Genomic DNA, 288,358 nt, shown 5'->3' with positions numbered 1-288,358 from the left:
GAGCAATGGACCAGTGGAAACCTGTCCTTTGGTCTGATGAGTGCAAATATGATATTTGGTTCCAGCTGCCGTGTTATTGTGAGACGCAGAGTAGGTGAACGGGTGATCTCCGCATGTGTGGTTCCCACCGTGAAGCATGGAGGAAGTGGTGTGATAGTGCTTTGCTGGTGACACTGTCAGTGATTTATTTAGAATTCAAGGCACACTTAACCAGCATGGCTACAACAGTGTTATGCAGTCCCATCTGGTTTGCACTTAGTGGGTCTATTATTTGTTTTTCAACAGGACAATGACCCAAAAAACACCTCCAGGCTGTGTAAGGGCTATTTGACCAAGGAGAGTGATGGAGTGCTGCATCAGATGACCTGGGCTCCACAATGAACCGACTTCAACCCAATTGAGATGGTTTGGGATGAGTTGAACTGCAGAGCGAAGGAAAAGCAGCCAACAAATGCTCAGCATATGTGGGAACTCCTTCAAGACTGTTGGAAAAGCATTCCTCCTGAAGCTGGTTGAGAGAATGCCAAGAGTGTGCAAAGCTGTCATCAATGCAAAGGGTGGCCACTGAAGAATTTATAACATATTTTGATTTGCGAAACACTTTTTTTGGTTACTACATGATTCCATGTGTTATTTCATTGTGTGACGTCTTCACTATTATTCAACAATGTAGAAAATAGTCAAAATAAAGAAAAACTTTTGAATGAGTAGGTGTCCAAACATATATATACACATACTCAGCAAAAAACAAAATGTCCTCTCACTGTCAACTGCGTTTATTTTCAGCAAACTTAACATATGTAAATATTTGTATGAACATAAGATTCAACAACTGGGAAGTAAACTGAACAAGTTCCACTGACATGTGACTAACAGAAATTGAATAATGTGTTCCTGAACAAAGGGGGGGATCAACATCAAAAGTAAGTCAGTATCTGGTGTGGCCACCAGCTGCATTAAGTACTGCAGTACATCTACTCCTCATGGACAGCACCAGATTTGCCAGTTCTTGCTGTGAGATGTTACCCCACTCTTCCACCAAGGCACCTGCAAGTTCCTTCACATTTCTGGGGGAAATGGCCCTAACCTTCCGATCCAACAGGTCCCAGACGTGCTCCATGGGATTGAGATCCGGGCTCTTCGCTGGCCATGGCAGAACACTGGCATTCCTGTCTTGCAGGAAATCATGCACAGAACGAGCAGTATGGCTGGTGGAATTGTCATGCTGGAGGGTCATGTCAGGATGAGCATGAGGGAGGAGGATATCTTCCCTGTAACGCACAGCATTGAGATTGCCTGCAATGACAACAAGCTCAGTCCGATGATGCTGTGACACACTGCCCCAGACCATGACGGACACTCCACCTCCAAATCGATCCCGCTCCAGAGTACAGGCCTCGGTGTAACGCTTATTCCTTCGAACGATAAACGCAAATCCAACCATCCCCCCTGGTGAGACAAAACCGCAACTCGTCAGTGAAGACCACTTTTTGCCAGTCCTGTCTGGTGAGGACCTGCCTTACAACAGGCCTACAAGCCCTCAGTCCAGCCTCTCTCAGCCTATTGCGGACAGTCTGAGCACTGATGGAGGGATTGTGCGTTCTTGGTGTAACTCAGGCAGTTGTTGTTGCCGTCCTGTACATGTCCCTCTGGCGTGCTGTTCAGATGTACCGATCCTGTGCAGGTGTTGTTACACGTGATCTGCCACTGGGAGGACGACCAGCTGTCCGTCCTGTCTCCCTGTAGCGCTGTGTTAGGCGTCTCACAGTACGGACGTTACAGTTTATTGCCCTGGCCACATCTGCAGTCCTCACGCCTCCTTGCAGCATGCCTAAGGCACGTTCAAGCGGATGAGCAGGGTCCCTGAGCATCTTTCATTTGGTGTTTTTCAGTCAGTAGAAAGGCCTCTTTAGTGTCTTAAGTTTCCATCACTGTGACCTTAATTGCCTACCGTCTGTAAGCTGTTAGTGTCATTAACTAGCATTCCACAGGTGCATGTTCATTAAATGTGTATGGTTCATTGAACAAGCATGGGAAACAGTGTTTAAACCCTTTACAATGAAGATCTGGGAAGTTATTTGAATTATCTTTGAAAGACAGGGTCCTGAAAAGGGGACGTTTCTTTTTTCTCAGTTTATACACAGACACACAATGAGATGAGAACAGAGTCACACACACAATGAGATGAGAACAGAGTCACACACACAATGAGATGAGATTGGAGATGTTGGTCAGTGTTGCCCTGCCCTACGCAAAACACTCACAAAATGGGAGTTTGCTATTCACAAGAAGCATTGCCTGATGTGAATCATGCCTCGAACAAAAGAGATCTCAGAAGACCTAAGATTAAGAGATGTTGACTTGCATAAAGCTGGAAAGGGATACAAAAGTACATCTAAAAGCCTTCATGTTCATCAGTCCACGGTAAGACAAATTGTCTATGAATGGAGAAAGTTCAGTGCTGCTGCTACTCTCCCTAGGCCTGGCCGTCCTGCAAAGATGACTGCAAGAGCACAGCGCAGAATGCTCAATGAGGTTAAGAAGAATCCTAGTGTCAGCTAAAGACTTACAGAAATCTCTGGAACATGCTAACATCTCTGTTGACGAGTCTACAATACGTAAAACTCGAAACAAGAATGTTGTTCATGGGAGGACAACACGGAAGAAACCACTGCTGCCCATTATAAACATTGCTGCACGTCTGAAGTTCGCAAAAGGAAGGAACACAACACTATGTGTGGAGAAAAAAAAATGGCACAGCACACCAACATCAAAACCTCATCCCAAAAGTATGGGAGCATCTTGGTTTGGGTCTGCTTAGCTGCCTCAGGGCCTGGACAGCTTGATCTCATCGACGGAAAAATGGATTCCCAAGTTTATCAAGACTTTTTGCAGGAGAATGTAGGCTGTCCGCCAATTGAAGCTCAACAGAAGTTGGGTGATGCAACAGGACAACGACCCACACAATAGTATATCAACAACAGAATGGCTTCAATAGAAGAAAATATGCCTTCTGGAGTGGCCCAGTCAGAGTCCTGACCTGAACCCGATTGAGATGCAGTGGCATGACCTTAAGAGAGCGGTCCACACCAGACATCACAAGAATATTGCTGAACTGAAACAGTTTTGTAAAGAGGAATGGTCCAAAATTCCTCCTGACCGTTGTGCAGGTCTGATCCGCAACTACAGAAAACGTTTGGTTGAGGCTATTGATTCCAAAGGAGGGTCAACCAGTTATTAAATGCAAGGGTTCACATACTTTTCCACCCTGCACTGTGAATATTTACACAGTGTGTTCAATAAAGACATGAAAACTTAATTGTGTGGGTGTTATTAGTTTAAACAGACTGTGTTTGTCTACCGTTGTGACCTAGGATGAAAATCAGATCAAATTGTATGACCAATTTAAGCAGAAATCCAGGTCATTCCAAAGGGTTCACATACTTTCTTGCCACTGTATATTTGTAGTCGGGATCTACTACAAAACTTACATTGCGAAAGTAATGTAATAGAACCTTGACGTACACCTATCGATCTACACTTATGCTTTTCTACCGTAATCGTGTTAAACCTGTCATCAAACTTCAAGGAATCAAGGATGCATTTTACAAGTATTCTCCTAAACGGGCCTGTGTTCAAGTCTTGAGTGTCTCTCTCTCTCTGTCCACTGTCCAGGAGAAGTCTTGACTTCTGGAGCATTGACCGAGCTGTGGAGGACCTCCCACTGACTCAACCAACAAACTAGCTGCTTCATCTGGGAATTTTTCTCAATTCGTCTTTCCTCACCTTTCTCAAATCACATTGGAGGGGAGAAGGTCCAAGGTACCTCCCCTCAGGCCTTCTCCGCCAATGCGTTTTGAGGAGGCGAGGAGATGCTTTGAAGACTGACACAGACGATACCTGAGAGGGAGACACAAACAGAGAGCTAGCCTATTCTGACACAGTCAGATTCCACGAGGATTAGCTCATGATCAACATCACTTCCTCTTCTTTTCAGGTGGCTGCTGGGTAAAACAAGCTGATGCCTTCCTTGTAGGGCGTGCTCACCTACATCATCACACTCAGCGGGGAACAATGTAATAGGACGCAACAGTGTAAATGTGTATGTGTGTGCACAACAGCTGTGCGTCTGTCTCTAGGCTACATGCCCTCATTGCTCAGAGGCTTTGAACTCCCCATCTCTCGGTCTCTACGTTTTCAGCCATCATTCTTTGGGAAATGTGTACGTGTGTGCACAACAGCTGTGCGTCTGTCTCTAGGCTACATGCCCTCATTGCTCAGGGACATTGAACTCCCTATCTCTCTGTCTCTACATGTTCAGCCATCATTCCAATTCCAAGGAGAATAATGAAGTACATTGTTTAATTCGTTCAGAAAACACCCCTTGACTGCCACACTACATCTGGTGCTTGAAACAATATACACAACTGACAAACCAAAGTCGTTACAGCTCCTTCTTGCAATAAAATATACTTATGATCTGAGTAGGGCTGTGACACGATGGAATATTGGATGATGGTAATTGGCCAGCCAAATGACCACAGCCTCCATATTAACCGTTACAATAGCAAATAACAATACAATTCAAACGTATATTATTTTTGACGCACATCTTCCCCTCTCCTCCTGACTGCATGTGCTGTCATAGGTTATATTTCTGTGTGTTGCTGCACCTTGCTACACGTCCTCATTTGCTTGGAGCAACAAAGCTTCATCGCCTTGTTAAGAGTCCATGTTACCGCACAAAAAGGCACGAATACCCGGCCATCCCGTCTCGTCGTCTGTTCGCAAAATAAATAAAAAAATATAAAAAATGTTAAACTTAATTTTTTACGCTGAGACCACCCTGCATCTACGACAACACACTCAGAAAGGTTTTCGTTCCCTTATCACTTCTTCGGTGTGAGTGAGATATCCCCACCCTGACCAAAAGAACTTGGCTTCAATTGGTTTCCATGGAGACGTCTGACCAAAGCTGCCCCGGATGCTGTGGAAAGGGGGCCTTGAGACAAAAGTGAACCGATGACAAACAAAACACTGAGGTTAGGTGGAAAGAATGAGTGTATACTGTGGGATACAATACACACAGACCCAATAAACAAGGCAGTTGAGTCCACTCATGAACACAAAGACTGTTTCCTCCTTCCCTCATCGGCCGCAGAAGCGCCCAGCCGGCCACGACTGTTGGCACAGGCTCGCTCCTCTCTTTACTAGCTAGGTTTCCATCCAATTGGCAACAGATTTCCATGAGAATATGAAAATCGGCATAAAAACAATATGCGCATTTCCCCACCAACCGTAGTGCACATAAAAATAACTTTTGCGGTTAAATTCCCATGTACCGAATAAAACGTACAAGTTAAATGGGTTTCCAATCACATTTCCAAATTCACTGGTGGTTTTGTGACAAAAGAAATTGCGCTATATAGCCAATATCCCTCCTCTGGTCTTGATACATGCGCTCCAGCCAATAGCTAGCAGATACAGTGCCGGTATAGTCCAGCCTACACCATGAGATTATTATAGACAAAATAGCAGATTATTTATATTTGTCCAACCGCAGTCAAGCATCAATTATGTCAGCAGAAAAAGACAGCAAAAAAATATAAATGTTCGTTTGGAAAGGAGCACCAAGCTCATCACGTGCGCAACCCTGTAAAGTTCACCATTTATTTCATCTGTAACCTAATAAAATGGCATTCTTCCCAGAGTCCCATTGGGAGGATCTTACAAAATATCACCACGTGGCTCCAAGTTGACTTCCGATATGATGGTTATTATATCAGTATTTCTGCAAACAGGCATTTCCACCGCCATTTCTTACACAATTCATTTTACAGACGCAAAAAGATCCCACCTCGCCTTGCGTATTTTGTTTTTTTGTCGACAAGTTTTACTGACAAATTTGGCTGTTCCCGTCAGGCCTGTGGAGACATGTTTCATCCAACATGGACTTTACCTCATATAAAAAGGTTGTACGGAAACCTGGTTACCGTAATACATTAAACATCACCACTAACAACTTCTCCTGGACCAGTGGGGAGCAGAAGAAGTGCATACATTTGCATTCAAATGGACTGTGTGCGTATCGATGGGGTGGCAGATCGATGGGGTGGCAGAGGTCTGCAGCCCAGAGTGAGTCGTCGCTCCACGGAGCCTGGAATCCGCTGCCAGCGGCACACGAGTACCACTGTTCTCTCCCTGAGTGTATCATTCAGTCCCCATTCATCAGAATGGAGGTGAGGATCAGATGTGTCCCAATACTCTTGAATAGCTTCAGCTCCTCATCTCCTTCTGTTTGATACATGATGAGTAGAGCTGTAGGTTAGTTACTAGCTTCTATGGCGATACAGTGGAAAAACACCCACCCATTCCTACAATTACTCTTCTTCACATATTATTTTAAACCCACTGCTAACCTTATGCCTAACCCTGACCTTAAATTAAGACCAAAAATCACATTTGTGTCTGTGGAATCTGACTTAGTGGTTACCGAAGCTAGTTGAAACCCAATACTATTGAATAGCTTCCTTGTCTCCTTTTGTTTGATACATGCACCTTCTATATTCCCTCTCTGAATGATCTTTCCTTCCCTTACAGGGAGGATCTTACTGTGACCTCACGGCTCATTTGCATCTTATCCACCCTTCATGCTGGAATCTTCAAAGGTAGACAGACCCTGCCTGCAGAATCACACGTGCATGCCCTGTGCACGGAAAGGAACAAAACACCATCTAAATAGCTGAACGGGAGATGACAATCATGTGTTCAGTCCTCAACAGGATCCCCTGTCAAGTGTTACCACACAAGCATGTGCTACTAGGGCTGGGCAACACCCCCACACAAAACCGCAGGTTGGTATCTGGTCTGCCACGGGATAGGCCTTAGTGCAGCATGTGATTTGACATTACAGAGGTGGGCATCAGGCTGCATATGTAGACAGGGGGACAATAACAGTGAAAGGAGTTAAATCACAAACGCGACTTCTTTTGGATTTGGTAAATACTAGCTAGCACACCTCCAAATTGTGTATATGGTTTGACACACACAGACATTGAGCCTCATGTAATCCCACGATTATATTGGTACACCTGGGGTAGCGAACTATTCCATTCATGTAGTCTGAAAAACCATAAAGGCTGACAAATGGTTGGATAATCTAAAATGGGTTGGTAGGCTATATACAATTCTACTAAATCTGTGATACCGAAGCTTCGTCAAACGATCGAAAAGGTTAGTTTCTGTTCGTGTTCAGTGAAAGAAAAAAGCGATATGATTTGAAACCCTTTCTCGTTCTCGTTGACAAACCCATTCCGTCTATTTTTTGGGGTGTGTATCGCTGCGGATCCACTCTCTCTCGTATAGGCCTCAAAACGGATCCCCGAACTCACTCTCCTGTCTAGGTTGAGAAAAGACACCTTCAAACCCGGGGTCGACGCAGCGGCACAGCCCGATGTGTTCTGACGGCCCGGCCTTTTGCTCGAAGCGAGATGACACCCTAAACCACAACTCGTTTGAGGTCAGAGTAATAAATATTCGTTAGCCTCGCATCGAGACTGTATGGACGTTGACTCCGATTCAATAACTTTGCCCCGAAAATAATATAGACATGAACGTTACTGTCTACAGTGTTAGGTGAGAGTCGGTTATGGTAACCTTAGCCAACTATGAATTGACCAACGTTACTAGTCTATGACTAACTAAAGCCCCTTGTTAAAATGTAGCTAGCTTCAGTGGTACGGAATGGAGTGGATATTTTGCTAGCCATTTCTGGTGGCTAACTACTAGCTAGATAGGAAACTGCTAACTTGGTGGCAACACCTGAGCGTTTGAGCTACCTAGCCGGCTAGCTATAGTAACATTAGCTCATAGGTTCCATTATAACAACAGCATTTTGACAAACCTGGCTAGCCATTTACCTGTAACGTTAGCTATATGGAGTCACACCGGCTCCGTGAGTGAATAAATCCCAAATCTCGTGAATGTCCTCCCTTGATAGATTAGATTGATAACCGTTTTAATCTCCATACGAAGTTTTGGTGCTGGGTCCTCTCAGTGTTAGCAATTTGGCTAGATAGCTACATTGTCTTTCTCCATTACGGCACAGTGTACGCCTAAAAGATAAGTATCTGAAGTTGTTTCTTTTTCACTGGTCGAGGCCTTCGGTGCATGTGCTGAGAAAACGGCTAGGCGTTTTTTAATCCAAGACACGAACGATATCGGAAGGTAGATTGTACGGAGGTGCCCGAAGCCGATATATATTTTCAGCACCAACCGAGCGCAGAGGTCCACTGTCCATGAACCTCTCTCCCGAGAAGATATTGCAATCCCGCCCCCTTCCTTGCTATTGGAAAGTGTGTCTGTCAACCAAGAAGTGGAAGCTAATTTCTAATTTTCTATTGTACATTATAAACTGGGTGGTACGAGCACTGAATGCTGATTGGCTGAAAGCCGTGGTATATTTAAGCAATAACGCACGAGGGGGTGTGCTATATGGCCAATATACCACAGCTAAGGGCTGTTCTTATGGACACTATATGGCCATATACTACAACCCCGAGGTGCCTTATTGCTATTATAAACTGGTTACCAATGTAATTAGAGCAGTAAAAATAAATGTTTTGTCATAAGAGTCTGCTATACTAAGGCTGTCAGCCAGGGCTGTATCCAGCCACTCGTGGCATATTGGCCAAATACCACACCACCTAAAAGTATTGCTTAATTAGACAATTTCGTTGATCCTTAAATGAAATCTCCACACCTGGGACACCGGGTCATACAAAACCAACTTGCCCACTCATCAGTAGAGATAAAGACCAATACATCATGTCATGTGTTGGTCAATCTATGTCCATACAAGATACTCTCCCAAAATAAATAATTTTATTGACTCCCAACACACAAATACAATTAGGCCTGGCTATTCCTACTGCATGATTGACAGGTAGGCCTTGACTGAAAGGGGGGTGCTGAAAACCCTCTGACACACTGACATACTAAATACTGTGTGTATTTGTGCGTGTTTACTGTCTCGGCGTGTGTGGGCACGTAAACATACACACGCCAGGGGATTAAACCGACAGCAGGAGTTTTGGATAAGCCCACCCAAGCCCTCTCCACGCACACATATCCCCACAAAGCTCTCTCACACACACACACACACACACACACACACACACACACACACACACACACACACACACACACACAAAGCTGACCGACATCTGCTGTAGCACCACCAGACATAATGATACAAATCTGAATCGCACTAATGAAATCACACACAATGGCATAACAGTGTTTCCCCTAGGATTTTGTAAGGTTTGCATGGGGGGGTGGCCAATAGCGATTTTAGAGTCCTTCCTTTTTGCCTCAGAGACAAAATGTTGCTGTTTTAAAGTAACTACCCAGTGTTTACAGATTTCTATGAAATATGACCTATCATTACTTACAATATGAGTGAAATAGTTTTCCTTCCAAAAAATTGTAATGAAGTCTGTTAAAAAGCAGCTGTTCTGTGTGGGAATGGTGTGGGCGTATCCCGGCCATTAAAAATATTCCCGCTTGTAGACTGGCTAGCTCATCCTGCTGAGGAGTATTTACCAGGCCCCCAGTGTCCGGTCTGGAGTGTGAAGTCACGCGCTCCGCTAGTCAGCTACTGTGTACAACCTAGCAGTGCCAAAAGCCCTGGTCTACCCTAGAAAGCCAATGTAAATTATAATCGGTATTATGGCCCAACATTTTTTGGGGGGACGGACGTTTAAGGCTCTAAAATGTGTTTATTATGATAAAGTTCGATCACCACAGTGAATTATTTTAAAGTTCGCAATTTTTTGTTGTTGAGATAATCAATTAGATGGTGATCCATTCTGACTACTAAATTTGTCATCACACAGGACGATGTGCGACCAATCACGATGGGTAGGCTATGAGGAGACCGGTATTGGTATCCGGTATTGACGCCGATGTCATCTAGCAGCAGTGGGTTGATTCGCTCAGGCAGGATGAAAACGACTACTTCAACCATGTTCCTTTGCTAGTTACGGACACTTACGGATCCTTAGCGATTTTTTCGGGTGGAATTTAGCACCATTCAGCAATATGGCAAGCTTCAAATTAAAATACTTCCGGCTTCATGCGCCATCTGGAGTTTTCAATAGAAATATGTGGATGATGTCAGCACTATCACGATCTACTGGTTTTAATGTCATCATTACATCATACTCTATGAAGAAATAGCAAGCATTTCTATGTTTGAGGTGGGGTTTTTGAAGTGTTTTTTTTTGTTAAATTTATGCTTTGGCCACAAATACAGGTATAGGACAAGTCAACAACATTGTTTTGGTATGAGTTAACCGAATACGAACTTTTAAAAGTGCGATTTTCCCTTGGCAGTTACTTTCAAACTTAATTTCCTGCAATTCTAAACTTTTTTTGGTTGTCATGGGGCTGAGAGAAAAAATGTCAGTTTTAAAGCCAATTTCCTGCAATTCTACACATTTTGCAATGGCTTATGTTGTGTTCTTGTGCTAGCTGAGTGACTCAAAACAATGGGGACCAATGCCATGACATTTTTTTAAACTTTAGATTCTCCCTGACTGTGTAGTTGTTATTCTGGTGGTTGTTAGTTCTCAAAGATGATCTAATAAAAACCTATTTACAGCTCCATTATCTTTTCTACATCATTTAGATCTGGTATTAGTCATTTAAGTTGATACGGAAAACTTTACTATCCCAAAAATGATAGATATAAAGAAAATACTGCTAAATGAATATAGGGGAAACACTGACATAGGTGGCTGACATGGGGGTAACAAGTGATTTCTAATGGTGTGTATGTGTGTGGTACAACTAGAGGGAGCGTGTGTGTGTGTGTGTGTGTGTGTGTGTGTGTGTGTGTGTGTGTGTGTGTGTGTGTGTGTGTGTGTGTGTGTGTGTGTGTGTGTGTGTGTGTGTGTGTGTGTGTGTGAAAGAGAGAGAGAGAGAGTGTGTGTACTGTAAAATATTTGGTAGTGGGCACAGAGAGTAAAGACAACAGAGGGGATGGACATGGCAAAGCAATGCTTCCACACGCGGCCGAAGGAAAGATAAACCTCAGTGTGTTAATACACTGATGAATACACTCGCTCACAGACACACAGGGCAGGTGTAAGGTTACAGTGAAATACTTACTTATGAGCCCCTAACCAACAATGCAGTTTAAAAAAATTACAGATAAGAATAATACAACTTTTCTGATTATTCAGTACAAACAGTAGCTGACTTAACAACCATCCGGGGCAGAGGTACATGTTATTACGGCTCATGCTGGGAGTGTGTTAGCCCAATAATGGACTAAAGGAACCCTAACGTTACTTCATATCATATCAAAATAATTTCACAAATGCAAAATATACTTTTTGAAACCGGGTTTTAACACAGTTGCAGCCGACAGTATTTTTCAGTGACATGTTTGTGTCCTGTCTTCTGTTTACACAGCTGTTTGGAGACGCAGATAGGTAATTAGTACAGGTACGTCTCTGTCCGTTTTCAGTAAACAAGCGCCGTAATATGGAGCGATTTCAGTGCCAACAAAAATTGTATTTGTGTTAGAATATTAAATTATATTGAAACTGAATAGATACATATTCAATTAGAATATTTTATTAAATTGAAATGTAACTTTAAAACAGAATGCAATATTCATTCAATTCAGTTCAAAATCATGAAAGACAAGTTCAATTTAGGAATTTAATTATTCAATTTAGGGTTGCAAAATTCTGGGAACTTTCAATAAATTCCCTGATTTTTCTGAAATCCCGGTTGGAAGTTTCCCGGAGTCAGGAGGGAATAAGCAAGATATCCCGAATCATCCAAACATGATTTATGGAAAACCAGGGAATTTATTGAAAGTTCCTGCAATTTTGCAACCCTAATTCAATTTGTGCATTACAAATGCAAAAATATTGAATAATATTCAATATCCTAACACAAATTCAAAATGAAAAAGATCTAATACAATTTCTGTTGGCACTGAAATCGCTTCATACTGGAACATGGAAATATGGGAACCCTAAATGTGGTAACCCTAACCGTATAAAGGTGTGTAGTAATTTAACCTTTAGTTTTTTTGAGAATTAGATCTTGCTGATATGAAATATATTTTCTTTAGGTTTCCAAAACCGTACCGCAAGCGATGCGTTTTAACGTTCAGAACGAGCATCGGGGCTCTTAACAAAACTACCCCGGCCAGAAGATAGTCACACTTTATTTGGATAGTCCGGATTTTCATACGGTCAATAAACTATTGGTTGATAAGCAACTGCTTGCTAAGGTTAGGGTTAGAAGAAGGGTTGGGGTTAAGTTCAGGGTTAGAATAAGTTTTAAGGACAGGGTTAGGAGATCTGTGGATCTACAGATGGACTATCCATTTAAAATGTTACCGATGATACCATTTATTGCCAATAGGCGCTAAAGGTAGTTAGCGTCTATGAAAGGGTTAGGAGTGTGTGAGAGTGCACAACAGTGGAGCTGCAATTATATATATATATTTTTTAAGTGGACAGCAATTTCTGGCACATGAGATCTCATGTCGAAATATGTCATCTTTCGGTATCGGTAGTACCAGGCGCTGACCGGGTTCGAACAGTCCCTGGCTTGAGTTCTCACTTTGACTTTTAACGGTGCTCACGATTCGGCTCGAACACAATATTTGACGGCGAGACCCGCCATTTACATACACTATACTAGCGGCACTCGCCTAGCCATGCTAGCCTCGCCCTCGTGTGGGTGCTAACAAGCCAGCTAGGTCGTGCTACGTATCAACAGCCAATGCCAGCCAATCGAATAAGGGTTGGAAGCAATAGTGAGCTTCGATTGGTCACTCGTGTCGCAATATCGTGGAGGATTCGAATCAAGTTCAGCTTTCCTGAACTTTCGTCCGGCCCTGATCAGCTCCCTTGCCCATGCTCGCATCACTCAACGGCCCATTCCACTTCTCTCTTCTATTGAAAGTGAATTGCTTCCAATGTTTCACCGAGCTTCCTATTGTAAATGGCCAGTTAGTGTATTACTCTGGGACTAGGCCTGCTTGAATACATTAGGCTATTGAATTAGTATTTCAAATAAAAGAGTGTGTTTTCAAGTACAGCATGTCACAAGAACACAGTGGATATACACTGAGCGTACGAAACATGAAGAACACCTTCCTAATATGGCCCTCAGAACAGCCTCAATTCGTCTGGGGCATGGACGGCACTACAAGGTGCCGAAAGCGTTCCACAGGGATGCTGGCCCATGTTGACTCCAATGCTCCCCACAGTTGTGTCAAGTTGGCAGGAAGTCCTTTGGGTGGTGGACCATTCTTGATGCACACAAGAAACTGTTGAATGCGTAAAAACTCAGCAGTGTTGCAATTCTTGACACCTGCTACCAATACTCCGTTCAAAAGGCACTTAAATCTTTTGTCAAGCCCATTCACCCTGTGACTGGCACCCATGTCTCAATTGTCTCCTGACTTAAAAATCATTATTAAACTTGTCTCCTCCCCTTCATCTACACTGATCGAAGTGGATTTAACAAGTGACATCAATAAGGGATCAAAGCTTTCACCTGGTCAGTGTATTTCATGGGGAAAAAGCAGGTGTTCATAATGTGTTGTATATTCAGTGTAGGCTGCATCCCAAAAGGCTGGAATAGTGCGGATTTGTGAAGGTCAGGACTGTGTATGTGTTCTTGCATACCTGTGTGTGTGTTATACTGACCCAGTCCTCTCTCTCTCTCTGTAGGTGCAGTATCCAATGAGGGTCAGTTCTCCCCCCAGCCTCAGGGCAGGAGCCTGGCCCCATGTGTTGCTACCCCCAGGACCTAGTGCCCATGCTCAGAGTCATGGGAGGGCCCAACGCTGACTGTTGGACGATAACAGGAGCTAAACAATAACAACAGAGAGAGCTATAGAACCACGCAACAGGGACAGCTACACATTACTACTGTATATAATCATACAACAGGAACAACTCTTCAAGCAGGAACAGCTACACAACAGAAAGGAACAACTACACTATACAATCCCAACACAATCATACAATAGAATAGTAAGTAGTTTTTTTTAACATTTTTGGAAGTATTCAGCTGACAATTGCGTAATGCATATTTATGTTCACTAAAACTTAAAACATCAGCCAAACTGCGACTTCACATCAAGAGCAAATCTTACTTGCTGGTTTACTGGACACAAACTATTGAGCGGGAAACCGACCCACAATCTCATTAATGTAGCCGACTCTTGTCTGCTGTCATGGTGTTCTCCAAATTCACCACCAGGTGGAGTCATTGGGTTATTCTATGAAAATGGTGGCTTTTTGAACAGCCAACTTTCACAAATTGTATTAAAAAATATATATATCAAAACTTTGTCAGATAATAGTTAACCCCTTAACATTATAAATCAACATAAATGACAGCGTAACATATTTTTTATATTTTTACTACATTACATGGAATAAATTCTGCCTTTTTGTCACTGGTGTTACCTATATTTTAGATGACAATTCAGGCTTTCTAGAATGCGATTTCAGTCTTTAATTTGCATACATAATCAAAGACAGAAAAGGTTCAAGATAATAATGTACTTTAAACATGCATGTGTAAAGTTCTATTGTCTGACATTTTTCCATTTATATTTATTTATTGTTTTATTGTAACATTAGAAATAATTGAGTTTGAGTCATCAAAATTGAAGGATCATATCCTTAAAATGTTTACTAATGAATGTAGCAACAATTAGGTAGATACAAAACCCATATTCAATTAAATTGTGCAACTATGATGCTAGAACACCAATATACCATACAGTAATACCAGTGATGCAACGTAACACCAGTGACACAACGTAACACCAGTGACACAACGTAACACCAGTGACACAATGTGAAACCAATGACAAACACAAGATTATTTCAAACAAATTTGATCAATTTATTGGTAATATTTTTTAATTACAAATAATTTCAGATTTCATCAAATGGGTTGATTTAATATGAACAATACAATTAGGGTTATTGGTCAAAGATTAAGACCAAAAGATGAAGCCTAGACTAAAATGTGTCTTTCATATCACAAAATTGTCATGCAACCATATAAAACATGTCCACTAGAACATTAGAAACACTAACATTGAACATAAACTAAAACTGTTTTCCTAACCACACTGATACGAACATTTTGTACGCAGTAAAACATGTTCATGGAATTTGTCCTGCATTGTTCTTCACTTTTACATGTTATTGTGTCGCGTCCATCTCTTATCATCTCTGAGCCAATCGCCATTGCTTCCTAGCTGCAGATGGCTTCTTCACTAGTAGCCAGTTCACATCTGCCACTTTCACACAGTCAAGTGCTCCTCCAAGTACTTCCAGGGGGGTTTAACACTGTCGTTCCTGCTCTCAATCTCTCTCTGTGTTTTGCCTGTCTGACCCGCCATTTCCTTCCCGCCTGTCTTTTTTCCCTTTCTGTGAGATCCTTCACTCTCTTTATTTTTTGACTCTCTAAATCCTTTAAGTAAGTCTGTTGTTTTTGTTTAAGGTAGGCTGCTCTGTATAGAGTCTAACGCTTCTCAGCAGCACCTCATTTCGCCACAGAAGAAAAGCCATATTATGTGATTACAATATTGAAACAGTAATCAAATGCTAATAAGTATTTGTTAATATAATTGTTGAGGGTTTTATAAAACATTGCCGGGAGAAAAAGTTTGTGGTGTTATTGATTGTCACTGGTGTTACCGGCAAGGACAGTAACACCAGTGGTACCTGGTGATATCTGAGACACTCCGGTATCTCAACATTTTGCAGGCTTTGCCACGAGCCTACAGGTCATTGCAAAATCTCATATGCTGTTCTAGATCTGTGAATAAGAGATGGATGAATTGAGCTAGTAGATCGAGTGTCCGTTTGTATTCTATTTGGTGATGTCACAGTGTTTGTGGTAGTTGGGGTACCAGCATTTTTAGCTATTCGTTACAGGCTGGTAAAACATCTAAAAAGGTAATCCGGCATTTTGAAAATGAAACAACACACTTCTTAAAGATCCTATTTTGATTGGAAACGTCAAAAACATATTTTTTTTGCACAAACAGACTCGGGTCATGAAAGTAGCCATTAAACGTGCCATTGAGCTGAAGAACCTGACGAACCTTAGAGAAGAAGATTTGATGAGCAAGCTCAACGGTTTTCTAAAGACAGATCACCCATCTCAAGAAGAAGAGTCTGTGTTTAAATCTTTACAACTAGAGTTAGAACAGTTTTACAAGGATCTGGGTGCCTTTCGCAGATCAAGAGCAAAATGGATTGAAGAGGGGGAAAGAAACAGCAGTTATTTCTTTGCACTTGAAAAGAGAAAAAAATCAAATCTATAACGGCACGCAAATGAATGATGTATTGTTAAATATTTAGGAATACTTCTATAAAAAAAAACACTTAGTCAGACAACATATAAATTCCTCTCCTAAAATTAAGAATAATAATATAGTTAATGGTTGGCTACAAATGGATCTATCTAATCCCTCTACCTGTAAAGAGATCAACAAGACATTTCTTGACTTCATCTGGAAAAATAAGTCTCACAAACTTAAAAAGTCAGTCCTCTCAAATAAAAGATCCGAAGGAGGTGTGGAAGTGTTGGATTTTGTTGACATAAATAACATTTTCAAGATCAATTTGTTGAAAAGATGTTTGGTCAATACAGAATCAATTTGGTATTTCATTGCAAACAATGTGTTCAATAAGTTGGAATGTCTTCATTATTTTTACTGAAATGTAATGATACTCCTGAAAGATGACCTGCTAAATTGGCTCGGTTTCACCAACAAGCTGTAATGTCCTGGAAAATATGTTTCCTGCACAACGTTTCCCCACATTACACTCTTTTGTGGAGTAATTCAGACATACAGTACATTCGGAAAGTATTCAGACCCCTTGACTTTTCCCACATTTTGTTATGTTAGTCTTATTCTAAAATGTATTACAAAAACAATTGTCCTCATAAATCTACACACAATACCCCATAATGACAAAGCAAAAACAGATTTTTATACATTTTTGTAATTTTACAAAAAAAAATGTAACTGAAAAATAACATTTACATAAGTATTCGGACCCTTTACTAAGTACTTTGTCTAAGCACCTTTGACAGCGATTACAGCCTTGAGTCTTCTTGGGTATGAGGCTACAACCTTGGCACACCTGTATTTGGGGAGTTTCTCCCATTCTTCTCTGCAGATCCTCTCAAGATATGTCAGGTTGGACAGGGAGCATCGCTGCACAGCTATTTCCAGGTCTCTCCAGAGATGTTTGATCGGGTTCAAGTCCAGACCCTGGCTAGGCCACTCAAGGACATTCAGAGACTTGTCCCCAAGCCACTCCTGCGTTGTCTTGGCTGTGTGCTTAGGGTTATTGTCCTGTCACCCCAGTCGGAGGTTCTGAGTGCTCTGGAGTAGGTTTTCATCAAGGATCTCTCAGTACTTTGCTCCATTAATCTTTCCCTTGATCCGGACTAGTCTCCCAGTCCCTGCCGCTGCAAAACATGCCCACAGCATGATGCTGCCACCACCATGCTTTAAAGTAGGGATGGTGCCAAGTTTCTTCCAGACATGACGCTTGGTATTCAGGCCAAAGAATTCAATCTTGGTTCTCATGGTCTGAGAGTAGTTTTAGGTGCCTTTTGGTGAACTCCAAATGGGCTGTCATGTTCCTTTTACTGAGGATTGGCCTCCGTCAGGCCACTCTACCATAAAGGCCTAATTGGTGGAGTGCTAAAGAGATGGTTGTCCTTCTGGAAGGTTCTCCTATCTCCACAGAGGAACTCTGGAGCACTGTCAGAGGGACCATCGGGTTCTTGGTCATCTCCCTGACCAAGTGCCTTCTCCCCCGATTGCTCAGTTTGGCTGGGCGGCCAGCTCCAGGAAGAGTCTTGGTGGTTTCAAACTTCTTCCATTTAAGAATAATGGAGGCCACTGTGTTCTTGGGGACCTTCAATGCTGCAGACAATTGTTGGTACCCTTCTCCAGATCTGTGCCTCGATACAATCCTGACTCGGAGCTCTACGAACCATTCCTTCGACCTTTTGGCTTGGTTTTTGCTCTGACATGCACTGTCAACTGTGGAACCTTACATAGACAAGTGTGTGCCTTTCCAATTCATGTCCAATCAATTGAATTGAACACAGGTGGACTCCAATCAAGTTGTAGAAACATCTCAAGGGTGATCAATGGAAACAGGATGCATATGAGCTCAATTTCGAGTCTCATAGCAAAGGGTCTGAATACTTATGTAAATAAGTATTTCTGTTTGACTTTATGGGGTATTGTGTGTAGATTGTTGAGGAAAAAATATAATTTAATCAATTTTAGAATAAAGCTGTAACGTAGCATAAAATGTGGGAAAAGTCAAGGTGTCTGAATACTTCCCGAATGCACTGTAACTGTAAGGAATAATTCATTGTTCTACCCTAGCTGGCATGAGAGGAATATTGACTTTGTTCTTGATGTTTTCGACAACAGGGGTAATATTCTTTCATATTAACAACTTATAACATTGAATGAGTTTCCAACAGAGAGTTTATGTCTGTGATCAAAGCAGTTCCCACACGAATGAAAACTCGTCTTAGCTTTGGTGATGATCACAGAGTTGATCCAGAACTCAGTATAGAAGGCGCGGGCTTAACTTGAGAAATCTTGTTGTAACAACAAATGTATAAGACACATTTTTCGTTCACGGAACCAACTTTCGCCTCGAGTAAAACATTTCTGAAACATGCTTATTCCTGACATTGTCTAGGGAAAAAAAGCTTGGTTGATGCCTTACGAATATTGTATACCAAACTTATTTAAGGGAGTACACTTTAAGATTCTACATAAGATATATCCATGTATTTATAGTTTGTCCAAATTTGTTTATATGAATGATATCTGCCTTTTCTGCGAAAAAAAGAAAGTGACTCACTTGTTCTATAAATGTAAACCTGTGACAGGGTTTTGGGAAAACGTTGCAGAATACTTATTTACCTTTTTGAACACTACTCATGTTTCTGTATGTTACTATTGCAATGATAACAAGACCATTGAAATTGTGATTTGAAAACAAAAATATTGTTACCAAATACTTTATACACAAACAAAAATGCCAGAATTCGATACCAAAATGACAAATATTGTGGGTTGAATTGAATAATGTTGTTGCGACATTATCCACAGTAAATAACAAAAAGAATGACATCTTCCTGAATCATTATAATGAGATTTTTTTTCTGAATGAATTACAATCTTCACTTACATTTTTATTTATTTAATAATTTATTTTTTATACTTGTTTTGTGAGACATGTCAGATGTAGGGATGTACGTTGTTAATAATTTTGTATAATGAATAATAATTTAAAATATATATATATATAAAAATAAAACAAATTAAAGGGGGGGTGTAGCTAACATTCCACTCCTTGACACTCCTGTCATTTGCCAAAGAGAAAATAAATATTAAAATATTAACATTCTAATAGCAGAAGACAGAAACCGGGCGGTGTTTGTGTGTGTGAATCATCACAGATTAGAGTGCAATGCTTCAGAATCAAATCATGAGATACTGGCATCACTCAGGGCAGTGGGATTAGAATTCCATTTCACACTGAATTGTCAGATGATTTTGATATGCTCATTACAAATGGCTCTGGGTGGTCAGAGAATGTGCCATTGTCACTGAGGTTCTGGTGGAAGTTTATGGTGCTTTTTTTATGCTCTGTAGTCGCTGAAGGTTTTTATGTTCCAAGACAAACAAAAGCACATTTGTTTCCTGGATAACAAAAGTGTACTGTGTCCATCAACACCCCAACACGTCAAAATACAATAAAACAAAGCATGTTTTATCTAAAAGCAGTTAGCAAATTCTACAACTTGCATTCATGTCAAAATAACATGCATTTTAACAGAAACATATTTATTTCCATAAACTTTTAACCGACAATAGGTGAATGTCTGCAGTAAACTCATTGGGGTTTTCACTGTTTTAATGTCTATGGGTTTTCAGCATTGCATCCAACGTTTAGCCTACAGTGAAAGCGTTTCAGTGCCATAAAATAATATTAGAAAAAAAACGTATGATTGCAGTGACACTTTCGCCCCTTTCACCAGGAAAAAGTTAATCGCATGTGCATACGCATCCTTGCATCTAATCTGTTTACAAGCGCAGTGTTACAGGCAAGGAAGTTTTGCAGGCACTTTTTGTGTTTTGGAAGTTCCAGTCACTCCCTAAATCGCCTGTCAACAATGGGATGCTGTGGCAGTTCAGAGGTAATCGGGTTTAGGGATATTTAAGACAAAACGTGTGTTACTAGCTAGCTAGAAATGTTTAGATGTTCCAAACTAGTTGCTAACATTATCTGTTTGGGGTAACATACCCATTTAGCTACAAAAACGAACAAGTTGTTATCGACTGTCTGCAGATCTTTCGTGGCGTTGTCTGTACTGTATGTAGTTAACTATAGTTGTTTACACTTAAACAACGGACTACTTCCGTGTCTAAAATAAACCATTTCATGTTAATTTAGGTGAAAGTAAGTTATTTAGTCAAATACTATACAGTATTTCTGTGTGTTAGCACTGACTGAGGGAGAGAAAAAAGCACGCCAGGTTAAACCAGTGTTGTGCATGCACCAGGCGTTCACAGATGACGAATTTGATTGTTTCCAACTTTTATTTGTTAGCAAAAGCAGCGCGAGTGGAAACCATTGGAGGATCGAAGCTGCACGGATATTCCATGGCTCATCATATTCGCATTGTTCTGTATCGGAATGGTGAGTTTACTGTGGTTTCTTTGTAGATGACCATGGGCGCGTTCGAGCTGATCAGTTTCGTCAAGACTTTGACAAATTTTGGTCACCGCTTTTCAAAGTGTGTAGCGTTATTATAAACATTGTTCGATTTGGGACTACATGTCGACTGCATGACTTTAACAACAACCATGTGATCAAAGGTCGTGATCTTTCGATTGCAGTCGCTCCTCACCACAGATTATCCGTTATATTGACCAGATATAATCTGGAAAGCAGTCAGGAGGAGGCAAGATCAGGTGGGAACATTCTAGCCAATGAGAGGGCAGATACGCGTGCGACCAGGCACAACTGTTTTCATTAGTTACCACAGCCACAAAGTGTATCGTAAAAATTCATGAAAACAAACATTTGCATTTTGGTCCAAATTTAAGGTTTAGGGTTAGGCATAATGTTAGCAGTGTGGTTAGGTTTAAAATCACATTTGGATAAGTTAAATTGGAGAAATTGGCAGGGTTATGACTTTGTGACTGTGTTAACTAGTGACGACCAGTCATAACTCTGATCGTCTGTTCTCAAAATTGCTGGGATGTATCGTGTCCTTTTTATATCAGTATCAGCGGCAGGTTGCTTAGTGGTTAGAGCGTTGGACCCGTAACCGAAAGGTTGCTAGATCGAATCCCCGAGCTGACAAGGTAAAAATCTGTTGTTTTGCCCCTGAGCAAGGCAGTTAACCAAAGCATTGTGGGAGACAACCTTCTGTTTTGTTGGAAGCAAAAGGCACTACATGCTATTAAATTGTTGATGTTGCCACTTATCATTGGTTATTACCAATACATGTGGACTATTTTGTGTGGATGACTATTTAGAGCTTAAATAGATCTTTGTCCTTACATCCTTACAATCTAATTGCATAGGCCTACACGTGATCCACATTTCTAATATAAATAAATTAAATATCCTACTTGCTGACAATACAGCTAATGGGTTTATTTAAATATTACTGTAATGTTGTGTCCCATGTCATAGTCTACAACTTGTCTTGTCTGTAACATTGTTGTCACCAAACAAATTCAAACTTGTTGGGTGTATATTTAGTGTGAATACAATTGAATACGTATTGTAGGATACACATGGGTCATTGTTGTCACGACTTCCGCCGGATGTCGGTCCCTCTCCTTGTCCGGGCGGCGTTCGGCGGTCACCGGCCTTCTACCCATCGCCCATCCACTTTTCATTTTCCATTTGTTTTGTCTTTGTTTTACACACCTGGTTTCAATTCCCCAATGACTTGTTCATTATTTAAACCTCTGTTCCCCCATGTATGTTTGTGAGTGATTGTTTGTATGTAATACGGTCCGTTATTGTGGGCTCCTTTATTTGTGTTGTATTTGAGAATATATTTGAGTAAATATTATGTTGATTACTCATATCTGCTGTCCTACTCCTGACTCCTCTACACCAGCTACACACAGGCTTATTACAATTGTAAGATGTTTTCTACACTGGCAATTAATGTGTTATCGGGAAACCATCCCTTAATAAGCAAGTACCCCAGACACCAGTCATGGGGTCAATACCAAGTGCATATGACTGCTTGGCATATTGTTTCCCCGAGTAACTTATTTGAACTGATACACTGGTACGTGTATAGTTTAATACGTTTCTGTACAGTGAGCGTTTCCTCCTTCATGCGACTTAATCAAATTCTGCTTACTGACAAGCAACATAAAGGCTGAGAATGAAAGAAACACACGCCGGTCTCTACTGATGCTGACCTGCAATCAATTAGCATGCAGCAAGAACCTCGGACTCCATTTAGTCACATCTGTTACAAGTCTATGTTGCGCAATCACAAATAAACTGAGGAAGGTACAAGGGCGTGAAGTAATGGCAATCAGAGCATGTCCCATACGCTGCAACAACAAAGAAATCTGTCGGTGCATAATGTACCTGCCCAGAATTTACTCGTCGACTTCAGTCTACAGACGGCTGCTTTCGCCTTGCCACTCAAACGCGCCCCATGCTGAGTGTGCAACACTTTACTCGGGCACATGCAGATCTTATTGATCTCTCTTTTTGTTTTCAGTAAGCGGACATTATGTAGAACTGGCACTGTTAACTGTAATGACATATGATAATATGAAGCACACTGGTCAATCCAACCACATGAGGCATAGTGGTACATTGTTTGGCACCTATTCTGTTCGATTGCATGTATGGAATAAAATGACACTGTTTATGGGTTCGCGAAGGTTATTCGATGGGTCATTTAATACATGGCGTCATATACTGATTATTGTAATTACCAGCGTAGTTCAGCTCTACCCTGATATTGTTTTGTGCATTGTCATCATAATGATGGTGATGGGGATGATGATCATGTTGTTATTAATGGAAGCTGCTTCCCCGGTAGGCCTGTATCGCTGGTTTCTCCATTTCCACGGGAGCTGCATCCAGGCTCATCTCTGGCTACGACAGCTACGGTAACACCTGCGGTCAGAAGAACGGGAAGATCGAGGGGGTCGAACTCAGTGGCCGGGATCAGACCGACAACAAGTAAGTTGCGTTGGAAATGTGGATCATCTCGAGATGGATGCTTACCAGTTATTAGCCTATCATGGAATAGCGAAGTAATAACAATGTTTTGGTTGAGATTTCCACTCCCATGACAGGGCATTTCTGTCAGACACTTTACTCTAAATCTTACTATACTCACTTCTTGTTACCTGTGGTCAGAAAAGACTGATGTGGGTCTGAAATGGCACCCTATTCTCTATATAATGCACTCTTTTTGACCAGAGCTGGGGTCAATAATAGTCCACTAGGGAATAGGGTGCCATTTCAAATGTAGCCTGAGTGCAACAATGTTTTGCATTAATTCATGTCCATGTTCTTTCTTTTGGGAAGATATTCTAATAAATGATTCATACATCCAGTCCAGTAAGTTTCCATTCTAGCTCTTCAGTCTCTAGGAACAGTTTCAATGAGACAATGGGCTTTGTTTCTTAAACTGGGCTGGTTGCCCATTGACGTTTTGACTGAGGGGGCAGCAGGGGCGTTTTGGATACAGAGATTTGACTGTTTGCTGAGCTCCATCCCACATCACATTTTACACAACCTACCTAGTCAAAAAGTCTACTATGAAAATATACTTAGGACAATATGCAGTTTATTGTTTTGCAAGATGGAACCGTACATTTTGCAACATTCAAGGACTAAAATGTGCAGATGTTTAGTTCCGTCTTACTTGACTTGGGCCATTGGCAAATACATTCCATCTCCCTCTTTTCAGGACGTTTTTATACTTCCCTCCATCCTTATTGAGGTCCTGTTCTTTGACCTTTCCCAGGTATGTCTTCTTCCTGGACCCCTGCAACATTGACATCCTGAACAGGAAGATCAAGTCCATGGCCCTCTGTGTGTCCAGGTGTCCAAACAGAGAGCTCAAGACGTACACTGACGTCAAAAAGTTTGCACTGCAAAATGGTGAGCGTTCTTCCTGCTCTAATCCGTACTGTATGCATTTATTCCATTGGTAATTGGTGAAAATCAATTGCACAAAGTTTACTTCCTATTTCTCCACTTTTACATAGGATCGGAGCTCTGCTCATACGACATTCCAGTCTCCAGGTATCCAAGCCACGGAGAGAGATCCAAAAAGTGCCCCAAACTCCCCGTGCCACCAAGGTACAGTCCTTTTACCAGTGTCAAGTCAACAGCGAGTAAATATAATGACACTCGCGAGACTTATGTTGACGATACCATTTCCCCCATCCTCTCCCCTTGTGCAGTAAGTCTCTCCCGGTGTTCCACCGCTGCACCCCCGTGGACATCTCCTGCTATGCCCAGTTCGCTGAGGCCTTCGTCACCTTCGTCAGTGACAACAGCATGTTGCACAGGGTCATCGCCGGGGTGATGGCCAGCAAGGAGATTATCATGGGCCTCTGTGTGCTGGCTCTAGGTACTGTGCATTCTAAAGTGGCGTTTTACGTTCTACCTGTCCGTATAGCCTCCTAAAGCATAATAGTGCATATCCTAAATAACTTATCTCGCTCTCTGTATACTGCTTGATATGATTGTGCCTCAGAGGCCTCTGCTCTCCCCCTAGAAAGTTGCCTTTCCTGAGACGGGGTCAGGAAATGATAACAGGAAATGTCTCCTGGAGATCTGATGGCATCCAGGGCTCCATGCCGACTTAAAAAAAAAAGTAGAAACGTTTAGGAGCACAGTGGAGAATATTTGAGGAAACAAGCCGTTTTCTTTGCAGTAATAGTGGAAGCATGACAGTCGTGAATCTGCGCTCAGTGTATGCCCCATGGCACTCGGGCTGCAGTACAATGAAGTCGCCTAGTCATTGCAACAATTATCATCTGGGTGATTTTCATTCTAGGCGCACTGGTGCTCCTAAATAAAAATGGCAGGTCGCACAGCAAAATATTTAAGTGCATAATGCAAGTAAAAAGGTCGCACTGTAGAGCGCTGGCATCCAAAATAAGTAGTCCCCCCTCCCCCTTAAATGTACATGAAACATAAGCCTTGTGTTTCAATAAATATAGCAGCAAGAATCGTAGCGTTATACAATAATAAATGCATTTTTATGTCATGACAATAGCATCGTTTCGTCTCTTATTTCTATCCCCTCTGTCTCTAGTCCTCTCCATAATCCTGATGGTGGTGATTCGCTACATCTCTGTCGTGCTGGTCTGGATGCTCACAGCCCTCGTGGTTCTGGGCTCTTTAGGTAAGCTTCCCTCTTACCGACGTCTCAGTGATGTCATGAAAGAGACGTCTTTAGTAGTGATGGGCATTCCGAGTCTTTTCAGTGAGCCGGATCTTTGGTCTCCGCTCACCTAAAACGAGCCGTTCAGATAATGTTGTTATATCTCATCTCCAGATAATGTTTTTATATCTGATCTCCAGATAATGTTTTTAGAACTGATCTCCAGATAATGTTTTTAGAACAGATCTCCAGATAATGTTTTTATATCTGATCTCCGGGTAATGTTTTTATAACCGATCTCTGGATAATGTTTTTATAACTGATCTCCAGATAATGTTTTTATATCTGATCTCCAGATAATGTTTTTTTTATAACCGATCTCTGGATAATGTTTTTATAACTGATCTCCAGATAATGTTTTTGTATCTGATCTCCAGATAATGTTTTTATATCTGATCTCCAGATAATGTTTTTATATTTGATCTCCAGATAATGTTTTTATAACTGATCTCCAGATAATGTTTTTATATCTGATCTCCAGATAATATTTTTAGAACTGATCTCCAAATAACGTTTTTAGAACTGATCTCCAAATAATGTTTTTATAAATGTTTTTATAACTGATCTCCAGATAATGTTTTTACATCTGATCTCCAGATAATGTTTTTAGAACAGATCTCCAGATAATGTTTTTATATCTGATCTCTAGATAATGTTTTTACAACTGATCTCCAAATAATGTTTTTATATCTGATCTCCAGATAATGTTTTTAGAACTGATCTCCAGATAATGTTTTTAGAACTGATCTCCAAATAATGTTTTTATAAATGTTTTTAGAACTGATCTCCAGATAATGTTTTTACATCTGATCTCCGGATAATGTTTTTTATAACCGATCTCTGGATAATGTTTTTATAACTGATCTCCAGATAATGTTTTTATATCTGATCTCCAGATAATGTTTTTTATAACCGATCTCTGGATAATGTTTTTATAACTGATCTCCAGATAATGTTTTTATATCTGATCTCCAGATAATGTTTTTATATTTGATCTCCAGATAATGTTTTATAACTGATCTCCAGATAATGCTTTTATATCTGATCTCCAGATAATGTTTTTATATCTGATCTCCAGATAATGTTTTTTATAACCGATCTCTGGATAATGTTTTTATAACTGATCTCCAGATAATGTTTTTATATCTGATCTCCAGATAATGTTTTTATATTTGATCTCCAGATAATGTTTTATAACTGATCTCCAGATAATGCTTTTATATCTGATCTCCAGATAATGTTTTTATAACTGATCTCCAAATAATGTTTTTAGAACTGATCTCCAGATAATGTTTTTAGAACTGATCTCCAAATAATGTTTTTATAAATGTTTTTATGACTGATCTCCAGATAATGTTTTTACATCTGATCTCCAGATAATGTTTTTAGAACAGATCTCCAGATAATGTTTTTATATCTGATCTTTAGATAATGTTTTTACAACTGATCTCCAAATAATGTTTTTACATCTGATCTCCAGATAATGTTTTAGAACTGATCTCCAGATAATGTTTTTAGAACTGATCTCAAGATAATGTTTTTAGAACTGATCTCCAAATAATGTTTGTATAAATGTTTTTAGAACTGATCTCCAGATAATGTTTTTACATCTGATCTCCAGATAAAGGTTTTAGAACAGATCTCCAGATAATGTTTTTACAACTGATCTCCAAATAATGTTTTTATATCTGATCTCCAGATAATGTTTTTAGAACTGATCTCCAGATAATGTTTTTATATCTGATCTCCAGATAATGTTTTTATATCTAATCTCCAGATAATTGTTGTTGGGAGCTCAAAAAGCAGTAGTAGCAGTATGCAAATCAGGAAGCCAAATGAACAGCTCTTTCACAGGTGCAATTCAATTTCCGCTGTTCGAAAAGAGCCGGCCGTTCTCGAACAACCCATCACTAGTCTTTACCTGGTTCTTCTCTGATATCCATCCAGAAACCAGTGTATAACCAGAAAACTACATTTTACCCAGTATTAGCCTGAACCCAATGGTAGCCTAATGGTTTCGTCCTTGTGCGTTTCAGGCGGGACCGGGGTTCTGTGGTGGCTCTACGTGGACCACAGGATGAATCTGACTGACCAGACTGGTACCACCCCAACACCCCAACAGCAGTTGGCCACAGGCAACGTCCAGGCTCTGTTGGTCTACGCTGTCATTGCCACCGTCTTCACGGTACGTGTGTGTGCATGCGTGCTTGTGTTGCCATGTGTTGTGATTTCTCTGTTTTATATGGGTACCGTGTGTTTATACTGTACTGTGTTTTCAAGTATTTGCTCATCAAGACCAGGTTTGTTTAAGCAACAAGAAAAAGACAGAAATGGCCGGACCTATATTTACATTTTAGACTTTTAGCTTATGCTCTTACAGATTTTTCACCTCAGGGATATTGAACCAGGGATATTGAACCAGCGACCTTTCGGTTACTGGCCCAACACATGATTAGGGTTCCGGTGGGAAGTTAAGCACTGGAATTTTGCTTAAATTCATCAAAAAAGTTAGCTTATAACAGTGAAACAAAACAGTGCACACATTCCATCACATGTGCAGTGCACTCTGCCATCACATGTACAGCTGATTCTGAAGATCTTGCTCACTAATGAGATGCTATTGAGCCCACACTACTACACTGTCTGAGCCAAGGACTACATGCTTTCTGGTATGTTTTGATTACAATACTAGGCGGGGTGAATGTATTTTATATGAGATACATGATTTTCTTTTAACATGTAAATAGTAGCCTACAGCAAAGTGTGTTTATATAATTTCTAACTTGTTAACAATTTCTGCTAGTTAGTGTTTGCTACCATGTGGGTTTTAGGTTGCTTGAGCCTGTTAACATTTCTAGGGCAGGCGTTCCACTAGCGGAACCCCTCGACAACATTCCGCTGAAAAGGCAGCGCGCGAAATTCCAAAATATTTTTTTGAAATATGTAACTTTCACACAATAACAAGTCCAATACAGCAAATGAAAGATTAACATCTGACCTCTTAAAGATAGGGGGCAGAATTTTCACTTTTGGATACATAGCTGCCCAATTTCAACTTCCTGCTGCTCGTGCCAAGAATATAAGATATGCATATTATTCATAGAGTTCGATAGAAAATACTCTGACGTTTCTAAAACTGTTTGAATCATGTCTGTGAGTATAACAGAACTTATGTAGCAGGCAAAACCCTGAGGACTAACTGTTCAGAATTGTTTTTCTTTTTTTCCTATCTCTGTTCCCTATATTGTCTTTGCCATTGCATATTTAATAGGAACCTATGTTCAGTTCCTACCGCTTCCACACGATGTCGCCAGTCTTTGGAATATGTTTGAGGTTATACCTTTGTCTTATGAGGAAGTAGGCCAACTCGGAACAGGGGACACTTTTGTGAGTTGCGCAAGACGTTTTTTCTTTTCGTTCATGTATTGAATACAGATTGCCCCGTCTACAATTTGATCGATTATTAACGTTTAAAAATACCTAACGTTGTATTACAAAAGTAGTTTGAAATATTTTGGCAAGTTTATAGGCAACATTTGAAATATTTTGTTGTGGCTGTTTTTTTCTGGATCAAATAAATGGCCATTTTCGATATATATGGACGGAATTAATCATACAAAAGGACCAATTGTGATGTTTATGGGACATATTGGAGTGCCAACAAAAGAAGCTTGCCAAAGGTAATGCATATTTTATATTTTATTTCAGCGTTTTGTGTAGCGCCTGCTACGCTAGTTCCTTTGTTTACTGCTGGTGCAGATGTCTGCAGGCTATCAGATAATAGCTTCTTATGCTTTCGCCGAAAAGCATTTAAAAAATCTGACATGTTGGCTGGATTCACAACGAGTGTAGCTTTAATTGAGTATCTTACATGTGTGATTTAATGATTTAAAGTTTGAATTTTATAGCATTTTATTTGAATCTGGCGCTCTGCATTTCCCCATGACAATTGGCCAGTTGAGACGCTAGCGTCTCCCCTATCCATAAGAGGTTATATAAAAAAACAGGAGTCACAAAAAGCAGAAATAGAGATAAAATTAATCACTAACCTTTGATGATCTTCATCAGATGACACTCATAGGACATCGCATGTATGTTTTGTTCAATAATGTGCATATTTATATCCAAAACTCTCAGTTTACATTGGCGCATTACGTGCAGTAATGTTTTGATTCCAAAACATCCGGTGATTTTGCAGAAATACTCATAATAAACATTGATAAAAGATACAACTGTTATTCACAGAATTAAAGATAGACTTCTCCTTAATGCAACCGGTGTGTCAGATTTTTTAAAAACTTTACGGAAAAAAGCATAATCTGAGAACGGCGCTCAGAACCCAATCCAGCCAGAGAAATATCAGCCATTTTGGAGTCAACAGAAGTTAGAAATAACACCATAAATATTCACTTACCTTTGATGATCTTATCAGAAGGCACTCCCAGGAATCCCAGTTTGACAATAAATGACTGATTTGTTCCATAAAGTCCATCATTTAGCCACTTGTTAGCGTGTTCAGCCCAGTAATCAATTTTAATGAGGCGCAGGCACTTCACCCAGACAAAAACTCTAAAAGTTCAATTTCCAGTCCTTTAGAAACATGTCAAACGATGTATGGAATCAATCTTTAGGATGTTTTTAACATAAAACATAAATAATGTTCCAACCTGGGAATTCCTATGTCTGAAGAAAAGCACTGGAACGAGAGGTCATGAGCGTCATGAGACCAAGGCACTATGCCAGACCACTCAAACAGTTCTCATGAGCCCCTCCTTTATAGTAGAATCCTCATTCAAGTTTCTAAAGACGGTTGACATCTAGTGGAAGCCGTAGGAAGTGCAACTTGACTCCATAGACAGTGTATTTGGTAGGCCAAGCTTTGAAAAACTACAAACCTCAGATGTCCCACTTCCTGGTTGGATTTGTCTCAGGTTTTCGCCTGCCATATGAGTTCTGTTATACTCACATACATTATTCAAACAGTTGTAGAAACTTCAGAGTGTTTCCTATCCAATACCAATAATAATATGCATATATTAGCATCTGGGACAGAGTAGGAGGCAGTTCACTCTGGGCACGCTATTCATCCAAAAGTGAAAATGCTGCCCCCTATCCCAAAAGAGTTTTAACCGAGGAGTGTTAATTCACCTGTTCCATACACGTTTAATTTTAAAACAATTATCTTACAAAGGAGTTGTTTAATCTAACTGCTTAACTATTTATCTGTACATGGAATTGTATTTGTTGTTCTTTTAGTCATGTTTCTCTCATCTTTACAGGAAAATGCCACAGACACTATCTGATGTGTGGAGACATTTCACAGCAGCTAATGTAGAAGGGAAAGCTGTGTATATTTGCAAATACTGTGCCCAATCATATGTGAGGAATGCAACAAAGATGCAGAATCATCTGGCTAAGTGCATAACGTTCCCACAGCACTCACAACAAGCAACCTCTGACAGAAGTCCCTCTACTTCTATTCAAGGTGAAAATTAGGAATCAGACACCTTATTGATAGCAACAGCACATGGTCCTCCTGGAATCAGAAGTATTTTTGACTCAATGGTGGAACATAGTCAGAGAAATACTGATGAATTTCTTGCTCGAAGCTGTGTATGCAACTGGTTCACCTCTGATGCTCATAAGCAATGTGTATTGGAAGAGATTTCTGAATGTTCTTTGCCCAGCATACACCCCTCCAACCAGACATGCTTTGTCTACTCATTTCCTGGATGCAGAGTTCAACAGAGTTCAAGTGAAGGTAAAGCAAATCATAGAGAAATCAGCCTGTATTGCAATCATCTCTGATGGGTGGTTGAATGTTTGTGGGCAAGGAATAATTAACTACATCATCTCCACCCCTCAACCAGTATTCTACAAGAGCACAGACACAAGGGACAACAGACACATCAGTCTCTACATTGCAGATGAGCTGAAGGCAGTCATCAATGACCTTGGACCACAGAAGGTATTTGAACTGGTGACAGACAAATCTGCGAACATGAAGGCTGCTTGGTCTAAAGTGGAGTCCTACCCTCACATCACACCCATTGGCTGTGCTGCTCATGCATTGAATCTGCTCCTCATGGACATCATGGCACTGAAAGCAATGGATACACTCTACATGAGAGCCAAGGAAATGGTTAGGTATGTGAAGGGTCATCAAGTTATAGCAGTAATCTACCTCACCAAACAAAGTGAGAAGAATAAGAGCACCACATTGAAGCTGCCCAGCAACACCCGTCGGGGTGGTGTTGTCATCATGTTTGACAATCTCCTGGGGGAACGAGTCTCTCCAAGAAATGGCCATATCACAGTCTGCCGATATGGACAGCCCCGTCAAGAGGAGCAGCCTGAAACTCCTGAAACCTATAGCAGTAGCCATTGCTCGGTTTGAGGGAGACAAAGCCATCCTGTCTGATGTTCAGACTCTGCTTGCAGATGTAAGAGAAGAAAAACGTACTGCCCTGCCCACTTCACTGTTGCTCCAAGCAGAGGAAACTGCCGTTCTGAAATATATCAAAAAGCGTGAAGACTTCTGCCTGAAGCCCATACACGCTGCAGCGTACATGTTGGATGCCAAGTAAGCTGGCAAGAGCACCCAGTCTGGTGCAGAGATCAACAAGGCCTATTGTGTCATCACTATTGTGTCTCGTCACCTTGGCAAGGTTCTTGGCAGTCTGGCGAAGTACACTTCCAAGTAAGGGCTTTGGGATGGAGATGCAATATCGCAGTCATGCCATCATAACTTATCAGCCACCTGGTGGAAGGGACATTGTGGATCTGAGGCTCTTTCTCCTGTTCCCTCCATCATCCTCCATCAATCCCACCAACATCAGCTGCCTCAGAGCGCAACTGGTCCTTGTTTGGGAACACGCACACCAAAGCATGCAACAGGTTGACCAATACAAGGGTTGAAAAATTGGTGGCCATCCGGGCACATTTGAGGCTATTTGAGCCTGACAATGAGCCACCCTCTACAAGGTTGGAAAGTGACAGTGAAGATGAGGCCTCAGAGTCTGATGTTCAAGAGGTGGACATTGAGGGAGAAGACATGAAAGCCCGAGAGGAAGACAACCAAACCTTTAGATTCTAGACTATCATTTTACAGGTGTATGTTGAAAATGTTTTTGGAGATGTGATGGATAATTGGGGATCATTCAATATTCACTTTATTTTGTTTTTCAGTGAATTCATCCCATGTGAAGAGTCAACTCATTTAATTAAAGTTAAACAATTAAACTAAATTGTTTTTTAAAATGTATATTGGAAGGATTTAATCATTTGCAATTATGTCTACTTATGATAAGGTAAAAGGTTTCTGTCTACATATGATGTGGTAAATATATCCAATGTAAAAAAAACATCTACATTTAAAACGTATTAATATTAATGTAATATTTCCGTTAATTCCCACGGAAAGTTTCCACCTCTGAATATTCCCCGAAATGTGCAACCCTAACAGCGCGGCAGCTATTTAATGAGTCTGTAATCTGATGTTTTGCCGACGGTTGGCACTAGTGGAAAACACTGCATTCCCACATACCAACACAATCTCACAATCAATTCGTGCATATATGTACAAAATACATTTCAGCAAATTTTGTGCGTTTTTCTGGCTTAATTCGTGAGAAAAGACACAAATTGATTTGTGCGAAAAGACACAAATTTAACCAGTAGGCTACACACAAGCCTTTTCAACAACCATATAGACGCGATAGTTTATATTTAATTTTTGTTCTTAAACCCGATGTAGGATCAGGCAAAATCCCTTGAGTTGCGCACCTTATGCAGGTTTGGTCCTCGGTTGGTTGCCATGTGTCCATATCGAGGGGTGTGGTCATGATGTCTAGGTCCGCTTGTCAACGGATGTGGAAAGCATAGTGCAACCTAGGAGTTTGGTTTCTAGTTTTGAGTCGGTTGATCCACTTCCATCTCTGACACGTGGAAACCGGAGGGGGTGCACTCCACACATATGCGCGTAGGCCGGAGGGGTCCGGGCGAGGCCGGCCAAAGTTGTGGGCCCCATGGTTGCCCACTTGTAGATTGACCCATTGGTTGGGTTAAAGAGTCGTCTGTCCGTAGGGTGGGGGTTAGGGTTAGGTCCAGTTGAAGTTAGGGTTAGGTATAGTTAGTAGAATGGTTAAGGTTAGGGTTAAGGTTAGGGTAAGGTATAGTCGCGTATATGGTTGTTGCAAAGGCTTGTGTGCCTACTGGTTAAATTAGTGTATTTTCACACGAATTAAGTAGCACATAAATTTGTGTATTTTCGAACATATTGAACCACACAAAAATGCACAAAAACTCACAAAATCTGCTGAAATACATTTTGTACATATATGCGCGAATTAGATGTGAGACTGGGCCGTACTCACACAGCCACGCTTTGGTCTCAAACAGGTTACAATGTTGGTCAAACTATAAATCCGGACCGGCCCAACCCGAATCAACTCTACTTTTTCAAGTTACGTTTTTTTGTGGGGGAAGAAGAATAAACGAATAAGCAACTCAAAATAACTTTGATCGCTTTTATTATAATTTTTACATTGCAAAAAGTTAAAATAGTTTTTCATGCCTCGAGATGTACATGATCTGGATAAATAGGTTCCGGAACAAAACAGTCCAAAATGGAGAGATCCGGTTCAAATTAAGCACTGCATTTACATAAGTATTCAGACCCTTTACTGAGTACTTTGTTTAAGCACCTTTGGCAGCAAATACAGCCTTGAGTCTTCTTGGGTATGAGGCTACAAGCTTGGCACACCTATAGTTGGAGAGTTTCTCCCATTCTTCTCTGCAGATCCTCTCAAGATCTGTCAGGTTGGATGGGAGCATCACTGCACAGCTATTTTCAGGTCTCTCCAGAGATGTTTGATAAGGTTCAAGTCCGGACCCTGGCTGGGCCACTCAAGGACATTCAAAGACTTGTCCTGAAGCCACATCTGGGTTTTCTTGACTGTGTGCTTAGGGTCGTTAAGGTTCTGAGCGCTCTGGAGCAGGTTTTCAAGAAGGATCTCTCTGTACTTTGCTCCGTTCATCTTTCCCTCGATCCTGACTATTCTCCCAGTCCCTGTCACTGAAAAACATCCCCACAGCATGATGCTGCCACCACCATGCTTCACCATAGGGATGGTGCCAGGTTTCCTCCAGACGTGACACTTGGTATTCAGGCCAAAGAGTTCAATCTTGGTTTCATCAAACCAGAGAATCTTGTTTCTCATGGTCTGAGAGTCTTTATGTGCTTGTTGGCAAACTTCAAACAAGCTGTTATGTGCCTTACCCTGAGGAGTGGCTTCCGTCTGGCCACTCTACCATAAATGCCTGATTGGTGGAGTGCTGCAGAGATGGTTGTCCTTCTGGAAGGTTCTCCCTTCTCCACAGAGGAACTCTGGAGCTCTGTCAGAGTGGCCATCGGGTTCTTGGTGACCTCCTTGACCAAGGCCCTTCTCCCCGATTGCTCAGTTTGGCCGGGTGGCCAGCTTTAGGAAGAGTATTGGTGGTTCCAAACTTTTTCAATTTAAGAATGATGGAAGCCACTGTGTTCTTGGGGACCTTCAATGCTTCATAAATGTTTTGGTACCCTTCCACAGTTCTGTGCCTCAATACAATCCTGTCTCGGAGTTCCACAGACAATTTTCTCGACCTCATGGCTTGGTTTTTGCACTGTCAAGTGTGGGACCTTATACAGACAGGTGTGTTCCTTTCCAAATAATCTCCAATCAAGTTGTAGAAACATCTCAAGGATGATCACTGGAAACAGGATGCACCTGAGCTCAGTTTCTAATCTCATAGCAAAGGGTCTTTGCTTTACTTATGTAAATAAGGTGTTTCTTTTTTTTTTTTTAAATACATATATAAATGTGCAAACATTTCTAAAAACGTGTTTTGGCTTTGTCACCATGGAATATTGTGTGTAGATTGATGAAGATTTTTTATTTAATTCATTTTAGAATAGGGCTGTAACGTAACAAAAATGTGGAAAAAGTGAAGGGGTCTGAATACTTTCCGAATACTTCATATCCTGTATCCCATTTTCAGGTGATCCTGCTGCTGCTGCTGTTCTTCATGAGGAAGCGTGTGGCACTGACCATCACCCTGTTCCACGTAGCGGGCAAGGTGTTCACTCACCTGCCCCTGCTGGCCCTGCAGCCCTTCTGGACCTTCCTCAGCCTCATGCTCTTCTGGGTCTCCTGGCTCGGTGTGTTCCTCTTCCTCGGAACCACAGGTCAGAATGGAATACAACTTTGTCATGTTGTGAAACAGACATTTTTGTTAATGTCTTTATTTTCCCCTTTCAACAAGATATTTACGTCTAAATAAACCTTTTTGGCGAGGATACCATTTTTTTATTTTACAGATTTGTTCCAATTGTTTTATGCCCCGAAAAACTTGCGTCACTATGGAAAGTTTGGATACTGTACGTATGGACTGTTTGGTTCATTTCATCCTGCTAGTGATGTGATGATTAATCATAGAGATTCTATTAAATTACTAAATGGGCTGTGTCATAAACCCACAAAGTTCCATAATGGGGTGAAAATGGCAGCCATCTTGGTCAGGGAGAAATCCAAAACCAGTTGAATTAGAATAAATGACAGTAGAGGCACGTGATGCATTTCCTGTCTTGCAGGAAAATACAAGTAAGGTATGTGATGCATCAGAAATTGTGTAATGGAGTTATAGTCAATATCAAATATTGTCATATAAATACAGTTTATATGTGTTTTACACACATTGTCTGTATAAATAGCCTCTCAAATATATGTAAACGGACCATAAATGTCTCAGATTCTTAGAAAGCTGTGAGTGCTATTATATGAGTACATTTACATGCACACTAATAATTAAATATTAAAATGATTATGGCAGAGTATGGAAATAGTCATGTAAACACCTTACTCTACTTATCTTATTTGGCGTGAGGTCAAAATTGAAGTAAGCATACGCTGATTAAAACACCTGGTTTTCTGAGCATTCTTTCAAATGATTAGGACACGTAAACAGCTTAATCAGCATTCCAGCTGTGTATTTGATGTGCGTATGTGCCAGAACCGGTAGCGCAAGTCTCCCTCTTATGCGCAAGTGAAGTGAGTTCGGAAAAACTGAAAATATGCATTTTAGAAACAGTTTTCACATACAAATGTTATATGTCCGAACTCAGAATCAAATAGGCTTGGTCACTTGTGGAACAACATGGTCACTGGTGGAACGTTTATTTAAATTGGCGATTTTCTGCAATTATTTAAGTCCCATCAGGTAGCCTGATTTCAGATGTGTCCATGTAAACAGGATGATTACGGAAATCATTATTCTTGCGAAGCATGTAAACGTTTTAAACAAAATATTATATACTGAACAAAAATATTAACGCAACAGGTAAGTTGTTGTTCCCATGTTTCATGAGCTGAAATAAAGAGCCCAGAATTGTTCCATATGCAAAAAAAAAAGCTTATTTCTCAAAAATGTTGTGCGCAATTTTTTTTTTACGTCCATGTTAGTGAGCATTTCTCCTTTGCCAAGATAATCCATCCACCTGACAGGTGTGGCATATCAAGAAGCTGATTAAATAGCATGATCATTACACAGGTACACCTTGTACTGGGGACAATAAAAGGCCACTCTAAAATGTGCAGTTTTGTCACACAACACAATGCCACAGATGTCTCAAGGTTTGAGGGAGCGTGCAATTGGCATGCTGACTGCAGGAATGTCCACCAGAGCTGTTGCCAGAGAATTAAATGTTCATTTCTCTACCATAACCCGCCGCCAACGTCGTTTTAGAGAATTTGGCAGTACGTCCAACCGGCTTCACAACCGCAGACCACGTGTAACCACGCCAGCCCATCAACTGATTTGAGCCAGTGTAGGACTGTGGATTGACCGCATTGTTTGAATGGAATGTTGGCACATTGTCAGTTAATTAGAAACATTTATGGAAACATTCCTCTACCGACCTACACACATACAGTGCAGATAAATTCTTCACATTCATTATTTTACACACTATCTTATGACAGCACTGGCAAACCATGGTTGACCAACATGGGTGACCTTAGGACCATCACAAGAAGGTTCATGTCCATTCTAGTGTTCTAATTCCTGCTTCTATGTGATTAACACACTCATGTGACATTTTGGAACTGAAAGCGCATGGCTAGAGTGGCATGACTCGACGCCCACTCTTATTTAGATTCTTGGGTCGGTCTGGTGCTGTGGGTGGCAGCTCGGGCGCACAGTCAAAGAAAAGGTCTCTGGAATCTACCCAATACATCATGTTCTCCCTCATCAACAACAACACCAGAGCGACCTCCAATGCAACAACGCGTCATGTTTTTGTAGAATCTGTCTGCCTACTATCTTCCTTTGTCTGCCTTTTAGCTGTTCCTGGATGTTATTCAGATTAGAGTTCGATAAACTAGATAACCTTAAAAAAAAGTGTCCAACAAACTCATCCGAGCTGCAGTGTTTGTTGTTGAAAAATCGTGCCATCTTGCTGTATTATATTTGAATGAAAATATTTTCCCCAAAAAATCTTCCAGGAACAATCATGATCCTTGAATGCCTTGCAGATCAGAGGAGATCAGCCTGCCCCTAACATTTGCTGTAGGGAACCCTGTAAAGAACGAGAAGATTGACCCCATACCTTAGCTGTGTGCCCCTACAGGCACCCCTGTGCAGAGCGACCTCGAACCCTGTCTGTGTGTAACCCCTACAGGTAGCCCAGTGCAGAGTGAGGAGACAGGGCTGGTGGAGTTTCGTATGTCAGGTCCACTCCAGTACATGGTGTGGTACCACGCTGTGGGCCTCATCTGGATCAGTCAGTTCATCCTGGCCTGCCAGCAGATGACCGTGGCCGGAGCTGTGGTCACCTACTACTTCACAAGGTCAGGAGAGAGTGTTGTGATGAAATGCTGTTGTGATGAAATGCTATGTGATGAAATGCTATGTGATGAAATGCTATGTGATGAAATGCCATGTGATGAAACGCTATGTGATGAAATGTAATAAAAGTAATGGCATGGTTGTGATGTGTTCACTTGGAAATACCCCGTATCAGTCCTGGGTCCAGGTTTCTGGGTTTCTTCTGTCAAATACGTTAGCTGCACTTCATTGAGCTTGCCTGGTGCATTTGAACCAATGGAATTGTCCCAAAAGTGCAAAGCACACCCATCTTAGCTACAGCACAGCGCCTGCTTTATTGGTCCATTAGTACGGACAACACTATTTAATCCCAAGTCAGTCCTGTATCAGTTAATTTGACTATTTTACAACTCTTCTTCTTTTCCTCTATCCTGTGGTGGACATCAGGAATAAATCTCAACTGCCCATGACCCCCATCGTGTCGTCTATGCTGCGTCTGACCCGCTACCATCTGGGCACCGTGGCCAAAGGCTCCTTCATCATCACCCTGGTGGAGATCCCTCGCCTCATCCTCACCTACATCCACAACCAACTGAAAGGAAAAGTATGTACTTTATCTCATTCAGCTATATCAAATGTGTATTTGTCACATGCGCCGAATACAATGGGTGAATATCACTGACATCCACAATCAGTTCAATGGCAGAGTATGTAGGGTGTTCACCCACTGCTCTAGAATGTTGAGGAAAAACGGGGCAATTCAAGAGAGTACTACAAAATTAATGTCAAGACGTAGTTTTCTTTGCCCTATGTCATTATAAATCTCATATAATGAATAATTCAATTGTTCTCTACAACCTTATAACCTTAATAATATACTTGTACTTTTTAAAATTTGATTGAACCTTTTATATTGACAGGGAAGTCATACTGAGACTAGGATCTCTTCCACAGAGGAGCCCTACATAAATACACCAAACACATACAATATACACAATTACAAAACATATGAAGAAAAACAGACACATTTATCAACATAAGAGGTCTCCCTCCGGTCATTACTCTGAACTGACCATGGGGAACATCTCATTTCAGAGGGCTCTGGAAGTGGTTCCACATAAAGGTGGAAAAAAAAAACCTAAAAGCAGCTTTACCCAACTCTGTGGAGACCAAATCAAATCAAATCAAATTTTATTTGTCACATACACATGGTTAGCAGATGTTAATGCGAGTGTAGCGAAATGCTTGTGCTTCTAGTTCCGACAATGCAGTAATAACCAACAAGTAATCTAACTAACAATTCCAAAACTACTGTCTTATACACAGTGTAAGGGGATAAAGAATATGTACATAAAGACATATGAATGAGTGATGGTACAGAGCAGCATAGGCAAGATACAGTAGATGGTATCGAGTACAGTATATACATATGAGATGAGTATGTAAACAAAGTGTCATAGTTAAAGTGGCTAGTGATACATGTATTACATAAGGATTCAGTCGATGATATAGAGTACAGTATATACGTATGCATATGAGATGAATAATGTAGGGTATGTAACATTATATAAGGTAGCATTGTTTAAAGTGGCTAGTGATATATTTACATCATTTCCCATCAAGTCCCATTATTAAAGTGGCTGGAGCCATGAATAAAGAATGTTACCAACACATCCTCCAAGAGCAACTTCTCCCAACCATCCAGGAACAGTTTGGTGAAGAACAATGCCTTTTCCAGCATAATGGAGCACCTTGCCATAAGGCAAAAGTGATAACTAAGCGGCTCGTGGAACAAAAAATCGATATTTTGGGTCCATGGCCAGGAAACTCCCCAAACCTTAATCCCATTGAGAACTTGTGGTCAATCCTCAAGTAGCGGGTGGAAAAACAAAACCCCACAAGTTCTGACAAACTCCAAGCATTGATTATGCAAGAATGGGCTGCCATCAGTCAGGATGTGGCTCAGAAGTTAATTGACAGCATGTCAGGGTGGATGGCAGAGGTCTTGAAAAAGTGAGTCAACACTGCAACACTGCAAATATTGACCCTTTGCATCAACTTGTAATTGTAAAAAAAAAGCCTTTGACACTTATGAAATGCTTGTAATTATACTCCAGTATTCTACAGTAACATCTGACAAAAATATCTAAAGATAATTGATAATTGTGTACTAAAAACATCCATGTGTTTTTGCAGAGCATGCAACCATGCCGACAACCTCAAATGACTGCCTCGCCTGGTTCACCAACTACTTCTCAGATAGAGTTCAGTGTGTCAAATCGGAGGGCCTGTTGTCCGGACCTCTGGCAGTCTCTATGGGGGTGCCACAGGGTTAAATTCTAGGGCCGACTCTTTTCTCTCTATACATCAATGATGTTGCTCTTGCTGCTGGTCATTCCCTGATCCACCTCTACGCAAATGACACTATTCTGTATACATCTGGCCCGTCTTTGGACATTGTGTTAACAAACCTCCAAACGAGCTTCAATGCCATACAACACTCCTTCCATGGCCTCCAACTGCTCTTAAATGCTAGTAAAACTAAATGCATGCTTTTCAACCGATCGCTGCCCGCACCCGCCTGACCGACTAGCATCACTACTCTGGACGGTTCTGACTTAGAATATGTGGACAACTACAAATACCTAGGTGTCTGGTTAGACTGTAAACTCTCCTTCCAGACTCACATGAAGCATCTCCAAGCCAAAATTAAATCTAGAATCGGCTTCCTATTTCACAACAAAGCCTCCTTCACTCATGATGCTAAACATACCTTTGTAAAACTGACTATCCTACCGATCCTTGACTTCGGTGATGTCATTTACAAAATAGCCAAAAACACTCTACTCAGCAAATTAGATGAAGTCTATCACAGTGCCATCCTTTTTGTTGCCAAAGCCTCATATACTACCTACCACTGCGACCTGTATGCTCTCGTTGGCTGGCCCTCACTTCATATTCTTCGCCAAACCCACTGGATCCAGGTAATCTATAAGTCTTTGCTAGGGAAAGAACAAAGAAGCCTTATCTCAGCTCACTGGTCACCATAGCAACACCCACCCGTAGCACGCGCTCCAGCAGGTATATTTCACTGGTCATCCCCAAAGCCAACTCCTCCTTTGGCCGCCTTTTTTCTAGTTCTCCGCTGCTAATGACTGGAATGAATTGCAAAAATCACTGAAACTGGAGACTTATATCTCCCTCACTAACTTTGAGCATCAGCTCTCAGAGCAGATTAACGATCACAGCACGTCTACACAGCCCATCTGTAAATAGCCCACCCAACTACCTCATTCCCCAAATTGTTATTTATTCTTGCTCTTTTTGCATCCCAGTATCTCTACTTGCACGTCATCATCTGCACATCTATCACTCCAGTGTTAATGCTAAATTATAATTATTTTGCCACTATGGCCTATTTATTGCCTTACCTCCCTAATCTTACTACATTTGCACACATTGTATGTCGAGTTTTCTATTGTGTTAATGACTGTACGTTTGTTTATAACTCTGTGTTGTTTTTGTCGCAGTGCTTTACTTTATCTTGGCCAGGTCGCAGTTGTAAATGAGAACATGTTCTCAACTGGCCTACCTGGTAAAATAAAGGTGAAATAGAATAAAATTAATAAAACATCTGTGGAGAAATGGCTGGACAACAGGCCTCACCAAAAAAAAAACGCATGGTTCCACAGAATAGCAACTGGGATGGACCCCGAGGCGAATGTGGCTTCTTCATCAACATGTTTATGCTTTCGTTAATAAAATAATGATAAAAATACTCTTTCAAAATGCAGATGTTTATTTCGTTATGGGTCCATAACAAATTACTATGGGAATAAATATCACTTGAATGACAGAAATATTGGAACAAAGTAGGCTTTGATTCATGCCTGGGCCGGCAGGACACAGAGTTCGGACGAACCATTGGGTCGAAACTACAGAACAGTACAAAACAAGAGAACACATTATTCATCCACAGCTACATCGAAGTCTGTGGAGGGCTGAGTACATCCTTATTGTATTCACTTATACAGTATCAACATGATATTAACTTATAGAGCTGATAAGAGACTAAAATAACTGTGGGTAAATACAGTGCCTTCAGAAAGTATTCATATCCCATGACTTATTCCACATTTTGCTGTGTTACAGCCTGATTTCAAAATTGATTCAGTTGATTATTTTTCTTACCCATCTACACACATACACAATAATGACAAAGTGAAAACATGTTTTTTTGAAAATACATTGAAATTGAAATACAGAAATATCTAATTTACGTAAGTATTCATACCCCGAAGTGAATACTTTGTAGAAACACTTTTGGCGGCGATTACAGCTTTGAGTCATCTTGGGTATGTCTGTATCAGCTTTGCACATCTGGATTTGGGGATTTTCTCCCATTATTCCTTGCAGATTTTCTCAATCTCTGTTAAATTTAATTGGGGAGCGGTGGTAAACAGCAATCTTCAAGTCTTTCCACTGATTTTCAATGTGTTTCAAGCCTGAGCTGTGGCTGGGCTACTTAAGGACTTTCACATTCTTGTTCTGAAGCCATTCCAGCATTGCTTTGGCTGTAGGCTTGGGGTCATTGTCCTGTTGGAACATAAATATTCACCCCAATCTAATGTTGTTTGCACTCTGAAGAAGCTTCTCATCAAAGGAATTGCCTGTAACTTATCTCCATTCATTGTTCCCTCTGTCCTTACCAGTCTCTGCCGCTGAGAAGCATCCCCATAGCATGATACTGCCACCACCATGCCTCACGGTAGGGATGGTGTTAGATGGGTGATGAGTTGTGCTGGTTTTCTTCAGACATTGTGCTTTGCAGTCATGCCATAGAGTTACATCAGACCGCAGAATCTTTTGCTTTATGCTCTGTCTTTCATTTGCCTTTTTGCAAACTCCAGGCGTGCTATCATGTGCCTTTTTCTCGGTGGTTTTCGTCTGGCCGTTCTCCCATCAAGCCCATATTGGTGAAGTGCTGTAGAGACTGTTGTTCTCCCATCTCAGCTAAGGACTCTGTAGTTCTGTCAGAGTGGTCATTGGATTCTAGGTCACCTCCCTGACTAAGGTCCTTCTTGCCTGGTTGCTCAGTTTGGTTGGACGGTAGCTCCAGGCAGATTCTGGGTAGTTCTATGTTTTATTGAATTTCCCAATGATGGTGACAACTGTGCTCTTGGAAACTATCAACACTCTAGAAATAGTTTTATACCCTTCCCAGATATATGCCTCATCACAATTCTATCTCGGGAGATCTACGGACAGTTCCTTAGACTTCATGGTTTACCGTAGTTTCTGCTCTGACATTGCCCTGTCAACTGTGGGACCTTTATATAGACAGTAGTGTTTCTTTATAAATCATGTACAAACAATTGAATTGGCCACAGGTGTACTCCAATCAAGTTGTTTTGTGACATCTCAGGGATGATCAAAGGATATTGGATGTGTCTGAGCTCAATTTGTAGTGTCATTGCAAAGGGGTGTGAATACTTATGTAAATGAGTTATTCCTGTTTTCACTTTGCATTATGGGGAATTGTGTGTTGATGGGTGAACAAAATAATATATTTAATCCATTTGAATTCAGGCTGTAACACAACTAATTGTGGAGTAAGTCAAGGGGTATGAATATTTTCTGAAGGTGCACTGTAGGTAGATATGAATAATCAAAGCAACATAACTTGTATTACTGATTTAAGTTAATGCCAGTTGAGTTTTCATTGTCAGTAAGCACAAGCATTTATTATCCATATTAAGATGTACAGAACCGTTTTCATTTCATGATGAAATTTCAGAGGAAACCTGTGAACATCCTAATCATGTGACATGTCAATCTGACTAAATACAGTAATTTTGATGATTTGTAAATTGTCTGTTGCAGAACAACAGTTCCCTCGTTGTTTAACCAGTCTGTGTGATTGACATGAGAGATGATGAGTGGGGCTGAGTTTTTGCGATCAGTATTATTACAGGATTCAAAGAATGGAAAGAGTGTCTCTGTAAAGGTGCAGACCGTGGAAGAGTAGATATGAGACCTGGCCTCCACATCATAAAAGGAGACCTGACCCTCCACATAGTCCACAAACAACCCCACCTTCTTGGGCTTCTCTCTCAGGGAGAGAAGGCAGTCCAGATTCCATTCTCAGGGCCCAGTGTGATTTTACCATCTCTTTATTCAGCGTCCAGCTAAGACAATAGCTCTCCTCGCGGTCCCCACACACATATCACTGAGAACACTGAGCTCAGTGATTTACTGCTCCAGCTTGGCTTTTCTCAATGGATTTCACCAGAGTACTGAAGAACTGCACACACTCTGCTATCTCTCTCTCTGCATCACTCTTCCTCTGTATAGACAGTGTCATAAGTCTTGTGGTCTGTTTCAGTGCAGAACTGACACACACGCCTGGTCATTACTACAGAACACCTCCAGGGGTCTGTCATGCTTCTTACAGATCCTGTCTTCCAGGTTCTCCACAGGGTTGATCAGCTTGTGTCTCTTGAACGCTGGGGCTATCTGATGAGGCTCCAGGTGAGTCTCACAGTAAGAGGCCAGACACACCAGGCAGGACTTCAGGGCACCGAGGTTCATCAGTGCTCACGTCACAGGGCTTTTTTGTCAACGTTTGGGAGGAGACTCCATCTTTACCACCGTCTCTCATCCTTTTAAAATTCTCTACAACCTCTCTGAAGGTCGTGTCGACACGAAGCTCAAGTCGTCTGGAGAATTGCTCCTGTCGGACATCGACACAGGTCCTTGCCGTTCCGATACTTTGTGACAAAGACCATGCAGAAGTTGTGTCCACACGAAGTGGAGACTGGCTCAGTGAACACATCCAGATAGATAGAGCACATAAACTGCTCTTCAAACAGGAGACTGCTGGAGGAAGCCATATTTAAAGAGAGAGAGAGCAAACACTCTCTGAAATACTTCAGATCAAAATACTAAAAGACTCCAGCTCCAGATTATAATCAATCAATAATGCATTATATATACAGTGCCTTGCGAAAGTATTCGGCCCCCTTTATGGAAGAGTGGCAAGAAGAAAGCCATTTCTTAAAGATATCCATAAAAAGTGTTGTTTAAAGTTTGCCACAAGCCACCTGGGAGACACACCAAACATGTGGAAGAAGGTGCTCTGGTCAGATGAAACCAAAATTGAACTTTTTGGCAACAATGCAAAACGTTATGTGTGGCGTAAAAGCAACACAGCTCATCACCCTGAACACACCATCCCCACTGTCAAACATGGTGGTGGCAGCATCATGGTTTGGGCCTGCTTTTCTTCAGCAGGGACAGGGAAGATGGTTAAAATTGATGGGAAGATGGAGCCAAATACAGGACCATTCTGGAAGAAAACCTGATGGAGTCTGCAAAAGACCTGAGACTGGGACGGAGATTTGTCTTCCAACAAGACAATGATCCAAAACATAAAGAAAAATCTACAATGGAATGGTTCAAAAATAAACATATCCAGGTGTTAGAATGGCCAAGTCAAAGTCCAGACCTGAATCCAATCGAGAATCTGTGGAAAGAACTGAAAACTGCTGTTCATAAATGCTCTCCCTCCAACCTCACTGAGCTCGAGCTGTTTTGCAAGGAGGAATGGGAAAAAATTTCAGTCTCTCAATGTGCAAAACTGATAGAGACATACCCCAAGCGACTTACAGCTGTAATCGCAGCAAAAGGTGGCGCTACAAAGTATTAACTTAAGGGGCTGAATAATTTTGCACGCCCAATTTTTCAGTTTTTGATTTGTTAAAAAAGTTTGAAATATCCAATAAATGTCATTCCACTTCATGATTGTGTCCCACTTGTTGTTGATTCTTCACAAAAAAATACAGTTTTATATCTTTATGTTTGAAGCCTGAAATGTGGCAAAAGGTTGCAAAGTTCAAGGGGGGCGAATACTTTCGCAAGGCACTGTATATAGATAGATATATATATATATTTTTACAGAGCATTATTTATTTCCTCTAATGACAGTAGAAATTAATCAATGTTCTAAATATAGTTAAACATAGCTACGGTAGATAAAGAAAACAGGAGATGACCATAAACTGTTATCAGGTAACATTTCTTCACCAAACCATGTAAATCTACTGACCTGTGTCTGTGTAAAAGAGTGTGTCCAATGTTTATTTTCTGGACTATAGTATCAAAAAAACGACCGGAGAGTCAGCATCGTGAAGATACTTTTCTGAAGAGTTTGAGGGTATTTCCTCATGTGCACAACATACAGTAAGTAGTAGGTGTATCCCACCCAGTGCTGTTCTGTGCTCTGGAACAGAATTAACCCTTCACATGGCTTATCTCTGTCTTCATTCTTGATACATTCTTTTACAATTTTAAAATCAAACAAGGTTGAACAGTTTCAACAGGAGTCTTCCATTTTCCTTTTTACTGATTTAGGTCGAAAAAGTGTGAATCAGAAATATTTAAACATAAAGACCTATTGCAGGTGTATGGAAGGTTTTTAGACAACAACAACAAGTTACAATTCCACACGGGGATGAAAAAATAGTGTCAGTCTTGGCAGATTTGACAATTAAGAAGCAAGACATATCCCAGATTGCGTTGTTAAACGTTCTTGCTTTCACTCATACCAATTACCAGTTTGTCAAGTCAGACAATGGGTGGAGAACTAAAACTGAATGCGTTTTCTGTTGGTAGGAAAATGCCTGTGCTCGCTGTATGCTGAAAGCCTGCATCTGCTGCTTGTGGTGCCTGAAGAAGTGTCTAACATACCTGAATCAAGTAAGTTTCCTATCAGACTGATTGTCATCGAAGATGTTGATTATTCTAACTATTACATACATTATATCATTGACAACAGTCTATTTTACAAGGGAGACTCATTCCAAGATGACACATTGTTATTGACGATACTCCTGTCTGTCTGTTTTCACCACAGAACGCGTACACGGCCACCGCGATCAACAGTACCAGTTTCTGTACGTCGGCATGCGATGCCTTTGTCATCCTGGTAGAGAATGCCCTCAGAGTGGCCACCATCAACACCGTGGGGGACTTTGTCCTCTTCCTGGGAAAGGTAACGGCCACATAACGACGCCATTTTAGCAATATTTCAAGCATAATAATACTATTCTATCTATCACCCTCTCTCTTTTTCTCTTTTCTCCCTTTCCCACCCCCACTTTTCTCCATCTTTCCCTGTGTGTGTGTGTGTGTCCAGGTACTGATCGTCTCCTGCACAGCGTTCGTCGGTGTACTGTCGCTCAACTACCAGCGGGACTACACGGTGTGGGTGCTGCCCCTGCTCATCGTCTGCCTATTCTCCTGGCTGGTGGCCCACTGCTTCCTGTCTGTCTTTGAGATTGTGGTGGACGTGCTCTTCCTCTGCTTCGCCGTGGACACCAAGCACAACGACGGCAGCCCCGGCCGAGAGTTCTACATGGACAAAGCCCTCATGGTGAGGGGAAGGGAGGCGAGGCTGGGTGGGAGATTATGTCTGGGTCCCCGATTCTCCACCTGTCATGGATTAAAAGCAATGGATTGGTGTAATCACAGATAACAATGAAAAGAAATGTCTTTAAAAAATGTATCTTGCCAGTCGTGGCGTGGCAAGATCTGGTGGGACCATTCTAGCCAATGCGTGGGCAGATACGCAGATACGCGTGTGAACAACAGGCACAACTCCGACAGGCACAACAGGCACAGCTTGCCGGGATTTCGCATGTCCTACTTATGTCAGTACAACTGAAACAACCTAAGCATTACGAGACTTCTATTCGATCAGATAAGCCTCATGTAGTAATTAAACCATACCATTTTTTGCTAAACAAATTTGACCCTCATTGACCTCCATACAAAAACCTGTTTAAAAACACCATCTGTTGGAGAAGATACATCTTGGGCCCAGTTATCCCTCTCACGTCGCCTTTTCCTCTCTGCTGCAATCGCAGGCTAGAGGGAGTTTCCTCCATTGTTCAATTCTTTGGTAGAATTGTGGAGAATTGTGTAGCCTTATATATATATATCCCTGTTCCATTATCCACACTAACATTCCAATGTATCAGGCGACACATTCTCACTGGTATGCTAGTGTGGGTAATGGAATGTAGCCATTGTTTTTGCAGTGCCACTTTTGAATCCATTTCTATATGGTGAATAGTGTTTATGTACGTATTGCACCAAACTCGCCTTGTTACCTCAACACCCGACACACACATTCACCCTCGCTCTTCTTTCTCCCCCTACCTCTCTCTTTAGGAGTTTGTAGAGAACAGTAAAAAAATGGCGGGAAGGGACCGGGCCGAGGCAGGTGGAGACGGTCGTGAGATGAAGCCCATGGTGAGTTAACAAAACTTTTCCGACAGAGAATGCATTCATTTACCTCCATAATCTAGAGTCATACACCCAAAATGACGATGCTGATGAAGACAATAGTAAAGATTAACACTTCATTTGTTTGTTGTTGTAGACTCATGGAGGAGGGACTTTTGCTTGACCAAACCAAACCAGAAGACGGAAACCAAAAGGCATTCTAAACGTTTCCAGGATATCACTCCAGTCCCAGGGACGACAATACTTTTGATAACCTGTGTATTAATTTATGGCACACGATACATGAAAGCTTCGGGTCTTTTTTAAAGCACAAATGTCTTTTTGTAGCACATCCGTCAATAATATTGTTAGTGTAGTTTTGCGGTATTGTACAGGTTGTGGAGTTGGTGTTTTTTAGTTTAGCTTCTTGTGTGTGTGGAAGTATTGTGTGAGAGATTTATTCAAATGCAGCATGTCATCACTGTTGTTGTTTTTTTAACTACTAATATTGTACATTGCAAGTGTTTGTATATCAATGTCTTTTTACATTGTGGTAATGAGGATCATGGTCGCTACTTACGCTGCACTGGTACATCTAATCCGATTGTGACAAATAACTAGCATAACAGATGATCAACAGGCACTTTTCTCTGTGGAAAACTCCAACCCCAATGTCTTTTGACCCTGTTGAAAGATTTCCTTCATGGAATAGAAGAAAAAACTAATTCTGCGTTTAGATTTTTTTTTTTACAGGGTCAGTGAAAAGCCAGCTCCCAATGGAGCATTTTACTGTTGTAAATCAAATATGAAATAGCCAGTGCTATGTACTATGATAAGGATGTTCATATTGGTTATTAGTATTTTGAAATGCAGGTCCAACTAGTACTGAGGTGTCTTATGTCAAAGGCAATGCATTACCATAATGGAAAATCCCTATATTGTGGCAACGTTGAGTCATTACTCCTGATTTGAGTTTGGAATACTGTAACCATAGAAAAAGCGATTCCCTATGACTGTATCTCTATTCGTCAATGCAAACAGAGTTTTATCCCAGAATATTTTGGATTACATTTTGATACAGAGAAATAAAACAACAAAAAGAAGCAGTGTCCACTTGTGTTTGTGAGAGCTGTGGCCAAGAGAGAATCAGTTCCAGTAGGGACATGGGTTTGTGAGAGCTGTGGCCAAGAGAGAATCAGTTCCAGTAGGGACATGGGTTTGTGAGAGCTGTGGCCAAGAGAGAATCAGTTCCAGTAGGGACATGGGTTTGTGAGAGCTGTGGCCAAGAGAGAATCAGTTCCAGTAGGGACATGGGTTTGTGAGAGCTGTGGCCAAGAGAGAATCAGTTCCAGTAGGGACATGGGTTTGTGAGAGCTGTGGCCAAGAGAGAATCAGTTCCAGTAGGGACATGGGTTTGTGTCTGGATGTCATTAAGATATCCACTCAGGAAGAAACATTCAAACAAAATACCCAATAATAAATACAATATAAAAACTCAGCAAAAAAAGAAATGTCCTCTCACTGTCGACTGCGTTTATTTTCAGCAAAACTTAACATGTGTAAATATTTGTATGAACATAAGATTCAACAACTGAAACATAAACTGAACATGTTCCACTGACATGTGACTAACAGAAATGGAATAATATGTCCCTGAAAAAGGTGTGGGTCAAAATCAAAGTAACAGTCAGTATCTGGTGTGGCCAACATCTGCATTAAGTACTGCAGTGGATCTCATCCTCATGGACAGCACCAGATATATGCCAGTTCTTGCTGTGAGATGTTTCCCCACTCTTCCACCAAGGCACCTGCAAGTTCCCGGACATTTCTGGGGGAAATGACCCGAGCCCTCACCCTCCTATCCAACAGGTCCCAAACGTGCTCAATGGGATTGAGATCCGGGCTCTTCGCTGGGCCATGGCAAAACACTGACATTCCTGTCTTGCAGGAAATCACACAGAACGAGCAGTATGGCTGGTGGCATTGTCATGCTGGAGGGTCAAGTCAGGATGAGCCTGCAGGAAGGGTACCACATGAGGGTGGAGGATGTCTTCCTGTAACAGCACCAAGCATTGAGATTGCCTGCAATGACAACAAGCTCTGTCCGATGATGCTGTGACCCTCCACCTCCAAATCGATCCCGCTCCAGAGTGCAGGTTTTGGTGTAACACTCATTCCTTCGATGATAAACGTGAATCCGACCATCACCCCTGGTGAGACAAAACCGCAACTCGTCAGTGAAGAGCACTTTTTGCCAGTCCATGCAAGATCTCATCTCATGGGGCATCAATGATCATGAGGAAGGTGAGGGATCAGCCCAGAACTACACGGCAGGACCTGGTCAATGACCTGAAGAGAGCTGGGACCACAGTCTCAAAGAAAACCATTAGTAACACACCACGCCATCATGGATTAAAATCCTGCAGCGCACGCAAGGTCCCCCTGCTCAAGCCAGTGCATGTCCAGGCCCGTCTGAAGTTTGCCAATGACCATCTGGATGATCCAGAGGAGGAATGGGAGAAGGTCATGTGGTCTGATGAGACAAAAATAGAGCTTTTTGGTCTAAACTCCACTCGCCGTGTTTGGAGGAAGAAGAAGGATGAGTACAACCCCAAGAACACCATCCCAATCGTGAAGCATGGAGGTGGAAACATCATTCTTTGGGGATGCTTTTCTGCAAAGGGGACAGGACGACTGCACCGTATTGAGGGGAGGATGGATGGGGCCATGGAAGATGGGTCATGGCTGGGTCTTCCAGCATGACAATGACCCGAAACACACAGCCAGGGCAGCTAAGGAGTGGCTCCGTAAGAAGCATCTCAAGGTCAGACCAGACCTGAACCCAATAGAAAATCCTTGGAGGGAGCTGAAAGTCCGTATTGCCCAGCGACAGCCCCGAAACCTGAAGGATCTGGAGAAGGTCTGTATGGAGGAGTGGGCCAAAATCCCTGCTGCAGTGTGTGCAAACCTGGTCAAGAACTACAGGAAACGTATGATCTCTGTAATTGAAAACAAAGGTTTCTGTACCAAATATTAAGTTCTGCTTTTCTGATGCAAATGAATTACTTAAAAATCATACAATGTGATTTTCTGGATTTTTGTTTTAGATTCCGTCTCTCACAGTTGAAGTGTACCTATGATAAAAAAAAATTACAGACATCTACATGCTTTGTAAGTAGGAAAACCTGCAAAATCGGCAGTGTATCAAATACTTGTTCTCCCCACTGTATGTATATATACACAGTACCAGTCAAATGTTTGGACACACCTACTCATTCAATGGTTTTTCTTTATTTGTACTATTTTCTACATTGTAGAATACATTTTGATGTCTTCACTATTATTGTAGAATAATAGTAAAGACATCAAATATTTTAGAAAAAGCTGTTGCGCAGCAACTCACGGCCTTCCTCAAGACAATGTATATGAAACGCTTCAGTCTGGTTTTAGACCCCATCATAGTGTAGCCAATGTCAAATGGCTCGCAAGTTAGCGGTGGTGCGCGCTAATAGTGCTTCAGTCGGTGACATCACTCGCTCTGAGACCTAGAAGTAGTTGGTCCCCTTGCTCTGCAAGGGCCGTGGCTTTTGTGGCCCGATGGGTAACGATGCTTCGTGAGTGACTGTGGTTGATGTGTGCAGAGGGTCCCTGGTTTAAGCCCTGGTTGGGGCGAGGAGAGGGATGGAAGCCATACTGTTACAATAGCACTGAGATTGCACTTGTGAAGGTGGTAAATTACCTTTTAAGGGCATCAGACCGAGGCTCTGCATCTGTCCTCGTGCTCCTATACTTTAGTGCTGCTTTTGATACCATCAATCACCATATTCTTTTGGAGAGATTGGAAACCCAAATTCGTCTACACGGACAAGTTCTGGCCTGGTTTAGATTTGACCTGTCTGGAAAAGATACTCTATGTTTGTCTCTGTAGATGGTTTGTCCTCTGACAAATCAACTGTACATTTCGGTGTTCCTCAAGGCTCCGTTTTAGGACCACTATTGTTTTCCCTATATATTCTACCTTTTGGTGATGTCATTCGGAAACATAATGTTAACTTTCACTGTAATGCGGACGACACATAGCTGTACATTTCGATGAAACATGGTGAAGCCCCAAAATTGCCCTCCCTGGAAGCCTGTGTTTCAGATGTAAGGAAGTGGATGGTGGCAAATGTTCAGAGATGCTAGTTCTAGGTCCCAAGAAACAAAGAGATCTTCTGTTGGATCTGACAATTCATCTTGATGGTTGTACAGTTGTCTCAAATAAAACTGTGAAGGACCTCAGCGTTACTCTGGACCCTGATCTCTCTTTTGATGAACATATCAAAACTGTTTCAAGGACAGCTATTTTCCATCTACGTAACATTGCAAAAATCTTTAACTTTCTGTACAAAATTGATGCTAACCTACAAAGGATTAAATGGGCTTGCTCCTACCTATCTTTCCGATTTGGTCCTAGCCAAATGCTATAAACCTTGAAATCAGCCCTTTGTTCCTTAACGGGAATGTTGATTTATGCTGACTGGCCTTGACTTCGTGCTGATAACGCGGAGGCTTGAGAATTAGAGGGCCCTCTGTTTGTGTAACGGAACGTTTGGAAAACGCTGATGTCATTTTCAGTTTATAACCTGTGGTAATGTGTGTAAGCATTCAGTAAGCTGAACTTGTTTTTAAGACTGGTCTCTTGCTAATTCATGCAAATAACAGGTTCCAGTGTAGAGAGGCTAGCACAGGAGTAATAGGATACACCTTTTTTGGGTTCTAGTCAAGATTCTAGCAGCCGTGTTTATTTGGTCCTGCAGTAAAACGAAAACTGCCTTAACAGTTTATTTAGTGCTTTATCTGGGTTTATTTAGCTTTATCCGGAAAGTAGAGCATTGCAGTAATTTAACCTAGAAGAGACAAAAGCATGGATTCATTTTTCTGCAACACGAACGCTACGGTCACAAGGCGCAGGCCTCCTTATTGTCCCTAGAATTTCTAAGCAAACAGCTGGAGGCAGGGCTTTCTCCTATAGAGCTCCATTCTTATGGAATGGTCTGCCTATCTATGTCTGAGACGCAGAATCGGTCTCGACCTGTAAGTCTTTATTGAAGACTCATCTATTCAGTAGGTCCTATGATTGAGTGTAGTCTGGCCCAGGAGTGTGAAGGTGAACGGAAAGGCACTGGAGCGACGAACCGCCCTTGCTGTCGCTGCCTGGCTCTCCACTGGGATTCTCTGTCTCAAACTGACATTTACTCCTTAGGTGCTGACCTGGTGCACCCTCTACAACCACTGTGATTATTATTATTTGCCCCTGCTGGTCATCTATGAACATTTGAACAGCTTGGCCATGTTCTGTTATAATCTCCACCCAGCCCAGCCAGGAGAGGACTGGCCACCCTCATAGCCTTGTTCCTCTCTAGGTTTCTTCCTGGGTTCTGGCCTTTCTAGGGAATTTTTCCTAGCCACCGTGTTTCTACACCTGCATTGCTTGCTGTTTGGGGTTTTAGGCTGGGTATAAGGGTACAAGGCGAGACCCAGATGCAGACACAGGAGGCAGATGGTTAGAGTCTTAGTTGTTTATTTAATCCCAAAGGAGTAGGCAAGAGAATGATCGCAGACAGGCAAAAGGTCAAACCCGGATTCTGAGTCCAAGAAGTACAGAGTGACAGACAGGCTCGATGTCAGGGCAGGCAGAAGGGTCAGGCAGGCAGGTACGGAGTCCAGAAAAAAACAGCAAGAGTCAAAACCGGGAAGAACAGACAACAGGAGCATGGGAAAAACATGCTCGTTGACTTGAAAACATACAAGACAAACTGGCACAGAGAGACAGGAAGCACAGGGATAAATAAACCGGGGAAAATAAGCGACACCTGGAGGAGGTGGAGACAATCACAAGAACAGGTGAAACAGAACAGGGCGTGACACTGTGTTTCTGTACAGCACTTTGTGACATCAGCTGATGTAAGAAGGGCTTCATAAATACATTTGATTGATTTGATTGAAATAACACATGGAATGATGTAGAAACCAAAAAGTGTTAAAAACAAATCAAAATATATTTTACATTCTTCAAAATGGCCACCCTTTGCCTTGATGACAGCTTTGCACACTCTTGGCATTCTCTCAAGAAGCTTCACCTGGAATGCTTTTCCATCAGTCTTGAAGGAGTTCCCACATATGATGAGCAGACTACTTCTCCTTCACTCTGCGGTCCAACTCATCCCAAACCATCTCAATTGGATTAAGATTGGGTGATTGGAGGCCAGGTCATCTGATGCAGCACAACTTCTTGGTCAGATAGCCCTTACACAGCCTGGATGTGTGATGAGTCATTGTCCTGTTGGAAAACAAATGATAGTCCCACTAAGCCCAAACCAGATGGGATGGCATATCGCTGCAGAATGCTGTGGTAGCCATGCAGGTTAAGTATACCTTGAATTCTAAATAAATCACAGACAGTGTCACAAGCAAAGCACCCCCACACCATCACACCTCCTCCTCCATGCTTCACGGTGGGAACCACACATGCGGAGATCATCTGTTCACCTACTCTGCGTCTCACAAAGACACGGCGGTTGGAACCAAAAATCGCAAATTTGGGCTCATCAGACCAAAGGACAGATTTCCACCGGTCTAATGTCCATTGCTTGTTTCTTGGCCCATTCAAGTCTAGTCTCTTCTTATTATTGGTGTCCTTCAGTAGTAGTTTCTTTGCAGCAATTCGACCATGAAGGCCTGATTCACGCAGTCTCCTCTGAACAGTTGATGTTGAGATGTGTCTTTGAAGCTCTAATGAATGTATCCTCAGCAGCAGAGGTAACTCTGGTTCTTCCTTTCCTGTTGCTGTCCTATGAGAGACAGTTTCGTCATAGCACTTAATGGTTTTTGCGATTGCACTTGAAGAAAGTTCCGTATTGACTGACCTTCATGTCTTAAAGTAATGATGGACTGTCGTTTCTCTTTGCTTATTTGAGCTGTTCTTGCCATAATATGGACTTGGTATTTTACCAAATAGGGCTATATTTTATATACCACCCAAACCTTGTCACAACACACAACACAGCATTAAGAAGGAAATAAATGTCACAAATGAACTTTTAACAATGCACACCTGTTAATTGATGCATTCCAGGTGACTACCCCCATGAAGCTGGTTGAGAGAATGCCAAGAGTGTGCAAAGCTATCATCAAGGCAAAGGGTGGCTACTTTGAAGAATATAAAATATAAAATCTATTTTGATTTGTTTAACACTTTCTGGGTTACTACATGATTCCATATGTGTTATTTTATAGTTTTGATGTCTTCACTATTATTCTACAATGTAGAAAATAGTTAAAATAAAGAAAAATCCTGGAATGAGTATGTGTGTCCAAACTTTTGACTGGTACTGTATACCTAATAATAAAATAATATATTTCATGAAATTCTAATTGTTATGTTATTGTGATGTATTAACTTGGAAATAGCCCCCTATCAGACCAGGGTTCAAAGTATTTGTTTTTCTGTCAAATGCATTAGCTGCACTTGATTGATCTCAACTGATGTAAAGAAAGAAATGGAAAAGTCCAAAAAGTGCCATCCCCACCAATCTGGCACTCCAAACAGTCTATTTCACTCAAAATATTTGAAAGAAAATAAATTGGAACCCAGCTCTGTTCTGTATGAGTTTGAATATTCCTATCTCTTGTTTTCCTCTACCCTCTGGTGGACATCAGCAATAAATCCCTGATGCCCATGACCCCCATCCTGTCGTATTCCACCCCTTTGTTATGATCTAAATAAGTCTAAGTCTAAACAAGTCTAAATAAGCTCAGGAGTAAAAATGTGCTTAACAAGTCACATAGTAAGTTGCATGGACTCACTGTGTGCAATAACAGTGTTTAACATAAAGCTGGCTCTAACCAGAATAGAAAGAGGAGTGGGAGGCCCCGGTGCACAACTGAGCAAGAGGACAAGTACATTAGAGTGTCTAGTTTGAGAAACAGACGCCTCACAAGTCCTCAACTGGCAGCTTCATTAAATAGTACCCGCAATACACCAGTCTCAACGTCAACATTGAATAGGCGACTCTGGGAAGCTGGCCTTCTAGGCAGAGTTGCAAAGAAAAAGCCATATCTCAGACTGGCCAATAAAAAGAAAAGATTAAGATGGGCAAAAGAACACAGACACTGGACAGAGGAATTCTGCCTAGAAGGCCAGCATCCCAGAATTGCCTCTTCAGCGTTGACGTTGAGACTGGTGTTTTGCTGGTATTATTTAATGAAACTGCCAGTTGAGGACTTGTGAGGCGACTGTTTCTCAAACTAGACACTTTAATGTACTTGTCCTCCTGCTCAGTTGTGCACCGATGCCTGCTCTTTCGATTCTGGTTAGGGCCAGTTTGTGCTGTTCTGTGAATGGAGTAGTATACAGCGTTGTATGAGATCTTTAGTTTCTTGGCAATTTCTCGCATGGAATAGATTTCATTTCTCAGAACAAGAATAGACTGACAAATTTCAGAAGAACGTTTTTGGTTTCTAGCCATTTTGAGCCTGTAAACGAACCCACAAATGCTGATGCGATGCTCCAGATACTCAACTATTCTAAAGAAGGCCAGTTGTATTGCTTCTTTAATCAGAACAACCCTTTTCAGCTGTGCTAACATAATTGCAAAAGGGTTTTTTAATGATCAATTAGCCTTTTAAAATGATAAACTTGGATTAGCTAAACACAACGTGCCATTGGAATATATGAGTGACGGTTGTTGATAATGGGCCTCGGTAAGCCTATGTAGATATTTCATTAAGAATCTGCCATTTCCAGCTACAATAGTCATTTACAACATTAACAATGTCTACACTGTATTTCTGATCAATTTGATGTTATTTTAATGGACAAAAAAATAGCTTTCTTTAAAAAACAAGGAAGTGTCTAAGTGACCCCAAACATTTGAATGGTAGCATATTGTAACGGCTCTCCTCTTCTGAGGAGGAGTAGCAAGGATCGGACCAATATGCAGCGTGGTAAGTGTCCATGATACTTCAATAAGAACTGAACACGACTAAATACGAAAATAACCAAGTGAATAGAAACGAAAATTGAAACAGTCCTGAATGGTGACACAATCAACAAAACAGGAAACAATCACCCACCAAACACAGGTGGGAAAAGGCTACATAAGTATGATTCTCAATCAGAGACAACTAATGACACCTGCCTCTGACTGAGAACCATACCAGGCCAAACACAAAACACAACATAGAAAAACGAACATAGACAACCCACCCAACTCACGCCCTGACCATACTAAAACAAAGGTCAGAACGTGACACATATATAAAAAAATGTTTACTTCGTTATTATCGGGTACTGTGTGTAAAATTATATATTTTGAGTTTGTGCTATAACACAACAACATCTGGAATAAGTCAAGGGGTATGAGTACTTTCTGAAGGCACTGTACCATCAGCTCAAAAGAAAAGTAAGTATTCAGTCACTCTTCAGTCAATGTTCCTAAACTAACAACCAGCTTATAGGCACATTATTTCCCTTATCACACACCGTCTTAGATCCACAGCCAGCTCCAAGGAAAAGTATGTCCTTTTTCAAAGTGCAGTACTGTGGAACCAGCTCAAAGGCTGAGTATGTCCTTTACCACATTCACTTATGCCGTATCAATAACCATCTTAAAGGCTGAGTATGTCCTTTACCACATTCACTTATGCCGTATCAATAACCATCTTAAAGGCTGAGTATGTCCTTTACCACATTCACTTATACAGTATCAATAACCAGCTTAAAGGCTGAGTATGTCCTATACCACATTCACTTATACAGTATCAACAACCAGCTTAAAGGCTGAGTATGTCCTTTACCACATTCACTTATGCCGTATCAATAACCATCTTAAAGGCTGAGTATGTCCTTTACCACATTCACTTATACAGTATCAATAACCAGCTTAAAGGCTGAGTATGTCCTTTACCACATTCACTTATACAGTATCAATAACCAGCTTAAAGGCTGAGTATGTCCTTTACCACATTCACTTATACAGTATCAACAACCAGCTTAAAGGCTGAGTATGTCCTTTACCACATTCACTTATGCCGTATCAATAACCATCTTAAAGGCTGAGTATGTCCTTTACCACATTCACTTATACAGTATCAATAACCAGCTTAAAGGCTGAGTATGTCCTATACCACATTCACTTATACAGTATCAATAACCAGCTTAAAGGCTGAGTATGTCCTTTACCACATTCACTTATACAGTATCAATAACCAGCTTAAAGGCTGAGTATGTCCTTTACCACATTCACTTATGCCGTATCAACAACCAGCTTAAAGGCTGAGTATGTCCTTTACCACATTCACTTATGCCATATCAATAACCAGCTTAAAGTCCTTTTTCACAATAACCTAGATCCACAACCAGATCAAAGGAAAAGTAAGTCCTTTATCACATTCACGTATACAGTATCAACAACCAACTTAAAGATGCACAATAAAGAAATCACTCTGCCGTTTCCTGGTTGCTAAAATTCTAATAGTTCGCCTAATTTCAGTTTTTGACCAAAAAAAAGCAAGTATAGTGTTGAGAATCATTGTACCATCTAAACCGCTGTGAAATATCTTTTCCACATCCCAAAATATTGTATTTTCAGCTGTTTGAAGGTGGTGTACAAAACCTGAAAGTAAAAGATGCCAAAATGAAATGTAATTAGCGGGAAGCATAGAAATAATGCACATACAACAGATCTACCGCTTTTTATACTTGCTTCGAATGAGAATGACAGATGTATAACTCACATTTCTATGTGAATTTGGTCGGGTCGCCCAAAAAGTTACATATTGCAGCTTTAAAGAAAGATTAAGTCCTTTGTTTAATCAGTATTTGTGATTGACAGGAGAGATGATGAGAGGGGCTGCGTTTTTACCACTATCATCACTACAGGGACTGAAGAATGGGTAGATTTTCTCTGTAAAGATGCAGCAAGTGAAAGAGTAGATATGCGACCTGGCCTCCACATTATAAAAAGAGACCACACCCTCCTCATAATCCACAAACACCCCCACCTTCTGGGGCTTCTCGCTCAGAGAGAGACGGACTTGCGGTGAGGCACAGGCTGTGTACTCATTCCCATCCCTTAGCATCATAGTCCAAACTCCATGTTCAGGGCTCAGTGTGATATCCCCCTTCCTGTCAGTGGACTCTCTGGCAACTCCTAAATCCCACCTAGTCTTACCCTTAACCGTCACCTCATAGTAAAATCTCCCTGAGGAGAAGCCATCCTTTCCAAGGAGAACAGTAAAACGATCAAACCTTTTTGGATTGTCCGGAAGATTCAGTTCCGTGTCTCCAGTTCTCACTTGTTTCCCATTGTCAGACAGGATGAGAAAGAGATTTGCTGTATCAGGGTCCAGTGTCACATCCACTGCATACTGCTGAATCCTCTTCAGTTTGACCTCAGGCAGCTTCTCCATCTCTTTATTCAATGTCTCCTCCAGCTGAGACACAGCTCTCCTCACAGCCCTGTGAACACTGATCTCAGACCAGTCCTTGGTGGGTGGAGGGGTGCACACCACGGATGAGAAGCTCTGGAGAAGTTGGAGGTGGTCCTCAGTGTGTGAGAGCTGCTTCAGCTCAGTGCTTCTCCTCTTTAGCTCAGTGATTTCCTGCTCTAGTTCTTTAATGAGCCCTTCAGCCTGACACTCTACTGCTTTATGCCTCTCCTCAATCACCTCAATTAGCTCCGCCTGGCTTTTCTCAATGGAGCGCACCAGAGCAGTGAAAACCTGCACACTGTCTGCTATCTCTCTCTCTGCATCTCTCTTGCTGAGATCTACTGAGAATTTGATATCTTTAACCTTCTTCAGTCGCCCCTGGATAATCAGCTGTACTTCTGCCTCAGTTTTCCCCAGCTGAACCTTCCTCTCTCCAGACTCGTCCTCTATAGGAACAGTGTCATGAGTCTTGTGGTCTGTTTCAGTGCAGAACTGACACACACATGTCTGGTCAGTCCTACAGAACAGATCCAGGAATCTGTCGTGCTTCTTACAGATCCTGTCTTCCAGGTTCACCACAGGGTCGATCAGTTTGTGTCTCTTTAAGGGTAAGGCTATCTGATGAGGCTCAAGGTGAGTCTCACAGTAAGAGGTCTGACACACCAGGCAGGACTTCAGGGCTTTGTGCTTCATCCCAGTACAGACGTCACAGGGAACTATTTCCGGTTTGGAAGGGGGCCCATCTTTACGTCTGTCTCTCGTCTTTTTAAAATTCTCTACAACTTCTCTGAAGGTTGCGTTGATGTGAAGCTTAGGTCGTCTCGAGAATGTCTCCTGACACAGTGGACATTGACACGGGTCCTTGCTATCCCAGTACTTTGTGACACAGGCCATGCAGAAGTTGTGTCCACATGAAGTGGAGACTGGCTCAGTGAACACATCCAGACAGATAGAGCACAGGAACTGCTCTTCAGACAGGAGACTGCTGGAGGAAGCCATATCTAGAAAGAAGGCGGAACTCTGAATTATTTCCTGGAATGAGTCAGCTCTCGATTGTTTCAGTGCCATTGTCAACATGGCATTTAGAGACACTAACCAAAACGGATTAAAATCGTTTAAACATACAACCAGGGTTGGGTAGGTTACTTTCTAAATTTAATCCGTTACAGTTACTATTTACCTGTCCGAAATTGTAATCAGTTACATAACTTTAGGATTACCCAAACTCAGTAACGTTCCGTGCATTCCGTTACTTTTAGATTACTTTCCCCTTAAGAGGCATTAGAACAAAACAAAAATGTATGTTACCAATTGAACAACATCTATTGCAGGACAAATCAATGTTAAAATGTACATAGCTGGCAATATATGGATGTTACATTTACTTAATGGATTGGTTATGTAGGCTTCTTCTAACCCATCACTTTCTACTACATATAATAACACGATTAAATTATATCTTTACAATTAAAAACCAAAGTCTATCAGAATTTCAGTCATTCCAATAAATGTTATACCTCTTGATCTTCAGGAATAGGACTTGGAAATATGGAAGTATAGATTAGCCAAATTGTTTTACCTGAGCATGACCCCAAAACTAAGGAATTATTAGCCAGCCTACTCTGTTGTTTATGATTTTGTTGTCATGGAGGACTGATTGGGCTCATTGATTCTAGTTGAAAAAGAAATGCTGCGCTCATGGAATGGCATGCTTTGAGCACTACTGAAAAGTGCTATTTACACGTGAAAAACAAATGCCATATGCTGCATTTGCTATAGGCCTATTCTTTACCTTTTTGTTGGTGACACTTTGATATCTTGATAATATGCAGCTGTTTAAAGGGCAAATCCAGAATTGAAACAATAACGAAACGAGCTGCCCGACTCTGTTTTGGTAAAAAGCTGAGGGATGGGCCTGGAGAAATGTAACCACTCTCAGATACATAGACAGAGCTGTGGATGCAAGGACTGACCATTCATGATATCAAAATTATTGTTTAACCATGTTATGAGGCTATACAGTGTTTGTTTACATTTACAATGTTTATAAACACGGGAGAAAAACAAGTTTATATTTCCGGTTCTGATGCGGTATGACAGTTGAACTAAGCTCATGAGGCATTTACAAGTTATATTCTTCAAGAATCAATGGATATATATGGATATATGAATATGTATATAATTTATAAATCCCAAAATGGATGTAACAACTACAGATTGTCCCTTTAAGTCTCTCAAAAGTGTTCAAGTTTGAGCATGTCTCCATTAGGCCTATGGATCTTTTTTTTTATCAGCATGAATTAGATTGAGCAATAAAAGCCCCACTTTTATTCCATAGGCTGGGATCCTCCCTATGCAGCTGTTGCAAGAGCGCATTTTTCACTGGCTGTCCATTGGTTTCAAGAACAATGATTCATAGGTAGTTTAAACGTCTTGAATTAAAAAGTTATTGGGTTCAAATACACATTTAGATTTGTGAACATCCATCCACAACAACCACAATCCGTGGCGCAAATAGCTAAATGAGAGAGCAGCAGTGTGATTCACATCAACGCGCTGTGTAGATATCAATAATAAGTGATATCCGTATCGCCGTAGACTACGCCACTACTGTCGTCTTTACCTCCAAGCGTTTATTCAAATTGGATAATCTTTGGATGCCGACAGCAGTCGCACCATTGGAAGACATAGCATACATAGACTGTAGCCTACAAAAGCCTATTCCTGCTCTTTTCCCGTGATCCATTAAACACATTTGGTGTGTCATCATAGCTGGTCTCTGACTTGTGGTCAGACTCGCTCAGGTGGAACACATTTAAACACGTGCCTTTTTTCAATGCTGATTTGAATGTCAAAGATTTTTTTTCCGCAAACATCCTTTCTGAATTTTTAAGTAATCCTTGAAGTAATCCATTTGTTTTTCAAAAGTATCGGTAATCTGATTACATTTTTGTTGTTGTTGCTGGTAACGTAACGCAACGGTACTACCTTTTTTTTTGTAATCCCTTACATTGAACAGATTACATGTAATCCGTTACTCCCCAAACCTGCATACAACATACGGTATAAATGTGTCAATCTACAAAATAAAGTTAAACATAGGTACTGTAACCGATAAAGAAAACAGGAGAATACAATAATTCAAAAAAGTAGAATGCATCTTCACCTGCCCTTGTAAATCTCTACTCACCTGTATCTATGTGTGTGTAAAAGAGTTTGGGCACTTTATCAGATTTATCGGAACTATATACTGTGGTATAAAGAAAACATAGACTGTGTAGCTGTCTTAATTCTCTGTAGTAAAATGACGTTGACACGCTGCTCCCCACCCAGTGCTGCTCTGTGCTCTGGAACAGAATTAACCCTTTCACATGTCTGATCTCTCTTCATTCATGATACATTCTTGATACAACAGTGTCAATCAGAAATGTTAGTTAAGGAGTTACTGCAGATGTATTGAAGGTTTTCTAAAGACATCGACTACAATAGAATTCACAGGGGATGAACAAATACAGTCCGTCTAGCTAGATTTGATCCTTATTTAACCTTTCACTGCAGTAGACTAAATCAGGGTCACACACAGTGTTTCTTGTTAGTCTTCAACAAATCTACTTCCAAACAAAAGTCTACACCTCACGCACATGGTTCTGGGCTTAATAAAAGACACCTGTACCATGTCAGATGTAGAGTTAAAATGTAATACATTGAGTTTGAACCCCGATATTACACTTTATATACATCACAGAAGACTGAAATATAACAAAATGGTTTGACATAGCAACACTGGGTTTGACTGTTGAATTATTTATTTTGTTTGATTAATGATGAAAATATGAAACATATTCATAACCTCCCACCCATTTTTTTATTTGACCTTTCTTTAACTAGGCAAGTCAGTTAAGAAGAAATCCTTATTTTCAATGACAGACTAGGAACAGTGGGTTAACTGCCTGTTCAGGGGCAGAACGACAGATTTGTACCTTGTCAGCTCGGGGATTTGAACTTGCAACCTTTCAGTTACTCGTCCAACGCTCTAACCACTAGGCTACCCTGCCGCCACATGAGGCCACTAGATCATTTGGCTGCAGGAAAGGGGTACATAAGCAGCGAAATATCCCAAGTTATGCCTTTAAACATACTCACTTTCGCTCATACAAACTACCAGTTCATCGAGTCATGCCAGACAATGGGAATGTAAGAATGTATGCTGAATGCCTGCATATGCTGCTTGTGGTGCCCAAAGAAGTGTTTAACGTACCTGAATGGTTTTACCACTTTAATCCATTTCTATATTGTGAATGGCGTTTATGCACATTTTACACCAAACTAGCATTTGCGATACTTGCCCCCCTATTGTCTCAACAGCCAATACACACATTCACACTCTTTCTTCTTTCTCCCCCTACCTCTCTCTGTAGGAGTTTGTAGAGAACAGTAAGAATATTCCGGGAAGGGACCGGGCCGAGGCAGGTGGAGACGGTCGTGAGATGAAGCCCATGGTGAGTTAACAAAACGTTTCCAACAGAGAATGCATTCATTTACCTCCATAATCTAGAGTCATACACCCAAAATGATGACGCTGATAAAAATAAAACACAGTACATGTAAAATGCACATAAAATCAGCAGTGTAATGTTTGGATTTAGTCTTGTCAGGTGATCTGTTGTGTACTCAATTTTGGTCTAATAATTTCCCCATAATCTCCAAACTCTTCCTTTTCAATTTCTACCATGCTTATGCTAATGCATAGCATTTTTCTTCTGTAAGAAACATTTCAATATTGCCCTTTTGGTATTTTTGTCATTAGTCCACTGTTGATACAGTCCCAGAATGTTTTGCATTTTGCATCATCATGACGTGGCAGGTGACACTTTGCTAATTTGCTTTTTGAAAGTCCAATATCTTGAAGATTTGACTGCTGACAGGCCACATATTTTGGGACTGTTATTGTAGTTTGGTGCTATTCTACAGTTTGTGGCGTTTTGGTTTTGTTTAGCCTCTTGTGGGTGAAGTTATCGTGAGAGATTATTCAAATGTGTTCTTTTTTTAAATCAATACTACTGCTTGCATATCAATGTCTTTTTGCATTGTGGGATTGATGGTAATGGTTGCTACTTGTGATGCATTCCTCCTTGACAAATACAACTGACTAGCACGGACATTTTAGGAAAATTAGTGAATTTATTTTTCTACATTTGTGCAATGTGTTCTCCCTCGACTGTTAACAAGATGGTGTTACTACGGTGGATCAGATATGAAATAGACATTTACTTTAATACGAAAGTTTTCTATTACTCTAATGTATGAAATGCAGGCCCAAGAGCACTGAAGTTGCCTTATGTCAGAGGCAATGCTTGATCATAACTGACAATCCCAAAATTGAGGCAACATTGAGTCATTACTGCTTACTAAGTTTGTAATAGTCTATCCACAGAAAAAGGGATTCCCTGTGACTGGATCTCTATTCCTTTCATGAGTTTGTGTCATGACACAGAACTGTTGTAACATTTTTATGCCGATGAATAAAAGGAAACAATCAATGTCTTCTTGTCTTTGTCAGAGCTGTGGGGCAAGAGAGAATCAGTTCAATCTTGGACATGGGTTTGTGTCTGCATGTCACTAAGACATCCACTAAGAGAGAGAAACAATTTAAAAAATATACCCAAATATAAAAACAATAATGTATGTATACCCAACAATAAAACAATACATTGAATTAAATTAAATGCTTGTGATTGGGATGTGGTGAAATGGAAATTGCACAGGCTTCAAAGTATATTTTTTCTGTCAAATACGTTAGCTGCACTTGAGCTTCCCTGGTGCATTATAACCAATAGAATAGTCCCAAAAGTACAACCCCACCAACCTGGCACCACAAAAATATAATTATTAAATGTCTATGTCTGGCACTCCATATATAGGCTCAAACAAATGCTCAAAGTGTCTAACAGAAAGCAAATACAATTGGAATTCAGGTCTGTCCTGTATCAGTTTGACTATTTTCTAACTCAATTTTACTCTACCCTGTGGTGGATATCAGGAATAAATCCCAGCTGACCATGACCCCCATCCTGTCCTCTATGCTGCGATTGGTCGACTTCCACCTGTATACCGTGGCCATCCTCACCTAGATCCACAACTAGCTCAAAGGAAAAGTATGTCCTTTATCACATTCACCTACATCCACAACCATCTCAAAGGCTAAGAAGGTGACATTATCTTCTCTTTGAGAGAGAATAAGAGGTTAAGAGAGAAAAATAGTATAACTTTCGGTGAAAGGTCAGCATTAGATCTAAATATATGTTTCATGATTAGCTACTCGTGGTGTGATTGTGATAACATACAGGAACTCAAGTCCTTTTTTCACCCGACCTAAAATACCTCACAATCAAATGCCGACCGTATTACCTCTCAAGAGAATTCTCTTCGGTTATAGTCACAGCCGTGTATATTCCTCCTCAAGCCGATACCACGACGGCACTCAAAGAACTTCACTGGACTTTATGCAAACTGGAAACCACATATCCTGAGGCCGCATTTATTGTAGCTGGGGTTTTTACCAACCAAATTTGAAGAAAACGCTACCGAAATTCTATCAACACATTGACTGTAGGACTCGAGCTGCTAAAACACTCGACCACTGCTACTCCAACTTCCAGGATGCCTACAAGGCCCTCCCCCGCCCTCCCTTCGGCAAATCTGATCACGACTCTATTTTGGTCCTCCCTTCCTATAGGCAGAAACTCAAACAGGAAGTACACGTGCTAAGGACTATTCAAAGCTGGTCTGACCAATCGGAATCCACGCTTCAAGACTGTTTTGATCATGCGGACTCGGATATGTTCCGGGTAGACTCTGAGAATAACATTGTCTTATACACTTATACGGTGACTGAGTTCATCAGGATGTGTATAGGAGATATTGTACCCACTGTGACTATTAAAACCTACCCTAACCAGAAACCGGGGGCAAACTACCTGCCCTCCAGGACACCTACAGCACCTGATGACACAGAAAGGCCAAAAAGATCATCAAGGACAACAACCACCCGAGCCACTGCCTGTTCACACCGCTATCATCCAAGAAGGCGAGGTCAGTACAGGCGCATCAAAGTTGAGACCAAGAGACTGAAAAACAACTTCTATCTCAAGGCCATCAGACTGTTAAATAGCCATCACTAGCCAGTTACTAGCCATCACTAGCCATCACTACCCAGTTACTCAAGCCTGCACCTTAGAGGCTGCTGCCCTATATACATAGACTTGAAATCACTGGCCACGTTAAAATGGAACACGAGTCACTTTAATAATTTTTTACATATTTTGCATAACTCATATATATACTGTTTTCGATCCCATTATACTGTATCTTAGTCTACGCCGCTCTGACATTGCTTGCCCAAATATTTATGTCTTCTTAATTCCAAACCTTTACTTTAGATTTGTATTGTGTGTTGTTTTGAAACTATTAAATATTACTGCACTGTTGGAGCGAGAAACACAAGCATTTCTCTACATCCCAAATAACATCTGCTAAACAAGTGTCTGTGACAAATACAATTTGATTTGACGAATTAAAGCAACATAACTTGGATTACTTTTTCATTTAATTTGAATGAAGTGACTATTGGCTTAGCAAACGCAGCATGACAATGTAAATATGAATGTTCAAGAATTGCAAATCGAACCATACATTAGCCTCTTTTCTAGAGTAGCGTTAATAAACATGATGCTAACATTATCTCACAAATGTGAGGACGTTTGAGGTGGTAAACCTTATGCCGTTTATTCTTCTTTCAACATTTTTCAAATGAACCTTTATTTAACTAGTCAAGTCGGTTATGAACAAATTCTTATTTACAATGACGGCCTACACTGGCCAAACCCAGACAACGCTAGGCCAATTGTGCCCCGCCCTATGGGACTCCCAATCACGGCTGGTTGTGGTACCAGGGTGTCTGCAGTGACACCTCTAGCACTGAGATGTAGTGCCTCTCTGCTGTCTGTGAAGAGATAAGCAGGCTGTAGGATGACTCTGATGCTACGATTAGATAGAGCACACTCAGCACACCTTTTCTTCCATTCAACCTTCCCTTACTGCATTTCTCCAAAGGCGTTTACCACCCCGTGTTAGAGGCCAAGTGGGCATGACTGGGCTTGATTGAAATCATACTCAGCACTCAAATATCCAAGGAACGTCATACAATTCACGGAATCTCGCAAATCTGTTTTGAAAGATACTGACTATATGACAAATTATCTTATGTACCCTAGTTAATTTTGGAATAATATGTGCCTGTGGGCCGCTTTCAACCTGAGAAGTCGTATTCTTGGTTCAGCTCCCCTTTGAGGGATAGTTTTCCTTCTGTCAAAGAAGGTCAACAATATGGGTAGGTGAAAATCTATGATCCCTTATTGATATCACTTATTAAATCTGCGTCAAGCAATATGGATGAATGGGAGGAGTGTTTTGTTCCTAACGTTTTGTGCACTCAGTATATTCATATGTACAGAAAATGTCATTATAATATTTCAGAGAAGAAACGTGGCATCAAAATCTCACACTCAATTCGTGCAAATACGTACAAAAAGTATTTCAGCAGATTTTGTGCGTTTTCGTGCATTTTTCTGCGGCTTAGTTCGTGTGAAAATACTTTTTTTTTGTGCAACTTAATTTGTAGGAAAAGCCCATTTTTTTGTCACTTCAATCGCAGAAAATTACGTTTTTGGGGGGAAAACTTCTGAGCAATCTTTTAAAAGTTATTGAAGCAATGCATTTTGGGCAATGCTTTTCTACGCGGTCTTTGTGTTCCACATTTATTCACATAAAAAACAAACGTGTTAACAACCGAATTATGTTAACAAATCATGTTGTCCCCGAAATACTTATAATATAATACTATCCTTACGTTTTATTAAAAACATTTTTAATGCCAATGCTGTTTTCGATGCTTGTTTTTCGCTTAATACTGTTGTATGCTGGTACTATGTTCAATTTTATGAGGGTTGGCAGATTTTTTTGTTTTTTTGTGGCATCAATGAAAGCATTTGATTGGGGAATGGGGATACATTTTCAAGATGGGAAACTAATTCATCAATAAACAGAAGACCTGCAAAAAATATGTTTGGTTTAAATTCCCCTGGTGCAACTGCATGGTACTTGCAACTATAACGAGTCTGGACTATAATCAATTAAGCCATATCAATGCAGTTTAACAGGTTAATGTAAAACAATTAATTATGTTGGCTTAGACTTATGGAGCTTCGAAGGCTGTTTCATGACGATTATTGCGGCCGTGTCAATCATGTTATATACTTTTGTAATAAGGCATTTGCCATCATTGTAGGCCAAAATTGGCGGCAAACGTTGGGATCACGTCCCGCTCACGTCTAGTTATGTGATCTAGTGGTGGGACGCATTATTTATTTTCAACATTGGGTTGGATAAAGCAACAACGGGCGTGACGGATAGAGGTCGTCACGACAGGCGTGATCGAGCCTTTTTACATCAAAGTTCTCTGAAGCCGAATGGAAAGTGCTATGCCCTGACATGTTAATCAGAAGAAAATCCTCCGTGACTGTCTAATTTACATAAGACCCAAAACAAACACATTGTACACATTTACAACCATGGTGTTCTTTTGTTACTGACGTTTATACCTAATAACCTGACAATGATCCACATCATGTGGGTAGACACATAATGTAAGTATCCTTTTTTTTAAGGGTGCAAACCAGTTATATGAATCACTGTTATCCATCCTGTTCTGATCTAATGAAATGGGTGTAGGGTTGATATACAAACACCCAGTCATGAAGGATGAAGCTCGGCCCCTCTTGGTTCTCATTGGTGAAGACTGAACTCAAGTTACGTCAGACTCCCCAACATGTTATACTCCAGATGTTGTAGATAAACCCTTTTTACGGTGATATAACTTGTATCATTGCTATAGGGTTGTGAAACCCATAGCCGAATTACTTCAGACTGAGCATTTCTCCCTGGAAATTGCTGCTGACATTGAACATAGTTCAGGGTATTTCATTAATATCAGACTCACCTATACCACTATTCCCAACATCTTATAACCGATAGGTTGTAAATAAACCCTTCTTAATATGATATTATCATGATTATAGGGCTGTGGTAACCCTTTGCCGAATGGCTAAAGACTGAGCATTTCTCACCATTTATTTACAGAGAGCAATTTCAGTTTTTTATGAAGACATTTTTTTTATCCTTATGTTACCAGGTAAGTTGACTGAGAACACATTCTCATTTACAGCAATGGCCTGGGGAATAGCTACAGGGATGAATGAGCCACTTGATTAGATGATCAGGTGACCGTGATGGTCTGAAGGCCAGATTGGGAATTTAGCAAGGACACCGGGGTTAACACCCCTACTCTTACGATAAGTGCCATGGGATCTTTAGTGACCACAAAGAGTCAGGACACCCGTTTAACGTCCCATTCAAATGACGGAACCCTACACAGGGCAATGTCCCCAATCACTGCCCTGGGGCATTGGGATATTTTTTTAGACAAGAGGAAAGAGTGACTCGTACTGGCCCTCCAACACCACTTCCAGCAGCATATGGTCTCCCATCTCGGGACCAACCAGGACTAACCCTGCTTAGCTTCAGAAGCAAGCCATCAGTGGGATGCAAGGTGGTACGCTGCTTGCTATAGGCAGTATCCATTTATTTACAGTAGCTTGGTGATTAATTATAAAAATGTCAAATATACCAAAAGTTGAATCAAACAGAGATGTACGACTATTTACTGAAACATGCAAACTACAAACATTTAACCAGTTAAAGATAATGAACACATATTATTATTATTTTACTAGGCAAGTCAGTTAAGAACAAATTCTTATTTTCAATGACGGCCTAGGAACAGTGGGTTAACTGCCTGTTCAGGGGCAGAACGACAGCTTTGTACCTTGTCAGCTTGGGGGTTTGAACTTGCAACCTTCCGGTTCCTAGTCCAACGTTCTAACCACTAGGCTACCCTGCCACCCCATGACAACTAGATACAACTATTTTATTAAAAAATAATTCATACAAAAGTCATGAGTTGACTATAACATGACTACAAACAAAGTGAGTTGTGTGTATATGTCTGTACGTTTTTTGTGTGCGCGTGTGTGTGTGTGTGTATTATGGTGTGTATTATACATTTCCCATCATGAAAATGTAAACAACAACCTGCTCAAAGGCACAGTACTTCCCTTATTATATTCACTGTCTTAGATCCGTAGTAACAATGGAAAAGTATGTCCTTTTTCGAAGTGCAGTACTGTGGGACAAGCTCAAAAGGCTGAGTGTGTCCTTTACCACATTCACTTATACAGTATCAATAACCAGCTTAAAAGCTGAGTATGTCCTTTACCACATTCACTTATACAGTATCAATAACCAGCTCAAAGGCTGAGTATGTCCTTTACCACATTCACTTATACAGTATCAATAACCAGCTTAAAGGGTCCATCTGTAGCTTCTACATCCCTTTTTGTACTTATAAATGAATGATATAACCCCATTGATTCTTGAAAACGTAACTCATGACCTTAGATTGACAGGAGGGATGATGAGAAGGGCAGATTTTTGACCATCATCATTACCAGAGGGACCGAAGTAAGAATAGAGTGTCTCTGTAAAGGTGCAGCCAGTGAAAGAGTATATATGAGACCTGGCCACATCATAGAAGGAGACCTGACCCTCCTCGTAGTCCACAGACACCCCCATTCTTCTGGGGCTTCTCTCTCAATGAGAGGAGGATAGAGTGGGATGTACAGGCTTGGTACTCATTTCCATCGCTTAGCATCACAGTCCAGAGTCCATCCTCAGGTGTCAGTGTGATATTCACCTTCATGTCAGTGGACTCTCTTGCCACTCCTAAAACCCATGAAGTCTTCCCCTTAACCATCACTTCATAAGTAAAATCTCCCGGAGGAGAAGAAATCCTATCCAAGGACAATGGCAAAACGATCAAACCTTTTTGGATTGACAGGAAGATTCTGTGGTGTCTCCACATCTTACTTGTTTTCCATCTTCAGACAGGATGAGATATAGATGTGCTGTATCGGGGTCCAGAGGCCGGGTTCACAAAACATTCTTAAGAAGAAATGTCTTAACTGCCATTTTCCCCTTAACTTTAGGACAGCTAAACCCTTGTCTTGAGACGAATGGATACTTTTGTAACCATGAATGTTTTCACAGTTGGCTACCGGTTATTTAAGTAAGTTACAGCAAGAATACAAATTAAAACACGCATTATCTAGCTAGCTAGTAATGAGCAATATTCCATATTTGCAAATTTCGTCAATTTGCAAAGAAGAACTTGGCTAACGTGAACGTCGTTAATCGTTAGTTATTTTGGCTATAATGTCTTTCTTTACACGTTAGCTAGCTAATGTAGCTGACTAACTTACCGGTCGCGCAGTCCCTCTACCACCATATCTATGATGGACGACACCTTCTCCTCCAGCTGGTCCACGTGAATGGTCTCTCATATCCCTTTTTCTTAGCAGCCGGCTTGATGTCGGACCACTTGTTTTTTTACGGAGTCACTGTCCCTTGCCATACCCCCGACGGCAGTAACAGACTCGGCCACTCTCGCCCATCCTTTCTTGGTGGTCTCAGCAGTGACCCCGCAGTTATCAAGTCTCCCCAACAGCAACCTTTTCCTGGCTGCTATTTCCTCCACCATCACTTCAATCTCTTTTCTTGGTTATCCATTTTTTGATTTTGATACAGCTGATCTGATGGCTATAATGTAATAATCAAATCCGATCCTCCCTGTCACATAGGGCTATTTAATGGTTTCAAGCACATCACTAATGTCAATGCCACATAAGATATTTAACGAAGTTCATAATAAACATATTTACGAAGTTCTTAAGAAAACTACGAATTGCTAAGAATATTTTGAGGAATTGAATTTACGAACTGTCTTATGAACCTCCTACGTTTTTTCGTAAGTAATGTTTTGTAAATCCGACCCCAGTCACATCCACTGCAGACTGCTGCGTACCTCTTTAGTTGGACTTTAGGCAGTGTCTCCTGACCCCTCCTGTCTCAGCCTCCAGTATTTATGCTGCAGTAGTTTATGTGTGGGGGGGCTAGGGTCAGTTTGTTATATCTGGAGTACTTCTCCTGTCCTATTTGGTGTCCTGTGTGAATCTAAGTGTGCGTTCTCTAATTCTCTCCTCTCTTTCTTTCTCTCTCTCGGAGGACCTGAGCCCTAGGACCATGCCCCAGGACTACCTGACATGATGACTCCTTGCTGTCCCCAGTCCACCTGGCCATGCTGCTGCTCCAGTTTCAACTGGCCTGGGCCCTAGGACCATGTCCCAGGACTACCTGACATGATGACTCCTTGCTGTCCCCAGTCCACCTGGCCATGCTGCTGCTCCAGTTTCAACTGTTCTGCCTTACTATTATTCAACCATGCTGGTCATTTATGAACATTTGAACATCTTGGCCACGTTCTGTTATAATCTCCACCCGGCACAGCCAGAAGAGGACTGGCCACCCCACATATGCTCTCTCTAATTCTCTCTTTCTTTCTCTCTCTCGGAGGACCTGAGCCCTAGGACCGTGCCCCAGGACTACCTGACATGATGGCTCCTTGCTGTCCCCAGTCCACCTGGCCATGCTGCTGCTCCAGTTTCAACTGTTCTGCCTTATTATTATTCGACCATGCTGGTCATTTATGAACATTTGAACATCTTGGTCATGTTGTTATAATCTCTACCCGGCACAGCCAGAAGAGGACTGGCCACCCCACATAGCCCGGTTCCTCTCTAGGTTTCTTCCTAGGTTTTGGCCTTTCTAGGGAGTTTTTCCTAGCCACCGTGCTTTTACACCTGCATTGTTTGCTGTTTGGGGTTTTAGGCTGGGTTTCTGTACAGCACTTTGAGATATCAGCTGATGTACGAAGGGCTATATAAATAAATTTGATTTGATTCTCCATCTCTTTATTCAGTATCTCCTCCGGCAGAGACACAGCTCTCCCCACAGTCCCCACACACACGTCACTGTGAACACTGACCTCAGACCAGTCTTGGTGAGTGGAGGGGTGCATCCTAGGGATAGGAAGCTCTGGAGAAGCTGGAGACGGTTGTCAATGTGTGAGAGCTGCTTCGGCTCAGTGCCGAAGCCCGAGCCCGTACGGGAGTTGTTGCGCTGAGACAAGATAGTAGCTACTAAACAATTGGATACCACGAAATTGGGGAGAAAAAAACATGTTGAGGCTTCACAGTGTTTGTTTACGATTACATTATTTACAAACAATGGAGTAAAAAAAGCATACACAGTTGAAGTCGGAAGTTTACATACACTTGTTGGAGTCATTAAAACTTGTTTTTCAACCACTCCACAGATTTCTTGTTAACAAACTATAGTTTTGGCAAGTCGTTTAGAACATCTACTTTGCATGACAAAGTAATTTTTCCAACAATTGTTTACAGATGATTTCACTTATAATTATAATTCAATGTATCACAATTCCAGTGGGTCAGACGTTACCGTAAACTAAGTTGACTGTGCCTTTAACCTTTAAACAGCTTGAAAAATTCCCCAAAATTATGTCATGGCTTTAGAAGCCTCTGATAGGCTAATTGACATAATTTGAGTCAATTGGAGGTGTACCTGTGGATGTATTTCAAGGCCTACCTTCAAACTCAGGGCCTCTTTGCTTGACATCATGGGAAAATCAAAAGATATCAGCCAAGACCTCAGAAAAACCATTGCAGACATCCACTATTCTGGTTCATCCTTGGGAGCAATTTCCAAACGCCTGAAGGTACCACGTTCAGCTCTACAAACAATAGTATGCAAGTATAAACACCATGGGACCAGGCAGCAGTCATACCGCTCAGGAAGGAGACGCGTTCAGTCTCCTAGAGATGAACGTACTTCGGTTGCGAAAAGTACAAATCAATCCCAGAACAGCAGCAAAGGACCTTGTGAAGATGCTGGAGGAAACGGGTACAAAAGTATCTATATTCACAGTAAAACGAGTCCTATATCGACATAACCTGAAAGGCCGCTCAGCAAGGAAGAAGCCACTGCTCCAAAACCACCAATTAAAAAACAGACTACGGTTTGCAACTGCACATCGAGACAAAGATCGTACCTTTTGGGGAAATGTCCTCTGGTCTGATGAAACAAAAATAGAACGGTTTGGCTACATTAGCCATCATTGTTTGGAGGAAAAAGGGGGAGGCAGCATCATGTTGTGGTGCTTTGCTGCAGGAGGGACTGGTGCACTTCACAAAATAGATGGCATCAAGAGGCAGGAAAATTATGTGGATATATTGAAGCAACATCTCAAGACATCAGTCAGGAAGTTAAAGCTTGATCGCAAATAGGTCTTCCAAATGGACAATGACTCCAAGCATACTTCCAAAGTTGTGCAAAATGGCTTAAGGACAACAAAGTCAAGGTATTGGAGTGGCCATAACAAAGCGCTGACCTCAATCCTATAGAACATTTGTGGGCAGAACTGAAAAAGCATGTGCGAGCAAGGAGGCCGACAAACCTGACTCAGTTACACCAGCTCTGTCAGGAGGAATGGGCCAAAACTCACCCAACTTATTGTGGGAAGCTTGTGGAAGGCTACCCGTAAAGTTTGACCCAAGTTAAACAATTTAAAGGCAATGCTACCAAATACTAATTGAGTGTATGTCAACTTCTGACTCACCGGGAATATGATGAAAGAAATAAAAGCTGAAATAAATCACTACTATTATTCTGACATTTCACATTCTTAAAATACAGTGGTGATCCTAACTGACCTAAGACCGGGAATTTTTACTAGGATTAAATGTCAGGAATTACGAAACTGAGTTTAAATGTATTTGGTTAAGGTGTATGTAAACTTCTGACTTCAACTGTATTCTGGGTTCTGATCAGGTACGACAGCTGAACTAAACTCACAAGGCATTCCTAAGTTATATTCTTCAAGAATGAATGGGTATATATAATTTAAAAGCAACAATTGACATAGAAACCGCAGATTGCCCCTTTAATGCACATTGACGAGGGGGTTGCCGAGAATTTGACACTAACTTGCCACAGCTGCCTGCATTTCATATTACAGTACATCTACTGTAATAGTCTCAAAGCAAGTACTGTGTAATAACAGTACTTGAGTATACTGTAAAGTTAATACTACCGTAATCGTAATGAATGAAAAATTATTTACTGTAAATACAAGGGATTGGTGCAAGCAGGTTGGCTGCTAGGTAGCGTTTATAAATTACAGCATATAATTAACATTTGATGTCTTATAACACTTCTGGAAGCTTCCAAACTGGCAGCGACTACAGGGGGAAGTAAAATGCTCAACTGTTTAAGACTTGCCCCACTCCAACCTGTTCCCTATACATTTTAAATTGATGGGGAACTATAACACATAGGAGTTAAATTGGTACAGCACTCACTCACAGGTGCACTATAGCCTCTTACAAGGCACACCTGAAAATGTCAATAAGCCAGAAACAAATAAAACATTTGGCACTCCCAACTACACAGCACGGAATTCTGTGGGGTGGAATTACAGTACCATTCAAAATACAGCAATTATTTCCCCACAATGTACAGTATGCTGCAGTAAAACGTTTGAGCAGTTTACAATACCCAAAATTGCCATATGAATTAGTTTCACGTTACAGTGTACCTCTGCTCTGTCAAACAGGTGAGCAGAACTTACACATTATCAGTGAAACCAGGAATACGGCTGCGCTCCAGGACTAACCAGGAGACAACGGATAGTGGGAGGAGATCAAGGGAAACAGTTGCAAAGACTACCGGAATGTTGTCACCAATGGTTACATGGGTGAGTCACGCTTCACGGAACTTCAAAATGAGAAGCAACATGGTTTTTTTTTTAATGGTTCTGTTGATCATACAGTGATTTATTTGATACACCAGATCGCACAACAAATTACATTTCTCTTGTATATACAGTCGGTGATTCTGTTGGATCAATACAAAAAAATAAAACCTGACCTAGAAATCTAGAATTTTCCACACATTTACCGGAATTGATCCGAATGGGGACTGTGTGCACACTAAGGAGAGCCCTTACGGAGCTTTGGAGTGGCTTCTCATGGTGGACGAGAATGACCAGAGGTATGAGAGAGCGGTCATCATCAAGAACAAACATTCTGGAAGGTTAAAGGTTGTCCATAATGGCTGCTTTGTTGGACTAACATCGTACACTGAAGACTGAAAATGGTACTTAGAATAATGAGTACATTGAAAACAAAAAAGATTCAAATGAAAATAAAAGCCAACTTGTTCAAAGTATGTTTTTGAGTGAATATTCTTGTTACAAAAATTATGGGGTTCTATTGATGGGAATATTGACAACAGATATTAATGAAAGTATTTATTTTTTGGCCAAAACTAGAATCTCTTCCTCTTGAGGATCTCCGGTTTCCAGTTGATTGGGTGGCTTTCCTCGGTCTGCAAGAAATAAAAAATAAAATCTCACCCTAGTCAGAAACAAGAACTTATGAAGTACGTCAAGGAATACTTCAGTTTCATTAGCTTAGCAATGTTTTAGTGACTGTCATTTTTCCTGATTGAATAAACATCCACAATGAGGTAGTAAACATTATATATTTTTTTTAAATCAACTATTGAATCACATCTCAAAACAAAAACTCATGTAGATATACAGCACGGGATGAAAGTATCTCTTACCGCGGTGTCGTCCTCTTTGTACACCTTGATGGTCTTGTCAGCCTCGGCCGTGATCAGCCTGCTCTCTGAGTTGTCGAACATGCAGGCGAAGATCCCCGATTCGCTGTCCAGCGAACCAGGTTGCACGGCGGCGTGGATACGCTGGAAGTTGTAGCCCGTCCGCCAGTCCCACAGGTGAATGGTGCCGTTGTCAGCTAACGGAGAGAATAAGCTGTTAGGTTTAGTTGTATCCTGGAATGCATTTCAATTACCAGGTGTGCCTTGTTAAGAGTTCATTTGTGGAATTTATTTCCTTCTTATTAATGGGTTTGAGCCAATCAGTCGTGTTGTGACAAGGTTGGGGTGGTATACAGAAAATAGCCATATTTGGTAAAAGACCAAGTCCATATTATGGCAAAAACTGCTCAAATAAGCAAAGAGAAACGTCCATCATTACGTTAAGACATGAAGGTCAATAGAGAAAATGTCAAACCATCAAGCGCTATGTTCAAATTGGCTCTCATGAGGACCCCGCCAAAGCAAAGGAAGACCCAGAGTTACCTCTGCTGCAGAGGTTAAGTTCATTAAGAGTTACCAGCATCAGAAATTGGCAATTAACTGCACCTCAGATTGCACCCCAAATTAATGCTTCGGAGTTCAAGTAACAGACACATCAACATAAACTGTTCCGAGGAGACTGCACGAGTCAGGCCTTCATGGTCAAATTGCTGCAAAGATACCACTACTAAAAAGACACCAAGATGAAGACTTGGTTGCGTCAAGAAACCAGAGCAATGGACATTAGACCAGTGCAAATTTGTCCTTGGGTCTCGGGTCCAATTTTGAGATTTTTGGTTCCAACCGCCGTGTCTTTGTGAGACGCAGAGTAAGTGAACGGATGATCTCCGTATGTGTGGTTCCCACCGTGAAGCATGGAAGAGGTGGTGTGATGGTGCTTTGCTGGTGACACTGATTTATTTAGAATTCAAGGCACACTTAACCAGCATGGCTACCACAGCATTCTGATACGCCATCCCATCTGGTTTGTTCTTAGAGGGGCTATCATTTGTTTTTCAACACCACAGTGACCCAATACACCTCCAGGCTGTGTATGGGCTATTTGACCAAGAAGGAGAGTGATGGAGTGCTGCATAAGATGACGTGGCCTCTACAATCACCCGACTACATCCCAAACTATCTCAATTGGGTTGAGTTGGACAGCAGAGTGAAGGAAAAGCAGCCAAAAAGTACTTAGTATGTGTGGGAACTCCTTCAAGACTGTTGGAAAAACATTCCAGGTGAAGCTGGTTGAGAGAATGCCAAGAGTTTGCAAAGCTGTCCTCAATGGTGGCTACTTTGAAGAATCTAGAATATTTTTGGATTTGTTTTAACACTTTTTTTGGTTACTACATGATTCCATATGTGTTATTTCATAGTGTGACGTCTTCACTATTATTCTACAATGTAGAAAAAAATAATGGAATGTGTAGGTGTGTCCAAACTTTCGACTGGTACTGGAGATCAAAACATTGGTATAGATATAGGGCTAGTACCTAGAGACGGCTGCCTATAGGATGTCCTATTACTTAGCCATTCCAATATCTTCGCTTCTAGCCACTTCCGCTATCACTTCTTTTTTGTTTGTTGCCCATCTTTAGTAATGCGCCTTCAAAGCAATAATGCCCTTCAATGTACTATGACTAGAAAGAATCTGACCCAATCATCATGACAGAGGCTCAAAACTGTCTATTTCAATAGCAACATATCTACAAGGCCCAGTTGGAAAAAGCAACGGGCGTTTTCATACCTCCCGATACCAGCACGCCGTCCGAGTTGACTGCCATTGCGTTGATGATGGCGTTGTGTCCAGAGAGGTTCTGGATGAAGTTGCCATCGGGGAACGTCCACTGCTTGATGTTGTCGGCAGAGCCAGAGGCTAAGGTATACCTGTAATGTGCAGCCAACCAATGGTTCAGTGTCAAAATACAAAATTACAAACGCACAAATAAAGTGAGCGACCCTATCAGCTATCAAAATCCTATCATTTACTACAACTAGGTAATAGAAGTTGACCAACTTGGGTGTGACATATGCATCAATACTAGCTACGTATGAGGAATTGACATACTGTCTGGGATGTAAGGCCAGTGCTCTGACAGACTTCTTGTGGTTGGTGAGAGTGGCTCTGGTCTTCCCAGCTATCAGATCCCATAGCCTGATGGTGGAGTCGTGGCTCCCTGGAACAGAAAAGAGCAGGGTTCAGAAGGTCACGCCGTAGCAAAACGTCTTGAAACGAACAAAACACTGTTCTTATTGGACAAGTTCAAGTGGTATCTCCTATTTTCTCCCTACCAGAACATGACCCAGGAGAAAAGGTCAAAATTCTGATTTCTCTTCACGCCAGCTCATAATAGAACATAACAATATAATAAGCCATTGATGGTACTTTGCAGTGAGTCAACTAGCCAATATATGAACACAGCTTGGCAAAGCAGTTGTAACGTATCCGTCCGTACCTGTGATGATCTGAGGTTCGGCGGCCTGGCATCTGACTGTGGCCACTGTGTTGGTGTGTCCGGACAGGGTGTGCACGTTGGCTTTGCTCCTGATATCCCACACCTATAGACGCACAGATTTCATTTTGAAGTCCCAATACATTCCAAAATGTTCCACTAAAAATAACATTTTTGAAAGTCAAGACAACTAGTCATTAGCAACACTTACCCTGGCCGTGGCATCTCGACTGCATGTGACCAGCACGTCGATGGTTGGGTGCAGGTCCAAGTCGTACACAGCGCTGAGGTGGCCGTGGTAGTGCCTGATCACCTAAAAACAGCAATCATAATTGGAAAAACAATGTGGCATTGAAATGTGTAGTAGAGCATAAATGAGTGGGCGTAACTATACTAAATACTTAACTAAATAATAATGGACCTACAGTCCATTCAAAAAACACATATAAAGTAAAGGAGAAATGAAAGGGTACTAGTGCAGCACCTTGTTGTACTCCAGATCCCAGCACTTGACCTGCTTGTCCTCACCGCAGGAGAACAGGTAGGGACTCCGGGTGCTCACGGCCACGCCGCGCACCGTGCTGATGTGTCCCGTAAGGGAAAGCTTTAGCTTCCCACTGGCCAGGTCCCAGATCTGTCAGAAGAAGAAACCATGGGGATTTGAAATCACGATCAAACATATAGCTGATCTATTATGAGATACATGACTAAATGCCACCATTTGACAGACATTGAATAGATCAAATGGGTGCCCCAATACCCTTGTCACGTATTATTCTCATATCTACAAGTGATGATAGTGGTAAAGACGCAGCCCCTCATCCCTCCTGTCAATCACACACACTGATTAAACAAAGGACTTAATCTTCCTTTAAAGCGACAACATGTAACTTTTTGGCGACTCGACCAAATGCACTTAGAAAAACGCGTTTATAGATTCTTCATTGAAAGCAAGTTGAAGAAGCAGTACATCTATTCTATGTGCGCCATTTCTATGCTTCCCGTTCCTAAGTTTCCTTTTTGCGTCTTTTACTTTTGTACACCCGCTTCAAACAGCCGTTTCAAAGCTATAAATCTCCCGGTCTCTCTCTGTACTCACCTTAATGGTTCTGTCGCCAGCGCCGGTCACAAACCACTGGTTGCCGGGCTCTACGGCAATGGACCTCACCCAGCCAAGATGACCACTGATGACCTGGAAGGGATAAAGCAAACCTCTATCAGCTACCACACAAAACAGGGGGCAAGTCAATACCCCCGAAGGCATCTGAAACGCATAGGCCCTACATAAAGATATTCTAAGATTATGGTAGTACGTTTGAAGGACTAGGCACAGTTCCTTACAAAACATCAACCTTTGGTAAGTGTGCCAAGTGCTTTGATAAAGTGTGTGCACTGTAGAGCAAGTAAGTGTATTCAGATGCTCTTGATGTGACAAAATAATGTCCTTACCCGAAACAACTTCCACGGCGCGTGCCACTGGGGCTTGGGCATAGTGGGGGCTTTTCTGGCAATGAGGGAAGAGTTTTTGGTGCCGCCTCCTTCCAAAAGAGACTAGAAAGAAGACATTAAATTATTATTCGAAGTGGTAGCATTAGATCATACAAGGCTGTTGTCACATTAGTGGAATGTTGGGTGCAGAAATACATGTGAAGTGTTAGCAGACACAAAAAGGTGTGTAGGACTAATAATACGTATCGGAGAGCGTTTACCCACCATAGCGTGTGAGTGAGGAGCGTGAGACCTCTCTGCCCCCACTGCGTGTCTGTGGATGTCCCCAACACTGGCTGCTGTGCGACTGGCGTCCAGCCTGCAATTACACAAAAAAACTAAATGGATGCTGGATACCTCAAACAAAGTACACTCATACGATAGGCAACCCCGATTGGGGTCTCGTGTTGACTGGATACAATAACCCTTTGCTTATTTCTCTCAAATCTGGGGGTCTGTACAGACGGTTGTAGTGCTATAGAATTACAGAAGAATTGTGTCAAACAGATTAATGTCTGACATGAACTATCGAATTATGTTTGGTCTAGTGTCTTTTCACTTCAACAAATCTACCGGGCATCATCTGAAGTAAGTACCTGGCTTGTGATGGTGGCAGGGCAAGAGCCATGGCATGAACACCCCCCTCACTGGGGTTCCTATGTATCTGAGTGTCCGCCGTCAGAGCCACCCCTGAGGATGACAATACACAGCATTATAAAAGTGATTTAACACCCCCGAGTGCACAATATGAATGAATGTGGTTTTACTTGCAACAGTAGCATTGGTATTGAGGTTATACCAGAGGGAGGGGTTCTCCAAGTCTGGTCCTGGAGAGATAATGGGTGTGAAGGTTTTGGTTCCTGGCCAATCATTTAACACACCAGATTCAAATAAATCCTGATCTTCAGCCATGATTTGCTGAATCAGGTGTGTTAGGATAGGGCTGGAACGAAAGCCTGCACCCCAAGAACCTCTCCAGGACCAGAGTAAGGGATCCCTGGGTAAGACTGTTGTAATTACCAGGTCCTGAGGGGTATGCGTGGGTCCCAGTGATCAAGTACTCTGGATCATCACCTGGAAGACCAGAGAGTTGTAATGAGAAATACTTGGAAGTATTGACTTGTAATAGTGCTCATTTGTTGCCCGTGAAAACAATACTGATTTGTCAATGATTGACATTGACGTGATGGCATTCTTACCGGGTTGGAGATAGTTCTGATTGGCAGGCATGTTGGATCCCAGTGGTCTGTCCTTGCCCTCTTTCAGAACGGGCATGTGTAGAACGGCACTGTAGTCTGCCCTTAGCTTCGCTGCCATCTTCACCTTGTGACTACGAAGGGAAACCCTAGTTAACTCAATTGAACACATCAGACTGAAAGTAGGGCCGGGCGATACGGCCTAAAAAATGATGTCTTCATCTTTTCAAATGTATAGGTGATTCACAATATACAGTACCAGTCAAAAGTTTGGACACTACTCATTCAAGGGGTTTTCTTTATTTTGTACCATTTCCTACATTGTAGAATGATAAACATTCAAACTATGGAATAACATATGGAAACATGTAGTAACCAAAAAAAAAGTGTTGAATCAAAATATTTTATTTTTGAGATTCTTCAAAGTAGCCACCCTTTGCCTCAATGACAGCTTTGCACACCAGGCATTCTCTCAACCAGCTTCATGAAGAATGTTCCCACATATGCTGAGCACTTGTTGGCTGCTTTCCTTCACTCTGCGGGCCAACTCACACCAAACCATTTCAACTGGGTTGAGGCCAGGTCATCTGATGCAGCACTCCAACACCCTGGAGTGTTTGGTCAAATTGCCCTTTATACAGCCTGGATGTGTGTTTAGAGTCATTGTCGAAAAACAAAATGATAGTTCCTCTAAGCCCAAACCAGATGGGACGGCGTATCGCTGCAGAATGCTGTGGTAGCCATGCTGGTTAACTGTTCCATGAATTCTAAATAAATCACAGTGTCACCAGCAAAGCACCCCCACACCTCCTCCATGCTCGGAACCACACATTGGGAGATCATCCATTCACTTACACTACGTCTCACAAAGACATGGCGGTTGGAACCAAAAATCTCTAATTTGGACTCATCAGACCAAAGGACAGATTTCCACTGGTCTAATGTCCATTGCTTGTGTTTCTTGGCCCAAGCAAGGCTCTTCTTATTGGTGCCCTTCAGTAGTGGTTTCTTTGCAGCAATTCGACCTTGAAGGCCTTATTCACCTGATGTGACTGTACATGAACTCAGCGAAAAAAATTGGCTGCAATTTCTAAGGCTGGTAAATCTGGGTCTTCCTTTCCTGTGGTGGTCCTCATGAAAGCCAGTTTCAGCATAACGCTTAATGGTTTTTGCGACTGCACTTGAAAAAAACTTTCATTCACATTTCTTGAAATCAAGGCAAAGGGTGGCTACTTTGAAGAATCAAATATAAAATGTTTAACACTTTTTTGGTAACTATACGATTCCATGTGTTATTTCATAGTTTGTCTTCACTATTATTTTTTTATTTCACCTTTATTTAACCAGGTAAGCTAATTGAGAACAAGTTATCATTTACAACTGCGACCTTGCCAAGATAAAAGCATAGCAGTGTGAACAGACAACAGTTACACATGGAGTAAACAAACAAGTCAATAACACAGTTGAAAAAAGAAAAAAAAGAGTCTATATACATTGTGTGCAAAAGGCATGGGGAGGTAGGTGAATAATTACAATTTAGCAGATTAACACTGGAGTGAAATGATCCAATGGTCATGTGCAGGTAGAGATACTGGTGTGCAAAAGAGCAGAAACGTAAATAAATAAAAACAGTATGGGGATGAGGTAGGTAAATTGGGTGGGCAATTTACCGATGGACTATGTACAGCTGCAGCGATCGGTTAGCTGCTCAGATAGCAGATGTTCAAAGTTGGTGAGGGAGATAAAAGTCTTCAACTTCAACAATTTTTGCAATTTGTTCCAGTCTCAGGCAGCAGAGAACTGGAAGGAAAGGCGGCCAAATGAGGTGTAGGCTCTAGGGATGATCAGTGAGATACACCTGCTGGAGCGCGTGCTACGGGTGGGTGTTGCCATCGTGACCAGTGAACTGAGATAAGGCGGAGCTTTACCTAGCATGGACTTGTACATGACCTGGAGCCAGTGGGTCTGGCGACGAATATGTAGCGAGGGCCAGCCGACTAGAGCATACAGGTCGCAGTGGTGGGTGGTATAAGGTGCTTTAGTAACAAAACGGATGACACTGTGATAAACTGCATCCAGTTTGCTGAGTAGAGTATTGGAAGCTATTTTGTAGATGACATCGCCGAAGTCGAGGATCGGTAGGATAGTCAGCTTTACTAGGGTAAGTATGGCGGCGTGAGTGAAGGGGGCTTTGTTGCGAAGTAGAAAGCTATGATTCTACAATGTAGAAAATAGTAAAAATAAAGAATCCTGGAATGAGTAAGTGTCAAATTTTGACTGGTAATGTACCTTCACTAAAAATGACCAACCTCTTGTAGCAGGCATTTTGGAAAATGAACACCGGTTTCATAAACAATCTCAAGCACAAGCCCACATGCTAGTGACTAGCCAGCTATTCTTTGTATTTATGGTCTAGCCAACTTGGATCTATTTGCTAGCCAACAAAGTAGAAAAGTTTAATTGTTATGAACTCACCCTCCTGCACATCTCCAACTGTTTGAACAGCATGCTAGCCTGTCCACATTGTTCAGATTTTGAAATCAAGTGGCCTACCTTACTTCTCAGAATGAGTTACCATTATATAAAAGCTCCTTGTACATTTATAAAACAAACCGGACAGCTCATGTATCAGTCTGTGGCTAAAATGCTGCTTGCGGTACATGGTCCTGCAATGTTGCGTGTGACAGAAACTGAGTATTCATTTTCCAGAATCAATGTCCATTGACATTCCCATTTTAGTAGGGTCTGTTCTTCACACAACAGTAGAGACATAGAAAAGGTATAGTCAGAAAGTTCTCCCCTATAACAGTAAGATAATGTCTCAATGTGTTTCAGTGTGCGTGGGGCTTGGTGCGTGTGGGGGAGGGGCTTGGTGCGTGTGGGTAAATGAGATGCACCGTCAAAGCGAAAGGAGAGAAGGCGACAAGACCAAAAGACAACATGAGAGAAAGTGGACATAAACGCTAACAAAAAAAACTAGATTGCGATACAGGCATTTTGAATATCATACTAAAACATATATTCAACTGAATTAGATATCGCCCAGCCCTACCTTAAACCTTAGTCATTTCAGAGAATGAGCCTCTGTCCTGAACATAACCCAAATAGATTCTGACCCTATGCTTGCTTACAGCTGCACTGGGATCTTACAGGCTTTGTGTTCAGATTAAGACACAGCAGTGCGAGATATGGCCCGGAAAACGTACCTCAATCCAGGGATGAGAAATGCGTTGTACTCTGATTTGTCTCATTATCCCAACTGTTACACAGAGAAGTTTGAACGACTGCTAGGTTCTCCAGAAAACTGCGTTTTCCATCCTCATGCTAGCAAGCAGAAGCCACAGCAGCCATTTTGGAAGGGCAGTGTCAGCCAATCAGCTCCTTTGTTGTTCAATGTGATGTGCCATTCCAGGCTGCTGTGGCTACTGCTAGCTAGCATGAAGATGAAAACGTCAGTTTACTTAAAAATGTGTCATTCACATACTTACACCCCAAGACACACACATACACTTGTTTTCACTAATTCTCCTATGCTCACACAGTGGACTATCCACACACAGACTATGTATGCCCCCACACACACATAAAATGCACACACATGCATACCCAATTTGTAAGTCGCTCTGGATAAGAGCGTCTGCTAAATGACTTAAATGTAAATGTACTGACACCACAGTTCCACACCCCATTCACTGCTGCTATTGTCTATCTTTCATTTTGCCTAGTCCTTACCTATATGTACATAGCTACCTCAATCACCATTCGACTCAGTACTGGTACTACTGTTTATAGCCATGTAATTTTTGTATTTGTTATTCACAGTTTATTAATTCCTCGAGTTACAAATATATATATTTTGTTAAATAGTACATTTTTCTCTACAGTTTGGAAAGGGACCTGTAAGTAAGCATTTCACCACACCGGTTTACGAAGCACTTGACAAATAACGGGACACTTCCTTCGGAGTACAACGCATTTCTCATCCCTGGAGGGAAGTAGATTTCCCGAGCCTTATCTCGCGCCGGGTACCGGTGTCTTAATTTAAACAGGAAGCCTGTCCGACCCCAGTGCGGCTGTTAGCAAGTGTAGGTTCGTTAATTATTATGTCTATGCTGATCAGACAGACTGGACCCACACACAGCGTCTCTTTCTCTCACACAATGACAGCATATTGTTATACAAAACATGAGTACCTTGTTTCATCCAAGGAGACTGGTTTGGCATGGTCAGCAACAAACATATCATGAGTCCTCTTGAGGGACCTGAACACGAGCGTGTGTACAGAGTGCTTCTGCACATCCTGAAAAATGAAATACACGGACATATTACTTTCGACAAAAACTATATTTTCTTTGCTCGCTAATTGTCAACTACTGTAGCTACTAATTCATGACGCGAGCTACTGTAGTTAGCCATGTGCCGTTAACGTACATCTCAACTCCACGATACCACATTCGCGGATGTAAGTGCAAATAACGTTGCACAGCTGATCTAGCTAATATAAATTTTACAAATGGAGTTATTTCAAGTGTATTTCATATGGGCTAAGTATAACTTAACGTTGCTTGCTAGCTATCACGTTAGCTTATGCGCCACTAGCTACACCTGTTGTAATTTCAGTTTTACTGACAAAAATATGCACGAAAGAGCACATACCTCAGTCATTTCTGATGTTACTTAGCCAGTTAGCTTGGCAATCTGTAAAAAACTTTCGATAAAACAGATGTATAAATTAGCTAGACACCGCTTGCTAAACAAACGTACAAATGCTGTTCAGATGCACCGGATGCAAACCATCAGTTCACGTGTTAATTTCCGGGTCAAATATTCCCCCTTACGACTATTGCCATCATCTGGCCTCATCTAGTAACTTTTATGATACAAGTAAACTCAGCAAAAAAGAAACGTCCTCTCACTGTAAACTGCGTTTATTTTCAGCAAACATATTTAACTTAACATGTGTAAATATGTGTATGAACATAACAAGATTCAACAACTGAGACATAAACTGAAGTTTCACAGACATGTGACTAACAGACATTGAATAATGTGTCCCTGAACAAAGGGAGGGCCAAAATCAAAAGTAACAGTCAGTATCTGGTGTGGCCACCAGCTGCATTAAGTACTGCAGTGCATCTCCTCCTCATGGACAGCACCAGATTTGCCAGTTCTTGCAGTGACATGTTACCGCACTCTTCCTCCGGGCACCTGCAAGTCCCCAGACATTTCTGTGGGGAATGGCCTTAGCCCTCACCCTCCGATCCAACAATTCCCAGATGTGCTCTATTGGATTGAGATCCGGGCTCTTTGCTGGCCATGGCAGAACACTGACATTCCTGTCTTGCAGGAAATCACACACAAAACGAGCAGTATGGCTGGTGGCATTGTCATACTGGAGGGTCATGTCAGGATGAGCCTGCAGGAAGGGTACCACATGAGGGACGAGGATGTCTTCCCTGTAACGCACAGAATTGAGATTGTCTGCAATGGCAACAAGCTCAGTCCGATGATGCTATGACACACCGCCCCAGACCATGACGGACCCTCTACCTCCAAATCGATCCTGCTCCAGATTACAGGTCTCGGTGTAACGCTCATTCCGTCAACAATAAACGCGAATCTGACCATCACCCCTGGAGAGACAAAACCGTGACTCATCAGTGAAGAGCACTTTTTGCCAGTCCTGTCTGGTCCAGCGACGGTGGGTTTGTTCCCATAGGCAACATCGTTGCCGGTGATGTCTGGTGAGGACCTGCCTTACAACCGGCCTACAAGCCCTCAGTCCAGCCTCTCTCAGCCTATTGCGGACAGTCTGAGCACTGTTGGAGAGATTGTGTGTTCCTGGTGTAACTCGGGCAGTTGACGTTGCCATCCTGTACCTGTCCCGCAAGATGGATGTTCGGATGTACCGATCCTGTGCAAGTGTTGTTACACGTGGTCTGCCACTACGAGGACGATCAGCTGTCCGTCCTGTCTCCCTGTACCGCTGTTTTGGGCGTCTCACAGTACAGACATTGCAATTTATTGCCCTGGCCACATCTGCAGTCTTCATGCCTCCTTGCAGAATGCCTAAGGCACGTTCACGCAGATGAGCAGGGACCCTGGGCGTCTTTCTTTTGGTGTTTTTCAGAGTCCGTAGAAGGGCCTCTTTAGTGTCCTAAGTTTTCATAACTGTGACCTTAATTGCCTACCGTCTGTAAGCTTTTAGTGTCTTAACGAACGTTCCACAGGTGCATGTTCATTAATTGTTTATGGTTCATTGAAAAAGCATGAAAAACAATGTTTAAACACTTTATAATGAATATCTGTGAAATTATTTGGATATTTACGAATTATCTTTGAAAGACAGGATCCTGCTGAGTGATGATGTCTTCTGCAGTGTTACTAATAACCATGCAGGCCTTATTTATAGTTTATATAATGATCTTTATTCAAGATAAACAAGCTATGATGACTATCCTGCCAAAACTGCTATTTTCAAGATTCATTTCAAGCCCTAATCACATGTAAAGCCTAGGCCCGTTCATTTTTTGTGATGCTTTTGGACAGTTCAAAGTTGTTGATTTGGATTTCATCCAGACTTTATGTCCTGAATTCGACAACACTGCATTTTGAAAACCTCTGAAAACTACGGCACTAGGACCATGTTTGTCAACTAAAGTACGCTGATTAATATTTAACCACTATCGATTCCAAATTTGGGTTAGGGTTCCTCCATTCAAGATGCACATCTGCATTCTGCAATTTTAAACGAGTATTCCGATCACAATCAAGCACCAAACAAAATCTGTTCACATCTCCTGTAGATTCTAGCCTATTTCTGTTTTTTCCCTGCAGGACGATGCATCTTGGAAAACATGAGTAAGCATATTTCTGCTATGAGTATTATCCATTTACTAAACATATTTGACTCAATATGAGTAACTGCCATACAAATATGGAATGTCCGTGAGGGGACTTCTAATCAACCAACATCAATGCTACTATCCCAAAGTGATGAATTCAAGTTTTCCCTGATCCTACTTTCTATCTACTGGATGGAAAAGTGATTGTGACTATTGCAGTAGTGTGTTATGAAATACACTAATTTACTCGTTTTGGCTTTTGGTTGACCCCATAAAAACACTGATAGGAAAACGTCATGTACGTTGGGTAATATTGAGATAAAGAGTGGTCACATAGGGGACCTGCACAATGTACAAACAAAGACAAATAATCACTCACACAGAGCATACATACCAGTCAGCAGAAACCCACGCATCAACCCACACAGACACACACGCCCACTCACATATGCAAACGTGCTCACAAACAAGGCCTTTCTGAGATCAATATGATTAGACGGCAGAAAGAGAGAGAGAGATCGGGAAAAAGAGAGTATTTTTGGTCATAGTGTCACATCTACCGAATGACATGCAAACATGGTTTTGTCCATGTACAGTCTAATAGATCGTATGACAACGATTACAAATGTTGTTCTGAAAACAAATATGAAGAGCATTTGTCTTGATAAGGCCATGCATCAATGGGACAACAACAGTATGGGTTCTAATTCCTGTACTGTTGGTATTGTAGGAAATAAAGGATTGTCTGAGTTGTAGTCATGGCAGATAATATTCAAAGTTTTGGTGACTTTAATATTCACATGGAAAAGTCCACAGACCCACTCCAAAAGGCTTTCGGAGCCATCATCAGTGGGTTTTGTCCAACATGTCTCCGGACCTACTCACTGCCACAGTCATACTCTGGACCTAGTTTTGTCCCGTAGAATAAATATTGTGGATCTTAATGTTTTTCCTCATAATCCTGGACTATCGGACCACCATTCTATTACGTTTGCAATCGCAACAAAAAAATATGCTCAGACCCCAACCAAGGATCATCAAAAGCCATGCTATAAATTCTCAGGACAACCCAAAGATTCCTAGATGCCCTTCCAGACTCTCTCCACCTACCCAAGGACGTCAGAGTACAAAAATTGGTTAACCACCTAACTAAGGAACTAAATTTAACCTTACGTAATACCCTAGATACAGTCGCACCCTCAAAAACAAACAAAAAACATTTGTCATAAGAAACTAGCTCCCTGGTATACAGAAAATACCCGAGCACTGAAGCAAGCTTGCAGATAATTGGAGCGGAAATGGCGCCACACCAAACTGGAAGTCTTCCGACTAGCTTGGAAAAACAGTACCGTGCAGTATCGAAGAGCCCTTACTGCTGCTCAATCATCCTATTTTTCCAACTAATTGAGAAATAAGAACAATCCAAAATGTATTTTTGATACTGTCGCAAATCTAACTAAAAAGCAGCATTCCCCATGAAAGGATGGTTTTCACTTCAGCAGTGATAAATTCATGAACTTCTTTGATGAAAAGATCATGATCATTAGAAAGAAAATTACGGACTCCTCTTTAAATCTGTGTATTTCTCCAAAGCTCAGTTGTCACTGCCAGGACCAAGGATTAAGGGAGACACATTTTTTAGTACTATATCTCTTGACTCTGATGAAAATAGTATTGGCCTCTAAACCTTCAATCTGCATACTGGACCCTATTCCAACTAAACTACTGAAAGAGCTGCTTCCTGTGCTTGGCCCTCCTATGTTGAATATAATAAACGGCTCCCTATCCAAACTCACTAAAAGTGGCAATAATAAAGCCTCTCGTGAAAAAGCCGATCCTCGACCCAGAAAATATGAAAACTATTGGCCTATATCGAATCTCCCATTCCTCACAAAATTGTTTGAAAAGCTGTTGCGCAGAAACTCACTGCCTTCCTGAAGAGAAAACAATGTATACGAAATGCTTCAGTCTGGTTTTAGACCCCATCATAGCACTGAGACTGCACTCGTGAAGGTGGTAAATTACCTTTTAATGGCGTCAGACCAAGGCTCTGCATCTGTCCTCATGCTCCTAGACCTTAGTGGTGCTTTTGATACCATCGATCACCACATTCTTTTGGAGAGATTGGAAACCCAAATTGGTCTATACGGAAAAGTTCTGACCTGGTTTAGATCTTATCTGTCTGGAAAATATGTCAGTTTGTCTCTGTAGATGGTTTGTCTTCTGACAAATCAACTGTACATTTCAGTGTTCCTCAAGGTTCCGTTTTAGGACCACTATTGTTTTCACTATATATTTTACCTCTTGGTGATGTCATTCGGAAACATAATGTTAAGTTTCACTGCTACTCCTAGATTAGACTACTGCAATGCTCTACTTCCCGGGCTACCCGGAAAAAGCACTAAATAAACTTCAGTTAGTGCTAAACATGGCTGCCAGAATCTTGACTAGAACCCCAAAATGTTATCATATTATTCCAGTGCTAGCCTCTCTACACTGGCTTCCTGTTAAGGCAAGGGCTGATTTAAAGGTTTTACTGCTAACCTACAAAGCATTACAATGGCTTGCTCCTACCTATCTTTCTGATTTGGTCCTGCCGTACATACCTACACGTACGCTACGGTCACAAGACACAGGCCTACTTACTGTCCCTAGAATTTCTAAGCAAACAGCTGGAGGCAGGGCTTTCTCATAAAGAGTTCAATTTTTATGGAATGGTCTGCCTATCCATGTAAGAGACACAGACTCGGTCTCGACCTTTAAGTCTTTATTGAAGTCTCATCTCTTCAGTAGGTCCTATGATTGAGTGTAGTCTGGTCCGGGGGTGTGAATGTGAACGGAAAGGCACTGGAGCGACAAACCGCCCTTGTTGTCTCTGCCTGGCCGGTTCCTCTCTAACCCTATTCTCTGCCTCTAACCATATTACGGGGGCTAAGTCACTGGCTTACTCGTGCTCTTCCATGCCGTCCCTAGGAGGGGTGCATCACTTGAGTGGGTTGAGTCACTGACGTGATCTACCTGGCCAGGTTGGCGCCCCCCTCGGGTTCGTGCCGTGGGGGAGATCTTCGTGGGCTATACTCAGCCTTCTCTCAGGGTAGTAGGTTGGTGGTTGAAGATATCCCTCTAGTGGTATGGGGGCTGTGCTTTGGCAAAGTGAGTGGGGTTATATCCTGCCTGTTTGGCCCTGTCCGGGCGTTTCGCCGGACAGGGCCACAGTGTCTCCCGACCCCTCCTGTCTCAGCCTCCAGCATTTATGCTGCAATAGTTTATGTGTCTGGGGGCTAAGGTCAGTCTGTTATATCTGGAGTATTTCTCCTTTCTTATCCGGTGTCCTGTTTGAATTTAAGTATGCTCTCTCTAATTCACCCTCTCTCTCTTTTTCTCTCTTTCTCTCTTCTATCTGAGGACCTGAGCCCTAGGATCATGCCTCAGAACTACCTGGCCTGATGACTCCTTGCTGTCCCCAGTCCACCTGGTCATGCTGCTGCTCCAGTTTAAACTGTTCTGCCTGCGGCTATGGAACCCTGACCTGTTCTCTGGACATGCTACCTTGTCCTGGACCTGCTGTTTTGGACTCTCTACCGCACCTGCTGTCTCTAACTCTGAATGATCGGCTATGAAAAGCCAACTGACATTTACTCCTGAAGTGCTGACCTGTTGCACCCTCTACAACAACTGTGATTATTATTATCTGACCCTGCTGGTCATCTATGAATGTTTGAGCATCTCGGCCCTGTTCTGTTATAATCTCCACCAGAGATTTAGGCTGGGTTTCTGTACAGCACTTTGTGACATCGGCTGATGTAAAAAGAGCTTCATAAATACATTTGAGTGATTGATTAATTGACTAAGTCTTATGTTCAGGTAGGTATTTATTTTGTAATAGAACAGTATATAGGACATTTTAATCGTCTTTAATAGTTACATTCTGTTTCAGAACGTATTCTCCATGCTGAACATGAACCAGGCTTTGGTGGGCACTTTGGTCTTAGAGGCAGGGAAAAACACACATACCCTCTTTAATACGATAAATTCCTACTTCACATTCCTACCTAATAGCATTATTTTCTTTCCCGTTGACATATCCTCTCAGAATTCAACCCAGGCTATTTGAATATTGGTTCAAAGGACTTCCAATAGGTGATTTCCAAGAACTTCCCCCAATGTATCAAAATAGCTTCTGCAAATCGGTATCTGGAATAGTTCAAAATAGTTGAACGAAATGAGTTAGGTCTTCCCAGCACAGTGCCTTCTCTTTAAAAGTCTTTCAATGCCGCCACCAACTTGTATGTCATATAAATGTGGGTATCATTTATCATATATAGCACAAGTACAAGCGTTACCAGGAATGAATATCAGGAAAAGTACAATAAAGAAATGGGCATGGTCTTTTACATGCAAGACCCTTGTGTAACCGAGGTGATTCAGTGCCTTGGCCTGAGACTTGAAGACTTGCGTTAGCTCCCGGAGCTATTGCCTTTTTAGCTCAGAGATCTTACACAGTCTTATGGCCTTCAGACCACCCAGGTTCAAACCCTGTCTTAGATCATGTAGTCGGAGCAGGGGTATCTATATTTAGAAAAATACAACATTTATTAATTGTTTACACCAACCAGATAGACACTAGATAAAGTTTGTTCGAACAGAAGGTGCTAGATAGAACAAGTCAAACCAATCTTCCAAGGTCCAACAACAGCGATTTGATCATAAACAATATTTTAGGCAAGAGGACAAAAAAACTACATTGATCGAACCAATAAAACACTAGATACAACAAGACAAAGGGCCATTTTTCCAGACACATTTTAGGCCTAAGGTTAGTCCTGGACTACATGTTTGATAGACTCCCCATGTGCTTCTTAGGATTTGGCTTAAAATGTGTCCGGAAAAGTTCTAGCTCAGTCAATATTGCAGTATTTGTTTCAGTAGTGTTTACAGGCCTCCAAACTGTTTGACCCCTCCGGTCTGCTGTCCGTCCCCCGCCGTGATCCTGTTGGTGGGGATGATCTTCATGGTAGTCTCCTTCATGGAGTACCAGCGGCTGTGCCACGTGGCCCAGATGATGCCATTGTCGTAGCCTGACTCGCCGGCGTCCTTCTCCGTGTACTTCCCACCTAGGGATGGAAAGACGGAAAGGCAGAGGTGTCAATGAAAAGTTTGTTACAAGTAATTAAATCACAGTGTTTGGACCGACTCATAAATGTGGCCTTCTTGGAAAGTTAACATTAAAAATGTCAGAGAACCCCCCCAAAACTAACATTGGTATAGGTTGGTAGTGATTTGCATACATGTATAACTGTAGTATGGTTCATGTTACTTGGAGAATAGTATTCTTTCAACGGAAAAATGCAAGAACGCGCAAGTGTCTGTGTGTGAGAGTGTGCACGTGTCTGTGTACGTGCGTGTCCTTACCCTGGTAATATTTCCCGTTGAGGTGGGCAGCGTGGCACCGGTTCATCCACCAACCGGAACCGTCCTGCATAGCACAGTTACCCTGGAACTTGTCGTTGTCCTTGTCGCTGGTACTAAACTGCATGCCGTTGTGAGACGTGTAGAACTTGTCGCTGGGGTCATCTCCGAAGTCAAAGCCGTCGAACGCATCCCCCGCGTCACCGCCAAAGTAGTAGGCGTAGGTCAGGCGGTACATGTCGACTTCCGGCCCCACTTTGAACATGGCGTAGTCGGCATACCTAAAGAAAGAAAATACATTTAATTATTAGCTATTTTTTACGTGTGTGGTTTTATTGAATAAATAAGACAGTGAGAAGAAGACAACAAAAGGTAGGAGCGGTGCAGGTCAGAAAGGCATTGGGTTGGATTTGAACCCATGCCTACTGTGGTGCATATGCCTGTGTCCATGACACTAAGCACTAGACCACACAGGCGACAAGTATTAATATAAAATGAAAACCCAGCCGCAGGCTGCCCAGTGGTGCGAGCTTACTAGACGAGCTTAATGCCTTTTATGGTCGCTTCGAGGCAAGTAACATTGAATCATGCATGAGAGCACCAGCCAATCCGGATGACTGTGTGATCACGCTCTCACTAGCCAATGTGAGAAAGACCTTTAAACAGGTCAACATTCACAAAGCCGTGGGGCCAGATGTATTAACAGGATGTGTACTCAAAGCATGCGCGGACACACTGGCAAGTGTCTTCAATGACATTTTCAACCCTGACCGAGTCTGTAATACCTACGTACATGTTTCAAGCAGACCGCCATAGTCCCTGTGCCCAAGGAAGTGAAGGTAAACCGCCTAAATGATTACCGCCCCATAGCAATCATATTGGTAGCCATGAAGTGCTTTGAAAGGTTGGTCATGGCTCACATCAACACCATCACCCCAGAAACCCAAGACCCCACCAATTCACATACCGCCCCAACATATCCACAGATGACTGAATCTCAATCGCACTCCACACTGCCCTTTCCCACCTGGACAAAAGGAACACCTATGTGAGTATGCTGTTCATTGACTACAGCTCAGCATTCAACACCATAGTGCCCACAATAGTGCCCACCATAGTGCCCCAAGTTCATCACTAAGCGAAGGAACCTGGGACTAAACGCCTCCCTCTGCAACTGGATCCTGGACTTCCTGACGGGCCGCCCCCAGGTGGTAAGGGTAGGCAACAACACATCTGCCACACTCATCATCAGCACTGGGGCCCCTCAGGGGTGCATGCTTAGTCCCCTTCTGTACTCCCTGTTCACCCACGACTGTGTGGCCAACTATGACTCCAACACCATCATTAAGTTTGCTGATGACACAACCGACAACGATGAGACAGCCTTATAGGGAGGAGGTCAGAGACCTGGCAGTGTGGTGCCAGGACAACAACCTCTCCCTCAATGTGAGTAAGACAAAGGAGCTGATCGTGGACTACAGGAAAAGGAGAGCCGAACAGGCCCACATTAACATCAACGGGGCTGTAGTGGAGCGAGTTGAGAGTTTCAAGTTCCTTGGTGTCCACATCACCAAATAACTGTCATGGTCCAAACACACCAAGACAGTCGTGAAGAAGGCATGACAACACCGTTTCCCCCTCAGGAGACTGAAAAGATTTGGCATGGGTCCCCAGATCCTCAAAAAGTTCTACAGCTGCACCATCGAGAGTATCCTGACCGGTTGAATCACCGCCTGGTATGGCAACTGCTCGGCGTCTGACCGTAAGGTGCTACAGATGGTAGTGCGTACGGCCCGGTAAGTCACTGGGGCCAAGCTTCCTGCCATCCAGGATCTACGTATATAATAGGCGGTGTCAGAGGAAGGCCCAAAAAATTGTCAAAGACTCCAGTCACCCAAGTCATAGACTGTTCTCTGTGCTGCCGCATGGCAAGCGGTACCGGAGCACCAAGTCTAGGACCAAAACAGCTTCTACCCCCAAGCCATCAGACTGCTGAACAATTAATCAAATGGTCACCCGGAATATTTACACTGACACGGCCACCCCCCCCACCCCTTTGTTTTTACACTGCTGCTACTTGCTGTTTATTATCTATGCATAGTCACTTTACCCCTACCTACATGTACAAAATAACTTGACTAACCTGTACCCCCACACATTGACTCGGTACTCCCTGTATATAGCCTCGTTATTGTCCTTTTTTATTGTGTTACCTTTCATTTTAATTTGACTATTTTTACTTGAGTTAATTTAGTAAATATTTTCTTAACTCTTTCTTGAACTGCATTGTTGGATATTAAGGGCTTATAAGTAAGCATTTTACCTTAAGGTCTACACCTGTTGTAGCATGTGACAAATAACATGTGATTCATTTTGATTTGAAGAGTGGAAAAACATGCTATTTTGAAGTTAGTCACCTCACCAAGAAAAGGCTTACTGCTGCGTATTTCCACAATTCCTCATTAAAAAAATGGCACTAAATGGGACTAAATATTTCAGCACTAAATATATTAAAGGGGCGAATCCTAACTTGGCCTAAAGTCAAATTTCAACTTAGTCTCCTATTGACATTATAACTAAGTGAAAATTTGGCTTGCTGAAGTTAAGATTTGACCTTAAATATTTCATTAATTTAGTGGAGAGAATTGCGCTAGTAAATGTGTCATATAGGCAAGACCAATGATGCCAAGCCCCCAATAACTTTGAGGGGGAATTGATAATAGCAAAATACAGTATTTATAGCACTTTTAAAGCGTGAAACCTAGACACCACAGAATTGGATTGGTAAGCATCCCAGGGGTCAAGTTGGTTGCATTGATGTCATTGTAACCTCCTTTGCAACGGGTTGGAGTGACATCATTGGAACCAGTTTACCTACTGGGATAAGTCTTTGAACTGTTCCCACTATATTTTGAACAGCATTTTCTATTCAGTTTGATGAATGTAGGCCCTAAGCGTGCACTAGTAGTAGGCTTAGTAGAGCATTTAGTAGTACGTACTTCTTGTTGCCCACCCAGTCGGTGAGCTCGATCCTCAGCACGTATGGGATGGAGGACTGGGTGGAGAGCAGGTGCATCTTTTCGTTGCCCAGCCAGAACTCGGTGGTGTCATCTGGGCTCAGGTAGCCGAAGCCCTCCTTATACTGGACCCAGTCCTTGTTGAAGTCCACGCTGCCATCACGTCTCTGTGGAGATATATGTTGGACGGTTGTTATGATAATAATACAGTATGTGGTTACAACCAGGTTTGGGTCAATACCATTTCACTTTAGTCAATCTGGAAACTGAAATCCCAATTGGAATGTTTACTTCCTGAAATAGAATTGTCCCCAACCCTGGTTCCAACTTCCAATGGCTCAGTGGGTTGGAGCATGGTGGGGTTGGGGGTTTGAATCCTGCATGAGCCAACCATAATGAACACACGTACCCTCTGCAGGACGGTAAAGCCGCGGCCGAAGTTGTCAATCTCGCAGTAGACCAGGAACTCCTCCTTAGCCTTCAGTGGCTTCACGTAGTACAGACCGCTGGTTTTGGCACCCTTGTTGGCAATATCCTGGCAATCTAAAACAACATGTCATGATCATGTTGATATGTGTTAATAACAAAGACTACTGTTCCCACAAGGCAATGCGCTATGCACAACGGTTTTGTAGTGTTTTGATTCTGCTTTTACCTTTATTTAACCAGGCAAGTCAGTTAAGAACATATTCTTATTTTCAATGACGGCCTGGGAACAGTGGGTTAACTGCCTGTTCAGGGGCAGAACGACAGATTTGTACCTTGTCAGCTCGGGGGTTTGAACTCGCAACCTTCCGGTTACTAGTCCAACGCTCTAACCACTAGGCTATGATGCCTTTGATTCGCTTCGGACTCAACAAGGACAAACGACGGGTAGAGTGAATTCTCCAGGAGCAGGGTTGAGTAACCTCTGATGAACTGGGGATCGACCTGCAGAACGCTGTTGATTTTACCTTTCCCTGTGGTGGGTTTGATTTCCACAGTATCCTTGCAGGGATCTTTGCATTTCTGATCCAGCTGAATGGACATCTGTTTGAGGTCTAACATCCTCTTCTTGTTGGATTCCAGTGTCCCCTGGAGTTGACTGAGCAAAAGAGGGTAACAGATTGAAAATGTTTCTCAGGTGTCGCGGATATAAACATAGATTGCGGTTTATATTGTAGGTCAGTGGGTGCATGACTTGACTATCAATGTGTTTTAAGTACATAGCATTTGACACCTGTACCCTTAGTCCTGGTATTTCCAGGTAATTCGTCTCCGGCAGGCAAAACCGGTTGAAATGATATGTAATATCAATGACTGGTTTCAACCAGCTTTAGCCGCTGAGAGACATACGAGCATTGGGGTCAATTCCAATTGAATGGCAATCAATTCCAGAAGTCAATTGCTCTCCCAAGGAGAAGTTCCAAGTCCAATTCTAAGTGAATTGAGACCAAATTAGATTCTGATGTAAAAAAAAAAATAAGAAAAGAAAAAGAAGGACTTACTATATTTGCTCCTCCTGTGAGACGATGGTCTTCTCGAAGCGCAGGACATCATCCAGTATGCTGGCTGACCTTTTATAGTGGACGTCTGTGGAACAATCACAATACCTGCTTCAGTTACAGTAACCTACATGAATTACCAGAGTCTATAGTTCTTTTACAATTAGCTTAACACCTGGGTGTCTTCAGTAGGGCAAACTGTAGAAAAACATTTTTCAAAGGAAAACAAAAAAGACGTGCTCTTATTGGACGAGTTCAGACAGTATCTCCCGGATTCACTTTGTTTCAAAATGTTTTCTCCATATTGAACACAACCCTGACAAAGGTTATAGACAAACTGTTTGTGAAGTGATGTAAACTAAATCACATAGCCATGAAAAGCGGAGTGTGCCTCATCGATGTACTTCTTGAAAGTTTAGACTTTTCTGCTACTGACATCCCCACTTCTTAGCACCACATCTAATAGTGTTGATTTCCGTGTTAGCTAGTTTAACACAGTCAAATAGCCCACAAGATACAGAAAAGTCAATTACCTCCACCAGACTTCTGATGTTGTGTTGCCGAATCCTTCATATAGGTGACTTTCTCCGTGGCCCCCGTGGTAAGGTTGGTTATTCTACCCAGGATGTCCTCCATTTCATTAAGGTCCTTGTCCACCACCGGCTTGTACTTGTTGAGGTAGTCAGCCACGCCACATGTCGTCGGGCAGTACTTGCCCTACAACAGACACAGAACACAGATGCTTTCATTTTAACACTCTGTGAGACATGTGTCTGTGTCGCAAAGGACACCCTATCTATCCCCTCTATAGTGCGCTGCCTTTTGACCGGGGCCCGTTGATCTTTGGTCAAAAGTAGAGCCCTTTATACGGAACAGAGTGCCATTTGTGACACATATTCACAACATATTGTTATACTGTGACATTGGATGTGTTGAGCATTGGACATTTTCATTGGATTCAAAGAAACGACAAAATGTTTAATTACATGTGTTCTTATAGAGGCACCAACTAAATTGGTTGTAATACCCCAGAATCAACTACATATCATATGCGCGTGAGGACTATAATTTAGCAACAATTCAATCTAAATAACAATGTCAATAAGCATACAGTACAAAGAGGATGAAATAGCAAGATGGAGGATTCCTTCCTGTACACACACACACCACTTAATGAGTGGAGTAGAGTACATTGGTGCATCCCATCTACAATCATACTTACAAATCCGTCCCTTGGTGTGCAGTCCTCGGAATAGTCTCCCCTCATCTGCTGTGGAACAGAAGCAAAACAGCACAGTCTGTTATCTTAGTAGATGCTACTGTATCTACTGTTTTTGGAGAACACTGTTTATGAGAGAACACACCCTCGTTTGAAACAGGTTCATTGAAATGTGACACTTACTGCAGAGGAGAGGGAGAATAGCAAAAGAACGCCTGCGGCTGTGGACAAAAGGGAAGGAGCCATGTTGCTCGTCTTTGGTGCACCAGTTGTGGTGTTGTACAGTTGGAGAATGAAGAGCCTCTGGCCCCTGACGGTGTATTTATCTGATCAAGGTCCTCCTTCCTGCAGCAGATAAGGGGTCCGCGTGTAAACAGAACCGGGTCATCAAACTCATGTCCTAGTAGATGACTCAATTTTGGGACAAAATTGTGACTCAAATGTCCTACTTCTCATAATTTCCCAGATGTGACTGGGATTGATTGACAGGTGTGGTGTGGTTCCTTCCACGGCTTTTTTGATCACAGGGAAAGTCGTGGGCAGCAGGCGAACTTCGTTGGGGTCAAAACAACACTGGGTCAATCATGCCATATCATTACCTTGCAAATTCTACTCAAACCAGTATAAAACATATGACAAGATACTGCATTAGATATTATATTAGAGTGCTATCTAAATAAAATTGTCTACAATTAGTGAGCCCCCTTTAAGTTTCTTTTAGGACCGAAATCACTCCCTCAAGTTACAGTCCTCCACCATTTGGCTGTTTCTGTGGCGAGAGTGATACACTATATATACAAAAGTATGTGGACACCCCTTCAAATTAGTGGATCCAGCTATTTCAGACATGCCCGTTGCTGACAGGTGTCGAACACACAGCTATGCAATCTCCATAGACAAACATTGGCAGTGGAATGGCTTTACTGAAGAGCTCAGTGACTTTCAACGTGGCACGGTCATGGGATGCCACCTTTCCTTCATCAAATGTCTGCCCTGCGCGAGCTGCCCCGGTCAACTGTAACCACTGCTATTGTGAAGTGAAAAAGTCTAGGAGAAACAACTCAAAGTCGTTGGCCACACAAGCTCACAGAACAGGACCACCGAGTGTTGAAGCGCGTAGTGTGTAAAAATCAATGCCAGGCATTGGCTGGAGTGGTGTAAAGCTCGCCGCCATTGGACACTGGAGCATTGGAAACGCTTTCTCTGGAGTGATGAATCATGCTTCACCATCTGGCAGTCTGACGTACGAATCAGGGTTTGGCGGATGCCAGGAGAACGCTACCTGCCCCAATGCATAGGACAAACTTTGAAGTTTGGTGGAGGAGGAATAATGGTCTGGGGCTGTTTTTCATACTTCGGGCTAGGCCCCTTAGTTCCAGTGAAGGGAAATCTTAATGCTACAGCATACAATAACATTATAGATGATTCTGTGCTTCCAAGTGCATGACAACGCCCGGGTGGACAAAGCATAGTCCATACAGAAGTGGTTTGTCGAGATCGATGTGGAAGAACTTGACTGGCCCCACGGAACACCTTTGGGATGAATTGGAACGCCCGACTGCGTGCCAGGCCTAATCGCCCAACATCAGTGCCCGACCTCACTAATGCTCTTGTGGCATTAGTTATGCTCCAACATTTAGTGGAAAGCCTCCCCAGAATAGCGGAGGATGTTTTAACAGCAAAGTGGGGGACCAACTCCATATTAATGTCAACGATTTTGGAATTAGATGCTCGGCAAGCCAAGCAGGCGCCCACATACTTTTGGTCATGTAGTGTATAAGCTTTGTTTGTAAACAATGCAATTGTAAACAAGGGCTGTATAACCTTAAAACATTGTTAAAACTATCATTTGGACATCATGGATGGCCAGTCCTTTCATCCATAGCTCTGTCTATGAATTTGAATGTGCCTCAGTTACTTTTTACTTTCACTTGAGCAGCTTTTTTTTAATAGTAGTAATTGTACATCTACTTGTAATAAAATGTCCTTAAAGTAACAGTACTTCTGCTTGAGTAGGATATTTCAGTACTTTTTCCACCCCAGGGAATGACCCTTTGTCAGTAGTGGGGCGGGCAAATTGGTCCTACTCCAACCGTGGCTGCATTTGTTAGGATAACCACCAGTGGGAGTTGAGCTACCGGGATCTAAGGAACCATACAATTCAGGTGTAGGGTGAAGTTGCCTCTAGACACTGATCTGGGGTTATTTTAGAATTTTTAAAGGTTAGGATTGGGGGAGGCGAAGCAGATCCTAGACCTGTGTCGAGGGGAAACTTCACCCAGGAGCTACAATTTAAGACAACATTGTCTATACTATAACAGCCTCAGTTAGGGCCTCAGCTCCTTACAGACAGTTACAAAAAGATTCCTACAACCCTTCTTTCTGCAGACATAGAAAAATAGGAAGCGTTACCACAAACATGCTTCTTACCGACATTGGAATTATAGGAAGCGTTACCACAAACATGCTTCTTACCGACATTGGAATTATAGGAAGCGTTACCACAAACATGCTTCTTACCGACATTGGAATTATAGGACGCGTTACCACAAACATGCTTCTTACCGACATTGGAATTATAGGAAGCGTTACCACAAACATGCTTCTTACCGACATTGGAATTATAGGAAGCGTTACCACAAACATGCTTCTTACCGACGTTGAAATTATAGGAAGCGTTACCACAAACATGCTTCTTACCGACGTTGAAATTATAGGAAGCGTTTACCACAAACATGCTTCTTACCGACGTTGAAAAATAGGAAACATTTTCACAACCATTCTCAGCTTCTTACAGACAGTGAAAAAGAGGAAACGTTCCCACAACCATTAAGAGGCCTGTGAATCACAGTATGACAGAGAAATCTATTTTAACCGGTCAATCTATCCGAATGAGAGTTGTTTAAGCCTATAAAGTGAATCAAACTTAATGAACAAAACACAAATAGTGTTTATGGTACTTCTGAAAAAGGCTTTTATGTTCTGTCGAGACAGAACAACGCAGGCGAAGGCGGCGCTATCGGTGGTGATGCATGTCAACACAATATTCCCCGCCAATATCTCACTGTCATGAAATGACAGGGCCTTGAATTATAATGTGGGTATTAACTGTTAGTTTCGCTTCGGCCTGTTGGGCAAATACGTTTCCATGCGTTGATGTTGCCCAAAAAACAAAGCAGCTTTTTTTTTTAAAGCGCTTAAAAGCTTTTATTCGTCTTCTCGAGACGCTCTCACACCAACAATTAGGCTATTGGGACTTTGTGATTTGAATTGGAGCCTAGCAGAGCACGTAAGGGATAAATAGTTTAGAGAACAGTTGGAATGGAGGCTACTTCCATTGCTGTAGCGCCCCAAAAAGTCCTGCCTATAGAACATTGCATGCAAATGTCCCCACTCGAAAGTCACAGGGACAATGCAGTACGTTTCAGGTGGGCTTTTTTTTGACGTCAGTGAGTTGTCGTTAAAGCGTGCCTACTGGTAAGAGAGCGAAACGATAAGAGGTTACTTTTGTTTCACAGTTAAGGCGAGCTACAGTCAGGACCAAAATGATTGGAACTCCCGATAAAGATGAGCAAAAAATACACAAATAGAGCTATATTGCATGCTCAACACTTTTGGAAAATAAAATTATTATCTACTAATACAATTGCTCAGATAAATAGATTTTTTAAAACAAGTAACACTTTTCTCTCTCGAAAAGATAGGGTTTAAAATGATTGGCACCCCTGTTTTCAATACCTTGCAATAATACCTTTTTCTAAAATAGTTAATTGATCACAAAAATCTACATTTTGCAAAGGCCATCTCAGTCTCCGGACTTGGACCCCATTGAAAACCTGTGGTTTGAATTGAAGAGGGCAGGTCATCAGTGCAAATGAAGGATATCAAGCATCTGGAAATATTCTGTATGGAGGACTGGTCTAAGATTCCCTAAAACATTTGAGAAAAAGGATCAGTGCCGTTATCCTCGGAAGGTGAGGCATTGCAAGATATTGAAAACAGGAGAGACAAATTATTTTGACCCCTATCTTTTTGAGAGAAAAAATCTGACTTTTTGGCTGGATTCACAACGAGTGTAGCTTTAACATCAAGTTTTACTATGAGTCAGGATGTGAAAGCTATGACACGTTTCATTGTCCAAAATCAATAAATCGGTCTGTAATCAATTACATGAACCACCATTGTAAAAACAACCAATTTTCATTGTGGTTCCTAGCTTCACACATTGTTAGCCCTGAATCTAACACTGAAGCTACACATTGTGTGTACTGTGTAGCTTCAACACTGCACACATTATTAGCCACGAAGCCTATGAATAAAAACAAGGCTTCCAACGGGCAACTTTGCGCCTAATTGGCTGCGGTATCTGGTATGTTTTCTTTTTTTAAGGAACTTCTGGAGGATGGAAACAGATGGCCATTTGTTTCTGGCAATGAGACTATTAACAACATATCAGTGTCCTCATATGTCCCAAGACTTGGAGAGTCTTGGTTCATTTTGAGGCCATGGAAGAGACAATATTTCCTGTTTGTTTAATAAAGTCCTACTACTGAATATGAACCATCAGGGCGTTCTAGGTTATTGTTTTTTCAGTCGCCCGACACAGATGATCAGCCTTGACCCTAGCCAGCCTGGTTATGATCTCCAGAAGTATGTCATTTAGCAGACACTTTTATCTAAAGTGACCTGCAGTAGTGCCTCCATACATTTTCGTATGGGTGCCCCAGCAGGAACTGAACCCATGACCCTGGTGTGGCAAAAGACCCGCAAAGGGGGTTTCACTATCACCGTTCGCTACACTGGTGTCAGAAGTGGGATACTGTCCGTGAGGTCATCGGAGAGTTGTGTTCATGTGGAGGACTTGGTATAATGAAGCGCAGTGTCAAGACCCTTGCCTTAGGTAGGCTTTCGAATCTGGGAGACCAGGGGTTCGAGACCCGCAAGGGACATTGCCCTGTCGCTGTTTGTTACGATATGATTCAGCAATTGTACTGAGTTGCCCAACTAGACTTCAATAAAGACGACTAGGAATGCAATGTCAATGTAGTGGCGCTCACATATGACCACGGGCAAAAATAATAATAATCCCAGAACGAGAGTTTGATTGAATTGAGGTCAGAGTTCTGATAGGTTGGGCATGAGATGTGAGGCATTAGCTTCATATAGGCTATTAGGCCAGGAGTTCAATCCCAGCAAAAATGCCCGACACCCCTCTACGCTGTCGACCAATGGATTTCAAGCATTCGGGGGCGGTTGAGAAATCTGAAGAATTGGGACCTCTGACTGGGCAGTAGTGGTACATTGCTCTGGGCAGTGCCATCTGAATGCATTCAATAGGTGCATACAAATAGGTGCATACAAATAGGCGCATACAAATAGGTGCATACAAATAGGTGCATACAAATAGGTGCATACAAATAGGTGCATACAAATAGGCGCATACAAATAGGCGCATACAAATAGGCGCATACAAATAGGTGCATACAAATAGGTGCATACAAATAGGCGCATACAAATAGGCGCATACAAATAGGCGCATACAAATAGGCGCATACAAATAGATCTATACATTTTCAGGCAGTGCTCTCCGGTATTTTCTTATTTCCACCAGGGTCTTCATTGATGGATCTATATATAATATGCTGTAAATGAACCGTAACTGACACTCATAATAGCCTACTGTCTTGTATTGGACATCCATCCATCACCATGCACACCACCATAAACACAATGCTCGTTGTATCTTATTTACTGGTAGCTAGGCTACATTTCTGGCAAGGGTGTCCAACATCTTCTTTCAGTTCTTTTTTTGCTTTCCACGCCAAAGCAAACAGTTGGAGGAGTCATAACGATACCTAGTGGCTCATGAAGCTACATCTGTAGCCCCCGCTGTTGACATTGGTGAGAAAGAAAGAAAACAATCACACCTTGGCTACCTCTCCGTAACCCACTTTTACTTTGGGAAACAACATACGAAACCCAGGCACCCAGACAGATAAGGCCTTGCTGACCTGGGAGTGAACTGTCGGGCCCCGTCAAACCTAAAAAATGGTGAACTCTCGACGAACTTTCGCTGAACTCCCCTCTTCCTCCTCCTTGAGACTGGAGAGAGACGCCAGATGGAAATTGTTTCCTAATGCTCCCGGACTCTCGCAAGAGCCAGGAAGAAATACTTGGGACCAACTGATAAGATAAGGGCTTGGATGCTCTGTCCTATGTTGGTGTGACTGTCTGTTGAGAGGAATTTGTGTTGGAGAGTTTTCAATCACGTATGCATTTACCACGAGAAAACAGAACACCTCTTCTTGTTTATCAGTTCGCTACACTGAGGTAACTGCATGGACATTTGAACCTGCAATCTGCCTTTTTCCAGTTCTGTATCTAGTCTGCTGCACCCACTGGTGTTTATAAAACATGGATGACTATCAGCGCTGTATTAAAGCCACCGCGCTGCCAATTTGGTGGTACGCCTTCACAGAATTATTTTTGGGGGGGGGAGAAGCTATACAAATGAAGTTATTAACGTCTACATTTTTTTTTGTTGCAAAAATCTAAATTGAACATAAAAAGTACTAATGCTGCTGTCCTCATTACGACTAAGAAATACTAAAATACATGTAATTTTGTCATATCGATTTCCCTTAATTCCTATGGGGGACTGCTCCTTCTGGGAATACCAATATGGCGGCCGATGGCATCAAAGCCTCTCATTACATTGGCTTCAACACTAAGAGATAGCTGTGTTCAAAATATTGCATATACAGTGCAGTTAGCTGTGAAGCCAGTTAGTCTAAGAATTTCAAGTCTCAGTATGGGGAAAATCCTAACTTCAACTTCAGTCAAATGTTTATTTAGTCTCCCATTGACATCAAAGCATGACCAAGTGGAAATTCTGCTTAAAGATAGAATCTGCAGTAGGGGGAAAGAGCGACACTGTTTTTGTTTTTGTTGACGAATTGATGGGTTTCACGCAGCATATAACAAAAAATGTGCAGTACATATCTCCTATCACAAGTGCAATGACGTCAGAGGGGATTTGCAGTAACTTCTTTGTTGTTGCATCGCAAACGGACCTGGCAGTTTGACCGCCAAGGATTACAGCTTTAAGGCAGTTTTTGAGTTATCCTCAAACTCGTGACTCTCACCTAGCCAACATGCTTCTCTCAGTAGTAATCTCAAGTTTATGAAGTCAAGAACAAAGCCGACACTGACTATTGGTGGCCTTCATGGAATTACCTTTCAGGACCCTTGTTAAAAGTCCCACAGTGGTGGCTGCTATAACTATAACAGGCCATTTGACTGGGGAGTAAATCTCTGAGTGGGAAGAGGCCAAAGGTTTGTTTTAATGCCACCCAGGAGTTCAATTTATGGTCACGGACTGTAAGCTCATTCAGCTGAACGTGGTATGACCACCAAACGTGGAACATGAGAGCGCTGGTTGACATTTGGTTATCATAATGTTCTTCATTTTTATACAACATTCATACATGCATATGGTAATTTCTTAAAATATGACATTTGGTTTATATAATAATATATACCCACATTAATACAGTTGTTGTTCAAAAATAAGTAGGCCTATGTTTCATTTGCAAATCACAAAATGTCATGCAAAATCTATGTAAACGGCATGATTTAATGTAAACTTCAAGATTTATGAATCACTCCAACCACGTTTCCATCTAGAGTTTTTATGCAAGTAAAGTCACATGACAGCTGTGATGGAAACAGGAAGTTTCGGTACAATTGTATAAATGCTGACAGTATATGTTTGTTCGACATGGTGGGATCTTTTTGTGATGGTAAAATTAATTATGCAAGAAATGGTGGTGGAGACTCCTTTATGCACAAATATTGATATAATAACCAACATATCGAAGTCAACTTGGAGTCACATGATGACATGGTGTGTGGTCCTCCCACTACGACTCGGGAAAACATGTAGTTTATTAGTTTACAGATGAAATTAATTATGATAAACGTCACAGGGTTGTGAACGTGCACAGTGTTGAGCTTGATGCTCCTTTCCAATAATTGTTGAGGGTCTTATTCTGGTGACATGATGCTTGACTGCCGTTTTGTAAATACAAATATTATTGCTCTTATCCATAATAATCTCATCATGTAGGCTATTGTAGACGCACAGTATCTGCAAGCGTTTGGCTAGACCAGACTAGGCACATTTGCTATTTTTGTTTTTGTTGTTGAATTTTACCCCCTTTTTCTCCCCAATTTTGTGGTATCCAATTGTTAGTAGCTACTATCTTGCCTCATCGCTACAACTCCCGTATGGGCTCAGGAGAGACGAAGGTCGAAAGTCATGCGTCCTCCGATACACAACCCAACCAAGCTGCACTGCTTCTTAACACAGCGCGCATCCAACCCGGAAGCCAGCCGCACCAATATGTCAGAGGAAACACTGTGCACCTGGCAACCTTGGTTAGCGTGCACTGCGCCCGGCCCACCACAGGAGGCCCACATTTGCTATTTTATCTGCTATTGTCACGTGTACTCCCTCTCCGCACATCGTTACAGCTATCTCAAGGATCTACGGGATCGGTGTCCCTGTTCCTATGCAGTGAACGTTCGCTAACGTGACTAGAATGACTTTGTAAGTAATGGCAAACTTTCCAAGACATAGACATGTCTTACATAAGCAGAAAGCTTAAATTCATGTTAATCTAACTGCACTTTTCAATTTACAGCATGTTATTACGGTGAAAAAAATACCATGCTTTTGTTTGAGAAGAGTGCACAACATACAACTTATGGCAACTGGTGTGATACATTCACCTCTAAATAATGTACTTACATTCAGCAATCATGCTCTGATTTGTCATCCTGAGGGTCACAGAGATCAAATATAGCATAGTTTTGTTTTATTTGTATATTAAAATGTAGGAACTGGGTTCTAAAGTTTGAAACCCTGCTGTCTCTGCACACACACTGCTGCCATCTGGTGTCCAAAATCTAAATTGCACCTAAACTCCTATATGATACTACGGCCTTTCTCTTGCATGTCCCTCTGGACAATGTCCATCTGGACATTTCCTTCAGCGATGACATATCCCAGAAAGGAGAGGGTGGAAAGGTGGAACTGGCATTTCTCTGCTTTCACAAATATCTGATTCTCCAGGAGGCGCTGAAGGACTTGTCGAACATGGATTACGTATTCTTGGGCAGAACGGGGGAAGAAACAGGACGTCATCGAGATAGACGAACACAAAATTATTTAACATGTCCCGGAGCACATTGTTTACCAGGGCCTGGAAGGGAGCATTGGTGAGTCCAAACGGCATGACCAGGTACTCATAATGTCCACTGGCAGTCTTGAAGGCTGTCTTCCACTCATCCACTTTGCGTATCCGAACCAGGTGGTAGGTATTCTGAAGGTCCAGCTTGGAGAAGATGGTAGCCCCTGGAGAGGTTCGAAATCTGAGGAGAGGAGTGGTAGGGGGGTAACGATTCTTGATCTTTATGTCATTAAGGCCCCGGGATGCAGAAGGACGGATGTCTCTAGCAGCCAGAGGGTCCTCAATATACTCCTCCATGGCCTTGGTCTTTGGGCATGATAGGGAATATAGCCTACCCCGAGGTGGTGTGGTGCCTGGATGAAGGTCAATGGCACAATCATAGGGACGATGCAGGGGAAGACAAGTAGCCCATGCCTTGCTGCATGAATGAGAGGAATGAGGAGAAGCTGTATAGCTTCACTGTGATTTCCTGAAACCCGCAGGTTAACAGGAACAGTGCTGTGGGTAACTCTACGAATGGAGCGGCCGTCCAGTGCTCTAGCGTCCATGGGAACAGAGTGGAGTTGAGTGGGGTTACCTAATTCAGAAACTAGGGTAGCGTCCATAAAACTCTCATCTGCCCCAGAGTCAATGAGCACCCAGAGAGACTGGTTTCCCCACAGCAGTTTCACAAAAAAGGGAGTGCAGTTGATGGAAATTAGAGGATTCCCAGTCTGCCTCACCCGAGTACTTGTACCTACTAAAGAAATAGGTCTCTTAACCGGGCAGGAAGCTATATAATGTCCCACAGCACCACAGTACAGACAACTGTTGGAGCTTAGCCTATGTGAATGTTCCCTAGGTGATAATCTAGCTTTGCCCAGTTTCATAGGTTCCGGTGTATCTGACTCACCCGTCGCCGATGATTCTCGAGGGATCTCGGGTGGCTTCGGGTCTTCTCGGAAATACAGCCTTCGGGGACTTCCGAATTCCTTCGGAAATGAATGAGCAGCAGCGGATGAACAAGTGTGCCCAAGACCAGACCTCCTCTCACTCCTGCGTTCCCGTAGACGCCCATCAATCCTAAGAGTAAGGGCGATAAGGGAATCAAGGCCAAGCGGTAACTCCCGAGCTGCTCGTCTTTTATTCCCTCTGAAAGTCTGTGAAGGAAGGTATCGAATAGGGACTCCAGATTCCTGACACTCTCAGCGGCCAACGTGGGAAAATCTACTGCGTAGTCTGCCACACTACGGGAGTGTTCACGTAATTCAAGTAGTTTTCAGGCCGGCCTCTCTCCCGGATACCGGAGAATCTAACACCTTCCTCACCTCTGCCATGAAATTTTTCAGATGACGACAAATGGCAGATTGTTGCTCCCAAACTTCCGTCGCCCAGCACCCTTCCCAACATTAGCGTAATAATATACGCTATCTTTGACCGGTCCGAAGGGAACGAAGATGGCTGTAGCTCAAAAATAAGGGAGCACTGAGAAAGTAAACCCCGGCAGGTTCCAGGATCCCCAGAATATCGCTCCGGAGGAGGTAAACAGGGTTCTCGGGGAGCAGGGAGACAGCGTGGCGGAGATGGTCCAAGTCTGCTGGGTCAGAGTCCAGGATGTACAGAGTGGCAGGCAGGCTCGAGGTCAGGGCAGGCAGTATGGTCAAGCCGGCGGGTTCAGAGTCAAGGCAGGCAAGGGTCAAAACCGGGAGGACGAGCAAAAAAAACAGAGGGAAAAAAAGCAGGAGCATGGCGTAACACGCTGGTTGACTTGACAAAACAAGACGAACTGGCACAGACAGACAGAAAACACAGGTATAAATACCCAGGGGATAATGGGGAAGATGGTTGACACCTGGAGGGGGTGGAGACAAGCACAAGGACAGGTGAAACAGATCAGGGTGTGACAGGATTACTATTGCAACAACACATCATCAGTAGGGTAAAACGAACCTGTCTCACAACGGTCTAAGCCCAGCTCATGTTCCGTATTAGCACAATTTACGATCAAATCTGTGCACCAGAACGTTTTATAAATGAGGCACTTGGACTCTCATTTTTACTGTTACAAAATGTCACATTACTTTCTAACAGGAGTTGGGTGCATTTAAACATGTTCTGTTAGGATCGTTAGGCTATCTATCACTTCTCCAGGCATTGTCAAGATCTGATCATCTGTCCAGACTTAGACAAGCGCTGAACTGCAAATCCTGTTGGATTGGACATCTTAAGACACCAGTCAGTTAGGGATGAGGGGAGTTTGATGTCAACATGCTCTTGACTTGCCCTGGATATGACCACAACAGAACCCTTTTCTGACCCCAAAAAGACCACTTCACATCTGCAGTCTTGCAAAGGTCAATGACGGTCAGACGTCAACTTTTAACCCCAAATATTTTGGTTGATAAGAGGACGGTTAGAAGTTCATGCAAGACGTTTCGACTCCATCTTTGTTGACTTCTGAATTATACATCGACCCACTTTGGAGCCTTTAGTCTGTCCAGACTTAGATAAACACAGACACTGAACTGCAAATCCTGTATTTTCTAACATCAACCCACTTTGGAGCCTTTGTTATGGACTCAGAACCTCAAGTTAATGTACAGTTTCAATGATAACATGATAATCCACTAGTTTTGGGGTTGAGGGGAGTCGTTGGAGTAAGAGTGAAGGCAGACCGAATATGGACTGACAGCAATAGCCCCCCAAAGCAGCCATCTTAAAACTCTGTTAGCCTCTATTTTGAAGGCAATAAAACCCAGTTCAACTTCAGCTACCATCGCCTCATTCTTTAGGTAGTTAGCTAGCTAAGGAATGGACCCATTTACACTAACATATTATACATGTTAACAGGGAATGCTTGATGTTTGTACTTGACGTTCCGTTTCTTGGGGTCAAGGGGCACAAGTGTTTAATAAACACTTGACGTAGTTGTATCCATCCAGATTCCAGTTAACCTTGAAAACCTGAGGCGTTATAGGTCACACACTTATTTTGCTATACTCTGAAATGAACAGCCATGTATTCAGGTTGGTATATATTGAAAGACATATCAAATGAGTTGAACTCCTTTCACCAAAGGAGCTATTCATGTCCAAACGATGAACGTGAAATTGGAGCCAGTAGGATTTTATCAAGTAATCTGCTGGTCTATGGAATGCCACTTTGTTATCATATGCCAGTGTCAGGTAGCTAAATTGGATCACTGAATACAATATTTATATTCACGCTAAATGATCCTGGATTGGAGATCCTAACAGACCCGCCACTATGAGTCAGCAAAGCAGGCCAAAAGCATACGGTCTGCAAAGCAATCAGCTAAATAGCCCTATTAGAGAATCTCACATTTCACATTTCACAAAACCAAGACCAACTACAGTACAAACAAAAGTCAACCATTTTACTCCAGGTCATTGGCAATGAATGGGATGGGAGAGCCTAATATGTTGGAGATACTGTACCGGGAGATACTGTAAATGAGTTAAAAATGGCTTGCTATGGCTCTCGACCTTCGCATCTCTGGAATCCATATGGGAGCTGCAGTGATGGGGCGGAGAAAATGGGGTACCACCCCACCCAAAAAGCAAAAAAAACAAAGGGCTTGCTCCAAAAGTAGCACAATGCTTGGCAGACAAGGTCAGTTTACTTAGAATACAACAACTGTAAAGATCCCTGAGGTAGATTAGATTAAAAGACAGTAAGGCCTAATAGGCCAGACAAGGTGCTCTTCAAAATGTTGTATTGATTGTCCCATTGGACCTACTGTATATAATACAATAATAAAGGAAAAAAACCTTCAAGATTTTGGGCACAAGGTCATAAGTTTTTTATTTGATAAATCTGCCTTTTTGATTATAAAATTGTAAATAAAAATATCTAATTTATTCGTTCAATATGATTCCAATGAGCCTGTAATTATAATTTGTATATCCTACAAATGTAATGGTTGTGAATTTAAATTACGCAAATCAACGTACATCTTCAGCGCAAACAAATTATTAAAAGTATAGTAAACAATATGCCAAATTATGTAGACTAAAGAAAAAAGACATACGTGCCAAAAATACCATAGCAATGTCCTTTGTGGCCAATCGTGTCTTCGGGGTTTACCTTCGAGCTGCACTGTCCCCTCCTAGTGCACTTACGCATATAAACCCACTTCTCCCAGACAACTCTCAGAAAACTTTGGACAGGAACTTTCAACATGCTCGACTCGTTGACATTTATCGTCGAGAAGCTATCCCTTCTCTCCAACTTCAAACTTTTCGAGTTTAAATGGACGGATAGGAAACGGAATGAGGCGGGATGCAAAGAGCGCACGATGCACAGTCACGCGCCGTTGTCTCTCCAGAGAGGGGACCTTTTGGAGGTGCCGAGAACTTTGTTCACGCACTTCGGTATCTACTTGGGTGACAACAAAGTCGCTCACCTGATCCCGGATATCATGCCCGTGCTAACCAACGATAAGATGATCATCAAAACAGTTATCACAAATAAGAGACTCATCATGGGTTGCTTGTACAAGTGTGCCACGGTGCGCGTGGACACTTTGGAGGACTTTGTGTATGGCTCAAACATATTGGTGAATCATATGGATAGAAAATGCAAGGCGCAACAACCGTTCCCAAATGAAGAGGTTGCAGAGAGGGCAGAACAACTCGTCGGCGCCATCCCTTACAGTTTACTATGGAATAACTGTGAACATTTTGTTACATACTGCAGATACGGTTCCGCGAAAAGTCAGCAAACGGAAATGGTCATTAATTTTCCTTGCATTATTTCATTTATTTATTTAATTTTCACAATTACGTTGTGCATAAGTCTGGCCCCTTAACTTTTACGCTACAGGAGATAAATGTAGTGTCTTCTTAAAATATTTTACCTGTACATAACCTGTATCCCAGTGAGGACTGTTATCTTTAGATTAGGGCATATATAATGTTTTTCAGAGATTTGCATTTACATTAATATCATTACAAATGTATTGAATTGTTGATTTAGGTTAGACCTGGTTGTATTACTTATTGGGAACAGCATCATCAAGCTTTGAAATTTCCAATCCCATATTTTCTATTTATATTCATGATAATGCATCTCCATTTGAAATTACATTATGCCATTATGCTATAATAGGCAACTATATTCAGAAACATTTTTGTTTTATTCAGTGTTAAGGAAAATACATACATTTGGGCTTTGGTTTGTTGTTTTGGTGTTTTTTCATGCAAGGTCTTCTTCTCCCTTTTCTTCCATATTTCATAAAAGTTTAGACTTGTAACATAAAGAAATTGCCTAAAATGAATTGCTCATAAAAGTCCAATACATACATGTTTATGAATTGCATTATTTATCTCCTTTCTATGCAGTTTTGTGAGTGTCTGAAATCAATCATCCAAGACCAGAGGAGTGTCTTTCTCAGCGTTCTCCTGGGAATGATCTACATCGGCTGCTTTGGCCTCGCACCTTCAACTACATTACCCACAACCCTCATCTCCTTCACTCTGTGGATGGCCGGCTGAGAGGCCAAAGTTCAAACCTTCAAACACTCCGATGGACATTTCAATGGAAACTATTTAGGATCGTGTCTTTTCATTGGTCCTTGTGGTGACATTACTTGGCACCTCCCAACTCATACGCCTTTGGTATAGGCCTAAAGTGGCATATCATATGATAGGCCGTTGTCACAGCAAGAGCTACTTTTGATTTGATACTGGCCAGCCAAAAGAAAACAGAGGGCAATGTGGTTGTAGGCCTAGCAATTTACATTTGAGTGTTCATGTCAACACTTACTGTATTGTATGTAGGCCATTAAGGCATTATAAAGCCTTTATAAAGGTCATATGATCCCTCTGTGACCGAAGTATCATCCCTATTTCCCCCCAAAAGGCACATTTTCTACTTTTTAATCTTACTGTGTAAGTCAATGTCGTCTAATCTGTAAATAATTAAATTTCTTCAAAAATGATACTCTTGTATATTTGTTTATATAGATACATTCAGTTAGAAACTCTAAGAGTACTACGCTGATTAATACAATACTTTTACGAATGTGTTTTGAGAGCAAATCATTTTGTTTTCCATCAAATACATTGTAAATATAAGAAATGTTAATAAAGATATTGGAAGTCAGCATTTGGTTTGTTTTGGTCTGGTTTCAAGAACAATTTAAATAATTGACTGTATTTTTCAATACAGTTAGGTACATGCAGTCACAGTGCATCTTAATACTCACATTGCATCTCTGTCAATACCACCCACAGCATTTTCAAATGATCATGTTATTGATGGAATATTGGCCGCATAAAATCCCCAATACATCCCCATAGTATTTCCAAACCCAAATACTTAATCATATAAAGTAGATTTACGCAAGAGCCACACTCATAAAATAAACACATTATCTGGGTAGTATTTCTTAGTAATGACTATGCTTTATTATTTTCTTTCTACGGTACCATATTCACAGTTCCAGACATATCAAGAGTGAGTCAGCATTGTACAGCTCAACCTGACTGTTTATTCAGGCTAGAAAATATTTATGACCTTCTAAACTGTGGATTTGTTTTTCTGATTTGCCAATGACAGCCACATAGCCGGAACACTTCCCCCGATTAAACCCTCGGTTGTGAAATTAAGCCGCCCTCAAAACCACACGATTAGCAGAAAGCTCCTTTATTTCTGTCGAAATTGCACTGTAAAGTTGCGAAACCTCTAATGCCACGCCCTTGGCTCCTCCCAGACCCTTAGCCCCAATAAAACGGCCAGGTGTCGAACCTTTGGATATAGTTCTGCCACCATGATCACCTTCCTCCAACTCCTCAGCCTCTTCTTCATTGCTTCCAAAGTGGATGAAGAGGACAAGGACAAAGACTCTAAGTATGACCTGTCCTTGTACAAACGTGGCGACCTTTTGGAAGTTCCTAGAACTCTCTTCACCCATTTCGGCATCTACCTGGGCAACAACCGGGTGGCCCACTTCATCCCGGACATCCTTCCGGTATTCACCAAGAACAAGGCTGCCATCGGCAAGATGGTGACCAACAACCGGCTGATTCTAGGGGTGATCGCCAAGTCGGCGAGCGTCAGGGTGGACTCGTTGGCGGATTTTGCGTATGGCTCGGAGATCCTGGTCAACCACATGGACAAGCTGTGCAGCCAGCCCCCCCTGGAAGGGGACGAGGTGGCCAGGAGGGCAGAGAAGCTCATGGGCTCCATGACCTACAGTTTGCTGTGGTACAACTGTGAACACTACGTCATGTACTGCCGCTATGGCATGGCCATCAGCTACCAGACCTACCAGGTGGAGTATGGGGTTCTCCTTTGTCAGAGCACACTGTTCTTACACATTTTGGGGGTAGCATGTGATCGGACAATCGATGGTGATTTCCCGGGCGACTAAGATCAGTCACTGCAAACTTCTCAGAGTGGAAGCCATCACGTGACCCCCCCAATTTAGGCGATAGGGTTTACCAAACCTCCCCACAACTGTCAGTCCACTGATTTGACCTATCCCAGTTTTAGCACGCCTGATTCACCCTGTCAATCATCAAGCCCTATTATAGTTGTGTGCGAGACGAGTACTGGATTAGATCAGTGGAATGGCTGGGGGTACTGAAGGAGATGTTAAGAAAACAATGCTTTAGTTGAGACTGTAGGAATAACACTGTGAACCCTGAGCCAATAGTACACTTGGTGTTACATAATGCTCAGGGAAATGAACCAATTGTGGGAGGAGTTTTTTTTTTTTTAACCCGGCAAGTCAAGAGTTATTGCTGGTTCAAATTACGGTCAGACAAAGTTTTGTAACACTATTTATACATTATTGAGTGATGAACCTACTGAGACATATTAAAGTGAATCACTGCCGATAAATACGCCGGGGAAGCAAAAACTACATAAACATATTGCTCAATGACTTGCATTAGTACATAGCTTTGCTGTTAGAGCGTTAGGCTACACACTAAACATTTATTGGAAGGAATCAGCTTTAGCTCAGAGCATATAGTCTCTCCAGCCTTTTCGGAAATGCCCCTTTTGGTACATGTGATTGTAGCCACAAAAGTGCCTCTATTTATCCAGTCACCTATGTCATAGGCTCAAAAAGGTCACACGGGAGAGATATTTTCTGAAAGAAAAGAGTTTGAATGAATTTGATGGAACGGACACAGAATACGGGATAATAAAGTGTTGTCGTGAAGTTGACCTCAGTCACCTCACATGCCAAAGCAATTAAGCGGAAAGATACATATAAGGGAAATGATTAGAATGACACTTTTCTTCAACCGTCAGATATGATTTGGTCTTCCAAGTTAAAGTGCTGTTTCACGCTGACGTCGACTGATTATGTGGGGAAACTATGGTCAAATAGCGGCTTAGTTGCTCAACTCCTTTGTTTTCGAGAATGGATTTACAACGTCTCTTGTATATATCGGCCTACTTAGGAGTAATTTAGAAACTTAGTTCAGACGATGGCAGTTGGCATACACTAGAGGTGGCTCTGTTGTTCCAGCCCTGCAGTAAAACGCCCGGTTAAAATGATCATGATTCATGGACAAGCTCCTCAAAATCTCGAGAGCATAAAATGAGTGAGTGTCATCAGGCCCCATATTTATAAGGCATATCAGACTAGGAGTTCTACTCTATAATTAGATCCCTGCTATCCATGCATTATAATCTAAAAGTCAAAACTGGTAATAGATCAGCACACCTAGTCACTCTTAGGAATATGGGCCCTGGTCTGAGTTCAGCAGGGCACAGTGTTGTGGAACGCTCAGAAATATATTGGGTAGAACAGACATGAAACCTCTCTGGCATGTAAAGTAAGGAATCGGGTAAGCTCTAATCATGGCATTTCTATCTGAACAGACACAGGCGTGCTGGTACCAACGTTTAGTCTAGACATGCTGTGGTCACCCCTAGCACAGACGATAGCCAATCAATGTGGGAATACTGCACACTGATGCAAAGTACTGTATGATGAGAGCAGTTGAAAGGGTGTACATTTCTCTGAAAAGGTCAGATGATTCTGTGCTGCGGTGGATAGATTGCTTTTAGGCCAATGAAAGGTGCACTCAAAGGCTGATTCTCTACCCTTCTCCAAAAGTGTGCACTTGCACACTCCCCGTCATGGATTCAAAAGCATCTGATTGGTGCAAGGAGGTAGTTACTAACATTGGTTGAATCCATGAGAGAAAGTGTGAAAGTGCACGCTTTGTGAGAAGTGTGGAGATTTGGGACAAGTCACAGACTTGTTGAGTTGGACTGTAGTGCACTGGTGAGCAGCACCATCTAGTGTTAATGCATTAAAGACCCTCATTTTTTAAAACCTTTATTTAACCTGGCAAGTCAGTTAAGAACAAATTCTTAGTTTCAATGATGGCCTAGGAACAGTGGGTTAACTGCCTTGTTCAGGTGCTGAACGACAGATTTTTACCTTGTCAGCTCTGGGATTTGATCTTGCAACCTTCCGGTTACTAGTCCAATGCTCTAACCACTAGGATACCTGCCGCTCATGCGTGGCTGTTTGGCTGTGGCTGTTTACCAAAACAGTGGAGGGGTAACCACTGCTGTTGTTTGAATCACAGTTTGCCCCTTTAATGTAGACTCAGTTTAAAAACATGCATTGTAATATAAATCAGTAGGTCCGAGTACCCCTGGATGGGTACCACTGTTACACAGTACTTTATTAAATAGAGGTACTGTATTTATGGTTGAATCACAATGTTCTGTCAAATTAAGACATGTCATGCTGTTTCATAAATTGCTGTATCTTCATTGTATTTGCCTCTTGGCCTGAGCTCCTTTAAAAGGAGATTTGCATCTCAATGGTTACAAATGGATGTGGATGAATAAATAAATAAAATTGACAATAACGATTAACCATTAGAATATCAGATGCCCCAATGCAATCAAACAAAGACAAGGGCTTTCAAAGATGAAGGCAAAAAGCACTCCTCTTTTTCACTCAACGTTAATAAGATTTTGAGTGTTAAAACACTCACAAGCTTTCATTCATCTTGTGGATAGAACAATCTGTAAAGGATACTTACTCTTGTTTCATCCTCTCTCCTGCAGTTCTGTTTGACAGTGAGGAAGATCATCTGCAGCAGGATGAACGCCTACCTCACAGCTCTGTGTGGAATGGGCACCGTGTTATACCTGGGCTCCCTAACGCTGCTCAACACAGTACCCACCCTGCTCATCCCCTTCACCATCTGGATGGCATCGTAAAAACGTCCACAGACACACAGAGAGGCTCATTGACATGACTGCGGAATATGGAAGGCTTAAATCATGTCCCTCTATCAGTATCACTGTTCATGGGAGAGAAAAAAGCATTGTGGGAAATGTCACGTTTGTGTTGATCGTCATTTTTATTAGACATATTATATTAGTTTAAAGTTTTTTTTTTATAGAAGAGTACATCTTACACATCTGGTATTTACTGTGTATAACAGTCTTTAAATGGACAGCCATGTTATTTAAAAAAAAAGTTGTTCCTGATAAAGGCATTGCTTTGACAGTATATAATGGACATCTCGGCCTTTATGGTCACAATTATACAGACAATAATGACATTGGGACAGGATGGACAAGGTGCCATACTCCGACAGGGTGAATGTACTGAACTGTGGCTTTCAACTAAATTCACACGCCTACTCTCCCTTGCGCAACTTTTCAATTAGCCTATTGTATCTGAATTCTTCTTTATTTAATACTAAATTGTGCAAATTGTCTTCTCCTGTTGTTGCCCTTAACTATACGCCCAGTAGATAACACTGTAAGTAACATTTTTTAAATATTTTTTTTATTTAAATTTTTTTACCTTTATTTAACCAGGCAAGTCAGTTAAGAACATATTGTTATTTTCAATGACGGCCTGGGAACAGTGGGTTAACTGCCTGTTCAGGGGCAGAACGACAGATTTGTACCTTGTCAGCTTGGGGGTTTGAACTCGCAACCTTCCGGTTACTAGTCCAACGCTCTAACCACTAGGCTACGCTGCCGCCCCAAAATTGCCACGCTTCTGAATGAAGACATTCTTTTGGAATACATGGGGAGACAAGTCTACGGGGAAATCCCAGGCTCTGAATATAGAAGTCCCAGAAATATGCTCAATTGTGCTCAATTCTCGGCCATTATTGTTTGTGGTGGTTTCAGCATGGTTCAAGCATGGTTGAAAGGGTCTCTGCTACTGTAGTGATAAGAAGCAGTGTTTTCTCAGTCGGCGATTTCCTTTCCATCCATTTCGGTCTCCCATTGGCCTATTCAGAAATAATAACAAACCAGGGAAAAAATGTAAGTTCAGAAGTAATCCGATGACAGCAGTGCTGACATTTCCTTTCCTAATATGGCATATCGGATGGCAAATTGAACTCATGACTGCAGTAAACATAACGTACATGTAAACATTCGATGTTAAGGATGATTAAACATTCAATTATGAAAGTATTTGCGGAATCGGAGGAGACAAAACATTGAGATTGCATTACATGGGTTTGTGAGTAAATGTCTTCTTCTGTTACTGAGGACACTAGACATTCATGTGTAATACATGTGTTGTTAAGACAGTACTGGGACATACTGTGTGCCCAGAAACACTCATTTAAAATAGCATTTTACTGAGAAAAAATATTTATCATATATTTCAAATTTAAAAAGGCTTTTCTATTCCGCTTTCTATTCCGTGAATGTTCTCAAATTATAATTATTTAACACATACAAGCCCCATAGCTATACAAACAGCGGGACTGTGATTACTTCCTGTCAAAACACATCATTTAAATGACCCACCATTAGGTGAGCTCTGCATGTGCAAAATAATGGTAATGGTGAACTAATGAGAAATATCTAGAACATTTGGGAAACGCACCCTTTTTTAAAGGTTCAAAAATAAAGACATTGTTAGGCCTTTCCTGCATGCAAAAAAATTCTAATAGGTTGCCTAATTTCAGCTTATGTGACAAACACTAAACTTAAGAATGGGAAGCATAGAAATAGGGCACATAGAATAGAGCTACAGCTTCTTAGACTTGCTTTAAATTAGAATGACAGATCTACAACTATCATTTCTATGTGAATTTGGTCAGGTCACTCAAAAAGTTAGATATTGCAGCTTTAAATGTCATTTCTTTTAAAAAAACAAGTAAAATGCCTCTTTAACACTTCCTCTCGAAGATACAGTACACCCAGTCTGAAATAACACGCATCATCTAAATCATCAACGAAAAACTCTCTTTCCATTTACCTCATTAGAAATCGCAATACTGCCTTGCTTTTACAGTGCTCAATCATCGAGGGACTATAAAAGAAGAAAATGCCTGTGGGTGGTGGTTGACTCTCAGTGGTAGTTAGGTGGCCACCTCACTAAGTTCTCATATCATCTCCGTGGAAGATTCTGGCCACGTGTAATGGACACAAATCTCTCTCCCTTGCTCTACCTATCTCTTGCTTTTTGTCTTTCACTCTCCCTCCCTCCCTCTTACTTTCTCCATCTCCCTATATTACAACCCAGGCAGATGGCTGACTGCAAAGTAGAAAATTGCAGTTGAAATAATCATCATTCTATTCCGGTGGGGTCTGTGTGGGACCCTCCATAAGGCAAACACTGAGGGGTAATATAGACTACTGGTAATGGTGCACAACGGAGTGGTCTCGCGGTTTAATAACCAAGCAGCGACTCGCTCACTCAATATGTGGATCATTTGGTGAATTTTTCATGACAGCTGGATCCAGAGTTCTGAGTTAGTCTGTTGTTATTTTTTAACCCAAGAAACCTACAGGTAAACTGCCAAAATATAAGAAACACTAACATAAAGTGTCTTAAGACGGCAATGGGCCACGACGAGCCAGAACAGCTTCAATTCACCTTCACATAGAGAAGGGATGCCACACCAGTCTTCCCTGAGAAATTCCATCATGTGGTGATTTGTTGATGATGGTGGAAAACACTGTCTCAGGCGTCGCTCCAGAATCTCCCATGGGCTCAATTGGGTTGAGATGTGGTAACAGACGGCCATGGCATATGGTTTACATCAAGTCATTCAGTGACCACTCCTGGGCTGCGGATGGGGGAATTGTCATCCTATGGAGGCATAGCCATGGTAGCCAAAATAATGGCCTGCCCCAGCATTTCTATACATGACCCTAAGCATGATGGGATGGTAATTGTTCAATTAACTCCCTAATCACAACTGTGATGGAAGCACCTGCTTTCAATATACTTTGTATCCTTCATTTACTCAAGTGTTTCCCTTATTTTGGCAGTTAACTGTAGCTAAGTCATTAGCAGTCAATGGTAAGGCACGTATTATACACAACATCGCTCAATTCTCCCTTGGATAAGAGAAGCGAGGCTAATTGAATCTACCTTCTAATTAGTTTGTTTGCGAAATCTGTTTCATTCCTTAAAGCTCGACGCCATCGGAGGTGCAAACAACAATGATTGCATGTGTGATAGACAGCAGAGTATGTACTAGTGTTATTCTTTTTTGTTGGTATAATGCTGGATGCTCATTTTCTCAACACGAAAACAACAAGATGTGCCAGTGGCTCCGTTTCACCTATCGCAGATCTCAGCTTTAATCGCATGTGAATATCACAGACAGTCCCAAGGCCTTGCCTTATAAATCGGCCGTCAAAAGTAACTTCACTGGAGTGTGAACAAGTGGGATTTTGCTTGATCCTGCTATTTTGATTGGTTGGATTAAGCACGATGTCCCCGTAAAATATCTTGTATTTTAAGCCGCTACGTTTCAGAACTCGAGGTGACACTTCAAGACACTTTTCGGCAACGGAAAACCTAGTTATCACGGTGCAAATGCCTGCTATTTACATTTGGCTGCTAGGCCCGTAAAAGGGCACACATGACATTACCGAATCTCCACTTCAGCTACAAACCTACAATACACTGATCTATAACATGGTATCATACCATTTTATTATAAAGGTCTCTTCCTCCAATCATAGCCCTAGGTCCAGAAAAATCAGCCAGATTTATGCCCCCCCACAGACCCTTGGTGGAGGCGGTCAGGTAGAGAGCATCAATAGTAAGAGAACATTACCTACCCACGTCAAGGGCACGAAACCGGGAGAGAGGCACAAAATGCTATTGATTTAGTGGTTCTGTGGATCACGCCTACAATTTACTGGAACCATATGGAGGGAGGGCAGTGCGGTAACAACCTCTGCTAAGCTGGAGTGGAAATCCCGGGGCCTTGCCACGAGCACACTTCTTGTTATGTAGCCTATGTGCTGTGTATCTTCCATTCATTAGAGCCACTGTAGGGAGAGCGGAGGCTGGAGTCTCTTCTGCAATTACAAGGCTTTGAAACCGTTGCCTGTTCCTATTTGTCGCCTTCTTCAATTGTCATCGGGCATGATCCGAGATCCTTCTGTTTCTTTTATATGACTGCAAACACTGTGGCAGCTTTAAGGAAGGACACTAGGTTTCATTTAAAGAGTTGATTCTTGGGAGCTGTCCTCAAGCAGCCTCCTGAACCGTTCCAGATGAATGAGGTGTCAGGCCCAATGCTGTGGAGCCCGGGTGAGGACCGAGGAGAAGGTAATGAAAGGAATCCCATCAGGTATCACTCCCAATTCAATAGACGCCATTGTGGAAAGGTGATTTCGGTTCCGTAACACAGTTGCGTGTTGTGCTTTCGACCATATGCCTCTCTGGTGATCTCAATGCTCTTGGCACATCATTTTAAACCAAAGCCAAGGTAAGATCAAGTTTAAAACACACTGACCTGCTTTGAACTGTCTATCTGGCCAATGACATTCTAATAAATGTCTGTCAGAGATGTTGTATTCACCTAATATCATACACATGACAATATGGCTTTCATCTAACATGGACAAGTACGTGATAAATACCCATCTGGCAAAAATAAAGAGTCAAAGACCTGTTTGTGGACGTCAACATTTACAAGCAGGAATGTGGTTAAAACATGCAAAGCTGTCAGGTCGCCTTCATTTGGCCTGTGGCTAATGCAAAGCTGCTAGTAATTAAACATGAATATGGTAATGTCAACTGATTTGAAGCGCAAACATTTTCTTTGCATTCGGGCCAATAATTGAATTCTCCAGTCGACATGAATCTGTGATCTGTGTGGCTGAATTCTGTCTGGGTCCTGGGCAAGAACATTTGACACCGTCATCTTGGCAGCTGAGAGAAAATGTTGCTAAAAATACTAACTACCTCTGTAGCGAAAATTCGTACATTTTTTTAGCACAGGCCTATTTATTTCTGCAACAACACACTCATCACATATTTTAAGCAAGCTAGTGACCGTGTCGCTTAAAAACATTGTCATCGGGAAAAGTGGGTAGTCTGTCAGCTGATCATTGATAATTTATGTAAATCTGCTAGCTAGCTCGCTCAATATTTGTTTTTACTGATTGTGATTTATCCTCAATGCTCTTAAATAATAACTTCATAATATAGGCAAAATTTCATAATCTTCTAACTCATGATATATGGCTGGCATGGCTTGGATATTTCAGTCATTATGGTGGTTAGCTAGAGTCTACACAACCCGTGTTTAGTGCTTAATTTGTAAATTGGGAGGTGCCGGAACAAAAAGTGAACGAGAGAGTGGGGTGACCTGGGGAGGTACAGGAACAAAAAGTGAACGAGAGAGTGGGGTGACCTGGGGAGGTACAGGAACAAAAAGTGAACGAGAGAGTGGGGTGACCTGGGGAGGTACAGGAACAAAAAGTGAACGAGAGAGTGGGGTGACCTGGGGAGGTACAGGAACAAAAAGTGAACGAGAGAGTGGGGTGACCTGGGGAGGTACAGGAACAAAAAGTGAGCGAGAGAGTGGGGTGACCTGGGGAGGTACAGGAACAAAAAGTGAGCGAGAGAGTGGGGTGACCTGGGGAGGTACAGGAACAAAAAGTGAGCGAGAGAGTGGGGTGACCTGGGGAGGTACAGGAACAAAAAGTGAGCGAGAGAGTGGGGTGTCCTGGGGAGGTACAGGAACAAAAAGTGAGCGAGAGAGTGGGGTGTCCTGGGGAGGTACAGGAACAAAAAGTGAGCGAGAGAGTGGGGTGACCTGGGGAGGTACAGGAACAAAAAGTGAGCGAGAGAGTGGGGTGACCTGGGGAGGTACAGGAACAAAAAGTGAGCGAGAGAGTGGGGTGTCCTGGGGAGGTACAGGAACAAAAAGTGAGCGAGAGAGTGGGGTGACCTGGCGAGGTACAGGAACAAAAAGTGAGTGAGAGAGTGGGGTGACCTGGGGAGGTACAGGAACAAAAAGTGAGCGAGAGAGTGGGGTGACCTGGGGAGGTACAGGAACACGCTTCATGGGTGGATTGGCCTTCTGCAAACTGCAGAGGGGCCAGACCATATTTTATTAGGGTAAAAAAATACATAATTGTACAGTTGAAGTTGGAAGTTTACATACACTTAGGTTGGAGTCATTAAAACTCGTTTTTCAACCACTCCACACATTTCTTGGAAACAAACTATAGTTTTGGAAAGTCAGTAAGGACATCTACTTTGTGCATGACACAAGTAATTTTTCCAACAATTGTTTACAGATCGATTATTATTATTATTATCACAATTCCAGTGGGTCAGAAGTTTACATACACTAAGTTGACTGTGCCTTTAAACAACTTGGAAAATTCCAGAAAATTATGTCATAGCTTTAGAAGCTTCTGATTGACTCAAGTGAAGTAAATTAGCCTATTGTAAGTGTACCTGTGGATGCATTTCAAGCCCTACCTTCAAACTCAGTGCCTCTTTGCTTGACATCATAGGACAATCAAAAAAAATCAGCCAAGACCTCAGAAAAAAAATGGTAGACCTCCACAAGTCTGGTTAATCCTTGCGAGCAATTTCCAAACACCTGAAGGTACCACGTTCATCTGTACAAACAATAGTACGCAAGTATAAACACGGTGGGACCACACAGCCGGCATACTGCTCAGGAAGGAGATGCGTTCTGTCTCCTAGAGATTAACGCACTTTGGTGTGAAAAATGCAAATCAATCCCAGAACAACAGCAAAGGACATTGTGAAGATGCTGGAGGAAATAGGTACAAAAGTCTCTATATCCACAGTAAAACAAGTCCTATATCGACATAACCTGAAAGTCCGCTCAGCAAGGAAGAAGTCACTGCTCCAAAACCACCATTAAAAAGCCAGACTACGGTTTGCAACTGCACATGGGGACAAAGATGGTACTTTCTGGAGAAATGTCCTCTGGTCTGATGAAACACAAATATAACTGTTTGGCCATATCGACCATCGTTATGTTTGGAGGAAAAATGGGGAGGCTTGCAAGCCGAAGAACACCATCCCAACTGTGAAGCACGGTGGTGGCAGCATCATGTTGTGGGGGTTCTTTGCTGCAGGAGGGACTGGTGCACTTCACAAAATAGATGGCATCATGAGCAATTGAAAATTATCTGGATATATTGAAGCAACATCTCAAGACATCAGTCAGGAAGTTAAATCTTGGTTGCAAATGAGTCTTCCAAATGGACAATGAGCCCAAGCATACTTCCAAAGTTGTGGCAAAATGGCTTAAGGACAACAAAGTCAAGGTATTGGAGTGGCCATCACAAAGCCCTGACCTTAGAACTGAAAAACCGTGTGCGAGCAAGGAGGCCTTACAAACCTGACTCAGTTACACCAGCTCTGTCAGGAGGAATGGGCCAAAATTCCCCCAACTTATTGTGGGAAGCTTGTGGAAGGCTCCCCGACACGTTTGACCCAAGTTAAACAATTTAAAGGCAATGCTACCAAATACTACACTGCTCAAAAAAATGAAGGGAACACTAAAATAACACATCCTAGATCTGAATGAATGAAATATTTGTATTAAATACTTTTCTCTTTACATTGTTGAATGTGCTGACAACAAAACCACACAAAAATTATCAATGGAAATCAAATTTATCAACCCATGGAGGTCTGGATTTGGAGTCACACTCAAAATTAAAAGTGGAATACCACACTACAGGCTGATCCAACTTTGATGTAATGTCCTTAAAACAAGTCAAAATGAGGCTCAGTAGTGTGTGTGGCCTCCACGTGCCTGTATGACCTCCCTACAACGCCTGGGCATGCTCCCGATGAGGTGGCGGATGGTCTCCTGAGGGATCTCCTCCCAGACCTGGACTAAAGCATCCGCCAACTCCTGGACAGTCTGTGGTGCAACGTGGCGTTGGTGGATGGAGCGAGACATGATGTCCCAGATGTGCTCAATTGGATTCAGGTCTGGGGAACGGGCGGGCCAGTCCATAGCATCAATGCCTTCCTCTTGCAGGAACTGCTGATACACTCCAGCCACATGAGGTCTAGCATTGTCTTGCATTAGGAGGAACCCAGGGCCAACCGCACCAGCATATGGTTTCACAAGGGGTCTGAGGATCTCATCTCGGTACCTAATGGTAGTCAGGCTACCTCTGGCGAGCACATGGAGGGCTGTGTGGCCCCCCAAAGAAATGCCACATCACACCATGACTGACCCACCACCAAACCGGTCATGCTGGAGGATGTTGCAGGCAGCAGAATGTTCTCCACGGCGTCTCCAGACTGTCACATGTGCTCAGTGTGAACCTGCTTTCATCTGTGAAGAGCACAGGGCGCCAGTGGCGAATTTGCCAATCTTGGTGTTCTCTGGCAAATGCCAAACGTCCTGCACAGTGTTGGACTGTAAGCACAAACCCCACTTGTTGATATCGGGCCCTCATACCACCCTCATGGAGTCTGTTTCTGACCGTTTGAGCAGACACATGCACATTTGTGGTCTGCTGGAGGTCATTTTTCAGGGCTCTGGCAGTGCTCCTCCTTGCACAAAGGTGGAGGTAGCAGTCCTGCTGCTGGGTTGTTGCCCTCCTACGGCCTCATCCACGTCTCCTGATGTACTGGCCAGTCTCCTGGTACCGCCTCCATGCTCTGGACACTACGCTGACAGACACAGCAAACCTTCTTGCCACAGCTCGCATTGATGTGCCATCCTGGATGAGCTGCACTACCTGAGCCACTTGTGTGGGTTGTAGACTCCGTCTCATGCTACCACTAGAGTGAAATCACCGCCAGCATTCAAAAGTGACCAAAACATCAGCCAGGAAGCATAGGAACTGAGAAGTGGTCTGTGGTTATCACCTGCAGAACCACTCCTTTATTGGGGGTGTCTTGCTAATTGCCTATAATTTCCACCTGTTCCACCAGTGTTGCTTCCTAAGTGGACAGTTTGATTTCACAGAAGTGTGATTGACTTGGAGTTACATTGTGTTGTTTAAGTGCTCCCTTTATTTTTTTTGAGCAGTGTATATATATATATATATATGCATGTATGTGTGTGTGAATAACTAGCTTACTAAAATTTACAAAATGGTGAGTAAAGGGTTTGTAAATGCCTTTAAAATAAAGTGTTACCCTAGGGGGATGTTGGGCCCAGCACATGCAGTGTAGTCCCCTGGTCTTCCTGTCCCAGTGATGCTAGGCTGCTGCAGTCAAGTGTAGTGGGCGTTGGGAGAAAACACAGACACACAGAGAGCGAAAGAGTGATAGAGAGAGACACATGTAACGCCAATTTATTTATATTTTGGCTCTATATTATATATTTCCTATATGTAATACTAATTAACCATTATGTATGACAGCCAAGCATTTATATTTGCAATATAAGTAGCTTGGCTTTCATGCGCCAATGGTCATCTATTAGGTATTCATTCAGTAGTCTATCTTCATAATCTAATAAATGTGTTTATTCATTCACAACTGGGATATTGCTGGGCCCAGCACAGGCAGTGTGGTTCACTGGTCTTCTGGTGCCAGTGCTGTGGAAAAGGATGCTAGGCTTAGCAGAGAAAGCTCAGAGGTGAGTGCAGTGGAGGTAGGAAGAAAACAAGAGACACAGATCAAATCAAATCTTATTAGTCACATGCATCAAATACAACAGAGATTGCACGTTTGCTAGCAGAATGGAAGGAAGTGGGGATTTATTCGATCGCCTACAAATTCTCAGAAGGCAGCCTGCCCTCCGGCGATTCTGCCAGTCAGTGGTGAGTAATCACAGTCCTGATGTCCAGAAGTTATTTTCGGTCATAAGACAGTAGCGGCAACATTATGTACAAAATAAGTCATTTTTATTTATTTACAAACAACGCAAATGAACAAACAAAGAAATAAAATTGGATGGGGGCACGTAAAACATCTGCCTTCTTCTCCGGCGCAATTTTGTACTGTCAGTTCCTTAATATGTTGGCTCTATATGAATGAAGGTTCCGGGAGCACCCTGAGGGCATTGAGAGCATTTCGGGGTTGGATGTATTTTAATTTTGAACAGCGTGTGCGGTGTAAGATAAGATCTATATCATTTTTGTAGTAATTGCTTTTGGTATGTGTCAAGTACAATACAAATGTATTTTGACAAAATACATTGTAGCTGCAGCAGCCAATGAGAAGACTTGGAGGCGTGGCTTGTTGGGGGCTTTTTGGCCTACCACGAGACAGATTGTATTGTGTTGTGTTCTGTGATACGTATTTATTTTTCCCCCCATATGGGTTCTTCGTTTGGTTGATTCGCGTGGTTAAGCATCATTAGGTGAGCTTGTTGAGCTTGTTCAAAGAGCAGGACCCTGCAAGACTTTGACCAGGTAATACCAGTTAGCCTTGATGGTTTAATCTGAAGAATGTGAAGACACCGTATCCACAAAGACCTTATCGAAGTGTTTGAAGCTTTGGTTCCCCCACTACAGAGGCTTCTAGTTGTAACTTTACCTCCCTCAACAGCATTGCCTACATTTCGACCTTGGCACAGAGAACCAGAAAGTGACACAAAGGGTGAAAAGGTAGTTGTGGCAACCTTAGTTATGATCTGATTCCCACCTCGCGTTCTCTGCAGACTGATCCGACTGCCTGAAATCTTTTGAAATGGCGAGTGCAGCTCGCTTTCTGCCGCGGCTTTATTAAAAGCGAGGGGTAAACGCCGCGCGGCCGCAGTGGCAGTAATTGCGATACATTTTGTTCCCGAGATAAGGTCTGCCAGACAGCACATAGCCCATTAGCCCCGGCCATGAGAAACCATGTGGATGGCAACACTAGGCTAAACTGATTATACACACACTGGAAACACGGTGCAAGTCGCCGAGCGATGGACCCCGTTCGTCATGTTGTGAATGCAAATTGGCCAGTTATTTTCCCCTGATGAAGATGATTGAAGTTCGACCGTCGGGATGATTCAATTTAGGTTCACAAAGTAGAGCCTTGGAAATTGGAGGTGAGGCGTAGAGATGGAACTAAAGTAGATTAGCACGGCGTAACCCTCAAAAACCTGCCTAAATGTCCCCACTGCCGTATGAAAAGACCACACCTTGAGTTTTTCATTACTCTTGAGCTCAAAATCGCTCAATTGATACTGCTTGAGAGGTCTCGGGCCAAAGTTGTCATCGGAACAGCTGTCAAACTGACATGAAGTGTTGGCGGTAATTGTGTAAGATCCTAGCATGTTTGCCCCAAGAGCATTAGGTGTATCCGCTGATGTCATAGGCCTCTTGAGCCTTTCTCTATAAGAAAAACCCAACGTATTGGAAATGCAATGAAAGCAGTCAGAGCAATATGTAACACAACATCCATCTTGAACTGCAGCGGCCTTCACCATTCATAGCAGTTAGTCTTACGGATGTAAACAATAGGAATGACCGCCCTGTACATCTTGTCGGGTTCAGACCGTGTGTCACATCTGTTCATTTCGATAAACTGTAGGCCTTCTGAGAATCGATGTAACTCTTTACTGCCTCATCCCTTGTGCTTACATCCTGTTCTCATACAATTGAGCTCATTGATAGCAATCCATTTCATTCCATTCATTTTCTCGGCACAAATTACAATCTATATCGTCATCCTGCCGTCTATGAGGACAATATATTATTGCAGTCCCTGCGCTTGAAAATCAGCTCTCTGTCTCCCATCGTGTTCATTACAAACAGGTGATATTGGGGCATCGTGTTATTTAATGGACTAGATTAAGAGCCCCTGACACCGGGGCTACTGCAGTCTGCACTTGGGTCTTACCTTGTTTCCTGATAGACATGGTATATTGCTGATGGATGGCTATACCTCCAAGAAGTCTAAATAAACAGACAATTGAACAATGATGTTTCACCTGCTTTTCAGACCTATGGCTAACAAACATTGGGCATAGCCAAGTTATTTTTTCACAAAATCTACATGACAGCTCTCCAAGAACAGGGTTGGAGAGCCCTGGATAAGTCAGATTGACACAATTGTGGCTAAATTACAAGGAAACTTAGTTAACTTGTTTGTGGTTTGCAGCATCTGCCTGACTGGCCTGCCCTGAAGGTGCAGAAGAGCTCCCCTTTTACAGACTATGGCCATATCTGAGAGGTGTTTCAGAATACCACTTTATATTACAATGTCGAGGCTTGTGTTAGCCAAGGCTTCTACTCTAGCCTGTTTGTTTAGGGGGATTTCATAAGTCTTCTGGGAATTCTTTGATTTTAAAATGAGACAATGGGGCTTCTTGCTCGCAAGTTGACATTGACTTTAAAACGAGGTCAGAAACCACGTGTACTTGTTTGAGTGGTTTGCAAGCCAGTCAGAGGAATTTGCCAGAGCCTATGGGCTCTAATGCATGTTATAATTGCCTTGAAGTGCTGAAGCTCTCAGTATGCCCCACGTATTCATCACTTCAATGGTTTGTGTCATTATTTAACCATCTGCGTATTAGTACCAAGGGCTTTGGCTATAAGGAGGCTTGGCAGACTAACTTAATTTGAGGCCACGTGAGGTCTTGAACCATAATGGTGGCAACAGAACAAGAGGCGCAATTACCTGCGGCACGGCCCGATATGGATCGACTCCATGGTTTCCCTTTGTTAAAGCCTCATTGTCTCCTGATTATTGCATTTCCTGTCAGTAGCCTACGGAGGAACCGTGCACTCAGCAGTGGCTTTCACATCAGTACCGGTCCATAGTGGCACATTCAGAGCAGAATGGGAAATGATAAAAATTGGGTGTTAAATAAAAACAGACAATATTATATATCATTTGACTTTGCAAACTTCTATGTTGTAGGCTATTTAGATTACAAACACCCAATGTCAACTTTGAGATCTTATGTGGCAGGGCGGGAAAACTATCCCAGATTACATGGGGAAAACAAGCATTTCGGTACAGCCGCAATGACATCTGCTGAACACGTGTGACAAATCAAATTTGATTTGAAACAACAGCCGTGAGCTGCTCAGTGACACGGGCCTACTGGATGTGGCCTGCCAAAGTCATACAGCTGCACCATTGAGAGCATCTTGACTGGCTACATCACCGCTTGGCATGTGACCAAAAAGCACTAAAGAGGGTAATGCGTATGGCCCAGTACATCACTGGGGCTGAGCTCCCTGCCATCCAGGACCTCTATACCAGGCGGTGTCAGAGGAAGGCCCCTAAAAATGGCCAAAGACTTCAGGTCATAGACTGTTCTCTCTGCTACCGCACAGCAAGCGGTACCGATTCACCAAGTCTGGAACCAACAGGACCCTGAAAAGCTTCTACCCCCAAGCCATAAGACTTCTAAATAGTTAGTCCGGGTAGCTATTTAACTATCGGCATTGACCGTTTTTGAAGCATCACATGCGCTTCTGCTACTGTTTACGATCTGTCACTTTATTCCTGGTTATTTGCACATATCTACCTCAATTACCTCGTACCCCTGCACATGGACTCGGTACTGGTACCCATTGTATATTGTTACTCATTGTGTATCTGTTATTACTTTTCTATTATTTCACCATTTTCCTTCTCTGCATTGTTAGGAAGGGCCCCGTAAGTAAGGATTTCACTGTTCGTCCACACCTGTTGTCGGCGACGCACATGACGAATACAATATGATTTGATTTAGATGACGGTTGCATCAACGCAGCCCTTAGCTGCTTTAAAAAAACAAATCCGATTGCATGCTGATAACTTGCAACAGGTAGTTTACCTCAGGCATATCTTCTGGATGATATTAGCCGTGACGTTGTCGTACTAAGAGTCTGAGTTTCAATGCGTGTGTTTGAACTGGAAATGGATGAGAAATAATTCATCGTTAAGGCATAGACTTTCTCCCTCGAGGCAATGAGGGGGGTTTGATTAATCTGGCCCGGGGTACACCGGTCTATGGCCCGTCGCGTCATCAGGCGAAAGCAGGGGAAGAGGTGCGCATTTCTAAAATCAATCAGTAATCTGCCCTCACGTCCGGAGAGCTACTGGGTGTGCAGGCTTTTGTTCAAGCACTGCTCAAAACCAGAGACAGTTTATCAAGGTCTGGTTGAGCAGCTCATTACTAAAATGTGGTTTGTTAGAGGGGGACTGGAATTAAAAACCTGCACACCCATTAGCTCTCCAGGAGGAGGGTTTTACTACCCTTGATGTAAAACATTGCAACATTACAATCAAATTAGTTTTATGCCTTTCGAAATAATTTGGCTCATTCAATATATCAAATGGCTAATGGTAGGCTACAAATATTTTTATTCAACTGAAGCATGCCCACACATTTTCAGGAAATGTATATTTTCTAGTTCAGTCATCTTAATCTTAAGTGTTTATTTTGCAGGCTGACTAGCATCTATTGACTTGCAATGTCCAATACACTGGAAGTATCTACAGTGCCTTTGGAAAGTATTCAGACCCCTTGACCTTTTCCACATTTTGTTACGTTACAACTTTATTCTAAAATGTATAATGTTTTTTTCCTCATCAATCTACACAAAATACCCCACAATGACAAAGCAAAAAACATTTTTATTTCTGCTAATTTATTACAAATAAACTGAAATATCACATTCACGTAAGTATTCAGACCCTTTACTCAGTACTTGCTGAAACACCTTTGGCAGCGATTACAGCCTCGAGTCTTCTTGGGTATGACGCTACAATCTTGGCACACCAGTATTTTTTGAGTTTCTCCCATTGTTCTCTGCAGATCCTCTCAATCTCTGTCAGGTTGGATGGGGAGCATTGTCTCTCCTGAGATGTTCAATTCAGTTCAAGTCTGGGCTCTGGCTGGGCCACTCAAGGACATTCAGAGACTTGTCCCGAAGCCACTCCTACGTTGTCTTGGCTGTGTGCTTAAGATCGCTGTCCTGTTGAAAGGTGAACCTTCGCCCCAGTCTGAGGTCCTGAGCACTCTGGAGCATGTTTTCATCAATGATCCCTCTGTACTTTGCTCCGTTCATCTGCCTCGATCCTGACTAGTCTCCCAGTCCCTGCTGCTGAAAAACATCCCCACAGCATGATGCTGCCACCACCATGTTTCATGGTAGGGATGGTGCCAGACTTCCTCCAGGTGTGACGCTTGGCATTCAGGCCAAAGAGTTCAATCTTGGTTCAATCAGACCAGAGAATTTGTGTCAAGTCTTTAGGCGCCTTTTGGAAAACTCCAAGCGGGCTGTCATGTGCATTTTTACTGAGGAATGGCTTCTTTCTGGCCAGTCTACCATAAAGGGCTGATTGGTGGAGTTCTGCAGAGATGGTTGTCCTTCTGGAAGATTCATCCATCTCCACAGAGGAACTCTAGAGCTCTGTCAAAGTCACAATCGGTTTCTTGGTCACCTCCCTGACCAAGGCCCTTCTTCCTGGATTGCTTAGTTTGGCCGGGTGGCCAGCTCTAGGATGAGTCTTGGTGGTTCCAAACTTCTTCCATTTAAGAATGATGGCCATTGTGTTCTTGGGGACCTTCAATGCTGCAGACATTTTTTGGTACCATTCCCCAGATCTGTGCCTCGACACAATCCTGTCTCAGAGCTCTACGGACAATTTATTCGACCTCATGGTCGTAAATGTGATATCTGTTTTTTATGATTAATATATTTGCAACCATTTCTAAAAACCTGTTTTCACTTTGTCCTTATGGGGTATTGTGTGTAAATTGCTGAGGATTTTTAGTTATTTAATCCATTTTTAGAATACTGAATACTTTCTGAAGGCACTATACAAAACAAGTTTTGAAGGCCCATATTCAAAAAGAAAGGCTACATCCAATGTTTTTTCCTAAAATTCATGTCCACCGCAATTGAACCGAAACCCAACTAATACAATGGTGAAGTGAATGCTTAGTTTAGTCAAAAATAATTGTGTAAATTAATCATATGAATCGTTCAAAAAAGTAAATCAACTTTTTATGACCTTATTCATTGGTGGAACGTTTTTTTTGGAACATGATGAAAACATTAATACATACTAATAATAGCTAAACAGTTAACTAGAGGTTACAATATATGTTTTGAATTGGCTACCTAGTTCATCTGTTCTCTATCATATTTTATAGGCTAGGCCAACCTGCTGCTGTAATGTCCGACTCGCTCTCTCTCCTTGAGCAACTGCCCACTAGTCCGGCACTATGCAGGTGATGTGCTCAAATAGATGCACTAGTGTTATTCTGATCCTGGCTGATATGTTGCATTTTATTCGATTAAATATTTTAAAACTGTGGCTAAATAAAATACATTATGAGAAATTATGAAATTAATTTCTATTACTTTTCAGATTCGATCATTTTCCAAAACTTTTCCAGGCCTGGGAAACGCCATTTTAAAATTCCATGACTTTTCCAGGATTTTCATGATGCAAGAACTCTGCATCAGACAGAACTGGGCTCCTGGCTCATGCTTGGAAGGTTCCAAATCAAATGCAATCAACTTTCAGCCAGTGTAAAACACACCTACATGGGCGCCCAGGCGAGATTAATAGAACACGCTTAACCCTTAATGTATTTGTCAGGGTTATTAGCGCGTTTCATATAATCTCCCCCTCCCTCGCTCTCTTTAAACTGTCCACAGAATATGCACTCCTTGAAAGGAGTCCACAGCATGCTCGTCTTGTTGCGCGCCTACCTCTTTGTGATCTCCAATCAGTTAGTTAGCGGCTTGTTGTGTAGCTTCCTAAATATTTCTATGTACAATACAATAAATATGTGTTGATATCACAGACAAAATGCTGTAACTTGAAAAAGGGAATTATGTAATGTTAAAACTTCTTACGGCTCAGATCCCGTTAACGGGATCGACTTGACAACAGCCAGTGAAAGTGCAGGGCGCCAAATTCAAACAACAGAAATATCATAATTAAAATTCCTCAAACATACAAGTATTTTACACCATTTTAAAGATACACTTGTTGTTAATCCCACCACAGTGTCCGATTTCAAAAAGGCTTTACGATGAAAGCACACCATCGGATTATGTTAGGTCAGTACCTAGTCAGAGAAAAACACAGCCATTTTTCCAGCCAAAGAGAGGAGTCACAAAAAGCAGAAATAGAGATAAAATGAATCACTAACCTTTGATGATCTTCATCAGATGACACTCATAGGACTTCATGTTACACAATAAATGTATGTTTTTTTCCGATGAAGTTCATATTTATATGCAAAAACTTTAGTTTACATTGGCGCGTTATGTTCAGTAATGTTTTGCCTCCAAAACATCCGGTGATTTTGCAGAGAGCCACATCAATTTACAGAAATACTCATAATAAACATTGATAAAAGATGTGTTTTACATGGAACTTTAGATAAACTTCTCCTTAATGCAACCGCTGTGTCAGATTTTTAAAAAACTTTACGGAAAAAGCACACCATGCAATAAACTGAGTACAGCACTCAGACACAAAAACAAGCCATACAGGTACCCGCCATGTTGTGGAATCAACAGAAGTCAGAAATAGCATTATAAATATTCACTTACGTTTGATGATCTTCATCAGGATGCACTCCCAGGAATCCCAGTTCCACAATTAATATTTGTTTTGTTTGATAACGTCCATAATTTATGTCCAAATACCTCCTTTTTGTTTGTGCGTTTAGTTCCAAAATCCAAATTGATGACGCGCAGGCCAGACGAAAAGTCAAAAAGTTCCATTACAGTTCATAGAAACATGTCAAACGATGTATAGAATCAATCTTTAGGATGTTTTTAACATAGATCTTCAATAATGTTTCAACCGGAGAATTCCTTTGTCTGTAGAAATGCGATGGAACGCAGCTAACTCTCACGGGGGCGCGCCAGAGTGAGCTTGTGGCACTCTGCCAGAGCCCTGACTCAATCAGCTCTTATTCCCTCATCCTTCACAGTAGAAACATCAAACAAGGTTCTAAAGACTGCTGACATCTAGTGGAAGCCTTGGGAAGTGCAATATGACCCATAGACACTGTATATTGGATCGGCAAACATACAAACCTCAGATTTCCCACTTCCTGGTTGGGTTTTTTACAAGGTTGCCGCCTGCCATATGAGTTCTGTTATACTCACAGACATCATTCAAACAGTTTTAGAAACTTCAGAGTGTTTTCTATCCAAATCTACTAATAATATGCATATCTTAGCTACTGGGACTGAGTAGCAGGCAGTTTACTCTGGGCACCTTATTCATCCAAGCTACTCAATACTGCCCCCAGTCATAAGAAGCTAAATTCATGTTAAAAGACTGATGTATTTGGTATTTTATTAGGATCCCCATTAGCTGTTGCAAAAGCAGCAGCTACTCATCCTGGGGACCACACAAAACATAACATAATACAGAACATCATTAGATAAGAACAGCTCAAGAACAGAACTACATACAGAACTACTGATAAGTTTCTAAGAACCATTCAAAATAACTGTATTTGACAAAAACTAGTACAACCAAATTCCCATGTAGTCTATATAAAAGGGCACTTAATTTAATATCATAATATAAATTCAATATGACTGCACAATGTATACTTAAAATATTAAAGCAACGCAAAAGGTCCATTTCGTGGAATGACCCAGGTAGCTTACCCCCGGGACCCCCGTGCCCCAGGACGACCTGACATGATGACTCCTTGCTGTCCCCAGTCCACCTGACTGTGCTGCTGCTCCAGTTTCAACTGTTCTGCCTTGTTATTATTCGACCATGCTGGTCATTTATGAACATTTGAACATCTTGGCCATGTTCTGTTATAATCTCCACCCGGCACAGCCAGAAGAGGACTGGCCAACCCACATAGCCTGGTTCCTCTCTAGGTTTCTTCCTAGGTTTTGGCCTTTCTAGGGAGTTTTTCCTAGCCACCGTGCTTCTACACCTGCATTGCTTGCTGTTTGGGGTTTTAGGCTGGGTTTCTGTACAGCACTTTGTGATATCAGCTGATGTAGAAAGGGCTATATAAATAAAATTTGATTGATTGATGATTGATATCTTTTGGTGTCTTGCTTGTTTGAACTGGAAATGGATCCAAAATCATTTATAAGGCATAGCCTTTCTCCCTTGAGGCAATGTTTATTTCTGTCAGGGTAATACTTGTCATTCAGAGCGCTTCATCATCTCCGCCTCCCTCTCGAAACTGGCCACACATAAAATGCGCTCCTTTCAAGACAGGAGTCCACAGCGTGCGCTGTGCTCTTCTCTTGTTGCGCTTGTCTTGTTGCGCACATTCCTCGTAGAAAAAAAGCGGGGGAGTTTTGCCAATATATATCACCGTTCAGTTAGTCAGCGGCTTGTTGTCTAGTTTCCTAGATATGTCTACTACTTGACGTGCGATACAATAAAATGTATTGATATCTAGGACATGTGGTGATTTTTAAAAAAATGCTGCAACTTGAATATAGGGAATTATTTCATGTTAATTTGAAAATACTAATAAGCAAAAAAAGGGGTACCATCTGAAGTATAACGAATGCGTCTGTTGCGGATCAAGGTGAGTGGATTATTCTATAGCAGCTACTTGCTGATGGGAAAATATGATGTTTAGTTAAGAATTCATTCAAATGTACAGCCTATTTAATGCTATATATTTTTTGTAGGCTACAACTATAATCTTGATATCACATCTACAGCATCCCCAACTTGTAATCTAAGATAGACAACATTTCGGAATAGCTTTTTTTTCTTTTTCTGTAGGTTGTAGACGAATGCAATTGAAGTAGGAACGTCGTAAAATGCCTATGACGTGAGACATGAATTCCTCATAATCATTTGGAGAAAAAAAATAGTATAGAATGCACTAAGATGTTGTGAATGATTTCTAAAGTAGACTTAGTCTATTTTTTGGTATACCATGCAGGATGCCAGTATATCAACTCTTTATCATTACTCTTCATTCTGATTCAGTTGTCACAGGAAGCAATATGAATGTTTGGTATGAGTTCCAAGTAATGTGCTATTATGAATTGACTTGGGAATGGGAACAAGTGACAATTAAATTTGTCGGCCAAGAAGTATTCATGCAGGACTGTTTAAAATCCCACGTTCACTCCTATAGGTCATAAGAACAAATTCTTATTTACAGACACCAGGACATGCTGCTCATTTATACCCCTTACACTCGGGAAATGGGCCCACGTGGATAGGGCAACATTTGAAATGTTTCTAACAAAAATAACTATAAAAAGCTTGCTTATGCATGACCAAAGTAGCAATTGAAAGATAACACGTTGGAGATTATGGCAAAATGATCAAACCAAAAAGGTGAGGTCACAACAGTTCACGTGACACAAGACTGAATCCAAATATTACACTTTGGATTTTATGTGCATTTTAACTTCACTGTACTTTTCACAGCATTTGTCAATAGCAAAATCTGAAAGTACTCTGGATACATTCAGTAACATAATAAGAACATTCAGTAACATAATAAGAACATTCAGTAACATAATAAGAACATTCAGTAACATAATAAGAACATTCAGAAGGGTTTGAGTGAGAGGTTTAACTGGTGTCTGCAAGTGGCCACACACCACTTCAAACTGTGCACAGTTCCTAGTTAATTTCAAGGCACTTGATTCAAGGAAAGAGCCTTCAACTATGGGATGCTTTTTTTGAGCTCTCCCAGCTTTGCCACTGAGGAACTGAAGCAAGCACACATGTAGTTTTTTTCCATTTGGAACACAGACCTGTGCCCCCCCACCATCAGATGGACATCATTTGAAAGCTTTCTCTTCACAATACAACAAACATAGGCTCATTCTCTTCAGGCCAATCCAGGGTTAAACACATATCATCTTTGTAACTGTGGATTGAACATAGCCATCATAAAACGTGGATTCTGTAAATGACACGAGTTCTCAAATATGGAAATGTGAACTGCACATATGGATTCATGGGTGTGGTTTGCTTGTATGACATCATGGGTATTTATTATAATCCTCAAAGTCTCGTCTTTCATAACACATAGACTCCTCTCAATTTACAGCATTTCCCTCACTCAGAGAACAACAAATGTGCAAAAGTAGCCCAATTAGGACGAGGGCATCTTCTTGTCGCACGCTGAAGTTTATAACGGCTGTCAGTCAAAACCCATACAGCACTGTGAAGCGGAAAACCTGAGCTCTGACGTCATGTATAGCATGTTACTGTACAGTCACTGCATTCCAATTTAGACACTTATCAATGATAGGCTACACTATGATTACCACAAACAAGACATGATCTCGGAACAATAAGAGTGACAAATACTGGAACAGGCTACTACTACCTTCGGGTTTTCACTGAGATTTGTTTTATGATTTTCCATATGTTTCCCATGCAGGCTATACATAATTTGATCGTCCATTTACATCTACACTCAATGGCCAAAAGTATGTGGACACCTGCTTGTCGAACATCTCATTCCAAAATCACGGGCGTTAATATGGAGTTGACCCCCCCCCCCCTTTGCTGCTATAACAGCATCCACTCTTCTGTGAAGGCTTTTCACTAGATGCTGAAACAATACTGTGAGGACTTGCTTCCATTCAGCCACAAGAGCATTAGTGAGGTCGGACACTGATGTTGGGCGGTTAGGCCTGGCTTGCAGTCTGTGTTCCAATTAATCGCAAAGGTGTTCGATGTGGTATAGGTCAGGGCTCTGTGCAGGCCAGTCAAGTTCTTCCACACCGATCTTGACAAACAATTTCTGTATGGACCTCGCTTTGTGCAGGGGGGCATTGTCATGCTGAAACAGGAAAGGGTCTTCCCCAAACTGTTAACACAATGTCGGAAGCACAGAATCGTCTAGAATGTCATTATATGATGTAGCGTTAAGATTTCCCTTCACTGGAACTAAGGGGCCTAGCCAGAAGCATGAAAAACAGCCCCATACCATTATTCCTCCTCCACCAAACTTTACAGTTGGCACTATGCATTGGGGCAGATAATGTTTTCCTGGCATCCACCAAAACAAGATTAGTCCGTCAGAATGCCCGATGGTGAAACGTGATTCATCAATACAGAGAACGCGTTTCCACTGCTCCAGAGTCCAATAGCGGCGTGCTTTACACCACTCCAGCCGACGATTGGCATTGCGAATGCTGATCTTAGGCTTGTGTGAGGCTGCTCGGCCATGGAAACCCATTTCATGAAGCTCTCGACGAACATTTATTGTGCTGGCGTTGCTTCCAGAGGAAGTTTGGAACTCGGTAGTGAGTGTTGCACCCGAGGGAGGACAGATGATTTTTACGCGCTTCAGTGCTCGGCAGTCCCGTTCTGTGAGCTTGTGTCGCCTACCACTTTGCGGCTGAGCCATTGCTGGTCCTAGATATTTCCAATTTACAATAACAGTACTTACAGTTGACCGGGGCAGCTCTAGCAGGGCAAAAATGTTTGCAAACTGACTTGTTGGAAAGGTGTCGTTTGTTGAAAGTCACTGAGCTCTTCAGTAAGGCCATTCTACTGCCAATGTTTGTCTATGGAGATTGCAAGCCTGTGTGCTTGATTTTATACACCAGTCAGCAACGGGTGTGGCTGAAATAGCCAAATCCCCTAATTTGTCCACATATTTTTATTTATTTATATATATATTTATATATATATATTTTATTTATTTATTTATATATATATATATATATATATTAAATATATATTAAATATATATGTGTATATATATATATGTGTATATAGTGTATTTTAAATCATCAAAGTGCAACAGTATGATACAGGATGAGCAATCCCCTGCAGCAGTGTAGGTCATCGTATTTACAGCTATATCGCCTTTACAGCTACACTAACATGACTGTGTTTTGTTGACCGTGTTAAGGCCCATATAAAGCTGGTAAAAAAAAGTTACAGTTCATGCCCCTTCTACTTGGAACAAGCTATAAAAGGGCATGAAATTGCAGGAGCTTGTCTCTTTGAATGCATTTAAAGATAGGGTAAAAACTATGGTTTAAAGTAAAGTGGGGGGATATCAATGTTTTCAATCCTAGATGCACCACACCTCCACAAAGCATCTTGCATGCTCAATGTGTAAATGTATGTTTTTTAAATGCAGTGCTTTGTGTGTTATGTTGTAAATGTATCTGACATTTTGTGTATTGCTATGTTATCCAGGTGTCTCTTGTCGAATAGATATTTAATCTTACCTGGTAAAATAAAAGGTAAAATATCAAATCTATAAATATATACAGTATTGAGACAAACCAGGTTTGTCAGGTGATCCTTATTACAATGTGCTGTAAAACAACCGAGCGAGAACACAAGTCATATTTTATTCAGTGGCTTGGGGGTGAGAGAAAAAAATTGAAAAAAGGTTGTTGGAACGATTGTTATTTATATGCTGCGAAATTCAACTAGTCTCCGGCTGCGAAATTCAACTAGTCTCCGGCTGCGAAATTCAACTAGTCTCCGGCTGCGAAATTCAACTAGTCTCCGGCTGCGAAATGTAACTAGTCTCCGGCTGCGAAATTTAACTAGTCTCCGGCTGCGAAATTCAACTAGTCTCTGGAGTCCGATGAGTCACTGTGATAAGCCCACCTCATGTCTTTGCCCTGCCCTCGATGTTGCGGAAGATCTTGTATGTATGTCACAGGTATGCCTCACACGAGGCTAGCAGCTTGTACAAGGGTGAATGACATCATTCACTGCAGTCTAAAATATGAGCAGGCAAGAAGCTTTAAAAATCTTTTTAAACAAATGTACGTCCTCTGTCAAAATGACCTCCCTCCTCTTTGTTGCAGAATTTTTGAGGCCCGGAGGGGAACGATACCAATGGATGCTGAAAGTCAAGTAAACATAACTCCAATGGAGGATTGGGCGAATTCTTCTAGACTTGCTTGTGAATTCTCAAACTGCCGCAACAACTTTCCAGACCTGGAGGACAGCACCAAGCTGGTGGGAGTGCAAGTGATCCTCATCTTGGCTTACAGCACCATCATACTGTTCGGAGTCATCGGAAACTCCCTGGTGATATACGTGGTGTACAAGTTCAAAACTCTGCACACCGTCACCAATTTTTTCATCGTGAACCTGGCTGTAGCGGATCTGCTAGTGAATACTCTATGTCTGCCCTTTACTTTGATCAACACTCTCCATGGGGAGTGGAGGTTTGGCCAGGCATTGTGCTTCATGCTGCCCTTCTCCCAAGGCATGGCCGTGCACGTTTCCACCATCACGCTCAACATCATCGCCCTGGACCGCCACCGGAGCATCGTCTACCACCTGGAGACCAAGATGTCAAAGGAAATGTGTGCCGCTGTCATCATCATGACGTGGGCCATAAGCGCAGTCCTGGCCAGCCCGCTCGCCATCTTCCGGGAGTACGGGACGTTTGACCTTTCGCCCGAGCAGTCCATTCAGGTTTGCACGGAAAAGTGGCCAGGGAGCGGCATGGACGGGACCATCTATAGTATCTCCATGCTCCTGCTCCAGTACTGCCTGCCGCTGGCCATCAACTCCTTCGCCTACATCCGCATCTGGAGTAAGCTGAAGAACCACGTGAGTCCTGCAGGGAGGAACAACCGCCACCAGCGCAAGAGGAAGACCACTAAGATGCTGGTGATCGTGGTGGTGGTGTTTGCAGTGAGCTGGCTGCCTCTCCACGCCTTCCAGCTGGCCATTGACATTGACAACAGTGTCTTGGAAATGAAAGACTTCAAGCTGCTTTTCACCATGTTCCACATCGTGGCCATGTGCTCGACCTTCGTCAACCCCATCCTCTATGGGTGGATGAACAACAACTACCGGACTGCGTTTCTGTCTGTGTGTAAATGCAGCCAACCTGTCAATTCTGGGTCGAGGAACATCATGAGCAGAAAGACACTGAGGGAAAAAGACATGAGCGATACAGATTTCAAAGCGACTAAAGTCTGAATTCATCATATCAACTCTAATGTCTGTTCTGTGCAACCTACTGTAAGAGTGAATTATGGATAAAACATTTAGCTTTTTTACATTTGTCTATTGTCAAAGGGTTCAGTGAAGAACCAAGTGTGTTCAAAATGTGTAAATGATCAATTTCATGCAAGTGCCAAATGCATTGCTGAATTGTGCCATTGACATTTAAGAGCTTTTGAAACTGCTGTTTAAAACGTGCTGTTTTGACATGCTTCTTACAACGAACTATTTTGGCCACATGCAAGTGTTGATATTTAAATGCTGATCGTGGGACGAAAATGTTACATTGCCTTTGTGAATGCTACCATAGTAAATTATGTTGATAATTAATGTTCAGGTATTTTTCTTTCCAAATGGATTCCTTATTTTGATAGATGTGCTTTAATCACAAGCTGAGGTGTAAAACAACACATTAGTTCATAAGGCAGTTTGCCATTTATTGACACCTAATAGTTGTAAACTCAGCATGTAATGACAAACTGACTAATCAATTTAATCAAGCTTTGTGTCAGTGCTGACATTTCCAAATTCAAATCAAATCCAATTTTATTTGTCACATGAGCCGAATACAACAGGTATATAGACCTTACCGTGAAATGCTTACTTACAAGCCCTTAACCAACAATGCAGTTCAGGAAATAGAGTTAAGAGAATATTTACTAAATAAACTAAAGTAAAAAGTAACACAAAATGATATAACAATAACGAGGCTATATACAGGGGGTGCCGGTATGGAGTCAATGTGCCGAGGTACAGGTTAGTCGAGGTAGTTTGTACATGTAGGTTGGCGTCAAGTGACTATGCATAGCTAATAAACAGCGAGTAGCTGCAGTGTAAAAACAATGGGAGGGGGTCAATGTAAAATGTACGGGTGTGTCACGAGTCCGACCGAGGGTGTTTCCCCTTCCCGGGCGGGTGGCGCTCGGCGGTCGTCGTCACCGGCCTATTAGCTGCCACTGATTGTTTTTCCTCCCCCTCCTTGTATGTTTAGTGGTAGCACCTGTTCATGTTTAATTAGTTTGTCTTTATTAGACAGCCGGCCCGCCTGGTTGTTGTGCGGGATTATTTCTATGTAACCTTCGGCTCTGTTGTAGAGGTACGTGTTAGTGCCTAGTCGTGATTTTTTCCATTGTACTTTTTGATTCCCTGTGGTTGGGAACGTAACTTTTGTGAGCACCCTGTGGTGCGTTGGTGCTATTAAAAGACGCACAGCATTGAACTCTGTCTCCTGCATTTGACTCCACACCCACGACACCCGGAGCATTACAGGGTGGCCATTTGATTAATTGTTCAGCAGTCTTATGGCTTGGGGGTAGAAGCTGTTAAGGAGTCTTTTGGACCTGGTGAATCCAGGTGAAAGCTATGATCGCTTATTGATGTTACTTGTTAAATTCACTTCAATCAGGATAGATGAATGGAAGGAGACAGGTTAAAGAAGGATTTTTAAGCCATGAGACAACTGAGACATGGATTGTGTGTGTGTGTGTGTTCCATTCAGATGTTGAATGGGCAAGACAAAAGTTGTAAGTGCTTTTGAACGAGGCATGGTAGTAGGTGCCATGCTCACCGGTTTGTGTGTCAAGAACTGCAATGCCATCAAGAATGGTCCACCACCCAAAGAACTCCCAGCCAACTTGACACAACTGTGGGAAGCATTGAAGTAAACATAGGACAGCCTCCCTGTGGAACACTTTCGACAACTACTAGAGTCCATGCCCTGACCAATTTGAGACTGTTCTGAGGGGAAAAAAGGGGGTGCAACTCAATATTAGGAAGGTAGTCCTAATGTTTTGTACACTCAATGTGTGTTGCAGCTCTGGCACAAACTAATATATGTACGCTATATTATTAGACAGTCCACGAGAGATCCGGAACCCCTCCCTCGCCTTTGGTGGCAGCAAACTGTCTACTTACCGATAGTGTATGTCCTCACTATATTTCTGGATCATTTAAGAGGCTGCCCTTTCTTCCTGTTTCTTAGTCCATCACCACTGTTGTATTGCGGGGGATCGGTTCAATGCCTCTGTTTTTAGCAACTCATTCATGGGCCTTTCAGCACGTAAGCCAATAACGGTTTATCAGGCTGTCGAAAGTTATCGACCTGCAGCTTACAGAGAGCGGACCTGGGGGAGCTGCCCCCGTTCTAATCAAGTCTGGAGGACATGAGCAACGGGGTTTAAGACGCATGTCATTTCCCTTTTGATTCGGTCTCTGTTCACTACGGAATTACATTGGGGTGCCAACAGTGAAGTTGATGACTTACTGCTCGGCTCTCCATGTAACATTTTGAAGTCGAAGTTGATGAACCCATGGACAGAATGGGAGTCATAGGCTAGTATGAGTATTTGTGAAAACAGCATCAATATCAAAAGGCCCATTTTACATTTTCTCATGACAGATAAACATTTTTTTTTCTTTTAAGTATTTGATGACATCACATGCTGACCGTAGCATGAAATAACAGTATCAGTTACATCAGTGAAAGAATTCATGCCTGAAGGTCAAAAATATATGTTTCCCGGGACACATCAGAGACATCAGTATTGATTCTGTCAAACAATGGGGGTTGTTACTTTCTGAAATGACTAAATAGACTAAAGTTGGCAGGAGTAGCTAAGTATAAGTGTCCTGATGACAACAACACCTTACAACTGTCTTTTTGCCAGACAGACGGGTAACGGACAAGAATGTAAGCCTCAAGACATGATGAGAAGTGAGTCATGAGTCGTACAGTCCCACAAAGCTCTCCACTGATTGACATGGCATGGCTAGCAGGGTATACAGAGGGACAATGTGCTCACCTGCCATCTGTGTAACCATAAGGATTTAAAGGGGGGGTCACACTTTACTTGGATAGTCCGGATAGTCCATCTTATACTTATATCAACAAACAATCTACTGACAAGCAACTGCTTGCTAGGGCTAAGGGATAAGGGTTTAGACTAGGGCTATGGTTAAGGGATAAGGGTTTAGAATAGGGCTATGGTTAAGGGATAAGGGTTTAGAATAGGGCTAGGGCTAAGGGATAAGGGTTTAGAATAGGGCTAGGGATAAGGGTTTAGAATAGGGGGCTAGGGTTAGAATAGGGGGATTAGAATAGGGCTAGGGTTAAGGGATAAGGGTTTAGAATAGGGCTAGGGTTAAGGGTTTAGAATAGGGGGCTAAGGGATAAGGGTTTAGAATAGGGCTAGGGTTAAGGGTTTAGAATAGGGATAAGGGTTTAGAATAGGGCTAGGGTTAAGGGATAAGGGTTTAGAATAGGGCTAGGGCTAAGGGATAAGGGTTTAGAATAGGGCTAGGGTTAAGGGATAAGGGTTTAGAATAGGGCTAGGGTTAAGGGATAAGGGTTTAGAATAGGGCTAGGGCTAAGGGATAAGGGTTTAGAATAGGGCTAGGGTTAAGGGATAAGGGTTTAGAATAGGGCTAGGGTTAAGGGATAAGGGTTTAGAATAGGGCTAGGGTTAAGGGATAAGGGTTTAGAATAGGGCTAGGGTTAAGGGATAAGGGTTTAGAATAGGGCTAGGGCTAAGGGTTTAGAATAGGGCTAGGGCTAAGGGATAAGGGTTTAGAATAGGGCTAGGGCTAAGGGATAAGGGTTTAGAATAGGGCTAGGGTTAAGGGATAAGGGTTTAGAATAGGGCTAGGGTTAAGGTTAGTAGATAGTTAGTTGACATGTTGTACATGCTCTACAGACTATCCAAATAAAGTGTTGACTCAACGGGTGGGTTTCCATCGGACTTATTGGGTCTTTGGGTACAAGACAACAAACACTATGATGGTAGGCCTGACTATAAACAAGGGAATCCAATGTAAAACCTCGCTAACTGGATTGTAACGTCCAGTGCATGCTTATTAGCCGTGTTAGTGTAACGGATGTGAAACGCTAGCTTAGTTAGCGGTGGTGCACGCTAAATAGCGTTTCAATCGGTGACGTCACTTGCTCTGAGACCTTGAAGTAGTAGTTCCCCTTGCTCTGCAAGGGCCGTGGCTTTTGTGGAGCGATGGGTAACGATGCTTCGTGGGGGACTGTTGTTGCAGAGGGTCCCTGGTTCGCGCCCGGGTATGGGCGAGGGGACGGTCTAAAGTTATACTGTTACATTAGTATGAATGGTGCATACAGCAGACTACATACTACCACCAACATAAACTGTGTGGACCCCTTCAATGTTTGGTTAAACCGTTTTGTTTTTTGGAGGTCTAATAGATCCTAATAGAGAGGTGGCTCAACAACAACTGGATACAACAACTCCCCTTGCTGTCCAAAAATATCCTTACCTTCTCCAACTGAAACTACATGGGGCATGGGCTGCACCCCAGCCACAAATAGAGCCGGGATGATACCCGTATCGCAATATTTTTTAGATGGCAAAAATTCAATCATGAGGCAGATCAATCTCTTTGGTCCTTTGAAAATCTTCTGTATGAATGAATGAATGACATTTTATTTGTGTGTCAAATCGCCAATTGGCAACCCGTCCCTTATGGGATTAAGTGACACATAAACAAACATTACAATAATTCACCGTGGTAATAAAATGCTAATTCCTCTTCTAGTGTTCTCTGCATTGCGCATCGCATAAAGAGTGAAAAAATGTCAAGTACAAATCTATATGTAATAATAAATAAGGTTATCCAAACAAGAATTATATCTCTAGAGCAATACAATAATGTACATACATACACACTGTATATATACGCATTTTTACATAACATAGAAACGGAAGCCATTTGAACCCAGTCTGGCACAAAGAGAAGATTCTTATGGGAGACAAGCCTATACACAATCTATATACACACGTGCCATTTACCACTTAGAAGATTCATATGGGAGACAAGCCTATACACAATCTTTATACACACGTACCATTTACCACATAGAAGATTCATATGGGAGACAAGCCTATACACAATCTATATACACACGTGCCATTTACCACATAGAAGATTCATATGGGAGACAAGCCTATACACAATCTTTATACACACGTGCCATTTACCACATAGAAGCTGAATATTTTTACAATTGAATTATAGGTAGCCCTTTTCTTTTATTCCAGGCTTTAAATATTCCGCAAACGGAAATACACAATGGACAAAAAAACATTCAGTTTATCCTCATCGCTCAGCCACATAATGCCATGCCAAGGTATATCTGGTGTACTTTCTGGAATAAGTCGTGGTAGAAAGGGCAATAGAGGATCAAATGAGTTTCATTCTCTATTTCTTCGAGGTCACAATAGTTACATAGTCTTCCTCTTCCATTTCACCACAATACCTGTTTCAATACGATAGAGGCAATATCCCTAATCTGACCTGTTTCAATACGCAGAGGCAATATCCCTGATCTGACCTGTTTCAATACGCAGAGGCAATATTCCTGATCTGACCTGTTTCAATACGCAGAGGCAATATCCCTGATCTGACCTGTTTCAATACGCAGAGGCAATATCCCTGATCTGACCTGTTTCAATACGCAGAGGCAATATCCCTGATCTGACCTGTTTCAATAAGCAGAGACAATATCCCTGATCTGACCTGTTTCAGTATGCAGTTTCAGTATGCAGAGAGGCAATATCCCTGATCTGATATCCCTAAGCAGAGATCTGAACTGTTTCAATACGCAGAGACAATATCCCTGACCTCTGACCTGTTTCAGTACACAGAGGCAATATTCCTGATCTGACCTGTTTCAATAAGCAGAGACAATATACCTGATCTGACCTGTTTCAATACGCAGAGGCAATATCCCTGATCTGACCTGTTTCAGTACGCAGAGGCAATATCCCTGCTATTACCTGTGCACATAGCAATCTCTTGCTTTTAATTAGGTTATACATAATATATCTCTCTCACAAACAAATTCACCGTTAATTTAACAAAAGGTTCTCAATTTGGGTCTATAATTAATCTCCTCCACCCATATTTTTTCCCCCATACGGCATCATATCGATGTCTCCCTTAATTTGGTTTTGGTACAGATGTTCACAGTCAGACTGTTGAAAAAGGTCAGACGTTTCAGTTGCCCAGGCTCCCCCTATGGATAGATCCCACTGAAAAATGTCTATAGTATCTCCATGCTCCGAGCTATTCTGACAGTAGGCATATCTAACAGTCTATTCCAAAGTCTCACCATGCATTCCTTCCATCTCACCTCACAGGGTTCCCAGAACACGTGTGGACACCTAAACAGTAATGTACAGCTCTGTTATGAACATGTTCATTTTAAAATACCTCTTAGCACCCCACACTCCTGCTGAATAGTCCAGAACAGGACTCACGCATGTCTAATACAGTTTAGAATACGCAGCGCAACCAATATCTTTCAGTGGTTTAGTTTTTCCTATAACTCCCCTAAGAGCTCTACTCGCTGAGTCGGCCAGGGCAGATGGTCCGTATAGAAAGGTAAAATGTTCATCAATAAAAATTCCCAAATATTTATAATTGCTAGTAAACTCAAGAAGAGAACTTCTCTTAGTACCTGGTTTCTAAAAGTCATTATCTGTGTTTGTCTGGTTGATCATGAGTCTCCATCTTTTACACCAACAGACTGCACATAATAACATGTTCTGCAGGTCTTGTTCCGTTTCTGCCATCTAAATAATATCATCAGCTTACAAAAAGATACTTAGCATTTCATCATCATATCTTACTCTAATATTTAACTGTTTAGTTTCTTTTGGCAAATCATTTATAAACATAGCAAACAAAGTCGGTGACAAGGCGTCTCCTTGTTTTACACCCGAGTTTGTGGGAAACCAATCTGTACGAGATTAATTAACACGCACACAAGCAATTGGTACTTTGTAAAGAGACTGATTTGCGTGATCAAATTTCACATCAACCCCAGGCATTAACCAACTATAGGCTGAAATATCCCTATTTACAAAATCAAAAGCTTTCTGGAAATCAATGACACATGAAAAAGTAGGCTTCTCTTCGTGTAATCTATTTCTGATTACTGTACAGACAGAGACGATATTATCTATACAGGCTCTGAATTTACATAAAACATTTTGTTCTTCCACCAGAATGTTCTGATCCTCCAAATGGTCATTAGCCTATTGTTGAGGATGGATGAATATAAGTTATATAAACCTCTATAGTTCAATTGCACTCTCGGGTCATTTTTTGAAGATTTGGGAATGGGATTCAATATAGACTTATGCAAAGTGGATGGCAGTATAATGTACTCAAGACAAATTTGGAGCAAATCATGAAGGACGTCAATTCATTTAGGGGATTTTAAAACTTCATTGGGCAGTGCATCAATGCCAAACGCTTTCCCATTTTTTTGCAGCGTCAATAACCTTAACTTCTGCCACAGACCGCTCCTCATTTAAGTATGGGTTACATACAGTAGCAGTCAAAAGTTTGGACAAACATACTCATTCAAGGGATTTTCTTTATTTTTACTATTTTCTACATCGTAGAACAATAATGAAGACATCAAAACTATGTAATACCACATATGGAATCATATGAACTCAATTGCAATGTCCGTACTGTGAGACGCCTAAGACAGCACTACAAGGAGACAGGATGGACAGCTGATCGTCCTTGCAGTGGTAGACCACGTGTAACAACACCTGCACAGGGTCGGTACATCCGAACATCACACCTGTGGGACAGGTACAGGATGGCAACAACAACTGCCCGAGTTACAGCAGGAACGCACAATCCCTTCATCAGTGCTCAGACTGTCCGCAATAGGCTGAGAGAGGCTGGACTGAGGGCTTGTAGGCCTGTTGTAAGGCAGGTCCTCACCAGACATCACCGGCAACAACATCACCTATGGGCATAAACCCACCGTTGCTTGCCAGACAGGGTTGGCAAAAAGTGCTCTTCACTGACGAGTCGCGGTTTTGTCTCATCAGGGGTGATGGTCGGATTCCCGTTTATCGTAGAAGGGATGAGCGTTACACCGAGGCCTGTACTCTGGAGCGGGAACGATTTGGAGGTGTAGGGTCCGTCATGGTCTGAGGCGGTGTGTCACAGCATCATCGGACTGAGCTTGTTGTCATTGCAGGCAATCTCAGCGCTGTGCGTTACAGGGAAGACAACCTCATTCTGATATGACCCTCCAGCATGACAATGCCACCAGCCATACTACTCGTTCTGTGTGTGATTTCCTGCAAGACAGGAATGTCAGTGTTCTGCCATGGCCAGCGAAAAGCCCGGATCTCAATCCCATTGAGCACGTCTGGGACCTGTTGGATCGGAGGGTGAGGACTAGGACCATTTCCCCCAGAAATGTCTGGGAACTTGCAGGTGCCTTGGTGGAAGAGTGAGGTAACATCTCACAGCAAGAACAGGCAAATCTGATGCTGTACATGAGTAGGAGATGCACTGCAGTACTTAATGCAGCTGGTGGCCACACCAGATACTGACTGTTACTTTTGATTTTGACCCCCCCTTTGTTCAGGGACACATTATTCCCTTTCTGTTAGTCAGATATGTGGAATTTGTTCAGTTAATGTCCCAGTTGTTGAATCTTGTTATGTTCATACAAATATTTACACATGTTAAGTTTGCTGAAAATAAACTTAGTTGAAAGTGAGAGGACGTGTCACGCCTTGGTCATAGTGTTTTGTGTTTCGTTATATATTTGGTCAGGCCAGGGTGTGACATGGGTTTATTTTGTGGTATTTCGTATTGGGGTTTTGTAGTTATTGGGATTGCGGCTGAGTAGGGATGTTGCATAGGCTTGGCTGCCTGAGGCGGTTCTCAATCAGAGTCAGGTGATTCTCGTTGTCTCTGATTGGGAACCGTATTTAGGTAGCCGGGGTTCACTGTGTATTTCGTGGGTGATTGTTCCTGTCTCTGTGTAGTGTTCACCAGATACGCTGTATTAGGTTTCACGTTCCGTTAGTTGTTTTTGTATCTATAAGTTATTTCATGTATCGTCGTTTCTTTATTAAAGACATGAGTAACCACCACGCTGCATTTCGGTCCGACTCTCTTTCGACAAACGAAGAACGCCGTTACAGAATCACCCACCACACACGGACCGAGTGGCGTGGTAACAAGCAGCAGGAGCAGCGAAGGGAGGACGTTATGGACAGCAGAGGTATGGAGTATACGACGTGGGAAGAAATAGACAGGTGGGCGGTCGACCCAGAGAGAGTGCCGGAGCCCGCCTGGGATTCGCTGGAGCAGTGCGAAGAGGGCTATAGGAGAATGGAGTTGGAGAGGCAATCACGACGGCGCAGAGGGAAGCCCGAAAAGCAGCCCCAAAAATTTATTGGGGGGGGGGGCTCAGAGGGAGAGTGGCTGAGTCAGGAGATAGACCTGAGCCAACTCTCCTTGTTAATCGTGAAGAGCCAAGGAGGAGACCAGAACCAGAGCCGGTGTTAGAGGTGAGCGAAGCAGAGACTGTGAGGGAGTTAATGGGGAAGGTGGAGTGGAGAGTAATGAGGGAGTTGATAGCTTGGTGCGTTAGGTACAAGATTCATCCAACGGAGCGTGTCGGGGATTTGATGGCACCTGGATTAGCACTCCATACTCGTCCTGAGGTGCGTGTTAGTCGGCTGGTGAGAAATGTGCCAGCCTCACGCACTAGGCCTCCTGTGTATCTACCTAGCCTTGCACGTCCTGTGCCAGTCCTGCTCTCAGGCTCTCCAGTACACCTTCACGGTCCAGTCCATCCTGTGCCACCTTCACATACCAGTCCTCCGGTAGCAGCTCCCCGCACCAGGCTTCCTGTGCGTGTCCTCGGTCCAGTATCACCAGTTCCAGCACCATGCACCAGGCCTTCAGTGCGCCTCGCCTGTTCAGCACAGCCAGAGCCTTCCTTCCCTCCTGCGCTGTCGGATTCTCCCGCCTGTTCAGCGCTATCAGAGCCTTCGTCCTCTACAGCGCTGCCGGAGCCTCCTGCCTGTTCGGAGCAGCCTGAGCTGTCAGTCTGCATGAAGCAGCCAGAGCTGTCAGTCTGTATGAAGCAGCCAGAGATGTCAGTCTGCATGAAGCAGACAGAGCTGCCAGTCTGCAAAGAGCTGTCAGTCTGCAAGGAGCTGTCAGTCTGCAAGGAGCTGCCAGTCTGCAAGGAGCTGCCAGTCTGCAAGGTGCTGCCAGCCTGCATGGAGCAGCCAGAGCTGTCAGTCTGTATGAAGCAGCCAGAGCTGTCAGTCTGCATGAAGCAGCCAGAGCTGCCAGTCTGCAAAGAGCTGCCAGTCTGCAAGGAGCTGCCAGTCTGCAAGGAGCTGCCAGTCTGCAATCATTTGTTTTTCAACAGGACAATGACATACCTCCAGGCTGTGTAAGGGCTATTTGACCAAGGAGAGTGATGGAGTGGTGCATCAGATGTGGGAACTCCTTCAAGGCTGTTGGAAAAGCACTCCAGGTAAAGCTGGATGAGAAAATGCCAAGAGTGTGCAAAGCCATCAAAGTCATCAATGCAAAGGGTGGCTACTTTAAAGAATATCAAATATCAAATATATTTTGACTTCGTTTCACACTTTTTTGGCTATTACATGATTCCATATGTGTTATATCATAGTGTTGATGTCTTCACTATTATTCTACAATGTAGAAAATAGTCAAAATAAAGAAAAATGAGTAGGTCTGTCCAAGCTTTTGACTGGTACTGTATATAACATTGTATTGTCCATTTTAGTTCTCAGGGAACATATGTCTTTACACAATTCTTCCTCCAAATATGATCAATTTTCATTACCCGAGAACAAACTAGCAAACCCCTTCTCCCATTCCTTAAGTACCTGTGTAACATCAGAGTTCAACCCCCCCTTCCCTGACTTCCATTGGAATTTTCTTATGTCGTTTTGGTCCTAACTTGTTTATTTGGCTCCAAAACTGTTGAGGATTTCTTGTCTATCTCCTCAAGGTGTAATAAATGCCCTCTCTGATATCTCCGTTTGAATAAGTGCAAAACTTTTAAACACATTCCTAAAATGTTCTCTTTTATTCCTATCTTTACACTGTAAAAAAATAAGTATTCAGCATTACTGACAATAGATCCCTTAACTCATCATTCCGATAAGGCTTGTTTGACTTGCAAACTTTCCTGGGCTTTGGGGCTGTATTCTTTTTTTTGCATCAGAATATACAATTTCACAAAATGTGAAATTACGGACAATAGATCCCTAAACATTACTGACATTACTGACAATAGATCCATTAACTCATCATTCCGACAAGGCTTGTTCGGCTTCTAAACTTTCCCCTTAACATTACTGCATTACTTTCCCCTTAGCATTACTGACAATAGATCCCTTAACTCATCATTCCGATAAGGCTTGTTCGACTTGTAAGCTTTCCTGGGCTTTGGGGCTGTATTATTTTTTTTGCATCAGAATATATAATTTCACAAAATGTTTCATACCACACAGCTAAATCAAATATTGTTTCTTGGCATCTTTGCAGAGTTTTGATGACTTCCACCAGAGCTCTACATGCCATTTCAGAACACAGAAAATAATTTGGCACATTTCTTTTCTTACATTTATGCCTATGTGGGATATGTATCTTTTGCCCCAAGTGATGCACAGTAATACCTGCTTGAGAAAGTTTGTGGCCAACAGAAAATATCATAAATAAAAGAGAATGATCAGGAAGTCTACTTTTTTCTCTCCAATTAAGTCAAAACATCCACATTCTACAATCATCTGTGGGGGTAAAACCTTAAATTCCAAACAAGTTTGTAGACAGTTGTGGAGGGTAACTATATAGTCCACCACAGCTTTTTCTTTGCCAGATATGGTTGTAAAGTTATCACTTAAGGGGAATATCCTTCCATTAATGATATACATTTTAGAGTCTCGAAGGAATTCTAATAGGGTTTCCCCATGACGACTAACAAAGTCATCCAAAGCAACACGCAATGGAATATCATTAATCTCATTTATATAGTCATCTAACCTCCCAATTCCACTGTTACGACTGTTAAGATCCCCACATATGTAAAATATTGTGTGCTTTAGCTTAAAAAAGAAAGAAATTGTGACTCTGGATAACGATGTTTGTTTCCAACATTAGGGCTGTTTTCCTAAAGAAGTGAAATCGCTTTGTGTTTTGTTTTCCTGCCACATTACTAACGAGTATCGTAATACTTGTATCGTCCCGGGCAAAGCCACAAATTGCATTGACATGCCATTTATCTAAAAACTATTATAAATGATAAATAACACTGACAAAATATTTTGAAAAGCATAATATAATCAGGGAAATAAAATCTGTACAGTGCATACGGTACATGACCTTGTGAAGGGCATATTGTTGGTAAAGTGATGCAAAGAGCTCTACGGTAGGCTACAGTATGCTTCACCTCTCCTGACCCCTCGTGGTATGGGAGGTCGAGGTCAACATCCAGTCTGACTGGCCCACTAATCCAGCTTCAGTCTCATCAATTCTGATTGATGATGTTTTTGTATCTCTGGGCTCTCAGCTCCTCCTCCTCGAAACGCTTCCTTATATGAACAATTGCCTCTCTGCCTACACAGTCCAAAGAAGAAGAAAGAAGAAGTCTTTCAAGACATATTTATGAGCTCCAGGACAAGTGGCGATGTCTCTACTTTTCACATTTTCATCTTCTGTCAGCTAAATAGATTTAATAATCATATACAATAGACACAGTAGCTAGATGTTCAAACATTCTTTTGCATTCGGAATGACCTTGAATGAAAATGAATAACCTATTCAATACACCTAAACTAAATGACAAACTGTAAAAATTGACTCTTTTTAACCTTACCTACAGGGCCATCCAGCATTTCTCTGGTAATAGGGCTGCTGTTCAGAGGCTGCCTTGGACTCTCTTGCTGCCTGGCTCCACTATCACTACCATCAGTCACCACATGTGACTCTGCTAATATCCTGGTACTGGCGACGGGGCTCCTCTCTCTCAGCTGCAGCGAGATGCTACTGCTGAGCTCGATGTACTCCTGGTGGAGCTGCCGCACCTCCAGCTGAAGCAGGTCTTTCTCCTTCTGCACCGTGAGCAGGCAGCTTTCCAATATGGCCTGCTCTTCCCTCAGCTGCTTGGCTCCGCCCTCTGCCTCCTCGCCCCTCTTGACGCTCTGTTTGAGGTTCTCTCGTAGTGTCTTGTTCTCCTCTTTGAGATGGGCCATGGCTCCCGACGTGGCCTTGCGCTCTTTCCCTATGCTGTCCAGGATGCGTTCGGCCGGGTATTTGTTGCCCGACGAGGCCGGAGTGCTGCCGTCCCTAATTGTGCTCCCCTCAAGGGAGCTTCTCCTCCTGGCCCCCAGCCGATGGAGCTCGGGCCAGCTCATATCCAGCTCATTCGTGAGGTGGCTGACCTCCCTTGCCAGCAAGGCCATTCGGTCCTCCAGCTGCCCCTTCTCCTGGGTAAGCTGGGTGCAGAGATTGTTGGCCCTCTCTAGTTGAACCCGCACCTTGTTGTCACTACCACCTTCGTTAGGCTCCTGAGCCAGGTGGTGATCCCTGGATCTCTCCCCTGCCTGGCTCCCGGCCTCAAGGGCGTCGACGAGTCTGTGGTTCTCTGCAGCCTGCTGCTTGTTGAGCTTATCCAGGGTTTTATTTGAGGCTTTGAGGTCCTCATACTTTGGGAGTATCCTCTTGAGCTCGCGGACGCAATCTTTGCAGTAGTCCTCTGTCTTCTGCAGCTTCATCTGCAAGTCCTGTTTCTCTTTCTCCAAGTAAACACACCTGTCTTCCAAGGACAGGCTCTCCATTTTGAGCATCTCTCTAGTCCTAGTCTCCTCAATCTTGGATGGTGTATCTTGCCTCTGACTTTCTGGGTATGTTTTGGCCATGTTGAAAGTGACAGGGTGTGTAATGAGTTTGGAGGTGGGACTGTGAGTGTGACCACCAGGCATTTTCTCTGAATTGTTGCCATTTGTTGAGCCTGAGACATTGTGATTGGTCGAAAATGGGCGGTCTTCTGCCATGTTTTCTCTTATCTTCTTGTTGAGGCTGAGGTTGTCCTCCTCCAGTGATACCAGAGCGTTTTTCAGTCTGTCCACCGTATTCTCCAAATCGAATATCATCTCAGATTTGTAGTCTGCTCCGAGAGCTCGGTCTCCTGAGCCACTACGTCTCGGGGAGCAGTCAGAGTCGAAAGGCCTCGGTGAATGCCTGTAGGATGCTCCATGCATCTCTGATTCATTTGTTTCTTTCATCAATGAAACATTGTTCAACTTTTCTGAAGATATCCCTGATTTGCTGTTACAGTTATGAAGAAGAGGCTGAGTTTTCTTCACGTGCTGTGAAACTGGTGTGGTCCACTCAACCTGAAACGAGTTCAAGGAATGAGTGAGAGCCGTGTTGCTTTCATTTAACCATGAACCATATTTTCAATAATACAATATTCTTGTGGGTTTAACACAGATTTGTACATACAGATGAAGTCGGAAGTTTACATACACCTTCGCCAAATACATTTAAACTCAGTTTCACAATTTATGACATTTAATCCTAGTAAAAAATTCCCTGTCTTAGGTCAGTTAGGATCACCACTTTATTTTAAGAATGTCAAAATAATAGTTGAGAATTATTTATTATAGCTTTATTTCTTTCATCACATTCCCAGTGGGTCAGAAGTTTACATACACTCAATTAGTATTTGGTAGCATTGCCTTTAAATTGTTTAACTTGGGTCAAATGTTTCAGGAGCCTTCCACAAGCTTCCCAAAATAAGTTGGGTGAAATTTGGCCCCTTCCTCCTGACATTGCTGGTGTAACGGAGTCAGGTTTGTAGGCCTCCTTGCTTTTCAGTTCTGCCCACAAATGTTCTATAGGATTGAGGTCAGGGCTTTGTGATGGCCACTCCAATACCTTGACTTTGTTGTCCTTAAGCCATTTTGCCACAACTTTGGAAGTATGATTGGGGTCATTGTCCATTTGGAAGACTAATTTGCGACCAAGCTTTATTAACTTGACTGATGTCTTGAGATGTTGCTTCAATTTATCCACATAATTTTCCTGCCTCTTCATGATGCCATCTATTTTGTGAAGTGCACCAGTCCCTCCTGCAGCAAAGCACCCTCACAACATGATGCTGCCACCCCTGTGCTTCACAGTTGGGATGGTGTTCCCTCGGCTTGCAAGCCTGCCCCTTTTTCCTCCAAACATAACGATGGTTCTTATGGCCAAACAATTCTAGTTTTGTTTCATCAGACCAGAGGACATTTCTCCAAAAATTACAATCTTTGTCCCCATGTGCAGTTGCAAACCGTAGTCTGGCCTTTTTATGGCAGTTTTGGGGCAGTGGCTCCTTCCTTGCTGAGCGGCCTTTTAGGTTATGTCGATATTGGACTCGTTTTACAATGGATATAGATTATGTTGTACACGTTTCCTCCAGCATCTTTCCAAGGTCCTTTGCTGTTGTTCTGGAATTGATTTGCACTTTTCGCACCAAAGTACGTTCATGTCTAGGAGACAGAACGCGTCTCCTTCCTGAACGGTATGACGGCTGCGTGGTCCCATGGTGTTTATACTTGCGTACTATTGTTTGTACAGATGAACGCGGTACCTTCAGACGTTTGGAAATTGCTCCCAAGGATGAACCAGACTTGTGGAGGGCTACAATTTATTTTGGCTGATTTCTTTTGATTTTCCCATGATGTTAAGCAAAGAGGCACTGAGTTTGAAGGTAGGCCTTGAAATACATCCACAGGTACACCTCCAATTGACTCAAATTATGTCAATTAGCCTATCTAAAGCTTCTAAAGCCATGACATAATTTTCTGGAATTTTCCAAGCTGTTTAAAGGCATAGTCAACTTTGTGCATGTAAACTTCTGACCCACTGGAATTGTGATACAGTGAATTATAAGTGAAATAATCTGTCTGTAAACAATTGTTGGAAAATGTATTTGTGTCATGCACAAAGTAGATGTCCTAATCGACTTGCCAAAACTATAGTTTGTTAACAAGAAATGTGTGGAGTGGTTGAAAAACAAGTTTTAATGACTCCAACCTAACTGTATGTAAACTTCTGACTTCAACTGTAACGTAAACTCACGTAAACTCGTACATCACCTTGGTCCGTACAATTGCCCTTATTTTTAGCGCCCCAAAAACGTAATACTTCCAGATCAACTGTAATGTCAGTACCACTGTCAAGCACAATTTCTCCCCTTTCCAACAGAATCAATTACATGACCTAAATGCTGCCCGTTTCTGCATAATTCAAGCAGGCAATGAGCCCCGTCGGGTATTTTTTTAAATGGCGGGTGGGGAAGCGAAACTAATGTGTGATAGTGAGAGATGTTGTATGGGAAAATTGTTTTCTTTCACTCGATCTGTCCAACTTATCACCTTATTGCCTCTAAAATATAAATAAAACACTATAAAGACTTTATATAATGTGTCATTATATACCTATTTGAAGGTTTGTGTCAAATTTGAATCGGGTTTTTAGGGCGGTGCTAAAGTGATCTTAGAAGTAAACAGCGGCTTTGAGATTGATGATTGCATGCAATGACGAAAAAAATGACTAGGTATCCCCCCTTATCCCCGTCACTGTCCATTATTTGTTTTTAAAGGATGATAGAAGTGATACACCTGGTGGAGAGAGATTGTAAGACAGAAATAGTTGCTTTATGCTTGCTGTACGTTACGACATGACACATCAAGATGTAACGGAGGGTCAGTTTTTTCAACTTTTCTCAAATACTATAGAGCCATTACCATGTCTATCTAGGCTTGAATAGAAACCTAGTTCACACCCCCAATTTTGACTTCAACACAGTCGCTACAGTCCCATTAGTTATCTTTGTAGCCTTGTTTGAATGTTGCGGATGCGCACATTTGTACGGAATGGGGTGAGTTTACGTTACATATTCAGCAGCCATTCTTTATTAGCCTACTCTCCAACAAGTAGGCCTCGCATAAGGAACACTTAAGTCTTTCATCATGAAAGCCTAGTCTATATTCTGTATAACAATCATCGAGCAATGTCCATTACATGAAAAATGCCCAGTTCAAATGCAGAACATGATATGTCGTCATTATTAACATTCAACCTCGTTGCCTTCTCTTGGAGACAGAGGGGCCTCAGGTGTGCAGGAGCTTCGTCTTCTCATGCTGATCTCTGGGGTGATAGCCGGTTTGCAGCACGTTTGGACCCTGAACCGAAATGGCCCTGATATGACAGGAACCTAAAACATTAACGAGCAGGGCTTAAATGCCACTACATTTAGGATCGTTTAGATATTGTTCCATCTAGACCTCTCATTTCAAAATTCGAGGCTAGCAAAATGCTTGGGCCAAAAAGCCAGCTACCTACAAGGCGACTGTAGCTAGCTAACGCAGCTAACTAAATAACTCGCTAGCTACTGTAGCTAGCCAAAGCCAGACGTTGCTGGCTAGCTAATTAGTTACGGTTACAGTAAAACATGGTCAAACGGTAAATAATTCATAACTTACCCTCTGCAGGAACTCCGTTTGCGTGTTCCTGCAGCTACATGACACGTCCAAAATGCGAATTCATAATCGTAGCTAATTTGTTTTAAGATTTGCTGAACTTCGTTCTTCCTAATAACTCAAAGTGTACGGTTACCGTGGTAACCGGAATTCCGATGTCCCTCAAATTTGAGCTAAATTCTGATTGGATGTAGTCATCAACAGTTCTTTCACACTTAAAAATTATTATTTTTTACACACTTTTCAATTTTGGGAGGTTTGTGAGCCTTTTGAGACTGAGCCTTTTGCCACTTTAATTAACAAGTCATGTCGTATCTATAAATTAACTTAGTATCGTCTTCAGAAATATCTGTATGCTTAATTAAATATTATTCTATAGTAGGCCTATTATAGGCCTATTTACAACGTTTCATGGACAACTGGGCTGTTGTATCGTGTACCACCACTCACCCTTATGCCATGTTGTAATACAGACTCTTGCCAAGGTACCCTTTTCCTATTACAACGGGATCAACTTACCTGTGATCTCACCCTGTCAAATGTCAATGATGTTTTGCCCCACTGAGAAAACATCTGGCATTATCTAGAAGAGGGACGTGACACTTGAGCCCACCTAAATGTGTGGAAACTGAAAAGTTACCTACAAAAGTCACACAAGATACAGTATTCAGAGAAAGAAACTGTATCAGGGTCTGATTCACTGGGCCGAAGGGCTGAGGGTATTTAGCTGGGGTCTTTGGGGTGCTAATTGGAACTAGGCCGTGTTTTATAGGCCTCTCACAACTGGTGGAGGGATATAGGCCACATCACTGTCAACTTACCTCATAACATAACTTTTTTTGAAAGAACACGCAAAACAAAATGTCATTGACTGTTAATTGTGGCTTAATTTACACATCCAGGACCAACGTGTCTTTTCAGACTACTTCTTCATATCCATTAATTTCTTCTCCCACACAGCTGTTGGGATGGCCACTGAACACTGGGGGAAAGTATAGTCTCCTCGGGATAAAGGTTGAATTAATGTCGGCGAGTGATATGGATTAGGTTCCCTTCACTTCAGCAACATGACTCCTCACAATCTCATAATGATCCGCTCATGCACATAGTAGTTATATGACAAGCTCAACTGTTAGAAGACATGTAAAAAAAAAAAAATCTTTATCTCACTAGTTTTTGTCTAATCACAGTTGCCCGTCCTCGCGTTCATCCCTTTCAGTTGTCACCCAAACACTTGCTGACCTTACAACTCATTCACTGACGCTCGCCGTCTGGCTGGACGCCAAATCCCAGGTCGTAAACAGACAGTACCCTTTATGCCTTGACGCCCTGTGAGGAATAACAGCTGACACGGGGAAGGTGACACATTCACAGCTCCGTCGTCGTCATCCCCCTTGAGACTCTCAGTGCCCTCTGTGACACTGACGTGCCAGCACTTCATCTAGTGTGTCTGCCTATTATTCAGTCGGCCAGCCAGCTCAGGAAAGGGATGGAGAGAAAGACAACGAGGCATTTCCACAACATGGAGTCAAAACCCCCTTTATTTGAAGTAAGAGAATATTCACAAACAAATGCACTGTGAGGATTTGTGCAAAACAAAGCAAACAGACAATAGAACACAGGAGAACACAGATACAAACAGTTACAATCAATGGTGCCTCACTGGCAGACAGAACTTTTAGGATGGTGCGTGTGTGTGAGGGTCCTATGCCGAGGGGAAAGCAGTGACAAGGTCATGGCCCTCCGGGGGTCTTGTTCGGGCTCGAGCGTGGGTCTCGCAGTACAGTTGGCCCTCCACGAAGAAGTAGCCCTTCTGTTTAAGGTTGACGTCACAGTCGGTGCACACGAAGCAGCTAGGGTGGCGGAACTTGTCTCTCGCTTTCACCACTGTGCCCCTATAGAAGAACAACAGAGGTAACAACATGAGTAGGCTGAAGTTACCGCTGACGCTGAACTTGGGTCAGTTTAGCATTTCCCCCACTAATGGTCAGGATTGGGGGAGGGAAAGCTGGAGCGGGGTTGCCAGATTACAAAAGTACATCAATGATTTGGGAGAGTGCTGCCTACCTCATCTAACCACTCAAAGTACACTGAGTATACCAAACATTATGAACACCTTCCTAATATTGAGTTGGTTAATTTTGTAAATGACTATTGTAGCTGGAAACGGCAGATTATTTTATGGAATATCTACATAGGCGTACAGAGGCCCATTATCAGCAACCATCACTCCTGTGTTCCAATGGCACGTTGTGTTAGCTAATCCAAGTTTATCATTTTAAAAAGGCTAATTAATTGATCATTAGAAAACCCCTTTGCAATTATGTTGCACAGCTGAAAACTGTTGTCCTGATTAAAGAAGCAATAAAACTGGCCTTCTTTAGTCTAGTTGATTATCTGGAGCATCAGTTCGATTAAAGGTTCAAAATGGCCAGGAACAAAGGACTTTCTTCTGAAACTCGTCAGTCTATTGTTGTTCTGAGAAACAAAAGGCTATTCCATGCGAGAAATTGCCGTTTCCAGCTACAATAGTCAATTGCAACATTAACAATGTCTACACTGTATTGCTGATCAATTTGATGTTATTTTAAATGGACAAAAAAAATGCTTTTCTTTCAAAAACAAGGACATTTCTAAGTGACCCCTAAGTGAAACTTTTGAACAGTAGTGTAGCTTTCTACACTATGACGTCGGAATAATCCTGTCAAATTGGGAGAATTATGATAATGCCCTTTTAGTGTAAGAGCTATTTAAAAAGACTGCCTGAAATATCAGCCTGTTTTCGTGTGATGGAGTTTTTTTGCCTGGTGACATCACCAATAACAGAGTTCCAAACCTCTCTGCCAATAACAACTAGTTTTCCCCTCCCCACGCAAACCACTACCAGATAGTCCACAAAAATATTTTTCTTGAGAAATTGCTCTTTGTTTAGAGTTTATTTAGACTATTTTAATTGAAAACAATCAAAGTAAGGTATTTAATTGTTGCCCAGAATTTATTTGATAATTATATATATGTTTTAATGGCTACATTGGACCTTAAAGGGGCAACTAGTTTTTGGCAGAACTTTTCTAGGTGTAACTCTTCTGGCTTGGGTACCAGTTTGTTTCTGTTATCATTATACTCCTTGCCACTCCTTGTCTGACCAAACACTTTTGATCAACACAACTAAGCAAACTCTCTGTAGAAGAAAGATACTGTTCGGCAACACAGGAGGTTGTTGGCACCTTAATTGGGGAGGACTGGCTCATGGTAACAGCTGGAATGGTATCAAAGACATCAAACGTGTTTAATGCTATTCCATTCGCTCCGTTCCCACCATTATTATGAGCTGTCCTCCCCTCAGCAGCCTCCTGTGTTTGGAATGACACAGAATAAAAGGAGTGGAATGTCATCTCAAAACAGGTTCTGGATTTCAGGCTATAACTCTTCTTATTATAATAAGTATTGAAAGAAATGGGTGCAACTCAGTACCAACTTTTCATATGACATTCTCAGAGCAGCTTCGTCTTCGAAGTACTCACACAATGCCGTTTCCACACTTGTCACACAGGGGCAGCTTCTGCAGGTTTCCTGTAGGCGGCGGTGGCTTAGTCATGGGCGCTCTCACCGTCCTCGTCACCATGGGGCGAGTGCCTGGACAACACATGGGACACACACTATTGGTACCCTAATCCCTATATAGTGCTCTACTTCGAGCTGGTTAATACAGCACATAGAGAATAGGTTACCATTTGTGACACAGAACACAAGTCACAAGCAAATTATTAAAATTAGGAGCATACCGTAATTGAAGGATATTAAATCATTTTAATATTGAAATACAAAAAGGAGCAGAGCGTTAGCAACATATACTGTATATCGTCACAGATATGTCACCATAGCACAGTATATTGATGTCACCATAGCACAGTATATTGATGATGTCACCATAGCACAGTATATTTGATAGCACAGTATATTGGGGGAAAAAGGGATACCTAGTCAGTTGTACAACTGAATGCCTTCAACTGAAATGTGTCTTCCGCATTTAACCCAACCCCTCTGAATCAGAGAGTTAGAGCTTGATGATGACGCCATAGCACAGTATATTGATGACACCATAGCACAGTATTTTGATGATATCACCATAGCACAGTATTTTGATGATATCACCATAGCACAGTATATTGATGATGACACCATAGCACAGTATATTGATGATATCACCATAGCACAGTATATTGATGATATCACCATAGCACAGTATATTGATGATGACACCGTAGCAGAGTATATTGATGATGACACCGTAGCAGAGTATATTGATGATGACACCGTAGCAGAGTATATTGATGATGACACCGTAGCAGAGTATATTGATGATGACACCGTAGCAGAGTATATTGATGATGACACCGTAGCAGAGTATATTGATGATGACACCGTAGCAGAGTATATTGATGATGACACCATAGCACAGTATATTGATGATATCACCATAGCACAGTATATTGATGATGACACCGTAGCAGAGTATATTGATGATGACACCTTAGCACAGTATGTGATGATGACACCGTAGCACAGTATATTGATGATGACACCATAGCACAGTATATTGCATGCACGGATACATCATCTCAATCTAATGCACACTTCCTGTATATTCACCAGCATTGAACCCAACCCCCCAAACAACACAGTGGCGATCTGTCATTCAGGGTAGGTGAGTACCACCACCTGTTATGAGCCCCATATTTATACATTACATACATACATACATACATACATACATACATACATACATACATACATACATACATACATACATACATACATACATACATACATACATGATATCATACATACATACATACATACATACATACATACATACATACATACATACATACATACATACATACATACATACATACATACATACATACATACATACATACATACATACATACATACATACATACATACATACATACATACATACATACATACATACATACATACATACATACATACATACATACATACATACATACATACATACATACATACATACATACATACATACATACATACATACATACATACATACATACATACATACATACATACATACATACATACATACATACATATACACAAATAAATAAAATGTTTTGGGCTTGCTTGTTTTGCATGTTATTTTGATGCATTAATACGTAGCACATATCAGTTTACAAACAATGTAAAAGTAAAAAAGATATTGAGTTAATAAATACTCATTTAAACATGGTATATTTTTTTGTTTTCTTGAGTGAGCAGCTCCAAAATGCAGATGTTTCAGCCTAGCTCCGTGTTTTTGTGGTGATGACAGCAGAAAATAGGAGCATTGCGCCGTGATTGGCTCAGTGTTCTGTCACTCATGGGGACACCGTCATCACCAAGCTTAAGTCCTTAGTAAGCATAGACATCCAAAATGTCAACCCTTTGGGTCCTGCCATAGAGTTATATTACAAGTACCCTTCCAAGATCAAGGATTGGCCACAGATAAATTACATCTACAGTAGCTTTGATTGGACTGATCATGTCAACATTTTAGTTTCAAAGTCTTAGCTAGCAGTCATCATCATGAATGATGGCAATCTACTGACAAATCCTTTTAAATCCTTGTCATATGAAGAGAAAAAAATTAAGAGAAATTGATTAAACCTATTGGTGCTCATCGGCCATTGGACATAAAGATTACACAACAAGTTGGAAATCGCAAATTCAACAAGGATTATAAGGATTCAGTGGCTAACTGCGAGCATTGCAAAGCAACCACTAGCTTGCTATATTACCCCCCACCGTTCCCACCATAAATCCAGAGAATGCCAGACTTTGATGACCTTACAAGACCACTGCGCCGCGCCACCTTCAGATGGTGAGTCCAAAAATGTATTGTATGCTGCTGCATAAATTATGTAATATGCTAGGGAGATATTTATACTGTAGCTAAAAATGTAATACAGTAAGTTGTTAGCAGCCCATGTGCCTCGCCCTAATAATTTGTCCATTTTGCAACGGATTGTAAACGCATCATCGGTGTGTTTTTCAAACTTTTTTGTACAGCACACACAACATTCCTACCTAGTCAGTTGTACAACTGAATGCATTCAACTGAAATGTGTCTTCTGCATTTAACCCAACCCCTCTGAATCAGAGAGATGCAGGGGCTGCCATAATCGACATCCACGTCTTCAGAGCCCAGGGAACAGTGGGTTAACTGCCTTGCTCAGGGGCAGAACAACAGATTTTTACATTGTCAGCGCTGGGATTCAATCCAGTAACCTTTTGGTTACTGACCAATGCTCTAGCCACTAGGCTACTTGCCGCCCCAAGAATTGTGTTATTTGATGTGTCAAATTAAAAGCTTATTTAACATGCCAAATAGTGTTATGACGTATATTTTTTGACACGCAAAGACCCAAACAGCGTTCAATGTGCCTCACCCGAATAATTTGGTCAGTAATTTGGTCTATTTTCCTCTTAATTTCACCTACTGTTCTGACTTGGTGGTGCACATAACCTGTAGCCTATAACCTGTGTTAGAGAAATGTAATCATTGAATATTGTAAGAGTTTTCATTGTCTGTTTATATGCCCCTTTTATTTATCCTATGGTTCTGACTTGGTGTACAGGGAGAACACTAAGAACGGCCCATGTTCTGAATTCTGTCGCTGTACATTTCAAAAGTGCTGAACAAATAGTTATATTGACTACGTCCTCCGTCGTTCGCTCATTAATGTCTTAATCAAAACTACAAATGGCCTCTTATCCGCTTGTCGTCCCCGTATGTCATAGTTTGTACATCTCAATTAGAAACCACATTTGTTTAAGCAAGTCAACCATATCAGCTGTTTTTTTAAAGGCGGTAAATGAGGCTGAATAAACTGTTTCGCTGCCAGACAAGGCTCCAGTGATAGCCAGGTGTAGCGGTGGTAAGGTGTTGGGACTGATGTACTGTATGTAGGCTCTAACAGTTTGGGGGCACCGTTTGTCACCGTTATAGTGCAACTAATGTCTTGTTTAGTGTTGTGTAGTGGCTTTGCTGGCATGCAGCCCACATTTAATTTTGTTTGCCCCACCAAGATTTACATGCTAAAATCACCACTGGCAATTACAACAGATTCAGTCATTGTGTAATGTCTTTGTAGAATCTCTTCTCAGAAACACACTGTGTTTGACTAATGTGTAACTAATACATGCTGATATTTTGGCCTATAGGGAAAAAAATTGCCTAAAAAGTGAAAAAGATGAAACCATTTATGAACTATATTTACATGGCTGTTCTGACATTGAGATATTCTGCTCTAGTCATATGAGTGACAAGTAAGAAATTAGATGCAGATAGAGAAAAGTCCACAGTTTTATTCAGTACTGATTCACATGTGAGAATTCTTAAAAAGGGGCAATCTGCAGATGCTACATCCATAGCCACGGGAGGTAGAGGTGCTGAGCGTTCTGCAGCACCCCCTGAAAAGTCTGAATTTAAAATCTTTGTAGATGTAAACATTTTCCAGCACTATAAAACAGGAGCAGCTATTGTTTCAATAGCTGATTTAAACTTCCATAACCTATTCAGTATTTCCATGTCTGGATGAGAAGCGTGCCCAAAGTAAACTGCCTGTTACTCAGGCCCAGAAGCTAGGATATGCATATAATTGGTAGATTTGGATAGAAACCCCTCTAAAGTTTACAGAACTGATATGGCAGGTGAAAATCTGAGGAAAATCCATCCAGGAAGTGGGATTTTTTTGATGTGGGTAGTTTTCAATTGAATGCCTATAGAGTATCTAATGGGTTAGGACTCAGATTGCAGTTCCTATGGCTTCCACTAGATGTAAACAGTCTTTAGACATTACCGGTACTATTAGGATGTATTCGTCTGCATGTTTTGAAAGCCTTTGAGCCAGTGGATTACTGAACAAAACGCGCCAACAAAAGAGTTTTTGGGATATAAAGAGGGACTTTATCGAACAAAACAAGCATTTATTGTGTAGCTGGGACTCTTGTGACTGCAACCATATGAAGATCTTCAAAGGTAAGTGATTAATTTTATCGCTATTTCTGACTTTTGTAATTCCTTTACTTAGTTGTAAAATGTTTGTATGCTTTTGTAAGCGAGGCGCTGTCCTCAAATAATCTCATGGTATGTTTTCACCGTAAAGCCTTTTTGAAATCTGACAAAGCGTCTGGATTAACAAGAAGTTCATCTTTAAACCGATGTATAACACTTGTATTTTTTAAGAATGTTTATTATGACTATTTATGTATTTAGAACTTGGCGCTCTGCAATTTCACCGGATGTTGTCGAGGTGGGTCGCTAGTGGACAGCCTGCGCCAGTTAAAAAAGTCAGTCTCCAAATGTGCATTATATAAAACTAGATTAAAACCACATTAAACTATACATATATTCCAGTGGTGGCTGGTGGGTGGAGAAAACGGGCTCATTCCATTCTGGAAATTACGATGAGCCCGACCTCCTATATCTCAGCCCACCATCCTCCTCTGATGTGTTCAAATCAAGAGCTAATGGAAAATGTCTCAACCAAAAAACTTATTGTAGAGCTCATGGACAATACAACATCTCTTATCTTTTGCCATGTGTTCACAGGCACAACAGATAGTTTGAATGAACTCTTCATAGCGTTTTACCAGGTGGGGCGTGGCCTTGAGGTACCGCCTCCACATGAAGTAACTCATGTACGCATCAACGTTCTTGTCCAATTGGAGGAGGAAGTCCGCCAGTGCCTTTTCATCCGGGAAGTCAATGATATGAATAAAGGAATCCGCAGGAAGAAAGTCTTCGTAGTTCTGTCTAGACGGGCCCAATACTATTGGTACAGTTCCTGCCACGAGTGGTCCATTCACCTTTCCCTTGATGTAGTCTCTGTAGATCGAATTCTCGGACGAGAGGTAGAACTTGCAGCTGGCGATGGTCGAGTAATACTCTGTGCTTTTCAAACTACGACCCGTAAAAGCAGTGCCGAAATGGGTTACTGCTCCTGATAAAAAAATTATCTGACTGACGTCCCTGTGTTAGGGTTATTATTGCTCACAATCCAGCAGACTAATTTATCTTTCCTGGGCAGCACCAAATCGGTCACAGTCTTCATGGTTGTTAATTCATGTTTTCGCACTACCCGGAACCCAAACCGGCTGCGCGCGTGCGCCATCGTGCATAAATTTTGTCCCCCCACACCAAACACGATCACGACACCCAGGTTAAAATATCAAAACAAACTGAACGTATGAATTAATCCACACATAAAACGGTCAACCGAATCGTTTCTAGTCATCTCTCCTCCTTTCAGGCTTTTTTTTCTCTTGACTTTATATTGCGATTGGCAACTTTCATAAATTAGGTGCATTACCACCACCGACCTATTTCGTCTTTCAGTCACCTGCTTCTATAAACCAATGAGATGGGAGAGGCAGGAATGGCAGTTGATCTGCGTCAGAAATAGAACTGACTTCTATGCTAGCCCTTGGCAACGCAGACGCACATTGGCGTGCGCGAGCAGTGTGGGTGCAATAATTGAATAATATTGACTTCTAAATTTATTTTGGAATGCGACACGCACGCGAGCGGTGTAGTCAGCCTGTTAGGTTGAAGAGGTTTTCCAGACCTGATATTTTTTTGTTATTTGTTGGTAATTTCATGTGATACCAGATCCATTTATGAAAACCTGGACGAGGAGACCAGGGCAAGTCGGTCTGATGCTTTTGTGAAAGAAAATGACAGCGTCCGCTTCATCGTAAAGGGATCTGTCGTCTGTCAGGACGCAGCTATTGATGTTGAACAGGGTCCACACCAATTGGCCAGAACCACACCAAGGCTTTTCAGTTGTTGTTTTTTTTTTTAAATAGAGAGAACTATTTTCAGTTCCAAGGATGGAGATTCTCCTAATCTGGATGGACAGACAATAGATGGTGGTTCCAAGTAAATTACACATAATATCACTGAGCTCACAAGCACTAGAGCAGCGATCAAAGTTTTGTTGGAAGCTGCTGTTCTTGTTTTTGGATGACATTTTTGCCCTGTAAAAAGGAAGAATTGTTTTTAAATTATAATTGATAACCTAAATTATGTTAAATCTTTATTTCATACCATAGATACACATTACATTTCATTCACAGATAAGTTCAGGGATAGCCTTGCAGCTGTCCCTACAGGTTATTTTATTTGTTACAGTACAAGCACACACAACGACAGTCATTAATAAGAAGCTGTCGACTTGTCAGTCAGTGCCATGTAAATCGGTATCGTTGATGTAAGTCATTACCGTATCTTATCTTAAACACTATAGGTTGTTCAGAGCAGGTTGCCTCAAGCAACTCAATTCAACATTCAAGTCTATGTTTACATTGGTCTTTTACAATGGTGGACTTTAAAACGGATCACAATATGAGTTTGTGTGGTTAAAAATTAGGTTTGAGAGAGAAAATAAAACATTGCTTACCACTGAAGATTGGTTTAGAGTTGGAAATCCACACGCATAGTTGACAAAATCATACACTAAAGAGGAAGTAAGAATAGACAACACTAGTCTGTCACAGGTCTGACTGGACAAATAAGTTTTGCGTAAGCAAATCTGAGGACTGAGAATTCCTGCCTAAAGATTTTTTTTTTGTGACAAAGCATCCGACTGGGTATATAATATATACTGAACAAACGTATAAACGCAACATACAACAATTTAATTGATTTGATTGAGTTACAGTTCATATGAGGAAATCAGTCAATTGAAATAAATTAATTAGGACCTAATCTATGGATTTCACATGACTGGGAATATAGATTTGAATCTGTTGGTCAGACTCGTTTAAAAAAAAAATGAGCCTCACAATGGGCTTCAGAATCTTGTCACAATATTTGTGCATTCAAATTGCCATAAATAAAATGCAAATGTGTTCGTTGTCCATAGTTTATGCCTGCCCATTCCATAACCCCGCCATCACCATCAGCAAACTGCTCGCCCACACAACGCCATACATGTGGTCTGCGGTTGTGAGGCCGATTGGACGTTCTGCCAAATTCTCTAAAACAACTTGAGGGGGCTTATGGTAGAGAAATGAACATTCAATTCTCTGGCAACAGCTCTGGTGGACAAGTCGGCATGCCAATTGCACTCTACCTCAAAACTTGAGACATCTGTGGCATTGTGTTGTAGACAAAACTGCACATTTTAGAGTGGCCTTTTATTGTCCCCAGCACAAGGTACATCTGTGTAATGATCATGCTATTTAAATCAGCTTCTTTATATGCCACATTTTTGTTCATAGGCCTTATCTAGCACATCAGTACCACCCAAAGTGACCGTGTTAGCCTGCTGAACCAAAGCCTAGACATGTAATCTGTTCACTACTAATTCATTTGTATATAGAGTTCACTCCTTGTGTATGCACTTTTGAAGATCAGAACAATGTAAATTCTGAATTATCTCCCTGTACTTTGTCTTATAAAATGAATGCCCAACAAAATACTGATTTCAAGTGATATCTTCATTTTGATTGTGGCTCTTTCCAATAGTTTTTGGGGTCAAAATATATGCGATGTTGATAGCTAGAGGTGTTAATTAAACTATAGGTCTTGAAGTGAGTGAGCGGTAGAGAGCTCACCCACACTGACGACGACTTGAACACCAACAGGTTTGTCCTTGATGGGTCTCATTGAGAAAGAATACATTATTATATGCAACCGTGAAGCTCTTCTTGAGTGCGGGACTGCAGCATTATAGCCTGGAATCCACACTGAATGATGATATCATTTCCCATCCATATCATAATGAAAGGGAAGTTACTTAGAGTGCAGAACTGACCGTCGCTGTCGACAAAGTCCTGCAGGGCCTTGAAGGAACCTGATTGCCGGGGCTCCTGGGGCTCCTCCTGTTCTTTCAGGAGCATGCGGTACACATCAGACTCCTCGATGGAGGTCAGCGTCTTGCTACTGCAGAGAGGGAAACACACACACACACAGATGAGCAACAATACACACACACACACACAGGTGAGCACACACACAGACACACACACACACACACACACACACACACAACACACACACAAAATATCACAAACATCTCACATTTTGTGGAGATGGAGAAAGAAATGGGAAAGGGGGATACCTAGTCAGTTGTACAATTGGATGCGTTCAACTGAAATGTGTCTTTCATATTTAACCCAATCCCTCTGAATCAGAGATGTGCCAGGGGCTGCTTTAAGTCGACGTCGGCTGCACCTGTTCCAGCCGAGATCTGCGGCTACCACGGAAAGCACTGTTCATCTGCCCCACCAGACATCAGTGTAGTCATAACAACACTATCCTCCATATCAGATTTAACATCAGAGTCGTATTGAGGCCTGGGGGTCCAGAACTCCCCAGCTCCAGGTTTCGGGACGGGCTGCAAGTCATAGGGGGAAATGATGCCTGCCAGCTGGGGCACTCTCACTCCAGGGCCCTGAGGCTTTTGGTTATCACAGGCTGCATCAGGTCAAAAGGATGCCCGCCAGACATTACAGAGACCAGACCTGGGGTCAAATACTATTTGAAATCATTTCCAAATACTGTTTTTAGTGCTTTATTGAGCTTTCCTGGCTTAATGGACCAATAAAATAGTCCCACAATGGCAAACCCCACCCATGTGGTACTCCAGGCAGGCTAGAAGTATTTGCGCTCAAAGTACTTGAAAGATTTCAAATAGTATTTGAACTCAGGTCTGACAGAGACACACATAACACGGGCATCAGAAGACGTCCATAAAAGGAAGTGAAGAGAGGGAAAAACAGAGAGGAAGAATGGATGGGAGGAGAACAGAGAGAATGGAGAGAGGAGGTTAGAGATGACATGGTGTGAAGAAGCATGAGGGTGCAGACGCCTTTCGTATACACAGCTCTTTTTATAGCCACCACCCATAGTCAGAACACCAAGTCATCTAACCAGAATTTGCTGAAAGAGATCTACAGGCCAATAATACGACACATGGATTGAATACGCTATATATGTATATATACACTGAGTGTACCAGACATTAGGAACACCTTCCTAATATTGAGTTGCACCCCTTTTTGCCCTCAGAACAGCCTCAATTCATCGGGCGTGGACAAGGTGTCGAAAGCGTTCCACAGGGATGCTGGCCCATGTTGACTCCAATGCTTCCCACAGTTGTGTCAAGTTGGCTAGATGTTCTTTGGGTGGTGGGACCATTCTTTTCTATATACACTACCATTCAAAAGTTTGGGGTCATGTAGAAATGTCCTTGTTCTTGAAATAAAAGCACATATTTTGTACGTTAAAATAACATCAAATTGATCAGAATACAGTGGAGACATTGTTAATGTTGCAAATGACTATTGTAGCTGGAAACGGCAGATTTTTAACGGAACATCTACATACAGTTGAAGTCGGAAGTTTACATACACTTAGGTTGGAGTCATTAAAACTTGTTTTTCAACCATTCCACAGATTTCCTGTTAACAAACTATAGTTTTGGCAAGTGGGTTAGGACATCTGCTTTCTGCATGACAAGTAATTTTTCCAACAGTTGTTTACAGACAGATTTCTTCACATATAATTCACTGTATCACAATTCCAGTGGGTCAGAAGTTTACATACACTAAGTTGATTGTGCCTTTAAGGATTGGTTGCAAATTGTTCTTCCAAATGGACAATGACCCCAAGCATACTTAGAAAGTTGTGGAAAATGGCACAAGGACAAGAAAGTCAAGATATTGGAGTGGCCATCACATAGCCCGGACCTCAATACTATAGAACATTTGTGGGCAGAAATGATAAAGCGTGTGCGGGCAAGGAGGCTGTCAGGAGGAATGGGCCAAAATTCACCCAACTTATTGTTGGAAGGCTACCCAAAATGTTTGACCCAAGTAAAGCAATTTAAAAGGCAATGCTACTACCAAATACTAATTGAGTGTATGTAAACTTCTGACCAACTGCGAATGTGATGAAAGAAATAAAAGCTGAAATAAATCATTCTCACAACTATTATTCTAACATTTCACAATCTTAAAATAAAGTGGTGATCCTAACTGACTAAGACAGGGAATTTTTACTAGGATTAAATGTCAGGAATTGTGAAAAACTGAGTTTAAATGTATTTGGCTAAAAGGCCCATTATCAGCAACCATCACTAATCACTACTGTGTTTCAATGGCACGTTGTGTTAGCCAATCCAAGTTTAGCATTTTAAAAGGCTAATTGATCATTAGAAAACCCTTTTGCAATTTTGTTAGCACCGCTGAAAACAGTTGTACTGATTAAAGAAACAATAAAACTGGCCTTCTTTAGACGAGTTGAGTATCTGGAGCATCAGCATTTGTGGGTTCGATTACAAGCTCAAAATGGCCAGAACCTAAGAACTTTCTTCTGAAACTCGTCAGTCTTTTCTTGTTCTGAGAAATGAAGGCTATTCCATGTGAGAAATTGCCAAGAAACTGAAGATCTCGTACAACGCTGTGTATTACTCCTTTCACAGAACAGCGCAATCTGGCTCTAACCAGAAAATATAGAGAAGTAGGTAGTATATATATATTACTTTTAATGGATGATGCAATGGAAGCTATCAATCAATATATATATATATATATAAATAAGTGGAGGCTCCTCAGGAGGAAGGGGAGGACCATCCTCCTCAGTAAAATGTCGTAAATATAAAAATAGTATAACATTAAAAAAAGATTAAACGAAACAAATTATATTCATATATCACCAAATAATTGGTTAAAATATACTGTTTTGCGATGAAGGTCTACAGTAACTTCAACAGCACTGTCTGTGCTTGCACCATGGTGTAGCCGGAGGAAAGATAGCGTCCATCCTCCTCTGGCTACATTAACTTCAATACAAGATATAGGAGGTTCGTAGGCCTCACTCCCTTCCATAGACATACATGGTAATTATGACCACTTCTGGAGGATGTCCTCCAACCAATCAAAGCTTTTGCAGTATGAACTGACATCGTGTCCATCCGATCATAGATGTAGGATCAGATAATGAACCTAGTTTGTTGTATTGGGATTGTGCCACAGAGCATTATGGGGGTTCTATGTGTTGAGAAGCTTGGTGACATTGTTGGATAGAGATTAAGAGTGAAGAGTGATAGTTGAGCATTTTTGGGACATTATCCAATTCAGTTTTTTCAAAATGCAGGAGATGGATGAGGTATATTATACATTGTTTTCTTAGGTTTAGAACTTTATTGTTGTGTCCAGTTAGTGCAATGTATTTAAATTTGCCTTGCTAGCTAGCTACCAGCGCGAGTGTGCAGTTTTCTCCGCCAGAATGGTAGAAGGGCCAACGCTGCCGAAAATGTTGGACGTTTTGTTGAAGAACCCCTTTCATTCTCTGGGGTACACGGAAAAGGTGCAAATTAAAAGCGAGGGTCGACCTCTGCCTGAGATCAGTTTCATGGAGAAGGATGAAAAGGTGAGAGCGTTCAATACCAACTGGCATCAAATGTAAAGCTGGTTAACAGGGAGCCTATTATCAATCCGCCTGTAAATGCACCTTAAGGTTCTTTACATGCTGAACATCTTTTCTGAGATTTGGAAAACAACTCCGAATGATTTGATAGCTTCCACTGCATCATCCATTAAAAGTTAGATTAAAAGAGAAAGGTTGGCGTAGCACGTTTCTTCTCATGCGCTCAAGTAGGCGTTGCACTTTCCTCCGGTATTTTTTTTTAGCAAAGATGATAACACATAATCACTTCGGACAGACACTAGCAAAAACTCATGACATAAATGTCTCTGCATCCCAGGCTACGCCTAAACATTAGAAACCTTACATGCTGTATGGTATCTGCTGTATGGGTTGAAAACAATACTTGTTCTGTCTGATCAACTGTAGGCTACGAATTAGAGCAGCTGCATACAGAGTCTATGAGCCCTGTCCATCTGGTCAAGGTAAACTAATTGGTAGCGTTATGTATTTATAGTCCATTTGTGTGTCAGGAGAAATTGTGAAAGTGACAACATGTTGGTTATATTCAAAATTGGGCTGGCTAGGTTGCCTATATGTTTTGAATCCAAAATTATTCACTGGAATGAATCAATCAACATAATGGCAGATGTGAGTCATTTATTTTATTTTTACAAGGCCTACAGTTGCATAGGCCTGCATGATGCAAACATGCATAAAGCTCAGCCCCGTGATTTATATTGTCTATCAGTTGTCGTCTGTGTCTGGGTAGAGGAAATCCCCCTCCTAATCTAGTCTAAATACAGAGGTTTTTAAAAAAAACAACATGTGACTTGATTAAGAAAAACTGCTCCCATCATAGCCCATATAAAACCTTTTTACAACTGATTATTAATTGTCATACCTTATAAGGTCCAGAGTTTTCCTAGTTAGGTTAACATATAAGGAAAAACTCCAGGCCCTAGGGGGTAAAAATTGCTCCACTGCTCTATGGTGCCACCATTCTGCTTGAAGCTGTCAGTTATCGTCAGGTATGTGGATGATCAGGGCTTTATTCAGGAACGTTTCTTGGGTTACATGATGTCTCATGTGACCGTTCATCCACTGGCACCTTGAACGTTTCCCTTCCAAACACTGAGTACCCCTATCAACTTCCTCTCATTACTGTATGTAGAGTCAATCACATACTACACGATCCCATTAACACATCAAAGATCTTACTCCTTGCTTGGGCTAACTCTTTCTTAGCTCTTTTGTCTACCTGTGTAGTGTCTTGTGTTGTTGTTTTTTTGTCTTCTCAGTGATATCGTGTCCTCCTGCACTGGTCAAGCCTCTGAACACCTCATCAACTCATGCCTCATACCCTCATTCAATCACTGCTGTGGTCCCCTTTCCAACACCGTAAGTAGCCTTCTCATCCCTCATAATATTGTACTATAAATGTCTTTAGGTTAAAATAATTAGTCTCTGATGATTTTTTAAACACACTTTGTGGTCTCTGTGTGTTCCATGCCTATACTGGAGGTCCCCCATCCTCCTCAATTTTCCAAGTCACCAGCCTCCACTGAAATACTGTGTATAAATATATTTTTTACATTGTATGTTTTATATTTTTTACATTGTATGTTTTATATTCAATATGCTTGCAGTGAATCAGCTCAACATCTCCTCCTCATTCAGTCATCTAACAGACTCCCATCCAGAGCGACCCACAGAAGGAACCAGCGCCAACGCCCTGCTCAAGGGCACGTTGACAGATTTCCCACAAGGTCAAAAACGGGGACCAGAACCAGCGACCTATCAGCCACCGGCCAAGCTCCCAATCGCAAGTCCACCAGCCCTCCAAGATACCCCCACAGTTCCCCAAGAGCTGCCCCTCAACCATCCGAGACCCCCCCCAAGAAAAATGTAATTATTACACCCCCCCGCCAAACAACACAAAAAACAGAAGACATCAAGGACAACAAAATATGCCAACTGAATATGTTTGAGTACATGTATGGCACTATTTACCTGTGTCTGTGTATGTGCACGTGTGTGTATTTGAATGAGAGTGTCATCAGCCTCAGGCAAACATGCATTAGCTGTAAGAACACTGCCCCTCAGGGTCATTCAAACTGACTTTTTGTTTTGTTTGGACTTTATTGTTTGACTTTTATATTTGACGGTCATTATATCCCCCCACCCAGCAACTCCACTCCTACTTGTCTCCAATTCCACATCCCAACCCTCAGCTTATCCCACAGCTTATCTCACATATCTCTGCTCGCCACCCTCTTCGGATTTCTACACACCATTATATCTTTCAACTATGCTGTGATATTTAACATACAATTTGAAATCTATATATTCGAATAGAATCCACAGATTGTGAGTTGAAGATAAATACTGTTACTGAGATATTAGTATATCAGTAATTGACTGACTCGGTCTCCCAACAATACCATTTCTAGGGATTAAAAAAAAATCAATGTTACACACTTGCAGCCATTCCTGAGCCTGAGACCAGAAACACGCAAAAACAATACCAAAATAAATGGTCTATTGATTCTGTATCCTCACAACAAAATCTGCAGAGCTACAATGATTGTATGTCCCAAATATTCAACATTTTGTTGGTAGCAAGAATTCGGTACAATAATGTTAGCTGAAAAGCACAACGTCTTGTATCTAGCTTCGTATTATATATCAACTCATACCATAGAATCCATACATCAAAAATATCTTCAACTTTTTTCCAATCTGTATGGCTCAGCTATCAACATCCTGGTCTTCAAATGAAACTGGTTTATTTTCCTATTTATGCTATTTTTATTCCTCTGCCAGTTTTGATCCTTTATATTGGGAAAACAGACCAGTTCCCTACCTCCTCCCGCTGCCACCTGCCTCCTCCATTTTGGGGGTAATGCTGTAATCATTTGGTTGTAATCTTGGATTGAGCAGACCTTCACATATAATTATGATAACTCTACCATTCCAATTTACAATATCATTTAAAAACAAAATCCCCTTTTCAAACATTTTTTCCATAAATACTGGTATTTAATCAACCAGTACATCTGAGTTCAGCCAAAATATTTTTTGTTCTATCTTTTCAGGGGGATGAAATTTTAATTGTAGCCAGCTTTACAATGCTTGTTTTGGGGATATTTTCTCTTCTTCAATTAATCGAAAATGAGACAAGGCAATCTGCACAAAGGCAAAAATTTCATTTTTAAACAATGGATGAGCTTTTCTTAGTAATCTACTTGAGAACCATTTCGGGTTAAAGTTATACTTTTGGATAAGTAAAGCTTTTAGAGAGAGGTTTAGTGCTTTTATATTTAATCATCTCAACCCTGCATGTTCATACTCATTTTAAAGATAGGCACGCTTTATCTTGTCTGGTTTAGCATCCCAGATAAAGCTAAATATGATATGTTTTGAAAAACGAATCATCAGGAGTAGGCAGCACCATAAGTAAACTAGTAAACTGAGATAAGACTAAGGAGTTAATCAGTGCATTTTTTCCATAAATAGACAGGAATTTCCCTCTCCATGGTTGCAGTTTTCTATTGAAATTCATCGTGGAGATTTCATTTATATATTTTGTGATATGAAAACCAAGTATGTCTACTTGACTGTCAGACCATTTTAAAAGTTGTATTTATTTAAAGATCCAATACGTAAAATTGTACACTTATCGTAATTAGGTTTTAGTCCAGAATGGTTATCTAGGTCTTCAATGTAACATTGCAGGGATCAAGCTTGCGGACTTAATATAAAACTTGAGTCATCGGCATGCATGGACACCTTCGTTTTTAAGCCTTGGATTTCTAATCCTCTAATGTTATTTGATCTGATTTTAATAGCTAACATTTCGATGACCATAACGAATAGATATAGTGAAAGCGGACACCCTTGTTTAACTCCTCTTGACAATTCAAAACCGCTATTTACCATTTTACACCTGTGGTTGCTATACATTACTTTTACCCATTTCATAAGAGAATCACCGACATTGAAAAAATCCAGGCATTTATAAATAAAATACAGCCTTTCCTTATCAAAAGCCTTTTCAAAAAACGCTATAAATACCAGGCCTGGTTTCTTAGATGTTTCATATTGTTTTATTATTTCTAGTAGTTGTCATGTATTTATCTCCAAGTGTGGATCATTCTTGATACATATGGGTAGAAACAACGTTGATTCAACCAGTTTGTGGTCACAGGACCTCACTATTACAAGTACTCAAAGGTTTCTACTGAAACACTTGATCAAAATATGAACAGTGAAGAGCTGCTGTACTGAAAACTGTACACTGTAGGCTGATGTGAACCTCGGCTAGCATGATTTATGTCTGTCTATCAGAAACAGCTCCTGCTCAAGCCAGGGAAAAAGTCATTCCTGTGTGCTTGGGTAATACATGCACCGCGGTGACACCCCATATATCTGCTAGCTAGGCTAATGAGATCCACATGACTTCCTGGGAACTGAAAAACGAGGATACAAGACTCTCTATATCCTCCTCCGATTTTTATAATGTCTCAATAAAGTGTAATATATATATATATATATTTTTACACACACACACACACACACACACACACACACACACACACACACACACACACACACACACACACACACACACACACACACACACACACACACACACACACATATATATAAAACTCCACAGGTACAGGTGTGTCAAGCTTGTAGCGTCAATCCCAAAAAGACTTGAGGCTGTAATCACTGCCAAAGGTGCTTCAACAAAGTACTGAGTTAAGGGTCTGAATACTTATATAAATTAGATATTTCCGTTTTTTATTTGTAATTTTCAAACCTGTTCTTGCTTTGTCATTATGGGGTATTGTGTGTAGATTGATGAGGGGGAAAAAATAATGTAACCCATTTTAGAACAAGGCTGTAACGTAACAAAATGTGGAAAAAGTCAAGGGGTCTGAATAATCTCCCAATGCACGGTATATATTTAAAGTACCTTGACATAACATTTAACGTGTTTTAGAACAGAAACTATCAGAGAAGACGACAGTGGAAGCTAACACAGCAATACTGGTGTCACCATGACGACAGATCGAAATCAGACAGACACCCAACCACCCATCAACCCACCGACCATCTCACCAACCCAGCCAGCCAACTCACCCCTCTGGCTTGTCCTGGACCAGGCCCCTCATCTGTCCATGCATGGCGTCCTGGATGTTGCCTGAGGAGTAGAGGCCTATGGGGGTGTTGTAGGCTGTGCTCACCACCTGACGATGGTCATCGATGTTAGCTGCAGCTATAAAGGGCTGGGCCTTGCGGTTGTGACCCGTACCAATGGGTTTGAACTCCTGAATGGAGTGAGAGAGTGAGAGTGAGAGAGAGAGAGAGAGAAAAAGACAAGGAGGCCTTTTGTGATGTTCTCTGACGCACACAAACACCAACAGGTGTAGACACAAATACAACAAATACACACACTACCCCCCCCCCCCTAATTAGATAGTCATGGAATCGCTCACCTGTTGCTCAGCCTCCAAGTTGATTTTGAACGGGTTGGCTTTCCCGTCTTCCGTGACTTGAGGCGACCAAAGCCTGGTTTCTGGTCTGGGAACAAGAAACAGGTCATGATCAAACAGAGTTTACTGTCAACTCCCTCGACCGCAGGTGAAACGATTATAACCACAGACCAAACATTGGTTTTACATGGCAGCTGGGCCACAGTACACTGAGCACTCATAAATCAAACCCAACTTCATACACTTCCTTTGGTGTGTGAACAGTATAAAAGCGTGTGTGTGTGTGTGTGTGTGTGTGTGTGTGTGTGTGTGTGTGTGTGTGTGTGTGTGTGTGTGTGTGTGTGTGTGTGTGTGTGTATGAAAGAGAATTTGTGCGAGTATGTGCGTGGACATGTATAAGTGTGTCTGTATTAGAGAGTGGGTGTGTGTAGCTCATTTCTTGGCGTTCTTTGGTATGAAATCGTCTTTTTCCAGCTCTGGAACATTCTACATAAGATGGAACGTTCTATGTGGTATTAAAGCGATCTTGGGATCCATCAAGTACAGTAAGTTCTGTAGATAGTCAAACGTGAATGTGTGTTTGACTAGCTATGTGTGTCATAGGATACACCCATTGGTAGTCACTTGTGTCACTGATGTTTGTATACATCTCTATTGTATGGTGTGTGCTTTTATGTGAGAGGCGTGTGTGTATTTGGGTATGTGTGTTTGTGAGAGTATTACTGTGTGCGCACGTGAGTATTAGTGTGTGTGTGCGTTTATGTGAGGTGTGTGTGTGTATTAGTTTGTGCGTGTAAGTGTGTGCTTGTCAGTGTGTGTGTTTACGTGAGAGGACTATGTGGGGTGGGCAGCAATGTGTGCATGTCAGTGTGTGTGTGTGTGTATGTTAATGTGCGTGTGTGTGTGTGTGTGCGTGAATGTCTCCAGTGTGTGTGTAAGTATCAGGTGAGTGTGTACGCGTGTCTGTATCGGTATGTGAGTGTCCCACAGTGTGACCCCTGACCTCTGGACGGTGAGAATGAGCTGGTAGATGGAGTCTTTGATCTTGTTCTGGGCCTCACAGTGCATCATGTCCTCCGCCGGGATGCCCTCGATGGCCAGGATGACATCACCAGGACACAGGTTGGCCACCGCCGCCTTACTGCCCGGAGTGATCTGCCCAGAGAGAGAGAGAACGAGAGGGGTGACAGAGATGGATCATTATTAATTCAATTGTCACAAATGATTCTAATAATGGTTGCCGTTATTAGTGTCGTCTTCGGTTACTTTGGTGAAGTAAGCAAACGTCTTCACTTTTTATACTTAGAAAGTGAACTGAACTGAGAGAGAGGGAGATGGAAAGAGAGAGAGAGAACTTGAAGTGAGAACCCCGGCTGCTGCCAAGGTATATTTTTTACGATTCTCTCCCATATATAACTCAGTACGACTTATAAAACCCGATTATTCAGAGCGAGGCGGAGAGAGAGAGACGGAGACAGAGAGAGGAGAGGGAGAGAGACGGAGACAGAGAGAAGAGAGATCAGTAAGGTTGTTAATAATCTACTATTAGCCAGGCAGAAATGTGTGCCATATGTGTGGATCCGTAGTCACACAAACATGGGAATAATCCTTCTTACCTCACCACACAAGCATGCCATCTCCATCTCAATCCCTTCCTCCCTTGTCCCCACCCTCCATCACTTCCCCATCTCTCTCTTTCATCATAATCAAATGGCATGTACTGTCCTATGTATATATAATGAATGAACACAATGTAGCCTGCTCTATATTAGTGCCACCTCATCATCCGCCTGTAATTAGGTTGGCCCGCTCTATATCAGTGCCACCTCATCATCCGCCTGTAGTTAGGTTGGCCCGCTCTATATCAGTGCCACCTCATCATCCGCCTGTAGTTAGGTTGGCCCGCTCTATATCAGTGCCACCTCATCATCCGCCTGTAGTTAGGTTGGCCCGCTCTATATCAGTGCCACCTCATCTATCTGACTGATTGTAGTTGAACAAACCTCTTTGGGCCTAATTGATCCATTAGGTTAACTGTAGGCCCACTTCTAGTGACGCAGACTCCCTTTAAGCACTTCTGGTCTATAGAACCTCTAATAAAAGCATAGATTTGCATGATTCTATTTCCTCCTAACACCTCGTTGCCACAACGTTGCATATAGATTTGGGAGAAGGTTGTTCATGAAATTATGGCAACATTTTTGACAGCCCAATTGTGTTGCTGGATTTTGTGCACAACAACCCACAACTATATGCTATTTATGTTCATGCTAATTAATAAGCAATACCAAAACTCCCAACTCAAAAGTCGATTTTGTTGCAAAAGTTTAAATATACATTTGCTGGGAGTTTGCGGTTTGTTTTAGTAGCCGTCTACTTGACAGTGTCCTGGCCTCCAGAGTACATGGTTGAAACCTCTCTGTGTATGAAGTCAGGAAGTAAACCTCTCTCTCTGCGTATAAAGTCATTTGCCCTCGCTGGTATTTGAGCTCGTGCAAACTGTTTATTTCCCCCATCTCTCTGTGTGGACGAAGTAAACACGTGTTTCGTCCTGCCAACTGACAGTTTACAGACGGAACACGGACACGAGCCGGGTCGAAATGATTGGGTTTTATAAGTGGTAACGAGTAACATACGGGAGAGAATAGTAAAAATATAGAGAGAGAAAGAGAGAGAGAGCAATTGAAGTTAAAACCTCAAAAGTAGCCGGGGTTTTAACTTCAAAATACTCCCTATTTTTCGTCCATTTACTTCAAATGCTCTCTTTCTCTGTGTGTGTGTGTGTGTGTGTGTGTGTGTGTGTGTGTGTGTGTGTGTGTGTGTGTGTGTGTGTGTGTGTGTATCTCCCTCTGTCTCTCACCGCTTGCAATATTTCTTTCTCTCATTCGCTCTCTCTCTGATGGGGTTTTCCTCTCTGGTGGAAGAGAACCATATTGCGTTTCAGGCGCAACTTGTAGTTCTCACAGGGGAGACGTTACATTGAAGCTTGGATCACGGGCCTATAAATAACCCAGGAGGAGAGAGTCACGGGATGCGGAGGGAACATGAGTGATTTACACGATTCAAACTTTGGCATTTTCCTTGACAACCATCTGCATCTCCCTGTGGCGTGCATCATTTTTACTACTCTCCTATCCATTCCGACAGTCAGTCCCAAATCGCTCCGAAACCCGTCATTTGGCCTTTTTTTAAAAACGTTTGCAGATCTGTAAGGTGAAATCAATATGGTGGAAAGGTCTTCCATTACACTGGAACCCATCCAGACTCTTCAGATCTGCAGACATTGAAGGGTTAGGGCCAAAAGGAGGGCAAGGAGGCGAATAGGGAGCAGCTCCAAAAGTTTCCTGCATGGATGGACCCCTGGGTTGTGTTCGGGAGGGAGAAAGCAATGGTTTGAAAACGGGGAGCTACGACCATAACTTGTCCAATAAGAAGCCCTCATTTTCATTTTGCTATGCGGTACACACACACACACACCACTGAACACAACCCCTAGTTTCTTCCCTACTCCGCTTCCAGTCCCAGCCAAACAGGCACGGCCGCAGCTAATTTAAACGTCACTCGTCATCCGTCCTGGATTCCCTCGTTTACTGGAACCCGGGCAATGGACGTCAATTAATAATGTTTCGTTTACGCTTTTACTTGGAAACAAAAATCAACCGAAGAAGGGGATGTTTACATTTTTTTTTTTTTTTTTTAACAGCCTGGGAAGACATCCCCGAGACAAGGTCGAGGTTTCAAGCTCTGCGAGCGAGAGGAATGTGCCAGTGGCTAAATCTCATTGCAAGCGAACAGCCCCTCGAACGAGAGCTAGTAAAGACCACGTAGAGAGGGTTTAAGAAGCTTTCGATCAACGACTGCTGTGTGAGAGGTTAGGAGTAAAGTGATGAGAGCTTGTCTAGTGGGTGGATTGTGAAGGGATACGTGAACATACAAAAGGCACAAACGGACAGGGTCAAGGGTACATGAGGGGATTTAAATCAATCGAGGAGAAAGATTGAAAAACAACGAACGGAGTCAGATTGTACTTCATCCCTAAATGGCATAAATGGCATCCCTAAATGGCATATATTATTATATATTATATATATCCCCCTGATGGTTAAGGTTAGGCTTGGAGATGGGGTAATCTGACCCTAGATCTGTGGTTAGGGGCACCAGCTACCTACTTGTCTGACATCATGGTCGAGACCCCAGTTTTGACCCCTCTCTCTCGCCAGCCTCCCTCCCCTTCATCAGCTTGCGGGTTCTCTGCTCACACAACAGGTGTGTAGTGGCCATCAGGGGCCAATGATTCACAGATCTCACCGGTAACTCTTTTAGCTCCCGGCCCTGGTGCCAGGCCTAAACTTAGACACACGACAGGGATTACTGATACTCCTATGGTTACACACACACACGCACCCTTGCCAAAGTTAAAATACAGAACTACAACATATACACACACTCTCACACACAGAGACAGACAGACACACATACAAGCACACACACAATGTTAACACAAACACATGATGATGATCTCTCTCACACACCTACAGTTGAATGTCTTAACTTGAGCAAAATGAAGGGCATTCTCTGAATAACTCCAGCTAGATGCCTACCCAGGAGACTGCACTTTGGTCGCCAGCTATTAACCCATTCCCAGCAGCCTGCGTTCATTCAGCTGCTGTGTGCGTGCGTGTGCGTGCGTGCGTGCGTGCGTGCGTATCCTAGTAGATGATGCAAACAGCTATTTCCAACTGAGCTGCAGATATTTACTGGAACACGGGTGTGTGTGCGCACGCACGTACATGTGTGTGTGTGTGTGTGTGTGTGTTCCCCCAGCCGCGCAGCCTTCCACCACATAAGAAAGATCCCTGCTGTATCATGGTTTAACACAACCCTAAAACACACATTCACAATCCAGTGGTCTTTCACTGTATGAATCTAAGGCTGTTAGGGAATGGCTGAGGCTGTGTGTGTGTGTGTTGTGTACGGCGGCAGTAAGGGGAGAGAGACACACGCACACCATAGGCTAAAACAGAGCGGATCAACATAATCCCCTACACTCAGTATACAATGGTGGAACGGTTGAGTATAATCTGACCATTTGTGTTCTCTGTAGGAAGACACACACACACACACCTCCCTACTACTGCGTCCTTCTCACCCACACAAACACCTGGCACCAGGCTCACTCAAAAGATGCTCGAGCACACATCACACATGCAAAACATACTGTAAACACACAATCCCCCACCCATTGTCAGTCTTCTCAGTCTAAAAGTATCAGGCACACTCTCTTACCCTGGAGATGGTGAGGGGCTGGTTGAAGTCCTTACCGCCAGTCAGTCGGAACCCCCACGGGGCCGGGCCATTTAGGACAACATCCAGTGGCATGTCCCCCTCTCTGTCCCTCGTCTCTGTAGCTGGAAGTACACTGGTGTGTGTGTGTGTCCCAAACACAGCCGGATTCTCAGAAACAGAGCAGCGGGACGATTTACTCGTGTACCCTTTTAAACTCGCGGAGGGGTGGTGGTGTAGGGGGGACCCCACCCCCTGAGCGAAGTCATTGGCCCCGACTCAGGACCAGAGGCATTTCTCCCTCTCGCTCTTTTTCCTATTTTGGCTGGCGACACTTACTCCCGTGCTCCTTTACTTCTGTTTGGTCTCGCTCTCTATCACTTTCTCTCTCCCCCTCCTTCTCGGATGTAGCAGCTCTGTCTGAACACGATACTGTACCTGTTACACTTGAACTCAGCCAACTCGTGTAGCGTCATCCTTCTCCAGCTTCGTCTCGCTCTCTTGCTCCACCTGTATGAACATCCAGGGGAAGAGTGGAGGTGGGCCAGTGTCTGTGAGCGTGCGGCCCACTCGTCGCTCCTCGTCCCCGGGTTGCCAGCGAGCCTGACTGGGTCCCCCACTCCGCCTGACGCTCTTGTCCGGCTGCTCCTGCCCTTATTTGGTCTGCAGGCGCAGCTCCTCGCTCAGGGCCGATTGATCTTTAGCGGTCCCAGAGCACTCTTCATTTAATTTGAGATCTCTCGTTATTTTTCTTTTTGTGTGATCTGGACACGAACCAATCTCCATTCTTAACGTTTCACTCACACAGAAACGAGGTCGGAGGCGTTTGCATAACCATTAGTGGAGGCATTTTTTCTTAATCTCTCGCACTCATAACAGAAACCGTTACAAAAATATCTAATGCAATTAAGTCATCCGTCAAAACATAAGCAGTTCTTATGTGTATATGTGCATGACAACAATGTAAACGCACAGTATACATTGAAGCAAGACAAGCTAACCTATTATGAAGTTGTCAGCCCTCCCTCTGAGCATAACGTCTGTTTTCATAACGTCTATGGGGAGGAAGAAAGCCAATCAAAACAATGGATGGCCATTTTTTAAAAACAAGCCCAATTATGATGACATTTAAAGTCGTTCATTCTCCCTTCGGCGTCGATCTCCTGAAATGGCTAACATACCTCCCTCAAGACGTATCAGTCCGGGTTTGTTTGTACAGTTGCCATGGGGGCAGGTTTTATGAAGGAGTTGACTCCTACACAAATAAAGGATGTCTGGGATGGTGCGTGTCTGTAGAAGGAGTGTACACACACGTCTCCAAATACGTACCCACTTCACATAGAATACTTGAAATGGTCTTGGTCCAACTATACAGTCCAAAACATATTGGGGCAGCGTGAACTTGAACCTTTCCTGGAATATACACACAGTTTACCAATAGAACAAAGGTATACCCAAACGCGCTACAGCCCAGCTTAAACAAAAGGCTCCGATGGGAGACGATTTATGCCGAAAACATAAGCCTTTTGTTTGTTTGTCCCGTCAATAAATCAGATTTACCCAGCAACAGAGGGCTCCTTTGTCTTTATCCTCCATGATCGTCACCAGTTGAAGTATCCTGGGGCAAATGTTTTTTTTTTGTGTGTGTGGATACATACAGCTTAATTGCATAGTCATTCATTCCTACGTGGACCACACCAGAACATAACTACTGTATAACCACGTCACACCAGTGAGAAAATGAGTCCGCCTGTTTACCAGATTTTCCAAAGAGAGAAAAATACAGAAATTATCAGGCAGAATTTATTCGGAATATAGTACCCAGAAATCGTGAAATAAAAGCAGAAAGACTGGTAGAAAGACTTGTAAATAAGAATGTCATTGCAATGCATCCACTTGAGTTCACATTCGGACAAACCTAAAAATATGCACTTGTAGCACCCCTTTCTGATTCAATATACACCACTCCAATGTGAGCCGGGATCCTCCAAAAGCCCACGTCTTCAGTCCAAAACCTTTAAAGTCCCCGAAAGTGGTAACAAAGGCAGACTAGAAATAGACTATAAATATTTAAAACATTACATTCTATCCTCATTCAATTACGGGTAACGTACATTCCCTTATACTAAATTTTGCTCTCCAGAGCGGGTATCCCTTATAACACTACAAGGTACCACTTTACACTAAGTTACCTTTCATAAAGAGCACCTTAAAGTAGTGTAACCCACTACAAATATATATATATATATATATATATATATTTTTTTGCATACTGTATGGCTGTTTGGGGCGATTGAGGTGGATGTAGGAAAAGGTGGTGTGAAAAAGTGAGAGAAAAGAGAAAAGGCAACCGAAACGGATGGTGGGTGAGAAAATAAGAGTTTATAAAGCAGTGGATCATGTCATCGATTTACAGCTCCATACAAAAGACGTACAAAAAACAGCACCAACAGACACGCAGTGCTCTCACATGCCAGGGTAGTGTTCATTAGGGATAGCAACGGGAAACGTTTGCAACAGAACACGAACATTTGCATTTGTTATTTGACATGTCCAGGTAGTCAGCTTTCTTCTGTTTGGTCCCTAATGAACACGACCCAGGGAAGAGTGAATGAAAAGGGGGTGGTGAGAAAAATAAACGAGAACAAAAGCAACCAAAGACAGAAACCAAAAATAAAGTAATTACATATTAAGGTGCTTAAACAATTGTTCTGACCCCAGTGTCCTTCCTATGTGAATACATACTCATTTACACACGAAAAAAAAAGGCAAAATAAATTCTTAAAATCACATTCATTGAACACAAAAAGTATGCCTAACAAATGTTATTCAAATACATTGTAACAAGCTATTGCATTGACACTAATCGTTTCATTCATTCCGGACAGTAAAAAGGTCGCCGTCAGAATGATCTAGAGAAAAAAACAACGCCAGGAAGATAACTGTATAATTCAAATTACGCCGCTTCTCTCATTATATTCATTTAGAGTGAAGTAAAACATCCCATTTGGACAAAGGCAATGAATGTCATTCCTAATACAGGATTCAACAGCGATCTTAAAGAAAACCTCGTCATAGAATAAAATAACACCATTTCAAAAAGGAGGCGTGTGTTATTGACACCTGAAGGTTTGTTGTATATTGACAAAAGTAAATGTCAGACTTGACTGGGAACAAATGTAGGCTATTGTCTCGTTATCTTAAACATGGCAAGGGGATTTTGCTGTGGTTGAAATGAGCCAAAAGCACACTTTACCTTAGGCCACTTCAACTAGAAGAAAGTACACAAAGTAAGCTGAGAAACTTATGTTGCTCTATCCAAAGTTATATTTATGGACGGAGACATCTAAATGACGTCCTATCAATATTCAATACTTTTCCCACTATAAATATCTTCACATACAAGAAAAGTGGGAAAACGGGTTGCTTTTGAATATGTTTTTCCAACGGTATCAAACTCCCAAAGCCCTATCGACAATCCAATCTAGCTCTCACTTGTAAAATCCGTAGTGTACTCATACATTTCAAGTGAGAAAAAGGATAAACCGCCAAGTCCATCGATCAATAAAATCCCAAATCTATAAATATTATTTCCCATCTAAAGTACAAAATGTACTGTAATTGTTCAAACAGAAGGGCTAAAAAATAAAATATCGACGATTGCCACTTCCACATTTGAAATAACTCGCCCATACAAGAGTTTGCAAACACTATAAAATGAGAAACTGGAATTGACTGTAGGCCCATAGAGGGCAGATATCCAGAGCCTTCCGGTGCAAATAGAAGGCTCTGCAAATGTATTTATATGCTTTCAATATCAATGCATTTGCCTCCAAACATATCTTACCCTATCCCGTGGTATCCAGCAACACTTTGGGGTATCGTGCGTCATCATTTTCACTAGGGGAAATAGGTGAGTGTTCCTGTGTTGGTGTATAACATTTCTGAAGAAGATTTTTTACTAACAACGCTGGGGTTGTTTCATGTTGCTTATTGAACGCTGCTGTGGATAAGAGCATTTGCCAAAGGATTAAACTTTGAAATGTGTTGCAATGTCCTATACTGCTCTGAAAATACCAACCAGCCCCCCTATTACAGATAATACACTTAGGGGGAGGGGGGAGGGGGTTCTCGATTTAACACTGAGGAAAAAGGGGGAAAAAACATGTCCAAAACCAAGATGGCTGACACGATGACGTCAAGGCAATCCTGAGTGGCAGTTTACTTGGCATCTCTAACTCTATCTTTACCATATTTGACCTTTCTGAATGTTACACAATCAACTTATCAATGCAAGTTATTACATTACTGGGTTAAAATATATCTAATAAATCAAATAAAAGCAGATGTCAACATTTAAAGGTGGCCATCTTGTTTGGCTACCCTTCCTTCAGTATCTGAGGTGAAAGGAATTCAAAAGTATGGATCTTCTTCTACCGCTTCTTGATCATTTAGAAAATAATCGTTTAATTAGTGGAATAGTCTCCTTTAGAGTTGGCTAGTTAGAGCTAAAACAAAATATTTTTTTATGACGTTGTCGCACATGCTTGAGCAAGGCTTCTTGGATGACCTGACATAGTGGGGTCATCCTAGGGTCAGCTCCACCTCCCCCAATCTTAACCTTAATTAACCTTTGGTGGGGAAAGTGACCCAAATCAGTGTCTGGGGGCAACTTTACTCCGGGTTGGTTGTGTCCAATATGGGTTGTGCTAGAGATGGAAGGGTCCAAGTAAGGAGGGTGCGGGGGTGGACCGGATTCATCATTACAGTTTCTTGACGTAGTTTCCTGGAAAGGTTCCAAACTGCTTGCTCCGTCGAGAAGTCCCTTTTTAAAAACACAAAAACAGAGATGCCAATTTTCCACTATGTAGACATCCACGGTGACATTAAAACATCATTATAGGTCGTAGTTGTAAAAGAGAATGTGTTTAATAAAGGATAATAATAAACAATGAAAGGTGTCCGTTTACATACTGTAGCCCACTAGAAGTGATTGATTCTAGAATTTCAGTGGTTCCTCTATGCAGAGGGAACTATCCAAAGAATTGCTGTATTAAATTGTTTATTCAAATATTGCAAAAAAACACAAATGATTCCCTTCACCATTAAAATAAACCCAAGACTGTACATTCAAACCAAAGTTTATTTTTCAGAAGCTGTCTGTGTAGTTAGCAGCATTCCTACCAGACTGCAATGTAATCAACATCCAAATCAGGAAATGAAAGATCTCGTCGAGCTAATTGTAAGATTTCACAGAGGCCCCCCCAAAATCCCATTGCAACATGGCTGGACTTTGAGGAAGAAAGGAAATACAAGGACCTAGAATTGAGGGGTCAAATTAATTCTCAGTGCAACCAGTCTTTAGTGGATAATATCACCGCTTGGTATCTGGCTGAGTGGTCAAAATGGATTAGGTGGACATTTCAGAGTGGGAGAGGAAGTCCCTGTTCTGAAACAACTCCTACTCCCTAGGCACTTCCCCTAGCCCTTAATCCCTAGCCCCTAGGGAATTCCCCTAGCCTACTCCCTAGGCACTTCCCCATAGCTCCTAGGGAATTCCCCTAGCCCCTAGGGAATTCCCCTAGCCCCTACTCCCTAGGCACTTCCCCTAGCCCCTACTCCCTAGGCACTTCCCCTAGCCCCTACTCCCTAGGCACTTCCCCATAGCTCCTAGGCATTTGTAAATCTGAGAGGACTGCATAGAGAGCTAAGTAATGTGGTAGAAATTCCTGCTTGCCTATCAGAGGGCAAGGTGGGACCATTACCACATTTCTTATCCTTATCAAAGTCTTTTAGATGTACGCCCCAAGTGCCTATAGGCTAACGGTTGTTTCAGGATGGAGCGTGTTGTGTTGTACTCAGGCCACAGGCAGTAGATCACACAAGGAACTCGAGCACCACCTACTGGTCAGAGTGAAGTACGAGTTGAACATAAATGCGATTCAGTATCCACTGCTGCAAATCTACTAACTTGCAGGGCTCTCTAACCCTGTTCCTGCAGAGCTACCGTCCTCTAGGTTCACCCCAATCCCAATCTAGCACACCTTGAGTGGCTGCTGCCAACACACTGACTCAACTCCAGCCACTTTAATAATGGGAATTGATGGGAAATTATGTAAAATATATCACTAGCCACTTTAAACAATGCTACCTAATATAATGTTTACATACCCTACATTATTCATCTCATATGTATATACTGTACTCTATATCATCTACTGCATCTTTATGTAATACATGTATCACTAGCCACTTTAACTATGCCACTTTGTTTACATACTCATCTCATATGTATATACTGCACTCAATACCATCTACTGTATCTTGCCTATGCCGCTCTGTACCATCACTCACTCATATCTTTATGTACATATTCTTATCCCCTTACACTTGTGTCTATAAGGTAGTAGTTTTGGAATTGTTAGCTAGATTACTAATTGGTTATTACTGCATTGTCGGAACTAGAAGCACAAGCATTTCGCTACACTCGCATTAACATCTGCTAACCATGTGTATGTGACAAATAAAATTGGATTTGATTTGATTCTAATAATCAGCTGGTTGATGAGATAAATCAGGTTAGGCACGACTGGGGTTGGAGCAAAAACCTACAGGAGGGTAGCTCTCTAGGGACAGGGTTGAAGAACACTACGACAGCCTACCAGAGTGTGCACCCTTCGATCCTCCTTAACCTTGAAACTATTTCCGATCTTCTGTCATGACTGGATAGACAACAGCTTAGCTTTTTAGCAATCAAGTACTGCGATTCTGTGAGGAAAAGGTGAAGTATTTATTCTTCCCTCTTACCGACAAACCAGCCGTCGTCGCACTTCTCCATGACGTCCACGATGTCCCCCTCCTTCAGCTCCAGCTCGTCCTCGTTACGGGGCAGATAGTTGTACAGGGCCTGGAACCTGGGGGGGGGGGTAGTAGTTGTGGAATTGTTAGGTTCGATTACTCGTTGGTTATTACTGCATTGTTGGAACTAGAAGCACAAGCATTTCACTACACTCACATTAACATCTGTGTATGTGACAAATAAGATTTGATTTGAGATTCTACTGTTACTTACAGGTCTCCTCCACCATGGAGCGAATCCTGCACAAACCTCTGAGACAGAGATAGAGAGAGAGATAAGTAAGTACAGTGTGACAAACAGTTGATATGGTGATATAAATCCACTGCTTTGGAGAGTCACACTTATCATTTGGCTCCATTCCCCTTTCATATGAGAACACAATCAAATAAACCCCCGTATCCACTCCTTAACAAAAACACACCCAAATCTCATTGCTCAATCCCCCACGAAGAAACAAATGCACTACAATGTGGTCCAACAATATCATGCACTGAAATCCAGGGGTAGCCAACAGGGTATTTATTAGAGAACAAAGACTACATTCCCCACAATGCACAGCTGCTAGTGTCACGCCCCTACCCTTCGACCTCTAACAGGCGACAGACAGGACCTTCGGGTCGCGACGGGGCTACGGGGGGGTTTACCGTCGACCGCGAGGAGGTCGTGCTTAAAAGGAGGCTGAAAGAACCAGAAATGCGACAACAACAACAAGACAGACGGCCGTCAGCCTCCATTTTCAGAAAGAACAAGAGCAGCCATTTTGACCACAGAGAATCACTGGTATTGTCCCGAAGGACACCCTATTCCCTATATAATGCAACATGTTTTGTTACAAAGGTAAAGGTTAGTGCATTCTATAGGGAATACGTTGTCATTTGACACAAAGACACTTCGGTTGCAAACTCCTGAGCCACTCATGCTTTAGGCAAGGGCGGTCTTCCCATGCATACAAAGGCATACACCGTTTATTCAGCATAGGTGATTTATACCATCTCTTATAGGCAACACACAATACATCTGAAAGAAGCTACACACACTGGCACTCTCTCATATTAACACTGGCATACACTGAGCATATGGGCATCTGCAACCAGACGTCCAACATGCTGCTAATTTACGCATTGTTATCACACAGCTACACACACACACACACACACACACACACACACACACACACACACACACACACACACACACACACACACACACACACACACACACACACACACACACTTCACTGGTCCAACAGGTGAGTAAATCAAATGTTTTAGGGCACAACACACACATACACACAGTTTGTCAGGGTTCATTTGAGTTAGCGTTTCTTCTAAGTTGTTGTAACACAATATGAGCACCTGCAGTGTCTTTTTTTTTTACCTTGATCTTAGGGGACCTGGGCTCTGGAAAGGGTACGAGTGGAGGGGAGGGAGAAGGAGAGGAAGAGAGAGGAGGAGGAGGAGAAGAGGAGGAAGGGAGCGCCTGTTGTGCATCAGGGATGGGGGAGGTCAGAGGAGAGGGATGGGGGGGAGCAGGGGAGACCAGGGGTGGGATGGGTTGATGTGAGGCCAAAAGGGAGGAAGCGAGAGGGGTGGGAGAAGTGGGGGGAGGAGGAGTAGAGGATGGGCGGGAGGTAGGGAGGGGTGAGGTGGTGGGAGAAGTGGGGGGAGGAGGAGTAGAGGATGGGCGGGAGGTAGGGAGGTGTGAGGTGGGGGGAGGAGGAGTAGGGGATGGGCGGGAGGTAGGGAGGGGTGAGGTGGTGGGAGAAGTGGGGGGAGGAGGAGTAGAGGATGGGCGGGAGGTAGGGAGGTGTGAGGTGGTGGGAGAAGGAGTAGGGGATGGGCGGGAGGTAGGGAGGGGTGAGGTGGTGGGAGAAGTGGGGGGAGGAGGAGTAGAGGATGGGCGGGAGGTAGGGAGGTGTGAGGTGGTGGGAGAAGTGGGGGGAGGAGGAGTAGAGGATGGGTGGGAGGTAGGGAGGGGTGAGGTGGTGGGAGGCGGAGAGGTGAGAAGTGGAGAGGAGGGTGAAGGAGAGGAGAGGTAAGCGGGAGAGATGAGGGAAGTGGGGGGAGGAGAGCAGGGTGGCACAATCTGTGGCGAGGAGGAGAGGGGGATTGGGGGAGGGGGAGAAAGACGGGACAGTGTAGGAGAGGAAGAAGAGATAGCCAGGGCTTCAGCTGGTTGTGAGGCAGAGTAAAAAGCAGGGGATGGTGAGGAGGGAGGAGAGACGGGGGGAGGGAGGAGGGTGATGGGTTCTAACTGTGCTGGGTTGCACAAAGTGCTGTGACAGTGGGAAGGATAGACATCAGCCTGTGAAGGGAAGGAAAATGTGACACCAATCACACCCAGCGTCAAACCTTGAGCTAAATCACTATTCCAAAATGTAGGTTCATTATCGAAGCATTATTCCGCATAACCAAGTAAAATGAGCCAGAAAAGGCAAGATGTGAAACTACAGGGGTTTAGGGTCAATTCCATTTCATGACTGAAAAGCCTCCATATATCCAAGCCCTGGTTAACCATGTATTTTTAATTATAATAAGTACATCTTAAATGTATTATCAAACTGTGTAAAACTGCTTGGAATTGGCTCGGGTTAGGTGTTAGAAAGCATGTGCGTATGCTTCAACTTAGTCTTAAACCTGGTCCACACATCATGCGCTACCTCGGTTTTCAGTCCCTCTCTGTGGACAGTTACAGTACCACAGTCTACATCAATGTTCCTTTCTTCTTCCTCCTCCTCCTCCTCTTCTTCTTCCCCTCCAATAGCTTCCTCCTCTTCCTCAATGTACAACGTCATCGGCCTCTGAGAACCCGCCATCCTCCTATTCACCCTTTTTGATTGGCTGTCCTGCGTGATGGACATGGGCTGTGCAGTCACAGGCCTATGAAACTCCGTCTCGAGGCTAACCCTGCTCTGTGATTCGTTGGTTAGTGCCACGTGCGGGGGTTCCACGGCCGGCCTGAGAACCTCCCCCCCGTCTTTGTCATACATGGGCTGATCCAGGATCATAGACAACAACTGATCATAGGGATCTTCCACTTGCTGCTGAAGAGACAGGGGTTCTGTTTCTAGTTCTTGGGATACTGGCTGAGCACTTGGCCTGTACCATGGCAACAAACCTGCGGGAGTGTCCGCCGGCTCGGGTTCAGCGCAGAAGAATCCCCTCTGCCTGCTAGGGACAGTGGTTCGTTCTGTTCACTGTCTCTTAGGCCCTTCTCTTTGAGGTATCCCAGGAAGGAGTCGAGCATGGGGGAGGCAGAGGGAGAGGAGGAGTCAGGAGGAGGGGGCAGAGAGAAAGGAGGGACTGAGGGGGCGGAGTCTAAGTCAAACAGCCACTGCTTGACAGCCGGGATGGAGGCAGCGAGACGACTGGATGCGTTTCGGGGCGGAGGGGTGAGCCCTCGTTTGGGCGGTGCGGGAGGGGTGGCCCTCCGTTCTTGAGATTCCAGGAAAGGGAGGAGGCTCGTGGGGATGGGGTACGGCGTGGGTGATACGGGGCTATCGGAGGAGGGGGGGCCGAGGGCGGCCTGCAGACGGCAGGTCTTCACAGGAGGAGGGGTGTGGGGGAGGGGGGCGTGGAGCGAGGAGGATGGTGGTGATGGAGGTAAGGGGGGGTGGGAGAGAGAGAGAAGGGGTATAAAAGAGGAAACTTACACACCTGGAGTGGAGAAGGTGTGAAGGGACTGAGGGAAAGAGGAGATGCACACAAACTCGCCCACACTGCTCGTCCCTCTGCCATCCAAACCCAACAGTACCCTCTCTCCATCTTACATCATGCTCTAGCACATACATATATTTCACCAGGCTCAAAATGTTCTACATGCGTCTGGGCCCACTTGTGTGAAGCCTCTACGTTAAAGGGATAGTACAGATATTTTGACATATTTCGGTATTTGTTTCCTTACTGTGAAAGCAGTCTGTGGACAAGGAGGGACTGTAAATCCACACTGAAATATCCCAATTAGCATTGTAATGCCATCCCTTAGGGTGGACATGACTTCCTCTTTAATCCACAGCATGCCGACGGCTACTTGAGACGGCATGGTACATATGTAGGTTTCTTAAAGGGGAGGTAGTCGGATCCCTAACGCATTTACAGAGCTTAGGAAAGGCTTTACACAACGTCCAGAAAGAGGACACTGTGCAAGTGACAAGACTTGCTTACTCTTTGGGGTTTTACACTGGGTATCTTTAAAGCCCTTTTGACAACTGCTGATGGAAAAAGAGCTTTCTATGTCTTTTTGGTGTCGATTGATTAAGACTTAAAAAGGTGGCTTCAGCGATATGACATCATCGTACACAGCGCGGGAACTTGTTGCTCACTGACATAAAAAAACACAACAGAATTCAAATCTGCCAAGACAGACTGTCACAATTGGCTTACTCTAGTTTGGGCCCTCCCCTGAGGCGTGTCCCAATGGTGGCTGAATAGTGTATAACACTAGTTACAGATCTAGGATCAGCTTCCCCTCCCCCAATCCTAACCTTAACCATTAGTGGGAGAAATGCAAAACTGACCCAAGATCGGCATCTAAAGGGCAACTTCACCCTGCACCAGATAACATGTGGCTGGAGTAACTTTGAAAATCAGAGGACGGGCTCATTATAATAGGTAGAACAGAACCCTATCAAACACCTGTTCCAGCCATTACCATGAGCCATCCTCCCTTTCACCAGCCTCCACTGGTGACTAAATACTGTAACAAGTGACCTGCTCATTGGGCGCTGCACTGTGGCTCCCCTCTGCTTCAGCCTCTGCAGCCGAATGTGTGTATGTGTGTGTATTGTATACTGGAGCAGAAGACAACATTTACAGTCTTTTATGGACTAATAAAATCGTTCGTCTCCTGTCCCTACCTTGGCGGGCGTGGAGCCCGGTGTCCTGTTGCTGGGGTAGCCGTGTGGGTCTGGGTGGTGGGAGGGGGCGGGGCTCTTGGATGGCGAGCGTTTGACGATGTCTATGTAGGCCACGGGGAAGATGCCCTGCTTGTTGGTGTCTGGGATCTTCCCCTCGTACCAGTTCTGGTCCACCTGTCTCAGCAAGACTACCCGCTCACCCTGCAGATTGTATACGCAGGTGAACACACATGGACAGATGCACAGATATATGTGCATATCAACGCAGGCAAACACGGGAATTTAAGACACTTCAGTGAACAGACATGCACATTGAACCATGCACAAATCACACCAACTCGCAAAACATTTGTGGACACACACACACACACACACACACACACACACACACACACACACACACACACACACACACACACACACACACACTCTCCTTACCTTGCGGAGCGACAGTTCCACGTTAGTGTCAGCGTTGAAGTTGTAACGGGCCACCCCCTCCCCGATCTTTTTGACGTGTGCTGGTGGAGGAGGCCTAATCGGCTGCTGCTGTTTCTCTGGCAACAGCATCTTCTGTGTGTGTGTATATGTGTGTGTGTGTGTTTGGAGAAAGCAATGGGGTAAAGCAAAGGTCAGAGAAGTAATCAATTAAACTGAAAACTGGGTGATAACACACACACAAACATAATCATTATCATCTGAAACACACACACACACAAACATAATCATTATCATCTAAAACACACACACACACACACAGGTAGGCGGCAGGTAGCCTAGCTGTTAAGAGCGTTGGGCCAGTAACCGAAAGGTCACTGGTTCAAATCCCCAGAGACGACAAGGTGGAAACATCTGCCTTGAGCAAGGCTGTTAACCCCCAACAACAACAACTCTCCGGAACTGATTCAGAGGGGTTGGGGTTAAATGCCAAAGACATTTCAGCTGAATGCGTTCAGTTGTGCAACCGACTAGGTATCCAGCTTCTCTTTTACCCCACACACACTCAATGTGCTCTACCTCTATGTAGGAGATGGGGAAGATGCCCAGTCGTCCGCGGTGCTCCCCCTCGTACCAGTTGCTGTCGATCTGTCTGATGATGTTGACCGCGTCGCCCTTCTTGAACGTCAGCTCTCTGAAACAACGGTCACAAGATGCTTCTTAAACCCCCAAAACACCTGTCTCCATGGGCCAGTTTCCCAGACCAAGCATAGTCCTGAACTAAAAGGATCTCTATTGAAATTGCTTTTCAGTCCAGGACTGGGCTTGGTCTGTGTCTGGTAAACCGGCAACCAATGATATGTATTGATTATATGTGGCCCGTGCAGGAATTAAACCCAAAACCCGGGTGTTGGCAGCACTGTGTTATAAAGGGAACACGCATTGAGTCATACGGAATCGCCAATGTGACATTGTTAACCAGCCAGGAACTAGTCTCGAGCCCAAACTCGAGGCGTGTTAAGCCGGAAACATTGTGGGAGGCAAGCTGGATGTCTAAGAGACTAGCCAAGCACCATTTTAGTATGAAGAGCAATGGCAGCAACACTCGTCCATGCACACCTTTTCAAAGTAGGGAAATTATTAAAGATGTGAAGGTAAGCAAGTCACTGCTTTTTAACCTACAATTATTTACCCACTGCACCATACCAGTGTCTATAGTACAGTATGTGAACCAAGCAATTTTGTACGTTGACGTAGTAAAAACATTTTATTTTTTTAAATACGAGGAAGAGTCCTAGAAAACCAATTTATCTTTTTGATTGAAAAAAAAACACACAAAAAAACATAACAAATCCCAATTTTCACTTGTAGGCACTGGAATGGGCTGGAGATAACGAATATGGAGGTCATTGCCCATAACTGCGGTTAACTTTGGCCCCCTCATTCCAAACCAGTGCAGCACACGCCAAGGTACCCTGCATCTCCTCGCCACACGTGCATTTCAATTGCATTCAGCCACTCTACTCACTTAGCAGTCTGTGCCTTAAAGTCATATATTGCTCTGGCAGGCTGTTTCTGATGGAGGAGAGAGAAGAGAATGAGTTGGGTCATCTGCTTATGGGAGACCTATGAAGATGAGAGATGAGAGAGGGAGGTATATAGAGAAAGGGGAGAGAGCAGTCTTGTGTTACCAGATATGATACAATTAGGTTGACATGTCAAGCTTATCAGGACAGTGAAACAATTCTTATTGAATCAATCAACAACTAGGTAGAGAAGAAAAACAGCAGCCTGTTCAAAATAAAATACATCTTCTAAATAGGAGTACCAGTGTCTAGCTCTTTGGACCCCACCTAAAAGAATGTGGATTCAATTGAAAATGTTGCAGATTTAATGTGCCCAGCACGGGTAAATAAATAATCTATGGGAAACACTGGAATGTACTGGTTTAGCTAGGTCTCGCGATGCTATACTTCCAAGTCTCATTCACCACTCGGCTATTGGGGCGTCAAAGTTAGTCTGGAAAATCAAAGTTCTGGTTTGGCTACCTCTCTGTCTGGGGTGGCTCGTCTGGTCTGCCCCCCTCCCCCGTCGCTGGTGGTTGTGCTGTACCCCCTGGAGGCATCCTGCTCTGTGAGGGGGGGGAACAGCACAGGGGTCAGGGGTTATCATCAGGGTCAACAAAACAGTGTTACCACGGCGATGGGACGACACATGCACAGCGGCGCCGGGAGGCACGTTCAGAAGGGCGAAAACATTACAGCATGCTCAGATAGAAATGCATTGTGCAGAAACTGACACGATCGTCTTTTATGCAGAACATCATGTTGGCTCTATTCGTTACATTTCCCATGGGAGGATTCAGAAGGGTGACATGTGCAGAACGCTGCAGGTGGACATGCAACACTACAGAGCTGACACAATTGTCTATTCTCCACGATTAAAAGCGGAACGTCTGTTCTACTCAATGTATTCTGTGTCTTAGCGTTCTGTAGCGTTGCGGCCTCCCTGAGTAAACCACGTTGGTATACGTAATGGGCGATGACGTCATCCAGGGAATGAGTGTCGGGCAGGAAAATGACTAAATCAAATAATGAATGAATTAAAATGCATTTTATTTCCATTTCGGGGGAAAACACATGGTTTGGATAGCGTAGGACAGTATGATTGAAAGGAAAAGCATGCACGTCACAGAACCGGAACAGAACATTTGAACAGAAGAGAACAGAAGGATAAGTCATTTCAACCAGCAAGCACATACAGTGAGCTCCAAAAGTATTGGGACAGGGACAAATGAACAAAAATGAAGAAAAAAAAAGAAAAAAAAAATCGCTGGACATTCCAAAAATATAATTATCCAATTGATAAAAATCGGCCATATCGGGATGTCTCATGGTCTGACGAACACGGCTGTAGCTCAGCCACCTTCCACGGCAGACGTGGAAGGCCGACATACTGTCAGAGGATGTGGTGGATGGAGATGCAGTCCGCGCAATATCTCCAGCTGAAACTGTGTTATGTTACCTCGACTGACGCACGGGTGACTCTTACGGATTAACCCGCGAGTCATTGTGTCATTTCAAAGCCAAAGTGCTGGAGCCCGCAGAGCCAAAAACAAAAAAAAACAGCTGAAATGGTGTCACTGTCCCAATACTTTGAGCTCACGGTACATTTCAAAAATACATCAATCCAATTGATAAACCATCCATAACAAAATCATAAAATACAAGTGGTTCAACATAACAAGGCACATAAAGGGGAGGGAAACGATACAGCAAAAACAACAACTGAGAATCACGTAGCAAAAATAGATCTGCGCCAGCAACAACACAACTAAACCTAGTCATGGATGGACCGATACATCTCAAAATGATAGGGGACCAAATACAGTCAACAACAACATCATTTAACCATATAAGGGAATGAAGAGGAAGCATGCGGCCCCTGGGTGTCTTGAGGATGAGCCAATAGGAACAGGGCTTCTTTAACCTCAGCTCTGTTCATTGGCCCATTGCTGGAGCACAGTGACTGGTAGGAGGGAGGTGGTCACAGGCAGGCAGTACTGGGGGAGTTGAGGAGGGAGAGGGACTAAGGGCTGGTTGGTGTGTGTACTGTGTGTATGTATGTGTGTATTGTGTGTATGTATGTGTGTATGTATGTGTGTGTGTATGCTCCACCTGCATTGCCGTTGCCTGGCTCCTCTCCATAGTTGTCATTATTGGAGGCTTCGGTATGACGACTGTAACAGGCACTTAGCGGTGACTGTAGCCGCGGCGACGAGCCGTACACCGTTGGACTCCCGTCGGGGTACAAGGAGCTCGAGGAGGGACCCCCCTTGCAGCTCCCCCTCTGCCCCCGTAACGAGGAGCTCCTCTCGGGCACATCCGGGAGGATCTCAGCCAGTAGCCTCCGGAGGATGCTATCGTCTGGTTGCCTAGCGCCGCTCCGGCCTCGCTCCGCTTGGATGTGTTCGTAGATATCCCTCAAGGCCGCATCCAAAGCTTCATAGACGGCTTCTTTAGACTTGGGCCTGGTACTTCGTCCTCCACTACTTCTTCTCGAAGTGGGTGGAGAATCACCCTTTTTCCTCCGGAAAGGCACAGGACTGACGAGGAAGGCCAGCTTGGACATCCCCTGCTGGGTTTGGGCTGCTTGGGACAAGGGGGGTAGAGCATGGTGGTCCCCTCCGCTCCCTCCTCTTCCCCCGTGTCTGGTTTGCTGTGCCTGGGGGGGTTTCTGCCGGAGCTCCTGGCGGGCCCGCTCCCGCTCGTGGCGCAGCATGGTGGTGAAGCGGGTGTTGGAGGCCGGGCAGTGTCCTTTACACGAGCTGATGAGGTGACGGTGCTGGTAGCCCTGACCCTGACCGAGAGACTGATGACTAGGGTTGTGGTGGCTGTGGCGGTGGCTGTGGTGGTGGTGGGAGGAGGGGCCGTAGAAGCTCTCGACTGACGAGGTGAGCGAGCAGTGGTCAAATTCGCTCTCGCTGCAGAAGGAGGATCCTTCGACTTGGGCAAAGTCACTGAGGTCCGAGGCGGCTACATCCTGCTCCGACTCAGAGTACTCGGCCCCCGGGACAGCAGCCCGTCGATATACGAGGGGGTCGGGGAAATTGTGGGGGTCCAGGGCGAGGCGGGGCTGACCCTCAGGTGGGCTCCTCGCCCCCTGGTGAGCGTGATGAGACGTCCCGTTCCCATTGTTAATGTCCTCCTCTAGCAGAGACTCAATGGAGAAACGCCGTTTGGGGTACCCGGGTGTCTCCCTGCCCCCGCCGCCTCCTCCCCCGCTACTACTGGCGCGGGACGATGACCCGCCGGGCGTGGTTGCGCCAGACGGGACCTCGCTATCTCCCAAATCGGGCATCGACTTGGACTTCTGGATGAGTTGCTCATATGTGGAGATGCGCGTTGGCACCGTATCGCGAGGGACCTCCAGGCCCCACGACGGCCCCCAGGGGGAGAGTTTTCGGGGGAAGAGGTGCGGCTGGCGCTCCAGCTCCAGGATGCGGACACGGACCGAACGGATGACGTCAGAGGGCAGCAGCTGGGCGCGGTCGATGTGGTGCATCTTGCGGTAGAGCTTCAAGAAGCCTGGCGCGTCGTGGGCACGTCGCCGGTGCTGGCGAGGCAAGGAGCGGTTAGAGGACGATGCGGTTTGCCGCAATGGGTTGTCGAATACCAGTGACCCTGCGCTCTCCGAACGGGTAGCCTTGTGCCCGCCGGTGCCGCCCGGGTGCCCGTCGTTGAGCAGGTTGTCACAGCTACGCGACCTCAGCTTTACAGGCGGCGCGTCTTCGGCGCTGCTCCATGTCTCGGCGTCCGGGTTGGCACCGTCGACGTCGCGACTGTGGGCGAGGTTGGAGGGCACGGGAGAGAGAGGGGAGCGGAGGTACGGGCCCGGGGAAGAGCTCAAATGTGGGGAGCAGGTCATGTCGCACGCGTCCCCACCTTTCAGACAATCCCATAAACCAGAGCAGCGTGGTAGAGAGGAAAAGAGGAGAGGAAGAGAGTGAGAGGAACAGAGATAAAGAAATAGAGAGAGGGCGAAATGGACGCCATAACAGAGCACTTGAACATACTGTAGCCTTCATCATGCAATGGTGGAGAGGGGGGTGAGAACGAGAGAGAAGCTAAAACGGAGCACTTTAACATCAGTTCCATTGTGCCAATCACAGAGCGCAATGGTGGAGAGAGAGACGGAGAGATTTACAATTACACATCTCACATCCTTTTCACGATATACTGTACACAGTGCACAAAACATTAAGAACCTGCTCTTTCTATGACTGATCCAGGTGAAAGCTATGGTCTCAATACCCTTATTGAGGTCCCTTGTTAAATCCACTTCAAATCAGTGTTGATGAAGGGGAGCAGACAGGTTAAAGGAGGATTTTTAAGCCTTGAGACATGGATTGTGTATGTGTGCCATTCAGAGGGGCAAGACACTGCAACACTGCTGGGGTTTTCACACTCAACAGTTTCCCGTGTGTATCAAGAATGGTCCACCACCCAGAAGACATCCAGACAACTTGACACAACTGTGGGAAGCATTGGAGTTAACATGGGCCAGCATCCCTGTGGAGCGCTTTTCGTCATCCATTCCCCCGACGAATTGAGGCTTTTCTGAGGACAAAAGGGGGCTGCATCTCAATATTAGGAAGGTGTTCTTAATGTTTTGAACAGTGTATACGCAACAGAAACAGATGTACAACCGACAAAGGTAGATAACAAAAAGATGACGAAACACTAATCTTTTCTGTTGTCACCACACTATGAGAGACAAAACCTGTGAACATAATGAACAGAATTAGACAACACAACAGACTTTATTTCACAATCCATTCCTGGGGGAATCACATTTTTGCTCCAGCCCCGTAATCACACACCTGACTCGACTAATCAACGGCGTGGCTAAATGTTGACTTGACATGTCGATTTGTTTGGGGCATGTGTTAGCGTTAGCCTGTAATCCTAGCAGATTTATTCCATTGGCTATGTTCATTTTTTATTGATTTATTTTTGATTTCACCTTTATTTAACCAGGTAGGCTAGTTGAGAACACCTTTATTTAACCAGGTAGGCTAGTTGAGAACACGTGCTCATTTGCAACTGCGACCTGGCCAAGATAAAGCAAAACAGTTCGACCCATAGAGTTACACACGGAATAAACAAAACGTAGTCAATTATACAGTAGAAAAATCTATAAACAGCATGTGGAAATGAGGTAGGATAAGGGAGGTTAGGCAATAAATAGGCCACGGTGGCTAAGTAATTACAATATAGCAATTAAAACACTGGAATGTTAGCGCTGGGCTAGGACAAAAATGTGCACCCCCTGAATTGGACTGAGAAACACTGAGTTAGAACGTTCCCATTAGCTCGTGGAACATGGTCGTTTGTTTACAGTGTCAACACAAGGCTATTTAGACTGGGCTGGATGCTCCTTGACCTGGAAGATGCCCTCAGCATAGCGTGAGAAGAGGAGATTTGTCTCTCAGTGGGCTTGTGTACGGTCTGATTGCTGTCGGGCATAGAGCGAGTGAGCACAGCGAATGTGTGTGTGTGTGTATATGTGCCCAAGCGTGTGTTTATGAATGCTTGTACATCTGCAAGGGAGAGGTTGTTAATATTGAGTGTGTGTGTTTTTGAGTGTGTGCGTTTGAGAATGCTTATACATGGGAAGTATTGAGTGTGTGTGCGTTTGAGAATGCTTATACATGGGAAGTATTGAGTGTGTGTGCGTTTGAGAATGCTTATACATGGGAAGTATTGAGTGTGTGTGTGTTTGAGAATGCTTACACATGGGAAGTATTGAGTGTGTGTGTGTGTGTTTGAGAATGCTTATACATCGGAAGTATTGAGTGTGTGTGTGTGTTTGAGAATGCTTACACATGGGAAGTATTGAGTGTGTGTGTGTGTTTGAGAATGCTTACACATGGGAAGTATTGAGTGTGTGTGTGTTTGAGAATGCTTACACATGGGAAGTATTGAGTGTGTGTGTGTTTGAGAATGCTTACACATGGGAAGTATTGAGTGCGTGTGTGTTTGAGAATGCTTACACATGGGAAGTATTGAGTGTGTGTGTGTTTGAGAATGCTTACACATGGGAAGTATTGAGTGCGTGTGTGTTTGAGAATGCTTACACATGGGAAGTATTGAGTGTGTGTGTGTTTGAGAATGCTTATACATCGGAAGAGAGGAAGGTTGATTGTATTGAGTGTGTGCGTGTCCTTTATGGGTTTCTCATTCATGGCCGGTTTCCTCAGGGTGCAGGCTCTATAGGGATCCAGTGTGTCCATGTGTGTATATGCCTATTGAAGCGTGAGTGTGTGTGTGTGTGTGTGTGTGCACATACATCTCTCTGATTGCCTTTGTGTGTGTGTGTGTTGTGTACCTTTGGCTCTGGAGGGGGAGGAGGGGGAGGAGCGTGTGGCTGGTTTCCTCAGTGTGCTGCTGCCTCTGTAAGGGTCCAGTTGTTTTGGGGAGACCTGGTTCTTGCCCTGGTCACCCGAAGGCTCCGACTTCCTCCTCTTCCTGTAGTCACTAGCAGCACTGGAACACAAAGTGATAGAACACGCGGTTTTAAAGCCACATTCCACAGTCTGTCACCTGTTCAGTCATTATTTCTAAACCAGTTTCTACTTCAAGGGAGGAAGTAAGTTCTCCAATAATTCAAACGGGGCCTGAGTTTCAGCCCAACGAAAAACCCCCCACCACTTTGTTTGGAACAAAACAAGATACGTTGGGAAATGTACGCCAACGACTCGCACACCTCAATTACTATTTCGATTCAAGGAAAAATTACAGATGGTTCCTTTGACCCAGTTCATATAATATCCTGGGTTACAATTCCCTCTGGTATAATAGCGTTCGTCGCCCTGTTGTGGATCAACAAAGAGACCCTTAACAAGGAACAAAAGAAAGTGGGGAAAAATAGACCTTTTAAAAAGAACAAAGCTAAGTTGTTGAACTTGACTATTTCATGAAAACGTCATCTCCACGTCAATTCAATTCACAATAGGATGATGGAGAACGACTGCTATTGCTCCTTAAAAATGCCATAGAACCTGCGCCGACTCCAGACTACACATGACCCCTGGCGACGAGAGAGTCGAGCCCCGGGTTCGGCCGACTGGCTGTGCCTTTTTCCTATATGTAAACCTCTCCCAATCTAACTCTCAACTGCCCTGTCAATATATTTTTTTTTAAAGCCTTCAGATCAAGACTTCTAGTGTGGGTTAAACAGGCTACTAGCCTTTCAACTACACAGAATAGAATCCCAGTCAGCCTTCCACGAATAACATCCTCTTTTCAACCATCCCATTCACTCGGAGCAAATCGAACAGATTAAGCCTAGCATTGGTGAAAGGGAATGGGAGGAGGAGGAGGGGAGGAGGAAAAGAGAAGGGGGACAGGGTTGAAGGACAGAATCAATAGGCTGGGTGGATAATGTATGCAGGGTTGGGGAGTGGGTGTGTGGGGAGAGTCACCCGTCACACACACATTGACACAAACCCACAACGACGTATGTTCAATCAACAGAGCTACAAAAACACTGAGTGTCCTTGTGAAGGTGATAATATGAGAGAGAGAGAGAGAGAGAGAGAGAGAGTCTGGGACGCCACGCCGCTACACGGCCTACTGCTGGTGTGAAAGAGAGCGAGGAGAGAGAGAGAAAGAGAAAGAGAAAGAGAGAGAGAGAGAGAGAGAGAGAGAGAGAGAGAGAATTGAAGACTCACCTCGCCGGCCTCTCTGGAACCCGGTCAGCAGTGGGAGTGAAGTACAGCGACGTCTGAAAGAGGGCAGACAACAAAAGGGAGGAAGAGGAAGAGTGAGCGCCGCACGGACAAAGACTGGAGGAGGAGGAGGCGGCGGTGGTACACACAATGCTCAGCTCGCCACGCTCAAAACGCTCCCGTGGCTGACGGCATGACGGAGGTAGGTTCCACATGGCGTGTGTATGGAAGCTCGGATAGGCCTACCGGTGGTGCTGAGAGCAGTGACCGCTGATTCTGTTGAACTCTGACCCTGGTCTGTTTGAGGGGTTCTTTCAGGAGGGAGAAAGGCCACGAGTGAAGTGAAGCACTAAAGGGGAGAGCGAGAGAGGAGCTCTTTCACGCTTTGAGATGAAGACGAGCCCCCGGAAGACCCGAAATGGACTCTTTGGATCATTGGATTGGCTCCATGTGGTAACATGGACGACAGACCTGAGCCCTGTGCTGATCTAGGATCAGGTCCTCTCTGTCCATATCATCTTATTCGTTTTGATTCCAACAGGAAAACCGACCCCAGATCAGCAGATAGATATTGAATCCCAAAGAGGACCTATTCAAATATGAGCTTTACATCTGACATGATATACATGGGTTAACAGCAAGCGTTATAATTCATACACTCTTGAGTCACATCAATAATAAGCTGTCAACAGATCAATTAGATCGCGATACAGCGAGAGAGAGATAGATACATTGATAGACATTATGATTAGAGTAAGTTTTTCACGACTATTTTGGAAATGCACAAGTGCAGTACTGTTTATGCTGTTATATTTAAAGCAATAAGGCACGAGGTGGTGTTGTATATGGCCAATAGACGGCTAAGTGCTGTTCTTGGGCACAACACATTGCGGAGTGCCTGGACACGGCCCTTAGCCGTGGTATATTGGTATATAAACCCCCAAGGTGCCTTATTGCTATTATTAACTGGTTACCAATGTAATTAAAGCAGTAAAAATACATGTTTTGTCATACCCATGGTATAGAGTCTGATATACCACAGCTGTCAGCCAATCAGCATTCAGGGCTCAAACCACCCAGTTTATAATGAAGACATAAGGCCCGAGGAGGTGTGCTATATGGCCATTATGCCACGGCTTGGGGCTGTTCTTATGCACGACACAACGCGGAGTGTCTGGACACAGCCCTTAGCCGTGGTATATTGGCCATATACCACAAACCCCTGAGGTGCTTTATTGCCATTATAAACCAGTTACAAATGTAATTAGAACTGACAATCACCATTCAGGGCTCGAACCAGCCGGTTTATACCTAGTAATAAACACACCGAATTGAGTCAATAGCAGAGAGGCCATTGTAAATAAAGGCAGTTGAAGATGCAATAAAGAGATGACTAATGACTGATATAGATGCTGAAATATGAAAATGTCCTGCTATGGTGTACTATACATGGTGACAGCTGTCCCCATCAGTCCTCTAGTGACATAGGCACAGTGTAATTACAATGTAGGTACATATTGTGCCTGTGTCGACGTAAGGTGGCCTAATAAAATGTATAGTCACAGTAAGCATGGTGGTTTTCATCCAAATCACACAACATGTAGGTGATCAGTAACAAAGCAATTTAAGACTGCAGTTGATTAGCAAGGTTTGCGTTAAACTCCTTATGGAATTGCCGTGCCCAGGGTTGCAAAATTCCAGTCTCTTTCCCCAAATTCCCTAGTTTTCCAGAAATCCTGGTTAGAGGATTCCCGGATTTCCTGCTTCTTCCCTCGATATTCCAGGAGTCTTCCATCCAGGATTTCTGGAAAACTGGAATTTTGGGGAAGTCAGTAGGATTTAGCAGCCTTAGTTATGCCTAACGAGTTTGGTGTGACAAGGAGTTGGCAAAACAGCACAGAATTTTCTGGAACCAGACTATTCAACTCCCACCCAATCCTCCCAATCCCACAATGCTGATGAATGCCAATGTTTACCTCGGTGAGTCGGCCAGAGCAGATGTCTGGATTATAATCCAGCCGTTTTTTAGGAGGCTTGAGCCCCAAGCAGCGGTGAGGAGGAAGAGGAGGAGGAGGAGGTGAAGATGGAGTGGTGGAGGAGAGGCAGTGGCGTCATGGGGGAGAGAAGACGAGGCGGAGAGAGGAAAGGGACATCCGTTAGAGCACAGAGGAACTGAAGACTGACGAGTTTCAGACACGCTGCGCGCACACACACACACACACAGCACACTGCACACTACACACACTACACACACACACACACACACACACACACACATGACCACACCTAGTACATTATGTGAGCTCCAACACACACTCACTTCTGCTAGGCACATCTACAAACCCATAACCACGAAGCAACACGCACACGCGAGCACACACAGACATGCAGATTGTGAGAGCAAAGAGGCAGAAAGCAGAGTGAAAGGGCATATACACACTACAGCGCAGTGATTCGGTTGTGAAGACAGACGAGCTAAAACATGACGTTGCTGGAACCATCCCTCTCAAAACTAACCTCCAGCCATGAACCTTTTCTATGTTGTGTGGGGTTTATTCAGTGGTGGGGTCAGAGTGCAACATAAATAATATTACAGATGGAAATGTGGTACAGAAACCTGGGCGTTCCTTGTTCTGCATGACATCAGAGTCGTGTCTTTTCTAGACTGCATATTTCTAGCTGAACATTCCGAATCAAGCCAATTTCCTCGACCTAACAACAGGCCGACTTAGAACAAACAGAGTGTTTCTCGCCCTTCTCCCCCAAAAAGTGTGCACTTGTACACTTCCTCTCATGTATTTCCAAAGGTATGGGACGGGGCAAGGAATATGGTGGAACACGGTAACTCAAACCAGCCCAAGTTTAAACCAATCCAATACCATTAATCCCTTAGGTCGCCTAACGTTTAGGAGGAGTGAACGAGTTGACACTTCAGGAGAAGAGGTAGGAACCAAAATGTCTAAACGAGCAAACAGAAAGAAACCACACAAAGCTGCAACATACAAGAGGAGCATGAAGAACGGTGCAGAACGACGCTCTGACCTGGGGATTAATTTGTGGATTTTAGCATGTCGTTTCGATTGATCTCGGTTCTGCTCAGTTCTACCGGCTGCTCCACGAGCTTATCAACAACGGTAAACACACACTGCAAAAGAACCTGCATTTTGTTTCGCGAAAAATAGCAAATTATACAATGTAGGAAAAGAGCCCCCCCCCTTTTGTAGGACAATTTTTGTGTTTAAAAAAAAAAAGGACCAATCCATATTAATTTGGGACTTCCGTTTTGTTTTGCAGTGTTTTCCAGCTTTCAATGTGTCGCAGGGCCAGCTGATAACGAGACAAAACCAATTCACCAAGACGCAGAGACACAAGCAGACCAGTCACAAGGAGCTGCACACAACAGGCGACTTGCCAGAGCACCCAGCACCCAACAGAATGCCGAAGCAACTACAACAGGAAGGACCCCCAGACTCAAGCTCCTGGAGAGCTACTGACGAACAGGCCTTTGTTTCAACTCGGCACTAACACACCTGATTCGGGCCCAGTCTCTGTCCAGACTGAAGACCGATTATGCGTTAAGTGCTGCGTTGCGAAATAAAACAAACAGCCTTTAGTGTGAATCAGGTGTGTTACTGCTGGGCTGGAACAAAAGCCTGCATACCCACTAGCTCTCCAGTCCGAGAGTTGGACGACTCCTGGACTACAGCTACAGTAGGGTGAAGACTGAACAGGTAGAGGGGAGTGTGGGGGAGGGGGGGTATACCTAAGGCGGGGTGGTGCCGAGGTGGGAGTTACAGACCCTCACTTACCGGACGGCCGAACTCCAGCTCGGAGAAGAACTTATACCAAGGCTCGTTCTCTAAATCTATGTCATCTGGGTTTAGCTTATAGGTCTGGAGAGTGTGGAGGGTGACAGAGAAAGAGGGAGGAAGAGAGAGGAGGAACAGAAAGCACAGAGAGAAATATGGATCTCATGGTTAGGATTGGGTATGCAGCACCAAGCTGTAGGGGCTGATGGGTAAAGAAGGGTGGCTCCAGATGGAGGGTTTAACACCAGGGTAAAGAGACAAAAACAGTGTTGCTAACCAGGGCACACAACATTACAACCCCCAAAAAAAAAATTGTGGCTAACTATGACGCGTGTCAAATAAAGTACTGATGTGCACTTCAGTTTACTCGGTTACTTTTCACATTCAAATAATGGAAAAAGGGATAAAAAGTTGAATGGGTTGAAGGAGAATGGTCAATTAAATTGAGAGCTAAAGACATAACATTGGCTCATAAAGTGTCCTGAGGCTAAGAAGCGAAATTGCGTCAACCATTCGCTGAACTGCCCTGTATGAAAAGTGTCTTTGCTGCCTTTAGTGCCTTTTGTTACTTCTAGGTTAGACTACTGCAATGCTCTACTTTCCAGCTACCTGGATAAAGCACTAAATACACTTCAGTTAGTGCTAAATACGGCTGCTAAAATCCTGACTAGAACCAGAAAATGTGATCATATTACTCCAGTGCTAGCCTCCTTACACTGGCTTCCTGTTAAGGCAAGGGCTGATTTCAAGGTTGTACTGCTAACCAACAAAGCATTACATGGGCTTGCTCCTACCTATCTCTCTGATTTGGTCGTGCCGTACATACCTACACGTACGCTATGGTCATAAGACGCAGGCCTCCTAATTGTCCCTAGAATTTCTAAGCAAACAGGAGGCAGGGCTTTCTCCTATAGAGCTCCATTCTTATGGAACGGTCTGCCTACCCATGTGAGAGACGCAGACTTGGTCTCAACCTTTAAGTCTTTACTGAAGACTAATCTCTTCAGTGGGTCATATGATTGAGTGTAGTCTGGCCCAGGAGTTTGAAGGTGAACGGAAAGGCTCTGGAGCAACGAACCGCCCTTGCTATCTCTGCCTGGCCGGTTCCCCTCTTTTTACTGGGATTCTCTGCCTCTAACCCTATTACAGGGGCTGAGTCACTGTCTTACTGGTGCTCTTTCATGCCGTCCCTAGGAGGTTGGTGCGTCACTTGAGTGGGTTGAGTCACTGATGTGATCTTCCTGTCTGGGTTGGCGCCCCCCCCTTGGGTTGTGCCCCCCTTGGGTTGTGCCATCTCAGGATGGTAAGTTGGTGGTTGAAGATATCCCTCTAGTGGTGTGGGGGCTGTGCTTTGGCAAAGTGGGGTGAGGTTATATCCTTCCTGTTTGGCCCTGTCCGGGGGTATCATCGGATGGGGCCACAGTGTCTCCTGACCCCTCCTGTCTCAGCCTCCAGTATTTATGCTGCAGTAGTTTATGTGTCGGGGGGCTAGGATCAGTTTGTTATATCTGGAGTACTTCTCCTGTCTTGTCCTGTGTGAATTTAAGTATGCTCTCTCTAATTCTCTCAGAGGACCTGAGCCCTAGGACCATGCCTCAGGACTACCTGGCATGCTGCTCCAGTTTCAACTGTTCTGCCTGTGCTATGGAATCCTGACCTGTTCACCGGACGTGCTACCTGTCTCAGACCTGCTGTTTTCAACTCTCTCGAGACAGCAGGAGTGGTAGAGATACTCTTAATGATCGGCTATGAAAAGCCAACTGACATTTACTCCTGAGGTGCTGACTTGCTGCACCCTCGACAACTACTGTGATTATTATTATTTGACCATGCTGGTCATTTATGAACATTTGAACAACGTTCTGTTATAATCTCCACCCGGCACAGCCAGAAGAGGACTGGCCACCCCTCATAGCCTGGTTCCTCTCTAGGTTTCTTCCTAGGTTCTGGCCTTTCTAGGGAGTTTATCCTCACCACTGTGCTCTCCTCACCAGTCGCTCACTATAAAGCACCAAACCAGAGCAGAAAAAAAGTGTTGTAATGTTTAAACTACTACAGCAGAGGGCAATATCTTCCTGTCATAAAGCCCGACACAACTCTGGTTCATTTCGGCACACCGGGGCCACGTTCAGTGTCCGAACGTGATCAAACGTTTCAGATAGAAATCCCATGAACAGAGCCAACGTGATTCCTTACTCTACATGTCAGAGAGTCATGTTTACTCTACAAAGCATATTCCTATTGTATTCATATTCATATTCCATATTCCGGTTGAGCGCAAAACGCGGAGTGCTCCGTTCTTCAACCGTTTTCCGAGGTTCGTTTGCTCTCGTTTGGTCGGTGTAGCGGCGTGATCAATATGGTTATGACCATTCTGATATCCAAACTTGTGCAGCACATCATACAAAATCGCCCTCTGGGAAATGACAATCACTACATTCGACTGATTGTTCAGAAACAGCACCATATCCATTGAATTAAACGTTGCACACCACTTCATCCTGCTGAGCGTGGCCCCGAGTAAGTGAGGTAAAAATAAAAGTAACGTTGGTTTAACTGTTAATAAATTACTTGGCTGGATTCTTTCTTAAAGTCTAATATAAACCTTCACCGTGTACTCTGCCCAATACTCTGTACTCTGAGCTTAATATTAAAGTTCACTTTTATACCTGGAGCAAAAACTCACCTTAACTGAACATACAGAAACTCTCGCTCTCCCACCTCCTCTCCTGAAGGACTTACAGCTAGAACGTCTCCTACACGCCAGTCCTGGGGCTTATTCCTCAGTCACTCTCAATGAGGTTTACATTGGAACAGAGGAGTGGTTCCACTGCAGTGCCCAGTACACTGCAGGCTTGGCTGTGACATTTACCACCCCCAGTGTCTCCTGGGAAATGTAGTTTATGAGCTGCTGGGGGAAAAGGCTGCCCACTTTTATTGGCGATCTTGGAAGTGCATTGTGTATTGGACTTGCAAATCAGCTACTTTAGCTCAGGAAGAGGTGAACTGCACTGTGGAGGGGAGTGTAGTCTCACCGATACCTCTCTGTCTAATTGGAGTAAATCTGACCTCCTTAGGTGGTCCATTAAATGAATAGGAAGGAACTGAATGGGAGGCGGCTCTATGTGGGCCGTGCCCAGAAGAAAGTAGAGCACCAGACGTCAACAGAGGTCAACCCCCCCCCCCCACACCCACTTCATGCCACAAGGCCAGAACACTGGTGCCTTTTACCAGCTGTCTCAGCTGAGCCCCAGCCCTCGCTGGGTGACCCACGTCTACGAGCTATTTAAAAGGGATACTTTGGGATTTTGGCAATGAGTCAGACGAACACGTGCAATACCATTTTTATGGTCTCTGCGTCCAGCACAAAGGAAGTTAGAGGTAGCTCTGCGAGTCAATGGACACTAGCGTTAGCGCAATGACTGGGAGTCTATGGACACAGTATCTGCTAGCATGCTAGTAGCTACCCACAGACCTCCAGTCTTTGCGCTCACTGGCAGTGATCAGACTTCCATCCAAGAAGTGGACCACAAGATGTTTACAACCGCCTTCTATTTATGGAAGGCCCTATCCAGACAGAGACGTGATGTGTGTGAACTGGTTTTTCCATCAGCAGCGGAGAGACCCACACCACGACCAGAAACACACGCGGTGATGCGACGAAGGCTTGAAACATGGTTTATTGTGACGTTCTTTGAGAGAAACAGGGAACGAGACGGCGTGGTTGGGATGAATAAGGGAGCCTATAGCTCACCCTGCATTACAGACTTCCCTGACTCAGCGATATTCCCCCCACGCCTGCTCCTCTCCTCTCCCTGTGCTCTACTTGGATTAATTCCCACATTAGTGTGTGTGCCAAATGGCTCTCTATTCCCTACACACTATAGGGCAGTTGGCCTGAGACTTTGAATAACACTGCTATAGGGATTAGGGTGCCCGGCAGGAAGCAATGTAGTTCTGGAGAACCGGTCTAAAGACATTATAAGGGACAACACAACCGTTTATTTTTTATTTTTATCTCAATATCAAATCATTTCTGGGTCACAATTAAGTGCCACACTGTGACGGTTTTCAATTCAAATGTTCATAAAGAAACAAAAATAGCTTATTTTAGCAAAGAGCAATTTCTCAAGCAAGACATTAGCTAGCTGTCTGGGAGTGGTCTGAGTGGGGAGGGGGGAAAACTGAAAACTACCTGTTATTGGCAGAGAGGTTTGGAACTCTTTCTTATTGGTCTATTAACTAATTTACCACCTGGTGATGTCACCGGGCAGGCCAAAACTCCATCCCACTAAAACAGGCAGACATTTCAAACAGCCTTTTCAAACAGCTCTTAAACTAAAAGGATATCATCATAATTTCCACAATTTCACAGTTTTATTCCAACCTCATAGCGTGGAAATATATATATAGAAACACAGGAACATCATGCGAATGATTGCAGATACTAAACACATTTTTGACTGCTTTAAGCTAATCATCCTTAACTTCAGAAGAGTTCCCTCTTTCATCCCCCTCCTCCTTTACCTCCCTCTCGTTCTCCTAACCGATCACCCTCAAGTCCATAGAGCAGACAGACTAGCACGTGGGTGGCCGACCCTCCTCCTGGAGAGCTACCCTCCGGCAAGACGTCGCTCCAAACCGAATCAGGTGGGTTACAACAGGGTTGGAGCAAAACCCTGCATAGCGACAGGATCTCCAGGAGGGTTGGCCAGTCCAATACAGCTCATACAATACACAACTATCACAACTTCACCTCTTGCCCTCAATTCCATGTAGCAATTAGCCCCAGCCTGGACAATACAATTTTATTTTAATTTTTAATTCACCTTTATTTAACCAGGTAGGCTAGTTGAGAACAAGTTCTCATTTACAACTGCGACCTGGCCAAGATAAAGCACAGCAGTGTGAACAGACAACATAGAGTAAACAATTAACAAGTCAATAACACAGTATAAAAAAATTGTCTATATACAATGTTATTATTATTATTATTATTATATATTAAAATGTGTGCAAAAGGCATCAGGAGGTAGGCGAATAATTACAATTTTGCAGATTAACACTGGAGTGAAAAATGATCAGATGGTTATGTGCAGGTACAGATACTGGTGTGCAAAAGAGCAGAAAAGTAAATAAATAAAAACAGTATGGGGATGAGGTAGGTAAATTGGGTGGGTGTTGCAGATGTTCAAAGTTGGTGAGGGAGATAAAAGTCTCCAACTTCAACAATTTTTGCAATTTGTTCCAGTCTCAGGCAGCAGAGAACTGGAAGGAAAGGCGTCCAAATGAGGTGTAGGCTCTAGGGATGATCAGTGAGATACACCTGCTGGAGCGCGTGCTGCGGGTGGGTGTTGCCATCGTGACCAGTGAACTGAGATAAAGCGAAGCTTTACCAATGGGTGACAGTGAAGAAGATTCCAACCCTTTGCGGTCCCTTTCATTTTTGTTAAAGGTCACTGAAATGCTTTATGAGGAAACCCTAGAGAAATTATACAAAAATGATATTCAACAACGGGTTGGTCAAAACAAGCATTGTGATTGGCTGAGACACGCTCTAAGGCATAACAAACAAACAGTTCGGCACGGGTAAACCTTTGACGCCAAAAAAGGGCATCTCGCTTTCTGTTCCATCTGAGAAATCCCTGTGCATCCACTGTACCATCAAGCCCAGCCGGCCAATCCATTCACTTGATCTCCACTGTAAAACACATCTAGACATTATCTCCCCTTACTTCGAGCCTACACAATTGCTTTATTTGGGCACAACACCTCCGTTTTAGTTTGACAGCATCAGGAAGGTGATTGAGTGATACAGAACACCGCCTGTTGAATAAATTAAAATGGGTACAATTGATGAAAATCTAAATATAAGCTTGCTTCTAGGCCTACAGTGCCTTCGGAAAGCAGACCCCTAGACTTTTCCCACATTTTGTTACGTTACAGCCTTATTGTAAAATGAATTAAATTGTTCGTTTTTTACTAATCAATCTACACACAATGCCCCATAATGACAAAGCAATACATTTTTTGGGCAAATTTAAAATAAAAAATAAAAATGGAACTATGACATTTACATAACTATTCAGACTCTTTACTCAGAACTTTGTTGAAGCACCTTTGGCTGCAATTACAGCCTTGAGTCTTCTTGGGTATGACACGACAACTGCACATACTATACATATACTTTCTTCTATTGTGTTATTGACTGTACGTTTGTTTATTTCATGTGTAACTCTGTTGTTGTTTGTGTCTCACTGCTTTGCTTTATCTTGGCCAGGTCGCAGTTGTAAATGAGAACTTGTTTTCAACTAGCCTACCTGGTTAAATAAAGGTGAACTAAACATTTTTAAAACAAGTTTGGAACACCTGTATTTGGGGAGTTTCTCCCATTCTTCTCTGCAAATCCTCTCAAGCTCTGTCAGGTTGGTTGGGGAGTATTACTGCACAGCTATTTTCAGGTCTCTCCAGAAACGTTCGATCGGGTTCAAGTCCGGCCCCTGGCTGGGCCACTCAAGGACATTGAGACCTGTCCCGAATCCACTCCTGCGTTGTCTTGGATGTGTGCTTAGGGTCGCCGTCCTGTTGGAAGATGAACCTTCGCCCTTATCTGAGGTCCTGAGTACTCTGGAGCAGGTTTTCATTAAGGATCTCTGTACTTTGCTCAGTTCATCTTTCCCTTGACCCTGACTAGTCTCCCAGTCCCTGCCAGTGAAAAACATCCCCACAGCATGATGCTGCCACCACCATGCTTCACCGTAGGGATGGTGCCAGGTTTCCTCCAGATGTGACACTTGGCATTCAAAGTGTTCAATCTTGGTTTCATCAGACCAGAGAATGTTGTTTCTCATGGTCTGAGATTCTTTTAGGTGCCTTTTGGCAAACTCCAACCCGTCTGTCATGTGCCTTTTACTGAGGAGTGGCTTGTCTAGCCACTCTACCATAAAAGCCTGATTGGTGGAGTGCCCAGAGATGGTTGTTCTTCTGGAAGGTTCTCTCATCTCCACAGAGGAACTCGGTCAGAGTTACCATCGGGTTCTTGGTCACCTCCCTGACCAAGGCCCTTCTCCCCCGATTGCTCAGTTTGGCCGGGTGGCCAGCTCTAGGAATAGTCTTGGCGCTTTCAAACTTCTTCTATTTAAGAATTATGGAGGCCACTGTGTTCTTGGGGACATTCAATGCTGCAGAAATGTTTTGGTACACTTTCCCAGATCTGTGCCTCGACACAATCCTGTCTCAGAGCTCTACTGACAATTCCTTCAACCTCATGGCTTGGTTTTTGCTCTGACATGCACTGTCAACTGTAGACAAATCATGTCCAATCATTTGAATTTACCCCCAGGTGGACTCCAATCAAGTTGTAGAAACATCAAGGATGATCAATCGAAACAGGATGCACCAAAGCTCAATTTCGAGTTTCAATCTTGTTTTTACTTTGTCATTATGGGGTATTTCGTGTAGATTGATGGGGGGAAAAAATGATTTAAACCATTTAAAAATAAGGCTGTAACAAAATGTGAAAAAAGTTCCCTAAGAGAGCATCTATATCATTCATATTCAAAGGCCACTACCTTTCTAAAAAATACCCCTTTCGAGGATAAATCTCCCCTCGAGCTTAAAAATCTAACTATTATATACTTGCTTCCCAACTCAACCTTAACAGGCATATCCGCCCAAAATAGCAGTAAGTTGGACCACTTCAGAACACGTCATAGAAATGTGTTGATCCCTCTAATGGTTCAGGTACAGTACCTCTAAAGGCTTCTTCCTAGAGCGGAGGTCAGGGGTCTCCGACTCTGTTCCTGTAGACAGAGCCTTTGTGCGTAGAGGGTTTTGTTCCAACCCAGCTCTAAACACATCTCTGATACACTCTGGACCTTACTATCTGGAAGCGGGTGTATTCATACTGGGCAGGAACAAAATCCTACACATCCATTGAGTTCTCCAAGACCGACAGTTGGAGATCACTCACTTATTAGGAACCAAGGATGGTGTAGAGGGTGATTATGGGTAATGGAGTTTTAAATGGCTTGGATAATGACAATGTAGGCCAGGGGTGTCAAACTGAATTCCTGGAGGGCTGAGCGACAGCGGGTTTTCATTCCTCCCTTGTAGTTGATTGATCAGTTAAGACCGTTGATTAGTTAGGAACTCCCCTCACCTGGTTGTCGGATGAATTCATTTATGTCCGGCAGTCTAATTGGACACCAATTGAATGGGAATGACAAAAAAAAACAGCAAAACACAACGGCCCTCCAGGAATTGAGTTTGACACCCTGATGTAAGCTAATTTAAAAAATATTTTAAAAAGTGACAAAGACGTGCTTTTGGGCACTCACCGGCCTCTCCTGCTCCAGAGCGGATGATTTCCCAGGCTCGTACTCAAAGATACTCCGGGGTTCAGCGCGGTACTTTCTAGTGTCCACTTTCCTATCCGGAGGGCCCCACTGATTCCTGCTAATAAATAAATAAAGACATCAGTGTGATCTTGGACCTAGTTTAAGATGATGCCAAAGGCGCACCACTAGCCTAGGTATAGGCTCTAGGGCTAAGGTAACCCCTAAGGTGAGGGGTGTCAAGGGACTAGACCTAGGTAAGGACTAAGCCTGGGTCCAAGGCCCATGTCTAGGCCTACATTGCAGACTAGGCCTAAGTCTAAGCCTAAGATGGAGACTGGTTAGCCATTGGTCTCGGACCAAAGCGAAAGAGAAACCAGACCGCGGTGTGTCTTACATGGTGTCGGGAGAGTCTCGCTCCCGGTCGCTGTCTCTGGACCTCAGCTGGAGGAGGGAGGGCATGGGCGGGGGTGGCGGAGGCACGGGGGAGGGCTCCCTAAAGGTCCCGGGGCTTCCGCTGCCCGACGGGCTCTTGGCCAGGGGCCGGTACGTTTGTGTCCTGGGGGGAGGGTACGCCATGGTGGGGTTGGAGGACTGACCATGTGTGTCTAGGGGTGGGGGGAGATAACAGAGAAAAGGACGGGGAGGGAAAAGAGAGAAAAAGGGGGAGGAATAAGAGAACGAGAGAGAGAGAAAGGATGCGGGGGAGAGAGAGACGGGGATGGAAAATAGAAAGAGAGAAGGGGGTCGTAAACTAAGTATTCTTGCAAGTCGGGTGTTTGAACACAGGACAATGTGACAAACCAGTGGCATACATTTGAATCGTCAAAAAGAGATGGAGACTCTTACCGCTGTCACCGATGACAGTGTATGTGGCGTTGCGCCCGTCGGCATAGTCGTCATCTGTAGAAACACGGAAGGTGAGCAGAACAACACACACACACACACACACACACACACACACACACACACACACACACACACACACACACACACACACACACACACACACACACACACACACACACACACACACACACACACACACACACACACACACACACACACACCCTGGTGAGAGTACCCTTTCCCCTGCATCCATTTGTGCGCACACATACAGATTCTCTACTTTCATCACTGCAGAAATATTCTGCCCGCCTCAGGGAAAACCTCAGTGGGCAAACTAAGGCTCCCTGGGTAGCTTATCAGCAAGGTGAATACTCAACGTATAAGGACCCAGGAGAACAAAGGGCTGACTATTGATGTTATCCTTTGAGAACTACAATGAGCTGTGTGTGTGTGTGTGTGTGTGTGCATTGTTAAGAACAAATATGCCTTGTATTGACTATTTGATTTGGTGACGCCCACACAGCGGAGCAGAGATCGCGGCAGTGCATCTGGAGGTTCGAGGAGACACCGCTTCTCCCACTCAATCCCCCTCGCTCTCTCTCCTTCCTCTTTCTATTGCTCTCGTTGTACTCGTCTCGGTCTCTCCCCTTCCACACTCTCGCTCTAATTAGCTCTGGGTCTGTGGAGCTGTAGTGTTCTGGCTCAACAAGGGCACACAGAGAGAAACCCACACACACACAAACAAACACAATACATGCATGTCCATCCACACACACACACACTACATGACCAAAAGTATGTGGGCACCTGCTTGTCGAACATCTCATCAAAAAAATATGGGCATTAATATGGAGCTGCTATAACTGCCTACACTCTTCTGGGAAGGCTTTCCACTAGATGTTGGAACATTGCTGCGGGGACTTGCTTCCATTCAGCCACAAGAGCATTAGCGAAGTCGGGCACCAACGCAGTCTGGTCTGCGTTCCAATTAATCCCAACAATGTTCGATGGAGTAGAGCTCAAGGCCAGTCAACTTCTTCCACCCCGATCTCGACAAAACCATTTCTGTATGGACCTCGATTTGTGCAGGAGGGTATTGTCATGCTGAAACAGTAAAGGGCCTTGCCACAAAGTTGGAAGTAGAGAATCGTCTAGAATGTCATTATATGCTGTAGCGTTAAGATTTCCCTTCACTGGAACTAAGGGGCCTAGCCCGAACCATGAAAAACAGCCCCAGAGAATTATTCCTCCTCCACCAAACTTTACAGTTGGCACTATGCATTGGGGCAGGTAGCGTTCTCCTGGCATCTCCCAAACCAAGATTCGGCCATCGGATTGCCAGATGGTGGAGTGTGATTCATAACTCCACAGAACTTTACACCAATCCGGTCGATGCTTGGCATTGCGCATGGTGATCTTAGGCTTGTGTGCGGCTGTTCGGCCATGGAAACCCATTTCATGAAGCTCCCGACGAACAGTTCTTGTGCTGACGTTGCTTCCGAGGGCAGTTTGGAACACTTAGTGAGTGTTGCAACCGAGGACAGACTGTTTTAACGCGCTTCAGCACTCGGCGGTCCCGTTCTGTGTTCTTGTTTGGACTACCACTTCGCGGCTGAGACATTGTTGCTCCTAGACGATTCCACTTCACAATAACAGCACGTACAGTTGACCGGGGCAGCTCTAGCAGGGCAGACATTTGACAAACTGACTTGTTGGAAAGGTGGCATCCTATGATGGTGGCATGTTGAAAGTGGCCGAGCTCTTCAGTATGGGCCATTCTACTGCCAATGTTTGTCTATGGAGATCGCATGGCTGTGTGCTCAATTTTATACACCTGTCAGCAACGGGTGCGGCTGAAATAGCCGAATCCACTCATTTGAAGGGGTGTCCCACATACTTTTGTATACATAGTGTACACACGATGCATGCATACACACACACACAGCCCAGGTGTTTGACCAATCTTCGTGAACAGCAAGGAAAGACAGACCGTAAAGTAAGCATTTCACAGTATTGTATTAGGCGCATGGGACAAATGAAGTGGGATTTGACCGTACATACTGCAATGGACACACTGTACTGTCTCCTCCAGTCTAGTGCACTTCTGCCCACCTGCTTTGTGAACCATGTGGATCTGCTTGAACATGGTCTTGTACCAGTCCTTCGGCCTATCCACCGTCTGTGGGGAGAGGGAAAACAAAATCACAAATCAAATGGAGGCTACGGACAGACGGACACGTCGGCAGGCATATGGGGCTCGATAGACGGACAGGACAAGGAGAAGTATGTGTCCACAGTCACATGTTTTTTTTGCTTGTCACTCAGTCATGTGTCATCAGCTGACGGGGGAAGTTCATCTCATGGCAAGTCCATAACATTGACCACCACCGCGAACGTGACTAGGCAGAAAAGTGTCTATTTCTAGTCCAGAGTGTGTGTGTGTGTGTGTGTGTGTTTGACCAGACGTACCCAGATGGCCCAAGCTTGGCCACACCTCCACTAATACCATGGTTACCAGCAAGGGGCCAGAAATATTTTCCACACAGCATCTGTCTCTCTCTTTCTGACTATCTGTTTTGGTCTCTCTCCCTCTCCTCTCCTTTCCCAGTATCCACAGCTTCTCAATAGAGTGTTGACTAGTGTCTGAAGTACTCTTAAACACGGCTGAGATACATACACAGACACACTTGGATGTGGGTACACACACACACACAGACAGAGGGAGAGAGAGATAGGCTGCTCATTGCCCTGTAGTACAATAGCGAGGACTTTGACTAAGTCCCTAATTACAGCTAGCGTACATAAAGAGAGAGAGAGAGCGAGAGAGAGAAAGGGCTCTGAAGAAGAGGTCTAAAGCTGCTGACATCTCAAAAGCATTCCTCCCACTCGGTCCTGCTCACATATCAGACAGGAGACAAGGCTAGTCAGGGCCAGAGGTGCTCCACACAATGGTGAGTCATGAAACACACATTGTGTGCATCCCAAATGGCACCCTATTCCCTATACAGTGCACTACTTTTGGCCAGGCCACATAGGATTCTGGTCAAAAGTGGTGCACTATAAAGGGAATAGGGTGCCGTGTGGGACAGAGCCACCGTCAACAACCACAAGATATGAAATATAGGCTTACTGCTCTGAAGCGAAAACCATCCCAACTAAAATGAAACAGAACTTTCTAAGCCTTCTTAAAGTGTGTTCTTAAAGTACGCGTCCAGAGAGTTTTTTCCCCCACTTGTCTTGTCATGTGTATGACTGCCTGTGTGTCCACGCCTCACCGTGCGAATGGCGATGGGGATGCCCGTGTCATCCACGGGGCCGATGCCCTCGTAGTGGGGCGCCTTGATGACCGACACCCTCTTCTCCTCCTCTGAAAAGCGGGCGATGGGCACCGTGCTGCTCATGCTGGTGTGGCCCGACATCACCGACTCTGAACCTTCTGTATGGTGTGTGTGTGTAGTGCAGTGTGTGCAGGGGGAGAGAAGAGGAGGGGGAAAAAAGGGATGAATAGAGGGATGGAAGATGGAAGAGAGGACAGTGAACTGATGTGAGTGATTTGGATGGGCTGGCCCAGAAAACACACACACACACACACACACACACACACACACACACACACACACACACACACACACACACACACACACACACACACACACACACACACACACACACACACACACACACACACACCCTCTCATCTACAATGTTTGACAATCCCTTCACAGTAGTGGTGAAACAGTTTATTAGAGATATCCACTGAGTATGCCAAACATTAGGAACACCTTCCTAATATTGAGTTACGCGCCTCAATTCGTCGGGGGAAGGGAATCTACAAGGTGTCGAAAGCGTTCCCACAGGGATGCTGGCCAATGTTGACTCCAATGCTTCCCACAGTTGTGTCAAGTTGGCTTGATGTCCTTTGGGTGGTGGGACCATTCTTGATACACACTGGAAAAACTGTTTAGAGTGGAAAAACCCAGCAGCATTGCAGTTCTTGACACACTCAAAGCGGTGCGCATGGCACCTACTACCATACCCCGTTCAAAGGCACATACATCTTTTGTCTTGCCCATTCAACCCCTGAATGACACACACACAATCCACGTCTCGATTGCCTCAAGGCTTAAAAATCCTTCTTTAACATGTCTCCTCCCCCATTCATCTATACTGATTGAAGTGAATTTAACAAGTGACATCAATAAGGGATCATAGCTGTCACCTGGCCAGTCTGTGTCATGGAAAGAGAAAGCGGTTCCTAACATTTCGTACACTCAGTGTGTATACGGTACATCATAGTCCATGTAGGGATGTGCAACGCCGATGTGAGTTATGCCCCAATAAGCATATTCCCACTGCCAGGTCCACTTTGTCAGCAATTCATTTCCCATTGTGTTCCCCTATGGAGTACTTCCCTTCTGCCTCTAATAGGTGTAAATACATCATATCCTGCAAACAACAATAGTCCCCATTACATCAACTAACTAGACAAGTGCATTAAAAAGGGCCATTATTTCCAGGCGGTAGAAAGAGTGAGGGGATCATTATCAGAACAAAGTGAAAGTGCGAGTTGAAACAAATCACCACAGTAGCCTGATGACGTGTAAATTCATAGAAATCTGAATACCGGCTATCAATTTGCATGCTTTGTGTGGAGGCTTACAATGTGGTTCAGGATCGTTCTTAGCGTAAAGAGTGCTTGGTTAGGTCGTGGTCATCAAGCCTTATTCTGTGCTCATTATTTTGTTAAAGGTATGGCATTGTGGTTAACTGCAGGGCAGCTGCCCGCTGACACTGTCGGGATCCCCACTCTCACCTGCGTTCCGACTCTGCACGTGAACCCCTCCTGGGCTGAACGAGGCGGGGAGAGGGGGGTAGGCCGGGGGTGAGGACGGTCTCTGGGGGTGGGGCGCACCTCCATTCATTGCCACTTGAATAGCTTGGCTCTGGAGGGGGGACATCAGAACCAGGAGGGTAAAAACAGTGCACACCCATTTGCAAGAAACAACGTTTATAGTGGTCAAAACGTGATGGGACAGACACCCACATAATGTTATCAGCTGGTTAAGACTCTGCACTGAGAATTGATTAGTCTGTAATAACAATAGGTTTTTACCAGTAAGACTAAAATGGTTATACGAGTAGACTGTGATTGTTATGAGAGGAGTGCAACAGACAGTATTGGAAAAGCGTGCTGCATCAGAGAGAACACAACAGGTTAGTTAGAAAAATAAGTAGTGGAGTAGTCGGACGTCAACAAACGACATGGGCTTTACTTCAAAAATCAGCCGTTTCATTATTGGTTAGAAGCGACACGTAAAAGCCGGTGTCAAATCCTTGTCACATTGAAAGACCCACAATCAAAAACTCCCACAATGAAATTTAAAAAAGACTTAAACAGGAAAGAAGTTGTTGTACCTAAAAGTTAATGACAGTTGGACCCATCCTCACATTTGTGGTTTGTGAGAGAAACACAAAAAAGGTGGGACAACGATGCATCAGGACGTTGTTAGACTAAACCATCAGAAGAGTGCAACGGGTGATGTTATGACAGTGGGACAGGGGGGTAGGGCATACAAGAGCGCCTCACTCAAGACGGGTGAGTGGATTAGTTGGAGGAGCTTGTAAACACGGTATTGTTTGGGTGTGGAACAGTTTTGGAGGTTGGGGGGGACTCAAGCTTCCTTGATGTAGCCAGTAGTTAGCGACGTTGTGGGGGGGGGATAGTTACGTTAGTGGCAGCAGCGGCGGAGGTTAGCGGCGGCGCCTCGTCGGGGCCCGTGGTGGACGACATGTGGCTGAGGGTGGGCGAGGGTGAGGGAGACACGCCGGGGGAGTCCAGGCTGCAGATCTGGAGCTCCTCCAGGAGGCCCGCCGTGGAGGACGAATACTGGCTGAGCGCTGACACGGTCACGGGGGAGAGCGAGGGTGACCTGCCCCCCATACCTCCACCAGCACTAACCATGCTAATGCTAACACCGCCGACTACGCCAATTTTGTCCATTTGGTCCCCCCCGCCGCGCTCCAAGGTGGCATATGGGGACGGGACGTACGGAGTGGGCAACAGGGCTTTGAGGCCCGCCAGGTAGTCCAGTGAGTCGGCGCTGTGGCGGTTGTAAGGGGAGCGCCGGGCGCTGTGGTCGGGGGAGCAGGGGTGAGGAGGCGAGCCCTGGTAGGATGGAAGGGGGTTATGTAGGAGGAAGAAAGGGAGAGTTTAATGATGCGGCTGTGCATGGTTGGATGGTCCAAACAGGTCAGGAAGTGACACTTTGTGTGACATAAAATGATGTGCTGTTTTGTCGCACTGCATTATAGTGAGCAGACGGTTGTTACCGTCACTGTGGGGTAAGAGGATTAGTGCAATCACGGTGTTTGAAGATATTGGACACTGAAGAAAACACACTGTGCTCTAAATCTGGCCAACCCCATGGCAAACACACAAACAAACGCACAATCACAGTTAGTCTGGTTGGTTGGTTGTGCCTGACAAACCACTGTGGTGCTGTTGAAGAAGAACTGACAGAGGTTGATTAGGAAACTGGAACTCTGTTATAGTACCAGTACATTCGCTTCAGCCAGTCGAGGTGGAACTGGAGGGGGGCCTTTCACCTTCCTGGCCTCCCCAGGGTCAGAAGCTGGGGCTGGGGCCTTGGGCTCCAGGGTGGGGGCCTTGGAGCCCAGTGGTTTGGGGCTCCGCGGGGCCATCTGGACGGAGAGAGAGGCTGTGTGATGGCTTTGGGAGCCGATGGAGGAGTCTCTATGGGGGGGAAGGTTAGAGGGAGGAGGGGAGGTGGTGAGAGCCTCGGGCTGGGGGACGGGGTGGTGGGAGGGGGGATCAGGGATGGTGACGGGGGTGAGTCTGAGGGAGGACACCTTGCGCTCTGCAGCCTGAAGCTGGGTGGTGGTGGAGGAAGTAGCAGTGGAGGCTTTGATCTTGCTGGTGACACTGTGGACGGGGTTGGGTTCTGGCTCAGATTGGGGTTGGGGTACAGAAGTGGTGGTTGTGCTCTGGTGGTGGGAGTAAGAAGACGTGCTCTTGACTGTGTAAGACTCTTTGAGGACGGCCTTCTCGTTGGAGAGGGCTAGCATCCCGTGTCCCAGGGTCTTGGCTAGGAGGGAGCTGTAGGAGGGGGGGATAGCGCCTGTGGCGGGGGAGGGGTAGCTCTCTCTCCTAGGGGGCGGGAGGGGGAGCTGATTGACAGCCTGTGCAGCCAATTAGAATTAGAGAAGGAAAACAGCAACAAACAACATTGTTTATCAATGGAACGATTGAATTAAAGATATGAGACGGACAAAATCCAGTCCAAAGTAAAATACAAGACCAATACACCCTTGACCGGAATATATTCCGTTTTTTTTCTCTCTACGTTGTAAACATTTTATGAGGTTGTGGTGCGATTTATTTCCCACTTTAAAGCCAACATCATAAAAATGTGGCCTGAAATCAAACAGAGATCATTTTAGAAGATTGAAGAGATGTGTGGAGCAGACTGCTTCCTGGCTGCGTTTATTATCCCCAAGTGACACAGACACACACTCACACTCCTCTGGGGGAGAAAGGAATCTTTGATTAGTCTCTTCATCGCCGCTGGAAAACAACATAAACTTATCAACTTGAATCAACAGAAAAACTTGACAGGGGAAATTCTCTGGAGGCACTGGTGGTGAAGGAATAACACTGTCGGATTTATTCACATTATAAACTTCCCGATAAAGAATGCTTTAATACTACGGATTCAACAATGATCGCTTTGCCACTCAACTCAATCAGTGTGGTGTGAAAACTCTGGTTAAACGGATTATACATCTTAAAATGCTGTATAGGAATTCAACAATGCACTGTGTGTGTGTGTGTGTGTGTGTGTGTGTGTGTGTGTGTGTGTGTGTGTGTGTGTGTGTGTGTGTGTGTGTGTGTGTGTGTGTATTCACCTGTGTGGGGGACCTCTTGTCTTGCAGGTTGGGCCTGACGCTGCGGAAGCCCTTGGCGGCCAAGGAGGAAGTGATGTCGTCGCAGTTCCTTAGTCCATCGGTGCTGCGTGACCTCCAAGCATCTAGAACACACACACACAATTACAGGTCACAGTCACACATCTCATAATACAATCATACGTGACAACTAGACCCCTTGATGCCAACCCATGATGCATCCCTTTTCACTGCTTATAGTGCAGATAAATTGGATGTGAGTGTCGTGTCAAGATAAGACGGACCACGTTGAACCGCAGTTACCTGAATCTGACGAGTGAGACTCGCTCCCTGCGAGGAGAAAAGAAACACACACATTGACGTGACTTTTGGTGTGCGTGTCTACTAGACGCAGGGTCCTCGTCAATATGCAGCAAAAGAGACATTGGAATGGCGGGTTCAGTAGTTTGAATACATATGCAAACGAATGAGAGACTTCTGAAAGAGGGAGAGAAGAACATTTAGGGAAGGAAACAGGGACAATTCAATGACACGTAGAAGGGATACGGTTAATATGGAGTGCTGTCAGAGGCACGTCTATTCTACACCGTCGATTTCTAGCAGAATGTTCCCCAATGTTGTGTTCGACACAATCGATCCTCATCTGAACGTTCCGCAACGTTGTGCCCTGCTGAACGCAGCCCGCACAAAAGCCGATAAGAGCCGAGGCAAAGCCAGGACATTATGACCCAGTGCACACAAGAGAGATAGAAACCAGGGTCATGTTCTTTCAGCACCAAACGGAAACAAATAAGAGGGAAACGGGGAGGTACAATCGGAGCTTTTCCGAATTAAAAAAATGCTCGTTTTCGATTGCAAAACATTTTGCCACGCTGTGCCCTATTGAACACGACCCTGTGTTACCGTCCGCATATCCTGCATATAACTGCTATTAACGCGAGTGTCAAATAGAATATAGATTTATAAACCTATTAAAGGTAAGAGGACATACAGCAGCTAACCAGCTAGATACACTCAACGTGGCCCAAAACAAAGTAACACGGCTAACTAACAAATATTTATAGTTACCAAATAAATCATTGCAATCGCTAAATGTATTTTATCAGAGAACACCACATTGACCATATGGATTATAGCCAAGCTGCATACGGACATATGATGGTGTATGATGTGTTTTTATCTTCTAGCACAGTGGACTAAACTAATTACCACACCTGCTGAATCAGTTGGTACTGGAATAGATCAAATAAGTGGAACTGGTGGGGGGGTACTCAATGAAAGGTTTAGGAAACACTACTGTAGAAGATGGGAAGAGGTTGCTGTTATTGGTGGGAGCCTACTGAACACAGACATACAGTACCATCAGCCTAACTAATGAATCTATTTCAAACCCCAATTTGTAAGTCGCTCTGGATAAGAGCGTCTGCTACATGACTTAAATGTAAATGTAAATGTTTGACTATGGCTGGCTTCAGAGAGAGCAGCAGAGTGGGAAACTGATGACAGAGAAGACAACACAAAGCAAGAAAAGAAAGGAATCTCCCGACCAGTCAGAATAAAAACTCTAAAGGGGCTTGGCTGAATTAGCTGTCTCCTACCTCTTAAACTGCTATCAGAAATACATGGAAAGAGGGATGAGTCGGGGTCAGGGAGATGACAGGGAATTCTGGGTATCCGGAGATATTCCGCGTTGACAGGATATGTTGTAATAGCTGATGCCGTCGTGTGCGAAGCCGTCGCTGCCTTGCATTTCCGGGGGAAATGTCTTTCACTACGTTACCCATGAGCAACTGGGGGTCTATTACTTTTCACGGCAGGGAAATTAAAATGTGGTTTCCAACCCCCACTGAGCGCTAGCTGGGTCCCTAAAATGAACAGCATGAGGCAGACCGCACTTGAATCTGTCAACTTGTTCTATACAGCAGATTTGAGGTACAAGTTGTGCTTAACCACAGATCTAAAATCAGATTATCGTACCTTTCAACCCTGGCTTTAGTCATTGGGGATGGCATAATATCTGACCCTGTATCAGTGATTAAGGCCAACTTTGATGCTAGGTCACCACACCCTTTAGACCAGGGATTGTCAAATAGGTTTGGCCTCGGGACAATTTTTTTCTGAGCTAATAGTTGGTGGGACAGAACATAATTAGCCTATAATATTAGCACAATTAATTGGCCTACATTACAAATTGAACAACATTTTTAACATCTGATAGTACATAATCAATTCATAGTATATAATACATTCAGTGACTAACAATGGTTTCGATCTGATTACGCTCCTATTCAATTATAATTGGTCTATTTCACTGTGTGTTGATTGGTTGGGACAAATAGGTCTACATGGCCTACTGTAGGGCCCACTACTTTTTGTGACGTCAACATTCGTTCAGAAACAATTAGCTCCATAGCAACAGAAAATGTCGCTCTCATAAAGTATCAATAGAAAGTTGGTAATGAAAATTGAAGGTTCGGGAAGAACGTACACTTCATCTTACCATATTTCTTTCCCCCAATGCCAAGCCAGCTGTGTCTTATTTGCAATGAAAATGTTGCTGTTTGCAAAGAATTCAAAATCTCAGATGTCATTATGAATCTAAGCATGGGAACTTTAAAGTGGCCTTCCCGCCCCAGACAAGAGGCCCGACGCAGAAACATCGAAGTGTTAACTGCAAGCTACACAGCTTTTTTTTGGGGGGGGGGGCTGACATATTCTGTCACTTAAAACGGGTTAAATCTGCAGTTACAAGGAAGAGGAAAAACAGTCATGGACATGGTGGAAAAACGTGTGGCCTAGGAAACTTGTGGCCTAGGAAACTTGTGGCCTAGGAGACTTGTGGCCTAGGAAACTTGTGGCCTAGGAAACTTGTGGCCTAGGAAACTTGTGGCCTAGGAGACTTGTGGCCTAGGAGACTTGTGGCCTAGGAAACTTGTGGCCTAGGAGACTTGTGGCCTAGGAAACTTGTGGCCTAGGAAACTTGTGGCCTAGGAAACTTGTGGCCTAGGAGACTTGTGGCCTAGGAAACTTGTGGCCTAGGAAACTTGTGGCCTAGGAAACTTGTGGCCTAGGAAACTTGTGGCCTAGGAGACTTGTGGCCTAGGAAACTTGTGGCCTAGGAGACTTGTGGCCTAGGAAACTTGTGGCCTAGGAAACTTGTGGCCTAGGAAACTTGTGGCCTAGGAGACTTGTGGCCTAGGAGACTTGTGGCCTAGGAAACTTGTGGCCTAGGAAACTTGTGGCCTAGGAGACTTGTGGCCTAGGAAACTTGTGGCCTAGGAAACGTGTGGCCTAGGAAACGTGTGGCCTAGGAAACGTGTGGCCTAGGAAACGTGTGGCCTAGGAAACGTGTGGCCTAAGAAACTTGTGGCCTAAGAAACTTGTGGCCTAAGAAACTTGTGGCCTAAGAAACTTGTGGTCTAGGAAACGTGTGGCCTGAGAAACTTGTGGCCTAAGAAACTTGTGGCCTAGGAAACGTGTGGCCTAAGAAACTTGTGGCCTAAGAAACTTGTGGTCTAGGAAACGTGTGGCCTAAGAAACTTGTGGCCTAAGAAACTTGTGGTCTAGGAAACGTGTGGCCTAAGAAACTTGTGGTCTAGGAAACTTGTGGCCTAAGAAACTTGTGGCCTAAGAAACTTGTGGTCTAGGAAACGTGTGGCCTAAGAAACTTGTGGCCTAAGAAACTTGTGGTCTAGGAAACGTGTGGCCTAAGAAACGTGTGGCCTAAGAAACTTGTGGTCTAGGAAACTTGTGGCCTAAGAAACTTGTGGCCTAGGAAGCCCAGGTGGAGAATTATACTCTCTTGCTAAGAAAACGATACCTTCGCTGGATGAGGCCACAATTGAATTCCAGACATCGAGCCAAATCAAGGATGCGCTCAGGAGTGCTGAGTTTTGAGTGGCATGCTCAGAGAAATACAGCACAACAAAGAAACATGCATTTTATGCGCCAACAAAGCTTGGGTCGCCTTACACCTGCGAGCCCTCATTTTCCTCCATTAACGCAATATAGACCATCTCACCCCGACATCCACTAGATTGTGTCCGAGGGAAAATGCAACTTTTCTCATTGAGTAAGTAACTTAGAGGCCTATATGACTGTAATTACTAACATTATTGTGAGTGCTTATCTGGAGATATTTAGATCACAAGCTGACAGTATTTTATGTTTGAGCAGGCTATTCCGAAACAGACATCAACTTTTTTATCTTTAAATTATTGTTTTATGTAGAATGCTACATTTTTGGTCAGTTGAAATTGTAAATAGGCCTAATTTAAAAAAAATTGAAAAACTTCTATTAGGCCATATATTTGGTTCTTGTGAAAGACGCTGTTGAGCCTCATCGTCTACCTGAGCCACTTAAGTTATTTCATATGGGCCTAGGTTCGGAAGAAAGACTCGTCGTTTGTAAAATTAAAATGTAGATTATTGTTGAATTACTCGACGGGTGTAGTTTTCCTCCATCTGCTGATGTGCAACACTTGTATAACAAGTTCGCAATATTTTCAGCACCTGGCGCTGTTCACCTATTGATTGCGCTGCGATTGCAGCTTTACGTTTCAGCACCTCAAAACGGTCCGCTACCTGCTTTATTAGCTGACTGTCTTCTGCATTCTCTCACCTCGTGAATGAAGTTAAAATGTAACTATAGCATTATTTAGGTAGCGTAACTTCCTTCGTTAATGAAAAAAAAAATCATTTTTCACATTGTTACGTTACAGCCTTATTCTAAAATTGATTGATTCCCCCGTTCAATCTACACACAATACCCCACAATGACACAGCAAAAACAGTAAAAAATAAATAATGGAAATATCACATTTACATAAGTATTCAGAGTCTTTACTCAGTACTTTGTTGAAGCACCTTTGGGCAGCGATTACAGACTCAAGTCTTCTTGGGTATGATGCTACAAGCCTGTCACATCTGTATTTGGGGAGTTTATCCTATTCTTCTGTGCAGATCCTCTCAAGCTCTGTCAGGTTGGATGGGGAGTGTCGCTGCACAGCTATTTTAAGCCTGGATTCCGGCTGTGCCACTCAAGGACATTCAGAGACTTGTCCCGAAACCACTCCTACGTTGTCTTGGCTGAGTGCTTAGGGTCGTTGTCCTGTTGGAAGATAAACATTCACCTCAGTCTGAGGTCCTGAGCGCTCTGGAGCAGGTTTTCATCAAGGATCTCTCTGTACTTTGCTCCGCCCATCTTTTCCTCAACCCTGACAAGTCTCCCAGTCTATTCTGCTGAAAAACATCCCCAAAGGGATGATGCTGCCACCACCATGCTTCAACGTAGGGATGGGTGGTGCCACCACCATGCTTCAACGTAGGGATGGATGGTGCCAGGTTTCCTTCAGACGTGACATTTGGCATCAAGGCCCAAAGAGTTCAATCTTGGTTTCATCAGACCAGATAATCTGATTTCCCATGGTCTGATAGTCCTTTAGGTGCCTGTTGGCAAACTCCGGCTTCCGTCTGGCTACTTTACCATAAAGGCCTGATTGGTTCTCCCATTACCACTGAGGAACTCTGGAGTTCTGTCAAGAGTGACCATTGGGTTCTTGGTTAAATCCCTGACCAAGGCCATTCTCCCCCAATTGCTCAGTTTGGTCGGGTGGCCAGCTCTAGGTGGTTCCTAACTTTTTTCATTTAAGAATGATGGAGGCCACTGTTCTTGGGGACCTTCAGTGCTGCAGAAATGTTTTTGTACCCTTCCCCAGATCTGTGCCTCGACACAATCCTGTCTCGGAGCTCTACGAACAGGTGTTTGCCTTTCCAAATCATATCCAATCGATTGAATTTACCACAGGTGAACTCCAACCAAGTTGTAGAAACATCTCAAGGACAATCAATGGAAACAGGATGCACCTGAGCTCAATTTCGAGTTTCATATTTTTTATACATTTTCAAAAAAAAAAACATTCTAAAAACCTGTTTTCGCTTCGTCATTATGGGGTATTGTGTGTAGATTGAGGAGAAAAAATATATATTTAATCAATTTTAGAATAAGGCTGTAACGTAACAAAAATGTGGAAAGAGTCAAGTGGTATGAATCCTTCCCGAATACACTGCATGTCTTATTTGCGCATCGTCAAAAGTTCCACTGATTGACTGTGTTATAGCACGGCCATCACTTACCCCCTTCAACATCCGTGTGACTCAATGATCGTCTGCACAGGCCTGCGTATGTGTGTTAGGCATACGGGTTGTGTTTTGTTGGTGTGTGTGTGTGTGACAGTGGTGTGTATTAGGTGTGTGTGTTAGTACCTGTAGCCAGATTCGGGACACTCTGGACCCGCTTCATGTGGGAGCGGGTGACTAGCAAGGCGGTGCTTTTGCGAGTGTGTCCTCCGCTATCTGAGAAAGCACAGCCAGCAGCCACGGCAGCAGAAAGCAGCGCACGCACGCACGCACGCACGCACGCACGCACGCACGCACGCACGCACGCACGCACGCACGCACGCACGCACGCACGCACGCACGCACGCACGCACGCACGCACGCACGCACGCACGCACGCACGCACGCACGCACGCACGCACGCACGCACGCACGCACGCACGCACGCACGCACGCACGCACGCACGCACGCACACACACACACACACACACACACGCACACACACACACACACACACACGCACACGCACACGCACACGCACAAGCCAAAGGCACCCCAGGAAAGAGAAGGCAAAGCACATGCATTACAACGGCTCCATTCTCATAAGCAATGGGGGACGGGAGGAGGATGACGGCTCATGTCGAGATGGATGGAGGGAATAGTCTGTACTGACATACGGCATAGTATCCTATGCCATTATACACAGTGTTGTTGTTTGGCTTGTCAGCAGGAAGTTGCCCACTGTGATGTCATATCGCTGACTGACTGTCTATGTGTCTACTCTCTTAGGTTGTCAACACTGAATAGAACTAAAACTATAAAGGAGAGATTCTATAACAATCATCACCAAAGACCTCTCTTAACCGATTGTGTGTTTGTTTACATTCTGGTCGATTCAGGCATGCAGTAAAACACACAGTCATTAAAAGTCCCCCTTCCTACTTCATATGAACTATGACCTCAGCGCAGATTAACGTTCATGCTTGCTTGGTCATCGACGTGGGAGTAATGAAACGCTGTTTATTTCTCCAAGAGGGCACAGAATCACTCTGCATGCAAAACGTTTCAGCGCACCCTGCCATTTCGAAGGCAACGTTCTGTTGGCAAACACTGTGGGATGTTCAGTGACTCAGTCACTCGTGATGTAAACATTAACCAAAGCTGGAGCAAAGCTCTGATTGCAATGTCATGGAAACTTAATGCGGGCATATGCCTGGCGGACTCGATAAGATCATTCTAGATTGCGCGGAGGCTATTGGCACCTCGATAGGTCTTGTGCTGTGAACAATTGCCACAGCAGGAACAAATCCAGACTTTCATTGGCAGAGTAACAGACGGCGTAGGAGTGTAATAACACTAAGTGAAGGATTTGTCATCATAGCTACTGTAATGAAACACTCTATACATTTTGGGATGCGGGCCAAGTTTAAGATGGAGCTTTAGAGGCCGATTTATGAATTAGAGGCCGATTTATGAATGAGAGGAATTACGTGGGTGTATAAGTAGATCATAAAGCAATGGAATATGTGTAATGCCTCTATGAATCTACATTATAGAGCAGGGGTGGCCGTCACTCCTCCTGGAGAGCTGTTGGATGGGGGGCATTTTGCTTCAATCCTGTTGTAACACAAGGTCCTATGAGCAGCTGATTGGGAGTGTTGGGTTTGTTAGAGCAGGGTCGGAGTGAAACCCTGCAGGAGAGTAGCTCTCCAGAACGCTATACGTTTCATTGATCAAGGCTGGAATCGGCCGTCCTTCATTCAAAGCTTGTCTGAATGCTAGGCTAATGCTAACAAGATGCCGATACTCTTAACAGCTCTAAAAGTCTTCAAACAGATCATTTGTTATGAAAACAAACATAAAAATAAGAGATCTGTTGCGAACTTGCCTCAATCTGAATCTTGAAATGAAATGAGAGTTGGTTGAAAGAAAACACACAAAAAACGATGACATAGCTAAGCAACTCCGGCAGCAAGCAGTACTCAACAGCTGGCAAATGTCAACGAACACGGATATGCGCAATGCCTTGAGGTCAACATCCTAACGTGTGTGTGTTGCGTGGGGTTTAAAAACAGGCCCATCACATACCTGTATTCATGTTGAAGAGTTCTCCTAACAGTTCTACCGTCGCTGGGTACACTTTCCTGGAATAAAGGAATAAGAGACAGCGGTTGGATTATTGCCCAGTGTACAGCCCTCAGATGAAACAGAAATCCTACTTCTCTTTCACATTACCTGGTGCAATTCAGCTCGTCATGCCACGTGAAATGGACATTGTGGATAATACATGTACCGTACCTCAAAAAGTTCTCCATCAGAAATAACTTGAGCGTCTGACTCGAAAACTAAAAGTCTCTTAAAGGGGAACATTTTGACTACAAAAAAGTAGTGCGGTTGTAAAAACAGACCTCATTTCCTCAAATAGTTCCAACTTGCATTCCTCCCATTGGTGTTAAAGGGCAGCAGAATTAACATTGCCCCAGTTTTGTGCCAGGCTCAACACGACTCGTAGCCTAAAATGAACATTCATTCTTGTTTGTTTGTCGTTTTCTTGACTTCTGAAATCAGGTGGATTACTGCTCGGTTGGACACCAGTCCTAGCAGTCATACAGTAGCTAGGGTAGCTGCATCTCTGCAGAGTAGCTCCTGGAATTGAGTATCACAAGCATGTAGTCGTGGAATGTGAAACATTTGAAATGTTCCTTCCTTTAATCTATATTGTATGAGGAAACCCCCTTGAGTTGTGCAGCTATTTCCCAGGGGGATTTTTTTTACCTCTAATTTATTGGAGGTAATAAAATAAATATCCATTAATTTTTGCAACTATGTGGATGATAATATCAATTCAACTTGAAGCACTGAAAATACATTATACATGGATAACTGAATTTATAAAATCAACAAATCTATAAATATTGCATAATAGAATAGGCCATCACACAAAAGACCATACTAAGAAAACCGACTTCCTGCTACACTGAGCACAAGGGCTCTGTCACAAGTTAGATCTACAGATGCATAACTCGTTAGGACAGAGCACCAAACAGAGGGACGGGCAGAAACAAACGGGTTCACTCGTGGAGCGATGAGCTCGCGGCTGACGGGCGAATCAAAATCAATTAGTGTACCTCAGATCTGGCACGTCTTAATGCATCCTCCCTGCCTCGCTGTCGACTGGAAACAAAGCTAACCTTACTTTTAAAATGAGGCCATTTTCCAACTTACAACAATCTTCCCCCGAAAATCCCTGGCAGAACTTAGCCTTAGTTTAGTAAGATATGGAGCAAAATATCACCTTTGTTTTGAGATATTCCCTTTGAGTGTCTGCTATGTTCATTGTTTTTTTTATGTCACTCAATGTCCGCGCTGTCACACTGGCATAACGTCATGATAAGGGACTGATAAATGCTACAGGCCAACAATACAGCTACTTAACTGTACCTTATGTGCACGTACCAAACATACACCAAATGTAATGTCTTAATGCTGTACATGATGGGTGATGAATCAGCTCTGAAAATACTCTTGTCTATGATTGATATGGAAAAGGGCCCTGTTGGAAAGTCCAGGCCTTGGTATGTTTGTGTACGTGTGTACATGTTTAATGCGTGTGTGTATATAAGTACGGTTCCTTCAGAAAGTATTCACACACACCTTTACACTAATCCATAATGTCAAAGTGGAAACCTGTTTGTCGAACATTTTTCGAAATGTCTTCAGTGAATAAGTATTCAACCCCTTTGTTAGGGCAAGCCTAAATAAGCTCAGGAGTAAAAAATGTGCTTAAATTGCATAAGAAGTTGCATGGACTCATTCAGTGTTAAGTAATAGTGGTCAACATGATTTCTGAATGACTACCCCATCTCTGTAACCCACATAAAATGATCTATAAAAAAAAAAGGTGCCTCAAATCGAGTAGTGAATTTCAAAACACAGATTCATCCAAAGACCAGCAAGATATTTCAATGCCTTGCAAAGAAGGGCACCGATTGGTAGATGTGAATATTCTATATTTTTTTAATAAGACGCTGAATATCCCTTTGAGCATGGTGAAGTTATTCATTACTGTAGGCTTTGGATGGTGTATCAATCACTACAAATGTGCAGGCATTCTTCCTAACTGAGTTGCTGGAGAGGGAACGACATTGAATGCTCCGGTGCTTGAAATTCACTAGTTAAAATTTTGATTGAAAATCTGTTTGAAAGTCTAAAGTTAAAGACTTGTAAATGGTTGTCTAGCAATGATCAACAAATTAACTTGACAAAGCTTGAAGAATTTTCAAAAATAATAAAAATGGGCTAATATTGTACAATCCAGGCATGCAAAGCTCTTTCCCAGAAAGACTCACAGCTGTAATCACTGCCAAAGGTGCTTCTACAAAGTATTGACTCAGGGGTGTGAATACTTATGGAAATTAGATTTCTGTAATACATTTTTTAATTATATATATATACATATATTGATATATTGATTCTGGAAGAATATAATTTGTAAATGCTTTATGACAAACACATAATTCAGCTACTTAACTATTCACCCAGACCCTCTATTAGTTTAAATGAGAACATGCTAGTGCTGGGTTAGAACAAAAATGTGCGATGTTGAGGGTACCCCTAAACTGAAAAGTTGAAAAAAGTACTAATAGAAAACACCATCACACCATTATTTCTAGCCAACCATTTACAATAAAACATGGTCACACATTAAGTTACAAGCCTTGTAAACATTTAGTTTACAAATGCACAAGTTAGCAGTTGTGACACAGATGATTAGGTTAGCCACAGAGAGATGTTACTAGGCAGAGGGCACAGAATTGTGTTAAACAAAAAAAAGTGTTAAACAAATCAAAAAATATTTTATATTTGAGATTCTTCAAATAGCTACCCTTTTCCTAGACAGCTTTGCACACTCTAAAGGACACCATTGCTCATGTTTCTTGGCCCAAGCAAGTCTCTTCTTATTAAGTGTCCTTCTATAGTAGTTTATTTGCAGCAATTCGTCCACAAAGGTCTGATTCACGCAGTCTCCTCTGAACAGTTGATGTTGAGATGTGCCTGTTACTTGAACTCTATGAAGATATTATTTGGGCTGCAATTTCTGGTTGGTAACTCTAATGAACGTATCCTCTGCAGCAGAGGTAACTCTGGGTCTTCCTTTCCTGTGGCGGTCCTCATGAGAGCCAATTTCATCATAGCGCTTGATGGTTTTTGCGACTGCATTTGAAGAAACTTTCAAAGTTCTTGAAATTTTCCGGATTGACTGACCATCATGTCTTAAAGTAATGGTCTGTCGTTTCTCTTTGCTTATTTGAGCCGTTCTTGCCATAATATGGACTTGGTCTTTTACCAAATAGGGCTATATTCTGTATACCCCCCCTACCTCGTTCCAACACAACAGATGAGCTTAAACGCAATAAGGAAAGAAATTCCACAAATTAACTTAACATGCATTCCAGGTGACTACCTCATGAAGCTGGTTGAGAGAATACCAAGTGTGCAAAGCTGTCATCAAGGCAAAGGGTGGATATTTGAATGAATATATTTTCATTTGTTTAACACTTTTTTGTTTTGGTTACTACATGATTCCATATGTGTTATTTCATAGTTGATGTCTTCACTATTATTCTACAATGTAGAAAACAGTACAAAGAAAAACCCTGGAATGAGTAGGTGTCCAAACTTTTGACAAGTACAGTTGAAGTCGGAAGTTTACATACACCTTAGCCAACTACATTTAAACTCAGTTTTTCACAATTCCTTACATTTAATCATAGTAAAAATTCCCTGTCTTAGGTCAGTTAGGATCACCACTTAATTTTAAGAATGTGAAAATGTCAGAATAATAGTAGAGAATGATTTAATCCAGCTTTTCTTTCTTTCATCACATTCCTAGTTGGTCAGAAGTTTACATACACTCAATTAGCATTTGGTAGCATTGCCTTTAAATTGTTTAACTTGGGTCAAACGTTACGGGTAGCCTTCCACAAGCTTCCCTCAACAGACACACACACAGAGCCTTATGTTCAGGGGGGATACCTCAACAGTAGATTCCTCCCTCTACAACCTACAGCAAGGCCGCAAAACATTTTGTTTGGGTGAATTTTGGCCCATTCCTCCTGACAAAGCTGGTGTAGCTGAGTCTGGTTTGTAGGCCTCCTTGCTCGCACACGCTTTTTCAGTTCTGCCCACACATTTTCTATAGGATTGATGTCAAGCAAAGTGAGTTTGAAGGTAGGCCTTGAAATGCATCCATAGGTACACCTCCAATTGACTCAGATTATGTCAATTAGCCTATCAGAAGCTTCTAAAGCCATGACATAATTTTCTGGAATTTTCCAAACTGTTTAAAGGCAGTCAACTTAGTGTATGTAAACTTCTGACCCACTGGAATTGTGATACAGTGAATTATAAGTGAAATAATCTGTCTGTAAACAATTGTTGGAAAAATTACTTGTGTCACTCACAAAGTAGATGTCCTAACCGACTTGCCAAAACTATAGTTTGTTTGTTGTAAACAAAGAAGTTTACATACGTTTTACTAACTCCAACCTAAGTGTATGTAAACTTCCGACTTCAACTGTATGTATGTATGTATGTATGTATGTATGTATGTATGTATGTATGTATGTATGTATGTATGTATGTATGTATGTATGTATGTATGTATGTATGTATGCATGTATGCATGTATGCATGCATGTATGTATGCATGTATGTATGTACACACACAGTATATGCCTTAATTTCTAAAATATATCGAGTCCGCTTTCATTTGACACATTGGTGCTCATGGGTCCTTTAAGATGGAAATACCCATTACTAGTGGTGCAACGGATCACAAATCTCACGGATCGGATCGCAGTTTTGAGTCACAGATCGGATCAATTTTCGGATCAGCAAAAAAACAAAAGAAAGGGAGACAAATATAACTTCGCTTTCCTTTTATTACTTAAAGAAAACAAAGCAGGGAAGTTTTCAATGTTTAAATAAAATCTTGAAATCAAAAATTCAATACTCAATTGTTAAATTAAAGTGCAATATAAGGCATGTAACCTTCCTTTGAACAATTGTGAATGCAAACATTGCCTGTGTCCACATCATTAAAAAAGCAGACCTGAGCTTGTAACTTCAAATTATATATATATATTTTTTAATGTCTACATTCTCTGGGGATAGGGTCGACCTCTTTGCAGTCACTATGTCCCCTGCCGTGGAGAACACCCTCTCGCTGGGAACTGAAGTGCCAGGCACAGCCAGGTAGCCTCTAGCCATCATGGCAATGTGAGGGTGTTTACACTCATTGCTTTTCCACCATGTTAGTGGATCACCATCCACTGGAACGCCGCTTGCTGCCTTGTAGGATGCCTCCTCTTTGATGGTGTTGGCAAACGTCTTGCCCGTGTCCTTGCTCACAAAGGTCTCCCGGCAAAGCTCCTTCATGGCCAAATTATTTTGTGGAGGACATGCCTCCGAGTCTGCTCCTGTCAGCTCTGTGGCTTGACCCTGCAGAAAGAAACGACTTGATCTGACTAAACTATTTATGTTCATAGAACTATAATTGTGGCAATAACATTTAATAAAAAGCCATTATTTTTTACAAATAAAAAAATGGATGATTCTAATAGCAGCAGCATAGACTAAGATTATACTGCAGTATATTATTGAAGTAATTCACTCTTACTTTTTTTTTTTACCTCTTCAGTGGCCACAATCTCAGTGGTGAGATCACTATGTCCTCCGGTATAGGGCAGGGTCTAGGTGAGACAGGGACTTGAACCTTGGATCCAGTGCAGTAGATCTATGAAGGTAGTCCTGTACATTAGGGGGTTATCTGGGGTTCAGGTCCTCTCTCATGGCAGCCTTGACATCTCTAGTGATGGTGCAGTCTTCCTCACTTGGGGCCATGGATTGTAGAATCCTTGTTTTCAGAGGTAGGATCACGGACACAGACGGTGCAGTTTCAGTGCTCAACAGGCTTGTAACCGTTTTGAGGGGTTTGAGCACCTGGAGGACCTCCTCTGCCCTCCTCTGCCACTTTGGCGTCATCATCAGACAAGGTGACAATGTCTTTATATTTTTTTCAGGGTCTTGTCGATCAGTGCAGAGTATACAGCTGCCTGCTGCTCAAGATGGAACTCCACTTATGACATGTTGGAGAGCTATGCTGTTGTGACATTGTGTATGAGCTTGTGGGTCGGTAGCTCTAACATTTCTTGCTTGGTCTTAAGCACATGAGCGGCTGTTGTGCTTCGGTGGAAAAAGGAAACCACCTTCCTGATCCTCCCAAGGAGGCTGCCCATCTGGTTCACTGAGGTTCCCCTTTGGGATGCTAAATTGATCACATGTGCAAAGCAAGCTACCTGTGGCCCCCGTCCAGCCTCTATCACTGCATTTACTTGGTTCTTGGCATTATCTGTGGTGATTGGGATATTGATATTGGGCCTCTAGCTTCCACTCTGCTACTGCTCTCCTAGCAGTACCTCCACCAGATTTGTGCCTGTGTGACTCCGAGGGGGGGGGGTGTCTGTAGCACCGGACTTCGCATCTCCCACTCCTCTGTGGTGTAGTGAGTAGTCACAGTTATGTAGAGGATGCCTGGGATAGTTCGGCTACAATTTATGATCTTTTCCTGTTCATAAAGTTCTGGCACGATCTCCATACTGAAGTGGGTACGCGAGGGGATTTCGTAGCGTGGCTCAAGCACTTTCAACCATATTTTGAAACCCTTTAGTTTTCCACAACAGAGTATGGCCTCATGTCTGCAGCGATAAACATCCCGATAGATTTGGTGATGGCTTCAGCCCGGTCTGATTCTGCAGCAAAGGGCTTAATTGCAGCGGTGAGAAGTTGTTGTCTCTTGGCTGAGTTGGCTCCCGTCACTGACACACCAGGGTGATGATGCTTTAAAAAAAATGTGGCCACGCTCGATGTATATCCATGATCACGCGGCTTTCTTGTGGCACAATGACTACACACCGTAATGGTGTTGTCCACCACCCTTCTTCCATCATCATATTTGACAGGGAAGCCGAAATGCTCCCATGCATGAGATGTAAATGAAGCGGGAGGCTTTTTCCAGTTCTTCAGCTCCTCCGTCGGCCATGGCAGTCACTGATTTTTTCTTCTTAGCTTTTTTGTCAACGAGAGCATCCAGGATTGATTCATTGGGATTCAACTGCTTTAAAAAAATAAAAATAAAAATGTAAATCAACCTTCAGAGTAAAACACAGCATCGGTCTTGTCTTTACCTTTTCACTGCAACTCCGAGTCGAGATTTAGGGAATTATCCCTTTAAAAAGTATCAGTGGCAGTAAAACTATTTCACACTACGATGGTTAAACTATGCAATTGATCTGCGGTTCACATGCGTGCCGAACCGTGTGGGGGTGAGCCGCACGGATCAACTACGGTCCGTTACACCACTACCCATTACCCACAATCCTTTCCTGGCAGCCAGTAAATGGCAAACCACTTAGTCTCCTATGCAGCATTGAAAATAGGCAAAGGTGGATAAATATGCAGCAGGGGAAAATGGAACTGGGAGGTCGAGAACAGCAGGAAGCTGAGGACTATGTTGCATTCTGGTTACGGCAGGAGCCAGGAGGACATGGGTTGCATCTCAATACACCAAAGATGGCCTCCATATCTGCACTGGCATTAAAAGAACTGGACAGGTGAAAGCAACTTACTATAGCAGGCATCCTCCACATTGCCTTCACATTCCTGTGTTTTCAGAACGTCGCAGAGGGTGAGGAGAAGTCACTTTTTCTAAAGGTTATGTCACACACACACACACACACACACACACACACACACACACACACACACACACACACACACACACACACACACACACACACACACACACACACACACACACACACACAGCTTGTTTGCTGCTCCCACAAGTGACGTTTAACTAAAAGCTACCGAAACAGCGTCTCCTCTGACATGGTTGTCGTCAGGTAACCAAACCCACATGACACACGGGATGAAGCCATGTGTAGACACGTCTACAGCTTAGTGGACACACCACGCCAGGTCTGCCATCGAGACACGTTTCTCACATGGACGGGGCTGGAAACAGAACCATCTTAAGCATTCATCCCCAAATGCACCATCAAGGATGGATTCAAACAAAAAAGGGTAGACTCAAATCATTGAATGGCTAAAAAAACAGAACCTACCGATTGTGGGTCCTTTTAGAAGGCTAACAAATAACCAAGCTGACAGACAGCCGATAAAGCCCATCGGACAACCGGGGGCCACCTCTAATTGGACGGCAAACTGGAATATTCATCTCTCCGTTTTAAAGAATGTGCAAGAGAAGCACTTAGGACTCTATTGACTTTTAAAAACACAAGCCGTACGTCTTGCCAACACAGCCAGTGTTGGTGGTTCTAGACAAGGGGCCAACACTCTGATGGGTTTCTATAGAGCGCAAACGATAGATGCTAAATTCTGCTATACAATGGCTAGTTGTCTGTCCATTTAGTAATCTCACACAGCTACACACATTGGGGTAAATCCCGGGGCTGGCGTCATGGCTTGTCGCCATCCAAACCAGGGCCAGGGGCAGAAAGGATCATGTTTCCGGGGGACAGACCAGCGGCGACACAGCAGCTGTGGCCACCACGGCCCACGGGGGAAATGTTATGGGGGGACACTCAATCCTCTCTTTCAAATGAGTGATATTCAAACTTGTTCAGCAAAAACTAAATAACACTTTAGAAACTTGGGTCCAATATTATTTCACAAAGCAAGTTGACTGAGAGAACAATTACAATTCACAACATGTGTCCAATTGGAATCTGGGAATACGCAGGTACACCTCAAATTTATTTCCACACCGAGCCCCATCTCCAACTGCAATTCCACCGAGTCCCCCTGACCAGAGAATCAGCATGGAGCCATTCGAATGTCTGAAGCTTTAATGCCTATAAAACAAGTCACAGTCCTCGTATCAGACGGTCATGGGGACGGTTGTGACAGCGGCTGTAAATATTGAAGCCTGGCACGTACTGCTGTGATTAAAAATCGGCAGGTGCGGCGGCGCTATGTTTACGAGGCATTAGATGCCAGCACCTGATGAATCCACAGACAAGCCAGTTGCCGCATATCAACGGAATAATCATTTATAGAACAGGAAACGAGGAAGGCGGATGGGAGGATAAAAAGAGGTCGGATAAGGGAGAATACAATTGGAGAGTGAATGGCCGGTCACTGCTTGACGCTCTCACCAGAGCTCCTTATTGCATGTATGAATACATACAATGTCTGAACTATTACATCCATATCATGAGACTACCATGGTTGAATTGTGCCTATCTATGCCACTGCAATGGCCACTTAACTTTGAATCAATGCAGTGAAAAGTTATGCTCAGCCTCGGTGTTACATTTCTGCTGGGTCATCACTATAGAATCTCTTCACTCTGCGTCGACGAGCACCCGTGCAGTTCTTCTGTGCACTTCTCATGAAGAGGAAGACACTCCACCAGCACGCCGCTGATCTTTGACGCCCCAACAAACAATGTGATGGAGCTCACTGCAACATTTTGTGAACCTCCGAGCTTCTCGGATGCCCAATGCATCACACCACTCGGAGCACGCGGTCTCACACACACACACACACACACACACGCACACGCACACGCACACACACACGCACACACACACACGCACACACACACGCACACGCACACACGCGAAGAAGTTGGAGCACAGGATTAGCCGTAGTGTTAGGTATCGGTGTGTCTGGGCTATAGCTGGGATGAGTTTAGAGTGCAGACGAGAGGTCTATTTGAGATCCTGGGATTGTAAAAAAAAAAGGTGGCGTTGCGTGTCTAGAGACGTAATTCTGACACCACTCACGACATTGCTGAGAGATAAACAAAAACATCCCAATGAAACGCGGTGACATTCAGAAAAAGACGGCGTGAAGGTAGAACATCCAGCCCTCTCCGTTTGGCCTCCTGAGGGTGGCGGGGGATTTCATTACACAAGATGCCTTCGTGCCAGGTGATGCGCGTTTGACTACGTACGCTAGTAGGTCTTGACAAAAAACGCACAGCTTTTGCAGTTTCCTACCCAATTTCAAAATGGACCCCTTACTCTATTACATTTACATTTACATTTAAGTCATTTAGCAGACGCTCTGAACGTTTTGGTCCGGTTTCCCGAGACACAGATTATGCCTAGTCCGGGACTACATAAATAATACATTCGAAATGGAATTTCCAGGACTAGACTTGATCTGTGAAACCGGCCCCGTAGCCCTGAGGACCCCCCTGGGTGCATGTCTAGTTTTTTTTGTCCTAGCACTACACAGCTGTTTCAGATAACCAACTCATTAAACTTTGACTATCAGAATCAGCTGCGTAATGCCAGGGCATCGAAATTCCATCAATAATAATGATTTTTGTTGTTGTTGTCCTGGACTAGGCTTCATCTGTGCCTGCTGAGCGCAAACTTGAACGTTGTGAAAACTCTATGCAACTTTCAGTGTGCTTTTACTTACGAACACTGAGGCTGTACCCGCTTTAAGTCAAGTACGCTACCGTGGATGATCATAATGTGGGCTTACCAGAGTGGCATACCGTCAAAAACAATGGAGAAAATGCATCCCATAACATGTAAAAAGCTGTTCATTCAGCCTACAGTAGCAAAAAAAACATGCAGGGCTTGAAATCAAACCTCTTTATCCCCTTATCCTTCAGACAAGGAGGTGACCGACAATGTTCTCGTTTGATGCAAGAAACCACTTTACAAAATAAAACGCATTATTATTCCCATACCATTATTACAGAGTATCAGACAAATGCCACCCTTTGCCTATTGGCTACTTAGCTTATTCAAGCCTGTCTCAAAATACAACGCTGCCCTATTAAGACAAAAAAAGCTCTTCAACTGACTCACTTTTCAAAGATGTCTAGAATTGTACACGTTTTGTGCTTTTGTAAGAAGCAATCATTCCCCCATTACGGACTACAAATTATCTATTACTGGGCTCATAACTCACTAACTAGCAAAGGATATGAACAAATTAACACACATGGCTACACGCAGCTCTTGCTCTGATCTCAAAACAAGCACATCAACTCACAACCGCTCATGCTGTAAACACAGTCCAGTTCAAAGTGAATGGCACAGATGCATTATGGCAATGGTTTATTTGCATATAGGCCTACTACAGCTCTGATTGGTTATGGCGCACTGGTCTGTGTAGAGTACGGGCCTGAGTGGTGCCTGTCAATGTAATAGAATCCTACTCCGATGCAGTCTGCCTTCAACAAAATCTCTTGCATAGTTAGTTTTGCATACTAATAAGTATTGCATGCCTCCCGAGTGGCACAGCGGTCTGTGTCACTGCAGACCTGGGTTTGACCCTGGGCTGCGTTGCGGCCGGGCCGCGACCAGGAGATCCATGAGGCGATGCACAATTGGCCCAGCGTCATTCGGGTTAAAGGAGGGTTTGGCCGGTCTGGACTTCCTTACCCCATCGTGCTCTAGCGACTCCTGTTGCGGGCTGGGCACATGCACGCTGACATGGTCGCCAGTTGTGTCAAAGGAAACACTGAACATTGGGGTGGCTGGCTTCCGGGTTAACCGAGCAGTTTGTCAAAAAGCAGTGCGGCTTGGCAGGGTTGTGTTTCAGAGGACGTACAGCTCTCTACCTTGGCCTCTCCCGAGTCCTACGGGAGTTGCAGCGATGGGACAATTGGATATCACAAAATTGGGAAGAAATTGTCTTGCCTAGTTTGCTTTGTTTCTGTTTGTTGCATTGAAAGTGGCTAATATTGCGTTGATTCTATCACAATACCCACAGTCAAGGGAAACGTTGATAGTGTTAACTAAAAATGGGGAAAAATCTAGAAAGTTGAATCTCGTGCTTCTCTGTGTGGGATGATATTTCTTCTGCTTCTTCAGTCCCAGGGGAGCTGCGCAGCTTAGAGGGAACATTGCTTAGAAGGCATTTCACACTTACAAAAGTGGATGTGAAACAATCCATTAGAGATGGTAATTAGGCATTGTGAGCATGAAACCATTGTGAATCATCCTGGATTAAGAAGACCCTCAGAGCAGGTGGTTTATTTCAGTCGGATAACCATCAGACTCTTACAGATCTAGATAAAGTCCATAAGGAAGTCCATGCCTGTTCCATGATATAATATGATTAATGGTATTACAACAGTGGATTAGTCATGAGTCTAGGATGGCACATTATCAGCTGATTGACACTGCACAGTTTTCAGTTAAAGTGGGACTTACTTCAGTTTTCAAATTTGAGTGACCTTTTGTAGCCTTAAGAAAATAGACGCTCTGAATCAAGATGGGGGATTAAGTTTTGGTTTATGATTTACTGAAGTTTATGGCACAATGTTATATTTCTATTAAAATTCACAGCACCAGTCCTAAGGACACCAATGAAATCAGTAAACCTCCTATCAAGGGACCTGCAAGGCACAACGAGCCACTATCAAAATGTTGACAACTAAAATTAATGTCCATAATAACTTCCAATTGTGCATCGGGGCAAGCAATGGGACTGTAGTTCCTTCCCAAAGTTCAGACATAAAATGCCAGACTCCACCTCGCATAAATATAAGTAGAATTTATTTTTTTCTCTGGTTATTTTGTTGGCTTGTTCTTGAGGGAAAACTCGTAACATTCAGAAGTCAAATTGATATAGCAGCACTATGCACAACTCCCATACCCCCCCCTGTGCCCTTAGAGGACAGAGTAAAATCTAATTTTGACTAAAACGTCTGGGGTAGGCCTACGAATCATATCCAACTGACACTTCTGGTACCACGAGTATGTTATGAGCGTAACGTCACTCTTTTTTATACCACAGATGTTTAGAATGATATAAAAGGCTATTCTATCTGAGCCTGATGTAGAAGCTCTGTACAGATAAATTATGCATTTCCTTAAACTCAATGTGGGGAAAATACTTTTTCCATACTTGAATTTATTCAGTTCTCGGCTTTGCAATTTATTCAATCCTCCCCCAAGAGTCAAAATAAACTGAGCTAATGCCAGAATCTGTGGGTAATACCGAACAGAAAACCTGGAGAGGAGGAACTCCAAATCTCAAAAAGAAGTAGTATTCCCTTCTACCTCTCCACTTTCAAGCCCTAAAAACATATGTTGAGATTGCCTAGAGCTGTTATACACTGCTCAAAAAAATAAAGGGAACACTAAAATAACATCCCAGATCTGAATGAATTAAATATTCTTATTAAATATTTTTTTCTTTACATAGTTGAATGTGCTGACAACAAAATCACACAAATTATCAATGGAAATCAAATTTGTCAACACATGGAGGTCTGGAATTGGAGTCGCACTCAAAATTAAAGTGGAAAACTACACTACAGGCTGATCCAACTTTGATTTAATGACCTTAAAAGAAGTCTAAATGAGGCTCAGTAGTGTGTGTGGCCTCCACGTGCCTGTATCACCTCCCTACAACGCCTGGGCATGCTCCTGATGAGGTGGCGGATGGTCTCCTGAGGGATCTCCTCCCAGACCTGGACTAAAGCATCTGCCAACTCCTGGACAGTCTGTGATGCAACGTGGCGTTGGTGGATGGAGCGAGACATGATGTCCCAGATGTGCTCAATTGGATTCAGGTCTGGGGAACGGGCGGGCCAGTCCATAGCATCAATGCCTTCCTCTTGCAGGAACTGCTGATACACTCCAGCCACATGAGGTCTAGCATTGTCTTGCATTAGGAGGAACCCAGGGCCAACCGCACCAGCATATGGTCTCACAAGGGGTCTGAGGATCTCATCTCGGTACCTAATGGCAGTCAGGCTACCTCTGGCGAGCACATCGAGGGCTGTGCGGCGCCCCAAAGAAATGCCACCCCACACCATGACTGACCCACCGCCAAACCGGTCATGCTGGAGAATGTTGCAGGCAGCAGAACGTTCTCCAGGGCGTCTCCAGGCTCTGGCACGTCTGTCACGTGCTCAGTGCGAACCTGCTTTCATCTGTGAAGAGCACAGGGCGCCAGTGGCGAATTTGCCAATCTTGGTGTTCTCTGGCAAATGCCAAACATCCTGCACAGTGTTGGGCTGTAAGCACAACCCCCACCTGTGGACGTCAGGCCCTCATACCACCCTCATGGAGTCTGTTTCTGACCGTTTGAGCAGACACATGCACATTTGTGGCCTGCTGGAGGTCATTTTGCACAAAGGCGGAGGTAGCGGTCCTGCTGCTGGGTTGTTGCCCTCCTACGGCCTCCTCCACATCTCCTGATGTACTGGACTGTCTCCTGGTAGCGCCTCCATGCTCTGGACACTACGCTGACAGACACAGCAAACCTTTTTGCCACAGCTCGCATTGATGTGCCATCCTGGATGAGCTGCACTACCTGAGCCACTTGTGTGGGTTGTAGACTACGTCTCATGCTACCACTAGAGTGAAAGCACCGCCAGCATTCAAAAGTGACCAAAACATCAGCCAGGAAGCATAGGAACTGAGAAGTGTTCTGTGGTCCCCACCTGCAGAACCACTCCTTTATTGGGGGTGTCTTGCTAATTGCCTATAATTTCCACCTGTTGTCTATTCCATTTGCACAACAGCATGTGAAATTTAATGTCAATCAGTGTTGCTTCCTAAGTGGACAGTTTGATTTCACAGAAGTGTGATTGACTTGGAGTTACATTGTGTTGTTTAAGTTCTCTCTATTTTTTGGAGCAGTGTATTTTATTGAGTCACAGTGGTTTATCCGTAGATTGTAATTTAGGTGTTGGTGGAGACCTCTGGAAAGTTGTGTATATATTCACTGAAAGAAAAATCTGAACAAAATGTATTTTACTGAGTTACAGCTCATGTAAGGAAATCAGTCAACTGAAACTCATTAGGCATAATCTATGGATTTCACATGACGGGCAGGGGCGCAGCAATGGGTGGGCCTGTGAGGGCATAGGCCCAACCCACTTGGGAGCAAGGCCCACCCACTGATGAGCAAGGCCCAGCCCAGCTCCTCAGTTTCTTCAGCTGTCCGGATGGCTGGTCTCAGACAATCCTACAGGTAAAGAAGCCAAATGTGGAGTTCCTGGGCTGGCGTGGTTACACTGTGCTTGTGAGGCCGGTTTGACGTACTACCAAATTCTCTAAAACGTTGTTGGATGTGGCTTATGGTAGAGAAATTAACATTAAATTATCTGGCAACATCTTGGTGGACATTCCTGCAGTCAACATACCAATTGCACGCTCCCTCAAACCTTGAGACATCTGTGGCATTGCGTGACAAAATTGTACATTTCAGAGTGGCAATTTATTGTCCCCAGCACACGGTGTACCTATGTAATGACCATGCTGTTTAAATCAGCGTCTTGATATGCCACACCAGGGATGTAAACAGGATGTAAACAAAGAGCGTCCTCTCACCATTCTCCACTTTAGAGAGTACTCGTCGGCGAATGCTGATAACCTGGGAGAGAGAGGTGACTATTAAAGCGTTCTCTGTGGCCATTTGTGGTTCTCCCTCTCCTCCTCCTCCCCCGATGACTTGGCACTTTTCCAAACTGTCGGAGCTAGTGCTATAATAATGATGACCTCAACAAAACTTAAGTGGCCACACAATTTATTTGAGTAAGAGAGAGCGATCGCAGATGCTTTAGACGGCCCCTCTGAAACGCATTTAAGCGAGCGGAATGCAGTTTTTAAAATAGCTGACTTTAATGGAAATCAAGACAGGCCCTCTTGTCACAGCTAATATGACAGTGGGATATAATGGACTTGGCTGAAGCCCAGAGGTAAATTATTATATATATTTTTTTTAAATCAGAGCACAAAATGACACTAAGCACCATACGCCAGCATCACTCAGTGACAGTAAATATAAGGGAAGTACATTGGAAACAGACTGAGGGTATGTCCCAAATACCACCTATTGGCGCTGGTCAAAAGTACTGCACTAACAGCAACTAGGGCGCAATTTGGGACGCACCCTTATACGTCAAGGAACTTCTCCCTGTCCAAAGAAAGATTTTTCAAATTGAAGATCTAATCATATTAGAAGCTCTGGTTATATCTCAAAGGAGTTCGTCACTGTCCGTGACCAAGGTAATAACACTGCAGTTACGCTCAGTGAAATGTTCATATAAAAACAGGCAGGCAGAATGTTTGCCATTGAAAAATACCAAGCGCAGACGGTGTTTCCGATCTCTGTGTTCCTTGATACACACGCGGTCACATGCTCGTACACACACATTCAAACATACAGCGTTTCAAAAGAGGAGTGTGTGTGTTTTCAGGTTGGTTAGTGTACATGGAAGGTTCCTGTGTGTGTGTGTGTGTGTGTGTGTGTGTGTGTGTGTGTGTGTGTGTGTGTCAGTTCATGTTAGTTGGTGAACATGGCCAGACTGTTTGAATTCGTACAGCATGCAGTAGTGTCTGTGTGTACGCAGACACATGAGCGACTCGGACAGCCGGTGTTAGATAAGCTGACTATGTTCTCATCTACAAGGGGTCATGACCCCACAGTGCCCACGCGCTAGCAAGATGTAAGCAAGTCCTAAGGAGGCGGGGGGGGGAGGGCTATTTAAAGACGCACGCCAAAAATGCAGCCGATAGCCTTTTTTTTGGTTTGGTCTATTTTTAAGCACGCATAAAGAATTACTTAAACTGTCTGTAAAAAATGTTTGGACAATAATAGAGTTTGACTAAGTGCAATATCCTGAGGTAAATTACAAGTAATTGAAGTCCTAGATATTCAAAGTTTCAAAGTCCCAGTTAATTTTCTTTGGAGTCGAGAATAAACCATATCCTCACCAAATTGCCAGGCTCTCTACGACAGAGAATGAGAGATGAAAACCAGAAATGTAAAAGCAAAGGAATGTCTGTCAAGTCCAGAGTTAATCTCAGTCAAGACATGGAGTCTGAGACTCCCCTTAAAATTGACCGAATGCCGACGGGACACTTCAACGCCACGGAAAAAAAAGGATACAATCCACAATTACACTCTCCCACAATTAACAGAATTGGGGCCAAGTTATTTTTATGGTGTATTTTTGTGGGAAATATGTGGGGAGCTACGGCCGGTGGCACAGGAAAAGAGACGCCTGGGAAACAAAATAAGAGCTTGAGAAGGCTGGTATGCCATTGGTGGATACGGCCCATTTTATGGGTTGCTTGGGGTTTTAGCTGCGGGTATTTAGGTGCGTTACTTCAAAGCAGTGTTGTCTGGAGCAAAAGTATGATTTGCATTCAACTTTGAAATGAAATCCAATAAACCCAAAACAATGAACAAAACACAATAATTTTAAAAGCTCTAATTGTGGTTTTAGATGTGGGTATTTTGGCCCGGCACTTCTAAGTGGTATTGTCCGAGCAAAAGCATGATTCCCATTAAGCTTTGAAATGAAATCAGATAAACCCAAAACAATAAACAAAGCAAAACACAAAATCTCCACTGCTGTACAGAACAACTGCTGAGAAGGAAATGGATGAAAATGTGGGTTGTAATCTGGGATTATAACAGTTTCTTATTAACTGATCCAAGGTCAGTAAAACCCACTATTGTCCACACATTCTCTAAGAGTAACATCTTATCTAGGACCAGTGACCATAACAGGACAAAGCAGTCGCGCAATTTGTAAATTAAAATGTGCCCATCAACTAAAGCCTGTCATTCAAATGGCTGCCAGTGGATGTCCTTCATATATATCAGTTACAGTGCATTCGGAAAGTATTCAGACCCCTCGACTTTTTCCATATTTTGTTACATTACAGCCTTGTTTTAAAAATGGATTATATATATATATTTTTTTTAATAAAAGCAAAAACAGGTCAACATTTTTTTTTTTTTACAGAAATATCACATTTACATAGGTATTGAGAGCCTTTAAATCAGTACTTTGTTGAAGCACCTTTGGCAGTGATTACAGCCAAGAGTCTTCTTGGGTATGACACTACAAGCTTGGCACCCCTCTATTTGGGGAGTTTATCCCATTGTTTTCTGTAGATCCTCTCGAGGTCTGTCAGGTTGGATGGGAGCGTCGCTGCACAGCTATTTCTGGTCTCTCCAGCGATGTTCGATCAGGTTCAAGTCCGGGCTCTGGCTGAGCCACTCAATGACATTCAGGTCCTGGGCGATCTAGAGCAGGTTCATCTTTCCCTCGATCCTGACTAGTCTCCCAGCCCCTGAAAAACATCCCCACAATATGATGCTGCCACCACCATGATTCACCATAGGGACGGTGCCAGGTTTCCTCCAGACATGACGCTTGGCATTCTGGCTAAAAAGAGTTCAATCTTGGTTTCATCAGACCAGAGAATCTTGTTTCTCATGGTCTGATAGACCTTTATATGCCTTTTGGCAAACTCCAAGAGGGCTCTCATGTGCCTTTTACTGAGGAGTGGCTTCCGTCTGGCCGGTCTACCATGAAGACCTGATTGGTGGAGTGCTGCAGAGATGGTTGTCCTTCTGGAAGGTTCTCCCATTTCCACAGAGGAACTCTCCAGCCCTGTCAGTGACCATTGGGTTCTTGGTCACCTCCCTGACCAAGGCCACTCTTCCCCAATTGCTCAGTTTGCCCGCTCTAGGAAGAGTCTTGGTGGTTCCAAACTTTTTCCATTTAAGAATGATGGAGGCACCGGTGTTCTTGGGGATCTTCAATGCTGCAGACATTTTTTGGTACCCTTCCCCATCTGTGCCTCGACACAATCCTGTCCCAGAGCTCTACTGACTATTCCTTCGTCCTCATGGCTTGGTTTTTGCTTTGACATGCAATGTGGGACCTTATATAGACAGGTGTGCACCTTTCCAAATCATGTCCAATTGATTGAATTTAAGAGTACTTTTGGGTGTCAGGGAAAATGTATGGAGTAAAAAGTACATAATTTCTCTTTAGGAATGTAGTGAAGTAAAAGTTGTCAAAAATATAAATAGTAAAGTACAGATACCCCAGTATTTTTACTGCATAGTACATTGATGAGAATTCGGTCAAAGTCCTGGCCAGATAGGCAACTCTAGAATACCTTTTCCCAGAATTGTCATATTATTTAGAAGGCTTTTAGTACTGAGGTACAGTACTAAAGTAGTATTCAGTAAACAGTATGTAATATGACAATCCAGTCACAGACCCGGCCAAATAGGCAGCTAGTGTAGGAAACTTGAGAACACCTTCATCTCATTGTAGTAAAGCGGCATGGGCTAAAGGCTGCTATGGTATAGTAAATCTGTCAATGTGCCCTTGAGCAAGACACTTCACCCTAATTGCTCCTGTAAGTCACTCTGGATAAGAGTGTCTGCTAAATGACTCAAATGAAAATATCAACCTGCTTAGACCCCATATCACATTTGATCCCCAACAGGCCCTCCACTGGACTTAACAGTTTTAAATCAAAATAATATCTCCCTGTTACCTGGCATCTGTTTCTTCAACCTCTCCACCCATTAACGAACCCCCCTCTGTGTGAACAAATGATCCCGGGATGGGACACACACACACACACACACAATACGCTGACCCCCTCGTGCCCACTACTCATACTGGGTCCGAGGCAACAACAGAGCCCTGTGTTGTCCAGCAGGGTTGCGTCAGATCATCGAGCAGTAGCCACTGCCCTGAGAGCGCTAATGTAAGCTAATGCAACTACGCAACACAAGGCCCTGCTCTGTGCGTTGTGGCTGGGGACTGCGATGTTGCTTCTGTCCAGTGTGGGTCACTGTGCTACTGTTATTGTTCTAGGGCAGCAGTAGAAACCTGTGGAGGAGCAGGATGAGGATTAGAAGAGTGAAGAGGGAGACAGAGTGAGGCAGGAAAGGGGGAGAGGGGGGTGAAAAGCGACAGAGTAAAAAAATACAGAACGAGAGACGGAAATAGAGACAGGGAGAAACAGAGAAAGGGAATTAGCGTTAGCGCCAGCTACGATTAGCATGGTAGTGTTATGTAAGCTGTATTGCAGGAAGGTCCTCGAGGAGAGAACAATACCTCAAGCGTTGCTGCAGCTGTCTCCTCTACACCACTGGGACACGGCCATAGCGATTAACTGTCAGCGCTAATGGGAAGCAATTGCAGTGTAGAGATGGACCGCTATCCAAAACAAGATAGAACCGGTTCATCAGAAAAGTCGGTTTTTATCACACAAGTAATTTGTCTGAAGTCAAAATGCGGTTCTCTACCATTGTGTGGAGATGTAGATGGTGATAAACAAGTCAAGGTAGCCTGGAGTGAAAGGACTGCCTATAGGTCTGGCTCAATATGGCACTCTTTCTGTCTGCCCATCTCTGTCATTCTGTTTACCTGTCCATCTGTGGTCCTGTCAGTTTCTCAGTCAGTCTCTCTATCTCTATAGATCTACAAAGTCTGCAGTCTGGCAGGTGTGTGTGTGTGTGTGTGTGTGTGTGTGTGTGTGTGTGTGTGTGTGTGTGGCCTCGTCAGCGGGGGTATTTCAGCACACATCTTTATTCTACTGAAGGACTGTCTGTCCACAGGCCATCACGTCCATATTGCATAACCTGATGAATAGGCCTGGCAGACGTGGCACCATGTGACATCACTCGTGGAATCGTCTAGTGGAATGCTGTAGTCATGGCAAAACAGTTGATTTCAGATACAATAGTAAACAATAGTCAAAGCCACACTATTCATTTTCAAGCCATCTTGTAATGTGACAGGGCCTTCGATCCCTCTGTGCGACACAGTGCATGGGCTGACTAACTGTTAAAGCAGTTTCGTTATCTGCCCTGCCAGACAGTCCCTTTATGGAGACTTTCTCTGTAAAACAGCAGGCATTACTGACAGGCCACGGTTGGTAAGTCGAATCAGTGAAAAGTCACTGCTAAACATCTGAGAAGGGTCCTAAAACGGGCCACTGCTAAGAAGGGTACTAGGTTCTATAGTTCTAGGAGGGCATAGGGCGCAGAGCTTTTCGACTCCATGCTTGGAGGGCCGAGCCCCAAACACTGCCGGTATTCCTTCTCCACGCTTCTAATCGTGACATCATGAATCAATCCATTGTGGTGAGCAACTAGGTAGAAAAGAAAACAGCAGTACTTCAGCTCTGCAACTAAAAAGCCTTGGCGAGGGCCTCTATACTGTCTTTCAATCTCTGTGAATCCGACCTGACATCCATTTAATAGGCTTGACCTTTCCTATTCGCGGCTAGGCGGGTCGGAGGAGACAGACGTTGCGGGGGAGTTGGGAGCGAGAGCACCGTCTGTTAATTGGGTGTTTAGCCTTGGAAAGAAGACCTTTCGTGACGTGCGAAGAGCTGAAAAGCCCCACAGGGGACTTGCAGAGTCTTTGGACAGCAGGCGAGAGAGCCTCATTGTTCTAAAAACACTCCTATGCTAATGCTAACACTAACGGCTAATGAGTTTGAAGGCAGAGGGAACGTGGTAGTAAGAGTGAAGCAGCTAGCCTCGTGCTGAAGGAAATGCCCTTTCGGTGTAGAGGATCATTATTCAGGCAGGCTCAATGCTAATGCTACATCGCTAATGATAATAGCTAACTGCTAATTGTTTTGAAGGTGGCCATCTGCGAGAAAGTGGAATGAGGGGTGAAGCAGCAAGCGCAAAGAGAATTGCCCTTCCTGTGCAGAGAATGCTAATGGTACATCGCTAATGCTAAAGGTTTTTGAAGGTGAATGCGGCTATCTGCAGGAACGAACCAGGAGGGGTGATGTCATGCTAAGACAATTGTCCTTCAACTGAAAAAGGGGGACAGCGTCCCCTGCATCCAAGCAAAGGACAAATTTAGTGTCTAAGTGTCTAAGGAATTACCCCACTCAATGAATACATGTTGGATATAACATTGATATTGACCAAGCCTACCATCAGGCTACTAGACAGGCACGATTTTAAAAAGTAGATGACAACAGACCATTGTTTAATTATTCGATTAGCTGTAGCTAACAATGGTATTAACTCCCCATAGATCTACTGAATTACACAAGAGCAGGGTGAACGACGGGTAGTAGGATGATAAGGGGGTATTTATACAAGGGCGAGAGGCCCTTAGACAGGGTCTTTTGCCCTCCAGGGGGCTCCGGAGGGGATCTGGAGCAGAGAGAGAACTCTATTTGCGTTTACATTCTAGTCCGTTAGTAAATGGTCTTATCCAGAAGCAATTAGGCAACTTCCTCCCACTTCAACATTTCACAGTGAGGTCGTAGGGCACATAGCTCAAAAAAGGTCACCGGTGCAAACAAAGTTTATAGACTCAGAGGTCAAAGTATCTTTGAAAGGTGACAAAGTCAAAAGGTTTGAAATGTAAAGAATGTCAAAGACAAACTCTTGGTGTGTGGCGTTGGATCGGAGAGCCCTTGTTTTGGTAGCAGTCTCAATCTTTTTATTCCGTGTACCAGAATAATACTTTTAAGTACCCTCCTGGTGATTTGGGCTCTTGTTACAGACAAAACGTACGTCTATTTTCATCGCCGTCATCAAATAGCAACAGGCCTAAAGAGTTTAGCTGTGACACAACCCTGACACACATACTCTCCCAGCTAACGGGTAAGCAATGGCAGACATGACATAGTCCTGAAAATGTGTGTGTTATGGTGTGTGCATGTCTGTGGGTGCTGTTGCACTTGTGGGTGTTTTTGCTAACCTCCGTGTGTGTGAGCATGCATGCGTTTGTACGCGTGTGGTTTCGGTATGCACGCATAAGTGTATCTGTGCTTTCGTGTTTGCCGAGTTTCACATTCTTACACGGCATTGTAACCTCAAGAGGCTTGTTTTTCACTGCTCGCTGCAAAGCAATCTTTGGAAGATCATTTGTCCTTGCGTATGACAGGGCCTTTTACCAAATGACCCTAAACTGGATGGTATGAGGAAGATGGAAAAAAAGAAACATGAGTTGCCAAACCAGAAATTTATCTTCAACATTTTTCAACCTAACTAATGATACATCTGCAAATACTTCAACTGAGCCCTCTTGGCTATTTGTCAGTCAAGCCCTCCTCTTCCTGAACTAAACTGACATCCTTTGCCTCTAAATAAAACTGAACCACATTCCATCCATTAACGCCCTATCGATTGATCACTGTGCATACACAACCCTGCAGGGGTAAAAATGTCTCTGTCCCATTTGCCATTGGGCATGCAACAAAGTGTCCCAGTGTGTGGTCAGGGAGAACAAGGGCCAAGCGAGCTGCACGCTCGCTCTCGCTCTTTGCATGTGTGTGTGGACTCAAGTGGTGGTGGGGGTCAAGGTGGCATTCCACAACACCTCAGAGACTAGCCTAATGGACAGATCATTGTAGAGGGGGAAAAATAAAAAGGATTTGGTGTTGATGCACTCTGTGGAAGTTAAAAGGATAGAATGAAGTAGGAGAGGGAGAGAGGAGAGAGAGAGAGAGAGAGAGAGGAGAGGGAGAGAGGAGAGGGAGAGAGGGAGAGAGGAGAGGGAGAGAGGAGAGGGAGAGAAAAGCAGGGGAGGGTTTGGGGAATTGGTTGGTTTCGGTTCGCTTTCAATATGGGTTCAAATTGGAGAGTTATGGAAGTCTTCCTGGTACGACACAAAATTAAATCCATTCCACTACCTCCATCTTCCCCCCCATTGTCCCTCTCTTTCATTATTTTAGCCATGTTGCATTTGCAATATGATGACACATCAGGGTTCAAGACAGCCAAGTGGCACAGGACCAGTGAGGCTGTGTAAACATGATGAGCATTGACAAGATTGCAGAGGCAAAAGCACTAAAGGCCATACATCAATTTGACAGGCAGCCAAGATGTTAGAAGTGAAAATGCAAGCAACGTATTGTATTGTCTTTGTGGCCTGTATTGTAGGTTATTTGAAGAGCCTGGTTTGGGTTTGACGTTTCCGTGTTCCAAATGAAAGCGGAATACTGTTTGAGGTTAGGGAAGAAAAACCTCAGTTTTCATTGAAACCATTTTTGTCCTGTCCACTGTTGGGTTTGGCTATGGTGTAGTGCTGCGATGTAGTGGTACTGTTCTGTTCCAACAGACAAATAGTAGCCAATCATATCACAAAAAAATAAAAATAAATACAGGTTCTCAATCAAAAACAATAAATTACCCAAATCAAATACTATAACGCAAAACTAAACAAAGCAAATAAACTTAAAAAAAAAAAAAAGTTAAATAAATACTTGTTTATCACTACTTAATTATTCATACTTTTGGAGTGCAAATAATTACTGCTGGACTATTCCATTCACATTTGCCCCTCATTGTTGATTTGATGACAACTTATGAATTGTTATCAATATCATACATCCAGTCCACTAATACGCAAGTGGTTGACTGCCTATGGTTTGTGAGGCATGTCCATTCAAACAAAGCCTACTCTGACTGACATTACACCTGCAAACACAGCAAAACCCATGACCTTTCATTTACAGACAGCAAGTGCAAGAGTGCCCCAAAAACAAATCTTACCGTCATAAAAATCAAAAAGCAGGGAGACTTATTTGGGTCAGACGGACATCGGCGATCACAATTCCACACTCCACCTCAGACTTTAAATCCAGAGTCTAGTCTGTCCGTTCCTGGGAAGCACACAGATGCAACAGAGAGAAGAGAAAACAGAGTTAAAGAGAGTTAAGAAGAGAGAGAGCTCCCTGTTTAGGTGAAGCAGTGATGAGATCGCCCTATTTTGAGACACAGACATGCTGCAACTACAGGACTGGAAAGTTACCCCTAGAGTACGGGGGGGGTCAGAGTGTGTGGGAATGTGTACGGGGGGTGGATAAAGTGACAGGACCTGCTTCTGAATATACATACATAGATACATACATACATACATACCACACACGTACAGCCACCACACACACACACACACTCGCACACACACTCGCACACCTCCCCATCCCAGGCATGAGCTACACCAGCAGTGCAGTAGCAGACAGGCATTCCTCTGGCCAGATCAGCAGCACAGTTAAAAGAAAAATAGATAGGAGAAGGGGGACGTAATGGGTAGACTGCCTGGAACGAGGCGTCAGCGGTAACGCACAACCATCTCTCCCCGGCGTCGCCATTTGAGCGGCTACGTCCGTGCCATTCACTTGCTGAGGGCCATGTAAAAGTGGAGTTTCTGTACAGAAACGAAGTTGAGCAACAAGCCACATTTGATATAGCCCGTGCAGTCTCCGAATGGTTGATGGAAAATGCCGTACACAAGCTTTCGCTCTCGGCTGTTGACAGTCTGATCATCTGTCAGAAAAGTTGGCCAGGCTCAGTGTGATGATCCGCGCGGGCATAAACATTAAGCTCACACACAGACACACCCTCCCTTCCACCCTATCCCGACAAGCTAGTCGCAGGGAAGTGATGTAACCAGAGCTATATTCACCTTGCATTTAGAGGCTGGTCATACCATGCTGTAACACAGCTACTGGTCAACTTCCACCTCTCTAAACGCAGCGGTAAACCAGACAGACACAAATAGATGCAGAAAGGGACATACAACATAACATAAGCTTCATCCGCCTGGTCACCGAGGTGTTTATTAAGTTCCTTTAATGAACCCGAATGGATGAGTCAAATTAAAAACCCACGGGTGGTCACTGATGCGGTAACCAATACTGATAAATTATTCAACATATTTAAGAAAAAGGAGTTCGCCATCGTGGACGAGCCTCAATTCATTACCGCAACTTCGGTGAACTTCACCGGCTCACACTCAAGTGCTCTCTCATGGGCTTCGTGCCAATATAACACATGGCTTCATTTTCTACTTTCCAATCAAAACAGATGGATGAAAAGACTGGATAGGTTTTTCAAATCAATTGCTTTCATCAAGATAAGTCATGTCAAAAATCGGTGGCCATGAAGGAAACGAGGAAGCTTTCAAGGAAATAGCCGAATGGAGAGAGGAGAGAGATGTTTCACTTGTTGCCATTTTGAGGCAGAGGCTTCCATAGCATACATGCCTACAGAAACTGTGGACAACCACTCCCTTTTCTTGTGGATCTTGGGTGACTCCTATAATTGCCAACCACAAGAGCTACTTTGGCCATTTGGGGTGCAGCTTTTTCGGGTTGTGAGGTCTGCGGTTTACAGAAAGGCACATTGACGTACAGCACAGTGCCTATTCCGTGTTTCCCACTGTGAACGTTGCTAAGATAAATGGAGAGTTTCATGTTGTTAGAGAGATGAGGACAATGCTTTCCCTATCTGCTATACGTTTCTCTTGCATTAAAAATATTGCCAACGGTCTGTATAGATAACTTCCGAACATTACTTAACATCATGTATTATTGAGCTATAAATATGACGACTCGCATGTCAAGGTACCATACAAAACATGGACTAACTTCATTTCACAAAAAGCATATTTGCATAATTATAAAGTTAAGGTCAATCAACCTGAAGTATTTTTGGTCATCCACATGCTTTGAGACACAGAACTCACTGTTAATCGAATAGGTGTTTAATTCTGATGCTAAACTAACTAACGTGATGCTAACTAATACCAGTTGCGCAACAACGCAAGACTTCCGGGAACATTTGTCAAGCAAACCAAGCAGACGGGGTTTGTGGTTTGAAAATTCTTAAGTTGTTCATTTTCTCAAAATCTAAAAAAAAGGCACAACCTAGATTGGAGCCAACGTCTTCAAGTAGTTGAATGTGTTATTACTCCAACTTTGTGAAAGTGACAAACTGACACTTTTGTTTTAGTCCAAAACAACTTTATATGAAAAGGAGTGCATTTGATTTTATGGCATGAACAAGATGCGCGAGACGACCGTTAGACCTGATGACGTGTTTCTGTACATGAGCTTAGCTAGCCAATGTCACGAGAAGCAGTTTCTGCCTGTCTTCATACTGTGCCGTCTTTGCCAATACTTTCAACTAGTTAGCTTGTTGTTAGTATCCATTAGCATCAATCTAACTCCTTGCAATAGAGCTAGCAACAAGTCAACCACAAACTGTGCCAACAACAACAACCTGGTGCTAACTGATGCTAACGCAGTGCTAACAAGAAGGCCCAGAGAAACTCTCATCCAACTGCATGTCCAGCAACTATGCAGTGTGACGAAATGGTAAATGGAGCATCGATTCAGCCAGCTGCCCGTCCCGGATAAGCACAGTCTGAGTCCCTCTGTCACCCTGCCAATGATGAAGTGGTAACGCTCAAATCCCCTCTAAAAAGGTACTGACGGCCACCATGGAAACAAGCAGCGCTGACGACATGATAACATGTCTCCTGCCACTGAGGTAGTCCCCTGCTAAGCCGGAGACCTCGAGGACCACAGCGATTGGGGCGTCAGCTGTCATGATTAAGCGGCAACTGGTAGCGCTAAAAACCGCCGATCGAACACGTGCCGGGGATAGCTGCGGTATCTCACGAGCTGAGAATTGACATGTGCTAATGATGTAACCTTGAGGGGGAGGGATATTCAGACCGATCATGGACCTAAAAAGGTGCGGTCTGTCATTCTGTCTGTTATTCTGAGGGCCAGAAGGAGAGACATTTCCAGTCTGTTCCATTTCAGATCTAGTCACGAAGAGAGATAAATGGGATATTTTCATCCACCCTGGTACTGACTAGTCTTACAGCATTTAAACACAAATTGGGCCTTTTCGCTGATTGCTGTTCAAGTAGAGACTTCAGTAATACAGACATTGATAAATTATAAATAAATAATGTATATTTATAATTAACCAAATATGGTGCACAAACAGCTCTGGAATTATCTCATTTAAAGTACCAGAGATGAAAATCTGGCACACACGCGCACACACACGAGCCAATCAGGACTAGACTGGGCACGTCAACATCGTCCCACTGGCCTGATTTCAACACTCAATCCATTATCAGCACCAATATGGGTCCAGCCATTCCCAGCTAAGTAAGTGACAAGTTATAAAAAGCAGAGGAGCAGGGTAAACACAAATTACAGTGACACGATGTCTGTGTACCAAATGACACTATTCCCTATAGAGAGTTTACTTCCTATAGGGCTCTGGTCAAAGTAATGCATTCTCCCTGGAATAGAGTGCCATTTGGGGCACATCCAACCTCTGTTTAGGGATGGACCAGAAATATATATTTTTTAAACGGGGCCCTAGGCCTATATTTCACCCCACTAGCAAACATCCCAGAAAATAACCTTAAGCCAGTGACATGTTTATTTTTGGGTGGTTTGCTTAATACAAATATAATTACTCTATGGTTGGCTTAATATATGTCATCTATGGGTAGCCTGGGTAGCCTGTTAATGAGTTGCCGTGGTTAACAGAACATAAACTAGGCCTAAGTTAAATCATATATAGAGCTACAGTAGTAGGCTGTGTGACCTTTTCCATGTGAAGGTTAGATACAGCACTATAAGATTAATGGCCCCAAATAGAATTCGACATGGGATAAAGTTGACATACCCTTCACATATAAAATAAACTGCATCCCACTGTTGAGCCTGAACCTTCAAAGTTTTGGGACTTGAAGTGTTGGGAGATCGATGTCATAAGTGGGAACATTATTCTCCTATGATAGAGGAGTGCTGTAAGAACATTATGAACATTATGACACAAATCATCCATCAATCCTGCTCAACCTCTCCCAGACTCCCTCACACCTCTGCCCTGGGACCCACCGACGGGCCCATTTCCTGCCGCCTCGCCCGGCAGCCAATCGGGCACCCACGCTCACAACTTCCCTCGCATTCTGCCCGGTAACAGGATCCAAACTGTTGGCGGGGTGCACTCTGGCATTTTGGCTTAGGATGTGTCAACCCCGGGATTTACACATACTTGACTGGTGCAGGGTTTAGAGACGGGAGGCTTTCTTTAGCGCTACACCTCTTTCATCAAACCCGGGAGAGACAGAAGCAAGGAAGGGAAAGAAGGGAAGCCAGAGAGAGGGAGGGTGGTGTGACATTTAGGATGGGTGTGGCACGGGTGGTGTGTGTAGCACTTACTTCCTCTACATACCCAAATGCCAGTTCCGCCATACCGGCACCTATTGCAGAGGCGTTGGCACAAATTACTCTCGCAGCTGGTACACCGTCCAGTAGCGTGTGTCTTCGCAGAAATAGAATACACAGAGAGAAGGAGAGAAAGGAAGAGAGAAAGAAAGAGAGAGAGGGAGAGAGAGAGACAAAAAGAGCGAAACGGATGTCGGATTATCATTAAAACTTTCCTCCTCCGTAATCTTTACGGCTCACTTTCACCGCCTACCCCGTGCCCACAGAAAGGTCACAGAGGAACAAGCCTTGGGCCGGGGCCAGAGGGGCACCACCACTGTGCCTTTTCAGAGAGAGATTGACCTTTGACCCCCGTGAATCACTGCACTTTTCATCTGCATGCAACAAACGGGACATAAACGAGACCCGGAAAGGGAGTAGCTGGTTTGACACTTTGAAAACGGTCTTCTAAAGAAACTTAGGCTTCGTACATTCAAAAACCTCAGAAAGAACTTCGACAATTGAAACACTGCAGGCTTAAGCTTTCAGTACTTTGTGTTGATATCGAGAATATTCTACAGCGGCCTAAAGCGTTAGAGGATTTTCTTGACTCAGCAATAGCTGTTTCTAGAGAGGGGGGGGGGGGGTCAAATGAAACCAACTGTAATCCCACTGTAGCACTTCAGAAAAGTACAATAGTCCTGCTACATGTAGAGAGAAAAAGCTATTGTGTGCCCTCTTTCACACAGAGAAAATCTGGTTGGTCTTCCGGTAACATCGACCCCTCTTGAAGCTGTGAAAATAGCGCCCGGCTCCCAAATGACACCATAACCCCTATATGGTGTACTACTTTCGACCATAGCCCGATTAATAGGGTGCCATTTGGGACACACACAACGTGTCATATCCCGCTGCCTGAGGGTAAAGGTCAATTGGGTCCTTTGTCACAAGAAACTCAGCGGTGGGACTTCCTTATACAGGTCATGTCCATGTAAAAGTACCCATGAGCACCAACTTGAAGATCATAGGAGCATTTGAAATTGGGCCCAAATAAAAGCCAAGAGTCTATATATATTTTTTAAATGAAGGCATATACACTGAGGCACATTGACTGACTAGGTGCATCCAGGTGAAAGCTGTAACCCCTTACGGGTGTCACCTGTTAAATTCACTTCAAATCAGTGTAGATGGAAGTGGAGGAGACGAGTTAAAGGATTTTAAAGCCTAGAGACAATTGAGCCATGGATTGTGTGTGTGTGCCATTCAGAGGGTGAATGGGGAAAAACAAAAGATTTAAGTGTCTTTAAACAGGGTATGGTAGTAAGTGCCAGGCACACCGGTTTGAGTGTGTCAAGAACTGCAACGCTGCTGGGTTTCACACTTGTATCAAGAATGGTCCACCACCCAAAGGACATCCAGACAACTTGACAGAACTGTGGGAAGTATTGGAGTCAACATGGGCCAGCATCCTTGTGGAACGCGTTCAACACCTTGTAGAGTCCACACCCCAACGAATTGAGGCTGTTCGAATTGAGGTCAAAAAGAGGTGCAACGCAATATTAGGAAGGAGTTCCTAATGTTTTGTACACTCTGTGTGTGTATACTTTTTATAGCTACTGTTTACAGGTCTCCTGGGCCGTATACAGCGTTCCTCACGGAGTTCACAGAATTTTCAAATCGGACCTTGTAACCTTGGCAGATAATATTGTAATTTTTGGTGACTAATATTCACATGGAAAAGTCCATAGACCCACTCCAAAAGGATTTCGGAGCTATCATCAACTCAGTGGGCTTTGTCCAACATGTCTCTGGATCGAATCATTTCCAGACATACCCTGGATCTAGTTTTGTCCCGTGGGAAAAAATATTCTGGATGTAAATGTTTATCCTCATAATCCTGGCCTATCTGACCACCATTCTATTACATTTGCAATCGTAAACAAATAATCTGCTCAGACCCCAATCAAGGATCATCAATTCTCGGACAACCCAAAGATTCCAAGATGCCCTTCCAGACTCCCTCCACCTACCCAAGGATGTCAGAGTACAAAACTCATTTAACAAACTAATTGAGGATCTTAGTTTAACCTTGTGTAATACCCTAGATGCAGTTGCACCCTTAAAAACAAAGACATTTGGTCCCTGGTATACAGAAAATAAAAAAATAAAATATAATAATAATAATAATAATAATATATGCCATTTAGCAGACGCTTTTATCCAAAGCGACTTACAGTCATGTGTGCATACATTCTACGTATGGGTGGTCCCGGGAATCGAACCCACTACCCTGGCGTTACAAGCGCCATGCTCTACCAACTGAGCTACAGAAGGACCAAAATAGCCGAGCCCTGAAGCGAACGTCCAGGAAATTGGAAGGGAAATGGCGCCACACCAAACTGGAAGTCTTCCTACTAGCTTGGAAAGACAGTACCGTGCAGTATCGAAGAGCCCTCGCTGCTGCTCCATCATCCTATTTTTCCAAACTACTTGAGGAGAATGAGAATACTGTTGCAAAGCTAACTAAAAAGCAGAATTCAACAAGAGAGAATTGCTTTCACTTCAGCAGTGATAAATTCATGAACTTCAACGGAAATCATCATGCTCATTAGAAAGCAGATTACGGACTTCACTTTGAATCTGCGTATTTCTCTAAAGTTCAGTTGTCCTGAGTCTGCACAGAACTGCCAGGATCTAGAATCAAGAATGCCTCAGGACTACCTGGCCTGACGACCCCTGGTTGTCCCCAGCCCACCCGGTCGTGCTGCTGCTTCAGTTTAAACTGTTCTACCTGCAGCTAGGGAAGCCTGACCTGTTCACCAGACGTGCTACCTTGTCTTGGACCCGTTGTTTTCGACTCCCTCTCTACTATCTCGGCCTCTGAATGCTTGGCTATGAAAGGCCACCTGCCATTTACTCCTGAGGTTCTTACCCGTTTCACCCTCTACAAACACTGTGACTATTATTTGACCCTGCTGGTCATCTATGAACATCTTGAAGAACAATCTGGCCTTAATAGCCATGTATATTTATAATCTCTACCCGTCAGAGCCTGGTTCCTCTCTAGGTTTCTTCCTAGGTTCCTGCTTTTCTAGGGGATTTTTCCTAGTCACCGTGCTTCTATTGTGCATCTGATTTGCTTGCTGTTTGGGGTTGTAGGCTGGGTTTCTGTGTAGCACTTTGTGACATCTGCTGACGTAAAAAGGGCTTTATAAATACATCTGATTGATTGAACAGTTGAAGTCTGAAGTTTACATAAACCTTAGCCAAATGCATTTAAACTCAGTTTCACAATTCCTGACATTTAATCCTCGTACAAATTCTGTGTCATAGGTCAGTTAGGATCACCACTTTATTTTAAGAATGTGAAATGTCAGAATAAGAGAGATATTTATTTCAGATTTAATAGTCTTTCATCACATTCCCAGTGGTTCAGAAGTTTACATGCAATGCTACCAAATGCTAATTGAGTGTATTTAAAATTGTTTAACTTGGGTCAAACTTTTCAGGTAGCCTTCCACAACCTTCCCACAATATGTTGGGTGAATCTTGGCCCATTCCTCCTGACAGAGCTGATGTAGTCTGATTTGTAGGCCTCCTTGCTCGCACACGCCTTTTCAGTTCTGCCCACAAAACTTCTACAGGATTGAGGTCAGGGCTTTGTGATGGCCACTCCAATACCTTGACTTTGTTGTCCTTAAGTCATAACTTTGGAAGTATGCTTGGGGTCATGGTTCATTTAGAAGACCCATTTGTGACCAAGCTTTAACTTCCTGACTAAGGTCTTGAGATGTTGCTTCAATATATCCACATAATTTTCCTGCCTCGTGATGCCATCTATTTTGTGAAGTGCACCAGTCCCTCCTACAGCAAAGCACCCCCACAACATGATGCTGCCACCCACGTGCTTCACGGTTAGGATGGTGTTCTTCGGCTTGCAAGCATCCCCCTTTTTCCTCCAAACATAACGATGGTCATTATGGCCAAACAGTTCTATTTTTGTTTCACCAGACCAGAGGACATTTCTCCAAAAAGGTCCTTTGCTGTCGTTCTGGGATTGATTTGCACTTTTCGCACCAAAGTACGTAATATCAAAGAGACAGAACGAATCGAGGAGACCGAACGAGTCTCCTTTCTGAGCGGTATGACAGCTGCTTGGTCCCATGGTGTTTATTCTACAATGCAGAAAATAGTCAAAATAAAGAAAAACCCCAATCAAAGTTGGTCTTGTTTAGGGGCAGGGCTCATTAAAATAATAGCGATTGTGTTGAATAATACCCAAATATGAAAAGGAAGAAAAAGGAAGGAAGCACATTTACACATTTGTGCGTCTATTTAGGATACATCACCATGAAGAGAAAGCCATTCATAATTATGCATTTCTGTGTAGCACAGATCAGGGACCCACGATGAAATTCCGTTACCATAATTCTGTTACCGGGTGTAAATCCACTTCACTTACTGTAGTTCAATAATCAAAAGAGATTTTTTTCAAAGTCAAGGTGTCATGTCACAACTGACACCGCATTCTTTCTGCAGACATCTTTGAATCTTTAATCGGAGAAGATATTTCGTAACGTTTTTGGAAATCACGTACGAATAAAACAGAGATTTAACTTCTTCGAGATAGGGGGCGCTCTTTTAATTTTTGGATAAAAAACGTTCCCGTTTTAAACAAGATATTTTGTCACGAAAAGATGCTCCACTATGCATGTAATTGACAGCTTTGGAAAGAAAAAACTCTGACGTTTCCAAAACGGCAAAGATATTATCTGTGAGTGCCCCAGAACTAATGCTACAGGCGAAACCAAGATGAAATTTCATACAGGAAATGGTCCAGATTTTGAATGCGCTGTGTTCCAATGTCTCCTTATATGGCTGTGAATGCACCAGGAATGAGCCTGCACTTTCTGTCATTTCCCCAAGGTGTCTGCAGCATTGTGACGTATTTGTAGGCATATCATTGGAAGATTAACCATAAGAGACTACATTTACCAGGTGTCTGCCCGGTGTCCTCCGTCGAAATTATTGTGTAATCTCCAGCTCCATGCGCGTTTCCATTTTCTTCAGAGGAGAAAGTCAACTGCCACGAATTATTCATCATCGATAGATATGTGAAAAACACCTTGAGGATTGATTCTAAACAACGTTTGCCATGTTTCTGTCGATATTATGGAGTTAATTTGGAAAAAAGTTTGCATTGTAATGACTTAATTTTCGGGTTTTTTTCTTACCCAAACGTGATGAACAAAACGGAGCGATTTGTCCTACACAACTAATATTTTTGGAAAAACTGAACATTTGCTATCTAACTGAGAGTCTCCTCATTGAAAGCATCTGAAGTTCTTCAAAGGTAAATGATTTTATTTGAAAGCTTTTCTTGTTTTTGTGAAAATGTTGCATGCTGAATGCTAGGCTTAATGCTATGCTAGCTATCAATACTCTTACACAAATGCTTGTTTAGCTATGGTTCAAAAGCATATTTTGAAAATCTGAGATGACAGTGTTGTTAACAAAAGGCTAAGCTTGAGAGCAAATATATTTATTTCATTTCATTTGCGATTTTCATGAATAGTTAACGTTGCGTTATGGTAATGAGCTTGAGGCTATAAATAGGATCCCGGATATGGGATTGCTCCTTCGAGTAAACGTGTTTTTATAAAATGTTGTGGAAATTGTTAAAAAAGTGCATTGAGTTGTATGGTTTGTTAAACTTTGACATTAATGATTTGGCATAGATTTTAAGTGAACAATCTTGAGTTTCAGCGCAATTCTATTTCCATGGAATTGCCCTCCATTGGATACACACTGCAGATGTCTACAGCTGATTGGACGGATCCCTTCTTCCTGCTTCCTCTGTCACACTATAGGCTCTCAAATCCTTGCATCCCATCTCCTTTTGGAACAGAATGCAGCCCGTTAGGATTCTTATTTGGATTCCCATTAGCTGTTGAGGAAGCAGCAGCCATTCTTCCTGGGGTCCACGTCAAAAACACAGAACATTTAAAATGGACAACAGCGACACAAATTCAAACTAAGAACACTATGACCATTTAAAAAAACAGACAAGAGGCCATTCTCCACTGATCTAGCCTTGTGTGACTATGTAATCCCACTATAGCTAATCAGGCTCAGGGCAAAAGGGCAACTCTGAGCTGCTTACTCTGAGGGAAGCCATCGAGTCCACGGCATGCAACCTTCCAACTTCACTTCTCCATCATTTTGAAGAATTCGCAATTACCGTGACATGTAGTCGTTTTACTTACTTCGGTTAAATTCACTGACTGAATCATTGTAAGTTGGAGCGTCCGACAGAACGACTCAAATTAAAAATGTAAACTGATGGCAAACACGGTAGATAGTTGGAAGGGTTTACTAAGATGAACGTTTCTGTGGAAAACTGGCATGGGAAAACTACAGTGCACCTGAATAAAAAGGTCATCGAGTTGCTGTATTGGAGATCAGCAAATATGCTCCACAGCCCTGTTATCAAAAGGGTTCTTGAGAAACAGTCCAGGCAAGCATTTCAAAGACAGACCACTTGAGCCACGCCATCAGCTCTTCTTCTAAAGCAGGAAAGAGAGAGAGAGAGAGACAAAGGAGTGAATGGGCAAGCAAGGGAAATAGAAAAGGAAGAGAGCTGGAGAGACGGGGGGGGGGACACAAAACAGAGCGAGTGAAAACAAGAGCGAGAGGGACTGTGCGGCCCGTTCTGTACCGGCGACAGAAACCGTATGGCATTCTCCAAATCCCAGATGGCCCGCCAAGATCCTGCACCACTCCCCTCTGCTCTCACTCAGTAACTCGAACTAGCAGGTAGCAGGTGCAGCCACATAGCTGTAGTGGCAGGACACCGTAACACCATCCCTCCCTGGGCCATTTATCAAGTGGAAATGCAATGATTGTCCCATTAACGTGTGGTTATATTTAAGCCATCCCGCCGGAATGTATATTGGCTCGTCTTAGTGACATCCATTCAAACGCCACGTTGCCAACTGTTGATTCCCATTATGAGTTTCATTGGACAAGTTTGGATTTCTCCCTTGTTCACACGTTACACAGTAGTTTCCAAATTACACACAACTACTTCCAGAATTACACACAAACCCACACACTAACACTTCTGCAAACACACACACACCCTAGACTTGCTCTCAGGTACACTCAGACACGGTATGCGGTTCCCCGTAGTGATAGCATTAGGAAAGGAAAGGAGGGATACCTAGTCAGTTGTACAACTGAATGCCCTAAACTGAAATGTGTCTTCCGCATTTAAACCAACACGTCTGAATCAGAGAGGTGCGGGGGGCCTGCCTTAAATCGACATCCACATCGTCGGCACTCAGGGAACAGCCTTGATCAAGTGCAGAATGTCATATTTTTACCTTGTCAGCTCGGGGATCCAGCAACCTTTCGGTTACTGGCCCAACGATCTAACCTGCTGCCAAACATTACACAATATTATTATTTTTTGAAATTGAGCCGGAAGAGAGGCATTGAAATGAGTGTGTGCTTGTACGTGCGTGTCTAACTAATTGACTAGACCGACAACAGGAAGTTACTACCGGCCTTTCACTTTTCCTCATTACATCATCCCTTTATTTGTGGGTGGGACCCAGTTACAGTAAAAAAAAAAGGGATTCAAGCCTCGAACATTTCCTGTCAGATCTGGGATGTCAACTCTGGGCATGAGTGAGCTCACTGAGCTACCGTATGTCTGAGACACAGCGGCTGTGAAGAGACTACAGTATTACAGCGGACGTAAATAGCCTTCATGACAGTCCAGCTGTTCTATGTGAGAGCATTCATTTCACCAACTGAATAGGCCATCAACGTCAAACAAGTCATTTATTTTGTGCTACCGCATATAAATTAAACTTACAAAACGTAAACCAACATCCTATGATCACCTTTAGGCAAATAATTATTCAAATTTTATGACTCAACAATAATTGCCTACTCTGGCATATGTTAGTAAGACTGACTGCCATTGTTGAAGGGCAAAGCATTGAGTGGAGGAAGTGAAAACTGAGTAATGCTGCAACAATTGGCCAGGGTAATCTTCTTAATGTGACTAAGCCTTTGATGCCCATGCAGTGGGGATGGTGTAATGACACGAGACCATTCTGCTAGAGCCCAGTGAGTGAAGGGTGGTTAATGAGCGTTTGAATCTAAAAGAAAGTGATTTTGTTCATCAGTGAAAGAGAGTGGGTGACAACAATGTAAAATCAATTTTATCAATGTGGTTTTAAAATGTTCAAGGCAAGAGGGAAGAAGGGGGCATTATTTGGAGGTATGAAAAACGAGAGAAAATTTAACTTAATTCGCTCAATGTCTGGTTTTCCAAGTAGGCTATAGTCGTTTCATTCAATATCTTTTATACAAATTACAATGTAAACATGGATGGGGTTGATTGCTGGCTTGGATAATGGTCACCCAGTCCAGGGTTTCCTAACTCAGGCCTGGGCCCTACAGCCCCCTGGGAGCATGGGTTGGTTTTTCCGTAGCACTAACACAGCCGATTCAAATAACCAACATCACGCTTTGATGACTTGAATCAGCTGTGTAGTGCTTGTGCAAAAACTAAAAATGTACACCTGGAGGCAACCTGGTCTCAAAACATTTCATATTATTCTGTATGTAAACCCGTGACACTCCATTTAATTAAAGGGAAAGGGGGATACCTAGTCAGATGTACAACGGAATGCCTACAACTGAAATGTGTGTTCCACATTTAACCCAACGTCTCTGAATCAGAGAAGTGCAGTGGTCTGCCTTAAATCAGTATTCCAGGTCTTTCATCAACCGTATGATGTTACGTTTCGTATACTATCTATTACTTTGTGGATGTTCATCCCCAATTTTGCATGATATGTTACGAATTTGAAAATGTATTTTATTTAACTAATTCTAGCTAGGTGACTAACATTAGCTAGGCTAGGGTTTGGGTTAAGATATATGCCCACCCATCATACTTTCGTTTTTGCCTTAAGTAACCATCTGTTTTATGTAACCATAACAAAAGTAACATATTATACTAATTTGAGTGTGCCGGATTTACATTTACTCTGTTACATCTAGTCTATGAGACCAGGCTGCCAGCGGGGGCCCCAGGACCGAGTTTGGGAAACACACAAGCAAGAACAGTGCAACAATGTCATTATTGTATTCAACAAGACATCCAGTTTTCTCCTCACAACCCCCGGGCCGGTCTCCACTAATGACAGTTTAATGATGGTCCTTGCCTAATTGTTATGTTAATTAAGGTGGCCAAATATTGGCGCATCAACTCGAGTGCATCCTTTCTTGTTCAAGAAGGTCACGCTAGATTGGGTTACCGTAATCCTTCTTATTCATTGCCAAGAACTGGCAACACCGGTCCACTGGAATGTGATCAAATCGAATTGAAGTCGAGTTATCTGGAAGTTGACAAGGAGAAACTCTCCATAATAAAAGCTCAAATTTGTTGTTGAAATTATGGTGAGTATTTTATAGGCTACAGTAGAGCAAATTAATTGGGCAAAGTAACAACAACCATTCCGCTATGGCAGAGGACATTTAGGCTCGGCATCAGCACTGTTCTTTTCGTGAATGCATTCCCAAAGAAGCAAACCGCAAAACACGATGTTCCATTCCTTTCAACATTGGCAACATTGTAGACTCTGCTCAAGATATTGGATAATAACGCTTTCTCTTTGACATGAAACTCTGTAGATATACTAGCGACAATATTAGCAGATGTGCGCAAATTACCGTAGCTTGCAGTGGCTGTTACATTGCTTACCTCAAAGCGAACGCGGAGACATCTGAAGAAATTCGCTCTGCAACAAAATACTGTATCAACCTAGTCGACAGGAGCCTGCTTGACCGGAATTAAAGTCCATACAAATCTGATATGAGACGGGAAAATGGACAGCGTCTACCAAGAACAATTCCGAATGACACCGCACACCTGCCTCGACGTCCTCAATTGGCTCGGTCCAATTTCAAATAAGCAAACGCGCAAGGACGTTGCTAGTGCGGCCAGGCAAAAGCGAGGCAACACCCTTTCTCCCGGGTAACTTGCTCTCAATCGGAGCTATGGAGAAAGCATTGCAGTAAAACTGTCCCTTTACTCCTGGCAAAACGCCGTCCCACCACGACAACACCTCTTGACTGAAGAGGGGCTGGCTGAAGAGGAGGAGGAGACGAGCGCTCACATTTTTTCCGCATGCTCTGTGCGTCGTTGCTGGGTGCCCCCGATCTGACAGCCCAGGAACAGCTCCCGTTTATCAGATATCCAATATCTCAAGCCTGCCTCATTGTTTCCCAGGGAAAGGGCGGTTGTATGCGAGGAAGATGATGCTATATGCTGTGAGCCCCTCCATGTGCAAAAATGGCCTCGTGCAGTAGGTTACCGGGCAGCCGCGAGCAGCTCATTGGTCCCTCCCGTAGTCATGGCAACGACCGTGGTTCAATTATGTGCTCTTCTGGGAAGATGGGATGGAGATGAGAGATGTGCAGGTCACCTGTAATAGGGCAGAATGCATTCCCCTACCTCTGTATGTAGTTTGCTAAATACCTTCATGTGCTTTCATTGCAGTGGCCTATATTGAAGCCTTTGGCCTATACAGCCGGATTCTCTGCACTACTGGTTAAGATGCACAAACTGAGTCTGCAGTGTGTGATCCATAGCTAGACTAATAGAATACCTGATGATAAAATACATATCTTGATATTGCAAATGCGCGCGCACACACACACACACACACACACACACACACACACACACACACACACACACACACACACACACACACACACACACACACACACACACACACACCACTGAATTATTCAGATGAAGTGTAAAGGGGTTGCCCATGACCCATATAGTGGATGTCCTATGAGGTTTCTGGTCATGGCAGGGGAGAGCACATTGCTTTGAGAGCAGGTTTGACACATGCTGCATTACACACAGTGGAAGCCTCATACTCACTACCATAACCTTGGTCACGGTCCAAATGGCTTTGAAAGCTATATGCTCTGAATGAAATGAGATATGATACTCCCTGTGAAACATAGGGCATCATTTGTGTGGAGCGTTTCACAAAATTCCTCCTTGTGCATTGTACATTTGAGAATTTTTTGAGACGAGTGTCTGTGTCCAACCTGCTATCGAAACCCAGGCTTTCCAATCAGCTCTGCCAGCCTTCGATACATCACTCTGGGCCATTCAAGTGATAAGAGATGACCTCAACTCCACCGTGGTTATTATTTGACCCTGCTGGTCATCTATGGACATTGGAACATCTTGAAGGACGATCTGGCCTTAATGGCCATGTACTCTTATAATCTCCACCCGGAAGTGCCAGAAAAAGGACTTGCCACCCCTCAGAGCCTGGTTCCTCTCGTGGTTTCTGCCTTTCTGGGGAGTTTTTCCGAGCCACCGTGTTTCTACATCTGCATTGCTTGATCTTTGGGGTTTAAGGCTGAGTTTCTGTACAAGCACTTTATAACAACTGCTGATGTAAAAAGGACTTTATAAATACATTTGATTGATTGACTCAACAGATAAGGAATCATTTAGTCTGAGTGTCCAGGGCTATTCTTTACATTATCTGCTACATTACCAGTCCTTATAGCAGACGCTAGACCGCTAGTGTTTTGCTACACTTGCCCAGACAGTTGTAAACCCTGAACAGGTGTCGAAGTGGAATAACATGATTAAGAACAAATAGATTTTTACCTGGAGTACAAATGCATCGTAACAGCACTGGGACAGAAGTTAATGAGACTAGCGGAAAGGGGGCACACACACACACACACATTTGCACACACGCACACACGACCAGAGGAACCCAAATCGCTTATGAATTCTTCAAATGTTTTTCCAGCGTAGGTCTTTATGAACAGTCTAATGGGCATATCAGTGGGGGACGACCTCATGAGGAAGTGAAGACATAAGAAATGGCCCTGAAAGAAAAAAACGATCGTTGAAAGAGAGGAGAGCGGCCTTGTGTTTCCAGCCGAGGCACTTGTCCTACTGTACATCTCTCTCAGCTGTAGTCATGTTGATTGATTGGTTGACTGAATTGATTTGATAATGAGAAGTAGCAGGCTGCTCCAGCCCGAGACCACATTAAACATTATCTAGGATAAAACCACAACAAAGCTTGAAGGCTTATTTGCATTGTGGTCCTCCGAATGGATTTGGTAGAAGTTGGCCATACCACTGATCTAGGGTCAGGGTAACTGATCCTAGATCTGTGGTTAATGGCACGTTGTATATGAAGCGTCCATCCAGTTTGGTGTCCCCAGCCCCTCCCTCTACACAAGATCAAAGATGGCCAAATATAACTATTCGTTGATATGACCTTTGAGGGGTGGCAATAACATCAAAGAGTGTGTGTGTACGTGCACACACGTGTGTGTCCAAATATGTGTGTGTGTGGTCTGTTTAGTTTCTGCTACCATCTTGAAAAAATATACTTGTACTGCAAAATCCAAAAGCATCCTACTGTTGTCAAGTGGAGCCCTTATTTTAGGAGGGTGTTATCCGCGGGGCATAGTGGACCCTTAAATAGCACCCTTATCCAGTCCCGTCGACTCCAGGGGGACAGACATGGGACAGGCCCCTCGCTGGGTCTGGAGAGAGAGGGTGACGCTGCGGTGGAGTCAAGTATGCAGAGACCCGCCGGTGACAGGGACACAGGCAGATATACTTAGGGGTGGCGGCTGGGGCCATTCCAATACACTGGTGGTTCATGGAAAATGCAAGCTCGTTTGCTGGAGGTCAGGCCTGTCTGCTGGATCTCTTGGCTGGATTTGCTCTTAGCTCGTACCCAGTCAGGATTGGAACTAGGCCTCACTGAACCATAGGATTTAGAAACGAAAATGCATCCTTTTTCTTTCATGGGAATAATCACTGATAAGACATGACAGGATAAGTCAATGCTTCCTATCTGACCCCAGCACTTAGCCCCAGTAGTCACTTCAACGAGGGGAGGAAAGAAGCAAATATGTATTTTCAAAGTATTGGAACATGAAGGGTTCAGCACAGCAGTCAGTCTGACATAACAAAGGTGTGCCATCATCCCCCCCCGTGTCTCTCTTTAATTATCTCACGTCTAAGGGTTAAACATAGCGCCGTGCCTCATCTGTGGTCGTTCACACAGCCTACAATAAAAGAGCTAGAAAGGTCAACTCGACACTCCATAGGAGAAAATAACTTCTTTATCTGAGATTTTCCTCTCACATGGCTGTTCCCTTCTGTTGGCTTCCAGAGTGGTACACATACCAAACATCCGATATTGTCTTTATCGGTGGCCTGGTGAGCGTTATGGGCACCGCTGTGTGGTGCTGAATGGATGGTTGGCAGGTATGTGGAGAGGGCACAGGCAGGGACATTGTTGGGGTACTACAGTATGTTGCCACTTCCACTGTAGATTCCAGACAGACTTGTCTTTGATGATATTGCTTTGAGGGCTGGCCACATCAAGTGCCTGACCGGAAATGTGATAGATCAATGTTGCTGAAACAGGTCCTTTTAGGGTTATGTAGTACAAATAATTACACTGAAAATAATTAACATTTGTGCATTTTGATCTGATGTATTTTACTAACGTGGTGAATTGAAATATCATACAGCACAACAAATTCCATTCGGTCTTTAGACCATTTTAATGTTAATCTCATAATGTACATTTTAACGTTAATCTCAACCGATTTAGTATGACTCACTTGGAACACAGTTAATCGGGTCGAGGCAAATCTAATATCTCCTGAATCGCGTTGGAGTTGGTTAACCGTGCTACGTTTTACCTTTAAATTCAGGACCTGTATTATACATTGTCCCTGTCATCTAGACCCTTTTATTTTCCTGTCAGACCCTAACCTCCCTCCTATACTGTCACGGCTTCCGCCGAAGTCGGTCCCTCTCCTTGTTCGGGCGGCGTTCGGCAGTCGACGTCGCCGGCCTTCTAGCCACCCCCGATCCACTTTTCATTTTCCATTTGTTTTGTCTATGTCTTACACACCTGGTTTCACTCACCCAAGTACGTGTTTATTATTTAACCCTCTGTTCCCCATGTTTGGTTGTGAGTGATTGTTTGTTGTATTTGTGGTCCGTATTTGTGGGCTTGGTAATTCTCTTGTATTTGAATTACTTTGAGTAAAGTTAATTTTTTACTTACTCATCTCTGCTGTCCTGCGCCTGACTCCTCTGCACCAGCTACACATAGAACCTTACATATACGCTTCATTACCTGGTCCCAGTCAGACCTCCATCACTATCATCGAATTTCCACCTCGCTCCGGTGGAGTGGAGGGGCTATAGATGCTGATTTTGTCACCCACCCAACTCCTTTGACCAGCCTAGTACAGATTATGGGGCACTGCCAGCTGAAAGTGGCCATCTTATTCATGGCACTTCAGTTCACATTAGGCCAGCTGGCGTTCTGCTGTTATTTGATGTACGTCAGTGGGGGACAGACAGAGAGAAAGTATGAGACAGAGACAGACAGACAGTGAGGGAAAGTGAGCGAGAGAAAGTTGAGAGAGGTGTACTGTGTGTGTGTGAGAGAGAGAGAGAGAGAGAGAGAGAGAGAGAGAGAGAGAGAGAGAGAGAGAGAGAGAGAGAGAGAGAGAGAGAGAGAGAGAGAGAGAGAGAGAGAGAGAGAGAGAGAGAGAGAGAGAGAGAGAGAGAGAGAGAGAGAGAGAGAGAGAGAGAGAGAAAGTTGAGTGAGAATGAGACAGAGACAGAGACAGACAGTGAGGGAAAGAAAGAGAGAGAGTGAGTGAGAGAGAGAACAAGGTAGATGGATGCCTTTGGATAAGTGAGGTTTTTGAAATGTGTCGTTACCACCAGTTATCAGCCATGGAGGGACATGCTTGTCAAGCCAAAAAAGACCTGACATCAGCATTGTCCAAAATCTCTGATGCCAACGGCAACATCCTTTTCTCAAAAATATATATATATTTTTATAAATGCACTTACGCATCAACTGCATGACATCCAATGCAGTTATTGACTAAAGTTTACTAAAGCATTTATGAAATGCTTATGTACTTGTTATGAACAATAAAAAAGCCGCCACCCCGCCTCCATTTTGTAAAAAGCTAAAGGAATGGGCCTGGAGAAATGTAACCGCTCTCAAATTCATAGACAGAGCAATGGATTCAAGAACTGACCATCCATGATATCAAAATTGTTGTTTTAACCATGTTTTCGGCAACCAGATCTCACAGTCTCATGTCAGAATTAGACGTTCATTCATGTCTCTCAAACGTCAAATTTCGAAGTGTTTAAGATGAATTTCAGGCATTAACTCCAAATTCTTAAGGTTAGGCATTAACTCAGAATGGTCAAGGTAATGGTTAAGGTTTGGGGTAGGCTTAAAACAAAAATATCAAAAACAACATTCTATTGATGGATTTGAACTTGCAACCTTGAACCTGCTTAAATTTGATGCCCTAGCAAAACCAAAACAAAACCTATTTCCCCTAGTGGCCGGAATCCACGTCATCTCCAGACGTCCTCAGACATAGATGGACGTCGAATACTGACTTGTATCATGGGTGACCGGTCTGGTTTTCAGGCTATAAGGTGTTTGTTTACAATTACATTCATTACAAATATTGGAGTAAAACAAGCTCATATTTTGGATTCTGATGCGGTATGACAGTTGAACTAAGCTCATGAGGCATTTAGAAGTTATATTCTTCAACAATCAATGGGTATACCATTAATTTATAAGGATCTAGCAACTATATTACACACTGTATAATATCTATGATATGAAGAACTAAATGAATTGAAGAACTGAGTAACTTACCCTTCCTCACATCTCTCATCTTTCAACACCAGCTCCTATGATGGCAGCTACACAACCACAGGCTCTCCAGGCATCAAAGTCGGGTTTATATAAAATACAGTGAATTCATCCTGCTTCCAGCCACTGTGAAAAGGCTTGTCCAAGCAGTTCTCAGAACAGCCTTATCAGTAATACTGGGATGTGCTGAGAGCGCTAGTACTAGAGACGAGGGAAGGACCTGTGTAACCAGACATCACACCGACTGTAAAGGCTGTAATACACTAAATGTGACGCGCTCACACAATCACAAAAGTGCCTGTGAGCACATACAGGTGTACGACATTAATTTGAAGACATCTGTACACAAATGAGTACATTAACAAATGTGCACCAGCCTGCACGTGCACACACATGCCCAAAGGCAGGCAGGCAGGCAGGCAGACCTCTCACACCTCTGCTCAGACACAGATGGATGGCTCAGTGTCTGTGTGAGAGAGAGTTTTAGAGAGGGGGGAGAGAGGGGGGGAGAAAAGTAGAGAGAGGGAAAGAGAGAGCTTGTATGTGTGTGTGTGTGTGTGTGCTCAGACAGGAGGGGGTCAATAAGCGTTGCACATCACAACCAGTACTCTTCCACGTCTGTATCAACCTCTTTGTCTTTCTCTGTCTGGACCTCTCCATCTCTTCCTGTCTCTGATGGGAGATGGCATTTTGTCTGACAGCTGTGCCAGCAACCTGCCAGTCACTGCCCAACAAAACAGCTAAATAATAAGTTGACCTATCTGGTTGCGAAATTGCGATGCAACCGAAAATGCCAGAGGCAAACTTTTGACTACTGAGTATACATTAGATTCATAGCTCACATTGTCTCCGTCCCTGGTGATGCACCTCACCTCATACCTCATACCCCCTACCTCACCACATAAAATATCTAACTGTAGACTGGTATCTTCATTAACATACCACTCATCAGTAGCGTAGAGAAGTTTCGCAGAGCCCCCCACAAGGTTCCAGCAAGGGCCCTCCACCAAAGAGAGCTACTGCAAGAAACTACATCAGGTCATGTTTTCAGTTAATATCCATTATTTTAAGCACTTTTTTGGAGAGTTTGACATTGGGAACCTTTTTCTCCAGACAAGGACTTTTCTAGGCAGAGCCGACATGGAAGTGAATAATATTTAAAGTATTTTGAGGGGGTATGTAGCTATGCCAGTGCCACTCATACTTAACAAGTTCACAACCACCCTAATACCTCTCGCCTTTTCCTTAGGGGCGTACGTTACAATTAATTACGTAACATCCTCCTTCACATTTTCCCATGTGTTTTATTCAGCTTCACCAAAAGGTCCTGTTCATTCGGTACGGAACGGAAGAAAACTACATTTAAAAAAATGAAACAGGGAGGGAATACTTGAACTTTTTGTCTTCTGTTGCAAAATGTTTTATGAAATATTTGCCGTAATGAACACGACCCAGGACTTCACACCCCCTGTCAGATGGTGCACTGTAGTGTAGTTTAGTCACACGTCTAATTTTACCGCCCTCTTCACCCACCTCTCCCCTCCACACCTTGCTCTCTGGGAGACTTGTGCACACACACACACACACACACACACACACACACACACACACACACACACACACACACACACACACACACACACACACACACACACACACACACACACACACACACACACACACACACACACACACACACACACACACACACACACACACACACCCTGTGATAAATACATGGATGCCTGCTGTTGAATTTGAGATGGACAGCATGCCAGGTAGTGCCAGGGCAGAACAGAATAGGGTGGCACAGATAGACCCAGAAGCCATCGGCATGGGGCACAAAACAAGCAGGTACAACCTTAACAAGTGAGGGTACAACCTTAACAGTTGAAGTTGCTGGCTAACTGCTTGAGGTTAGTGCTGTGCATCTCTTTTTTCCATTTCCGAAATAAATATACATTCCTGAAACCCGCCTCACCCAACGTGGTATGGATCAGCTATTTTTTTAACCTAGCTCTGAAGGAACCGCCATCAGACCTAGCCAGCTAATTAGCTACTAGCTATCTAGTCATTGTTTGCCTCTGCTAGCGGTCTTTACCTTTAGCTCTGACTCCTGCCACTTTAACCTGGATAGCCCAGATAATATCTGCCAGTCTGCACAGCGCGATACCAGCCCTGAGCATATTGCTCTTTTCCACTACATCACCAGACTCCTGCCGCAAGCTCTGGACCATTACATCGGATCTTCGCAGCTAGCTAGTTGCTACCGATGAGCTATTTGTGGCTAACGCCCTTGTCCAGCATGCACCAGCTCGCCCCGAGCTAGGCCCATCTCCCGGCTAGCAAACAAAGTACACCAACTACAACACTTCTCTTGCCAATTTGCCTGGACCCTTTGTCTACACGGAGCCCCGCCAATCCATCATGACTGGTCTGCTGGTCTGCTGACGTAACACAAAACCAGCCTCTGCGTCGTGGATGTTGGGTGATGATCCATCTGCTAGCCCCGGCCTGCTAGCTCCCTGAACGCTGTGTCTCCCGCTCGCTCAACATAGTGATTGACTACGGAACTGTTCCCTGTTTCATCTAGTGCTGCTCATTGGACCCTATGATCACTCAGCTACACAGCCGATGCCTGCTGGATTGTCCATTAACACGAACCGGAACCCCCAACAGAAGCAAGCCAGCTAACTAGCTACTAGTCAGTTAGCCACTGCTTGTGGTCATCAGCTAACCTTAGCCCAGTCAACTCCTGACAGTCTGCACACCGTGATTCAACCCAGAGCATACCGGACTGCTTTTTCTCCACCAAATCTCCACATCTCCGGATTCCTACCGCAAGCTCTGAACCTTTTCATCTGGATCAGCGCAAATAGCTAGCTGCTATCCGAGCGGCTACTCCTGCCAGGGAGAGAGCAGCTCTATTCAGCTAGAGCCAGAGCTACGCTATGAAAAAGGCTGCCAGGGAGAGAGCAGCTCTATTCAGCTAGAGCCAGAGCTACGCTATGAAAAAGGCTGCCGGGGAGAGAGCAGCTCTATTCAGCTAGAGCCAGAGCTACGCTATGAAAAAGGCTGCCGGGGAGAGAGCAGCTCTATTCAGCTAGAGCCAGAGCTACGCTATGAAAAAGGCTGCCGGGGAGAGAGCAGCTCTATTCAGCTAGAGCCAGAGCTACGCTATGAAAAAGGCTGCCGGGGAGAGAGCAGCTCTATTCAGCTAGAGCCAGAGCTACGCTATGAAAAAGGCTGCCGGGGAGAGAGCAGCTCTATTCAGCTAGAGCCAGAGCAACGTTAGGGAACAAGCCAGGCATAACCCTACAGTGGTGTTGGTACCAGGTAGAATTCTACATGGGTCATTTATTTTAAGGTATTTCGACCGAAAGGAAATCAGAATGGGGATGGATACAGGCAGGTTGGAGAAACAGTGGGAAGGGTGGACGCTGGGATTTACCCTTGTCTCTGCTGGGAAGCAGTATGAGTCGGGCCAGAAATGTTACAACAGCTCTGCATGGCAACGTCATTTTAAACTGCCCTCTACCACTGTCTATGCAGCTTTGCAGATGGCTGCAGGTGATGAACAATGCAATTTAGTTTGTACTAAAGCACCTTAGGTCTTAATGCCTGGCTTTGGGGAATTAAAATGTACTCTTAATATCCGACACGATTTAAATAATTAAAAATGACCCAGCGGCTTACGCTTATGTCAACTGGAAAAGGGGGATGGGGAACAGAAGCTAGAGTGGTGGTGTGAAAAATTAAGAGTGTGGGGGGTGAAGAGAAGGAGGGTGGAGAGAGAGAAAATAGAAAGACACTGGGTTAAGGGAGGAAAAGAGAGAGCGAGAGAGGAAGATGAAAAACATATCTGAGAAGAGACAGAGGTGGTCAAAAGGTAAACGAGGGAGAGAGACAAATACAAGTATGGCAGACGGAAGAGGAGAGACGAAGAGGTATGAAATGAAGTAAAACTGGGTAAAATACCCACCACAATCAATGTCTTCTGTGCGATTTTTGGGGACAGTTGAGTCTTACAGCATACATTTGTAGGATTGGGAGTTCAAACATTCCTTTCTCCTCTCTTTTTCTCCTTCTTTGGTATCAACATTCCCTCAGTTAAAAAGAGATCAAAATCTGGTCGCACCATGACCAAAAAGGGATGGATTCCCTGAAGCGGAATGAAAAGGAGGAAAAATGCTATGAATGATGGATTTCTTCTCAGAACGAGCTTTCGCATTCCAAACGGAATGAGCTCGGAATCTGTTGGGAGGAACCGATTTGACTGTTATGTAAATTCCAGCACCTCGGTTAAAA

The 288,358-nt window shown here is 43.2% G+C and overlaps 11 protein-coding genes, 2 long non-coding RNA genes and 2 pseudogenes across 36 annotated transcripts in view; 5 read left to right on the top strand and 10 right to left on the bottom strand.

Moving 5' to 3' along the window:
* Positions 1-8,364, bottom strand: part of LOC118362967 (palmitoyltransferase ZDHHC5-A-like) — a 35,313-nt gene extending 26,949 nt beyond the window's left edge. The window contains exon 1 of one of the 2 annotated variants that reach the window (XM_052486639.1): positions 7,920-8,364. The gene's annotated coding sequence lies outside the window, so the exon portion shown is untranslated. The remainder of the gene's footprint in view (positions 1-7,919) is intronic. The other variant, XM_052486640.1, reaches the window with a different exon arrangement.
* Positions 8,365-20,048: 11,684 nt separating this feature from the next.
* On the top strand, positions 20,049-49,829 carry LOC118362965 (choline transporter-like protein 1). The gene is made up of 16 exons (XM_035743724.2): positions 20,049-20,316; positions 20,730-20,819; positions 23,212-23,354; positions 24,148-24,284; positions 24,392-24,485; positions 24,590-24,759; positions 25,450-25,539; positions 27,615-27,763; positions 35,617-35,803; positions 38,294-38,462; positions 38,887-39,043; positions 47,113-47,196; positions 47,354-47,491; positions 47,636-47,872; positions 48,673-48,753; positions 48,884-49,829. Exons 1-16 carry the CDS (start codon positions 20,173-20,175, stop codon positions 48,908-48,910), a joined length of 2,097 nt encoding a protein of 698 aa, XP_035599617.1. The 5' UTR covers positions 20,049-20,172; the 3' UTR covers positions 48,911-49,829.
* On the bottom strand, positions 43,698-46,298 carry LOC118362966 (E3 ubiquitin/ISG15 ligase TRIM25-like; annotated as a pseudogene).
* A 7,582-nt stretch (positions 49,830-57,411) lies between the features above and the next one.
* LOC118362964 (E3 ubiquitin-protein ligase TRIM21-like) lies at positions 57,412-73,443 on the bottom strand. The gene is made up of 2 exons (XM_035743723.2): positions 72,636-73,443; positions 57,412-61,202 (listed from the first exon to the last, which is right to left on the bottom strand). The coding sequence occupies exon 2, from the start codon at positions 61,198-61,200 to the stop codon at positions 59,584-59,586; it is 1,617 nt and encodes a 538-aa protein (XP_035599616.1). The 5' UTR covers positions 61,201-61,202; positions 72,636-73,443; the 3' UTR covers positions 57,412-59,583.
* Positions 73,444-76,443: 3,000 nt separating this feature from the next.
* Positions 76,444-87,927, bottom strand: LOC118362963 (pleiotropic regulator 1-like). Its single transcript, XM_035743722.2, has 15 exons — positions 87,752-87,927; positions 87,289-87,395; positions 83,099-83,229; positions 82,920-82,973; positions 82,496-82,589; positions 82,125-82,218; positions 81,861-81,962; positions 81,511-81,603; positions 80,896-81,045; positions 80,623-80,724; positions 80,415-80,517; positions 80,027-80,135; positions 79,706-79,845; positions 77,920-78,113; positions 76,444-77,679 (listed from the first exon to the last, which is right to left on the bottom strand). The coding sequence occupies exons 1-15, from the start codon at positions 87,758-87,760 to the stop codon at positions 77,620-77,622; spliced, it is 1,542 nt and encodes a 513-aa protein (XP_035599615.1). The 5' UTR covers positions 87,761-87,927; the 3' UTR covers positions 76,444-77,619.
* Positions 87,928-94,510: 6,583 nt separating this feature from the next.
* On the bottom strand, positions 94,511-101,393 carry LOC118362961 (fibrinogen gamma chain-like). Its single transcript, XM_035743721.2, has 9 exons — positions 101,253-101,393; positions 101,073-101,120; positions 100,384-100,567; positions 99,854-99,938; positions 99,320-99,450; positions 98,776-98,909; positions 98,349-98,533; positions 95,353-95,630; positions 94,511-95,054 (listed from the first exon to the last, which is right to left on the bottom strand). The coding sequence occupies exons 1-9, from the start codon at positions 101,313-101,315 to the stop codon at positions 94,873-94,875; spliced, it is 1,290 nt and encodes a 429-aa protein (XP_035599614.1). The 5' UTR covers positions 101,316-101,393; the 3' UTR covers positions 94,511-94,872.
* A 13,064-nt stretch (positions 101,394-114,457) lies between these two features.
* On the top strand, positions 114,458-116,428 carry LOC118362100 (lecithin retinol acyltransferase-like). The gene is made up of 2 exons (XM_035742300.2): positions 114,458-115,055; positions 115,666-116,428. Exons 1-2 carry the CDS (start codon positions 114,504-114,506, stop codon positions 115,816-115,818), a joined length of 705 nt encoding a protein of 234 aa, XP_035598193.1. The 5' UTR covers positions 114,458-114,503; the 3' UTR covers positions 115,819-116,428.
* A 667-nt stretch (positions 116,429-117,095) lies between these two features.
* Positions 117,096-121,060, top strand: LOC118361851 (lecithin retinol acyltransferase-like). The gene is made up of 2 exons (XM_035742064.2): positions 117,096-117,599; positions 120,374-121,060. Exons 1-2 carry the CDS (start codon positions 117,096-117,098, stop codon positions 120,527-120,529), a joined length of 660 nt encoding a protein of 219 aa, XP_035597957.1. The 3' UTR covers positions 120,530-121,060.
* A 23,188-nt stretch (positions 121,061-144,248) lies between these two features.
* LOC118362099 (neuropeptide Y receptor type 2-like) lies at positions 144,249-145,349 on the top strand. Its single transcript, XM_035742298.2, has one exon. The coding sequence runs from the start codon at positions 144,249-144,251 to the stop codon at positions 145,347-145,349; it is 1,101 nt and encodes a 366-aa protein (XP_035598191.2).
* A 4,450-nt stretch (positions 145,350-149,799) lies between these two features.
* Positions 149,800-155,084, bottom strand: LOC127913652 (uncharacterized). 2 transcript variants are annotated; one of them, XR_008086316.1, is made up of 2 exons: positions 151,058-155,084; positions 149,800-150,908 (listed from the first exon to the last, which is right to left on the bottom strand). It is a non-coding gene; the product is annotated as an uncharacterized LOC127913652 (long non-coding RNA). The 2 variants fall into 2 exon arrangements; XR_008086317.1 differs by having other exon boundaries at positions 151,095-155,084.
* Positions 155,085-156,272: 1,188 nt separating this feature from the next.
* Positions 156,273-162,873, bottom strand: LOC118362960 (coiled-coil domain-containing protein 110-like). Of its 2 annotated transcripts, XM_035743719.2 has the most exons (4): positions 162,737-162,873; positions 162,334-162,468; positions 158,080-159,598; positions 156,273-157,820 (listed from the first exon to the last, which is right to left on the bottom strand). In XM_035743719.2, the coding sequence occupies exons 2-4, from the start codon at positions 162,391-162,393 to the stop codon at positions 157,732-157,734; spliced, it is 1,668 nt and encodes a 555-aa protein (XP_035599612.1). In that variant the 5' UTR covers positions 162,394-162,468; positions 162,737-162,873; the 3' UTR covers positions 156,273-157,731. The 2 variants fall into 2 exon arrangements, with proteins under 2 accessions (XP_035599612.1, XP_035599613.1); XM_035743720.2 differs by lacking the exon at positions 162,334-162,468 and having other exon boundaries at positions 162,737-162,857.
* A 1,383-nt stretch (positions 162,874-164,256) lies between these two features.
* LOC118362959 (PDZ and LIM domain protein 3-like) lies at positions 164,257-193,737 on the bottom strand. Of its 3 annotated transcripts, none has more exons than XM_052486637.1 (7): positions 192,828-193,737; positions 184,701-184,852; positions 183,701-183,785; positions 183,345-183,532; positions 174,580-174,707; positions 166,258-166,369; positions 164,257-164,628 (listed from the first exon to the last, which is right to left on the bottom strand). In XM_052486637.1, the coding sequence occupies exons 1-7, from the start codon at positions 192,873-192,875 to the stop codon at positions 164,439-164,441; spliced, it is 903 nt and encodes a 300-aa protein (XP_052342597.1). In that variant the 5' UTR covers positions 192,876-193,737; the 3' UTR covers positions 164,257-164,438. The 3 variants fall into 3 exon arrangements, with proteins under 3 accessions (XP_052342597.1, XP_052342598.1, XP_052342596.1); XM_052486638.1 differs by lacking the exon at positions 192,828-193,737 and adding an exon at positions 189,419-190,163; XM_052486636.1 differs by lacking the exon at positions 192,828-193,737 and adding an exon at positions 188,984-189,397.
* LOC127913650 (4-galactosyl-N-acetylglucosaminide 3-alpha-L-fucosyltransferase 9-like) lies at positions 168,873-174,573 on the bottom strand (annotated as a pseudogene).
* Positions 191,343-278,811, bottom strand: LOC118362958 (sorbin and SH3 domain-containing protein 2-like). Of its 19 annotated transcripts, XM_052486634.1 has the most exons (26): positions 278,023-278,610; positions 263,770-263,879; positions 239,485-239,540; positions 237,543-237,632; positions 231,582-231,608; positions 231,282-231,403; positions 229,911-230,555; positions 229,084-229,521; positions 228,169-228,298; positions 226,631-226,791; positions 225,468-225,534; positions 223,356-223,409; positions 222,904-223,114; positions 222,510-222,627; positions 214,171-214,254; positions 212,338-212,394; positions 210,365-210,417; positions 209,020-209,177; positions 203,178-203,260; positions 202,658-202,755; positions 201,709-201,823; positions 201,133-201,264; positions 200,695-200,895; positions 196,053-196,090; positions 195,788-195,894; positions 191,343-193,805 (listed from the first exon to the last, which is right to left on the bottom strand). In XM_052486634.1, the coding sequence occupies exons 3-26, from the start codon at positions 239,492-239,494 to the stop codon at positions 193,744-193,746; spliced, it is 3,261 nt and encodes a 1,086-aa protein (XP_052342594.1). In that variant the 5' UTR covers positions 239,495-239,540; positions 263,770-263,879; positions 278,023-278,610; the 3' UTR covers positions 191,343-193,743. The 19 variants fall into 19 exon arrangements, 18 of the variants coding, with proteins under 18 accessions (XP_052342594.1, XP_052342593.1, XP_052342592.1 ...); XR_008086314.1 differs by lacking the exons at positions 191,343-193,805; positions 195,788-195,894; positions 196,053-196,090 and adding exons at positions 197,687-198,143; positions 198,499-199,379 and having other exon boundaries at positions 278,023-278,624; XM_052486633.1 differs by lacking the exons at positions 191,343-193,805; positions 195,788-195,894; positions 196,053-196,090 and adding an exon at positions 197,685-199,379 and having other exon boundaries at positions 202,658-202,704; positions 278,023-278,625.
* On the top strand, positions 197,550-197,933 carry LOC127913651 (uncharacterized). Its single transcript, XR_008086315.1, has 3 exons — positions 197,550-197,652; positions 197,701-197,753; positions 197,814-197,933. It is a non-coding gene; the product is annotated as an uncharacterized LOC127913651 (long non-coding RNA).
* Positions 278,812-288,358: the final 9,547 nt, after the last annotated feature.

This window comes from Oncorhynchus keta, chromosome 29 (assembly GCF_023373465.1).
Source record: "Oncorhynchus keta strain PuntledgeMale-10-30-2019 chromosome 29, Oket_V2, whole genome shotgun sequence".
NCBI lineage: Eukaryota > Metazoa > Chordata > Actinopteri > Salmoniformes > Salmonidae > Oncorhynchus > Oncorhynchus keta.
The sequence above is the reverse complement of the archived record's forward strand: the minus strand, read 5'-3'. Positions and strand labels throughout refer to the sequence as shown.

Coding starts and splice junctions, on each gene's coding strand:
- LOC118362965 (XM_035743724.2), top strand. CDS start 20,173: ATGTGCATACGCATCCTTGCATCTAATCTGTTTACAAGCGCAGTGTTA. Junction 24,285..24,391: donor AAAGTTTGCACTGCAAAATG/GTGAGCGTTCTT, acceptor ACTTTTACATAG/GATCGGAGCTCTGCTCATAC. Junction 38,463..38,886: donor GTCACCTACTACTTCACAAG/GTCAGGAGAGAG, acceptor GGTGGACATCAG/GAATAAATCTCAACTGCCCA.
- LOC118362963 (XM_035743722.2), bottom strand. Junction 81,604..81,860: donor CGCCGTGGAAGTTGTTTCGG/GTAAGGACATTA, acceptor TATCCCTTCCAG/GTCATCAGTGGTCATCTTGG. Junction 81,046..81,510: donor CTGGCGACAGAACCATTAAG/GTGAGTACAGAG, acceptor TTCTTCTGACAG/ATCTGGGACCTGGCCAGTGG.
- LOC118362958 (XM_052486619.1), bottom strand. Junction 229,522..229,910: donor TGGCTGAAGCGAATGTACTG/GTACTATAACAG, acceptor CCATCCTACCAG/GGCTCGCCTCCTCACCCCTG. Junction 206,574..209,019: donor CTCCCCCTCCAGAGCCAAAG/GTACACAACACA, acceptor ATTGTCTGAAAG/GTGGGGACGCGTGCGACATG.
- LOC118362959 (XM_052486636.1), bottom strand. CDS start 189,076: ATGCCACTGGATGTTGTCCTAAATGGCCCGGCCCCGTGGGGGTTCCGA. Junction 166,370..174,579: donor GGACTTTGTCGACAGCGACG/GTCAGTTCTGCA, acceptor TGTGTTGTCCAG/GCACTCGCCCCATGGTGACG. Junction 164,629..166,257: donor AAGTGTGGAAACGGCATTGT/GTGAGTACTTCG, acceptor GTTCTTCTATAG/GGGCACAGTGGTGAAAGCGA.
- LOC118362099 (XM_035742298.2), top strand. CDS start 144,249: ATGGATGCTGAAAGTCAAGTAAACATAACTCCAATGGAGGATTGGGCG.
- LOC118362961 (XM_035743721.2), bottom strand. CDS start 101,315: ATGGCTCCTTCCCTTTTGTCCACAGCCGCAGGCGTTCTTTTGCTATTC. Junction 101,121..101,252: donor TATTCTCCCTCTCCTCTGCA/GTAAGTGTCACA, acceptor TCTGTTCCACAG/CAGATGAGGGGAGACTATTC. Junction 99,451..99,853: donor TCACAGGAGGAGCAAATATA/GTAAGTCCTTCT, acceptor TCTTTTGCTCAG/TCAACTCCAGGGGACACTGG.
- LOC118362964 (XM_035743723.2), bottom strand. CDS start 61,200: ATGGCTTCCTCCAGCAGTCTCCTGTCTGAAGAGCAGTTCCTGTGCTCT.
- LOC118362100 (XM_035742300.2), top strand. CDS start 114,504: ATGCTCGACTCGTTGACATTTATCGTCGAGAAGCTATCCCTTCTCTCC. Junction 115,056..115,665: donor AAAGTCAGCAAACGGAAATG/GTCATTAATTTT, acceptor CTTTCTATGCAG/TTTTGTGAGTGTCTGAAATC.
- LOC118362960 (XM_035743719.2), bottom strand. CDS start 162,393: ATGAGAAGACGAAGCTCCTGCACACCTGAGGCCCCTCTGTCTCCAAGA. Junction 159,599..162,333: donor CTCCAAGAGAAGGCAACGAG/GTTGAATGTTAA, acceptor AACTCGTTTCAG/GTTGAGTGGACCACACCAGT. Junction 157,821..158,079: donor AATGCTGGATGGCCCTGTAG/GTAAGGTTAAAA, acceptor TGGACTGTGTAG/GCAGAGAGGCAATTGTTCAT.
- LOC118361851 (XM_035742064.2), top strand. CDS start 117,096: ATGATCACCTTCCTCCAACTCCTCAGCCTCTTCTTCATTGCTTCCAAA. Junction 117,600..120,373: donor TCAGCTACCAGACCTACCAG/GTGGAGTATGGG, acceptor TCTCTCCTGCAG/TTCTGTTTGACAGTGAGGAA.